The sequence below is a fragment of the Elaeis guineensis genome, chromosome 7, assembly GCF_000442705.2.
Source record: "Elaeis guineensis isolate ETL-2024a chromosome 7, EG11, whole genome shotgun sequence".
NCBI lineage: Eukaryota > Viridiplantae > Streptophyta > Magnoliopsida > Arecales > Arecaceae > Elaeis > Elaeis guineensis.
The window spans coordinates 101,107,845-101,343,806 of record NC_025999.2 but is presented as its reverse complement, the minus strand read 5'-3'; the positions used below and the strand labels follow the sequence as shown (position 1 = coordinate 101,343,806).

Here is a 235,962-nt window from a genome sequence, read left to right as displayed (position 1 = left end):
ATATAAATTTATAAAATATCATTTGAAATGATATTTTTTAATAAAAAATATCATTTGAAATGATATTTTTTAATAAAAAATATCATTTCAAATGATGTTTTATCGGATCTACATCATCTCCTCCGCATTCCTCGTGGATCCAAAAAAAAAAAAATCAAAATTATCATATAAAATGATGTTTTTGAAAGCATTATTTGAAATTGTATTTTCAAAATCATCATTTTAAATGATATTTTCAAAATAAAAAAAAATGATGTTTTCATTTTAAATGGCGTTTCAAAGAAAAAAATAATTTTAATTTTAAAGAATTTTTTTCATTTAAAAAAAAAATAAAAATTAATTTTAATTTTCAAAATAAAAATTAATTTTAATTTTAAATGTCGTTTTCAAAGACCTTCAATGGCTCAAAAAAAAATAGAAAACCAATTCGACGGCCACCCCAACAGCGAACGCCCCTTTCTCACCCCCCCTCCGACGGTGCCTCCCCCTCCACCAAGCGGATGGTGCCTGCATCATACCGTACCAATACCTTACCGACTTGTACCGACCCATACCGCACTGTACGTATCGGTTCATGCCCGTACTATACCGAGATATACCAGTGCGATCCAATTCATCTTATTTGCCAAAAAATTGATCTAAATCTTGCTGGTTCCCCACCGACTTGTCTGATTTAGCTTATTTTTTGGTATTTCAAAAGATGTAATTAAATTACTCGACATATAATTATTATTTACATTATAATTTCTATAGTCCTTTTAGCATAACTTTTTCTTTCCTAATCTTCTGAGACACATGAGACTGTGTATCCATGTCCACAAAGCATAACATCCGATCACTTGAAATTAAAATAATTTTTAATAAAAATAATAATTAATAATATAAAATAGAATAAAAATGTCAAGTGTATAAAAAATAGTACAATAAAAGTCTCAAAAATATAAAGTATAAATCTAAAAAGTATTAAGTCCCATAAAGACGTCGTGGTGCCCATAGTCGCTTGGACCTTCTTAGGAAGGTCCTCAACGGCTGCTCCTATATCTGTTGTGATGGCTCTTCCTCCATATCAGTGGAAGTCTACTAGTCATGCTGCTCAGGAATAACTGATGCTGTCGGAGCATCTGCAGACTGAGTGATCCTCTCAACCTCCTCATCTGGATATACGGATGGGCCTAAAAAGAAAGTGTCATACTCATGTGGTCAACTGGTACCTGATGATGTCATTTGGGGCATGTAGGAAGAAGAAGATCCTGTCATCTATGGATCAAAAGGTGGTGACATCTATGCAATGTGTAGTAATGATATTTGCGGAATATGCGGTTATGGCATATGTAGAATATATGGTGACGGTGTATATCTCATATCTAGCGCATCGACTGTTCCATACCAAGGCACACAGCTATCTGGATCAACGTCAATTGCCACCAATATTCTCAAACTTGTTCTCTTTATCTCATGCAGTATCTAGAACCGCTCGTCCTCATCAGTCGTAGATAAAGCACGACGAGCGTCCAATATAAGACCTGACATAGAATCAATCTACATAATAAAAATAAATTTAGCAATATACTGTAAAATATAAAATAAATATATAACAGAATTATATAAAATATTTTATAATCTTAATTATTAAAAGAAAAGACATTGATATAAAGTATAATTTTCATGATCTTACCAAAAAAATGCACAGCAGAACTCTCACCCTCGTATCCTAGAATTATGTACCGAAGCTGTTCAATGACTCACACTGTAATACTAAAAAATCAAGCCATGTAGTTCTCGGTATATGGACAACCTCTCAAAATGGGATCACCATGAACTATGCGATCTCGATGTGCATTCCAAATGACGATGTACTTTGCATGTCTGATACACCAGTCAAAATGAGCTCTCTCTCATCAATCAATACGATGAAATCTCTGGCCGGTATCAAACTGCTCTGGGATGCCCTGAATCTGGCCAAACTGCCTCATGACACGATCGAAAAGATGTCACTCCACCACATCAAAATAAATAAGTGGCACCTTAGTAGTCCATATGTCATGTCCAACTGTACACATCTGCGACAATATAACTAATATCTCATATGTATATGGCTCCCACAAAAACTGATAGAGTTAAAATAAAAAAAATTAGTAAGCTAAAATTTTAATAGATTATGAATACCATAAAATGATATTTGTAAATAAATCAAATTTATCCATTTATGTATATCAACTAATATATCCAGCTGGCACCTATAAACCCGTGCCACTCTCGTCGATACGTGGTGAACGTTGAATGCAACGTTCCATCTGCTTGACAATCTACTCATGTTAAATAAATTTTATCCGATTTAAAACAGTACTAAATTTCATGTAAATGAAGCAATATTTTTATACTTATATCCCAACGGTCCGTCTAGTCTACATGAAACATCAGGGTCATGTTGCTCTGGTGGCATCTCGAGTAACTGTCACCGTAATAGACTGATGGTTGGCATCCTCTCCCATACCCAAATCTGTAAATTTCAAAAAAAATATACATGATATACCCAATCAGAACTACAATAGAATATTAAAAATATAAATTTTTAATTCACATATCTGTAATAATACAAGATAACCACTAATCTCGCTTTGGTCAGCATAAGAATCCTTGCACATAGCCCTGTACAGGCAAGCTAGTACTGCACTGCCCAACTGAGCCTATGAGCGAACTCTAAATCCTCTAATAATGGTAAAAACATCAACTTCATCTTGTTCGATGAAGTATTAGGTAATAGAATACCACCTAGCAACCACAACACCTGATCTCTGACATACTACTGCACCATCTCCTCTAGTGCATCATTTTCAATATAAAAATATCGATAACAATCATCCAAACATTCTATCCTGAGTCGTGAATGATCGAAAAACTGAGCGTCAGACTCAAATCCTAGCAATCGTAAGCAGAAAGCCTGTCACTCCAGAATGGTAAGCATGGGATCAACTCCAATAATTAGATGATCATCAACTGGTAGTCTAGTAAGGATGCTGACATCCTGTAACGTGATGGTCGCCTTACCGAATGGAAGATGAAATGTGTGTGTCTCTAGACGCCATCTATCAAGCAAGACAATAATAAGACCAACATTCATCTATATGCGACCAATTCGATACACTCCATAGAATCTAAGATATCGTAAATAATCTAGCACTCTAGGTGGGATATGCTTTGTCCTCCAAAAGTCAGCATCAGATCGCCGTAGTCGGAGGTGTCTGGGCTCCTGCAATAAGATATAATAATTAAATAATGTATATGATTTTAAAAAAATTTTATAAAAAATATAAATAGTAAGAGTAAGATTGAAATGCTTACGCCTCCATCTAAGATAGTCTGTGGCCGATGGTGCTCCTGTAATATAAGAATACTCCTATCTCGAGGATCTGGATGTCGCAGATCGTAAGCCATAATATGCTAATGAATCTAAAATAATGATATTATCCCAAGTATATTAGAGCATGAGAAATATGATAGCCATTCATTTTATGAGAAATATATTTTAAACATAATATTGTCACATAATACGACTTAAACACACAATACAGTTCATCTCTGGATATAAAACAACATTGAAAATACAATCCTACAGAAATACATAAAACAATATTGAAAATACATCTTCGGAGCTTTTAATTTCTTCCAATGCTTGAAGTTGAAGTGTGTTGAAGTATCCTAAGACAGCGGTGGCGATCATGATCATGTTTCTATCATCAACTAATAGGCAAAGATAGATCCTATCCCATTCAGAAATTACACCAATTCTATAGGTTAATTACGGTAATCAAACGATACGCAATAGGGATCGATAAAAATTTTGGCAGTATTTTTTCTTAGTTCTTCCCACACGGCTGAAAATGTGTGAGGAGAACTAAAGAAAAATACTGTCTGAAATTTCTCTCGAACCCTCTGCATATCGTTTGATTAATGTAATTACCTATAGAATTAAATATAATTCCCAAACTGTCCAAACTGGATAATCAATTAATCAATGTATATATTTTATGGTACTCATATAAAAATATATAATTAAATATATATTTTATACGGATGCCGTAGAATATCCTACATTGGTCAACTGATGGGTCTATGGTTCTATAAAATGCAACATATTTAAAATTCTTAAATTAGCCAATGATCCATTTTTAAATCAAGTCTGAATCTATTTCTAAATAAAATATAGCAAATAACAATATTAATGATAAATAATAATAATGATAATAATGAGATAAAAAAAATAAAAAAATAAAAGAGTGGTGGTGGTAGGACAGGGGGTTGGCAGGAAGGCATCGACCGGGGGTGCCACGACGGAAGGACGTCGGGTGGGGAAGAGGGCCCGCTAGGGGGGTTAGGAGGACAGCCACTGCCGACAGAGGGCAAGGGGGGTTGTTGGGGGAAGGGTGGCCGCTGCCGGCCGAGGGCCTTGGGCCGAGGGGAGTGGGGTGGCGGCCGCTGGCAGAGGGCCAAAGGGGGGGGTTAGGGGAAGGGGGGCCGCCGCCACGCCGGGGGGTGGGGGGCATCGCCACTTGGGGGCCTTGGGTGGGGAGGGGGCCGCCACCGCCGACAGAGTGCCAAAGGGAGGGCACCGTCGGGCCAAAGGGGGCCACCGTCGGGGGGGGGGCCGCCGTCGGGCTGGTGGGAGGGGGGAAGGCCCTCGCCCGAGGGGGGGCGCCACCGGGCCAGAGAGAGGGGGGGTGGGTGGGGAGGGGGGTGCTCGCCATCGGGGGGGCCGCCATTGGGCCAAGGAAGGGGGGTGCGGGGCCGCCGCCGGGCCAAGGAGTGGGGGGCGGCTGCCGTTGGGCCAAGGAGGGGGCACGGGGCCGCGCCGGGCCAAGGAGGGGGGGCGGGGCCACCGCTGAGCCAAGGAGGGGGGGCTGGTGGGGAGGGGGGCCAAAGAGGGGGGGCGCGGGGCCGCGCCGGGCCAAGGAGGGGGGGTGAGGGGCCGTCGTCGAGCCAAGGAGGGGGGGCGGGTGGGGAGGGGGCGGCCGCCGCCGGGGAACCGCTGCTGAACCAAGGAGGGGGGCATGGAGCCATTGCCGGCGGGCCAAGGAGAGGGAGAGAAGAGGGGGAAGAGGGAGAGAAGAAGAGGAAGAGAGGAGGAAAGAGAGAAGAGGGAGGAAGAGAGCTTACCGCTGTCGGAGAGGGAGAGAGAGATTGCCGGGCCAAGGAGGTCGCCGTCAAAAAGGGAGAAGAAGCTTCAGGTATGTTTTTTTTTTTGTATGTAACAGCTAAATATGCCATTTGAAATGGCATTTTTGAAAACGTCATTTCAAATGGTGCTTTCAAAAATACCATTTCAAATGATGATTTTTTATTTTTATTTTTTTTTGGTGGTCCATATGGGATGGGAAGGTGGTGACATGGACACTATAGAATACCATCTGAAATGATGTTTTATATATTTGTATTAGTTTGATAAATAAATTAAAAAATATATTAATTTAATAAATAATTTTTTTTAATATTATTTAGATAATAAACTTCTTGATCTGAGAGGCACCGAGATACGGCAGGGCCCATATGGAAGGGGATGCATGCCTATTAAATATTTCATGTAAGATTTCCAAGAGATGTACCTCAATGGCAATTTTCTTCTTAATGGCATTTACAAAAGACTCCAGCCATATGGAGCAGTGAGTCAATGCCAGCACAGTGATTACGTTGACCGAGAATCCATGCCAAAAATCACTGGATTAGTTTAAAGATTGCTTTTTAGACTTAGCATTACTGCATTAGTTTTGATTGCAGCTCTTTAAGCCTAGGTTTTCATCATAGCTCTTTGAGTGCCCTATATTGTTATATAAGTACTGCATGTTTCCCCTTAAAATGGTCGCCAGATTCATGTAACAGGTTAGATCCACACCCAAATAAAAACTAGTACAATTTTTGCAGTCATGGTGATAGGATGCATACGAAGAAAAAACATCTCAATTTGGATTTGAACAAAAAGAGAAAAAAATTTTGCTACGATACTCTAAATTTTTTTTAATCATTTTACTGTTAACTTCTTTCTAACCGTATATTTTAAGATAAACAGTATTGATCTATTTATCAGTAACCAATTTTAACTGATCATATGTATAACTGGTATGATAAATAATTTAAATTTTAAGTGCAATTCCAAAATCAAAAAATTGATAGACCCCATCCTCCTCGATCTCCTCCAAATGGTAGAAGAGGAAAAAGAGGGGCGGCATATGGCTCCAAAAAGACAAACGACGGAAGAGGAGAAGGAGGAAGGGGACAGTAAACCCGAGCGGCAAAAAAGAGAAAGAGGGTGGAGAAGTAAGTGATGGAGAGGTAAGCGACGGCGGTGGGAAGGCGAGCGGCAGTGGAGAGACGAGCGGTGAATCTGATTGACGAAAAAATGGGCAAAAAATGAAGAGAAAGAAGAAAAGAGGTGGCTATAGTGGTGGGCCCAAGCAGCGGATGGATAGAGGAGGAGGACGATTGGGTGTGGGGGAGGGGGCATGCGGCAAAAAGCGAGCAGTGGTGAGGAGAGGTTAGGAAGAAGAATAAAAATAATAAAATAATAAAAATATAAAAAATAATGGCATCATAATATTTTAAATATTTTTTTTATAATAAAATATTATTAAAAAAATACTATAGCAAACGTCAAAGAGGAAAACTAGCTATTTAGCAAAATGATGAAAGTTCTTTTTCCCCCAAAGGTGCGAAATAATCAAAGTTCACGATGGGGACTAGTATGATGTGAGAATCGTAACCATCAAGTTCAATCTATCTTGGTTGTCTTCATGGATTCTCGTTGGCCAAGTATATATAGTCTCCCACATGGAAAATTGACGTGTGGAGGATGACATTATGAATAAAAATCAAGAAAAAAACGGTCCGAAAGCATCGACAGGCTTGAATTCCTTTGCAAGATATTTATTGCACAACACAACAAAGCCAAATACCACAAAATAATTAGCTTTGATAATACGCAGCCTTTAAATTGCCCAACCAGAGGCAATCGCAATCAAACAAGCCATGTCAATGATGTGCCATGCATTTGAGTAGCAGCCAAAAATTCCACTGGCACATCAGAAAGTGCCAGATGCAGTATTTATGCTTCTATAAGTCCATGACTGAAGGAAGACTTCTTATCCTCAACCACCTTGCAAGCCATTTCATCTCCATGTTCTCCTTCATGCATTCAAAGCTTGCAAAAACTTGCTGACATCCCACCATTAGGTATCATTCTATATGATGAAGAGCATGTTAGGATTTGATGCCTTGAGATTCAGCCCATATTGAGCCCACAGCGAGGTTCGCGACAAAAAATGAAATCCAACGAGACTAAGATCATCCAAAACGGAGCTCGGACGGAGAAGATACGGACTTTTGAAGATTGCATGTAAGTCGAGGTGGTGGAGGATGATCGGCGGCCGGTGGAGCGGCGGCGGTGCTGCCGCAGGCGGCGGAGCGCGGCTCAGGCGGAGCCAACGTGTGGGACGCGCGACCCAGGCGCGCAGCCCAGGCGGGCGCGCGGCCCAGCCCATGCGCGGGACCGCACGCGGGCGCGGCCCAGGCCCAGGCGCCTTGCCTGGGCCCTGTACCTCGGTCCACTGTGGATCAAGCGGTCCATGGCAGACCGCATGGGCCGCGTGGGCGTTTTCCACGTGTTTCTCACGGTCCACGATACTATTCAGTGGACCGATCGTATTCGGACGGCCCAGAGAGTTTTCGGTCTTGATCCGACGGTTCAGGGGCTTGATTTGGCTTGTTTAGGAGACCTAAACCTAATCTAATTAGGTTTAAACCTCGTTTAAGGCCTTTAAAAGACCTGTGCCTCAACAGAGAAAGAAGCGGTGGTTTGGTTTTTTTCTGTGAATGCCGTACGGAATCCGAGGAAGAGAAATAAGCGCACGTTGCTGAGAGAGAAGGAGCAGGAGGCTCCTGGACAGCGGACACCGATCGCTTCAGGGTTTCAGGGGGGTCTTCTAAGAGAGAGAGCTTTTGTGAGGGAAACTTCTAGTGAGAGAGAAATTGGGTGTATGAGGGTTGAGGGTGAGATCTCCTCTTATAAAATTTCTTTTTCATAGTGAAGTTTGTATGTCCCGTGGAGGCGAGTCCTTTTATGGCTGATCCACGTATTTTGATTATTTTTTGTTTTATTTCTTCTTTCTTCCTGCTGCATCGCATGGTACTGAAAAGATCCTGGGAGGTGGTGTCCTGACCAGACATCCACTCCAACAGAGCACAACTGTAAAAACCATAAATCTTGATGGAATAATCATAAATTTTGTTGGAGTTGACTCTCCAAAATTGAAATCCTCACAAATTCTATGCACCTTGCAAAACATACCAAGAGAATCCTCCTTACAAATGATGCCAATGCACATCAAAGAGAAGATCCTCTTGCTTCAAAGATTAATATTGATCTCTTTGATCCCCACATTATAATTATTAGAATCGCTACTACATTTAATAATGATCAAACACCAGATAGTAATATGTTCCATCGGAGAGAAATTAAAGAATGAAAAGTTGTATAAAGCTGCATGTTTTGACTTTAAGTCCATGTTAATCTAGGCAGAAGGCTTGTCAGAACTATAACACCCAAGGGGGAAACAAACTACATTGGGAATTAAAAGATACCCAGGTCACTGCTTCAAACTGATCATTTGAAAATCCATGCTGCATATATTCTTGAACACACGCTTGTTATGACTAGGGATAAAGCAAGTGATCTTGTTACATTAAATGTTCAGAGCCATTCATTAAAGTCTGACTTTCAAAGAATGAAGCTGAAAATCAAATTCCAAGAAGATTGCCCATTTGTCTATCTGGAACATCGGTTCATGAAGAACTTCTTTCGAGTGATGCATAAGATTGATCTTGGCATTTTAGGAGTACATGGGCTCTAGTCAGTAAAGCAGATAATACCTCGAGTAAGCCTAATCTCTTAACTTCCTATCCTTAAGAATGAATCGGCATGCTCTTCCTACTTCTTCGCTGATGATAAAGGCCATGATGCACAACAATCAAGATTTGAAGCAGGAAGTATAGAAGAAGTCTTTGTGCTTGGCAACTTGTAATGAATGGAAACAGTGTATTGGGCAACCAAAAAATGTGATTAATAAGACAATTTATTGTGCTTGCCCTGTACATTGGTTAAGTTACTTCATAGTCCTTGTCTGATCTTAGTTATTAAAAAGCAATTTAAGTTGAAGAAGAAAATTCAGTTCTAGAAGTCTTCAGCCATTTTTTGTTGATAAAATAACAATTTGCAGTGAAAGCCCATCATTTTATGAAGGAAATTCATCAAGACTTGCTAGGCTTGCGCAAACTTGTTTTCAATATCCATTTAACAAACAAACGACTAGAAATTAACATAAAAACAAATGTCCACAGGAAGATAAAAAATGCCAAACAGAAGATTAATGATACAACGCTATTTTTCATAACACAAATAAATAATGAGTAGGCATACAAATATGGTATCATAAAATCAACTCAGAATGTAGTCCATAAGCATTGGTTTTATTTTTTTTTTTCAAAAAAGAAATGTTTGACAACAGTTGCATGTCCGAGACGTCCACCCATGATCCATGATGATGAAAAGCCTTTTGACAATCTAGCAGCTGGAAACTGCAATTTGAAATTTATTATCTACCACATTCTTGGAAGATCATGCAGGCAAATTTTGCTTGTGAATCAGGGCATGAGAACATACAGGTTAGCAAGTACCACTCTGAGAGTGATTGGAAAAACTAGTGGATCTCTTCAGCTATGCCACTGGACTGCCATATAAACCTCTGAGTTCCAACCTCATGATACAAATGGAACGGACAGAACAAAGACATAGTCACTGTGAAGATACTTACAGGTTACAGCCACATAAAGGGTGCCCATACTAAGCCATTTGACATAATCAGCGACCTGAGAATGAAGAACCAAGAAATAGAATTTCTTACTTTTTCATCAATATAATTTTTTTTATAATCTCTCAATATAATTTCAGCTTTAAATAAAGCCATTTGTAATTTTCATAGCAAAGTTAGTGACATCTTTCTTACCTTTTCTCAAATAACTATGCAATCATCAGATCAGGGGAGCAACTAATGATTGAAGTTGCAGCTTGTCCCATGAAATCTATGCTCTTTTGATTGATTTGCTAAAAAAAAATCCTTCTGCAAAGAGTATTCTATCGAAGTGAGAACTATTGTCAAATCAATTTTGATAAACTTTATCTAAATTATATGATATAGATAAGAATTTTAAATTAACTTATCTAGGGCTTGGTTGGATTGGCCTATAGATTTTAAGAAGCATAAATAGAGAACAAATCCGAAAGTATGTGATCACTGTCCTAAAATAAATTTTCGATCTTCATGCTGATGTTTATCAGGAATTTTGTCCCAAGATATGATTGGGATACCTTCTCTTAGAGCATGATCATCATAAAGAGGGCTGACCGTCCTCTAATACTTAGCAATGAATGAAAAAAGAGAAAATGATGAAAAGAGTAAGAGAGAGTTTGCAGAATATTGGACTTGTTGGACTCTCAGAGAAAAAGGGAAAAGGGGAAGAGGTCACAGATTTTCAGATATCCACGAAGAAAGACATATGGTTAAAACAAAATACGACCATCTGCGATAAACGACTATTCGACCATTTGACAGAGAACAGAAGCAATCGGTCAACAAATAAATACGCTAAAAATAAAATATTAAGATAAAATCGATAAAGAACAATAAAATATTTTGCTATCATCACACATGCAAGTTAAATCGAGCTTGCATCCGTGTGTGAAATATAAAATCCACACCCCTCCAAAACCCCCCAAGCAAAGGTAGATAAAGAAAGATGATTTATGAGTGCATTGAAAATTTTATCCTTTCCAATGTGGGACAAACTTTTAGGGTCCTTTGGAGGGAAGAAAAATTTTGAGTTTTTCCTCCAAAACTCTAACATGATCCGGATACGAAAGTTCCTTCTCTTTCTCCATTTTGCATGAGTTTTTCCAATTCAAATTACATTGACTGTCCAGCCTATGCTTTCATGAAACTTGTTCCCTGAGTGCCATTGTCTTAGAGTAATTCATAATCTTCTCCTTTATCTAAATGACAAACTTTCATGCCCCCGATCCGAGATTGTGAGTTGAAGATCATGGCAATCGCCGCATACTCATAGGAAGCTTTTCTTATAAGCATACAAGACATCTCATCATGACATCATACACATAAAGTTCAATAAATTTCAATCTTAATGATCAAACCTTAGTTTAAATAACAAATCAAAACTCAATGTCAAAAAAAAGAAAATAATTGTCTGGCAAAGTCAACACTTAAAATGAAAATCTTGCATCAATTCTAAGAAAAATCCTAAATCAAATAAACCAACTCCATCTCTAATCGCTCTCCCAACCGAATTCTGTATCACGCTAATTTTTTGGATTTGTAAAGAAAATGTAAACTCATCATGAGCTAAATAGCTCAGTAAGCAGTGTATACCTTTAATTGAAAAAATCAGACAATAATACTGTACATATCTGTTTACTGATAATAACATAAACAATATGTAAATTCATGAATTCATAATTTAATTCATCACACTATCAATCATATATAAACTTCAATTCATCATAATTTTAAATTATGCTTATCATCTTGAATTCATCAAATTTCTTAAGTTTCTCTTATCAACCATAAACTATGACCATATTTTTCCTGTGGCAGGGTCATAATACCACGTATCTTCTTGCGGTGAGCTGCGAATCATCTGACAGCAAAGTTCTTCAAAACCGCTGGTCTCTCTAGCGGTTTATCGCTGGTCTCTCTGGCGATATGTCGTTGGTCTCGCTGGCGACATAAACCTTCAGGACAAATCAATTGCCAACATATATGCCCCTATTGGTGGGATCCTTTACATAGTCAGGTTATCAATTCATATCATTTTTTAATTCATATATTATTTCAAAAATAATATAAATAAGTGATATTCGAGTCAATCAATCATATCATTCTTTATAATCATATATCATCATAATAATTTTCAACAAATATCTTCAATCATAAATAATTTTCAATAATTATTTTCAATCACAATTAATTTCAACAAATATTTTCAATCACAAGCATGCCATGAATTTATATAATTCAAATTTATAATTTATCAGATAAATTTAATAAAAGTAAAATACTACTTACCTCAAAAAAAATTCAAATTAGGGATCCTAGAAATCTTGAAAATCTTTTTTCGAACCTGATACGTCAAATATCATATTTTTGATCAAAATTTTATCAAATAAAAATAATAAAATTTTTTAAAATCTAATATCCTCACACGAATCGATTAGATGATAGCGTCTAGGATTTATTATTATTATTTAATCCATAAATCCTAAAAATATCCAAGAGAGAGAGCAGAGAGAGAAAATAGGGAGAAAATCTAGAGAGAGAAAATAGAGAGAGAAGGTAGAGAGAGGAGAGAGAAAAAAAATTTTCTCTTTTTTTTTCTCTTTTTCTTTTTTTTCTTTTCTTTTTCTTTTTCTTTTCCTTTTTCTTTTTCTTTTTCTTTTTCTTTTCCTTCTTCTTCCCACGACCCTCTCTTGGGCCAAAACAGGGGAAGACCGACGAGGTCTCCCCCCCCAGTGACCTGGGCTCCGACGAGGTGGGTGGCATCCAATCGACGGTAATGGAGCAAGGGCGGCCGACAGTGAGGTTCGGTTGGTGAAGTTTTTATTTTTTTTTAATTTCTTGAAAAACAGAGGATCTGTCCCCTTTCTTCATGATTTTCGATCATTGACCGGTCGCTGGTAGCCAAGCACTCAAGGAAAGAGAGAGAGAGAGATGAGGGTCCAGTCTCGGAGATGAGACGTCGCAACCAGCGGCACCGGTGGCCAAAAGAAAAAAAAAGGTTCCGATCGAACAGGAGTTTCATGTTTCATAGAATTTTCGATGATCTCGACGGCCGACGAGGAGTCTAAAATCATGGAAAGAAAGAAAAGAGGGAGAAGAAGAAAGATTGAACCCTTATCTGAACTCCGATGGCCTCTTCGACCTTCGATTTCCGACGAATACAATAAGAGGGTGCCGCGGCTTTCAAGGGAAAAAGGAAAGAATTTGAGCTCAACGATCGCTGGTGGAGGCTCGAAAGGGAGAGGGGAGGTTTATTTATAGAGAGTCCTAGAGTTTCAAGAGTCCTATAACCCTTCTCCAAATCGAGATTCATCGGAGAAGAAGACTCCCGAAGGGAGTCTTCTTCCGTTCTCAGTTTTTTTTTTTAGGCTTGGGCTTGGGTCTTCTCAATCGGGCTTGGGCTTGGGTCATCACATTCTTCATCCCTAAAAAAAATTTCGTCCTCGAAATTTTTCATACCTGTGGTTTCGAAGAGCTGGAGATATTTTTGCTTCATTTCTTCCTCTAGTTCCCAAGTAGCTTCTCTTTCCGAATGTCGACTCCACTATACCTTGACATAAGGAATGTTGCGACATCTTAGCACTTGTTCTTTACGATCCACGATCCGTATCGGATATTCTTCATATGATAGATCTTTTCTAGCTTGCAAGGGTTCAAATTTCACGATGTGACTTAGGTTTGGTAAATATTTCTTTAACATAGAAACATGAAAAATATTATGTACTCCTACAAGTGAAGGTGGTAAGGTAAGTCTATACGCCACCTCACCAATTCTTTTCAAAATCTCAAATGGACCCACATATCTAAGATTCAATTAGCCACGAATGTCAAATCTTAAGATTTCTTTTGAAGGAGACATTTTGAAAAATACATGGTCACCAATTTGAAATTCTAATTTCCGTCTCCTATTATCTGCATAACTTTTCTGTCTGCTTTGTGCTGCCCGAAGTCGTTCTTTAATTAATTGAATCTTCTCGACTGCTTGTTGAATAAGTTCGGGGCTCAATATTCTCCACTCACCAACATCATCCCAATGAATCGGTGATCGACATCTTCTACCATATAATGCTTCATAAGGTGCCATACCAATGCTAGCCTGATAACTGTTATTATAAGCGAACTCAATCAAAGGTAGATGCTCGTCCTAAGAACTTTTCATATCTAAAATACAAATTCTCAACATATCTTCTAAGATCTGAATAGTTCTCTCTGATTGGCCATCAGTCTGTGGATGAAAGGCTGTACTAAAGTTTAATTTTGTTCCTAATGCCTTGTGTAAGCTCTTCCAAAATTGTGATACAAATCTGATGTCTCGATCTGATACAATGGTCACTGAAATTTCATGTAGCCTTATAATTTCTTTCATATATAATTTTGCTAGTCTTTCCAAAGTGAATCAAACTCTAATTGATAGAAAGTGTGCAGACTTTGTCAATCGATCCACAATCACCCAGGCTGCATTATTTTTACTTGGAGTCTTAGGTAGTCAGTTACAAAATCCATAGTGATATGTTCTCACTTCTATACTGGAATATCGAGAGGTTGAAGTAATCCTGTAGGTTTCTGATGTTCAGCTTTAACTTGTTGACACACCAAATATTGTGCCACAAATTGAGCGATCTCTCTTTTCATATTATTCCATCAATATATTTTCTTCAAGTCCCTATACATCTTAGTACCTCTCGGATGAACTGTATAATCGATCTGATGTGCTTTCTGAAGTATTTTCTATTTGAATACCGAATCATTGGGTATGCAAATTCTATTTTCGAATCTCAACGAACCATCATCATGTATCTTGAATTCAGATTGAACACCAGCTTTCACTGAATCTCTTCTTTTAATAATTATGGATCACTATTCTGGGCGACTATAATCCTTTTAATGAGTGTTGGCTGAACCCTTATATTGGCTAATCGTACTGTTGAGTCATATACTCGAATATCTAATTTTAGTTTTCTTATATCTTTTAATAATTGACTTTGATGTATAATTAAAATAGCCAAATTTTTCATGAATTTTCTACTAAGGGCATCAGTGGCAATATTAATTTTTCCAGAATGATAATGAATTATTAAATCATAATCTTTCGACAGTTCTAACCATCTTCTCTGTCTCATGTTTAATTCTTTCTGCGTAAAAATATACTTCAAACTTTTATGATCAGTAAACACTTCACACTCGCACCGTATAAATGATGTCTCCAAATTTTCAGGATAAAAATCACTGCAGCTAACTCCAAATTATGTGTCAGATAATTCTGTTCATATGGTTTCAATTATTTTGAGATATAGGCCACTACCTTACCCTGTTGCATCAATACACAGTCAAGTCCCTTTTTAGATGCATCACTATATATTGTGAATCTCTCATTTTTTGTTGGTATAGTAAGGATAGGGGCTGAAACTAATCATTATTTTAACTCTTGAAAACTCTATTCACAATCCTCGATCCACTTGAATTTAACCCCTTTCTGAGTAAGACGAGTCAAAGATGCAGCTATGCGGAAGAATCTTCCTATAAATCATCTGTAATAACCTGCCATTCCTAGAAAGCTTCGAATCTCAAAAATATTTATAGATCTATTCCACTGCATCACAGCTTCCATTTTTATTGGATCCATAGAAATTTCATCTTTAGATACGATGTGTCCTAAAAAGATTATCTTGTCCAACCAAAATTCACACTTTTTTAATTTGGTATAAAGCTTTTCTTTCCTCAATATTTATAGTACACACCGTAAATATTCTTCATGCTCCAATTTACTTCTTAAATATATCAAGATATCATCAATAAATACGACAATAAACTTATCAAGATAGGATTTGAATATTCTATTCATTAAATCTATGAAGGCCACTAGAGTATTGGTTAATCCAAATGACATCACTAGAAATTTATAATATCCATAACAAGTTCTAAATGCAGTCTTTGGTATGTCCTCTGCTTTGATTTTTAACTGATGATATCCTGAATGAAGATCAATTTTTGAAAAAACTGGTGCACCTTGCAGCTGATCAAACAAATCATCGATTCGAGGTAAGGGATACTTATTTCTGATAGTATTCTTATTCAACTCTCTATAGTCGATACAAAGCCTCATACTACCATCTTTCTTTTTCACAAATAAAACTAGAGCTCCCCAAGGAGATACACTAGGTCTTATAAAACCTTTATCCAACAAATCCTGTAATTGATATTTTAACTCCTTCAACTCCATGGGGGCCATTCGATAAGGAGCTTTAGAAATCGGACTGGTATTGGGTGCCAACTCAATGGTAAATTCGATTTCTCTGTTTGGTGGTAGTCTAGGTAAAACTTCAATGAATACATCCAAAAATTCATTTACAATAGAAATATCCTGTAACATTAATTCATCATGTTCTGTATTTTTTATTAATACTAGATAACCTCTACATCCCTTTCTTAGCATCTGTCTAGCTTGCACAAATGAAATAATACATGGAGAGGTGGTTCCTATACTTCCATCAAAACTGAATGTTAATTCTCCCGGTATTTGAAAGTTCACTTTCTTTCCATGATAATCCACAAAGACATGATAAGTAGCAAGTCAATCTATTCCTAGAATAACATCAAAATCATGCATATCTAGGACCACCAAATCTGTCGATAATTCTCTTTCTCCTATTCTGATACTACATGACTTGCACATACTTTCGGTACTCAAAATACCACCTACTGGTGTCTCTATATATAATTTAGTTTTCATAGATTCACATACTATATCATGTTGTCTAATAAAAGTAGTGGATATAAAGGAGTGTGTAGCACCAGAATCAAACAAAATCGAAGCATAAATACCAGATACAGGAATGATACCTGTCACCACAGCATTAGAGGCCTGAGCATCCTGTTGTGTGAGTACATAGATCCTTCCTTGAGTTTTCGATCTTTGACCTCCATCCTTTGTTTGTGTGGATCTACTCTCATTCCTCTGGGGGCAATCTGCAATTTTATGTCCCTTCTGTCCACAGCTAAAATATGAACCAGTATTCCATAGATAATTTGAAGACTCATGCTCTCTTCGGCCACATCTCGAACATCTAAACATCTCATTCTTACGATTCTTATCATTTGTTGGCTTCTTCGCTGGATCCTTATTATTCTGATTTTGTCCTTGAGTTTCACCAATTCTATTTCTCTTCTTCTGATTCCGTTCTCTTTCCGCATGTGCTTTATTAACTTCCCTCTCAATTATTAGAGCTTTATTCACAACTGAGGCATAAGTAGTTAACTCATAGGGTACAACTTATTTTTTAATTTCCATCTTCAGTCACATTTCAAATTTATGTACTCTGTCTTGCTCAATCTCAACTAATCTTGGAACAAACTTGACTAACTCCGTGAATTTAGCTTCATACTCTGCAACGGATCTGTTCCTTTATTTCAGATGAATGAACTCCTGCTCTTTCTGTATTCTGACACTTCGAGGAAAGTACTTGTCAAATAATTCACCTCGAAATCTCTCTCAAGTGAATGGTATCCTATCGTGTTCATATTTTTGTTCAAGTATACACCACCAGTTGTATGCCTCACCTTGTAACAGATATGCTGTATAGCGGATCTTCTCATCATCGTGGTATTCTTGCACGGCGAATGCCTTCTCCATCTCCATAATCCAGTTGTTAGCTTTCAGTGGCTCGATGGTCCCTTTGAAGGCTGGAGGAGCTAGCTTTTTAAACTCGACGATGTTGTTTCTCTGCATCAGATGTTCTCCATGGCCAGGTGTCGGTGGAGGATGCTGACGTGGCTGCGCATATTGTTGTTGAAGTAACTGTTGCTATGTTTGTATTACTCCGATCATAGTTTGCATTAATTGAGTCATATTCGGCTCTTCCTGCACTATCGAAGTATTTCCAGTAGGGTCAATAATTCCTTCCTGCTGAGATGTGCTACTATTCAATTGGGGAGTGTTATCACTAAGTAGATTTGATGTCCCTCCTACCGCTCCTTGAGTATTCTTCGTTCGTCGTGGAGGCATATTGACCTATGACAGATTTGAGATGATAACTTATTCTTAATAAAGTTATAAACTTACTTAAGACAGGTCAGATTATAATCATCATAACTAACCTTTCAAATTTTCTAATATCTATCCATCACTCGCTCATTCTATTCTATATGTCTTTATCTATCTACTTATGCTCTGATACCATATAAATTGTCACGTCTCTGATCCGAGATTGTGAGTCGAAGGTCATGGCAACCGCCGCATACTCATAGGAAGCTTTTCTTATAAGCATGCAAGGCATCTCATCATGACATCATACACATAAAGTTAAATAAATTTCAATCTTAATGATCAAACCTTAGTTCAAATAATAAATCAAAACTGAGTGTCAAAAAAAAAAAAAATTATCTGACAAAGTCAATACTTAAAATGAAAATCTTACATCAATTCTAAGAAAAATCCTAAATCAAATAAACCAACTCCACTCTAATCGCTCTCCCAACCGAATTCTGTATCATGTTAATTTTCTGGATCTGTAAAGAAAATATAAACTCATCATAAGCTAAATAGCTCAGTAAGCAGTGTATACCTTTAACTGAAAAAAATTAGACAATAATACTGTACATATCTGTTTACTGATAATAACATAAACAATATGTAAATTCATGAATTCATAATTTAATTCATCACACTATCAATCATATATAAACTTCAATTCATCATAATTTTAAATTATGCTTATCATCTTGAATTCATCAAATTTCTTAAGTTTCTCTTATCAACCATGAACTATGACCATATTTTTTCTGTGGCAGGGTCATAATACTGCGTATCTTCTTGCGGTGAGCTGCAAATCATCTGGCAGCAAAGTTCTTCGAAACTACTGGTCACTCTGACGGTTTGTCGCTGGTCTCTCCAGCGATATGTCGCTGGTCTCGCTGGCGACATAAACCCTCAAGATAAATCAATTGTCAACATATATGCCCCCATTGGCGGGGTCCTTTACATAGTCAGGTTGTCAATTCATATAATCTTCCAATTCATATATTATTTTGAAAATAATATCAATAAGTGATATTCGAGTCAATCAATCATATCATTCTTTATGATCATACATCATCATAATAATTTTTAACAAATATCTTCAATCATAAATAATTTTCAACAATCATTTTCAATCATAATTAATTTCAACAAATATTTTCAATCACAAGCATGCCATGAATTTATATAATTCAAATTTATAATTTATCAGATAAATTCAATAAAAGTAAAACACTACTTATCTCAAAAGAAAATCCAAATTAGGGATCCTAGAAATATTGAAAATCCTTTTACGGACCTGGTACGTCAAATATTATATTTTTGATCAAAATTTTATCAAATAAAAATAATAAAAATTTTTAAAATCCAATATCCTCACACAAATCGACTAGATGACAGCATTCATAATTTTATTATTATTATTATTATTATTATTTAAATCCATAGATTCTAAAAAGTTTAAGAGGGAGAGAAAGAAAGATTGAATCCTTATCTGAACTCCGGTGGCCTCTTCGACCTTCGATTTCCGACGAACACAAAAAGAGGATGCCGTGGCTTTCAAGAGAAAAAGAGAGGAATTTGAGCTCAACGATCGCCGGTGGAGGCTCGAGAGGGAGAGGGAAGGTTTATTTATAGAGGGTCCTAGAGTTTCAAGAGTCCTAGAACCTTTCTTCAAATCGGGATTCATCGGAGAAGAAGACTCCTTTTGGAAGTCTTCTTCTATTTTTTTTTTTTTTAACTTGGGTTTGAGTCTTCTCAATTAAACTTGGGCTTGGGTCATCACACAAACCTTATGGATGTTAGTTCCTGGTCATTTAATGGCAATACCAACTGCTTATTGAGTTTTCAACAGAAAATATATAGCAAAACAGGGAACAGGTTGACGCACAAATCATGCAAAGCATTGACACTATTATACGTCACACAGCTACAATAGTACAACTTTGGGAATACAAATCCTGGCGAAAGCAGAGTGTAATGTTTTTCTGAAAACCATAAGAATGTCAGATCGAATGCATACCATTGCACTGATCCAGTCCTGCCTCTTCAAACTGGCCGGGTACATTGCCAAACTGTAGTTAGTGTAGCAACATCCACATAGTACACAGAAATGCGAAGAACCAGTGAATTGGATTGAGTGCCAACACAATTTCATATAATGTTGCCTTCCTTTCGCTAATAGTAGGTCTCAAGAGGACAAGCAAGTCATAAATAAGAATACTGCAGATAATAGGGTAAACAGCAATGGTAGATCAGAGAACTGTAGTGGAACAGAGTTCAGATAGAGATGGGACAGCTTTAGCAGACCATATGCCTGGAAAGAAAGAAGCAATATAAGCAAGTGAAAGACAGTACCTGCACAGATGCAAAATGTTATAATAATATTCCAAAAAGACACCGAAGACCACTGGCTATAATTACCATCAGATATTTAGGAAACCAGCTGCACTGCCAATTTTAAAATACAGGGTATTGAACGGTGTAACCATTGATATGATGCTACCAACTGGAACGCGGCAACATGCATGGGAGCAACAGAAACTCCAACAGAATCTCACCCAAAAAAAAAAGGATCTGTGGATTCCAATATGCCCTTGCAAGTTGCTTTTGCCTTTTCGGCAACATGCATGGGAGCAACAGAAACTCCAACAGAATCTCAACCAAAAAAAAAAAAAAAAATCTGTGGATTCCAATATACCCTTGCAAGTTGCTTTTGCTTTTGGAAAAAGATTTATGGCAAATATTTTTAAGAGATACTTGATATGACATGATCTATCTAAGATCAAAAATGATATAGGTGGAGGTGATAAGATCACCATATTTAGTTACATCATCATGATCCTATATGACAGTGATTTTAAATCATCCTTACTTTCAAATCAGCTCCCAATCCAGTGATGAAATATATGTTCTTGATGTTAGAAATTCAAGATCACCCTCAAACTGTGATCTCAAGTTGGAATATAAGGACAAAAAGGCCACAGTCTATCAAAAAAAATTGATATATTAATATACCATTAATATATTATATCAATATTATATTTGATATTATATATATATTTATAATATGTATTACATTATAATATATTATTAATCACATTATTGTCATATTATAATTCAATGATAATTTTAAATTAAAGTATAAATAAAATTATTAATTCTATAGTAACAATTAATATATTTTTATGAAATTAATAATTTATAAGATCAATAATTTTATTTTTATAAAATCTATTAATTATTAATATATTATATATGATTAATAAATATATTTTTATGGAATATATTATGAATAATTTTGATATTATATAATCAGTGATCTTGTATTCCCACAAAATATCAAATAAATTACTCATCGATATCTAAGAATTTTTAATCATTGAATCATGACCTACCAAACACAGTAATTTTAGATAACTGATGATCAAATTATCACAAGATCATCAAACTAGAATATTAGAAACAAGTAGAAAAAAAGATTGAGAGAGAAAGAGAGATCGACGGTCTACCATGTAAGGTCTGGGAATAATTCTCTTGACCAAGATGGAGATGGGAATAACCCACAAACTCACCGCTGCTGCAACGGCCATCCGTCATGATGAACTTCAAGAGATGAATGATAACTCCATATTGTGCTGGTGACATGAGTGCGATAGCAGTTCACAAGCAAATGAATTGAGCAGCTTGTAGGCCAACTAGACTTGTGCACGTAGTGGGTGGAGAATCCAATTATGCAAGTCAAAAAGCAAGAAAGATCAATGGCAGCATTAGCATGCATTATATCCAGCACAAATCTTGCAATGAAAGACAAGTCCAAGTCCTTCACATGCTTTACTTTGAATGATATGAGGCATGCCACTCATTAGAGAAAAAAAACCAGATGAATGACTAAGATTTCCATGCGCTCAATGTTAGGTGTTAATAAAGATTTCACAAATCCATTGAATAATTAGTTTTTATCTGGATAGAGTAGTTAGTCAAACTGGTATGTGGCGTATGTAATGCGTATGACTTGGCAAAATGCAATGCCAATTCAAGAAAGAAAACAAGGGGGGGATGAAGACCACAACTCCCACAAGCCCCACAATGGACAGTTTGCGTTACGTGTAAAAAGATGAATATTTCTTGCTTATCGGGAAGTTGTTGGGTGATAAATAAGGGTGTTATTATATTACCAACCACTCTGAACTAACAACTATTACAAGTTGGTGAACCATGATCATCTCAAGCTTGGGTTGGGCCAAATCACCCTTGTTCAATTAATCTTGCTACCATTGATTATTGCATCACAACACAACGCCCTGCTACTTCATTAGCCGCATTTACATTCAATAATCTCGATACAATGCCATGTGGCAGACACGGCATTAGAACGCATGTTATATTATCTTAGCTTTTTTAACCAAATTATATTCTATGATATAATTGAGGTATTCTAAAACTGCCTGTATTAACGGCAACGGTCCACAAACAACAGGGTTAGTACAGTCCACATAGGATAATTAGCCGCAAATCATGGCAGAACAATATAAGGTCCTTTGATTGGGGCACGTTAGAGTACGGGATAATTTGATAATTTATGAGAATCATTTATCTAAAAAAATGATTGGAGAGAAAAATAACTCTGATTATGTTTGGTCGATGAAAAAATTATTCTAAAAAATAACACTAAAAAAAGATTACTATGTTTAGTTGGAAGTAAATGTATATAGAAATATGATCAAATTTATAAATATATTTTTCAACATAAAATATTTTTTTAATACTAGGATAGTATTATCATCTTCAATTAATTTTTATTTAATGATTATAATCACATAGTCCTTTCCATAATACCATCTTCATCTTAATTTTTTTGTAAAAATTCTTTATTGAATAAATTTGGAAAGACATCAAATAAATTTGAATTTTACTATGATATTTTTTTATAATATTTTATTATAAAAGATATTTTAGATATTTTTTTTCCTTCTCTCTTGTCTTTGACGGTCCCTCCGACCCCCCAACCGGCACTCATGCGTCTCTCCCCCTCGTGATTGTGCTCCCCCCCTTTTCTCCCTACTCGTGCCACCACCCCTCTCCCCATCGATCTCCTCCCCTCCCCCCCTCGGACACTTGTGCGCCCCCCCTCGTGCTCATGCCGCCCCCCTCCCATGACCACACCGCCTCCCTACTCATGTCCCCCCACCCTCTCTTCTTTTTTCTTCTCTACTACAGCACCCTCCCATCGGATCTTATGCCCCCCAAAGTGCTCGAGCCGCCCCCCACCACTTCCCTCTGGTGACCATGCCGCCTCCTGGCTCGTGCTGCCCCCTCTCTTCTTTCTTCTTCTCCATCGCAGTCCTCCCCCGCCATCCCCACCACCTGCAATCGTGTTGTCTCACTACTCATGCCCCTCTCCCACTATGCTGGTGCTGTGCCCCCCAACGCTCCCACTGGGCACTCATGTTCTTCTTCGCCACAGCAATCCCTCCCTTCTTTCTTCTTCTCCATCACCCACTCGTTGGTGCTCCCCCGCCTATGCGACTCCACCACTGCACCCCCCTCCCTCGTCTACGGTGCCCTCGTCACCCCCCGACAAGTCTTCTACCCACCAGTGCTCTGTCATTAGCCTATGGTGCCCCCAATGTGCCTTTGCTTGTCAGATTCTTCGTCTTTACCACCGCCCCTCCTATCTCCTCCACCTTTCGTGGTGGCAGTCAAAGATTTAAAAAAAAAAAATTATTTTTTTACAATATCAAAATAATTTTGATTTTTAAAATATTTATTACACCAATCATGTATATGGATCTTTCATCCGATTAAAATTTATATAATTTATATTTAATCAATAATCAAAAATAAATAAAAAATTAAAAATTAAAATATTTTTTAAAACACCATAGTAAATTCAAACTAATACAATGATTATATATATAATCTTATTAAAATATTTTTATCAAATATAAATTATCATTATTGAAAAATTTATCAAATATCAATATTTTATAATATTTATTTTATTTTTTTAAAAAATAAATATAAAATTTATTAATTTTTTTATTATTTATATTAAATATAATAATTTAATATGAAATTTATTTTTCCTGCCAGACTATGTCTGACCAAACAGATCCTACACATGCGAGTGACAAGAGAGGGAAAAAAAGAGGTCGAAGCGGCACCCACTCAGCCACACTGTAATCCACGTTCCCTCCCCTCATTCAAGCACCGCCCACGTCCACTGTGGAGCCCAGAAATAATAATAATAAAGAGATAACAGAGACTCCAGCCTCATCTTATTGCAACTCTCTCTCTCTCTCTCTCTCTAAACAAAGAGGAGTGGGAACCTACAGCGGGCGGTGAAGTAATAGAGGAACCCCATCTTGGGCTGTTCCCAGTGGAGAAAAAAAAAAAAAAAATGCAGTAGCCGAGTCCCCCACCTGCCTCCACTTCCCAATCCTCTCCCGTCTCTCTCCCCCCAATCTCCACAGAGAGAGATATAGAGAGAGAGAGAGAGAGGGAGAGAAAGATTTCACCGTTGGCTTCCATGGAGGATTTCAGATCGAGGTCGTGCGGGGACGGGAGGATGGAGATGGAGGTCTACGGAAGCCGGATGGCGGCCCCTCCTGGCTCCGGCCTCCACGACCTCCGGTGCTACAGCGCCTCCTATGCGTCCTCGCAGCAAAACAGCTACCAGATTCCCAAGGAGATCAAGCTCAAGAAGGGGAAGACCACGGCGGGGTCGTCTTCCTCCAAGAGTGGGTGGAGCCTCAGTGATCCGGAGCTGCAGAGGAAGAAGAGGGTGGTGGGCTACAAGGCCTACGCCGTGGAGGGGAAGATGAAGGGGTCGCTGAGGAAGAGCTTCAGGTGGATCAAGGAGAGATACACCCAGGTGGTCTACGGCTGGCGGTGATTCCTCTTCTCCTATATCGGTATATATCGTATCATCTCTCTTTCACTTTCTCCCTGGATTGGGGTTATCTTTTCAGAGTACTCTTTTTTTCTTTTTCTTTTTCCAGTCCATCAATACGATCTCATCCAAAAAAAAAATTGATTTTTTAAATCTTTTTCGGCTCGCTTGTTTCTGAACGTCGTCTTTTCAAGGTTCATGAATCTGATCTCATCAGAAAAGAAAAAAAAATGATTTTTTTTCTGCTGCTTTTTTATTAGATATGTTCGACATATTGATTTCGGGAACATGACTTATATTACCAAGTTGAAGCAAGCTGCTGGGTTTGGGGTTGGATTAGGGGGGATGGCGGAGTGGTCTTTATATCTTAATTGCATACATCACAAGCCTTGTGCTATATTCCTGTCAAGCGTTTTTTTTTTTTTTTAACCTAATTTTCTGTTTCCCTTAACAAGGAGTCTCAAAGGTTTTGGGTTAAAAGGATTATACTTAATGTAACAAAAAAAAAAAAAGGATTATACTTATGCGGTGTTTTCCTTGGTGGCATAAAGAGGAATATTTGGCAAATATGGATTGATGAAGCCAATCCAAGGGCTGAGGACAAGGCTTGGTGGTCATGGTTGTGTTTTCTGTGTCTAACAAGCTGAAGTTATTATCCAGCTTATAATTTAATATTTCACAGAGCATATATGTTGCTTGAAAAGAACATTTGATGGGTTATAATATGCTACTGATTACCAATCGAAAACAGAAAGTCTTTTTTGTTAATACCTTAGTGATGCTTGGCTCTGTCATATCAGAGTTCCAAGTCTCTGAACAATCACATAAAAAAGTCATATGACTTATGCTTTCTCAATCTTTCTTTGTTATAAGCAGCTAACACAGCTATTTGGAATACTTTGATGACCAAGTTGTATGGTTGTCTTCTTTTGATTCTTATTGGAAATCTTAAATAATTAGGGGTCCTGGTTAGGTTATGATACTAGAAAATCAGAGAGAAACGTTGTAAATATATAAGAGTGGGCTTGGCCATCAGGAAAGGCCAAAAAATAGCCCCAGAAGCAAATCAGATCTGGTATATTCTGGTCATATCGAGTCTATCCATCCTATAGATTGGTCTGGACATTTTTGCTGAAACTCACTACTTTCTTGCAGTTATCTAGGTTTGAACTGTGTAGCCTGTATGTGGCCAGTCTGTGAATTGCTTATATTCATATTGGCATTTTGCATTATTATGTTTCATATCTCGTCTTTTGATTTCCTGCTCTTTTAATGGTTATGTTGTTGATCAAGTGCTAGCTTGATTCGTTGAACTAGTGACAATGCTTACTGATCAGTTCATTTTAGAACACATCGTTACACTCCGATAATGTTGTTCTGCAGTAATAGCATCAATTTTCTCTAAATGCTTTCTTGTGTTTATAGGATGCTAATGATCATGCACAGAGAAATTTCCGACACCATTATAACATTAAATTTTGGGGGACAGATAGGGAAAGAAGAATGTGGACATTGTAAACTCTAATGGATTCAAAATTCTAGCTTTTGAATGTCTGGTTGGACCTTTCTCAACTTAACGCTAATATCAACAAAAAAATTCTAGCTAAATCAAACGTAACTACAACATTAGAAATGCTATGCTCAAGAAATCCATTTTCCACTTTCCATTGGCTTTTAGTAGGTCATTATGACTTTGAAGCGAAGAACAAGAGTTGGTAACTTTGAATTTTCAATTGATTTCATTCATAAGTGAATTTGGAATCTTGATTCAATTCTTATGATACTATGGTAGGTGAAGACATCTGCATGGCCTAGCTGCAGGTTAAATCTTATTGCCAGTGAGTCAAAGAGGTTCTGCATCACATTTCCTGCTCATAATTGATGGCAAGGGGGAAGGATGTCAAAAGGCCCTTCCCAGCCCTATATTATGTATCTGCCTTTTATTTAATTCAAGTCTATATGCATGCTTAGATGGGTGCTTTTATTATAAGATGTCTGCCAGATATCATTGTATCCACGAATCCTCCACACTAAGTTGAGCAAGAAAGTGAATATTTCCATCCAAATCTTCAGGAATGTGATGTGGTATTCGTAAGGTTGTTCTTCAACTAGCTTATCATTTCATCATTCTGTGGCAGGCTGCTGGGATCAAATATTACTTTCCTACTTCCATGTTTGTCGATGGGGATTGCGTGTTATGACTTTGTGTTGAAATGAGCTGTAGATCCCTCTAATCGGAAATGTAATCTTTCTAATTGGAGGGAAATATAGTTGTATATAGTTATAAAATTTTTAAATTGAGGTTCTGTAAATTAATAAAAGAGATTCTGTAGATCCTAGAGAAGATCAATTCCTCATTCTTTCGAAATCCTATCTTCCTCTCTTCCTTTATCTCTCTTCTTCCGTCTCTGTTTGTCAACATGGTATTAGAGCCTTAATCCATATATCCCTCTGCAACCTCCATCAATCCTTTGCAACCTCTTCTCCTTATCGAAACTTATGTAAAGCAATAGGAATATTCAAATCATCATTATCTAATATAAAATGAATGGGAGATACGGGTGAATTACTATTCATCTTGGAAGGAGACGTAGAAGATGAAGCCGTTGGGATAGAAGAGGAAGACCTAGAGATTGGAGAATGCGTAATAGGTTTTGAGAGAGAAGGTGAATAGGTGAATCTGGAGTAACAGGCTCTGAAAGGGAAGGTTGAACAGGTGAATTTGGAGTAACAGACTGTGACATAGACTCAGATGCTTTCCCTTGAGTGTCGGAGCCAGCAGAACTAGGCTCTCCAACAGAACTAGGCTCAGAATTAGGTTCTCCTTGGGTGTTAGAACTACCATCTGTAGTAGTATCCATAGTAATAAGATCCCCTTTAGTAGAGAACTCCCTCTCTCGACCAACATCAGAGGTGACGGAAGAGGATGCAGAAGATATATAGAATGGCTTAGACTCCTGAAATGTTACAGCCATACTGATAAGCAACTTCTGCTTTGTTGGACACCAATATTTGTACCTTTTTTGTGTGGAAGAATAGTCTACAAAAGTGCACTTGAGGGCACGAACGTCAAGCTTGCCAACTGAAGGTCGATGATCTCGAACACAACAAACACAACCAAATACTTTGGAGGGAACTATGAAAGAATTAGTTCTCTGCAGGCATTCAAGAGGTGTTTTATAGTCCAAAGTTCAAAGAGACATTCGGTTAATCAGATAAGTTGCAGTTAGTACTGCTTCTTCTTATAAAAACTTAAGAACATTTATAGAAAACATCAAACACCTTGTAACTTCAAGCAAGTATCTATTTTTTCTTTCAGCAACTCCATTTTGAGTCGGTGTGTCAACACAGGTCGTTTGATGTATAATACCATTCTTATATATGTATATTCTTCAAATTCTTTATTAAGATACTCTGTTCCATTATCAGAACGAAAAATCTTAAGAGTTGCTCCATATTGAGTACCAATCATTTTATAAAAATCTCTAAATGACTGAAATACTTCATTCTTATTTTTTAATAGATAAATTCAAGTGCAACGACTGAAACAATCAATAAAAGTAATGAACCACGGATGATTAGAAATAGTAGTGGTCCCACAAGGTCCCCACACATTAGAGTAAACTATCTCAAATATTATTTTACTATGCAGGCCAGAGCTTGGATAAGTATTTCTAGTGTGTTTAACTAGTTCACAGACATCACAAACTAGCTTCTCTTTATTATATGATTCAAAAGTAGTTGAAAATATATGAGCTAAGAGAGTAAATGGAAGATGACCAAGCCTATGGTGTTGGAGTAACAAGTCTCTCTCTTGTGAAGATGACACTGCCAAACTGGTCTCTGAGTAGCCTCCGAAAATTCCTTCCTCCAAATAGTAGAGCCCATTACGCATTATACCAATCCCAAGTTTTCTTCCTATCCTTGGCTCCTGAAAGACACAATGTGTTTTGAAAAAAAGTTATGGCACAATCAAGATCATTTATAATAGCACTAATGGATAGGAAATTGATAGAAAATCTAGGGACATGTAGAACAGATGATAAGGATAATTCGGAAGCATATTTGAAAGATCTTTTCTCAGAAATAGAAGCAAAGGAGCTATCAGCAAGACAAACTTTATCACGACCGGAACAGAGAATATAAGATAATTTCTAAAGGATCCAGTCATATAATTGGATGCTCCAGAGTCAACTATCCATGAAAAAGAGTTACTACAGTTGAGAGCATGAACTTGATCACTGATACCTATTTGGGCAAAATTATCCTGATAGAGAGAATTGGTTGGTTGATCCAGAGAATCCTTTGTGGAAGCAATGCTTCCACAAATATTTACACTAGATCTGAATTTCTCCAGAAGTTGCATTTTTTCGACTGATAATTCTCTCATAGAAGAAAAATGGGTCTGATTATGCTGGCCTCGGCCTCTGCCAGAATGACCACCTCCACGACCACGACTTCTAGTCGGACGACCATGCAGCTCATAGCAGAAAGCTTTGATATGGCTCGAGTTATGACGGTGGTCACAAATCTTGACCCCACGAGGTCGAGACCGAATCTCTTGGGCAGAATTGAGAGGAGAAGAGCTTTTGAGAGTAGTTGGCTGTACCACAAGCGCAGAGCATATAGCTATGTTCGTAGAAGAAATATAGTGGCTAATCGAGTTTCTTCACTGAGAACCAAGGAAATAGCTTCATCTAGAGTTGGCCACTCCTGTGTACTAAGAATAGAAAAACGTCAAAACTCAAACTCTGGGTTAAGTCCATCCAAAAAATTCATTAGGCGTTGACGCTCTATCTATTTGTCGAACACTTCAACATCACCAAGATGAGTAGGAGTAAAGGGATTATAAAAATCAAAATCATTCCATAACTTCTTTAACTCTCCAACATACTCTGTTACAGATCGGACACCCTGAGTAAGTCTCCGAAGCTCTCACTGGATCTTATGGGCATGCATATTATTGCCTTTATAGGAATAAGTTGTGGCCACGGCCTACCACAACTCATAAGCATTCGTCAGTGCTTCTACTGTGTGAGCAACATTTGGTACCATAAAGGGAAGGAGCCATGCTACCATCCGAAAATTATTAGAATTTCACTGTCTGACAGCTATCCCATCTCCTTTTGGCCTTTTTTTAGTACCACTTATGAATCCCTCAAGATTGTGAGAATCCAAAATTAGACGAACATGTCGCGTCCAACTTAAGATTTTGTATCCTATAAGTCTCTCTCCCCATCTTATCAGAGTTTCATAGCATCTCTGTCTTCTATCTCCATACCCGAGAGTTGGAAGGTTGCTAAAGAAGACCCAAAGTGGAAAGCCGTCATGCTTGAGGAGATGCGAGCATTAGAAAAAAATGATACATGGGAACTTGTATCTTTGCCGGTCAGAAAATAAACTATGGGATATAAATGGGTTTTCACAGTTAAGCAGACATCTGAGGATACTGTTGAACGTTACAAAGCTTGTTTGGTAGCAAAAGAGTATACACAGACTTATGGCATCGACTATAATGAAATTTTTGCATCCGTTGCAAAAATGAACTCTATAAGGACCCTTATATCATGTGCTGCTAACTTTAGATGGGATCTGTTCCAGCTCGATGTAAAGAATGCTTTTCTTCATGAAAAACTTCAAGAGGTGTATATGGATATTCCACCAGAGTTTGCTACTGCTCAGACAGCAGGCAAAGTATGCCGGTTATGGCGTTCTCTTTATGGTCTGAAGCAGTTACCTCGTGCTTGGTTCGATCACTTTCGACAGGCAATTATTCAGATGGGGTATAAACAGAGCAATGCTAATCACACACTCTTCTTTCGGCACAACAGAGATAAGATTGCTGTTTTGATTGTCTATGTTAACGATATTGTGGTCACAGAAGATGATTTTGAGGAGATAACTCATTTGAAGGATCAGCTGGCACAGGTATTTGAGGTGAAGGATTTTGGACATCTTCGATATTTTCTTGGGATAGAGGTTGTCCGTTCTTTAAAAAAAAATTTTTTCTTCCACAGAAAATATATTCTGGATCTTCTTTCAGAGATCGATATGTTGGGATGTCGATCTATTGCCACTCCTATTTGAGCAAAATCATCGACTAGTAGCTGATGCTGGTGTTCCTGTTGATCGAGAACATTACCAACAATTGATAGGGCGTTTGATTTATCTGTCTCATACACGGTCGGATATTGCATTCGCCGTTAGTATGGTAAGTCAGTTTATGCATGACCCACGTTCTGTTCATATGGATGCTATGATACGGATACTTCGATATCTCAAAAGCTGTCTTGACCGTGGTTTGCTTTATTCTTGTCATGGCAACCTACGGGTAGAGTGCTACACAGATGCTGACTGGGCTGGATCATTTGATGACCGTCGCTCTACTTCAGGTTACTGTACTTTTGTTGGAGGTAACCTAGTTATTTGACGAAGCAAGAAACAGAATGTGGTTGCTCGGTCTACTGCAGAGACAGAGTATCGAGCTATGGCAAACGACGTGTGTGAGATTCTGTGGTTGCGGATCTTGTTATTGGAATTAGATCTTTACTGGTTGTCGCCCTTTATGCTATATTGTGACAACAAGGCAGCAATCGATATTGCTAATAATCTAGTTCAGCATGATCGGACGAAACACATTGAGATCAATCGATATTTTATCAAGGAAAAGCTGGATGACAGAATCATTTGTATGTCCTATGTGCGATCTGTTAGCCAGCTGGCAGACATTTTGACTAAAAGTCTTAGTTCACAATCTTTTTCATTTATTTGTGACAAGATGGGTCTTTACGATATCTATAACCCATCTTGAGAGAGAGTGTTAAAATGAACTGTAGATCCCTCTAATTGGGAATGTAATCTTCCTAATTAGAGAGAAATATGGTTGTATATAGTTGTAAAATTTTTAAATTGAGGTTTTGAAAATTAATAAAAGGGATCCTGTAGATCCTAAAGGAGATCAATTCCTCATTCCTTCGAAATCCCATCTTCCTCTCTTCTTTTGTCTCTCTTCTTCCGTCTCTGTTTGTCAACACTTTGTGACATATTCTGTTGCCATATATCAATCGCATGTCGGATTTCAGTTCATCGGAAAGCCTAAGGAGATCTGCTGTGACAGAGCTTCAGTTGGTTGTCACTGCTATATTTTCAGCCATTTTGCAGGCATGCTACTATCAAGGCTCTCAGGAGAGGTATGATACTACCTCACCACTGTCAGCCATTAGATCAAGGGCCCATTTGGACCCCAGATAGATGATATTATAATCTGATTTCAGATCGCTGGGGGGTTTTGGTGGTCCCTCATCTCTCTTTACCTGGCCCTGCCTTCTTAACAGCTCCCACTCGCACGGTCGATGAAAGTGATTGGGGCTTCCAAACTGCCAGGAAATTCCAAACAATGATACCCGTAAAACATCATAGGGGAAGTGAAATTCTTTGTACACGAGGGGTGGTGTAATAAATCAGGCATGGAGCGCACTGTATGTTGCGATTGGGCCACATGGCATCTACGTGAAAGAGAGAACGGAGCCTCGTTCCATATCAAGAGAACGGAAACGTGCCTATCTCCGATCATGATGTTCATTCAATGTTTGTCACAGTCTATTTTTTCAAATTTTGGCAGATAAAAATATTCTTCTATAGGAGGATTTTTTTTTTGCTTATCATGCTCTCTCGTTTTGCCATTTCAAATGCTGTCTATCTTTTTCCACCCTCGGAGACGCTCTCCTTCCTTTATGAGCTTCGGAGCATCCCAGGTCGATCTTGCTCTGATTGTTTCATATCATAGAAGGTTTTGGGCAGCATCTTTTTTTTTCCTTAAATTGCTTAACGACAACATGTTGGGCCAATCAGGAAATAAAAATCCCATAGCCCTTTTTTTTTTTTCAAGTAGTTTATTTATCACTATGTTTCCGTAGGTAGTTAGACGAAGTTAATGCCTTGGTTAGGTTCCACGAGTTCTGCCTTTGGTTTTGACCTTCGATATCCGATCATGATTTTCTAGTGTCGAAATAGTTTCCGACAATGCCTTTTCAGACAAATATGACATCATGCCTTCCGATTATGAGTTCCCACAAATTGAGTATAACATCCTAAAGCTAAGGATGGTCGTACAGCCGATTATGGCATTTTGTGAGCCGATTATGACTTTCCATGGTCCTTTTATGACATCCTAGAGCCCATACACGACATCTGATGGTATCTTTTTTGGATAGGAGAATGATATCCTGTATTTTTTTCATGATATCTTAGGTGCGGATTATGACTTATTGTAGTCGTAGGAGTTTCGTCAATATTTCATGATTTTCGACATTATTTGATGACTTCCGATACGGTTTAATGACTTTTTGTATTGTTTTATGATTTCCACCGATGTTTCATGACATCTTATATTGTTTCATATTTGATTCATCATTTTATGAACTTCATCAATATTTTATGACTTCCGATGCTATTTCATAACTTTCAAAAATATTTCATGACATCCTGCACTGTTTGATGACTTTCTGCATTGTTTCATAGCTTTTTGCATTGTTTCATGACTTTCTGTTTTGTTTTATGACTTTCTTCACTGTTTTATGATATTCGATAATGTTTCATGACTCTCTGCATTGTTTTATAGCTTTCGACATTGTTTTATGATTTTCTATTCTATTTTATGACATCCTCTATTATTTCATGATATCCGGCATTGTTTCATGACTCTTTGCACTCTTTTATGACTTTCGCCACTGTTTCATGATATCCTACATCATTTTACAACTTTCGGCACTGTTTCATGACATCCTCAACTGTTTTATAATTTTGGATATTGTTTCATCACTTTCTGTACTATTTTACAATTTTCTGCACTGTTTTATAATTTTCGATAATGTTTCATTAGTTCCACCAATGTTTTATGACGTCCTGTTCTGTTTTATGATTTCCTCCACTATTTTATGACATCCAACATTGTTTTATGACTCTCTGCACAATTTTATGACATTTGCCACTATTTTATCAATTTCTCCATTGTTTTTTGACATCCGACACTATTTTATGACTTTCTCTGCTGTTTTATGACTTTCTCAACTATTTTATGATATTGTGCACTGTTTTATAACTTCCTGCACTATTTCATGACTTATAGCACTGTTTCATTACTTTCGCCAATGTTTTATGATTTTTGGCACTTTTTTCATGACATCTGGCACTGTTTCATATTTTTCGACACTGTTTCATTACTTCCAGCACTGTTTCATGACTTTCGACAATGTTTCATGATATCTTCCACTGTTTTATGACTTCCGACATTGTTTCATGATTTCATGTTCTGCTTTATGACTCTTTCAACTATTTTATGACTTCTTCCACTACTTTTTGACTTCCACCAATATTTTCTGACGTCCTGCATTGTTTTATGATATCTTTTTCTCCATTTATCACACCCTATACTCTAAATTATTCTCCCAAACTTTTTTTGGTTATTTATTACATCTACAGCCCCATTTGTAACATCCTATGGGCCTATATTGACATCCTGTAATCTAAATACTTTTTCTAAAGCATTTCTAATGAGATTTGTGAGATTTTTATGACTTCAAAATGACTTTCTGTGCATAATGAATGATATCTTTTGCATAATATTATATTATATTATCTGTTTATGCATTCCATTTGCATTGTCCGACTCCAATGATCCTCGTGTATATCTTCTACATGCAAATGATAAAGTCAATGATACTATCGAAAATGGTTGTCTTGAGAATCTATCTTCTTTTAATGTACCGCATACAAATTTGGATAATGTTGACCCCCATATTGGAATAGAGTTCGATTTGGTAGTCAAAGTGTACAATTTCTAAAATGGTTATGCAAGAAGACTCGATTTTGGGATCACAACCGTGTGTAGTAGGTTAAACGAGAAAAAAAAATTATGTTTCAAGCATCTAGCATGCTGGAGGGAAGGAAAATTCAGCAAAAATTCTAATTCTATAAATCCTAAGGATACTAATAAAATTGACTATAAGGCCTCAATAAAAGCCAGACTTAATTCCATGATTGGTAAGTGGAGATTGGATGCTGTTGTTCTAGAGCACAATCATGAGCTCTCCATATCTGCCGTTGCTTATCTACGGTCCCACAGAAAGATCAGCATACCTGAAAAGGCTGAGATTTCTAACATGCATGTCGTGAATATACCTACACTTAGATATACTCCACCATTGCAAGAAGAAAAGGTGGTAGAAAACAATTGGAATTCACAGAGAAGGATGCACATAATTTCATTTATCGAGAATGTCAAAATCAGCTGAAAGAGGGAGATGCACAGTCAATGATAGTATATTTCACAAAAATGCAAGTTAAAAATATAAATTTTTTCTACACGGTGGAGTTGAATGCCAATGGACAATTTAAGACCGTGTTCTGGATCCATCTAAGGTCAAGAATGGCCTGCAATTACTTCAAAGACGTACTGACATTTGACTCCACGTATCTCACAAACACATATCAAATGCCTTTCTGTTCATTTGTTAGAGTTAACCATCATAGATAATCCACCCTATTGGGATGTGCGTTGCTGTCAAACGAGACGATTGAGACTTTCAAATGCGTGTTTAAGTTATGGCTGGATGGAAATGGAGGTCAAGTACCCAATGCCATTATCATGGATCAAGATAAGGTGATTGAGGCTGTGGTTAAGGATATTTTCCCGAATGCACGTCATTAGTTTTATCTTTGGCATATTTTGAAAAAGATCTCTGAGAAAATAGGTCACATATGCATAGCTCATCCCAAATTTATAGTTGAATTCGATGAGGCCATATATGACACTGTGATGATATAAGCTTTCGAAGAAAAATAGGTATGACTCATGGATAAATATGAAGAATGTAAAGTTGTAGTCTGGTTGTATGATCTTTATGAATGCCGGGATAAGTGGGTTTCAGTATATTTTAAAGATACATTCTTTGCAAGTGTGTCATATTTCTAATTATAGATTTTTAATCACTTAAAAATTAATATCCTCCATTTTAGTCTCTACGATTGCACCTAACAGTTTTATACTCTGTTCGTTGTTTTTGATATCCTTTATAAGAATATCATCCTCTCAGAGGAGTGAGAGCATTAATTACTTCTTCGATGGACATGTAAACTCAAAAACTATTCTAAAAAAATTCATCGATAAGTATGAGGATATGTTAGAGAAAAGATACAGAGCAAAAAATGAGCAGGACAATAAGTCCCTACAAATTAATGCTTTCCTGAAGACATCCTCCCCCTTTGAGAGACAAGCAGCAGTCTTATACACTAGGTATATTTTTAAAAAGTTCCAGAACGAGGTCCTTGTGATGGCTACATCGAATGCTAAATTAATTGTAGGAGATGCCAACTGTGCTGTATACTCTATTATTTGAGAGAATTGAAGTTATTGAAAATGAGAAGTAGATTGTCAAAAACTATATTGTTTCATGCGACAGTGAGTTGGATCAAGTCAACTGCGAGTGTTGATCATTTCAGTTTAGGGGATACTTATGCAGGCATGTCTTATTAGTCCTACATCAAAGGAAAGTATTTCGCATTCCAGATAAGTACTTCATAAGGAGATGGTGCAAAAATATAAGATATCGATTTGATGATTTGGATAAGAGCACCAGAAAGTCTAGATAAGTCAGCTTATCTTTCAATTACGATGTACTGTCCATACCAAATTAATTGTATTCTTATAGATATGCTGTCATGAGTCATTGGTTGATGAAGCTTGCAGAGATTGCATTGATGTCCGAAGATACATTTAATTTGGTGATGGCTGATCCAACTTCATTATTCAGAAGTGCAATAGACGCTAATTGTTTGGCGTAGGGAACTTCAAATCATCATATTAGAGATCCTGACAATATCGCCATAAAAGGATAGTTAAGAGAGAAGAGACTAAAGAAAGAGTCGAGAAGAAGTCAAAGAAAACAAAAAAAGGTGTGAAGGAGAAATTTGCTAATCCATCTGCTGAAGGACAAGGTAAAAGGCTTGCTGAAGGACAAAGGACTACTCCCCCTGCAGTAATGGAGGTAGTCCAGTAATTTCGTGCTTCCCACCCACCATCTTCTGATCTATTGTGGATGAGTTCAATATGCTTATATGTGCAGCCAACTTACACAGGAGAACGGATAAAATTAAATTATTTTTGGAGGTAGATCTTCTTGTTCAACTTATGCTTCATGATTTTCAATATCATTTCATGACTCCTTCACTGTTTCATGACTTCCTAGACTGTTTTATGATAACCTCCACTATTTCATGACATTCTGTACTGTTTTATGACTTCCAGTGCTGTTTTATGACTTCCAACAATATTTAATGACTTTCTGCACTTATGACTTCCGGCATCGTGTTATGATGTCGTGCACTATTTTATGACTTCTGGTACTATTTCATGACTTTCTGTATTGTTTTATGATATCCTGCACTATTTCAGAGTAGTCTACGTGTTGCATGATGATTGTTTACCTACATGGCAATACGGCACAATCGTGCATTTTATATTATTAGTCATCACAGGTAAGTGAGTACATGATTCCATCATGCTATCTTTGGCCACCATTTTTTCATTCAGAATAAGTTGACTAGCTTGATCAATGTAAACCATTCAAACACCGTAATAACAACGATCTTCCCAAATGCTGAATAAAATAAAACAGTGAACCAAAAAAAGCAGAACCAACTAGTGAAGCATTTTAAATTCAGGATCATTTTAGATGACTACTGTGAAATAGTAAATTTTTTCTAAGGCCTCAATGTAATGCTTGATTCTAGGAATGATAGATTTTGCTTGAAGTTTCAGCACCAAGACCATCCCTCTTCGTTGGTCATACACAATGACTCATACACAATGACTTGAGAGAGCAAAAAGTATGGTGATGCCATGCTGCTGATTTCCATCTCACTGCCTCAAGTCCTCATTATGATTAACATGGCACTTACTGGAGTTTTTGGAGGAAATGATGAAGCTAGAGTTGTTGCTTCTCTTGCTCTTCTTTTTGTACTTTTTTTGCTTCTAGTTATTCTTTGATATTGGGGAAGATGTATCTTTGGAGCCATTTGATCCCAAAGTTAGCTAATCACCAAAGATCAGAGAAGGAGGTGGGGAGGAGATTTTTGGTTTGAGATTTGAGATTTAAGAGGAGATGGTGAGATCTATAGAGGATGGACCCCTTGAAACCCTCTGAAGGTGCCTTGATGAACCCTTAAAGGCATGAAGGCCGCCTTGAAGGAGTGCCCCATCATAACATTTATCTCCGCCCTCATAACAATTACTTTTTCTGCAAAACAAAATTTATCTCCACCCTCATAATATTTTATGATATATGAAAGGAGTGCCCCATCAACTATAAACGGCTCCGTATCGACGAAAGCTCCAAATGGGGTATGCCTGATAAGCTCACATGAGTAGTAGAAAATCCCATTTTGTGGATATTGTGTACATATACAGAGGACTTACATGAGTTTTTAAAGATTTGAGGGGCCTTAGTTCTTGAAACTGTGGGGACCCCTAGAAATTTCACTATAACAAAAATAATGGAAATAAGTAATTATCCTGCACACGGGGTCAAAATTTGACAATACGATATCATGTTATACATCAAGCAATCAGAATGGACAAAGAGGATATAATAAAAACTTTGCAAGGATCGCTATTTGGCTGTACGAAATCATAGACGGTTAATGGAAGGGGCAAAAGTGAGAAGATTCATTACCTTCCTGGCTCAGACTTAACCCTCCTCTTTCACCAAAAGAAGGGGCATCATCTTTCCCGTAAACAACTACTACGGTGCTTTCTTCCTCCATCTGCTGCTTGTCTAGGCCTTCTTGTCCTGGATGCCTCCTAAACATGTACTTTCTAGTTGACATCAAATAGCAAAGGAGAAATAATGGCACATGAGAGGGATTGCTGGGAAGGGAGCAAAGGGAGAGAAAGGAGAGCAAACGATGGAGCGAAGGGATTGCTGGGGAGATGAAATGGGGTTTTCACTTTCTTCCGCTTCTTTTCTTCATTGCCCCAGGGGCAAAATTGACATCTCAACCCCATGAAAAAAATGATTATTGACGGTTCCTGATCGATGTCCAAGGCAGTTGAGTTGATTAGTGGGAATCGTCTTGTTGCATAATGAAAAAATATCGGAAGTCAAAAAATTGACGGAAGACATAAAAACTTGCCGTAAGTCATAAAACAGTGTCGGAAGTCATAAAACATTGGCAGAAGTCATGAAATAGTGCCAGAAGTCATAAAAAATTGCAGAAAGTCATAAAACATATCCGAAAATCATAAAATGGTGTAGGATGTCATGAGACGTTTTCGAGAGACATGAAACAGCGTCAGAAGTCAAAAAAATATTGTTGGAAGTCATGAAAAAGTATTGAATGTGATAAAAAACTGATAGAAGTCATAAAACAGCACCGAAAGTCATAAAATAGTGTCAGAAGTCAATAGTGCCAAAAGTCATAAAATAGTGCAGAATATCATAAAAAAGTATTGAAAGCCATAAAATAGTGCTAGAATTCATATAATAATGTATGATGTCATAAAATATTTGTCGAAAGTCATGAAACAATATCGGAGGCATAAAACTATACAAAATATCATAAAACAGTGCAAGAAGTCATCAAACATTGTCAGAAATCAGTGCAAAAAGTCATCAAACATTGTCAGAAATCATCAAACAGTGACGGAAGTAATGGCCGAAGTCATGAAATAGTGTCGGAAGTCATAAAACATTGACGGAAGTCATAAAACAGCATTGAAAGTCATAAAATAGTGCAGGATGTCATGAAATATTTTTGAAAGATATGAAACAGTGCTAGAAGTCATGAAACATTGCCGGAAGTCATGAAATAGTGATGGAAATCATAAAATATAATAGAAAGTTATGAAATAATATTGGAAGTCATAAAATAATGTAGATAGCTGGATGTCATAAAATAGAATAGAAAATCATGAAACAGAACAGGAATCATGAAACAATGCTGAAAGTTATGAAATAATACGGGAAGTCACGAAACAGTATAGGATGTCATGAAATATTGACGGAAGTCATAGAACAGTGTAGAAAGTCGTCAAACAGTACAGAAAGTGATAAAATAGTGCAGGAAGTTATAAAATAGTGGAGAAAGTCATAAAATAGTAGGAGATATCATGAAACAGTGCTGGATGTCAAAAAATAATGGAGGAATTAATAAAACAATGGTAGAAGTTATAAAACAGCATCGAAAGTCATGAAATAATGTCGGAAGTCATAAAATAAACGTCCAGTTTTAAATGCTTGCATCGTTTGTTTTATGGATGTTCGAGGAAGATTACGGCATATTTTTGGTGCATTGAATGAAGTAAGATGACCTTTGGAACATTTATAATGAAGTTTGACCTTGTAGTCACCGTAGTCACCTTGCTCCTCCCATATATAAAACACTGACAGAAGTCATAAAACAGCACTGAAAGTCATAAAATAGTGTAGGAAGTAATGAAATAATATAGGATGTCATAAAACAGTATGAGATATCATAAATCAGTGAAGAAAATCATAAAATAGTGTAGGATGTCCTGAAGCAATATCGGATGTTATAAAATAGCATCGGAAGTTATGAAATTGTGCAGGAAACAATGTAGGATGTCATAAAATAATGTAGGAAGCTATGAAACAATATCGAAAGTCATAAAACAGTGCATGATGACATAACACATTGTCAAAAATTATAAAACAGTATTGGAAGTCATAAAACATTGTCATAAGTCATGAAACAACATCAGAAGTCAAAAAATAGTAAATGAAGTTATAAAACAATGCTGTATGCGATGAAACAGTAGAAACAATAGAGAAAGTTATCAAACAATGCAAGATATCATGCAACAGTAGAGGAAATTATAAAATAGTACAATCATAAAACAGTGAAGAAAGTTATAAAACAGCGTAGGATGTTCTGAAGTATTATCGGAAGTCATAAAACAGTATAGAATGTTATAAAACAGTTCAGAAAGTCATAAAAAAGTGAATGGAGTCATGATACAATACCGAAAGTCATAAAATAGTGTAGGAAGTCATGAAACAACGTCGGAAGTCATGAAACAGTATCGGACATCATGAAATATTGACGGAAGTCATAAAACAATATAGAATATCAAAAAATAGTAGAGAAAGTCATAAACTACTGTAAGAAGACATCAAACATTGTTGGAAGTCATAAAACATTGCAGAAAATCGTAAAACAGTACTAGAAGTGATAAAACATTACAGAAAGTCATAAATAATGAAGGAAGTCATAAAACAGTGCACGATATCATGAAACAGTATCGGATGCCAGAAAACAGTAGAAAAATTGAGAAAATAGTGATGGAAGTCATAAAATAGTACAAGAAGTCATGAGATAAAATCGAATGTTATGAAATAGTGAAGAGAGTCATAAAATAAAACAGAAAATCATGAAACAATGCTGGATGTTATGAAACAGTGAAAAAAATTATAAAATAAAATAAAAAATCATGAAACAATGTCGAAAGTCATAAAATAATGTAGAGAGTAATGAAACAGTGCTGGATGTCATAAAACAGAGCAGAAAGTGATGAAACAAAATAGAAAATCATGAAATAATATCGAAAGTCATAAAATATTGATAGAAGTCATAAAACAGTGTCGTCGGATGTCATAAAACAATATCGGGAGTCATAAAACAGTGCAGAGAGTCATGAAATAGTATCGAAAGTCATGAAATAGTGTCGAAAATCATGAAATATTGACGGAACTCCTATGATTACTATAAGTTATAATCCGCACCCAAGATGTCATGAAGGGAGTACAGGATGTCTTTCTTCTACCAAAAAAAGATGCCGTCGGATGTCATGCATGGGCTTTACGATGTCATAAAAGGGTCACGAAAAATTATAATCAGCTTACAGGATGCCACAATTGGCTGTACGACCATCCTTAGCTCTAAAATGTCATACTCGATTTGCGGAAACTCATAATCGGACACCGTCAAAAATTATTTCGATACTAAGAAGTCATGATTGGGCATTTAAAGTCAAAATCGAAAGCAGAACTCGACATGGAATCTAGCCAAGGCATTAACTTCGTCTAACTACCCACGTAGACGCTGTGATAAATAAACTACTTGAAAAAAAAAAAAGCCATGGAGTTTTTACTTTCTGACTGGTCTGACATATTGCCGTTAAGTAATTTAAAAGAAAAAGATACTGTCCAAAATCTTCTATGACATGAAATAATCAGAGCAGTATCAACTTGGGATGCTCCGAAGCTCAGAGAGGAAAGAAAGCATCTACGAGGGTAGAGAGAAAGGAAATGGCAAAACGAGAGAGCATGATAAGCCAAAAAAATCCTCTCATTAAGAGAAAAAGTATTTTCGTCTGCAAAAATTTAAAAAAATAGATTATGACGGATATTGAATGAACGTCACAATCAAAGACGACGCACCTCTCTTTTCTTGATGCAGAATGAAACCCAATCCTGTCTTTCATGTAAATGCCACGCAGCCCAATCACAACATACAATGTGCTCCGCGTCAGATTTATTAGACCACCCCAGGTGTAATGTTAGGGCCCATCTGGCATTTACTTCCTGTCTTTAATTTTTAGGCCTAAGAAGAAAGATGAACTTGGCTGAACTAGGAGGATTATGAAACCATTATTCCTTTTAATTTTTATAGAATTTTTGGTAGTATTTTTCTTTTGATTTCAAAAAAGAGTGAAAAAGGAAAACAAGAAATAAAAGTTTGCGAAAACGCTATTTTCAACATCAATCTGACAATCTCCATCTGATATTACATTAATTTGGATAGACAAAAAGGAGAAGAAAAAAAGTATGACGACGCCAAACAGGCCCTTAGTTTCGTTGCATTGTAAAAGCCATATAGAAGATCAAGCACGTTTGAACTACAGAATTCCTGACTTATGAGAACCGAATGACGTTATAACTCCATTAGGCTTGGAGATAAATATTACAGAAGATTATACACGAGCACCAAAAAAATAGGTATGCCTCCCCAAGGCCTGGAATTATTATGAAAATCTAAGTGGTTACAGCATTCCACCTGTTTGGGTTTCGGCTAAGATAAGCTGATTTTGGTTTTAAATACCATGTCGCCCTCGTCATGTTCCAAATGAGAGCCCAAGGGTGCTTCGCGGGGTTCAATGCCAAATGCGTCAGCAGGAGTTCCAAATAAGACATAGAATGGTGCAAAATATTACTGCGAGTGGTACAACGGAAGTGGCATCATATTGCTGTTTCCGTGATCAAATAACCCTCGTTCAGCTGTTACCGCGGCAATGGCATAATGGCTATGGTGGAGAACCACTTGAGTCTATTCGGTCCCCACTTTCCTGTTCATCACGTCATGGTAGTATAGGAGGACGCACATAGGCTGCCCAAGAATGCTGAAGAAGAGCCAAAAGATCATGTTCCCCACCTGGCCAAGCTCAAAAAAAGTAAAATTTCAATTAAAATCTTCCATATACAAAAAAATTAGTAACATGAATATATTCGCAAGGGAAGAGAAGATGGTAGACAGACGATAGCGCCCATAAGGTAAATTAGAAATACATTTACCCGATCAACAATTGCCCTGAAATGAGAACATACCATACTGTTTGTGAATTTATGCTGGAGGTACTTCGTCAGGATGACAAGGGGAATCTGGCACGGAATTTATATAAGCGCATGAGCGAACAACACAGTCATCTTTCTTCAAATAACTCGAGAACATAAATAATTTATAGATTGCCAGGAAGATTTCATAATATATTATTTTCCATTAATGAAAAAAAGCTGGTATTCCTGTGGTTTTTATTGCGATAAAAAAGGGCAGAACCTATCGAAGGAACTTACAGCTAAATGACTGGTACAGAAATTTGAGTAGCAACCAAGACAACCAAACTCCAGAATTTAATAGGGAGTAATTCTTTGTTCACTGCATGTGGTGCAGCAAAAATGCACTGCCCCATCTTATTAGATCATATAGCCGCATTTAATAGTTCTCCTTTTTCATTTGAAATTTTTAATGACGAAAATACCTCTTATCTTTTAAAAAAATTATCAAATTATGACTTCTTGCGCAACAGGAAGTCATAAAGAGAGAACATTATCATCACTGAAAATTTATAAAATTTTTAAATAATGAAAATACCTATGACTTGTTGTCATGCATAAAGTCATAATTTGACAGCAGGATGACAAAAGAATAGAGATATTTTCGTCATTCAAAATTTTAAACAAAAAAGCAAAACTGCAGACACTAAATGTGCGTTGGAAAGCGATAGCTACGTGGCCCAATAAGATGGGACGGTATATTTTTTGCTGCACCACATGCGGTGCACCAAAGACTTTCTCATTTAATAAGATCAGCCTAATCCTTTATTGACTATTGTACTAATAGTGGGCCCCCAATCACTAATTTCAGCAAGAAAAGGTGTAGATAATGATTGGACATATTAATTGATCCAAGCAGACAGACAAAATGCTGCTAGTAACACTGATATTTGTTAATTTCTGCGAACCATAAATAGGTTAAAAAGGGTGCAGAGATAATAATCAATGATACAGCTATATGCACATGCAGATTGTTCACACTTACACCGTCGAACCTGGCTAATTAAAAAGGAGCTCACACTTACACCGTCAAACCTTAACTAAAAAGGAACAATAGTTTCCTACGGGACACCTTTACAGACATGTATGACCTGCACATTGCAAATCATCAAGCAACTAATTATTCTTAATCCATTGACTTTCCATCTACCATCTGTACTGTTTCAAAAGCAAATGGATTTGCATATAGCAACTAGTGCCAATTTCAATGAAGCTGTCAGGGATTCTCTGAACTGAGCTAACTTAACGAAGCAACAACAAAAAATGTGGAACTTCAAAGTGGAAAACATGTAAAGAACACTAATTAGTGGCTGCTGATAAGGATTGTCTGATGGCAAAAACAATTTGACGACCAGATACAGGTACCATGGCAGACTTTTATTTGCTGTATGAAAATTCCAAAGCTACTGTATCCTGGTGGAACATGTGTCCCAACTTGTAAAAGACCTTACCAATGAACTACTAGATTTATCATAGGATTCCGCCTTATCATCTATGCTATGATTGTTAACTTCAGAACTAGAAAGAACTCTGACAAGGTCAGCATAGTTCATTGAACTAAAGTTAGAAGTTAAGCAAATAGAGAACTTGATTTACTAAAGCAGACAAAGTGTATCAGGTAAATAATAGAATTCCTTCAAACGAAAGTATAATGCTGGGATGTTCCAAATGCTTTCACGAAAGCAAGGTATTATAAATTTACAAATACCTGAAACATTATCCCTATGAATGCCCAAAACTTGAATATGTGGCAGGGAACAGCAATGCATATCTGTAGCAATCAAGTTTATGCCAATAAATAGACATTGTATGACATGTTGAGTAACTAAATTTTACAGAAGAAAAATAAGAGCATTACTCAAGAGTAACAAGGAACAAGCAATAAACAAAACAATAGCTTAAAAACATAACCTATGTCACAAATGGGTTAAATTTCAAGGTACAATAAAAATGCATATTGTGCACAGTGCAAAACAATGTATACAGAAAGCATAAGAGAAAATATAGCCCAGAAGGACACAGAAGAAGGGGGCTGGGGGAGGGGGGTGGAGTTAGATGAGAAGACATGAGGGAAGTTCGATGGTTATAGTCATATCCAAAATAAAACTAGAGACCAATGCCAGTACAAAAGGCGATCCTTTTCTTCAACTGGTACAACTTCTATGGTTCCCTCTAAACCTGTAGATAACATCCACCTTAAAATTTCTTGTTTCTACAATGCTAATTTTGCATTCCTAGAACTCTTCTATGGCCCAGTAATCTAGCCACCGTGCATCATCTAACTCTGCTCTCAACAACAAGAAGTTACCACACAACTTTGGCACCCTCTCCACTCACTCAATCTGCTCTAATCTTATGACTTATTGCTTCACTTAATCCCCCCCATTTTTCTTTGTAATATATATCTGATAGTAAAATTAAATTATCTCAATACAATTCCAATATATCCAAGCATACCGAAAAAGGAACATAAATCAACGATATAAGCTATAATTGTACAATTCACAAATCCAAAAGCTTCTTTACTACAACTATTGGGTTGTATAGAACCTAAAGAGGATGTGTTATATGATGATGAGTGACATCAAGGTAGCAGACAGTTAATAAGACAACATCCATGTTAAGAAGGATGTAAAAATTAAGAAAGTGCAATATACCTCATGGAATATAGCCGAAAGGAGAAAGGAAATCAAAATAGCAACAGCCTGCAATGAAAAAGTCCAAAAAATACATGAAAATATAATTTTTTAAAAAAAGGACCTAGTTAGTTCAAAACCTTAATAAACGGACCTACACACACACACACACAGAGAGAGAGAGAGAGAGAGAGAGAGAGAGAGCTCATTCCTCTATCGTAGAAACCATACCTTTTCTTTCTAATTAACAAAAACAATACTAGTCATCATCAAATTTATGGTTATTGTAGGTCATTTGTGAGCAATGTAGTCTGTAATTACTTGCTTCAAATTTTAGACATTACAAAAACAATAAGAATAACACTGACCTTGTACAGCATGCATGACAACAACAGAATTACTATTAAATATTAACCACAGATTCTATCACCATAAGTTTCTAAAATCCAAGCATATTGATTGACAAATTGACTCAAGGATTTTTCTTTTTTTGGGTGATGTATCTAAGTCACAAGTATCCCTCGACCAATAGAAATTGCACCACTAAAGAACGCCACAAACCCAAAGGGAACAATATATATATTTATTCTTCTTTATTTATAAATTAAAAAGTTGCAAAATTAGCTGGATGAAGATATGTACTGAAAAAGCAAAGAAAAAATCATTACCTTTGGTAAGCCATTACGTATACAGGGAAAATATATATGACGAATCATCCATCTATGGACAGGCTGCAAACAATCGGAGTTTCATTAATGGTCAGCAAATTGTGTTCCACAAATCCACATTTCAGAGCTACAATATTAATGAGGCAGATAGCAGCATAAAGAAATGAAAGTTCAAAGCTACAATGCATCCACAAATAAAAAAAATAATACACAAAACATGTGTGGACCAACAAAACACCTGAAAACTATAAATTGACAGATGTCGCATGTTTATGTATAATCAGTCAAATCCTAATTAAAACTACAGCACCTCAAAGTATTATCCAGTGGCAATGGATCATGAAATGATACTTGATCTGTTTGCAGATTTTAAATGCAAGCCTCTCATTTAAGGAAAAGGCAAGGAAAATAAGGCTAACACATAGATAAATAAGAAAAACAAACTGCAGAGCTTAACTACTGCATTGCTTTTCTATATAGGCACCAAAGGTTTTATCAGGGGAGGAAGTGATGTGCAGAAAATGAAATAATTAAAGAGAGAAGAATGCAGAGATCAAAATAGAAGATGTCATTTTACTGAAAATAAGGAAATCAAAACTACCTATAGATGGATATGATCAGAGCAAATTTTATGAAAGAAGTAATTAACCATCAGATAACAATAAGCCTCATCCCCTTAGTAAGAGTTTCATTGATTTTCTCCCTATCGCTGAAGACAGATGGTTACATCTTTTGTCAACAGAAGATATTCCATACCTTTTTCCTCAACTTCACCCAGCTTTTTTTGGAAGGTCCTTCCTTCTGATGGAGATCAAGAACAAGTTGTGATGCATTGAAGGACTGCAACATTGGATGTTTCTTAAATTTAATTATAATTATCAATTTTCTGTTTTTTCCTGTCTAGCTCCTGCTGTTTTTACTTTTTAGTTTTAATTGTTAGCTTGATAAGGCCTATTTACTGTTTATGATACTGTTCATGCTACAGTAATAGTAAGGGCCTGTTTGGATGTCTAGGATTTATAACCTTAGGATAAAATTCATGATGGGATGTAGGTTTTGATCCTATAGGATTATGCATCAAATCCTTCCCATCCTCTGTTGAGATGATAAATTAGGATTTCCTCTCCTTCCCTTCTTCCTCTTCCTCTTCCCCTCCTCTCTCTACCCCTTCTTTTACCAAAATAATAAACTTATCATTATCAAAATATCATATTAATCATTATAATTATAAAATAATTCATATAAAAAAAAGCTAACATATCTTTGTATATCTTTGAAATTTAAAATTAAAATCTGATCGGATTCGAGGTGGATTTGGAATTTGCCCATCGTGTACCCGCTACTTGAATTTTATTTATATATATATATATATATATAAAATACATTTTTATAAAAAAATATAATAAGAGAGAATAGGGATTTGAACTCCAAATCTTTAGATGGCCTAACCACTAGCTTAACTAATAAACCACAGTTCACATCTATTTTATAATTGATTGATAATATATTTATAATGTTTATAAACTGTTATGTATAAATACCCAACAAAAAACCCTAGCCATCGTCTAAGCTTCCCTTCTAAGGACGTAAAAAAAAGAGATAAAACTGGGGGAAATCATAGGAAAAATCAACGAAAACAAAGGAAAAACGGAAAAAAATTAAAAGGTGAGACCTTTTCTCACAAGGATTGATCATTTTTTTCTTTTTCACTTCTTTTCCTTTTCATCTCATTCTCTTTTTTGAAGATCCGGGGAGAAGGAGAGACCTTGAGGGAGATCAGAGCATTTATTAGATTCCAATTGCGGTTTTCTCCCAAGCATATGGGACTTTGTCCGAGTTGTGGCGGTGTGTGGCAGAGGACGGTGATGAAGAGATCGAAGGCAAGGGCGTCAAAGGAGCCCTCACAGTAACCGGCGAAGGCGGCGAGGAAGTGGAGGGCAGAGGGAGGCCATCGGCTGGGGAGAGGGAGAGGAGGCAAAGGATGGCAAGGAAGGAGAAGGGCAGTTGGAGAGGGGGAGGAGGTGGAAGAGGAGGGTGGGGGAGGGGGAGAAGATTGCATGGGCGAAGAGGAGTCAAACATGATGTGGGTGGGAAGCTAGAGCCTGCTAATCATAGGTAAAAAATAATGACCTCTGAAGGTCATTATTTTTTTTCTATAGGATTAGCCACTTCCTATTGGTTTTTTATCCCATAATTCAATCCCCCAAATAGTGGCTAGGAAAGAAAATGGGATTTTTATCCATGAGATTTCCAAATCTTATAGGATTTGGGCCAATCCTATTCTTTCCAAACAGACCCTAAACAGTAACCATCCCTTGTTAGGGGCAGTTTTGGAATTCTAAAATAGAGTCGAATTAGGATTTCTGTTTTGTTATAAAAAGGGAATCTTAGGGTTTGATATAATCAGACTTCATGTAGATTATGAATGAAGGAATGGAATATTTGGTTTACTCCTGCAGTGTGATACCACAATGGATTCAAGGCCTTCAAAGACTTAGGTGTGCTTCCTAGGTCCCAAAGTGAGTCTGTGTTATCCTTCCTCTCCTTGTACTACGTTCTACTGCCTTCCATTTTGCTTCTGTTCCTTATTTTCTATGGTCAGGTTGTTCCATTGTTGCTGCCATGAACTAATCTGCAGTATAACGATGCTTGACGCTCATAGCCCGCAGACCCAACAACACAAAAAGATATTCCCTTGCCACTGTGCACTGCTAGCCATCTGTGGAAGACGAACAACCACCAGCCAGGATCTATTTTTACATCAGATAAGGGATGTCATCACAGCAGACCTTGTTCTGGTATTGTAGTGAGCCTAGCAGCCTTCCATCACAACTTTTGGATGATCTCTGCAAACCCTAACTTTTCTGCCCCTAACTAGTTTCTCAGATCTGGAGTACTGCAGAATTAAATCAGTTGTTGCCATGTTTGTTATTTCTCCTTGAATCTATCCTCATAATCCACCAGCAGACTTCTTTCTAGCCAAAAGTATAGCTGGAATTTCCAGCTACCTATAGGTTTAACCCTTGCTTCTCTAGACCCTATGACCCCTACTGTCTAGACTATCCTACATCACCTTCTTTCCAGAAACATTATAAAGTATATCCTTGTTCTGTAACCATGGCCTCCTATCTTTATCGCAGAGACCCATATACTGAACCAATCTACTATGACTTCATTGGTAATGCAGCTTATAGGCTTCCTATACATAAACTAATTTCTGACTTCATTCCAGTTGATTTTCCATCAGTTGGCAGTAAGTTGGTAATGATTATGATTTTAAATTTGAACAATAATCTATCTCAGGCATATAAGGAGAATGAAGGCAATGAACCATTTAATCTTGGCTATTTATAATTAGAATAGTAACATCCACAATAAACCACAACCATGTTGAGGGAGAAATTTATGAATATGCATTTACCTTGATAGCATTTACAACAGCATGCACGTGGTTCACAAATCTATTTTTTGCTTGATAGCATGCACAACTGCATACATGCATGCGCATGCATGTACATGCACACACATGCATACCTACATAATGCATCATGGATGCATACATGCACATGTATTACAAAGACAATTCAATTTCCAAAAAGGATTGATATGCTGCACTGAATGTATTTTGATAATGACACCAAAATACCTAGATGAGAAGTTCAAAACTTTAATAGTCATAATAGTGCTCAGAATCAGTATATCTTCCAATATCCAGAATTAGTACTCTATCTTTCAATATCCCATGATCACGTCATCATCCAACATGGAAAACAAAAGGGAAAAATGATACAAGAAGGGACTTGGCTCAGATCCCTGTTGATTCCATCAGATCTGAAGTTAGTTCAGGTTTGAGAAAGGCGAAGAGTCAATTTAGATGACTTTATGCTCAAGCTTCACAAGCAGATCCGCAAAAATTAAAACCATAATCTCTTGCAACATGAAAAAGAATTCACAAGGCAGTGAAGATGATGTTCAATTTCTGGGAAAGATACCTTTATAAAAATGAGGATAAGGAACCCAAAGATAAACAGACAATGTTGAGCAATAATCAAATTCTCCTATAGCAAGACTCCTTATTCTCTTATATAATAAATTTCTACTCTTGTACAAGTATCAGGCACAAAATGGAGTGCAAGTAGGCAAGGTGGACCTGTAGTAACCAATGTCAGACATAAGCTGGACCTAAAACCTCGTCAATTGGTTGGGTTTCATTTCTTTCAAATCTAGGTCCTATTCTCCACAAGGTCCCATATGGTTTTACCAAAGTGGGATGATATTGAACTTGACCATACCAGTACAAAAAAAGTTCAAATGTCACTTCGCCTGCTAAAAGTTAGGCCTGGCCATAGTTTGCTGAACCCAACCTGAAATTGTGAATGGATCTGGTCAAGGTCCAATCCTACATTGCAAACAAATTCAGGCTGGGTTTGGTCATGCTGTAGAGGACAGGATGCCACGGTACCCCTAGTCACGAGAGTAATAATTCTATCCCAAGTTATACTGGCAAAAATAAAAATAAAATAGGCATTATTTGACAGCTGCTTTCTAATTTAAAGTTGGACTCGTTATCTTAAAGTGAAAATTTAACAAACAGAAATCTTTCAAACAAACTTTTACATAACTGTGAAACAATCATATCCATAATTTTCAAGGCTTGTCCAAATTATTGAACATCAACTCTACATCTCAACCTTTCGTATTAGGAGTTGCAATTACTGTAGAAGCAAGATTCTCTGAGCTCCTTTTCACGATGTCCATATATCACTATTAAGAAAGTAAAGTTACCAGATAGAAGAGATTATATCACTATCTTTAAATGAGAACACTAATTTTTAACACTGCAACATTATGAGCTGTACATCCTAGTTATATATACAAATAACATGTCATGCACAATCTTCTGTTGTTGGCTAGTTCCATATGGTGCAGTGGTTTTATAGGCTCTACTATCTTCTACCATAGAGTGTTATAGAACATGGACCAAAAAAACTCAAAATTATGGAAACATCAAATCTTATAAATGTAAACAGATTAAACCGGATACTGACAGAAATATACCAATGGAAACTATTAAAAATTGAAGTATTATTTGCAAAGCAAATCATATGCTAACCAGCATAAAGACAAGGAAAAGGATAAGAAGCTTCTAAATACTATATATCTTGATGACGAATAAAAATACCCAATTATTCACTAATGTTATACAACTCAAACGACAAACAATTCCGTGCTCAACTTATAACCAAAGGTTCCCTTACAAAAAATCAAATAGCAGCTACTGAAATACCTGCTTGGACTTTAAATCTAGAAGAAAAATAACTACATGATAGAATGCACTGAATTTGGCAACTAAGCTTTGTAGGATATGCATTATTGTTCCACTATTGTGGTTTGCATGCAATTGACAGATGAAAGATTAAAAAATTACAAATAAAACTGTTGGGGTAAAAAGAAATTCTGAAAATACAGAGGAAGTTAGGGTAGAAAGGAATTCTGAAAATACAATGGAGGTTTCATTTAAAGTCAAAAGAAATTTGAGTCGATCTAAATGTTTCTAGCCTACTGCTTTTCTGATATCAGGACACATATAATGAAGTCATTGGAGAGGATTATATGTATAAGCTTGCATGTATAGGCTTGAAGTGTCAGCCGAAACTGCTCCTGTAGCTGAAATCAGATCAGTTTCGATCTTAGCAGAGACCGAACTGAAACTGAGCACTAGTTTTGGGATTCGATCAGTTTTGGCCGAAACTGACCAGTTTTGCTGGTTTTGGCTAGTTTCGGACGAAACTGACTAACACCAAAAGTAGATGCTTTTTATATGTTTTTGCTTGGTGTTTATGTTATATTGGGATCATTCTGTTAATTAATTGAGCACATTGGCTATATGTTATTGATTTTCTTTTTTTTCTTAATAGACATGACTCTTGATAGTTTGAGGTCTTCAAAATACCCTTTATAGTACTACTCTACAAAAAACCAATATAAACAATTAAATACTACTTATTTCATAGAAAATATCCTTTTTAGCATATATAAATATAAAATTTCATAACTGCAACTATCTGAGTATATACCACTTAACCATGGAAATATGGAATCATGACTACAAGTACCTGACTTTAATATATGTGTGAGTTCTGAAAATTGAAAAAGAAATAAAAAAAAAAGAAAAGCTTTAGGAACCCAAATGCATCACAATTTCCATTTACCTATATAATGAATTTTCAACCAACTGAAGATCAGAAAGTAAATTATACGCACACAAAATATAAAATACTAATATACATAATTTCACTTTATGAAATATTAACTTCAGCCTTAAATTGTAAATGTATAAAGAATGAGAATGTATATAAGATAAAATATTCTAAAATGTCATGCAATAAATTTCCTGATTTATTCATTTTATGATATTTTCTTGATTTTTTGATTGAAACTCCAAAACAGAACATTGACAACGCCAAAACCGCTGAAAAAGAAACTTCAGTCCCCAAAACCGAGTTTCGAAGCCAGATGCATACGTATGAGACATACTTTTCTAATAACACTAATGGAATCCAATAAAAATTAATAATGGAAAACATTTGTAGTTTTATTCCTAAACGTGGAGCAAAGTTGATTTCTCAAGAATATTATAAGACGTGTAACCAACGTTCGCTGTGCAAGCATCGGAGTTTAGATCGGTTGGCCGGTGGCATAGTTCAATAATGCCCTATGCCATTCTGTGCTAAGCCCGAACCGACACAACAAAGAGGAAAGGAGAGAGGGAGAACACAAGAGAGGAAGAGAGAGAGGGGGGAGGGAGGGAGAGGAAATGAGAAAGGCTAGCGAACGCTGCCGAAGGGCTGCGAAAGCCTCTGCAGTGTTGGAGGCTCTCCGCCCTCCTCCCGATTGAAACAAGGACCGTCCGCCCCTATTTCTTTTTTTTTTATTTTGCCGACTTCAGTGAAGATGGCAATTCCATTTCGATTGGTAGGAAGGCAAAGGCCCTCCTGTGGTCCTTCGAAGGCTTCCGCGGCCCTTCGATAGCCTCCCTCGGCCCTCTCTCCCTCTCCCTCTCCTTCTCTCCCCCCTCTCTCTCTTCTCCTCTTTTTCCTTTTCCCTCTCCCCATTACCGGTTTTTTGTTTTGAATGCCAGAACTGCCCCAATTTGCCACTGATACGGTTCAGTGAGCCCCGAACTAGGCAGTTCAAGATGGTTGCACAATCCTTAGGTGTAACTTAGTAGATAAGAAGCATTACACACACACACACACACAGAGAGAGAGAGAGAGAATAAGATTTCACAACTCTCTAAGCAAAAGAAATGGCTGACTATTATCAAGAAAATAATAAGTGATTATAGAAGAAAATATTAATCTTAAATCAAAGCATATGTTTGTTTTTTTGTAACTAAAGTAAATTCTTAGGTTCACAAAACAAATCATAGGTGATTAAAAAATAAGGAGCTATGTGCCCAAAGAGGAAAGTAAGAGTGAGGAAGAGATGTACCATGTTCCACATTCTCCAATACTGGTGCAATCCCATGAAAGCAGTGCATGTAAAAAGACAGAACATATTAATAAAGTAATTTATTAAACTCCTACATTAGTTACCCATTTACATTTGAACCTACCTCTTCAATTGTTTTCGCATTCCACCAATCTTTGTAAAACTCACGATCACCAAAGCAAAGGAGTTCAGCAAGAATATTCAACCTACATGAACATAGATGATGTTTGAAGTCAAAACTGTCAAACTAAACGATCCAAAGTTGCTACTTGCTATTCTTCTATATTTGAAACTGCAAGCAGTGTTGAACAGTTTTAGAGTGTAAAAAGATTTGGTATAAATAAACTGATTATAAGTAATACTGAAGATCAAAAGACACTGACTACTTGGTTCTCACTCCTTTGAAAAAAAATGGGTGGAGATTTTATGCTTTAATTAGAAATTTAGTTTTTATATTAGAAGGTTTGCATCCGCATAATTCTAAAACTTCAAAATAACCTACACTTCTTTTGGAGAGTAATAAATGATTAGCATTTCTTTAAATGATAGGAAATCAACAGGTAACAAGATAAGCTTATGCAAATTAATATGCAAAGCCTTACCATAGATGGAAAAAGCAATAGAACATACAAAGCCACACATATAAAGTTGGTACTGATAGCTTCAAGACTCTCTCTATAGCATTCAAAAAGTTCCCTTTCAGTGGATGCTGAGAATTCTGGACGATCGGGTTTATGTACTGCAAATATTTTTCCAATAAATCTATCTTACAATTGGGTTTATGTAATTTCTTTTCCAATAAACCTATCCTACAACTATAACTGAGTTTATTATTTTTTTCTTAAAGAGAGGAAGCCAGAAATACTTACTTGCTCAATGATGAAGCCCATTAAACCTGTAAAAATCACCAACTTAACAAGCTGGCGAATCACCCAGCCTTTTCTAATGCATGTTGTACGAGGATAGTTTGGCTACATTTAACATGAAGAAGTATGAAAATCCATGTAAAAATGATATCATGCTTCATGATTAAACAAAACTAGCAAATGGAGGATCAAACCTACAAGAATCTAACCAAAAGTATAAAGTGAGATGAACAAATATAATAGGGCAATTTGGTAATATCCACGCAAAGAAGGAAGCAAATTTTATGGTTGGATATTCAACCCAAAAGATTTTGAATGGCATACGAAGAATCAAAACAACATATAACAAAGTTGATGAAATTTAAGTAGAAATTTCGTAGAATGAGAAATGGTCAAATGAATTTAAGAAGCTAAGAAATGTAGAAGAGAGAAATGCTATACAAAGTAGACCTTTAAATAGTAGCCTTATTTTACTAACAAGCAGAAAAGGTGCATGAATCTACTCAGGAGGGATGAAGCCTTAGACAACCATATGATGTAGGGCTGCTCTCACTAAGTCAATAAAGCATGATCTAAAGAATACAATAATAAAAAGCATACATGGAACCTATGTTATACAATGTTATGTATAGCTCTTCATCCTATTTTTCCTCACAGAGTTCATGAAGGAGAAATCCAAGTGTTCATGTGGTAGGTGATTGCATATTAGTAATATAACAAAAAAATATGAAGTACAGAGAACATAGGTATAAGAAAATCATGACAAATAAAGACATATATTTGGTGTAACTCCAATTGCCAACAAACATTGTAATGACCCCAAAAAATTGAACCACAAGATGACACTCTGCTTCTTGGTCTGCTATGAGATAAAGAAAATAACAGGCCATAGCCAGCTGTCAATCAGTGGCACTATCACAAATATGCTTCAAGCTGTTTTGCAGAAATCAAAGAGTAAGGCAGACAGGACAAGCTGTAGTGCCATAAAAATACATCTAACGTAAAATATCACACTGCTGCGGGTCATCGCAACAATTAACCAGATGAATTTAGTTAGGCAGAATGTACTGCAGAAAGATTCCGTCAGCCAAACTAGATAGTTCATGATATTATGTAGGTTCAATGTATAAGCTGGCCACTGCTTTAAGTGAAACTCATCTGAGAGCTACTCAGATATTTATGCAGTAATAGGTGGACAACATATGTTTGCTGCACTAGTAACTCCCCTCAAGGATAGGAGATGACAGAATAGGGAGATGGAGATTCTTCTGATGTTCAACATTTCATCCTCTAATTGTGGCTTAGCAAATGCTTTTGAGACAAATATCAGTATATTACCAATGGGAAAGAAGTGCTTTAGCATCTACATTTTAGCCAACACAAAATCAAAAACTACTACTACAAAAGTTAAAGCTGTTAGGTGCTCGAAGCAGACTTTTTGGTCCTAAAGGTGAGTAAAGAGCTGACAGGTAAATATATACACCTCAAAGGCAACACTGAGGACGTCTGAATATATGCCTACAAGCACAGTTAGATTTTAGGTTTCTCCTAAAATCATGGATCACATAGGACTCTTGTCATTGAACAAATTTTCACATATGAAAATCTTGAGACTAAAGGTTGGAAAATTCAGTCTTTAATATGGCTAGAGGCTCAGTTCGATTTTGCACTGACCACATTATTGGTTTTCACAGGCCTGCTGCTTTGAAAGGGTATCACATACTATAATCTGCAGAACAGAGATTACACATTTTAGTCCCCAGCAGTTCATATTAAAAACCTTGATTGTAACAGACTGGACCATGCAGGTTCTCCATAATAATTATGCCCCAGAACCAACAGGTTGTAAGTGAGTGGACATAACTAGTACTATATGCAGATCCATACTAGACAAGGAATGATTGGACCAGCTGGGCCAAATGTAGAGACAATTTATCAGGCCAGTCCATTAAGCAGCCTCTTATGGGTACATTCAAGATCAATCAAATCTTTTAAGCAAAGCATGGCTATAACAAAATAGTACCAATTGGCAAGCAAGAGAAAATTTTAGAGAGCTCTAAACATCAAGGGCATGGTTGACATATTTGTGGTGGCTTTCCACAGAGACAACAAACATTTCTGGGTCAGCATTTTAGGGTTACGGCATTGTGAGTACACTATACATGTTGATTAAAGCTTAAGTTATTATCTGGAGATAATGAGTTAGAAATACGTTGGTATTTTATACAAGATGTAACAGAGGGACAGAATTACTGAAAAGGCCTTTTTTCAAGTAGCATTTTTTTATCATTTTCAGCAGACTGACAGCATCTATTGTGATACACAAGGTCATTTCCAGCACGTGAACTTTCAATTTATGTCTGCTTTTTTTTTACAGACTCACATCCATTTAATTTTATCCATCTAATCCTTGTGGTTTAAAATACCGGTTGTCATTAGGAGTGTGATTTAGGTCTGCTGCACAATATAATCTGAGTGTTCACTCCAGAACTGCTTGCAATAAATGAAGAGGATTTTAAGATTTGCAAGGTCCTTTGCAATAACTTCTCAGTGCACTGCTGAGCAGACGACGGGAAGGATGAATCTTGAAGTCTGTTCCGTATAGCAGGCAGGCTCAAAGTGGAAAGTAAGTTTTCACTTCGCAGCAGACCTAAACCACATCCCTGGCATTATATCATCAGGCATCATTTCCATGTTTGGATGACATTATTAAAACCAGGTTCAGTCCATCTGAAAAAGTGAAGTCAGTCCTTCACATATTTATTTACATTAGTCTCATACAGAAAGTTGGAAACACCTTAGAGATATATTTGACCCTTTTACTCTCTTGAGAAAGCAAGGAGAAAGATGCCCTTCAATCCTCTTGAGAATGGGAGGTGCTCCATCATTTTCTTACCTGCACATGTATTCTTTTTAGACCTTTTAGAGGAAAGAGGATCCTTTCCAACCTTGATTTGCTAGTGGTATTTTCAACAGTTTGGTTTCCCTCTAATGCTTTGAGCTGCACTCATATAATTGATGGATGTGAACATGCGAGCCATGCAAGTGTACAGAACAGCATAAGGGAGGATAACCGGTGGTTAAATGAATAAAACTAGTGCAAAGAGATGCCAACAATTTCTCTAACATGCAGTAGAAGATACTGGCCTCAATGATAACATTAAAAGAGAAGGAACAAATTAAAGTCTCAAGTCAAAGAAAAAAAAAAAAAACCTGGTAACAAAGTGTGGGAGCCACCATGAAGTATACTAAACTTTTGAAGCTGACACCTTTCAGGTCACCAATCTCAGGACAATTTGAATACAGATCCTCCTGCCCACAAAAGAAAAGAACACCATAACTGCGCAAATGGTTGACTACTTGCTTCTTGATTTATGTACGCTAAACTTATAGACTTCCTGAGCTACTCAAAAGTCAAGACGACAATTATCCAACCAATTGCAGCCAGCAAAAGAAAGGAGAAAAGGTCGAACATAATCATTGCAGGAAAAGTTTAACACAAAAATATATTTTGAAGAATAACTTTCATCACATAGGCCATTCATATATCCTTTCATAAGTAAGAATGAATAAATCCATGACATTGACATTCTTGCCAAGAAGAAGCAAATGAAATCGACATCCTTGTCCTTAGCAGGGCTTGTAAATAACTTATAGAACATTAGCATAAAGATAGAAACAACGACTGAATAATGGGCTTGGAGAAGGAAGAAACAATTTCAAAGTCACGGAAAGAAAAGGAAGTGCGTTAAATTTCAGTTTTCTTTCATAGGAGACCAATATATCAGACAGTCTAAAATATAGTCATTCCTTGAAAAAAGGAATCAATATGGTTTGATCAGGACAAGGTATAGAACCTTCCAAAGCTGAACAGCAGCATCGGCCATTAATAACAAAACTTTTTTTTTTCTATTATCTGAAAAAGATCCTTAATACTCGTTGGACTATATAATAAGTTTCTTAGCAACCAAATATTTGCTTGGATCAAAAAATTGATATTGTGTCATCTTTAACAAAACCATTATTCAAAAGTTAGAATTTACTCTATCGAAAATTTTATTAGACATCATTTGTTATCTTTGATGATCTCTAGTATCTCACCAGTAGTGCAACCAAGTTTAACTGTCTACGGTAATACACATAAAAGGTGAACAATGGGGGACATCATACCAAACATATCTACATCTAAGATTAGATGGCATGACTACGTGGTTAGGGTCCAAATCTGAAACAAGATCTGATCCTAATGCACGAGAAGCATTTAATAGATTCAAGGAAGAAAAAGGAGTATTTAGCTACCCAAACCTTTTACAAGGTTTCTTACATGGCACAACATCAAAAGAAAAGAAGAAGAAGAATATATTGTCATCCAAGGTATATGGTATTGGTACCGGCACCCATTCCAGTTGGCTGGCGGCACGGTACAGTACCGTACCATGCTAGTCCATTCCATAGTGTACTGACAAAGGGAGAGCCAGCAAGGGAGGGAAGAGGGAGAGGGGGGGAGAGAGAGAAAGAGAGATGGGGGCAGAAAGAGGGCTTCTATCCTCAGCACTGTCTTCACTTAAAAACCACAAAAAAAAAAAAAAGCTCCCCCTCCACCCAACAAAAAAAAGCCCTCCCTCTCCCTCTTTTCCTCTATCTCCTTCTCCCTCGCCGATTTTTTGAACCGAGAGGCGGACTAGGGCTTCCCTCGGTATGGCTTAGTACACCCCAAACTGGGCAGCTCCGGACAGTAGAGTATTCCATGTTGTCATCATCTTGTGAAGCTAGTTGATTGAATTGCATGTTTTTTACATCTTTACATTTAGATATCAATATCAACTGTTTGCAGTTTTGCACAATTAATTATAGCATCCACTACAACTGTGTTCTAATTAAATCTACTACCAACATGGAGTATGTTTGCAATTAAAATCAGCTAGTAATTGCACTCTCAAAAATAAATATACTCATACACATTTAAATGTCAAAATTTAAAAAATTTTTGAAATACTTTTATGCTCTAAGTGAAGGTTTGCAATGCAAAGACTAGCTTTAGTAACCTAATTAAAGTTCTTTTTCGTTTCTTTAAAAAAATTCGATCTGAGGATAGAGAACGATATATTTGGGAAAGGAAGTTTAAGCTGCAAGAGAGAGATGAAGCAGGTTTATCTTCAATTTGAAGACAGAAATAGTATCCTCCTTGTGTTTAACCACTGGGGTTCCTAATGCAACAGTAAAGAATGCTACCTACTACTCCTATAGCAAGAATTCCTCACATCGGTCTCTCCCCTGTAGGTACTCCACACAATTTGTGTGTGTGTGTGTATGTATACATAGGTATATGTATATATGTGTATAAGTACATAAAAGCATATCAATATCTATGTATGTTTATTTATCCATGTGCATATCTCTATATATAAGTACACATGTATGTATATCTATATGCATGCATGCATGTATGTATATATGGGTGTGTATATGTGTGTATACATCATTGTGTTTTGCATTCATGCTTTATGCTTGCAAGTAGTCATTCTGTAGTTAGTGATTCAAAAAAAAAAAAAAAACTCGACTCATGAGCTTTATTAAATAATTCTCACTGCATCAAAAAGTTTAGAGGAAAAAAAAGAAAAAAAGGAAACTCATCCAGGTATAAGCATCCACCGAACTATTGTAGTTTCTTATCTGTTAACAAACAAGAAGGGCGTTTTACCTTATCAAGAGATTTAGACAGTGTCCTCATATCATAATTAGTATGTGCATATGACACAAGCTTTAACCAAACAACACTTGCAAAGAGCATCAATGTGATGCCAGATAAAACAGCAGAATCACACCTGCAATGTCATCAAAAACAAATAATAATAAGAAAAGATATACAAGAATTTTGACAGTACAAGAACATTGTTGCTGAACTAAATAAATGGACAACAAGAGAGCTGTCTTGACTCTTGAGCTATCCCGATTATCTATTTTGCGACACACTTATAAAATTTCCTTAGGATCATATTTAGATCTTGAAAGTGCTTGCATGAACCACCACTAAGTCTCCTATGTTGTAGGAAATATCAGAGATTAACCCAATATACCAATGTGTTACAGAAAAATTTATCCTCAGTAGAGCATATATACATATACATTCTTAATGGGTTATACTTTTCTTTTTCTTTTTTCCCCTTTCCACTCTTACAAGTGATATATCCACCACTGCAGTTCCTACATCACTATATATCATATAAATTTGGGCTTTCCTTCCCAACTTCCTGTTCAATGAACAGTTCTTTTGTCCATAAAACATGAAAAGAAGTATTCATGATCTCAAATATACTTGAAGAAGAAGGCATGCTCAAACCATTTGGAGGTTGACTTAACAAAAAAACTATGTCATTGTTCATTTTATATGAACTTCTACTTCTTTGTTGTCCCTTCACAATCCTTCAAATTGAACACATGATGTGCAACATAGTAGAATTATATCAGACCAATGCTGCACATCGATGAGTCATTTGAACTGATTATTTCTCTCAATCTTTTCCTTTGTCTGCATGAATCTCAAGGATTAACAATTTAACATCATCATTTTTGACACATTAAGTCAATTTTATATAGGATGTCTAGTTGTCTACTACTTGCATCAATTGACAATTATTGAAGCATTGACTGAGACGGTAGGAACACGTGTCAAAGAACAAATGAGGCCCTATCATGAAAAAGATGGATTTCTATCATCATGTAGGCCAAACACAGAATGTACGAAAGTCACGAAAAAGGATTATATTTTCATAGAAAAATGAGTTAACTCTTAGTAGAAAATACAGTACAAGTTTTGGTGTGTGTGACATGGCCTATGTTGTTTCATTAACTTACCGACATCATATAGCATACAACAAATTCATCCAATGATGAGTAATGCATTTATCCTAAATATGACTACACAAAATTTAATTGAACAACTACTCCTCCTTATAAGATATTCTCATATTGCGTAATTTGTATCCTTCTCAGTCTTTTTTTTCTTTCAGGTGGTAGGGGTTTGATTGGGGGCTTTGCTAACTTTCCATCTGATACTAAGTAATCCAAGATTCACTCCACTGTGCCCATGCTGAAAAAAAAGGGGTCTGCCTTCTTCAATAGTTGCTAGTGTTGCACAAAAACAAAATGAGAATCAGATTCAATCACGTATCCAAGTGCCTGACTCAGCAAGAGGGGAAAAGATAGATACAATGATATGTAAGATAACATATAAATTTAACTAAATTATCCATTTATCCCTTTAAAAATTATCTATTTAAGCACTAAAAAGAAAAAGTTAAAAAGATCTTTCAGTGTTCATGTTTCTTATTCAAAGTTCCTAATTAACTTGAGGATATTAGCAAAATAATATTTTGCAAAGTTGTTCCAATGCTCAAAAAATCTCGAAAAAGAATAACTACCGCTAATATCAAATTAGAGGATCAAACTCATTGTTGGAAGAATTCAACTCACTCATTATTGGAAGAGTTCAACTCTCTTCAAGTCTTTAAAAGTGCCTAAAACTTCATTAATATTGAAGTATCCAATACACATCCAAGTTGGTTAAATATCCGACAAGGAATTTTTGAGCTGGATGTGAGTATCCAGGTAACAATAGTACAGTTGATCCTTCAGTGATGTTTGCACATGTCTGTTTTATCATATGGTCACGAATCTACTTAGCTCCTCATTGCTTATATGCTCATGTTCATCCTTGTACGACAGAAAAAGCATATTTTTTTCTTCTAGGATAAAATTTATTTCATTTTTTTGACTTTCTGCCTCCTTGGCCATCTAGAATTCCAAAGGTGTCTAGGAGTGTATGAAATCATGGGGTGTGTGCTTGCTAGCAACACATGCACGTGCTATGTAAGCATATACACAGTGAGGATGCAGAGTGATTGTTTGCATTTTCACAGGCAAGCAATTTCTCTCAAGCATATGAATGATAAGAGGGACGACGCACTCAATGCTGCACATGCAAGTGATGGGCACCCCTTTCTAAGGCAGAGAAAGCCAAAAAGATGGAAGACTAGCTAGAGTTCTTAAGGGCACAAATTCTGCAAGGTTGTTGTACAAGGTTCTCACAAAAATTTAAATATCTTTAGCTGGATATCATGCATAAGGAAGTGTGTCAAAGATTCTATTGCTCCTAGCCAATGGATGTTCTATTAAATGCCACCATCTTATGCTTGAAAGAGTAGGTAGGTAGGCTCTTGTATAAGAGGTAGATACAGCATTTGCAGCCAAGCAAGAATTAACTAGCTGCAAAATAAAATTAAGGGCCTTCTAAGGAAGCTTTGCAATATGCGTGGCAGTGATTGTATGGCGTAAGTCTTATTCCTAAAGGTGAACCTTGCACCCGGAATTTCTTCAAGTCCTAGGGCAAGGATGTTGAGCAAGTTCCACCCAGGCATAAAGGAAATTAAGCAGGGGTCACAGACTCACATACATGTGGAGCTAGGAGAACTTTGAGTTCTTTACATCCAGCTATGAGCAAAAAATTATCATCATGATTCTGTATTAATTTTTATTAAGCTCCTCCTGTGATCTAGTTTTAGTTGCTCTAGCTGTGAAGGCATAGATATGCCATTCTATGCATAAAATTTGAACTAAATACTTCCATTTACAAGAGCAAACAAACAGCAAGTGTGCAAGTCATAGTGTGCCAAGGACAGTGGTATCTCCCTTAAAACACGGGTAGTCTTTCTGACAAAAACCACAGCCTATTTAAGTTGAGGCAGATAGATAATCTACTAACGTATGAGCTGTAATTTCTAATATAGATTCTGAATATGCATGATCGCTTACAGATTACTTAGTCGAATTACAAAATGCAAGAACGCAACCATGTTGATAAACTGAAAACAAGTCAACATCAAAATCTTAGGTTTTTCATGTTTTTACTCAGGTTAACTTCAGGAAATAGCCACAGAAACAGATAAATATTATTCACAAAAAAAATCATAGTAATCAAAATCAACTATATATCTTGAAATTAAAAAAAAAATGGGAAGAAAAAAAATCCATACCTAAGAATCACAATAACTGGATACAAGATTTCAGCTGTTGTAATTATTACATGAAGTGTGATAACAACCTGCAAACAATAGTAAAAAGCCACAAGGGAATTAGAACTGCAATACGTAAATGAAAATAAGATAAATAACAGTTACAAGATCTTGTGGCATCATCATTTTCGAAATAAGGACATATCATGCAGAGAATTAAGGTGATACAAGCTAAATATTGCACCAAGCTCATATAGGAACATATTAACCAAAACAAATTAACAATATGAGGCTACAAGATAACTGATTGCCTAATGGATATCAACATCATATCCTTGCATGCACAGGACAAATGACAAACCTATAACAAGTGAATTTAACAAAAAAAAAAAAAGGACTGCAGATGGTAAACAGGTGGCCACAAAGCCACCACAGCACCTACATAATAGGAAGGAACCTAGGCACGCACTAGGTAGGAGCCTCAGTGAGGCAGCCATCTTCTAAAGCACTGATGTCAAGCAGATATTTTGGGGAATTAATCAATATTACAACATGCACATTGTACAAATTCATCAAAAAAATGATTTAGTGACATTTGAAATAGCTTAATAAGAAAGGTTTGGAAACATTTGAAAACTACCCAAAGAAAAATGTCCAATTCTTGGAGATGGAATGATTCTCATAAAGTAGCTCAAGATATATCATGGGGTCAAACAAGCACACAAGAACCAATTCGCCAGAGAATCGCTCATTGGTGTCAAACTTTACATGCAGCTGTGGAAAAGCACGCTTGAACATCATGTCAGTCAGTGTTGTCTAACAAGAGCTGGTTGAGGGACCCAAATAGATTCATTACATCTCATGAATGTGTGATGACTATATTGTGTTAAGACCTGTGCTGGCATGCCTTTAATCCCATATTGGGTATATGTGGAGTAGATCTTGAGAACTTAGACAAGGCCAAGGATTTAAATAATGACTTTTGGCTAGCCCCTTTAAGCAAGGTCCTGGGTCATCAGAGCACACCTAGCCTATCCTATGGCCCTTGTGGACTAAGAGACACTACAACACTAGCCCTTTGGTGGTTAACCACAAGCCAGTCATGGTGCTTGTGATTGAGCTTCTTAAGGATACCATAGCTTCGAGAGGGAAGTGCAAGATAACCCATGCTAAGTCCCACATTGCGTATGTGCTATCTTGAGTAGTTACACAGGACCAAGGAACCCAAATAATAACTTCTAACTAGTCCTTTTGGTAAGGTCCTAGGTTGTTACATCTTAGGATTTTGATCAACATTATACAAAGCAGAAAATTAACATAGAACTTAGTTGGATTGCACATTGATAATAGTCATAAATAAATCTATACCTACAAAAAGGTAGGATTTGTTCCAAGTAGAAAATAAAACAACTGAGAAACAACTAAACTAGTAAGATGCAAGTGTAAGGAAGGGCAGAAATAGCCATTAATCAAAGAAGGGACTAATTATGCAAAAAGTAGTTGGAGAAATGGAGGATTTCCAATGATGAAGCAAGACATGATCCATACTGATGTCATAAAAACTTCTCATACTGATGTCATATTGGAAGTGTGGTGTCATAAAAAAAAAATCTCATACTGATGCAAGACATGATCCACGAAAACGTGTCAAAGCATCGGCTTCTTATGACATAGATAATTTTGTTAAATTTATGTTAATATCCTTTAATAAACGTTGTTTCAATCATTATTTGATTCATGCAAACTACCAAGATCAAGAAAATATAGTTGTTTCCCAAAATATGTTTTCCACATCAGCAATGCAAAGGCTTCAGTAAAACTTGAGGATGGATGTGTATAGGACCAACCACACACATTTTAGATGTCTCCTCTAGCAATGTGCATCTTATGTTTTGTCAAGGTTTTAAATACCAATGGAATGGCAGGGCATCCTACCATCTAAGTACTAGGACAGGGCACTATCATCAGTGTTGGCATATGATGAGTCCAGAAATGGACCGAAACATGACAAGCCAACCGCTGTCCAAGTATTGGTACATGGAGCATCTCATTCCATAAAAAAACTGGGAAAGCCCCATCCCACATTATTTAAAACCTTGTCTTTCATACCAAACAAGTATGATTGATCAAAAACACCAGCCCACATAAAAATAATCCAAGAAAGAATCTCTCATAAGCCCTATGTTGAAAGATGACTTGAGACATACTGCAATTAAGATAAGATGTACATCATGTAACTACTTACTGGCTCAGAAATGAATTTGTGCTGGGCCAGCTTTTCAACCATGAAAGCACCGAGAGGGAAAGCAGGCAGCGTGAGGCTGCAAATCAGAGAAAGTAAGAACAAAATGTAATAACATGTAATGAAATGCAAAAAGTAGTGGTAAAGGACAAAAGCATTACCAACACATCAGGAGTGGCCAATCTCTGACTGATTTTGAACTGAACCAATATCCAGCTCTAATTAATAGGCCATACTGAAAATAGCAAACAAGATCATCTCATGCAAACAGCAATTGCTAAAAAAAGGGATGAGCATGCATGGAGGGAGAAACACACAAAGAAGAGAGAGGGGGAAGCAAACACTGCTTTGTTAAAACTTAAAAGAAGAAATTGGAAAACCTTCATCAAGTTCTCAATAATAAGCCTGCTGTTCACCGCAATAAGCACTACTATACAGAGGTTCAAAAGACCTGCATGGCTCTGTCACAAAGCATATTTGATAATTAGCGCTACATAGTTCCAAGTTCCAACACAAACATATAGAGAAAGAATTAACACAAAAGCTCTTGCCAAAACAAGCAATTACTGTTGTTAATAGAATCCCCATGACTAGCCTCATCATGTGTGTCCAAGTTAACTGGGAAAAATTTCACAGAGCACAACAACTATGTTGTATGATTCACTATTCATATGGATGAATCCCTATGCTTCTCAAAAAAAAGAAAAAGACATAATAATATAGCTTGCTAATGCAAGTACAAAACATTTATGGTCTGTGTAACTTCAATATTGAATAGACATGGGAATATGGTTATACATGGGATTATAAATATATTTAGATGTTATATAAACATCCAGCAAAAACACTTGATAAACCCCTGGGCAATTTTGAAGGGCAAGATCAAACAAGAATTTCTAAAATTTGCTACTTAACCACACATCAGGATCAGATTTGATCAGCTGGACCAAGACTTGGCACATAGGAAATAAGATAAGTATTTTATGGTTTCTGAGTTTTATTTTAAAGAAATGGTCCTATAGTGGGTCACATTTTTGTGAGAGCATACTGGGAGACAGAGAATATCAAGAAGTCTAAAGTTCTACTGAAGAAACTTTGGATCATTAACAACAAATTCTTCATACATGCACTGCATTTTCTGAAGTAGTCTACATAACGCAATGTTATATAGATCAAACAAAGATTACCAATATATAAAAAAAAAAGAAAGCGAAAGAAATAAATTCAGGAAATATCAGGAAGACTCATAAAAGGAAAAAAGGACTCATTGAATGATCTTCAGACTTTGGTAGGTCCAACTGTACCTTGGTGCAAGTCTACAACGAGCCAATGCATATCAAGCTATATTAGACTACCCATGGAATACACTACCATACAAGTCCTCATGGTCTATATGAACCGAACAGTTTTCCTGTTGGTAATGTTGTGGTGCAGCCAAGATCACATACAGCCATGTACCACTAATAGACAGTAAAATCGTTGCATTGTGCACTAGGGGTAGGAGGGAAACATGAGCATGTGTTGATTATTTAAGTGATTTCTCCCTGCACACAACAGCATGCAAAGCAACACTTCTCCCTATGCACAACAGCATGCAGAAGCAAGCGCAAACATACCGCCATGTACCACCTATAGGTAGTTAAATCCTTGCATTGTGCAGATGGTGGGTAGGAAGGGAGTATGAGCATGTGTCAGATTATTGAAGTGGTTTCCCCTATTCTGAACAGCATGCAAAAGCAAACACATAAATACATGCATATCGATGTATGTACATACAGAGACACATAAATCCATGAAACATGTTCAGGCATAAGGATGTTCAACAAAAGGTTTGTTTTATTTTATTTGATAAGTCCTGTTTCCATAATAAGTTATTTGAGCCATATAAGCTATTTAGGAACCAGTCATACGCCATCAACTTTAGTAGATTGTAACATTTACTTCATTCTTTAAAAATTGTAAGCAAGAAGATTTATCCAGGACAAAACCTTACAAAGAGAACCTTCCAAATTGGGAAATTGAAGACTTCCAGGAAATTAAAACCAAGTAGCTTAAAAGGTTAGTCTGCAATCATATTCAAGGAGAAAAATAAGAATGATTCTAAAGCTCTTCTTACCAAGAGATAGAAAATGAAAGACTGTCTCATAGTGTATTTTATTACAGTGCTACAATAGCTAAAACAGCCACTGTGATACTCAGTGCAAAATTGTAATCCACATCCTCAGTTCTTCTAAGAAGATTATTGCAACACTTCTTTGTGGCCCACAAACCATCATCTGTGGGAAGCAGAGATCATATAAAAAGGCAGTAACACCATATATTTCAGACAAGTGAATGTACATGAAGGTGGTAAGTACCATGTTTTCTAGTTGGGAAACAACACAGGAGACCGGTTTTCAAGCTTCGTAAATCGATTGCACTGGCAAAGAAGAAAAGAGGACAATACAATCGGCTTACCCAACTGTCCAAGCTAATGAGAAAATAAAGCAACCCATCCATCTCCACCACCTCACCTACTCCCATGCATACATGATTATCATCAAACATCTTTATTAGGTCTTTCAGGTAATGATTTTATTTCACATAGAACAGCCAATTCCAAAATTTATCCTAAATCCAGAGTCACTTTGCTGTTATCCGGCTAAACACTGACTAAGAAGATTGTAAACCCAAATAAATGCACTTTTAACCAACTTTATAGTCTACAAGAAGGAAAGGTAGAGCTCGAGTTAAGTAGTGGAGAGAACATGATTTAATCTAGGTTCCCATGTTAACAGCATGAAAGGAAAATATAAATCATTAGTGATGCTTTTGGCAACACAATGCAAATAGATCTTCCAAATATTTATGTGAATAACAAGTCTTAATATCATGGAACTTCCAACACTATTTAAGTTTATGCAAATATCATCATAATCTGCACTTATCAGAAAATTGTCAAAGTCAAGTCAAGATAATGTTTCCTACAAACACTCTTTGCTGTAAATACTTTTGATTATGTACATCAGTATATAACAAGACAATAAGTTACCTTCCTTTCGACAAGCACGCTCAGAAAGCAATATCAGTTATTTAGCCCAGGTTTTAGGACATGAATAATTTCTTCTTTCAAAGATTATGAAGGACATCAGAGGCTTCTAGAACAGGGCCAGCTTAGAATAAGTGTCCCTGCAGCTAACAACAACGCTATATAATATAACTGAAAGGTTAATTCTAAGAACCTAATCCTTAGTATATTGACTCTTGATGTTTTCAATAAATTGTCAGGGATGTATAATTTAATCCACCATTAAATGTGCAATATTTCATTAAGAAAGCTTTAACATTGAAACACTGCAGGGACTTGTCTAAGCCTCACAATTTTTTTTGTGGATATAGTTTTCCCAAGTTTGTAAATTTCTATTATAGAAAATATAATGCCTATGGCTTATTAACATTTTAATTTACTATAAACATAGCAAGAAAAAGCCTGTTTGAATATGGACTGTGCTTTATAAATTGGTTGGCAGAAAGGGAACAGTCTCTCCAACAAATAAATGTTTGAGTTCATGTCTTAAGCATCCTAAGGATTGATTCTTGGTGATTTCTTGATAATCAATAGCTGAAATTATTGCCTAGATTTCATTATGGCTATCAAGCAACCATTTCATTCCTATGTTTATGGCACTCCAAGGATGTAACCAGAATCAATATCATATAACATCAACTATGAACCTCACAGGAAAAAATAGTCTCATATGAACATAGATATACTGAGCAATGCCCATATAGGCATAACGATACAGTGCTGGAACTGGGAGATCGAACGGATAGGCAACGTCTTCAGCAAATAGTAAAATAACATAGAAATTCTCGGTCACATTAAATGAGCATAACTGACTCTTAAAGCAAGACACGATTTGTCGAGACCATCGCTTATAAACTAAGAAAGAAGCTTATCAAAGAAATGGTACATAAATTCCTGCTTCCTGCACTCCAAATTTATTACTAATTTACTATATCCAAATGTTTTTGAATGGAGCTCATCTTTGATCATAGAAAAATTCGAAAAAAACAAGCAAGAACTATGATCACAGAAACAAGAATCATTGCTTCCATCTTAAGAATAAAGAGGCATGTTCTTATGGAAAAATTTAAGAAAGCAGATCAAGAAAAATCAAGAAGAAACAGAGATCATATTTCCATTCACAGCTAAATTCATAAAAACCAATCAGGTACTACCTCAAAAGGAAATGGAGCTCATGTTTTCAACTATATCAAAACTAGCAAAAACCAAAAAGAACTACCATCAGGAAGAAACAGAGATCATGTTGTCGACTCTAGAAAATTCCAAAAAACCTATCAAGGACTAGCTCAAAACGAAATCGAACTCATCTGTGGCAAAGTATACAAGAACATCTTGAGAGCGACGATCAGGAGGAAAGAAGGGGTCGTGTTTTCAATTATAGAAAAATTCAGACAGGCCTATCAAGAACTAGCTCAGCAAGAAACTGAACACGTGTTTTCAATCATATCAAGATTCACAAGAACCGATCAAGAACCACGGTCAGCACGAACCCCATATACCTGTTTGAAAATAGCATCAGAACTGAGCGGACTCTCCTTCACTTTCCGGTGAGCAGGAGCCGACGCTCGATACAAGAATTTCGCCGGAACCCCACCTCCCGTTCCTTGTCCCTCTCCCCTCCCACTACCATCCTTGTATTGCCTACTATTAAAGACCGAGACTGTCTTATTCTCCTCCTCCCGATCAACCCCGTCCACCACGCGATCCCTCGTGTCGGCATCGGAGCTCGTGTCCACGCCGGAGTCCTCCCCAGAATCGATGGTCAAGTTTTCAACGCTCGTGAAGATCGCCTTGGAGGAGGAATCCGTCACCACCACGGCCGCCGCGGTGGAGTGTAGCCTCCGCCGGAGAGACGATTGGAGGTCCAACGCCGGAGACGGCTCCGGCGCTCTCTCTAGGGTTTCTCGATCGCTCGGAATTGCCATCTGAGTTCTCTCGCGATGTTTCGCTTCCGTCTCCGTGGTATCAATAGAGACGGGAGACGCCGGGGCAGAGAGAGGGGAGGAGCGCATCTGGACGAGAGCTTCGCGAATTTTGACAGGCTGGGAGAGTATAAATAGATTTAGACAAGGTCGGTGGTTAACGTGCCGTCACCTCCCTACCTTCCCGGGTTCGATCGTTGGGTCGGGCCCCTGGGTTGGAGTTTGTTCATGGCGGAGGACGGTGAGCGGATCCATCTAGGGATTTCGTTGTTTAAGATCACTCAAATAATAGCGTAGATATGTAATGGAAAGGTAGACCTTCCTATTTTTTTTTTTTAAACAAAAAAAAAAAAGGGCAAAGATAGTTTTGAAGGTGGGAGGTCTTCAAAACGACCAGGTAGGGCCCGGGCGAAGCTTTGTAGCTTTCTCATTGAGACGGAACTGTTACGTAGAAATCAAGCCAAGAGAAATTATTTTATATTCCATGTCTTTTTTTCACCAAAACTTTTTTTTTTATAGGAAAAATGGATTTTGTGCCGGGGGCGGGGGGGTTGGGGTCGTGGGGGGTGGGGTTGGACCGGTGGGGGATTTTTTTTTTGATAGGAAAAATGGAGTTGGGGGGTGGGGGTGGGGACCGCATAGCTACCAACTCCATGCAAACCTCGGATGTGAGGATAAGAGGACAAAGATCCATTCCGATCACTTGCATGATCATCAAAATTATTTTGCTCACTATTTTTTCAACTGACATGATAAATAAATATGTATTTTTTATAAAATATAATCTTTTATGCTCGAGAAATCCTCTAAAGTCCTATTTAGGAAAGATGACAATGACTTGGCTATTGGCAAACAACTTGCGATCTATCCCATCAAGCAAAATTATTGCTGCAGTAATAATTAATAATTATTGGCGTGACAGGCCATGCATCTTGAATGTACGTCTCTTTGTCGGATCTTAAGCATGTGTTTGCAGAGGGTAAACGTGATACTTGTTGGAATTGAAAGACGGAGCAGTTAACAGGAAATTTGACGGATGGAATGCCAAGAGGCATTGTTTAGGTTTGTCCTGTTTCTTTGTTAGTGGAGACAATAATGACTGTGGTTCCATTTTCTCTTCTAAAACAAGATGTCACTTCAAGAGTTACATAATACATTCCCGAGGTTCACATATTTTCAGAACTAGGCCGGATATCGGAACAGAACGGAAAAAAAAAAAAAAAAAAAAATCAAGGATCAATTGGGTCAACTGATTGATCCGATCAATTGATCCGTACACCTGACATAATCATGATATAATAAATATTTTTTTTTTAAAATATAAAAATATTAAAAAAATAAAATATAAATTTGAACGGTAACGACAAACATTCTAGACAAGAAGCAATACAAATAAAGTTCTACACAAAAAATAGTACAAATAAAAGAACATTCAATGAAATTGTTTTACGATCAAACTTAACATAGTATTTCTAGTCATCTCTCAATTCATATCCAACCATATATCACCATTGTCTTCACCACGATCATCATTATCTCCCCCACCAGAGGATGCTACATCAACATCTTCATCCAACAATATCATATCATCATCATCTTCCTTGTCTATAACAACAACAAAAAAAAAGAACTTATCATAAAATGTTTCAAATAAAAGCTAAGAGATATACCCAAATAAGTTTTAAAAAAATAAATATTTTTACATGTACCTTTAGAAGTATTAGAACTTAATCTTCATTAGTTTTTGGTAGCTCTTTCTTCTAGAATATTTTCTAACTCATCATAATCAAGCTCTCCTCTGGGACCTTCTTCCACAATCCAAAATTCTATTTTGTCAATTGGTTCATAATCTACTGGATCATAAGGCCTTTTACCCATTTTAAGCCTACACGTTAAAATATCATAAACATTTAAAATAAAATCTCATTAGCAAGTCATGTAACCATATAGCCAAATCAAAATATTATATTTAAAATATAAAAAAAATAAAATTATTTTTAATATCTGCTTTGTAAACGCAAGTTATAATGAACATACATTAGGTCATTGAGTCTTTGGTGCTCCAATCTATTTCTTTTTTTAGTGTGAATACGTTCAAACACATTCTAATTACGTTCACATCCTGAAGAATAAGCAGTTTGATCAAAAAGTCTAATTGCAAGCTTTTACAAATTAGGAGCATCACCACCAAACATCCTCCACCATTCATTTACACAAATTTCACACATTGCATTAAAAATTATATTATAAAGTATAAACAAATATATAAGTCATAAATTTGTAAATTTGCATTTCTTATCGGACCAAGTGGTTTTGCAAGATATGATAGCGATCGATCGTCCAAAATTTTTTAGACGTTCTCTAAACAATCTTGTCTCATCCAACAATTTGATTTTACTCCTTGTTGCTTTGGTCCCAATAACATCAAATAGCCCTGACATAATTTTCGGCTTTTGACAAAAGTAATTTTGATCGTATTAAAAAATCAGGTTCAACCAATATGCACAAGCATAAATACTTTGACGCAACATCTTATCCCAACGATTGTTTATGATATCTGTGTATGGCTTAACCATATGATCTCTTCTTATCTTTAAACAATTTCTTAATGCCTTTACGTGCCCTATACATGCCTTCACACACATATCCCAATATAGGTTTCTCATCAGAATCACAAATACTCAATAAACATATCAATAGTACCACGATCCTCACAATGATTAAGCAATTATTCCAAAATCTCTCACCTAAAATGACTTTTCACTTCCTTTACTTTTGGCAATTTCAAAAATTTTTTATAATCAAAACCAATAACCAAAGCTTGCAACTAGACTTGTGGTCACATAAGCTCCTCAATGCAATAAAAATAGTGGCAAAACAAATTGCCCAGGGCAAACTATCTCTTTCTAATTTGTCTCTTTCTTAACCAATTCAATATATATTTATGATTATAGATAAAAGTAGTTATCCTTAATGTAAGGACAGCAATACTTTGCACATGAAATAATTCTCCAACATTTTTTATGATCAAATTAAGAAAATGTGCTGCACATGGTGACCAACTAATATTTGGATATCTCTTAGAAAGCTCTATTCCAGCTTTTTTTATAATTGGATGCATTGTCTCTCACTAAATGAACCATATTACTAGTACCAACCATTTCAACAATCTCAACAAACAAGTTGCATAATGTCTCATAATCTAATACAATATCTGATGTATCAACTGATTTAATGAATGAAATTCTCTTAGGAGAATATACTAAAAAATTTATCAAAGATCTCTGTCTAGTATCTGTCCATCCATCATCCATAATAGTACAATCACAATCAACCCATGTACTTCTATAAGAATCAACAATTAATTGTACATCTTTCTTGACATCTCTTAATAAATTGACACACAAAGCATGATAAGAAGGATCAGTGTATCCATGACCCATAGATGCTATTTTACCAACTGCAATTTGAAAGAAAAGAGAATTTACCGCATTATTATGATGCAAGCATGGTAGAATCAATAAACAATGGACAAATCGATGTCATGACATCTCTCTGGACTTTGCAAACAAGCTTTGATAGTTGGTTGGAAAGGATCATGAACACCTAATTTGAAATAATTTTGAATATCATAATTAGCCTTTCTTTTTTCTTTGGAGGATTGTCCATCACTGCCATTAGCATTTTCTTTAGTAGGCAAATAGGGACTTTCTTGCATTTCATCATCTTCAAAACTATGCATACTTTGACCATATGGATTTCCACCATTAAAGATACCTTGCTTCTCTTGTGCTTTATCAATATTCTTTTGCAAGGATCATGCTACTAAATTCTGGACATCTAAAAGAACTTTGAATATTTTTCAACTTGACCTTTTATCCCAGCAAGATGTTGCTTCATTCAATTAAGACACCCACCAACAAGTGGCTTGCGACAAAAATCACAAATGAGTATCTTCTTTCCTTGGTCATTTTGCACCTCAGTAATATATTTTCATGTTATATCTTTCTTTTGTCAAATTTCTTGTGTTGATTGTACTTGTACATCAGATGGAATTGAGCGTGAATCTATAGCTTCCATTTGCTGTAATAAAATAAAAAATTAATATTATACTATATGTAGCTTCTGTAATAAAATAAATAAAAATTAATGTTATATTATATGTTGTAAAATAAATAAGAGTGGTTGGGAATCGGGATGATTGAACTTTGAAGAAAGGTGGTCGGGAGTTAGGATGGACATAGAGAGAGCTGGTCGGATTCTGGGAAAGAGAATAGTTTGAGCGACTAAGCCTTGAGGTTGGGGAGGGCGGGGAGGAGGGTGCCGTTGAGGTGGTTGCCGTGAAGGTCAAGGCGGTGGAGCTGGTCTAGGTGCGAGAGCAGATCGAGGGGGCCCTGGAGGTCAGGAAAGGGAGGGCAAGCAACATCACGCAACCACCGGCATAGTCAACACCACGCCACCGCCCAAAGCGAGCATCGGGGATGCTTGAGTTAGCAGCCAGGTTGCCTGTTGCTGTGGGCATCAGCCCTCGACCGGAAGATGGTTAGAGCATCCATGTTGGGGCCTCAACCAAAAGATGGTCATGGTCAGGGCGTCGACCGTCGAGTCTCGATCAAAACCGAAACATGGCCAGGTTGCTTGGCATTGCAGTTGGGGTTCCACCGCCACTGCCACCATCACGAGCGGAGAAGGAACATTTTGGGACATTTATAAATAGAGAGAGAGGATGCACCTTTAGACTTTAGATCTCACTAGCCCAGAGAGGTAGAGACTCGACAGCGCTTGACGGTGCTTGTCCGACAGACGACGACGATGAGTTTGGGGCTTTGGGTGGCGATGATGAATAGAAGGCAAAAAGAAATGCAAAATCAAATATGGTTTCACAGATTAGGATTACGGACGGAATACCCTAGCGGTCACGCTAATTATTTCTTTATCCGACCCATGATCCGACTGGTTCATCACGAACCGACCAATTCATCGGATCTTCACGATTTTTTATGAGCTGAAACTCTATTGAATCGTGCTTAGGCTTCAGATCGAAATTAAAAATAGTCTCCGATATGACCGATCGACCCAGCAGATCCAATCCGATTCTAAAAACATTGCACCATAGGCACCATGAATATAATATCTAATATCCATTTTCATCTTGATGAGGTACTCCCCATGTCTTTTCCTTCAAAACTAAAATATCTCTCTTTTTCTCCTGATAAGATACTCCCCAATTATTTTCCTTGAAAACTAAAATATATCTTTTTTTTAAAAAAAAAGATATATAAAATTTATGGCTTACAGTGTTGATTATCGTCTCGTTATCTTATAAATTACTAAAAAGAACTGGCTGCATACTATTATGAGAGGATGACAACTTTAATCCCACATCAATCGTAAACCAAAAAGAACTCTAACTTATATCAAATCGAAGCTTTCTCTCCTCCCAACGAGGCATCTTTTAAAAAACAAAATCATGAAAGCCCATGCCATAAGCTGATCGAAGTGGACAAATACCTTGTATGGGTGAGATGCCTTTTAAAGAATAAAATCGTAAAGCTCTATACCATGAATCGATCGAAACGGATAATACCTCATATGGATGGTTAAAAAAAACTGATCCATTCTATTTATGCAAGTCATACCGCAACATACATCAAGTTACATGACTCTACAATCTCACTCTCCACTCATAATTTCTGAACTCATAAACATACATCCAATCTAAAGAGGGTGCTTATTAATACAAAGCATTATTAATAAGCAATTTAGCTTGTCTCCATCATGTGACTGCAAACAATGCTTCCCACCTAGTGCATTATGCTCATTGAAGCCTAACTATACAAGCATCAAACATGTCAACATGCGAATAAGGTTTTGAGCTCACTTGCAGCTGCATGACAAGCACATGCCCTATGTCCAACCAATCATGCACTGATTCATTAGCACGTTACTTTAAGGTCCTGTTCTTTGTAGATAAATATTATAAAAAAATTAAACAATATTTTCATTGACCAACTTACCTATATTTTCATATTTCTTTAAATAGATAAATTATTTTTAGATGAATAACATTTATTCATAAAATGAGGAGAAAATCTTACCCATCTAGAAAGTAGATAAGTAATTTTCTTATCAACCAAAAAAATAATCTTTTTATTTTATTCTTAATATACCCCTAACCCCATAATAATAATATATAATACTATCTTATATAACATATTATAATATATTATATAATATTATATTATACTATACTATAATATAATTTATTACAATATAATAATATATTATAATTATAATATATTATATTATATTATATTATATATCATATTTTTGTATATAATAATATCTATATAATAAAAGATAATATAAAAAATATGAATAGATCTTAGTAATTTATATAGAAAATTAGTAATGTAAAAAAATATAGATAACAGATTCTCAAGTCATTTTCTGATGCATAAAAGAACATGGATAAATTACTTTTCTATCTAAATATTGCCTGCAAAATACTTACCCAAGAAATATAGATTTTTGGATAATTTTTTATCCTCAAAGGAATGGACCTAAGTGCATACATCAACATTACAATGCTTTATAGAAAAATAGCACATCCTATCAATCTAATTAGGAGTATGAGAAACTTTTTGAAAAGATTTGCTTCACTTTAATTGGATAAATGTTCTCTGTCATTTCTTATGCTATTGAATTTTATTTGTCATTATCAATTTATCTACAAGAAACTATGTTTCAGGTTGGTTGTGGAATGAAATCAAAACTTCTATGAAAAGATAATGATTGATTTTGATGGCTACACTTCCTTTATGATGTCTCATCCAAGCATTCCTATGCTTGTGACTAACAGAATCATAATAGACTGGCAGCCCAGAAAGGTGGTTAATGTCTGCTTTGAGTTCTTGCAATTGGTATAAAAGTATGACATGATATGCAAACAATTGAGCCAACAATTTTTAAGCTCTGTTTGATGATTAAGAAAGTAAAAAATAAAATAAAATTGCTTGACAGGAATGTTCCTTTTCATTATTTGGTACTTAAAAAAAGAAAAAAAAAATGATGATAATAAGAGATCAATTTTCTGATATAAACCTGAATTTTTTTTCCTTCCAAAAATAGTAAGTTCGAGAAAAAATAACAAGCCAACAAGCGGTCAAAATAAGTTAACCATCGCCTGCGGAGCCGGCAGCATGATTTGTTGATGGTATCACAATAAGACTTGTACTTCTTTAAATGTTTCCTCTATTTTTCCTTACTGAATCAAGGAAGTTTGTCTAGGCATGAAGGAATAACATCCAAGATGAGCTCTAAAGGAGATCTCAAACTAATTTGCAATGATGATACAGGGGAGATGAATGTTTTCAGCATGTGAAATGGGACTCAATAAAATTCGATAGCGAGTGGATCATACAGAACACATGACTGATAAGAGGAATGTGGACAAGGGCATAAAAAGACTTGCATTCAGTCGAAGATTGGAAACGTCAAGAAATAACACATCTTGTTCTCTAAGCAAACTGTCCTCACAAAACATGCCATCATCAAGAATGGATGCTTTGTAGTGACGTCCTTCGCAATCTGCCTCTTAATAAGAAGAAAGAAGTGGAACCTACAAATACAGTTATCGTGTAAGAGCTCAACCTATTAAAACCTTGATAAATCATTTTGTTTATGTTAATAAATAGGATGCTTTGAATTTACAGACTTGAATTATATAATACAGGATCTTTAAGTGCAGTAAATTTTTACGATGAATCACTTATAAGCCTATGTTAATGCAAAGGATCATTGAGCATTGTACTTAAATGGCATTGCAAAATCCAACATAATTATGGCGATACATTTACAGAAAATATTAGAGATCTGTGGTATAAAAAAAAAACATTAGAAGCCATTACGATCTAAATTGTCTGGCACGGGAGCTGGCTTGGATTACCAATAGTTGGGTAAAACAAAATGGAAAGCTCATACCAACTTGAGCAAACACAATAATCATGGACCTTATAATGTACTTTGTAAGGTTATTGGAATAAACAAGTTACAGAGCAAAGTTAAGAATCAGTTTGCCAATGCTTGTGTGTGTGTGTGTGTGCATGACTATATGACATGAGTGGAAATCTTAACTGATTGCATTGTAGTACCATCCAACCACTTCAAGTTCATGCCATATTAAACAGCTCAATTGTTCCTGTCACAAAAGTTACAGCAGCTTAGCAACATACGAAGGAAACATATGGTCTAGAACTGGTTTCAGTATATATAGCATCCTAGCTGAATGTTGAAAACACATCAGTTTTGCACTTCTATAAATACGAGAATATTTTGATCAGGTTGCTATAGGATCTAAAACAGGCTTCAATTCCATACAAAATGTAAGCTAAATCTGTCAATGAACTATTGCCATTAAAACAAGTGAAAAAAATAAAAGTTCAATCATCACGACAATGAGCCATCCCCACATTTAAAAAAATATATAAAGCCAAGCACCAACAGGAAACTTACATCTACGCATCTGTTGTAATGTTATTGGAAATGAAGCAAACTGATGAGATCTGCAATGTTGCAGGCAGCTCTTCCATCAGCACATTGTAGAATCCTGGATATCATATAGCAATTTCAAGTCATCATGAATGAGTTTTCAGGCCAAGTTGGCAGATTGTAAACTGTGCCACTGAGACCTGTTGTACACTGACCCGACAAGCAAGGAGGTCAGTGGTGATGAGAACACCAGAGGACCCAGATTAGAATTCCTGCATTATACTGTAACTCATGTTTGGTCCATGTCTCCGCAGGTGGCTGAAACCATGTGATCCTTGCTCCTCATCTTTCTACGAGCCAGTCCATCTTACATCAGATGTTGATGAAAAACCCACTCTGTGTGATGGCCAAGGTCTCATAAAGATCAGAGCACCCAGCTTATAATCTTCCCTTTCAACGTCATCGCAAAACTCCTTGATACCCTCCAGGATATGTTCCTCTTGCTTCACAAGGATCCTCACAGGTTTGTTCATAAACTTGCATATAATCTCGAGAGCCTCAGAAAGCATTATAGCACAGAAGACTCCAGCCTGAATCTTCGAAGGAAGATGCTGGAAGTAGGGCTGGAATTGGGCCTAGACCGGCCCAAGGCCTATCAGGCTAAGCTGATTTTGGGTTGGCTTCAAGCTAAACTTGAAAGATTTAGACCGAGTTTGGACTCAAATATAGAGCCCATATTATTTTTTGGACTGGGCTCGGATATGTCATTGGCCCACTGCAAGCTTGGCCCAAGCCTGAGCATGGACAAGGCCCAAAATGGAGCCCAAACTCAGGCCCTAAATGGAGCCCAAACATAGTTACTCGTCAACGAACTGCTCAGAAAATAAGAATGCCATTTCCAATTGTGTTATCAATTTGTTTGCTTTTCTGATAAACATGTTTCTGATCATCATATGGTTGCTAACATGAAGCTATGGTATTTCATCAAAAAAAAAAAAAAACATTAAGCTGCAGTATGAAAGACTGAAAGATTCAGCTTTAATCAGGCTCAAACCAGCCTAATATTTAGCCCAAATGGATAATTTAGGTTGACCCAATCAGGTTGGACTTGTAGGGATTTTCCAGAAGTTTCAGGCATAAGCTTGAACTGAAGCTCGAAAAAAATTTAGGGCCGGACTTGGGTAGGGGAGCGGCCTGGCTCAGCCCAGTCTGTTTCCAGCCCCAGCTGCAAGGTGTCATGGATCTAAAATGAAAATAAATTGTGATATGATTAAAATTTATTGACAACATATATTGACAAATTAAAAACTATATGAAGAACAAGGAAAAATGAACAAGTATTATTAACAATTCATAATTCATAATTTCTTTTTTAAAAAAAGAAACGAACAAGGACGCGCTGATATTCAGAAACTGGGACTTGTTCCAAAAGTATAGGACATTGTTTGCTCATATAAACATGCGTATTAGCAGGCAGCCTATGGTGGGTGAAACTAGAAATGAAAAAAGGAAACAAAGAAAATGAATCCTATTATCAAGCTGAACAAAGGAACCATGAAAAGTCATCAATAATGTGCTAGTGAACTACAGTGCTAGAATATACAAAACTTTCAGCTCATCAGCTTTATTATTGGATAAATATGCTTGCTTAGTTTTTCTCCTTGTTTTTTTTTGGGGGGGGGGGGGGGATCCCCATTGGCCCAGACACTTTCAACCTTATATGGATTGAGTCCTGACGGAAGGTGCAACATATCTGGGGCCTTAGCAAGACCTTTTTGAAGAAGTATAAGAAGGCAGCAACTAGTTCTGCACAACCTTTACAACTGATGCTTTCATCACGTTAGAAGATAAACTGTGATTACCAACAGCAAAGCAGGATGACGTATAGAAAGGATATTCAAGTTGGATGCATAACCTAAAATATAATGGCAAGGCAATGAGATGATCCCTAGATGCATTCTACAATCTGATTCAGCCAGAGAACGTCTGGACTTCAAATGGAACTCTCCAACTCAGTGTCATTAAGCTTTTTGCCTACTTCAAAGAGAGATTCATCGACATCTATCTCGTCCTAACTACCTCCCTTTAGAGTCTTGTCCTAACTAGCACACTGTCAACAATATCCTATTAAATCTGTGCAAAAACAGTATGAATTATGCAATCTATCAACAACTTAGACAGCTTCTCTTGGCTTTTCGTTTTTCCAAATAAAGATGAGATCATTTTTGCAATCACAAATGAATGACCAAGGGACTGAAGAATATTACCAGTTGTTAAAACCATGAGAAAGCATTTCATCTGCCTCATCTAATAACATCTTGATGCAGTCAGGATGGAAGGAATGCCTCCAGAGCATCTCATGTACATGACCTGGTGTGCCAACAACCATATGAAAACAACTTTGAAGAATCCCCTGATCCTCATGAACTGTTGTACAGCAACACAAGTATGAACTCTGCCACCCAGGCAGTCTCCAAGAGCTCTCATGGCCTCTCAGTTTGCTGGGCTAGCTCTTGCGTTGGAGCTAGAACCATGGCCTGGCATACAATCAATCCACTACAGGACTCCAGTACAAAAAGTTGCAGTTTTTCCAGTTCCAGAATGAGCTTGCTAGAAAACATCAAAGGCTTCTGCAGAAGGGAACAATTCCCCTTTGCTGAATTGCAAAGGGTTTCACAAATCCTTATCATATATGAATCAGTCCTCTCATCGTATATGTAACATGTTGACACGATTAAGGAACAACAAAAGTAATAGCTTTGATTACCATAAGCATAGATGCCCCTAAGAAGGCCCACTTGAAGATCCATGGAGTCAACTTTTGTGAACTTCATTGCATGATGTAAAAAAACCTGTGCCTTCCTATACCTAAAAAAGCCGAAAAAGCCAGACATTGTGAATAATAACATTCATACAAAGGCATGCATCACAGGGAAGGTCGATCTAACAAAATAAAAGGGAGAAAAAGAAGATATTACAATTCAAAAAGAAGACATAAAATGTTCACATTGCTGGTGCTCATGCTTCTTTTGTCGAACACATCAGCTGTCATAAGGGCCACTTAGCAATTATAATGTTGGCCCGTCTAGTATTGATACACTGAAACAGAAATGTGACTCTTGTTTCATTTCCTTCTCCTCTCTCCCTTTCTCCTTCTCTTCTTCTACACCCTCCTTCATCACTTTTACAACACCTCTGCTGCATCCTCTTCAAACACTGGTGGACCCTAGAGGCTGACTTTAAGCAGGTTCTTCACAATTAGAGAGTAGTAGATGGTCCCATTCAAACTGCTGGAGCTTGGGTCTCTCCTTCCACATGTTAAGCTTCATGCTTATAAAATCAGCATCTCAAAGACCACATTTTCAGAAGTAATTTAAAGAGGAAACTTCTTGATGAACTTAATATCAAAAAGATTTTTTTTACATATACATCTTGGCAAATATGGTTTATTGCATGTTTACCCTTTGCAAATCACTATTTGCATATATTTTTCTCACATGAAATCTCTATTTTAGACTAATGATATTAATAAAAATATTTTAAATGTAGAATGACTTGATTACCATTTTGCATTAGTATTCCTATAAGACAAACAATATAACTCTTTACAAAATATATCAAATGTCAAATTTTTGTTAGGATTATTTAATCCAAAAGGGCAACTTATCAGCACCATCAGTAAAAATCTACAAGGTGAGGCATCCTTGCAAAAACAAGATAACTTGAGGGGTATATATGAAAATAGTCCTTTTTGAGGGTAAATATACAATAAGCCATATTTAAGGGGAAATATATTTATATGTATGCAAAAAAATCCTATCAAAAATTATCTCTTCAGAGCCTATTATAGATGCCATTTCCCATGCACAACCTTTAGACAAGTTAAATTATTCAACAAGACAATATAAGCCTGCTTTCAAGTATTCCTTGTTATTCAAATCTTATTAGTAAAACTTTTAAGTGATGCAGGAGAAGAAAACAACTGTCCTGCAATTATATGCGCTCAACTAAAAGCACTAACATAGTAAGTCATAATTGAAGCACGGTACAACAGCAGAATGCAATTTTTGGTATGTAAAAGTATCACTTGAAGTTTAGCTGTTTCATTGGAATAAAAATGTAAACGGGGATCAGTGTTACCATCAACTTAAGAGAATGGTCATCCTGGAAGCTGCAGCATCAAGTACAATAATAATATTAACAACAGTGCGCTAGAGTACCTATGACAGGATAAAACCTTTCATGACGGACTAAAAAAATATCATTTTATAACTAACAAAGCCCAAGCAGATAATCAGAGATGACGTTTCTTGCACCACAGACAAATATCAGCAAAACCAATAAGCAACAAAATTGAAAATCAAATTTTAAAATAAGAAATTTTAAGAATGATCATAGACTACATGTTAGGAGGTGTGAGTACAGAAACATCATTTTCCAACTCAAATGTTCAAAAATCGAAGCCTTTGCGATACCACAAATTCTGCAAACATGTGGTATGAATGGAAAAAAGGCCCGATATACAGGCCTCTTGATTTCCAAGACAACTGAAGATTCAAAGTTATCATAGATGCTTATAAAACAGCAACAACACAGCAAAGTGTAGCAAAGAGAGACGTGCAAAAATGTTTAACCTGTCCCTGACCTCAAAATCATAAAGCAAACAAGAAGCTACAAGAGCACAAGCCCGAGTTCAGAAGGTTTCAGCTGCTCCTTAATCCTATAATTATAAAGATAGTAGTGGAGCTGCCCATCACCAGGCCCAAACTTCAGCTCCTTCAGGAACTTCTCGTTCTCCATCAAATCCAATGCATTGAACACATCATAATCTTTCTGTTTCGCCACGATCAGCGCATCATTCATCAGCTGTACCCAGGGTGTCCTTGTGGCCAGATTATAGAACGAATAGGCAGCCTTCAAGACCGAGTGATGCTGGTTGGAAAGGATCGAGGATGCCAATGAATAGAAGCTGAAGAAATCGGTGACCTCATGCGTCTCAGGACTCTCCACCAGATAGCTCTCCACCACATCCTCCCTTGGGAGAAGCCAATGCTCCACGTCATTCTCATCGAAGTTGGGGGCCACGACGAACCGACTGAGATACTCCCTCAGCAGCCGGGTGACCGCGGCCACATCGCGAAGCTCCATCTTCCGGAGCCCTGGTGTAGCCGGGGACTCCGGGAGTTTGTAGAGCCGGATGGTCCGGCTCATGGTCATCCGGTCCCCGAGCCGGGAGAAGCCCACGTCTATGAGCTTCTTAGGGTTCAGCGAGCGGTGCCAGTACTGGCACGTGGCGACCGGTGTCGGGATGACCACACCAGCGGTATACGCCGCCTGCCAGGTGTTCTCCAGATGTACCCGCCGGGTTACCTCCTTGATCAGGACTGGGGCCAGCCGCTTCGAGCGGAGCTTCTTGTGGACGCAGAGGAAATTGACCTCAGCCATCCCGACGACGGCGTCGCGGACGCGAATCCTGGCGGGGACGGCGGTGATGAAGGCGACGAGCTTCTTCGAGTCCTTGACGCGGACGCCGATGTGCCAGGCTTTGAAGAAGCCGGGGGGACGGAGGGCCCAGCGGAGGAAGGGCTGGGAGTAGTTGAAGCGGAAGAGGTTGTCGTCGTCCTCGACGTAGTTGAGGGAGAGGAGGTTGTAGACCTCGGCGCTGGCGGCGGCGTCGTCGACGTCGACGGTGCACCACTCGTACGAGGCGGGGAGGTTGTAGGGGTCCGGGCGTACCGCGGAGAGAGGGGAGGGGGGCTCGATGGGTCCCTCCGGGAGGGAATCGTCGCCCAGGTCCTTGAACTGCCCCACGGGCTGGGTCTCCCAGAAGCGGTGCCGCTTCGGCAGGGCGAGAGATTCTTGTATTCTACGAGCGACGGCCTCCACGGAGGAGCCGTCGGCGTCGGGAGTCGGCTTAAGATTAGGGTTTTCGTTGCCATTGGAGGAGCTAGGCGCCATCGGACGCAGAGAGGCTTGGAAACCCTAGATCTCCTCCTTGCAATTAACGACGGAAGAAGATGGCGGCTCTTATTACAGACATCGGACCAGTGGATTGGAAGGCTTTTTTGTAACGTAAGCTCCAAGCGCGTCGGAGAATGCGAGCCTTTGATCATAGGCAACGCGCTGGGCTGACTCGATGCTATATTTATACTCAATTTTTCAATCATGGGCTAAACTCGATTAGAACAGGTTCGACCAATAATTACATAACCAAATTGATAATTCGCTGCCTTTTCTCAATTAGTGTCTCTCTTTATGGACAAATTCAACCTGAACTAGGGATGATTATATGGAGGTTGCACAAGTAAGGTCAAGCATGTCATGGTTTGGTGCAGTCCTTTATGCATCTCAAATGCTACCAGTGAGTAGCATTATAAATCATTATAATAGGTATGGACCAAAGATTGGTATTTCTCATGGAATCAATACTTCTTTTTACCCCTTGCATGTAATCTTATAGGTTAATGTCACCTTTAGATAGTTAGGTGATCAAACAGGATCCACGAAAGCAACATGTCTGATTGGATTTAATGCAGATTTTGCTACCAAAGAATGCTCGAACAGCTAACTAGTCAATAGGTGATACTAGTAAGTCCACCAAGGGTCGGATAAAATTCATTGTGGACATATGGCCTGCACTATGATGCATCTAGAAACTTCTGTTGCAGTGGTTGTGGAAGAATTTTCTCACTAATCTTTGTTTTTTTTTTTTTTGATGAAAAGAATTTTCTCACTAATCAAGAAGATCAAATTACCTCACAAGCAAGAAACCATATGTTAAAGTTTAGGTCCATATTCCTAACAAGAGCAAGAACTTTTATTCAGTTTCTAAATGGCATTTCCCAAAAGAAAGCATCAAAACCATGTTTATTACAGCGTACACAATTTTTCTCATGTATGCAGACACTGAATATTTTGTATATTATTCATAATAATAAAAATGATTTTCCTATGGATTCCCTCAATTAAAGGTCTCAAATTATTTATTAGAACTCAAACTTCTTGTTATATTTAAACAACATTTCATAAATACCAAGTTGCCATTGATGAATGAATAGCTTACATGCACTAAACAATGGAAGAATGAACTTTAACACATAAAAAGTATCAAACAAGACCAACTTTTTCTTCGAGCAACGGCGACTTAACAAGACCATGCACTAAACAACGGTGAATGAGTTGGCTCAGTGCAAGCTCTAGTTAGCTTCCCTTGAATCCGTGTACAAGGTTGACCATGCATTGTATATGTTGGGAAATGTCGATCGGTCTCTCTCACATCGACTCACCGTCGGACCCGTCTGACCGGTATCCGACTCTACCGACCGTACCGACCGACGACTGCCGATGCCGCCCGACCGAATATATATCGATCAGACAGACCCTCTCCGTTCCCGACTGGCCGAACTGTGGAGCCCGATATCCGACTCCCGCAACGCCCCCGACTATCCATCGGAGGGTCCTCGGGCTTTCACCCGACATTCCTCAATCAGATGCCGGCGTACAGTCGGTCGGTTCCCCCGAATGTCGTACGACTGCTATGGACCACCATCCTACCAAAGGCTTGCGGAGTAGCCGCCCTGGGATATTGTCCCATTTGAGGCATGGGTCCACCCTAGTGATTTGACAGTCTCAGGGCGACGTGACAGTCCCACGATGATTCTGACAGTCTCCGACGATTTGACAACTCTCTCATTGTCTGCGCCATAAATGACGGCATCATATCGCGCTCTACTATAAAACGGAGAAGGCAACAGTGCTGAAAGAGGTTCCTTTCGAAACTCCTGAATTCTTCTTCTCTAGCTCTCTCACTTTCTCTCGCTGAGCTCCTTGATTCTTTTCTACTATTGTCTAGTCTTCTCTCTGACTTGACCGTCGAAGGATTCCCGTCGGAGTCACCTCCGATCAGTGTGAACTTCTTTTGTAGGTACTTGCTCTCGATGATCAGACGATGAGAAAATTGACCGCAACAGTATATGTTCTTCAGCGATAGCAACTTATTGCATAAGCAAGTTATTCTTGTCAACTCTCGCATGAGCTGATATACAAAATGGAAAAGATACGTAACTTTAGCATGCTCATTCAATGCACCTTGTGGGTATTTAGCTGAGGTCACAGTATAAGTTCCATGCAACCGTAATCTTCAAAAAAAAAAATTTTTTTTTTAAAGTGAAACTTCTCGCATTACCCATTTTTACTTCCATCATATGGCCATCGGGCTTTTTTATCGATAAAGTTATTGCAGAACCACCAATCTGCACCATTCTATTTTCTAGGATCTTCAAGCAACATATTTCTCCATACATTAAATATCTTAAAAAATACATATTAACTTATTTGATTATAATAAAGTCTTGTCAGGATATTTTGAGAATTTAAAATCAGAAAAAAAAATCTCCGATAATAAACTGCTTAGCCGGGCAATTCTCTAAAAAAAAAAATTAAAATTTTATATTTTAAAATTTCAATTGATCACTATTACTTATTCACCACCACAATGATTATCTCCATCAATAGCATTGTCATAACTACTGCATCACCTCAAATCATCATTATCGTCGTTACCATGTCCACCATCAACGCCATAATCAACTGCCATCACCTTGCATCAATTATGTACAAATAGAAACTAAAAACACATATAATTATATACATATATAAAAAATATAAAAATGTTCATATATATATATATATATAATTATATAAAATCATAAATACATATACGTGTACCTATCATTTTTTAACCATAATATAAAAATCAAGTAGAGAAAATTAAAACTATAATATGACAACATATTATTCCACCAAAATCCAGGGCATTTATTATAATATTTTAGTAATATATTCACTCTGATTTAATATTTATAATAAATTTAATTATTGCAAGAATGTTTATTATCCTTGACAGGTATACTTTGGGTTTGGATGTAGATATCGCCAAACCCGACCCACCCACATCACTAATGACACTGCGCTCGTATTTTTACTAAAATACCCTTCACATTGTTTTGTGACAATATCTGCTTTCCCAAGTTCTAACCCTACCCTGTCGCCAGGACGGGAAGCCTTCCTCTTTTATTTCTCCGGGTCCATGGCAGTTGCCGCGTTTCCAAGCTGCGGCGCTCGCCGGCTGAACGCGAGGCCGTGGCTTCACGCGGTCCGATCCTCCGCGTCCTCTCCTTCTCCTCCTCGGTCTCCCACCGACGTCGATGGCCTGGGAACTGCACCAACTTATACGGCCGCCGCCTCTCGTTCCTTCTTTCCGAAGCGAGGCCAGACGCTGGAGCTGGTCTGCGAATCCCTAGCTTTCAAGGGCAAGGGCGTTTGCAAGGTCGTCGATACCGGCTTCGTCCTTATGTGCGACCGCGCCCTCCCCGGCGAGCGCTTTCTTGGCCGCGTTTCCCGCAAAAAGGGCAACTATGCCGAGGTCTGTCTCTCTTCCACCTCTCTTCCTCTCCTTCCTTTTCGTATTAGTATTTTAATCAGTTCTTGCCGCAAGATTGTAGGTAACAAAGCTGAAAACCATCACTCCGCATTGGGACTTGGTGGAAGCTCCATGCGAATACGCCTCGTCTTGCGGAGGGTGCAAGACCCAGAACCTTGCGTACGAGGCGCAGCTCAGAGCCAAGGAACAGCAGGTCCGGGACTTGATCGTTCGTGTGGGAAGGTTTTCTGACGGGGACCCGGAATGTGCTTCCGTGCTGAAGCCCATCGTGCCATGTGATCTTAAGTTTCACTATCGGAACAAGGTATACATGATTGTAAATTTATGTTTTAATTTAGTTCTGTTGTGGGGCAAAGGTGTCATCTTTCTTCGTGCTTTCAGATGGAATTCTCATTTGGTGCTCGGAGATGGATACAAATAGATTCCTTGACCGATGATCAGGATCAGATTCAGAGAGGTCATGCGTTGGGATTGCATGCACCCGGGTTCTTTGATAAGGTCCTCCATATTGAAAAATGCTTATTGCAAAGCGAAGCGGCTAACAAGGTGACGCTTCTAAGTGATTATAGTTCATTCATGATTACTCTTGTGGGCACTAAACGCATGAGAAGCAAGACGACATTACCACAAAGACTAAAATAGGAACTGAATGTTTTCTTTTTGCCCTTGCAAGATCTGTTCTTCGTGTCTGTTGCTATGGTTTGTCCTTATTACATTTTATATGCAGTAGGATGACTGGATGATCACTAGGGTTTCTCTATTTTTGCCCTAGTTAGATGTTTTTGGCTACCCATGTAATGGCATCAGCAATTTGCAATCTTTGTTGTTAACTATAAGAGATTGAATATGTATTTAGTAGATTATTTGCTAATTTTATAGGTTCTTGCAGTTGTTCAAGATAGTTGGAGGGATCCAGATCTTAACCTATCTCCATATGATGTCCACACCCATGCTGGATTTCTTAAACATCTAATGCTAAGAACTGGAAGGTACCCTTTTTCTTTGATTAGTCATCAGATTTAGTGGGGGATGCATCTAACCTCCATTGAGGTAACTATGTACATTAGCTGGAGGATCTTTTTATACTGTATTCCGTTCCATGATTTCTCATACTCATGCAAATTAACACGTATTTACATGCACTTAAGCCACAGATATGTCATTTTTTATATATAATTCTCTGATACGTTGTGGCATGCATGATCTGCTATATTTTCATTTTGGATGTATGGTCGGTGATATGTAGATGGATTTGGACCTTCTTTGTACTTTGCTGGAATTGATAATTCTTTTTGGCACATTTCTCATGGACCTGTGATGCTTGTGATTAATTATGGTTTTTATGTATTTTTATTGATTGCTACCCTGCAGAGGTCATCCTTGAATTGAACTATTGTTTATTGACTTAGTTACACTCATTCACTTGAGAGGTTTACCCTTTGGAAAATTTAAATCTCAAAGTTTGACTGATGGAGAAAGAAAGTGTGCATGTATGTAAGGATGAAAAGGAGGGAGTCTAGTCTAGAAGTGCAAGACTGAAGAAACTCCGATGTAATGAGCTTGACATGGCATGTGCTAACAGAGACAGAATTGATTGCTGAGGATAGTTCATGATGTGAACATTGTTATTGCTGCAGTCAAGCTTGTGCGATATGTTTATCGTGACTTTTTTTTCCTTCTTTTAGAATTTGTTGCTTTGTTTTTCCTTTTGGCATACTCAGCCCTTCGATGTAAATTTCCTATTTGATTAGATAATTCTGAACATTTTGTGCAAAACAAGGTTTTGCTTATAGAACCTGAAGTTTTGGAAGGGAAGGGAAAGTAAAAGGGATAGAGAAGTGAAAGGGGAAAAGCAGGGGATTAGGTAAAAGTAGTTCATGTGAAATACAAAATGCTATAGCCAAGACTAGTTTCATTTACCACAAGTAACAGTATGAAAAAAAAAGCTCAATCACTATCTCACGGCCATAAACTAAGTTGACTTTGTTCGTAGAGGGCATCCAAAAGAGCACCAGGATTTGAAGTAGTATGTGTTAGGGTAAAACAAGAGCAATGCCATTAAAATGGGAACAATATCTGAAACATTTCCTATTTTTTTGTTGTGCTTTAACAAACTGCCGCTTGACATTTTAGCATCAGTGGAATTGCCTAGGTAGTTTGTGTTAGCTGATAAATATGCTGAATTTTGAATGGAAATTATGGAATAACTGAAGTGCGTTCACTGCACGAATATCACTTCTTTCAACAGTAATACTTATTTTCATTCTTTATATTCTGTCTTTCTTTTGTGTTTTCTGGTAAAATTCGCAAATTTTCATTGTCGTATAGAAATGTCTTAATTTTGTCAAAAAAGTTTTCCCTCGCTGTGCCAACAAAGTTTTAGTCACTGCAATGAGCTTCATATTGTTTGTTTCAGAGACGTCAAGACTGGTCTTCCAGAAGTGATGGTTAACTTTGTCACGTCAAGCTACAGACCTAAGCTATTGGAGCCTCTTATTAACAAAATCTCAGCAATTCCTGAAGTGGTCTGTATGAAAGTTCATTTTATATATTATCTTCACAAAAGAGACTTTTATGAAAAGTTGTTATGTGTACACTTAACTACTTTATATGGGCACATAAAGTCATATGCATTCAGCTGTAATGATACTATGCAGCTTCTGTTACATTCATTCGCAGAGTAATATTTATCTTGCATTTTGCTAGCATAAGTTGCATCTTCATCAGTCTTATGTTTTTGGCAAAATTATTCTAAATTTAGAATGAAAACTTTAAAAATTATTACTCATGTAATGTTGACAGGTCATAGTTTATATCATCATAGTTTGTATCATCATTGATAACTATTGCCTAGCATGGATAAAACTGTGGTATTATAGACTTGTCATGCTACAATTTTTAGTTTGTGTATGCTCACACTTGAATGAGTATAGCTCTGTTGATAGCAATAGTATTTTGGTAAATTACAGATGACTGTCAATTCTGTTGATTTTCTCATACTGATTATTTACTTGTGAGCAGTTTGAGCTTTCATGATATGCATGCTATGGTACTAATAATTTTCTACCTGCATCACGTAATTTAATTAATCTTTTACCTGATCTACCTCTAATCTTTACAACAGTCGCTGCATTACTTTACTAGGTCACATGCAGCATAGAAAAATTTCCTGAAAGAATTGCATAAATTTGGTAAACATGTACTAGGAATAAAGTTGGTAAATAAGTAGTGAAAGAACACGTAATTGTAATGGAACACACAATGAGAGCTCTGGAAAACTTTTAGTGGAACCCTGTGGGAAACACAAAACAAGCCTTTGGATAACAAAACCTATGTAGTTTATCCATATGTTTAGTCTAGTTCTCTGGAGGGTGCCTTTTCCAAATCTTTTTGTATTATTTGCAAATGGAATTATTGAGTCCTAAGAAATTTCTGGAAACACACTGGGAGGCTTTTCTTGGTACTACAATTTCATCAACAATGATATATGGATATATGGCCATGTGTTCTATGCCATAAGCATGGCCATAAACTATCACTTGGATGATGTATCCCATATCAAATATATTTTGAAGTTTAAAAATTCCTGAATGTTACTTTTATGCCATTAAAGAATGCGTTTGCTTCCATTCTCCTTTCCATATCCATTTCCTCAAGGAGGCTTTAAATTATATGATTAATCCATATGCATATTTTTCCTCTGCTAACCACAATAGGTCAGTATCATGAATAATGTCAACTCATCTGTTGGTAACACATCTGTCGGGGAGGAAGAGTATAAGTTGCATGGAAAGTCAACTATCACAGAGATGCTAAGAGGACTTACATTTCAGATATCAGCCAACTCTTTCTTCCAGACTAATTCTCACCAGGTTTGCAACATGATTTGGAATTGGTTTCATCACCTGTGCATGCTTGCCATTGAACTCATTTTTCAGACCCAGTTACCTAATATATTTCAGCTTACTGTATAATCGGCCCTTGCCTGCACAGTATTCATGTCAAAAGTTTACTCAATTTTATTACTCTTTGCAACAATGTCACAAGTTTCAACCTTACATTTATGAATATGTCAGTTTGTTCAAATATATTGATTAACAGTTGTTACAGTTCAATTTCAGATCTCGAGTTTTATGCAGCTTTTTTGTCCTAATTCACCATCAACATTGATTAAAGCCTGACTGGGTGTAATTCGTACAGTGTTTGTTTAAGCACAACATGATATTCATAATCATGCATGGGCTGGGAGACATTACAGTTGGGAGGAGGTGGTGGATGTTCAGAAACACTTGGTTGGAGATTCAGAGAATAAAAACCTGTAATGACAGCTGTAAATGCATAATGCGGCATTCCAACACCTCCTTGGGGCTATGTGGATGCTTTAGCAGGCTCTACCAGCAAAACTCTATAGCAGAGCATCCTTTCACTGAAAAAATCTGTTGGCTTGTAGGGTTTTTTTTTTTTCCTTTCCCTGGAAGTTGGGGGATTGGCATGAGAGTGAGAGCAAGTTCTGCATTCCTATTCTTCAAAATCAGGGATAGCTTACCTTCATGAATAAATGCCAAAGTTCAAGTGTATAAACCATGTAACATCATTTGAGAAATCTAAGATATTCAACTGGAACAATGTAGAATCTAGTTATGATGCAGCAGCCTAAGCTATTTTCGGTTGGGTTGGTGTTCTTTTGAATGTTTGGGGCCCTCAGACAACTGAATTATACTACCATCATGTGGTTTGACTGACAAAGTCAGACCAACTTCCACCTCAGTCTCAAAGACTGAGCAAACCTTTGTATTCTATCCTGATTAAAATATCTGATATTATAAAGAACATGAAACCCCACAATTTTCACTATCTTTTTTTTTTTTTTTACGCTACCTATTTTTTGAATATTAGCCTTGTTCATATGTTATTTAAGACAGGACGCTATTAGAAGTCATTAGATGGGATTGACCATTTGGTGGTGTTGATTGCCCATTCTATATAAGTAAATGTCCATTTTTCATTTTTAGGGGTTACTAAGTCCTGCAGTTTATACAACTCTGTTTAATTTATTCAGGCAGAAGTTCTCTATAAGCTTATTGAGGATTGTGCTGGTCTCAGAGGAGATGGTTCAGAGATTGTTCTGGATTTATTTTGTGGAACTGGAACTATTGGTTTGACCATTGCAAAAAGGTAATCTTTTCCCTTCAAATATGCGAGAAGGGAATGTCTTCCTGTTTGGAATTCACATTGATCATCTTTTGTTTCTTTTAGTAAGGTATTTTGAAGCAGGAACTCTTTTAATTATTCCAGGGTTAGACATGTTTATGGTTATGAAGTAGTGGCTGAAGCTATATCAGATGCTCGAAGAAATGCTGAGCTTAATGACATCCGTAATGGTACATTTATTCAAGGCGATCTTAACAAAATCAATGACAAATTTGGAAGTGATTTGCCGAAAGCTGACATTGTCATTTTAGGTTCGTTTCTGCTGAAAACTTTTTCTCTTGGAATTGCCTTCAAGCTTTTCTCATTTTTCACCAAGAAGATATAATATATGAGCAGTTTTCTTGCCTACTTTTACAAGTTATCTCCAGTATCATGTACTGGTTGAATAGTGCACTTTTGTAACTGGTAAAGAAGTTCCTTTTGCATGTGGAAAATAGTTTTTTGAGCATGGTTTGCAATATTGTAACTTGACACTCAGGCCCGAGGAGTTGCCTTGTGGTGCACACTGTCTACTGGGGGTGCCAGATCCATTTTATTTTTAGTTGGAAAAAATTTTAAAGATATAAAATAAAGATAATTTGATGTGTATGCAGGCCTAGGGCTCCCTGATTTTTGCATGTGATATGTATGTTCTGTGCCATGATATTTTAAATATCTATAAAGAATTTTAAATTACATGCCTTTTGAAACAGAAAAGAAGATATATGCTTTTGCTTGTTGATGAAGCTAAAGATTTCCTTGACTTAATGAGCTGCACATTAGCCTATATATAGTAATTTAAGTGTATCAACTTCAGCTATTTCTTTTTTGTGCTCTTGTATTTTTCTTTTTTTCCTTTTGGATGACGATTTACCATCAAACATCTTTTTCCTTTCCCTCAGAGTTTTCTTTTGTTCAATCCATGACTTGCATTTCTTTTCTCTAGCATCAAGAATTAGAGAAGTCATTTGATTAACAAATGAAAGAAAATTAAAGCAATTCTATCTAAGTAAGAAAATGTATATAATTTCAGAAAGCATTAAGCAACGTTAAAAAAAGAAATTCTTTATGAAGTTCATACTCTTTTGACTTATGAAAATTGAGAATCGCCTTTTTGACGCAAGTGGAACTGTAATTTTCTTGCTGTTCTTGCAAAATTCTGCAGATCCCAATCGCCCAGGCTTGCATATGAAGCTAATCAAATATCTACTGAAACTTCAGGCGGCACGTGTTGTCTACGTCTCATGTAATCCAGCCACATGTGCCCGTGATCTTGATTACCTTTGTCATGGTGTGGTATGTATTTTCACTTATTAGTGTTCCCATGTATATGATGTTAGCTTGAGGTATAGAAATGATCTGTTTGTTAACTTTTATCTGCTTAAAATTGCATACAGGCTGACCAAGGTATAAGGGGATGCTACCAACTGAAAAGTATCCAGCCAGTAGACATGTTTCCTCACACTCCTCACATCGAGTGTGTCTGCTTGTTGGAGCTCCGCTAGGTGCTGGTTTTGACTTCCACTTAGTAATTATGAAGGTATGGATGCTTATCAGTTAGGCATTATCTTTAAACTCTAGTCTTGGAAATGGTTAATTGTGTTATTTTCTTTGGGGGCTTTTGCATGTCACCTCTGATAAGACTAAAAAAATTTACAAATAAAAACCCACATTTTCTGATGGTTACAATGCACACTATTTTGGACTGTTGTTTGGGGGTGCGGGAAGCCATTAACTTCCGTCAACATTTCTCAAGGGGGACCGACTATGATATTTGAGCTCAAGTGTAAATAACCATTTTAAACTATATTTTTTCTTTAAAGTGGGGGCAATATGTTGGTTAACAGGTGCTGTGTACTAAATTAGCCGCTTGGCAAATGGCAGCAAACAAATTGAATTGTTGAAAGTTGGAAAAGAAAGCATGAAATTTTTAAATACAAAAATGTCAGTAGCAGGTGGGTGTTGGAAAAGTATTCAAGGAAAATTTGATGATTCTCGGCCTAATAGTGACTGCAAGAATTTTCTGCAAATAGCTTGATTTATCTGGAATCCATATGTCATTACTGGATGTCGGAGGTGATGGTTTTGGTTGTGGGGATCATTTTCCAAATCCTGTTTCATATTTGAAATAATGTAACAAAACAGATCTTTTCCTTGCCTTAATTTTGGCTTGAAAGATTTCACTATTGTGGGATCATACATTTGTGAAGAACGATGCCAAAGAAATAACATTTGGAGTAGGCAGATTTTTGAAGGTTGTTCTGCCACTTAGTAGCAAAGCATTCTGCTTGTTCTCTTATCTACTAGGAGTGCTGCATGTGTAGAAGATGATTCACAGTTCTGTTCTGGTCTATTCAAGAAAACTTCAGCCATGTTCTTGGCTTTGGAATAACTTTTTGCATTCTTGTGCTTACGTTGGACGTTGCAGTTGAGAATTCCAATTTGATCATTGGCTTTGCTTTATTCTGAATTTTCTAGCTTTACCTTGACTAGGGTTGGAAGTAGGCCGGGCCAAATCGGGCCAGACCCCAGTCTAAGCTCAGTCCGAAATTTTTTATCGGGCTTCGGGTCGGATTTAGGTCCGAAAATCTTTAAAAGATTCAGATCCGAGTTCGACCCAAACAAATTGGGCCAGATCTCGTGCATTCAGCTTCCGTGCATTCAACAAATTGGGCTCGAGTCTTGCATGAGACGAAGACGTGGAAGAGGATGAGGTCCTCATCCGCTTGCGATCTCGTGCGTTCAATTCCATCGGTGGCTCTCGTCCGTACATGATGCGGTCGGAGGCAGCGGTGACGGCGGAGGGGATGGGCTTGAGATCGTACTCCGATTAGCATTGTGGGGTTGGCAAGTCGGCGGTGGTCATAGTAGAGCACTTCGCCAGATTGAGAATGGAGGTCGGAGCTATAGTGGCAGGGATCGACGGCAGATCGAGCAGGTTATTTTGGTGGTTTGGAATCGAGGCGGAGGGGAGGGAAGGAGGTGGGGTGTTGAGCTCGGAGAGCATGCTCTCGAGCCAGGTGGAGAGGTCGAAAGGGTTATAGTGGAGAGGTCGAAAGGGTTATAGTGGACGGTGTCGGAGGCGAGGTGGGAGAGGAAGGCGTTGTCGCGGTGCTGTTGTCCATGGCCATCTCGAATTGCTCGAGCTTCAGGATGACGTCCGTCATGTCCAAGGACTGGACCTTATATCCGAGCACGGCCAAGAGTTCATCCACTCCACCGTCTTGCTCCTCCATCACCGTCATCTTGCCCTTGACGCTCGACAGCATCTTCGTCGCTGGATACTCTCCAACTCCTTCGTCGCTCTCCTGATGCTCTCTCTTCATCATTCTCCTATTCTGGCTTTCAATCAAAATCTATGGTTTATGGATCTCGGGGGCAAAGGGGGTCTAGGATTAATGGAGGAGAGGGAGAGAGCGATGGTGGAGATCGACGGCCGACGGAAGAGCAAGGAGGATCGGGAGTGAGGACGGCAATGGTTGACGGATGGGATCGGGTTTATGATCGGGCTTATAATCGGGCTTATGATCGGGCTCAAGCCGGCATCGAGTCCGGGCCGGGCCAAAGGTAGGTCCGAGCTCGGCTTGAAAGTAAAATGGGTCCTATATTTTGGTCCAAATCCAGCTTGAATGATTTCAGATTGAGCCCGAAATCCGGTCCGAAACTGGCTGGCCCGAACCCATTTTCAGCCTTAACCTTGACAGCTGACAGATTCTTCTATCTCATACATTAAGCAATTTATTTCATAATCAGAAGTCGGAACTTTTAGAATTCAATGTTGGAATTGATAAGGAGGAGAGACTCGCATGTTGATGGAGTATTCTTTGGAAGTTAGCTTGTCGGTTCCTTGCTTCGTTGAAGTTAGTTGGCTACTGCAGCTGATGAGCTTATTCAGTTCCAAAATCATTTGTGGTTTTAAATTTCTCGTAGAACTACTATAGAGAAGTTGGTTTAAAGATGTAGATTAGAGAGATTAAGAGGAAGCTATTTGAATCTTGTATCGAGGAGCTCGAAGAAAAGGTATATTATTTGGTTATTAAATTCGAGTCATGTTATGAGATGGCCCTACTTTGCGCTCGTGCAGGTACAAACTTCTGAGACGGTAGAAAGCTTGCTCTCCCCAAGACATGAAGCATATTTGTGTGCTTCACTGCAAGAATTTGTGGTTCATGCATCAGAAATGGGACGTGAGCACGTAACGGGGTTTCTTTCAGCACTTGGTGTTCCCACGCGGCTTCTCGTGCTTAACGGGCCACCGGCAAAGAGATGGTACCGTATGTTGGGGTGAGCAAAAATTAAATTTAAATTAATTAAATTAGTAAAATCAAATTAAACTGTAGATTTGGTTTAAAATTTTATTCGATTTGGATTGATTAGTTTTTGATATATAAAAAATAAATTTAGATTGATTCAGATTTATCATTTAATAAAATCATTCTCAAATCGAATCGGATCGATTTTAATAAAATAACACCATTTTGATTAGAATATGTTGGAGTATTAATGTATAAAAAAATAATTTTAAATTTATGGTATTGTTTATCAATTTGATTTTATGTTGATTAGTTTTAAATCATAAATGACTTACTAAATTATTTATTTTTTTTATAATATCTTGAAGATCTTTATCTTAATCCTTAATGATGATGTTTGTTTAAGAATTTTATTTTGTTGAGTAGCAATATCTTATGTCAATTTAAATCATTTTATTTGATAAATTTTTTTGATAATGCTATTATGTGAAAAGAAAATAAATTTTCATGAATCATAAAAAAGTAATAATAATATAAATCAGTAAATCAAATCAAATCAAACTGTTTAAATTATGTTGGTTTGGTTTCAATCTTTAATTGATCTGATTTAATTTTTAAAAATATTAAATTATTTAGGGCTGATTTGATTTAGATTTAAGCATAAAATCAGTTCAAATCGGATCATGTTCATTCCTAACCATATGTGCGCATTTTTCGGTCAAATTGAGTTGTGCACCCTTGTTTGGTCTCATAAATTGTAGCTTACCATATTTTTATTGCTTAGCATGAAGGACGTACTTATTTAATCAGACTGCCTAATCATAAATTATGATTGGACTCTTCTAGAAGAAGATATAAATGTTACAATTCCTTGTGAATTTAGTAGGTAAATTTTTGGACTAACGTGGATACGAGATAACTCTTGACAACCAGGGGAAATTAAATAAGACAACCTTCAGCTTGATCGCTCTTCTGTGGATACGACAGGAGAAATTTTGGTGTGCAGCCTGACATGTGGCAGTCATGGAACATTTAGGACTCCTTTGGTTTGCGGAGAAAGGAGGGTGAAAGTGCTCAAAAAAAATAAAAATAAAAATAAAAATAAAAAGAAAAAAAAAAGAAACACATACTTGGTTAAAGTTTGTAAAGGGTAGGAATGACAAAATAATTTTTTTGTGAAGATAAGATTTTTTATATTTTATTTTATTAGAAAGAAAACTCACATGAGATATAGAAAAATCACTTTTTGAGATAGTTGGAAGGTTTTTTTTTTTTTTGTCAAAAATGCCGTGAAGCTTTTAGCTAAAATAGAATAAAATTTTTCTCAATATAAGAGATATAATATCTATTTTATATAAACTTTCGTGTTCAATCAAATATAAATTATTTTAAAATATATTATTTTTATGGTCAATCAAATATATAAAAATTATTTTTTCAGATATGAAATTTTTTATGCACTATGGGCGGTGTAGAAAAATCAATTGGGAGTATACCATCTCGTCCAATTATTCTACGTAGTCATCACTTTCCAATGCATATTTAATATTTGTAGGTCAAAATTTTTCGTTTAAAAATTTTGTATGACAAAAATATTTTATATTTTTTGAAAAAATTATGATATTTTATGTCTATATTATGACATCCTACATCCATAATATATACAGGATGTCATAATTTTTTTTAAAAATAAAAATATTTTCATCATTCAAAATTTTCAAACGAAAAAATCGATCTACAGATATTAAATATGCATTAAAAAATGGTTGGACAAAAATATTTTTCTCATATTATGATATCTTAGAACATAATATGATCTAATCCAATATGATTTTAACCAAAAGCTACTTCCCAGCTGATGCAGTGCCTGCAAACAAAAATTACTACCATGATAATTAGTTATTTAAGATCTATACAGCAGGCCTCAATAGATTAAGCGCATCATGGTCTGATTGGCACATACCGAGGTAATTTGGTGAATCAGAAGAGAATTTATTTTTACGTAGTGGAATTGAGAATATGTCAATTAGGAAATTTATTTCTGTGACGGTGGGGATTCCGTTCTCTCTCTCTCGTTGGAGTCTTATAGATGAAGGGCTAATTGTGGTAGAGCTGCTCGACGGTGGGCTTGCCGTCGATCTTCATGCAACCTCCACCACCATCGTTGGCAGCATCACCCTGGATATTTTAGCATGGCTGTTAGCGGCATCGTGAAAGAGATTTTTTTTTTTTTTTGGGGTAAAAGAGATTGATCAATATTATTACATAGAAAGAGCATTTACACAAAACATGAACAAAAAAGAAAAAGCCTCACTGCACTTCTCGCTGTAAGGCACAGAATTAGGATTTTTTTTCATAAAGTTTAAATTATGACATCATGTTGATATTAGCATTCTGCAAACTGATTGAACCGGCGGTTGAACCGGTACCCGGCCAGTACAACGGTTCAACGTCCGGTCCGGTTTTAAAACATGCCGTAAGCTTCGGCTCCTCACGCCCGGGCCCTGACCCGTTAGACGTCTATGAATAACCGGCCGTCCAGCAAGTTCCAGCCAGATCGAACGCTTAGCCCAGAAAGCAAGACGAATCCGAGAGGGAGAGAGAGAGTTGGGGGTTTTGATGGAGGGCGGGCAGTCGGCCGGGGTGTACTCGCTGCCGCCGAGCCGATTCTACGGCGAGGACATACTGTTCTGCGTGGACGTGGACGTGGAGTCGCGAACGGAGATGAAGCTGTCGGGACCCAAGGGCCGCCCCATCACCCGCCTCGACTCCATCAAGCAGGCCCTCCTCCTTTTCGTCAACGCCAAGCTCTCCATCAGCCCCGACCACCGCTTCGCCTTCGCCGTCCTCGGCCAGTCCGTCTCCTGGGTCCGCCCCCTCCTTTCCCCCTCGATTCTTGATTCTTGGCTCTCTTCGACGTTTCTTTTTTCTGATCTTTCTCATCCCGTTGAATCAATACATAGATCAGATAGATTGCTTCGAGGTATCGGACCTCCGAATTAAGAGAATTCTCAATCTAATTTCATTAATTCGTAGTAAGTATTCTCTAATTTCATTAATTCATAGTCTGTGTCCCAGGGCTCTTACAGTCTATAAGCATAACCGCTAACAAAATGAGGAAATAAATCCTAAGATGCTCCTTGATAGACTCAAACAAGACGCCTACCACAGTAAACTAAATTAGCCCTAATTAGACTTGGATAGACTTTCCAAACTAACTTAAATAGGACCGAATCAAACCAGATCATGCCATATTGTTATTGTTTTGAGGATAATCTTCAAGGTTTTGAATGATTTCGGGGAAGTCACTGATAGGTTCGGGATGATTCCCTTAAGTAGATGGTTTTGAATGATCCTTTTGGTTTCTTGATTTTTTTTGCCCCGCTGATATTTTTGATGGATGATAGTTGCTTCTTATGCAATGGATGATCGGTTTCTATGCGTTTAAGATTATTTCGTAGAATTGGATAGTAATATTTCGTCAATTGAATATTCTCAGCATTTTATTTTGTATTTCTTGACATTATGTCTGAGGATCTGTATTAAGCTATGCTTGCTTGGGGTTGTTTGTACTTTATATATGCTCGATTTTTTTGCAAATCTTTGGATGTACCTTGTGCTGGTTACTAAAATCTTCTGTTTGATTCTGATTTCTAGAGATGGATTGGTCTCAAGTCTCAACAATGACTTCTGTTTTTGTTTTTTCTTTCTGAAGCTCTGCATAATTTCATTTTTCATGATCATCATATCTTTAAGATTGGCATATATGATTTTTCTTTCATGATCATTATATATAAGATTGGTGTATGCTTATTGTCAACTCTTGTGAAAATTCAATGGCTCTATAACTCTAGCAATAATGTGACAGTTTTGTTAGATTTCTTATTACTATTTGAGATTATCACAAAGATAAGGAGAGACAAAACAGACATCAATAGCATCATAATCCACCCTGACCAGGCCACTTTAACGATTTAGCCACCAAAGTATTTTCACACATGTTGGCATACACTAACAGTTAGTTTCTGTAGTCATCATGAAAAATGGTATGAGAAAGAAAACTCTTTTTTTGCTAGTGAGAAAGTACGAATTACAGAACCAATAGAACACCATATGAAATCCGATTGGTAAACTTTGGAAGCCTAAATCGGTGATGATATAAGAGAACTGTTTTGGAAGTTACGAGGACCCACCAGATATGTTGATCTATTTTTTTCGCTCTATTAGACCAGCACATTGAATGCTATAGATTTACATTAAACAGTGCATAAATACCATGACTATCATAATCATCAAGCCTCATTCAAACAACTCCTGATCGACTAGAATTGATGATGGGCTGCGATGATATACAGCTTCTGCTATTCACTTTTTCCGGTTATCATATCAATATCCATTTATGCACTATATGAAATATGTCTAAATGGGTGTATATGTCACGTGTGTGATTGATGGTGAATTTTGTAAAGGATAAGTTATCAACTGATTTGCTTGAAAATCATGCTAAAAATTTTGAAAGGCAGACAATCTTCTTCACTTTAAAAAGCAATTTTGAATACATATTTTTCATGATTTTTGATCTGAAATATGGTGCGATGATTTATCTCTAACCCCAATCTCTCCCCTTCTTCAATTTCTTTTTAAATGTTTAATTGCTAATAGATATCTTTGTTACCATCAGCAGGGCAACGCTTAGAGAGTGGTAAGAGTGTGCATGGCTGAGGTTCTTTTGTGTATACCATCTAGATGAAATGACCTGAGAGACAAATCCAATCTATATCTCTTGTTCAATGTTTATTTTACATATGAGAAAGCATGAGCATCCAAACATTATTTGCTTATCTTCTAGGTAGAGGATAAATGGGAGACAACTGGTGATGTCTATGTAGTTTCATATGTTGTCCTGCCATGTTATAAATCACTTTCAATCATCATTAAATGTGTCCCCTTGGTGGCCCAATCGAAATTGCTGCCTCTTGATCTAGTTGAGGAAACCATGTTACCTCCATATCAAGGATGCAAATTTTATCAAAACATCAATATGTATCCAATAATTTAACATACTTTAGCTTATCAAGCCCATGACCGAGATTTTGTTCTAATGCCACTTGCTTTTTGCTTATGGTTTTGTGGAAAACATCCTTTTGGACTTTCTTCTCTTGATGATGCAATTAAAAATCGATCTTACTTTCATATATCATGGAACTTCCCTCCTCTAAGTTTCATGTCCTCAAAGACATCTCATTTTTAACTTCACTGTAGGCATACAACATTAGTTGTTTTGTTGTAATCTCAATCATTGTGCAAACTGCAAACATTTTGTCAAATGCAGAAGCCCCTTTTTGTTGCTTCATCAACAAAAAGTTCCATTATCCTTGTTGTTGCCAACTTGGGGCTTCCATGCGATTTCTTATGACTTTTCACATGATGTGTCATTATATGACAAAGTCAAGCAATACAGAGGAACATGATAAAAGACAAACCATACACAAATTATAGATCTTAGGTTGCTAATGTATGTGCATCCATGGTTTGAAGAAACAAAAGAGTTCAATCTTGTCATCTTAGAGCCACTCGTTCTAATTTCTCTTTATAGAAACAAACAATAAAAACTATGAATATATGAAACAAAAGATGTACCCACCAAGAGATGCCAAGAGATTTGTCCCTGATACAACAGATACCTTCCTTGCCCTGCAGTGCTCTCTTCTAACTTGCTTCCTTTTATCCTCAATTTTCTCCTTTCTACTGTTGTTTATTGATAGCTTGATCCTCCTCTTCTTTTGTTGATAGAGAACATTTGGAGATTGAAAAGATCCACCAGCATCTCATATTGTTTTTTTTATGCTTCCAGAAATGACTAGCCAAGAGAAGAATCTACCGGTGCTTTTTGATATATGTTTTGCATACAACAAGGTGTGAGTTCTATTGGGCATTTAGAGTAGGATGATGTAGATTAAGGAAGTATGTTGCAATTAGGAGTCTGATACTTTATAAATATTATTGTATTATGGGATGGTTGTTGTGCAATTCTATGATATGATATCTTATATGTTGTATAAGAACATCACATTGGGAGAAGTACCTTTAGAGATTTTCAGTGTACCAGTTCGCTTCCATGTTCGTGTCCTCTGGAAGTACCTCTCTTTTCTTTATCTTTTTTGTCCTAATCTTTCTCTGTTTTCTTTTGGTCTTAAGATCCATTGATCTTTCTTTGCTCTTGCCAAAGGAAAAATGCTAAAGAGATTAAAGATCCTTACGACTCATAATCCTTCTTTTTTGTCCTCTATGGGAAGTCGAATCAATTTGAAAGAGAATTCTCTCTTTCAGTTTTCCCCACTCTTTTCATATGGTTTTCCATAAAGAAGGTCTTAAGAATTCGATAGGCATATGCAAATATTGCTAGTTGGAAGTTGATATCACTGTGCTCCGCTGTGAACATTTCAGAATATTTCAACTTTCAATTTACCAAATTGAGTATAATGCTATTTGAGTTCGTGCTAAACTCTGAAATTAAAAGGTTGATTAAATTTTTGTTTGCCATTAATTTTTACAGAGTGTTGCATTAACGTCCGTGGCTTGACTTCGATAGATAATAATATACTACTATTTGAATATTCGGGAGAATCCTAACTTAAACTTAACTTTTCCACATTTGAAGCTTAGGAAGGAGTTCAGCAATGATGTTGATTCTGCAGTGGCAGCAGTTCGGGGACTTGTAGCAGCAAACTCATCATATGGCCTCGCAGATATTACCCAACTTTTCCGAATAGCAGCCCATGAAGCAAAGAAATCCCGCATGCAGGGTCGCCTCTTCAGAGTGGTACTTCTCATACTCCTTATATAAGGCCTGTTTTCTAATGGCATCTTCTGCTCCATCCATGTTCTGTTTTAATTCACATGTCATTCATGGTTCTTTGTTGAGGGCAGTTTTAATCCCTTCTTCTTGTCCTCGCTTATTCCAAATTTTAACTTGAAAAAGGTTGAACGTTGAAAATCGTGAAGAAGCATTTTAAATAGTTGCCTGCATATTGCATGAAGACTCAAAGCAGGAAGAGGCATTTTAAATAGTTGCCTGCATATTGCATGAAGACTTGAAGCAATCTTTTAGAAACAAAATTTGTTTTTGACTGTTGGTTGCCAAAATGTGGAAAAGGGATTCAGCGAAGTAAGCTTACACTTAAATCATAGGGAAATACGATCTCATATTTTATGCTTGTTGTATTTGTTTTAAGACTGTGTTCTAAAGCCTCCACTGAACACCAGTCCATTTCGGTGTCCAAGTCACATGTCAGCAATTCAACAACCACAGGTTAACCATAGTTCAACCCATTGATCCATAACATCTCAAATAAGTCAAATAAATAAATACTTAAAATAAAATTTTTTAAAATCTAAAAAATATGAAAAATTACAATAATAATTCCATTACATATGTAACATCTATAGCACAAAGATGATAGAATCCTACAGCTTATTTTTGCAAAGGAAAAAGTATGCATTAATATCACCTACCAAATATGTCCAAAAGGTAAATTAGTTTTTTTTTTTTTTAAATAATATTTCTTCCAGCAACTTTAAAGTTGAAGCCAGGTTGTCTCAGATAGGTCAAAACCAGGTCAATTTGAGCAGGTTGAACAGTTGAACCACCTAGGTCACTGGCTTTTGGGTTTTGCAGATTTGAGACTGGCCCAATCCATATAGGCTTCTTGAGAGATGGGTCGGGTGGTTCAACCTGGTCTACCCATTTAGGTCTTAAAACCTACATTTAGCTATGTTTTGCACTCTGAGAGAACATACTTAGTTGGATAGTTGGACAGGATTGTGGGGGCCACTAGGGTATAAAATGCTCTAGGTGGTGCGAGTAGTGCAGCTGTTCAGAGATCTAGTTGTGAAAGTTGATAGATCTGATTGGGATAAAAGTAGAATAAGTCAGACTGAACTATATCTAGGTCATTCAATTAATGAAATGCAATTGGCATGCTGTATATTGCTTTCATTCTTCCTGTGTACATTATTTTTCTTCATATTAAACATTTGTATTTGGATCTTATCTGGTTAGTCAAGTTATTTTAATTCGGAATATCAGAATTAATGAAATTATAGCAATGTAGCACCAATAAGAACAATATACCCCTTTCTACTTTTGGATCTCCAATCATTTATACTTTGTGATTGTACCCTGCGAATTTTGTCTCCACCATCAGCTTTTTGAGTCAGCTTTTATACTTTATTCTTTCAAGAATAAGTGGGAGGTCTGACATCTAATTAATTTTCGCTTCAGATACTCATTTACTGCAGATCATCAGTTCGGCCCCATCATCAGTGGCCTGTAAGTCAGAAGGTTTTCACCATGGATGTAATGTATCTTCATGACAAGCCTAGTTCTGAGAACTGCCCACAGAAGGTATATGATGCTCTTGTCGATGCACTTGAGCATGTCAGTGAATATGAAGGCTACATCTTTGAGAGTGGGCAGGGCCTTTCCCGGGTCCTCTTCCGGCACATGTGCATGCTCCTTTCCCACCCACAGCAACGTTGCGTTCAAGATGATCTTGACATCCCCAAGTCCCTCACAAGGAAGTCAGCACCTCCAATTGATGCTATTCCCAGTGATGATAGCATTTCTGTCTCCAGCCAGTAAATTACATGAGCATTTCTTGTTGTATTAGATGACCTTTTTGACCTTTTGTAATCTAAAATTTGAAGCTCTGGCTTCTCTTTGTTGGCAGGCTTCTAATCCTTGTTACTAGAGTCAACAGCAAATTAAAAGCTACCTTTTCTTAGCATGGCTTGCTGCCTTAAGCAACATTTTTAGATAATTTTTTAACTTTGAAACAATTGATTAATAACACGCTCATCAGATGGATGCCAGATGGTTGATTTGAGGGCTTACAGGACCTGAATTTATATTGTCTCGTTTTGGGTTTTTCGTTCATGCCTATTGGAAAAATTAGGATTTGATTGACCAGGACCTGCCACATTGAGGTTCCTACCATAAATTGTTTTTTTGTTCCGGTAAATGATGTTTTAATTACATCATTGATGGGCACCCATGTTTTTGGACAAATATACTTAAACATTCTTTGAAGGATGGGATGTAGTTTCATGGAGAAAAGCTCTGTTGAGATAAAATTCTTTGTTGATACTTGAGTTGTATTAGCCATGATAATTATGCTAGGTTTTACTAAAGCAATATAAAAATTCAATAGTTGCGACCGTCGTCTCCCAGTGTCAAGGGAACTTAGTCCCTTGATCTTTCCCATTTCTATTTTGCTGTATGTAATGTAGGGGTTGCAAGTGGGTGGAGCAACAAGTGACTACTTAAGTTCAACTTCGATCCAAATTTAACTCAACTCGATTATTATTTAAATCTAGGATGAATTCATATAACTCAAAATGGTTTTTCAATTTAATCTCGGATAGTAAATCTAAGGCTAGCTAGTCTAGTTCTCTCTCTCTCTTTCTTTTTCTCTCTCTCTCTATATATAATATTATATTTATAATATAAATAAATTATTAATTTAATATTTTATAATATAATATTATGTTATATTTTATTTTAATTATATTTTAAATTATAATCAAGATTTAAATTTAAGTTTAAATTTGTCATACTCCAAATCCGGGACATAACACGGCCATGCTACCGAGGGATGGACCCACGATAACACGAAGCCAAAATTCATCTTCTTTAACATAATAACAGGTATATCATAAATAAATGTAATAATAAAGTTCAATTCAAATATTTAATTAAACTAAAATTGGTTCAGAGCATCTAAATCCAAAGATTAAATAATCCAAGCCTTAAAATTCATAATGACTATAATCCATAAATATAAACTGAATTTCTAGTGCAAAATTTTCAAGCTTGTTTTGCTGATCTCCAAGCCTGGGTTCTCTTTCCATCAGTCCTAGCCTTATTTCTCTGTACATGAAAAAGAAAACAAAAAGAATATGAGCTACACTAGCTCAGTAAGTAGACTTTCGTTTCCTTACCGGATCAAGCATAAGTTTTCTATGATAATGCATCATTTAGCAAATAACAATTATTGTAAAAATAAATATTTCATAGAGCACGTAATAAAACAAGTTATAAGCTCATCATGCATGCATAAATTATGTATATTTCACAATCATGAATCGTAAATCATTTTCATCATGGATTCATGTCATATTTCAAAACATTGCTCACAGATATTCGTGCTAAGGTCACTATTATACCCGTGACAGGGCCATATTTTTTAATCGACAGAATTCTTAATTCATGTGCCAACTTTATACCCGCTGGCAGGACCATGTTTCATGTGGATGCTAGCTCCGGATGTCGACCTTTCCGAAGGGATTCATTCATAGCCATCTGAGAGCCTTTGAAATCATTATATCTTTTTCTTAAAACATACATATACATAGATGGAAAAACAATGAAATTCATGCTTCATAATCATGCTATTTTCATAAGACATATTCATGAAATCAATACTCATAATAAAACATGCTTTTTCATATCATATATGCCGATCCTTATTTTATGAAAAATTATGATTTTATCAATAGTAATTCTTTACATAAAAACATGATCATTTAAAAATAAATAAGGAGCATAAGATCTACTTACCTCGTTCATCTTAGATCTTCAGACTTCATTAAAAGAATCAGCTAATCCTATTTAAAATATCAAATCATCATCAATTTTTATTCCATAAATATAATAAAATTAAATCATAAGGAAAGAGGACTGTTGTCCGGATGTGTCGGACCATCCAGATACTAGGGCAATTCAGGGTCTCTATCTGAGGGTCAGATTTAAGTGACTTGATCAAGAAATCTGAAGCACAGATCGAATTAAGGTCAAGATCAATCAATATGGTTCTTTAATAATGAGTTTGAAAAATACTTGATATGGCCAAATGAGGTCGACATACAGTACGGATATCAAAGCAACTTTGGATCATCTTATTAAAGTCAATATGAGCCTCTAAAAGATGAAGACATGACCCGATACATGATTCATAGATCTTCTTAGAGAGAGAAAGTCGGTCATGAGAGAGAAAGTAGAGAGATAAAGTGGAGAGAGAATCTTCGTATCCGTCAAAAGTGGCAATCATGATCGAGATCATTGGAGGTTATATCAGGGTGATTTAATATGGATTAATTATGATTGATGTTATCAATTTTGAATAAAGATCGGATCGGGATCTAATCTACTGTACGAATTTCGAAGCAGTCTCAGATTATCATATTTTCATCTCAAGTTTATCCTAGAATCTGTGATGCAATCAGAGAGAGAGAATGATCCTAGAGAGACAAAATCCATAAAAAAGATAAAAGAATCTGAGAGAGAAAATAGGAAGAAAATCTAGAGAGAGAAAATGGAGAGAGAATGTAGAGAGAGAAAGTTCAATTTTAGAGAGAGAAAGATTAAGAGAGAGAGATGAGAGAAACTTTCTCTCACATATATTTTATTATTATTATTTTTTTTTTCTTTCTTTTTCCTTCTTCCCGCGGTCTTCTTGGGCCGAAACAGGGGAAGACCGTGAGGTCCCCCCCCTCGGTGGCTCGGACTCTGATGGGTTGCAGCTTGGTCGGAGGTCTGGCAATGACGGCCGACCATGCGAAGCCGGTCGGCGACGGGGTTCGACCGGCAAGCTTTCCTTCCTCTTTTTTTTTTCGAAAAAACAGAGGATCCGTCCCCTTCTTCATGATTTCCGACCATGGGTCGGTCGCCGGCAGCCAAACACTTAAGGAAAGAGAGGGAGATGGATAGAGGTCCGATCTCGGGGATGAGACATCGAAATCGACGACATCGGTGGCTGAAAAAGAGAGAAACGTGGTCGATCAAACAGGGCTTCCCTTTTCTGACGAAATCCAGCGACTCCTATCGCCGGCAGTCATGCCCACGGCACGAAAGAAGGGAAAGAAGGGAGGAAGAGGAGGAAGGACTTACCACAGCCTTCGATAACCCCCACCGGCGTGAAATCGCGGCGAGCATGAGTCGAGGGGCCGCAGCTTCAATCGAAAAAATTGGAGAAGAACTTCGATGATCGTTGGTGATTATTGTGTCCTCTCTTAGAGGAGAAGAGGGGGGTTCTTATAGGGCTCGTCCTAGGATCTTTTAATGGTCTTAGGACTCTGATTCCTGATCGGAACCGGAGAAGGGGAAGACTCCGATCGGGAGTCTTCTTCCCTATTTTTTTTTTTCTGGGTGGGCTTTGTGGCTTTAGGCCCAGTGGGCCGGATTATCACAAAATTTGAGTTCGAATATGGCTTAGTTGATATTCGAGTAAAGTCGATTTTAAATATATATGCTTTTTAATCGAGTCAAGTTTGAGTTTGGATATAACACCCGATCGATCTAGAGTCGAGATTCGAATCTGAGTATTTTGAATTAAATCAAACTCGAGTCTCTAGTTACTCGACTCAGCTCAACTTGCTTATACTGTTAAAATAATATTGACATTGATTTGGTCGATGGTGTTGGGGTGATCGATAATAAGTTGGTTAGGTAACTGGGCTATCAAAGTAGACCATATAAAAAAGTGTATTCAATTACACAGCCTATCATTACTCCACCCAATAAAAAAATAAAAAAAAGGAAAAATTTTTTATGCACCATCTGTAGTGTAGAAAATTTGACGTGGAGTGCACTGCTTCATCCTATTGGACTACGTAGCCACTGCTTTTCAACACGTATTTAATGTCTGCAGTTCTACTATTTCGTTTGAAATTTTGAACGACGAAAATACCTTCTTAAAAATTATGACATTCCTTCTTAAAAATTATAACATCCATTCACAAAAATTATGATACCTCTTCAGAAAATGCTAAACTGAACTTTTCTACAGGGCGTCATAATTTTTGTAAAGGAATGTCCTAATTTTTATGAAAAAATGTCATAATTATGTGAAGGGGTATTTATGACACTCCTTCACAAAAATTATGACATCCCTTCACAAAAATTATGATATCCCTGCAGAAAAGTTCAGTTTAGCAATTTCTGTAGGGGTGTCATAATTTTTATGAAGGAGTGTCATAATTTTTAAGAAAGATATTTTCGTCATTCAAAATTTTGAACGAAATAGTAGAAGTGCGAACATTAAATGTGCATTAGAAAGTGATGGCTATATGGTCCAATTGGGCGAAGCGGTGCGCTCCACGTCAAATTTTCTACACCACGGGCAGTGTACAAAGGATTTCTAAAAAAAATATCACGTAGCCTGTCTTCACATATTCTGTGAGTTCGATCAAAATAGGGGCACTTTGAGCAATGGAATGTTCGAAGTATCACAACAGAGCAAGCAAGGGAATGTTCAACATATCAAAATACAGTGAGCAAGTTGTTCTACAGACCTATCCCTAATAATAATGATGATGATCTACATATCTTTTACGATGGTTACCATGAAAGCCTCAGATCGACGGTTGCCATGAGTGCTCGGATCAGCACGATATCGAAGGCTACTTCAAATTATCAAGCCACTACCACAGCCACCAACCGTTATACAGAGCCAAGTTGTCCACCCCAAGTGGATCAACTCAGGCGTAACTGACTTCTCCAATCTCATGGGAGTGATTAGAGGTTGGATTATCTCATCCACAATGGTATATGTCCAACGGTCCTGTAATCTCGGGATCGCATGATCTCACAGCTGTGCAACCAGCTATTCGACAGTCTTCTATATAAACCACCGGAGCCCCAAGGATCAGGTAAGCCAATCAACCCCTCTCAAAGAGCTCGTTGATACTTCATTATTATCTGAATCTGATTTGAGCATCGGAGGATTCTTGCCGGAGCCACAACCGTCGGTTTGGACTTGTTTTGCAGGTCACTCCAGCACCAACATTCCTGCGCAAAACTTAATCACCATCTTTCCAACCTCGACCGATTTCAACAGCAACAATACCTATCTATGATTGCGCCTGTGGTAGATTTGGCATGATTAAGTCAATATCCATTGTAGTTACCTTTTAACTTAATAATGTTTTGAAGTCTTCTACATAAGTATGTCTAGCAGCAGCAATAGACGATGTACCTGGGATGCAAACTGGGATACAGCCCACGGGCATCGCCTCTCCAAGTGGGTGCTTGTAGTTTCAAGGTAATTTAGAAAGCAATTCGACTTTTGATGACGTAGTTGTCCAATTGTATCTTTTGTTTCTCCTTCTTCTCATCTCCCTGTAAGAAGGTAGTGGGGTTTTTGTGCCCCACCATTTATCATAGTCACACTATGCTACTCATGCCTAGACGTTAATTAACACATCTGGCAAACAGTTAACTAGCATGACTATATATCCTAGCAATTGCATTCTTCCATTTGGAGGATTTGAGATTCAAATCTTGAAGGTGTTTAATCAATTTAATTTCTGTGATCATTGGTGGCCCCATCATAGTCCCTTTTCTTTTTTTCTTTTTTTTTTCTTTTTTTTTTTTTAGAAAAAGTCAAGCCAAGAGCGAATTGGCTTGAGTTTAGCTCTACAAGCACTGGTTCTTTCTTGCAGCATGATGCAGACCTATAGCAATATGTCATGCCACATGCCCAGGACCTAATCCTGGTTTGATTACGTAAAATATATGTATTAAATTATTTTATCATTTGTCCCCCCAAGAAGACTTGGTCACGTCAACCAACGCCAGGGTTCTATCTTTGCACTGCATTGGGATGCTTGGTATGGTCATCAAAGGCTGCCATTAACGTGGACTAGGCCAAGAAGGCCAAATGTATTTCAGAAACAACACGACACTGCTTGATATATATATAATTGCTATCAACTTTTGACATTTGGGAGCAGATCCAAGCAGCTTATTATTATTGCATACCATGAGCTGTCGACGTCGCATCTTAATTGTGTGTAACCTTGTCCAACATTTTACTAGAGACGTAGGTCTTATCTTGCTAGCATTTCAATGCTTCACTACCCCACAACTAAGAAGGATCCATGTCCAATAATGGGAACCGGCCTCAGAAGAATATAATACATAATTAAAAAGGGCTTAAAAAAATGCTGAAGGATTAAAGGAAAAGGTTAAAACAATTATTTTTGGGGTCAGAATAGGTGAAAAGGATCACAGCAAGCCCGCAATATATTGCACAAGAAGCAAGAGGAGAGCAGAAAAGGGAACATGATCAAATAATAAGCATGCAGCTGGCGACCGTACACACGCGAGGCTCGATGCTGGTGAAGTTGATAGATTCTTTTCCGGAGGTACTGCTATTTGAAAAGAAAGGGGATTTATTTCCTTGTCGTAACAAAATCGTTCATATTACATGGCTGACTTTGCTCGAAAAAAAATATATATGCCGACAACTTTGCTCTTTGCTCGACGGTTTGACACGTGGGGATCTTATTTGATTTTTAAGATAATTTTATCTAAATAATATTAATTTAAAAAATTTATAAAAATAATATTTTTTAAAAATATTTATCAAAATATTATTCAAAATAAAATTATTTTATGACAGAATGATTTTATTATGTCTGATTCACCATCATTCACGTCATATGAAAAGTGGAGTGAGCAATTAGTTAGTTGCTCTAAAATAATACGACTCTATAAATCGTCCTATCGCAGAGCAATTTCGTTAACGCCAGCACCTATGAGAGGGAGAAAGAGAAGAAAGGATGAAAAAAGTATAAAATCGCTCTATCATAGAGTCACTCTATCATAAAGCAACTTATAAAGTTGCTCTATTTTAAAACAGCTTATTAGTTACTGATTCTATTTTCACATGATGTGAACTGTGATGAGTCAGCATACAAAGTCATTTTATGATAAGTCGATTTTATTTTGGATAGTATTTTATCAAATATTAAAAAATATATTATTTTTATAATTTTTTATTTAATATTATTTAGGTAAAACGAGTGAAGGGTCCGAAATTTGCTGGATAAGGGAAAAAAAGATGAGCTACTCCAGTACCCCCTCCAAAAAATAACCTTCCCACAAGAGAGAGAGAGAGAGAGAGAGAGGATGTTACAATTGAAAGAATGGGTGGAAAAGAAAAAAAATATTCACAGCAAAGCTTGCCCTTTTATCGTCTTCCTTTTCTCCTTGAATACTTGTATTCTTCTTAGTGCTATATCTAATGTCTGCTGGCTCATATTGGCAAAGCACACCCTAAACCAACCAGCTTCAGAACAGTGGCATGAAGATCCTGGGGATATGTTGAGCTTAACCTCATGCAGCATCAAATTCCAAAGGCTCAGTTCACCTTCTCTTGTGGGCTCTTCAAGCAATGGCCCAAGATTCATCCAGCAAAAGAGACCAGCATTCCCTCGCAAGCACTCAATACCAGCATTCTTTAGCCCTGCAACAATATACTCATACCTCTTCCTAAGCCTCTCCCTATTTGTCTTTATGTAATTCTCTGTGAACTCCCTATCAGATAGCATCGAGGCCAACATCTTTTGTGTCTGGGATGAGACAAGTGTAAAGCTGGACATTCTTCTAGCTGTCGTCACTACTCTATTGTTGTATGAGTATATGGTCCCCACTCTAAAGCCAGGCAGCCCAAGATCCTTAGAAAGGCTATAGACAATGTGAACCCTGTCAGAATTATCATAACCTCGGGCTTCAATAATCTCAGCCATGCTCACAAACTCGGCCGAGGAGAATACAGAACCCGAGTAGATCTCATCTGAGATCAAGTGGATGTCCTTTCGGGCAGCGAAGTCTAGGATCTCTTCAAGAACAGTCTTTGTGATTGCAGTTCCGAGTGGGTTCGATGGGTTGGTCAGTAGAAGTCCTCTGACTCTGATGTTCGCGGCTACAGCTCTTGCGTATGCTTCTTCCAAGGCTTTGACAGTGATTTGAAAGCCATTCGAGCTGTTGCAGTGGACTGGGATTATGTTGACTCCAGTTCGCCATCTTAGATCTCTATCGAATCTGCAGCAAAGTAATGGAATGCCAACAAGGCCGGTAATATTATTTAGTCAAGGGGATTCTAGTTCAGAACGAGTGATCTAATGAACACAAGCTGGCTTAAAGCTTTAGCCCTACCCTGGATAATAAGGAGTAGGAATTAGCAACGCATCTCCTGGGTCCGCTAAGATGAAGGTCAGCAACTCATTTGCTGCAGTGGCGCCTGCAGTGAGAACAATGCGGTCAGGGTCAAATTTCGCCCTTCCCCCTCTTATTTGCTCCATAAAACTTGCCATTGCCTTGAGAATATACAAGTATATATATGTCAGATTTCGAGCTAAAGCAAGAAAGTTTATAGTTAAAAAAAAAAGTACCACATCAGCTGGATAAGAGGACTAGTGGATAAGTTATGAATTGGTTTAAAGGCTAAAGGACAGTACCTTTCTGAATGTTTTGAGCCCATGGTAGTCTTGAAACAAGGCATTTTCTCTAAAGCTAGAGATTCCACTGCCCCAGTTGGATATTTCTGGGTGTTGCTTCAAATAGTTCTCCAGTAGATCAAATGAAACCTGTCCAAACCATGAAGATGCGATGGTTAGAGAAGTCATGCATTCAAAGCTTCAAACATATCGTCTCTTCCTACTGAAATATTGACTGCGTATCAAAAAGTAGTTAAATTCTTTATTTTTCTTGCAGTATGGAGAGCTTACTTGGTTTTCTGCCAATCCCATCTGAATGACTCCTGAAGGATTGCTGACAGCATCATAAGGATCTTCATCATAGGCTTTCCAGCCAGCAAAGTAAGGGGAGTCTTCACCATGGGTGTCAGAAGTTGCAATTTCTGACAATAGAACGCCAACCTCGACCCCCATGAATGGAATTAGTTTCACACAGGAGAAGAAACAAAGGCCTCCTCCCTAGAAGTCAGTTTTCTAGGAGAAAACCGTGCCAAGGAACTGATGCCAATGGGAAGACTCTCCAAAGGACCCATATTTATAATTTCCACAAGAAAAGCTCAAACTCTCAGCTCACACGAATTGCATGGAAATGATATTAAAATCCTAGACAGCTAATGATTGGCTATGTGTCTGAGCAATGTCACACTTTTCCCCGTTGGAGAAGGAGTTCCGTCTCTTGGGAAAGCTGGGATCCCCTTTTCCATTTCAATATGTGGAATTTCCTATTTATCTCCATTTCCTTGAAACCATTATCTGAGTATGGTGGTTGATGAGATACGATCAGGATGGAAAGCTCAAGAAGCAATAAACATATGACAAATCATACTCACAGAAACTTATTTTATCTCCGTATATGGAAATCGTTCTATAGTCAATTTTCTTATACCTACTGCATGATAAATTCTCTCTCCAATGAGAACCGTTGTGTGTAACTGCATGAAAACTAGTAGCTAGTGTTTCAAATGCATGCAGGCGTGTAGATGCTCATATATTAGATGTATTTACACAAGTCTTCACATGCTTGTCCTTGATCATGTAACATAAAGGAGAAAATGCTAATATTCTAGCTATATTAAGTGGGAGCCATATTCTAATATGTATCGCTTGTTTAAAACGCAAATGCTCAGATAAGTCTATCGATGAGGGAAAAGACGAGAACAAAAGAGGGAAAAGGTACTCATGTCCATATAATTGCATGGTTTGTCCAGCTAGAGGGTATGGTTGAAGTGCTAGCTTTCAAGGGAAAAAAAGTCTATTGATTATGAGGCATGAGATCATTTGAATAAGGTTCGCATGATCCTCAAGGTCAGTATTTTATGTGGCTGTTGGAAATATGCGAGTTGCTCTCTCATTCTTTTTATCTAGGTACAAAAATGCAACCATATTATATTAGGCTACTGTAGCCTTTGTACCTCTTCACCTAATCTCACCTCTTCTGTTACCTAAGAGGACTGATTGCTGATACCAAGTCATTGCAATTGGATTGCTGAGTTTTAGTAGCTAAAAGTTGTATGTATCGACATTGACTGATATATTCATTAATGAATGTTTCCACTAATCAAGCTGCAGAGATTGAAGTCTAGCTGCAACTTGTCAATCCTATACTTCTTGAAGAAGCCCTCTAAAATAATTCCAGGATTTGCTTCCTTGTCGAAATGCTTGCTCATGGATTCTGAGATTGGTTTGGGCTCGTAATTTATGAGAGTATTTCTCAGCCAAATCAGGAGACTATTAGTCAACAACATTTTGGTAAAATTTCACTTGGAAAAAAACAGATGTAAATAGGGTGGACATTGTGATAAGCTAGTTTATTGGCATGTTCAAGTTCATCAGAGATTGCCAGCTAAGGAGCAAAGGTGGTGCCAATTAAGTCCCCGCTTGGGAGTAGAAAAAAGAATGGGAAACTTGTGTGACCTTTCTTCCTTTTCGCCCCTTGTTTTTTAACCAAAGGAAAGAAAAAATAACGTCCAGAGTGAGGACCGCAAGCACAAGACCTTGACATCATCAAATGCCTTTCTGAACTGCAATTTTTTGGGCCAGATGGTGGCAGGCCAGCCACCTTTCGTTGCTTAAACGGAATAAAGATCTATGGTCCAAAAGGAGTTCTACATCGGCAAGCTACGGTTCAAAAGTTGGATTGCATTTTTTTTTTTTTAATAAAAAAAGGGAAAGGAAATAAGACAAAAATTCCGTACTCGCTTGGTCAAAATCCAAGCAAGGAGAGCTCTTCTTACTTCTTAGCTCCCTGTTCCTGGTTTACCGCATTTGTACGGTTATTCTCGCTGGACCCAGACTCAATCAATAACTTGGACCAATAACTTAACCCTTATAAGGCCCATAATGCTGAGCCCATGCGTTTATGAGCGTCGCATATCGAATTTAATCTACACAGAGACTTGACTATGTCGAGCATAAAGGTTGTCTAGCAAATAAAATTACAACCTGTGACCAAATTCCATATCTACATGTCGTCCAACAACTATGTGGAAAGTCAAAACAAAAAATATATATCTAATAAAGTTACAAGCTGTGACCAAATTCCAAGTCTAGAACACGTCTTCCGACAACGGGTGTGAAATGTCAAAATGAAAAATACACAATATATATTTTTTCCAAATGTCAACATGACCTTGTCAGAACTTCTCGAGATTTGTTGAGTAATTCTCATGCTTCCTCGAATGTCTGATTTTTGGAATATCTAATACGTTACTTCGACCATATTGATGATTATCGCAAAGTTATTCAAGTAATATGTAATTTATTAATAGCTTTTGGTCTAAATCATAAATTTCAGCCAGAATCTTATCGGATCTTCTTTGGTCAAAGAACGTCCTCGCTAAGCTTAATTAATTATTTTTGCGAGGAAATTTGCTGCTACCGGATTGTCATAACATTAGACATTCTTCAAATCATCCAAAAATACGCTCGATCTTGGTAAGATTTGGACGTTGCTAAGTGAGAATCAAATCGACCAAGAGATCCGTGTGGGGTATCGGCTACGTACATGGTGTTCCTCAGCTCCTATTGCACCAGACTTGCGTCGAAATTTAGCGAGGAACAAGAATATGGATAAAATTCTCTTTCCGGACTGTGATATCCTGTCTTTATTTTACGAGATATGATGATTCGTTTGGTGTACGTGTACACGTGTCCACACATATTCTCTAGGTTTGAGAAAGATGCCTTTGTTTTCGTGAAGGCAGCTCCATCAACAACCACCAACAAAACGTCGAGTATATATTTGGGTGGAACAGAATGCACAAGTTTTTATTGGATTTTTTTTTAAAAAAAGGGACAAGATAGTGGTTACAATAATAAGGGAAAAGATAGTGGTTCCAATAATAAGGAACAAGGTAGTGGTTCCAATAATAAGGAACAGAAGATAGTTTTGTCCTTCTACTCTGCAAACAGAATGGCAAACCTAGAATTGGAGTCCATTTGCTGCATGCTAATTTATCTGCACCCACCCACGTGTCACGTTGAACCAAAGAAACGAGCGGCGTGGGTTTGGTTTTATTATATTTTATTTTATTTGTCGAGGGACATGGTGTTGTAGATGGAGCTCCATGTCCTACCGGTTTCTTGAGCTATAATTATAAATGCCTCGCACGTATTCCAGCTCCAAGAAATGTATGATGAAGAGGGAACCCACGTTATTGCAGGACGTCCACATGTTTTGAAGGCTGCATCACGGTCACCTCATGCAACCAAAAAAAGAAATGCCCTCCGCATGCAGATTGCAAAATTTTTAAAACAAATTATTGTTGGTCTTCGGGTCCATCTTATATTCCTCTGGTAGCTCTCTTGCCAGCCTCGTGCCAGCCCAAAGAAGCATCAGTTTGACTGGTGGGGCTGTCCAATGCTACGTTGGGAGTATACAAATGCCAGGCCTCGTTACCTTGAAATACAGTAGATTTTATAGATTCGTTAGGAGAGCCGACTCCATGTTAGCCAATTGCCTCTCAAATATGTCACATCTCCGTCATGCCACTTAAAAAATTGTTTTCTTGGGTGGTAATAGGGCAGCCTCAGGCCAAATCCAATACCGTCATGCACCTAACACGCACCTTCCTCCTAGAACGTAATAAAACGTGTGGAGCTGCATCAGACAACATTGAAGCCTATGAAGGGAAAGAAATCCACCTTGTTGAACGTAATGAAACGTGTGGGGTAGCATCAGACGGAACATTGAAGCCGATTAAGGGAAAGAAATCCACCTCGTTAGCACTGAAGGGGCGTGCTGCATTTTAGGTTCTTGGTAGGATTGGATGTTTTTGACCTAGCCCTCTTCGAACACAGTATTGAATTCGAGTGTAAAACCGAAAAAAGAAAAAGGTTGTGGAATCTTGCATAAATTACACCACGTCTAATTTTATCGTCCCGTATGTATGAATGTATCGAGTAAGATATCTTAAAGCCGATGGATCACAAACGTAAGTTAAAAAATTATGTCAGAAGGATCTCTTAAAGCCGGTGGATCACAACACAAGTGAAAAAGTGCTGTCAGAGCAAGTGAAGACCTGTTGCATTTTATATCGATTCAAGAACAAACTAAAGTTTCGGGGAAGAAACCAACCCAATATATTATAAACAAAGAATCGATAGACTACAGATGTTCACTTCCTCAACTCAAGCAAGTTTAAGTTGTACTAGACTGAAATTTGAACCCACAGTACGCAAACCGCTGGGAGAACCGCATGACCAGGACAATAAAACATACTCCAAGTGGCCCTTCTACATATGCCTATGTATCATCATGCTTCTTATAGCTTCCATTGTAATGTAAAACAGGTCTTGTGATTATATTTTGAAGCAGCAACAAGTAGATGCAAGATCTGGACTTTTTAAGCTTTTCTAAAACGAGTAAAAATACAAAAAAAGAACTCCTGCAGGAAGATGAAGGCATCTGGCCCTTATTGTAGGTTTTAAGACGGGCCATTCTCTGTGCGACTCTTGATACTACTGCAACTTATTGGTCATGGTGCACCTGCCATTACAGCTTCAATTTCCCGTACTTCTCGAGGAACATTTGTAAGATTCTTGCAACCTTCAGCCGTAACATACTGTAAGATGAGAGCAAAACCAGAATGCATTAATCCATCAGTACAACGTACAGATAAGCTGAGAAAAATGCCATCCCACACGTAAATATGTCTATTAGGTTCTAACAAGGATACAAAGCAAGTTTACCTGAGACAATATTGCATAGAACCAGCAGTAAGAGAAAAGACTGGTGATATATTCAAACAAAAATCTAGTAAGGCCAGTTCTTTTTTCTTCCAAAAACCTCATGATCATATGCCTACAAAACTGGTTTGACAACATAATGGTATTGCCAGTGAATAGAACTCTGTCATCCTCATACAGGGCTTCCACTAAAGCTGTCAAGAAGCCAGCCTGCAAGCTGATCGATGCAATCATAACTTATTCAAAACAGGCTGTTTTAGTCACAATTAGAGCTTAAACTTGTGATGATTGAGCCAAAACAGTGAAACAGGGTAAAAGGAGTAAAAGAAGAAGGTAGTGGGGTTGCAAGGGTGCGGAATCCATTGAAGTGGAAGGCAGTTTGGGAATTCAGAAAGAAGGGCAGTTGCTCCAGTATACACTCATTTCCTCCAAGCATTCACATTATACAGTAGATGAAACTATGCCGGTGCTTTGTGCAACTAGAGAAGCCTGGTCATTTACTTTCCAAAGACCAATGTTGTTATAGCAATATAGGTGCTACTGGTGCTCTAGCAACTTATGCAGTTCAGAAAATCTACAATATTCATTCAATCAATGTCTTGTCCCAAAAACTGATAATGATTTCAAAATTTCTAAGAGCATTATTACTGTCAGAACCATCCTTTGATAGCAAAATCAGAATTAGAATTCTCATTTGAGAGTTTGACTCATAGATTATTCATGTTGGTACCTGAAACTAGCATTTGCATCTTGCATACTGGCAACCATCACCCGCCAGATCACCACTCAGTTCACTGGCCTGATGTGGTAGTCAGGAATTGGAGTGGTACACAGGTGGGCCAATGAAGTTACTTGGGCCACACCTACAACTCAGCCAATCACCAATTTCCACATTGACTGGTGATGTGAGCAGTGATCTGGTGTCCTTATATCTTAATGCTAAAAGCCACTAAAGTCAGAAATAAACACAAAACAAAACTTCCTGATATCAAATGTATCTGCATCCAAGGGAACAAAATGAGAAATATGTTGCCATAATTTCAAATGCATTTAAAACATCCAAGGGAACAAAAATGAGAAGGGTTTTTTTTCCATGAATACTTGTAATCATCCATAGACCATAAGGTGAAGAGCTAAGAGTTTTGTCTTCATTTACAATTTTGCTAGATACAGAATAACTAGGATTTTGGAAGTGGAATGCAACATAAAAGACAATCTATCGGGATAATTAACTACATTTCATTACAACTTATAAACATGCATTTTTATGAGACAAAATAATGCTTAATCATGTTGGCCTGTCTTATTTTGAACAGGAAAATTATATATAATTAAAATAAATAATGTGATATGTACAGTGTTAGCTGAAATCTATACACAGTTGTTTAAAGAAGCTGAATATTAATATGTTGTTTAAAGTAGCTGACACAGGTGTCTTGACTAACTTTTCCATTATCAAACACAGGCTTTCCAGTGGCATGCATTTTGCCTACTGATACTATGGAGCCAGAAGACTGAACTAGCAAAGTTTTCTCCAAACAAGTTTTCCGGTTGTAGCAAATTTGTTGGACTTGAACCCTCCACTGTCTCCCCTCTTATCATAGTTGGTCATGTTCAACACCATAGAATGAAAAGGAGGCTACTTCTGCTGAAGATAAATGTCTTGACTTTCCTTGATAAAGGCAAACTGCCTCCAAATCTCTTTAATAAAATTGCTCAAGCAAGAAGCAAATGGGATGAACTAGACTAGCACTCATGAAAAAAAATTGAATTCAAAAACAATCCTGTTTAAGTTCCTTCCAGCAATCAGTAATTAATGTAATTGTAGAAACCCGAGCATCGTTCTTGCAACAAAATATGAGTTTGACTGGACAGTTCAACTTAAAGAGAGGCAAAACAAGGTGCTGATGGGCAACCTAGCCATATCGAAATTTTTGAATAGGCTATGCCCGAGGCACTGGGAAAGAAGTGTCAAATTTAGGCCGGGCGAGACCTTATCCTGTTGAGGCAGTTCAGTTATTGTGAAGTGTCTCATCATTCTCTCTCATGAAAATGCCCAAAGGCAGACATATTGCACCACCTCTCTCTCATAAAAAGGCCAAAAGAAGAACTTATTCATTTCTACCATTCCTATTACTTATCTCACATTCAAAAACATTGCACAAAGCAGTTTCCATAAACTTTGGGCCACATTATGGCATTGATGGGTTGCTGAAATTGACTGGATCACAGCTCAACAACTAGTTAAAAATAAGTGCAAGTTCGAGAAGGAACATACCACATCACTTTCGATTCGAACTCCACCGAAATTCCTGTATCTGCCAAATTCTTTGCAGCTAAAGAATTTTGATGAAACTGGATCTTCCATGGCTGGAACCAGCAAAGCATCAATGAAGTAGCATCCTGGCTCCACAGTTATCACCTAAATGCAGATCACAAAACCACAAGATATGGTCAAGTAGTTCTATGCTCATTGCAGAGACAATGCATATGAGATGAACAACAAGAACTATGAATGACTACATCTCTACCATTTTAACACAAACTCCAGTCCATTTGTTGTTTAGGTCTGTCCATCAATTCTACAGATACCCCATCCTTAAATATATTCCTGTTGTTCAGTTACTATTTGCTTTAAGGGGTAATAAACAAGAGACATAGACCAATCAAAAATGAAGAAAACTCTTTAATCAGATGGAAGATCACAGCCATTCATTCTTTATCCTACATGTATTATATATGCCAAAAACCAGTACTTCTTGACTACAAATGCACCAAAACATGCAATTTGTAGACAAACTAATATCAAAAGACAAGCATCTACATGGAATGATTATAAAAGATAACCATTATTAACCATAAGCCTTGTTTTACAAGTTTCAAGGTAATAAAACTGCAGGACTCTCTTAAGACAGGATTATCTTATCATGAGAAAATATATTAACTAGCAACAAAATTCCTTTTCAAAAAGTAAACTTCCAAAGAAAACCATTGTAAGCTTGCTTCCTTTACTTCCTTTCGTAATCAGAGCACATAAAATATCTTAAATACTGAAATCAGCACAGATCTGGTTAGCATCTGATCCAAAGTTCGCGGACTCAGTACCAGTATCCGTGCTGGCGTTGGCGGTACGGCTCGTACGGGTCGTACGGACCGGACAGGCGTGACCGACAGGGCAGAGAAGGGAGAGAGAGAAGAAAGAGAGGAAGAGAGAGGGGGGAAGAAGGAGAGAAGAGAGGGAGAGGAAGAGAGGGGGGAGAGAGAGAAGAAGAGAGGGCCTCCGACGACCGTTAGAGGCCATCTGGGATCTTGCCGAGTGTCGGTACGCATAGAGGGAGGAAAGAAGAGAGTGGGAGACCTCATTGGCTCACCAGAGGCCTTGAGCCTCCGGACGGGCGGTGACATCGCCACAAGCTCTTCGACGGTCGGCGAGGCAGTGCAGAGAGAGTGGAGGGGGGCCGAGGGCGGTGAAGGATGGCAAATTCGATACAAGGGTTCGCCCCTGTTTCAATTTTTATTTTCAATTTTTAACAGGCGAAGTCGGCAACAGTGTTGCTGACTTCACTCTTTTTTTTAAAAAAAAAATTGGATACTGAAATTTAAAAAAAAAATTCACAAAGTTGGCAACTGGGTTGCCGACTTTACGCGTTGAAATCCTAAAAAAAATCCGAAAGGTGAACCCTTATTTCGAAAATGAAGAAGGGGGCGAAGGCCCTCCTCTGGCTCGGCCGCCCTTAGGCCCCTCGATATGGGCTCACCGGCCGCCAGAGATGTCGTGGCAGAGGCGTCGTCCGTCCAGAAGCCTCCGACGGCCTCTGGTGGTCCGATAAGGACCTCCCACTCTCTCTCCTTCCCTCCCTCTGCATGTACCGACCTCTCAAATGGCCTCTGATGGCCGCCAAAGGTCCTCTCTTCCTCTCCCTCTCCTTCTTCCCCCCCTCTTTCTCTCTTTCTTCTTCTCTCCCCCTCCAAGAATCGTTTTGGACATCGGAACTGTCCGACTCCCCGCTGGTCTGGCTCAGTACGGGGTGTACCGGATGGTTTGGATCAGTTTTCAAAACCATGATCTGATCTATTATGGATTACATGATGGCTTCATTGCTACAATCAATAGTCAATATCTTATTGTCTTATAAAACACATGCAACATTTGACTCATGTTTTAGCCTTAAGGCCACATGATGCCACACAAGCATACCATGCTGGACAACCAGATAACTTTTCGGTGGAAAATAGCTGGCAATGTGCAGCATGATTTACAAAATGAAATAGAGTATCAGTGAAAAGATAAGAAGAGGTTAGAGATACCGTAATATAAAACAAGTAGAAAATGACATTAAACAAAAAGGTTGTAATGTTGTTACATATATAGATGAGGCTTGCATTCACTTTCCAGTCAAATGAGTAAGAATACTAACTTCAACTATTACATTGCATGAAATTTGATGTCCCTACCTGATATCCTTGTATTGCATACTAGGGCACCCAAATATTCCACAAAACATCGAAAGCATGGACCCAAATTCATGGATAATAATGATTTTGAAAGTAAAATAATTACTAACCATGCCTTCTTGCAGGGTTCTTATTGTCCGTAAGGCTCTTAAACCTGGCTCTTTGGGTCTCTCCATACCCTACACAGGATAAAGTATTATCATCACAATAGAAAAGAAACTCAAAGAATCAATCAGAAGAACATGTCAAATGAGTGAAATAGCACCAACCTTGGCATAGCCTCCTGGATCATGGGTATCAATCCCAAGGAAGTGTCCAAGACCATGAGGCATAAAAACAGCACCGAGTCTTACCGCCATCATGTCTTCAATTTCACTGAAAAGAAAAAAGTAAAGCAAAATGGAGCTTGGTTTATTATATGCATTCTAATAGGACCTGAGCAAATTTTTACTACCATACCCAAGAATTATTCCCTCTCTTGCCAGTGACTCAAGGATGGTCTCCTCTGCTAGTCTGCAACAAATTATATCATCAACTGAAAGGATCAGAACTCAGAAGTTCATATATCTAGAACAAAACAATTATGTTGTCAAACATTAACTAAGCAATGATGATGCCCCAGCCAGATTAGTACATGATCCAAGGGACAATCACTCACCAGATGATGGAAACCACTTCTAGATACTGGTGATTTTTCATATCCGGCATTCTGAAACCTAAATAATCATTGTGGTGACCTATTTTCCAGTTATCAAAGTAATTAATTCTCTAAGCAGTTTGCTTTTAGCTAAGAATCACTATCAGTACTAATATGTTGGGCCAGATCTACTGATTTCATTAATGGCATCTTATATTTTAAAAGGTCACCAATCTTTACATTCACATCCTAAATTTACAGACTATATTCTACTTGAATGTTCTGACAACTACCAGATAACTCATGGATGCTAATCTGGATGATTGTATTTAGACTAGCATTAGAATGCATTTTGGGTGTAATAGGAATTTACACTTAGTAGCAAAACAATCAATACACATTCTGGTTTTACCCAGTGCTAGTTGCAAACATTTCTATTACACATTTATACCCTATAGACGGCACTTAGGAGATACATATGAAGAAAACATAGAGAAAATATCACATAGTCCATGTAATATCTTCTGACAAAGATGAACTGCTTATTCATCAGGTGAAATGAAAATAGTAACATACAGAGAACTCAAATTAAAAAGAGAATTGAGATGGCTATGTCGAATTCTTTAAATATTCCAAGTAACTGCCCTTACTTGTGCATGTCAATCCAATTCACTCCAGGTCGCATTGACATTATGACAGCATTATGAGCATTAAGGACAGCCTGTGGACAGAAGGAAAATATCTATTTAGAACAAAAGAATGAACCTTATGCTCATATGCTATAACTAGCATTGCAATTACTATGAAAAATACTAATCAGCACAATTTGGTCAAAACCGTGCATAGCACATAAAAAGCAACTAAGACAAAATTTACTTCAAATATAGTACCAACAGTAAATACTTACACTGTAGACAACAATCTGTTCCTTCGTGAATTTGCCATTGACCTGAACATAAATAAGTAGATTTCAAATAAATATAAATTTGTGTGCTAAACATCAACAATTTAAATTTTTTCTCGAATTGAGAATAACTTCATGGTACGGTTAATCTAAGCCTTAGAAATGCTATGACCATGCCGCCAGAGAATGACTATTTGTTAGGTTGAAAAGAATTTCTCAAAGTGAAGAAATTCATTGATTTTAATTATATTAGTCACGTAACATTTATTAAAAAGATGTTGGATGAATCATCTTGGAGAGTGAGGAGATTATTATTGTGCATCTAAAGGAGATAGTCATCAAACTTCCAAATAATTGAGTTGATTTCCAAATAATCAAATGATAAATATACATAAATGAATGCCAGTTGGCACCCACAACTTATGTTCAAGGCAGTAAATAATCTAAAGATTAATGGTTGGAAGTGAGAACAATCCCCTCCCCCAGTCACTAACCTTGACCACTAACCATGCAACAGATATTCCACCACAGTTTTCATTAATCAGGTGGAAGAATTAACTAATGAACTTAATGTCGATGTATTTCATTGGAGAGCTCCTAACATTCATAAATTGGTGGAGCTTGAACCATCCTGGGCTGAGGACAAATGATGTAAGTTAATTTCTAACCATTAAAAAAATGCCAAGATTGCCAAGTACATGTTTGTCAAACCAAGCTTTTGCTACTTTGATTTCTCCTGCCGGTGTTGATTAATTCTTCTTCTCAAGCCTATGAGGCCATTCTTTTTCAAAGCAATCTCTCAAGCATCCTGAACTGCGAAGGCCTGCACTTCATGGGACCCTGGCTCCTCGCATTTTCATGTTCCCTCCTCTATATTATTAGACTGACATGAATTCCTGACTTTGGTTCGTCTTATCATATGCCTTTTGATGGGTTCACTGCTAACATTTCAACTCTTTAGATCACAACAGGAAATGTACTAATATGGTACTAACTGATTTTCTATAAAAAGCTTTTTTAAAAAAATGTTTCCTACCAGGCCATGCTTTTTCTTTTTTCTCATTACCTAGCTCACTGATCACCGTTATGATATTGTTTGCTTATAAGATCTTATTAAGTGGAAGCTAATTGGGAGGACTAGCTAAAACGTTGAAGTGCTATATTGAAGTTTTTGTTTGACATGTTTCTTGATTTAGCGATCACCATCATCAAAGAACCTCAAGGGAGAGGTTGTCACTTTGTTCAACAGCAAAAGCTTGCTGGATTTATTTTAAAAAAATTATCCAGACAATATTTTATCAATCATTTAGTGGTTCCTTATATAGATCTCATAAAAAAATTAACAAATTTTTTTCCCATATATTTAATGTTTTTATATGATGTTTCACCTGATCTGATCCAAATAACTTTTATTTGATCCATGTCCTGGTTCCTCTGAATCTATTATTCTAGGAGAGCAAATCCCTGATGCCTAGAGTGGATAAAATTGATTATAGTTAATGATGGTTTAAAGTTAATTATTAAAACTTCCCCAAGGTGTTGAATAGAAAGCAAAACACTGAATTGATCCTGTCATAAAAACAAAATCCATCATACAAAGACATAATTTAAGTTGTGATAATATCTGTCAACATCCAATGATAAATTATTTGATAACTTAGCCCATTAATTGGGAACATAAAACAAGTTTATTAACAACAGCAGCAGTTTAAAATCATATTACTTACAGGGAATGAACATGTTATATCAGAGCCATAAAAATGATATTCAGCTCCCATGTCAAACAATGCCATGTCTCCATCCTTTAGGGTCTGAAAACAGATAGAATAATAAGCATGGTAAAGGGTTATAATCAAAGAAGCAGTCATTCACCAAATCTGAATTTTCAAAATTAACAGAATAAGAAAGAGTCCATCATTTCACTAGAAAATGCTCACACAAGAAGCATTCTTTATATGTTAAACAAACTTAAACAAAAAAAAAAAACTATGGGCCAAGATATTCCTTAAAATCTGATTATGTACCAAAAGGACAAAGTGTACTACTTCAGCCCACAAAATGTGTGTATGTACACACATATACATGCATGCAAGGCATGCAAACAGAATGTGTGTACAAACAAAATATTACGATTATGTAATGATAGCCACATGAGCTATTTGATCATCAAGCCTTTGCTGAAAGGGCCATATGATGGTGCAAGCCAAATGCTGGAACAATGGGAAAGACAAATCTTGGCGCATTATCACTATGGGTGACGCTCTGAACCCAAGATACATGTTTTGTGTGAAGATTTGTGACCTTAATATTCTCCTAAAGAACTCAATAAAGAAAAATATGAAGACAAATTCCCCTTACACAATTACCAAAGATATATGATAAAATTGAAGAGGAAATATCAACACGATGATGATCTATTCAAAGATCATACATAACCTGGCCAGAGAAAATAGCAATCCCTATAAAATTAATAAAATGTAGTGAATGCCAAGAACAACCTTAATTATCCCTGTTCTCCTCCTAGCAGGCTGTATTGAGCTGCTTGTATCACGAACAATTTATCAAGGCACCAGTTTGATAAGACAAATAGCAATTTGCAAAACCTGAAACTTTTCCTTTCATTTATAGGATTTACAATATTGTGAAGATAAAACAGGAAGAAAAACCCAATACAATATCTTCTTCCTAAGAGAACCAATTGGACTTCTAGAACAGGAGGAGTTCGATAGGGCACATTCCAATTTATACCAATCCAGTTAAAGTGTTGCCAAACTATCCAGACTAGGCCAAGTGTGTGAGCACATCACTTTCACCATCATGTATTAAGGAAAAATACCTACTTGGATTGGCCGAGCCCAATCTCTGAAAATATTGCAAGTCAATTATAAATAGTCTGGTGTGCAGTTGCACAAAGCAAGAGAAAGAACGCAATATATGTCTAGTGTGCAATTCATCTCCTGGAAAATGTGCCTGATAATGAGATCTGCATAGCAGTCAGTAAAGTTGATATGTCCTGAAGAAGGGGATGGGCAGCGTTGCCCCGCACACACCCTTGGATCTAAGTCATCATCGTGGCCAAGTCACCCTCAATGATCAGATGGTCAGTACGTAGGATCCAATGTGCATAAGTGATCCCGACCTATGCAGCTCGAAGTTCCGCAGCAAAAACGGAGGGCTTAGAGATGACTACCCCCAATTGCTACAAGTTTGGAAGCAGGATCACGGATCATGAAGCCAGCACCTCCACTACTATCCTGACACTGCCATCAAAGTTAATCTTGAGATACATCAGGAGGGGCCTCCCAAGCGAAGAATACCTGATGGATCGCTGCATAAACAAGGTGGGAGTCCCAGGTCTCTGAGGGTTTCAAATTCGCATCGATCATTTCTACTGCCAAGATCAGGACTCTCTCTAGAATGACTCTCGCCGAACACCTAGTCTCAAACATCAGGTTATTCTTAGATAGCCAGATCTAATAGACAATATAAGCTGCTCGAATGCCAACCGTCCTCATCATAGCAATCCTGAGACACCATCTTAGCAGATCTAGAAATGCTTGGATCGGAGTCCCCACCAAGGAGGTAAGGCGATGCATACTCACAAGGTGCTACAACAGCGTAGCTCACGAACATAGAAAAAGAACATGCTCGACGGTCTCATCCACCATGCTACAAGCCGAGCAGACAGACTGGAGATCCATGCCTCTTCCTCAGTATAGACCTGGTCGGAAGCACCCCCAAACGACTTTCTAAAGGAAGAGGCTCATCCTCATATGCATATCGATCCTCCAGATCCATCCAATATCCAAATGCCGAGTAGACTCCCTCCGATACAGATGGTAGAGATCAGCCATCACCGCCCTCACAGTGCAGGAGGATCTCTGGACTCTAACGTCCTATGTGCTATGAGTAAGGATTGCCAAAGACTACACACGCTCACCAAATGCCCCATAAATAATTGGGCCACTGTTCCCGAATCCTAGCCTCTACCATCCTGAATGAATAGATCGCAAATCCTCATCAAGTCTCCAATCTCCATGCTGATAAAAATCAGCCACCAACTCAGCGACAGATCAGCAATCTATGGATCTAGCAGGATGTTCACGGACCAACCATCCCCACAAGCCATCTTGTCTGGATAAAGACATCGAACCCCATGCACAAATCTCTTTCCATAGGAAAGAGAAGCTTCGACTCACATGGATCCTCCCCCCAGCAGCCCATGAACCATTCCTGACCCTTATCATCCTGTTCCCAAACTATCGGGGTCAAATAGAAATCGAGCTGCATGCCTGGCAATCAAGGCCTTCCGCCTAGCAACTAGGGATTGGATCCCCATACCCCCATCCATCAACGGCTAGCACATGACGTCACAAGCCAACAGGTGCACAGTGCTACCTCCAGGACTCGAGTCCCACAAAAATCTCCAAAAATACTGCTCGAGCTTCACCACTAAGGTCTTGAGCAAGATCGTATTCGATAAGAGAGAAAATGTATGAAACTGAGAACTGACCTCACCAAAGTGATCCTATCCATCATGGAAAGAGCTCTGTCTTGCCATCCCTCAAGCTGGTTCTGGATCGACTGCACCTCTATCCACTCGGTCCTCAACCTACAATCTGACATGGAGACCTCCAGGTAAAGCAGTGTCCCACTATGCTCTATAATCTAAGAATGTCATTAATCATGTGCCACAACTGAATTGGTGTCTTTGGACTAAAGTGCACCGCAAACTTGTGGAGATTCACTTTTTGGTCCGATGCTGAGTAGTACTCCAATACACTTCTAAAGTTAATAGTATTTCAGACAGAAGTTCGGCCCACCAACAAGCAATCATCTGCAAAAAAGCAAATGCAAGATCGACTAGACCCTTGAAGCCAGCAGATAAGGATCCAAATTCAACCCCTGGGATACAGCATGGGGCTTGCAAGAGGGCGTCAGTATAGAAAATGAAGAGATACAAGGATAAGAGAACCTTGCCGCAACCCAACCGTGGAGTAGAAGACTGAAGGCGTCCCATTGATTAGAATGACAAAAATGGGACTACAAATACATGTCATGATCCAACCGATCCATGGGGGTAGAATCCAAACTCCTTCAGAGCCCACTCTAGAAACCATCAACTCATACGATTATAAGCCCGCTCCACGAGACAATAGCAGACATAAGCACGATGAAGATCATGCATGCACTCCTGAGCAATGAGAACATTGTCAGAGATGCTACGGCCGCCAACGAATGCCCCTACTTAAGACAGATCGGCCGAGGAAGCATTAGCTTCATCATGCCCACCACCGGCTTAGCACAAATCTTATATAGGGTCATGCACAAGCTAATGGGTTTGAAATATTCCATCTCCGACACATCCTGCCTCTTCAGCAATAAGGCAATGAAGGTTTGCTTTCAAGCTGCTGGCATCTGACCAGCGGCGAAGAACTCTATTACAGCAGCCACCACCTCAAGCTGAATAATGGACCAATATCGTCTAAAGAGCGATGGAAAGCCATCTGGTCTAAGGGCCTTATCTTCCATCATGGATCAAACTAACATCCGCACCTTGTTCGCTGTCACTGCTCCAATAAGATCCATGTTCTCCTACTCCGTCACCACCTCTCTAGGGGCGACTGAAAAAACATCACTCCCAATGGCATCGTCCATCTCAATCTGAAGAAGCGCACCATCTCCTACAGCCTGATCGCCTCCTCCTCGACCAACCACTATCCATCAACACCCCTAATCGCTCGAACCGATTCCTATCTCCGATGATTGTGGCCTGATGGAAGAATCTCATATTCCGATCCTCTTTTCCGATCCACTAGACTCTGAATTTCTACCTCCATAGGATCTTTTGCTATCACAGAAAGGAATGATGCTCCGAAAGCTTGCCTGGAGGTCAGCAAGATTGTGATCAGTAAGTCCACCCTCCTGATCCTCACACTCTCCATAATAGTGGCCACAACAGTCTTGAGCCTCCTAAAGATATCACCCGCCTCAACCCTGTTCTACCGCAATAATTGCCGCCTCATCAGCTCAAGTCTCTGGGTCACCCGATACATGGCATCACCTCTCACCGATAGTCTCCAGACCTCCCTCACGATATCCTAAGATCGACGATAAGAAAGCCAGAACTTCTCAAATCGGAATGGGCTCTAGTAAGAGGGGGATACGAGGGATCTAGGTTATAGTATCTCGATCACACAGCTGACGAAGGAGATGAGCGAAAGAGATCGTCTACTGTACGCGGTTCAACTAGCAGAGACTCTTGGAACAACTAGAGTAAGAAGTCCCCAAGTTAGCGTATTATGAGGGATATTAAGCACATCCGACAAGGATCAAAGGAGATCTCATTGTTGCATAGCTCAGGTCACAGCAACGTGCCATCGGACATTCAACAAGCAATCTCACGATCGGGCATGAGTGTCCGAAAGTTTTCATGGTATATTCCCACAGGTCAGAAGACGACGGGGAAGGAGGGGGACACTAGGCGAGATCTTTCAGCAGCGAATTCCCCATACAAATAGAAGCGCCTATCAAAAAGATACTCTGAAGGCTTAGCAAACACACTCATTCAATCGCAAGTCAAAGGCCCCTTGGGCCTTGCACAAGGGGGAGGAAAGCTTGGTAATTTGGTGGGCGGGGACTTGCAGGACTCTTTCGCTGAAAGCTGCTCATTACCAGCAAATCAAGAAGGCCACAAGAGAAGAACAAGAATGAACCACAACCAGGCAGAATGCTGTGAGAGTGACAAGTAAGCCACAATCACTTTCTATCAATCATTCAGCTAATGCTTTTTCTTCCTTAAGCTATTTTCAGCAGTAGTTTTAGTTTGAGATCTAGATCGGATTCGTCATTAAAGTGGTTTTGAGGGAAGGAAGGTGTCAACCTGGAATCTGCCTAAGTTAGACGCGACATAAGCGAACAAAAGAGGGTAGTGGTCTAAGGCTATCCTCAGCAGGTGGCAAACCAGGTGACTGGAAATCTCTGAATCCAACTAGCTATCATCAGGAATTTGTCAATTCTCTCCCACACTCTGGCTCCTCCCTAGCAGTTATTACACAGGTGAAACTTGAGCCAACAAAGCCAAGGTCTACTAAGCTGATGGAGTAAATAAAGTCTATGAATTCTCTAGATTTTGCATCATCCACCAACAGCCTACCACCTTTTTTCTCATAGGGACCAATAATGCAATTGAAATCATCAACCATAACGAGAAAATGTCCTAATCAGTCAAGCACGACACCTACCAGACAATCCTCCTTTCTCTATAGTCAGTACTGACATACAAACTAGACAAAAGCCAAATAAGACCATTCATTTTAGAAATGGCAATGGCAACTTGCTGGAAGCATCGATGAAAATAATACTCCCAACCAGCCCCTGAGACTACATAGCATAGAATGCCCAACTCATCGGGAAGAGACAGTAGGCACGTGCCTAGCTCAAACTGAAGTCTTGTTTCAACAAGCACAAAAAATCGATTGTGAAGTTGCATAATCCTCCGATATGCAAAGTGGAAGAGGGCTTGCCAGCCCCCGAACATTCCAAAATAACACCATTGAAGAATCAGTGATTGGTTGGTGGTAGGTCCTGAGGGCCTTCGACCGATGCATCACTCATCTAAAATGGCCCTTCTCCAAATTGGGCTCCATTTGCTCCCCCATAACATAAAGGGTTGTCTTCAGACGACCCACCATAGCTCCATGACCCACAGCAGATCCATCCACTATTGACCCTTATTTCTCCCCAATCTCACCCCCAACTACCACTTCATGCTGTTCGAAGTGGACCCACCAAAGGTTGGAGACGACGTTGGCATCCGATGCTCCCTGTCAAGAATCGTCGAAGACCTCCTCCCGACCCTCTTTGGCAACCATTCCCTTAGAATATGGCATTGAAGACCAGTGAAGCCCTCCTTCAACCGCCAGCTATTGGCTCACCGAGAGATTGGGACAATCAAAGAAGGGGACAGGGCGATGAGACCCCTGACAAACCCAGGAGATTTCTCCTTCGACAAGGATGGTTGGATAAATGGCGATCTACCTCCTGTGGCTGAGATCCCGACCCCATCAGCCTAGAACTAGAGCCCACTTCAAGGGCCTAGGGCTCTACCTGCATAGCAGCAGCTTACCGCCCATAGAGTTGGACCAGATGAGGGGGTTGGGCTCGGAACTTGGGCAGAAGGTCGTTGGACCTCCAAGGCTTGGACCGGTCAAGCTAGACTCCTAGCCCATTTCTGTGAAGGCCCACCAACCTCAGCCATATGCAAGTCCTTTGGGCCTAGGTTATCTTCTGGGCCCACATCCATAGCCTCTTGGTTCAGGCCCACCTCACTGAGAACTTGGAACCCAGACCCCAGCTCGGTTGAGTTGACTCGACCTAGTTCAGGATCACCACCCTTCTTGTCCAATAAGCACCAACAGGTGAATTTCATGGACTTGTGCCACCCATCGGAATCCCCGATGGCAAGCCCAATGAACTCTCTCGCAACCTTGACGAACTCGAGGGAGGGGGATGAGTTTGGGCCCGAAGAGTCTGGATTGGACTCAGCCTCCTTCCCTGACTTGGCTGGAGCCCTAGCCGGCTAGGTTGCCAAATAGGTGAGGTCGCCACCTAAGGACCGAGCCGCAGCCGTACAGCGATTGCCGCCGACTCGCCTTCCACCAACTCCCTCAACAATTATCGGGGAAGCGAAGTTTTCCAACTGCAAGGACCGCCCCCACTCGTAGACCTTCTCGAGGGAACTAGCACTCGTCGTCGATGTGGCCCAATAGGCCGCACTAGTAGTAGATGGTTGGAATATTCTCATACACAAATGATTGCCAAAAAGTATCCTTATTTTCTTTGATCGAAATCGGAAGGGTTTGATGAGTCAAGCTCCACCCAAATCCTCACAAATCTCATTTTTCGGCATTGATCGGTGAACTTGTCCATGTCAACCGGTCTTCCACCTCCGAATCTATTTCCAATAGCATCCCCGACCACCAATACTCCATTGGTAGCCCTGGTAACCATACCCAAATCACCATGCACTCCTCCAACCAAAATCGGACAAGACGATGGTCCTCGACAAGGGCAAAATGTTTCGATCATACTAGAGTTTGCCCCTTCCTTGAATGCCTCTACAATCCAGTCCATCGGAATTTGCCGACCGAGACTCCGAACCAGCACTAAGATGTTTTCACACTATCTCCTTGATTCCTCTATGACCCCCCTCGAGAACTTGAGCACTTTCATGAAATACCGCTACAATTGTTCCACCTCCTCCGACAAGATCTTGTGCACCATCCATCAGGGCTGCCTCGATGGTCCATGAGCCACCGAGGCCCAAGACCTCTCTCCCACGCATGCCTCCAGTGACGACAAGCTGCTGTCGCTTGGACCTTTATCTTTCTCTGCCATCAAAAGCACACACAACCCGCCCTAGCACCCATTCGACGATGCCTGAGAGCACATGATTTTAGACACAGTGAATGATCGCAGTCAGGCGCACATCTACTCCTCTTAAGAACCACTTCTAACGCATTGAAACTCCAATGTCCCACCAAAGAGTTCATCTTCAAGCTGAAATATAGTCCCAAGACATCTGATGAACAAAAAACTATCATCTTGACCATTATTTAAAGAAAAAAAGACTTAATTTTAACCCAAAAGTTATAGCTAAGTACAAATAGTATCACTGACTGACTTATATGGTACAGTCTCCAGTTTTTTTTTTTTTTTGAAAAAAAAGAAGCAAAGAACATGCACATGCCTTGGGGAATGCAAATTATAATATAGAGTTCTAGAAAGTAAAAAAAATTTAAGAAAAAATAATGTTCAACATAAAATAAGAATACCCGATCATTTGGAGCAGCTGCGTGACCATAGTGAAGAACAGAGCTGCAAAAGAGACCCCATCATGAGAAGAGATTATGAGCTGGAAATCACATCAACAAAAACAAAACAATGGAACATATAATGCCTGATCTATTTACCTATAGTACAATTCTCAGAGAAAAAGGTGTTTTAAGTCAGTGAAGATATAAACATCGGCCATAACATTTTTTGAACATCAATTCATTAAAACACTAGGGCCATGTATTCAAATATAATGTACATGTATAACTATCAATCACATGCATTACATCTAAAGAGAATTATTTGCAATTTTCGAAGAGATTACAATCTTTCAAAATACTAAATTTCAACATGGAACTTCATTTAAAATCATTCTTCCATAACAAGAATCGTAGTGCTTGGAAAATAAACATAGAAGGACAGACACCAGTCATGCATGTCAAACACTGCAACCAACCATGTATGTCAACCAGATCACACTCTTTGTTCATGAGTAAGATTCATGCATCAAAGATTTATGTTAGTAATCATTTGGTAAATAGAAAGTATGTCTCAAATCATGCCAATTTTGTAATAGGGCATGTATAATATGGTATCTGAAGAGTAAACCCAAGCTGAATACTGTAGATAGGACCCTAAAACATGAAACTTAAAAAACTGTTGCTGCTTTTTTTTATTTAAAAAAAAAAAAAGAAAAAAGAGAAAACAAATACAAATAGTATTTACAGGAAAAAGGGAAAGAACTCTAACCCATGAAGACCCTGTAGTCTGTACTATTAGAGCTATCAATTAGGTGCTAACCATGTTGATCATTGCTGCTCATTCAGTGCTGGATCAGCACACAGCAGAATTGCTTGCTAGTGTCATGCTAGTGCCCAAACGCCACATTGCCCGAGCATGCCAAGCATTAACATCGGCTGATACAGCCACCCATGGTATTTAAAATCTTGCTTAGAGGAATAAATATAACTATAATTACAACTTCCACATGCAAGATATTCTACACTATTAAGCAGTCGAGAATTAAGGTACTGCCCATACCCTGCAGAAACCTCTTACAACTTTTCTGCTCATTCATTTGAAGGTTGGAAAGAAGGTGAAAGCAGTGCCAAGCCAAAAATGGAGGTAAAAAAAGAAAAAGCAACCCTAATAAACAACAAAGAAAAAGCACTTTGAAAGCAAAGCTTGCCATATGCCCACCAATACACCGTGTTAGTATGACACATCCCATGGTACATACTGTGACATCCAGCTATTGGTACTGCACCGTACCGCAAGTTTTAAAACCTTGATGGTGGCAGTGGTGATGTTGGTGGACAATTTCCTGTACAACTATCTTGTATCGCACACATGCATGTGTATGCATGTACCTGAAAAGTGCATCTCAAACAACAATTCAGGCATCCAACATTCAGCCAGCTAACAGTATTCATTTCTGAAAGCTAGTAATATGGCTAAAGCCATGATGCGTTCTCCAAAATCCCAGGTAATATCAACAAAATCATGTAGAAAGACTAGCATTCTTGTAAGTTCAGAAAAGGAATTGCTATCATCTGAATTTTTTTTTTTAGCCATGAAGCCACTCATCCAAGTACCAAATAAGATCATCACTGGCAGCTGTAATGGGTTACTACAGTTTGATGAAGAATGAAATAAGAAATATTCAGGTCATAATATTTACTAGCCTTTGATAAAATAAAATGCTCTACAGAGATAACCCTCACCTATTTTCACCGGTAGCACATATACATGTATATGAGCAATGCCTACAACCGCCATACATGTAAATGTGATGAAGAAAGATGCTTTCCAACTGATATTCTTTCATGCCTTCCCTTGCATTTCTCATAACCTAATATGGATCAGAATAATAACATGGAAAAGATCAGCAATTTTTGTGGGAGAGACTCAAACTCAACTAATATATGAAATAAGGAACACTGACTTAAGCTATATATGTGATATGCTACTGCTGTATGTACAGTCAGAGGGCAAAATCATCCATCACAATGCAACTGACTAAAAAAAGTGGCTCACCAAAGGGAAAAGATACCATAGCAATGCAGCACCAACTTGGTCAAAGAAACTGAAAATCAAATCCATAAATTAACACCTAGTCTCACCAACATAAAGCCCAGAAAATAAGATTCCAAAAATTCTCTCACCAACTTCACCAAATGGCTCTTTCATTTTCTTAGCATTACTTTCCTGCCAACCATAATAACATTTTGCATATGCTGAAACAGTGAAATCTTTAAATTCACAACCCCCTGGCCCTCCTAGCAAGCTTTTTGAGCTATCAACTCCTGCAACTTTGCCAGAAGTGATGGCATCCAATTCTTAAGACCACTAAAACACATTTGAGGATCACTACATGAGAAACAGAGAAAGGGCCAGTGTTCATTGGAAACCTGTCCCATGTTCATGAAGCACATAACTGGCTCCAAGTGTCAGACATGGCAGCCTTTAACAAGCTAGGCATGAGACATGACACGCATACACATAGTTTTCCATTGCCATCGAAGAAAGGAGAACTCAAAAGCTGGAGGGAGGGAGTGGGAGAGTGAACGAGAGAGAGAGAGAGAGAGAGAGAGCATCTAATAGACAAAGTATCAGCCATGAGTTTGCAAGTAGATTAGACCTAATCTGTTCGAACACACCATAAATTTATTAGTAGGCCTCACACAATTTATGTCAAATACTCCAATCCTCCCTTTAAATACACTAGAATCAAATTTTGGCTGAAAGGAATTAGACATTATCCAACCTTCTAAGGCTTCTATGTCCCCCGCACAGATCATGCAAGCTACAAAACTCCACCAGCCAGCCACTAGTAGAAAATATAAAGATTTAACCATAAATTGCACATATTTATCAATTCTAATAGATACTACCAACTCTCCCAATATGCCATTTGTGAGGCATGTCTACCGTCCACATTTCCCCTCTTGCACCTGTGTATTTGTGTTTGCCACCTCATGTCTCTGCAAGTCCACATTTTTCAGGAGACAGGTAACTCAATTTATTAGAGCATGTTTGTTAAACAAAAGGTCTAATATTCCAGCCCTTCCTCCAGCGTTTATTACATATTCGAATGGGTTTTGCTAAGGTTCGCCAAACCGATACCAAGATCCATACCGATTGGTGACTAGTATAGTACGGTCCGTACCATGCTGTTTAGAGACGAATCCCCTTTTTTTTTTGAATTTTTTGAACTGAAATCAACTAATGGTTTGCCGACTTCACTGTAGCAAGATGGAAAACAATTTGCTGACTTCCATAACAGGTCTCTCTCCCTCCCTCCCCACTTGATTTTCGAATCGAGGGGCAGAACTATGCCGCTTGCCCTTGAAACATTTTGGTATGCCCCCGAATCACGTAGTTTGGGGTAGTACAATGAACACTGGATCTTGCCCTTTGTTTGAAAAATAAACATGTCCATCACATGTTCCACTCTTTATGTATACATTAATGTTGCATCCTTCTGATTCAACTTTTCTAAATCCTAAAAAAGGCAGGGCCTTCAAGTCACAAGCATCCATTTATTTCTGTTTGTAGTCTTATTCTCTATTCTTTATGTGAAATTCTCATCATCCTGGTAACAGAAGGGGAGGGAGAGAAAGGGGAGGGAGGGGCAAAGCAAGGGTTCTATCCTTCGGAGGGGGTTGCCGACTTCACTTAATTTCTTCAAAATAAAGAAGGGACCCCTCCGGGACCCTATTTCAAATGAAATATCGAACTGGAGGGCATAGCCCTTCTCCCACCCCCTCTGCATCCCTCCACAGCCCTCTATCAACCTCCTCCAGCCAGCTGCCTCCCTCTCCCTCCCTCCCTTTCTCTCCCTCTCCCTCTTTTTCCTCTCTACCATAGTCCCTCTCCCCTGCCCTCCCTATTGTGTCGGTACAGGCCTGATATAGAATGGCATGGGGGTGTATCGAACTAAGCCGCCGAGCAATACAGGCTCCGATGCTAGCACAACAATCCTAGCAACCAACACTGACATATTTCTTTTGTTTCATTTTTTTTCATTTCATCTCCTTCAATAATACTTTGTGCACTTGGAGACTTAGGTCATCTTTTCATATAATTTTGTTCTCCATTTACGATGCATTTATAGCATCCATGATGAACTTCCTTGGCATTAAGGATAAGCAGGAGAACAGAAATTTATCTGTTTGAATTTGAATGACCTAAATATGGTGTATCTCATAAGCAAGGATGTGTGATATCACATAATGGTGCCCCCTCAAATGGCAAAGGAGGGGATGTAAAGGTTTGTGCACAAACATTGGCAAATTGAACATTGCAATCATCATTCCTTCAGTCTCTCACCCTAGTCTCGTGTTAGAAATTTTACAGTATTTCATCTGCAAAAGTTGTTTTAGACACCATTAGTGTTACACGTGCATTTGCCTATTCAGGATCCTCTCAACTAAACTGGGTGACTCAAGTGTTCAGGAGTTATTTCTTACCAGCCTCTAGACAAAAGCAATCAATGACTGAGCCTTTGGTTAACACCTGCCTTGGACTCCAGAGTGTTGAAAGGGAGACCATGAAATTTTAAAGTAATTCAGTTTTTGGTGTGGTTTTCTGGTGATTTAGAAGATATTCACAACTATATTCTCGATCATTTCCTATTAATTGTTGATGTAAGTGGAGAATACTTCATAATGAAATGCTAGCATTACTGCTCTATTACTGGAATTGTTGCTTCTTAGTTCTTGGAGCATGCCTTAATGACACTTGTTCTTAATCTTGTGCTTCCCTTGGAAAAGCAACCTAATCTTGTTCTGCTGAGAAGCAGCAGCACCAGAAACAGAAGACTTCTGCTAGTCTAACTAATTAATTCTGCTGCACCAGAGCCTGCACCTCCTGCCTCAAATGCCATTACAGAGAGCAATATTGACCTCACTTCTGGTCTTTCTTAGCCGCAGGTTCTTGACATAAGGCCACTACTATGACTACACTACTGCTGCATTGCCTAGCTCATTAGGTATGTTAACTCATCATGAATTCAACTGAAATGGGTTTCTGTTTCCATATATCTTGTCATGCATGTGCACAAAAGGGTGGTATATCAAGCTAAATAAAGAGGTCCATAAATCCTTAATAATTGCCACACAGCTGCCTGTAATTAAAACGTAAAAAATGAAAATTGAATACATACACAAAAGAATGCTAAAAAACATCAAATCATGTAACTTACTTTCTGAGATTATGAGAAGGGAGATATAATGAGGCAGTTATTTAATTTTTAAAGCAATCGAAATCAAATTCATAAGTCATAGAAAGCATCAATCGACAGAGAAGTGTATAGCTGATGTAAACCAAAGTTTTAATCGTTGATAGGGGAAAAAACAGAACACTGCACTGAATTTACATCAGGTACCAATAGGATCAGAAATTCAGAACCAACTGGATCAATGTAGAAATGATCAAGTAGAAGAATCTACATTACCTCAATATGTGCTTCTGAGCTTACATCATTAGCATACTGAATAAGGGCAAGCTCCATCTCAGACTTAAAAACACGGCACTCAGTTAAAATAGGATGAAGGGTGCTCACATCAGTCTCAAACTTCTCCATTTCCTACATCATAGCAAGAGCATAATTTCAAATGGAAAGAAATTGTCATGAGTACTAAAACTATAAACTATTCCCATCATTAGCATATTGTTTGTTCTTAAAAGCACTGTTAATGAGAACACAGGAAAATGTACATGGGAAGCAGCAGATGAAGCAAATAAACAGCCAAAATTTTCAGCTAATATCAGAGTTTCCACTTCAAGTCTTAAGCAGCCTTGAGATCTTAGGCATGACTAAAATGAGCATAGCTAATTATGGACCTCTGAAGGTTTAAAGTTCGAGAAAGAAGCTTTCGAAAAGGTTTACAACCGCATAAACATAAAACTAAGAAACAGAATACTAGCTCAGTGTACTTCGACAATGAACCTGCAAGTTTCAATAGCTTTGAAGACTCATCACATGAGATTGATTCATCAGTTACTGATTACGACCAATAAAATGGACAGACAGGGTGTATTTACTGATACCATTCCACTGTTAGAAAATCACCAAAATTTAACAAACAATTCATCATCAAACATTTTAAATGTTGATGAGCAACACATATGTGAGTGACTGTGTATAGATATATGCACCTACTCCCTCCCATTCCATTGGCCATGGGAAAGGCATTGATTCATGCCCTACATGTGACTTTTTATGTGATACGTATGCCTCACTTTATAATGCCATACTCCTGAGCCTCTCGATTTTTGGCAAAAAGCCACACCTAGAGACTTGAGTGGAGCCTCAAACCAATCATCTAAAACAATGGTCATTGTTTTGATCAGTTTCATGTCCAATAGTTCCAGGTCATGTTTTGGATTGACAAAATAAAGATTCATCCTTTTCAACCCCTCTACCTTAAGTAAATAATACCTAAATATCTAGGTTTCATCCACAATAAGCTACTTACAACCAAGATTCGCAATCTCGATACCAAACCTTGTACAGGTGCTATATTAGCATGGTGTTAGTATGCCCAATATGGAGATCGTTCGGCATACCAATACTTGGTACACCCCCTTACCACATACCATTATGGTATTGGCATGCCTAGTAAGCACCGGTATGGATTGGTATGGCATACCATATTTGCAACTTCTTGAAAACAGGAAATGTTCTCTTTTGACATACAAATTCCTTATTCCAAATCATTTTAGGTCCTTCTTTACCATTTTCTTGATAGAACAGTTATCTAGCCAACACCTCTCATGCCTGTTTGACCACAATGTAACTTCTCCACAGTCTGAGCTTCACCAAATGCTTCCATTATAAGATGGTTGGCCTCTTCATCACAACTACAGCTAGCTTCTCAAACATCTGACTTGTTTATTTTATCATTCCTCATTCCAATATTGCTTAGAGTATATACATATTGAAGTAGTTTGATGTACGCTATTGATCTATTTACTATAGAGTGACACTTTTGCCAGTATGCCATCTTCAAGGTGGCACCCCAAGAGATCTCTTTCTACCCTACTCTGCATGCCAAATCATTTCCTACAATGATACAAATAGCTGGTGAAGTCACAAATTGCTGTTTCATACAACCTACCGAGTCTTTGTTGGGAGCTCTCTTGACTCTTGCAAGGCTCATAACAAAATTAAGAGCCAACTCAGAAGAAAAATCAACCAACCATTTCTGGGCTCATTGACAACTTGTCCTGACCAAGTTCTAAAGTAAACATCCACATATGGCCATATGGTTTAAGTCTAGGTTACAAAGAAAGCACCATGACTTCTCAAACAATTCTAAGGCCACATTTACAACTCATTCCAGCCCTGTTATAAAGCAAACATCTACAAGTGATTGCATAGTTTAAGGAGGAAATCATGAAGCAAGCATCTTGACTTCTCAAGCAACTCGATATTATGACACAAGTCCAAACTCAACCTTTCTTCTTAATAGCCCTTGCTTACAAGTATCCAGTCCAAGAATTGCCCAATGGTATGATCTTGGCATTTGGCAATACATCAAGCCAACAATTCAATTATCTTTTTAGACAGTAACATTTTGAACAAAAGAATCAGATTTCAACAAATGGTTATAAAGATACAAAAATTTGCTTCTTGACCTCAATTTCAAAAACACCAATCTTCTATTTCTTTATTTTTAAAGTAAAAACAGTAGTGAGTGCTAATTTTACATTCACAAGCTTAATTCAGATAAATACATAATTTTTAAACCCATATATACCATATGATATGGCGCACATAATTTGACATGTAATAACATGATCAAGTCACATCTTATAAGTAAAAGGATTCTATGATGTATAATGCAGATCTAGATCTTATGGTCCTAACTAATCCAATCCAAGAATGAGATCTAGATTGTTTAGGGCCACATTCATTAAAATCGAAAGATCCAGATCATAGATACTACTAAGATTTAATGATGTGGAAAATAACCATTAACAACTAATAAAGATGTCATACCATACATCAGTGCAATCCAAAATTTAAACCTCAAAAGATGAACATGCATTTGAAAATTTGGTTCCTTAGTTCTTGTCAAGAAAGATGGTGAAAGGAACATAAAACTCAGGCACCTCAAATGCTGCAGGCTTCGAGTGTTTATTGCTGTCTGTGTTCAACCCATACAGGAGAAAAAGCAAAGGTTTCCCTGATTCTCCAGAGTGATCATGTAGCACTTGCACCATCTCATCAACGTAGAACACCAAGTCAACCAGATATCTTTCCTACAGGTGACAATTAAAAAAAAATGAAGAATAATTCAACAGTGTTAAAGCAAAGCATACAGTTAAAAATGTGAAACACTGGAATTTTCACAACAGAATCACCTTGAAGTAGGATAATGGTTTTATCTCACCCAACCAAACAGCATAATCAGCAGGTAACCTTGGGGCAAAAAGAAGTGCATTCCCAGAGGCAATATCCTTTCAAACAAAAACACTTATATCAACTCAGGCACCCAAGTTATAGAAAATGCAAATTGAGCCACCAAAAAAATTGGTCTAGAGAACTACTAGGCTTAAAATATCATAAACCACAGATGATAAGCATTTATGACCAGATTGCAAGAAAAAAATTAAAAATAGAAATGTGCCGGACCTTGCAAAACATTCCATTCGTATAGGCTTTGATGAGTAAGAGATAAAGCCTTGAATTTCAGGATTCAAACAAGTTTACGACTCACCATCATCCGCTTAGTTATCTAGTTCGTTAATAAGTAGATTTAACTGAGCTACTGTCTTACAAAAAACTCACAAAAATTGCAAGGAAAAAAAATCCATTTCACCCTTGCAAATGACAATTTCTTTCTCTTGCACAACATTCCTCAAGAATAAGGTTGGAAGTCCAAAACATCTTACAAGAAATTATGTCTAAAATAGTTTTAAAATGTCCATATATGATGTACTCCACTCTTCAAAGGTCAGTGCAGAACTACTTAACCAGCAGTAGTAATTCTAAACAGTCACATTACATTGCATGGAAAAATAGACATCTGGTTTTGACCCTAGCATTAGCAATGCATTTATGTAAAGAACTTTCAGAGTCCAGTTTAAGGCAGATACAATGATAAAAAAAAATGAAGGAAAGAAAATTCCATTTAAAGAATTTTTTGAGGCATAATATGCCTGCAAAATGAGAGAAATGATAACCCATAATAAAGCATAAGAAGGGAGAAGAAGCTTAATACATTAAACTTACAATAGCTCCATAGAAGCCTGGCTCTCTAACTCCAAATAAGTAAGCAAAGTAGCTCTCTTGCCTGTAAATTTATAAGCCAATGAGTAGAGAAGAGATTTTGCTTTTCACGGAAGGTACATGAAAAAATAAAATGAAGAATACACAAAATTGTGGACAGGAAGAACTGCTTTAAGAAAAGAAATGTGACCATATAACATATAAAATAGTATTGATCTATATGTGTTTTAATTGATAATAACTGCTGCTTATTTATGTTAATAGGGTAACAAACAAGTAAAAAATATTTTGATAATGAAAATATTGACAACGTAACACAAATATAAACTTGTTTCATAAAATTATACAAGCCAATCATTGAAGTCAAAAATGCACATCACCTCAAATGACACCTTTACTGAAAGTACAGCTAGCATAGAATTGTATGTATAACAGGACATGAGCGAAGAGGTAATTGAAACATAAAAAGGTAACAATCATTTTTGCAAAAAATTAGCATACTGCCAAACAATATAGATGCCAATTTTGCGAAAGCATTTAAAATAGCCTAATCATTCTTGATATATTGTAGAAACTAGAAACAAGAACTTCACCGTCAAATCACTTATTAATGCTTTTTTTTTTTGCTATGAGGTAGAAGGGTAATAAATTCCAAAGGTTCTTTTTATAGTAGTGTTCACTTCAACCATGCAGATGTTCTGAGCCAGTGGAATGTTTGTCAAAGTTTGATTATAGAGAACGAACCTCCCCTAAAGCACTGCTTTTGCATACTCAAATAAATGGTCTCACAACACTTCCTGAAATTCTAAAATGTGGAAAATTCATCTTGGCACTACCACTAGGAAAGTAGAGGGTCTTTAAATGCAACAGAAATCCTCAGAGAAATGCTCGCAGTTTGTACTAACTGACGCAAAGTTGCTCTACTTGGTCAACATAGTTCTCCTGACTGTACTATATTACAAGAAATCTGATATGGAAAAAAGATGCTTTAATTAATAAAGCATCTATTATCTATTGGATTAAGAAGACAAACATTTGCAAATGCAATGCACATGTTGCAAACCATACATAATATGTTCACAGTAAACAAGAAAAAAAGATATGTTCATAACAAAGAAGCAAGAAAAGTAAAATGCATTGTGTTGTCAACAACGTGTAGAATACCATGAAGATCATGACAGCAAACAGAAGAAAAATAAACAAAAAAAGGGCAAAAGAACACCAGTATCCAAACAGGTGGTGTCAAAAGTCTAGTTGGTATAGCAAAAACTCGTCTTCTGCTAAAAGATTCAAATTTCAAACTCCTCCGCTGTAAGTTGGGCTTATAAGGTGAGAAAATGCTCTCATTGACCTAGGTCTCTAGAAAGTCTCATTATCCTTATGAAATCTTGGGGAAAATAATAGGTCAAAAATAGTAATATCAATATTATCTGAAAAATCTTACTTCAAATTAAGATTATTTTTTTAAAAAAATGAAAGAATAAAAAACCAACACAGACAATAGCATCTAAAAACTAGTCTCAGACTCCATAACTATCCCGACAAAGTGGCAACCTAAAATAGTATTCGGTATTAGCTGCATTAAAGAAGACGTGAGTACCCACTCCAATCTTGCAGCCAAAAAAGAAACCTAAAACAGTTTGATCATAGAACACACCAGCAATAGACAATACGACAGTACATTGCAGCGATCCGTGCACAACGAATTCTTGTAAAAATCACGTGATGGTAACTAATATACAACAGTGACGAGACCTCTCAAAAAAGATATCTAAAAAAAGATCCAAGATACCATAAGGACGAAAAAGAATCAAGAAATTCACCAATCCATGAAAGCGAGAACTATTCAAAGTCTGCTCCTGGCCACAAGAGACATCAGCAATTAGAATTTAGAATCACCATCCTACCCTTGACATCTCTAACATGCCAAAACAATCGTTACACAAGGTATACGATACAGCAGAAACCGCAGGAGCTCAAATCCAAGAACTGTTTCGATCAATCAAGGATTTCTAAACCCAAACCCTAAAGAGAAACAAGATCTAATTCAAAGGCACGTAGGATGAAGAAAAGGAAGATAGAGCAAGAAAGAGTGGCAAAAACCTAAAGAGCTCCACATGATCCGTGCAATATCTCGTCTGCTCCTCACCCCCCTGGACGAAAAAAAAAAATTTAAAAAGGAAACAAAACTAAAAGCCAGATTTCGAATCTATACAAGAAGAGGGAAAGACCAGACTGGGAGGATGGTGATCACCTGCAGCAAGATGAAGCCGCGGATGGGACGAGAAGAGGCGGCGAGGTGATCGCGGAGGGCGCGGACGAGCTTCTCTCGGTTGCGGGCGTGGAGCTCCATGGGGACCTCCGGGGGAGAAAGAGAAGAAGGGGTGCAGGAAGCCATGGGAAGGGGCTTCGCTTCGCTTCGCTATCCCAAACGCTAGAACTAAGACGGCGACGCCATCGATCGTTGATGGATCCACCCAGACGAAGGCCGGGAACAGTGATAGACGAGAGAAATTATTGGTTTAGGATGGTTCTACCGCTCACTCATACCTTGCACCGTCCGATAATAAACAAGCGTATCATTCAAAAAAAATATAGTTTTTTATTTAAAATAATAAAAATTATTAATTAGTTAATTATATTTAATAAAAAATATTTAAAATTTTAAATCAAATTTAGATAATAATATATTTTTTTCTAATACTAGATGATATGTTAGTTTATTATTAGATGGCCCAAAATATATACGATAAATTATTTTAATTAATAATTCCTCGATATATCATTATACGCCATGTGGTCCATGGACATTGGCATCCGACCCAAAGTCCTGGTTAACAGCGTGGCGCACGCAGATGAAGGCATAGCGAATTAGCGGATCGTTAGGATTTGGTTGCGGAGGCGTCAAGGGCAATTCAGAAAGCAGCCGGAGCGGAGCCCGTAGGATCGGTCATATCATGAGATATTTATTGTCTGTGTTTGTGACACATACAAGGGCTATCAATTGATAAATGAAGAAGATGAAGTCCCTTAAGCTACCTTATGTTAAAATCAAGAGAAAGCTCAGTGAGGAAGGTTGGATGAAGATAGCGAAGGCACAGGGGTCGATGGGGCTAAAGTAGGTCTCACAAGGGCTAAATTAGCTCAGTGAGGAAGTTTGGACGTACCTGCAAAATAGGTACGTCCAAACTCACTTTCAAAGGCAATTCAAATCATAGAATGTGATCAACTAGAACGTGCATGCCAGTTGGCTCGCCGATAAAATTTCTCTTTCTGTTACAATGAAATGATGGAACAATAGATTTACCCCAAAAGAAAATAAAATAGAATCAAAGACTAACCCATTATCAGCTAGATTGAGTTCAAAGGCTTTATCCATACACACCTAGGATAAGATTTAATTATTATGGCCATAGAGTAATAATAGACAGTGAAGTTTCTTTTCCTTTTTTTTTTTTTTTTTTGCTTTAGCAGATAAATATTTATCATGAAATGCAACCAAGCTCAACAAACATGCCAAACTTGAGAAAATTCAGCAGGTTATGAAACAGATCTTGTGGGATGATGGGCATGTAGTATCTTTATTCAAATTGCACCCTTTCAAAACTTGGCTACTTAACCACGACTCGCATGCATAACAGATCTCTCGTTGGAGGCAGTTCAACAGTTAATTGTGACAGTTTAAATATGGGATTGTATGCGGTAAGTCATCTTCTTATCACAAGAAGAGAAATCATCTTCCTCTGACCACTGGTGCAATTGAATAGACCAGGTGCGCCGCACTGGTCCAGTAAAGGTATACCATTTCAAACATCCCCCACTTGATGCGACAGCCTTCTGAGCAAAAGTAAAAAAAAAAAAAAAAAACCATAGAAGCCATTCCAACAAACCACCAAGCAGACTTTTAATTTTCATGCAGGGAAAAGTGATAAGAGGGAAACTAAAAGCTTGCTGTACATCCAAGGTGCTAAAACTAGAAATCTTAATTCTTAACATTAGTCTGGAAGAGAAAATCAGGATTGCTGCATTCCATATTATTCTTGCCATGGAGAATATTAATAGAGTTCACTTCTGAGCGTCCATATAAGCGAAAATAATAAAAAATGAAAGATACTAAAATTAAGAGCAGAAGAAATAAACATTTTTGACAAGCTCTACAACCCCAGAGTTCTCTAGCAGAGGGTTGGATGTTTGAAGCACCATTGTTAGCCCCCACCATATGCTAACACACGGCCAAGCGCATAGAACCCTCATTCCGGTCAAAGAGAAATATGAGCGATCCAACAAGCTCGCCACCAAGACCCAAGGCCAGTTCAGTGACACCGTTCGAGACAATGTGGTTGCACCAGAGAGATATGAGTTGAGAGTACCACAGCTGACCACAATATGTTTCAATCAGAAGCTAAGGTGACGGAGCATTGATGCTTCGCTTTCACAACCATGAACCAAAAAATAGTAATAATATGTACCACATAAAACATGAACAATACAAGTGCACAATATCATGATGGTACAGAATCATAAATGGAATATTGAAAAAAGGAATCACATGCACCACACAAACAAAGGACAATACAAGTACCCAATAACATGGTGAAACAGAATCATAAACCAAATATTGAGCACGGCAACTGTTAAAACACCTGACAAAAAATACAAAAGCACATCGAGTGCAATGCCTGCCTACTTATTTTGACATTTCAATGAATTAAACACCCATGAGGATCAAATGTCAAAGTTATTGTAGCACAACCTGACTGCAAAGAGGTTATAATCTAAAGATTAAGAAGAGGCCTGTGTTTCAGTAAATAAGAAATATGGTTAGCACAGAACAAATGAAAAATAATAATGACAATTCACAAGCCTCGACATGCTGGCCAACAATACAAGCACCCACGCCCTTACATGGCAGGATTAGCCAAAGAACAGCCCCTCTGGAAACTCAGAAATAGCCCCTCAAACAACCTTCTGCATTAGTTGTAGGTGAGATACAATCACATCATGCAACTTAGAAAGCAATGGTGATTAAAGATGTTGACCTTCTTCCTAGAAGTATCTGAACAAAGCTTCCTCATAGATTCCGACAGCCTCTTCCGGCCCCAATTTTGAAACACGTGTAAGAATCATGGAAAAACCTTGCGCACCTTCTTGCCAGTTGCATGTGAAAGCTCAACTGCCTTCACAAGAAGGAAACCAAATTTTTTTTGAAAAAATTGCCAAGTAAGATCATCCCTTCCTGGGCCATCTTTATGCATAATACATATACAAACTGTTTGCAGCAGCACAGGCAATTGAGTTTTCAGTTGGGTGCCATGCTAGATGAAGCAATTTGGTTGTGAAATCATATGAGTTTCCATTAGCATCAACTCCTGTGGCTTCTCCTGTGGCAGATCAATGCAATAACAAATATAGCAGAATGATGAAATGTTTTCCAAGATTTAATAAAGTAATCAAGAAGGCTCGGAAATAGAAAATATCACTGATATAGTTGTGTCCAAACCCTAACCTCTCCTGACCACACGTGTCAAACTGCCCAGAGATCTTGCAGGCCTTGCAGGGTTTTGAACATGTCGCCTACATGGTTTTTGACACCACCCCATAAAGATAAGATCAGTCTATGATTATTGTAAACCCTCAAGACAACAATTTTCTTTTGATGCAAAATACTATCTTAAATGTGAATGTGATTTGTTTATTGCGCATAAAATGCAAAGAAGTTAGCAGTATATTAGTCATAATGTATGAGTTTCAAATATCACCAGAACATGGCATATTATTCATAACATAAAAGTTTCAAATACAACCAAAACACAGCATAGTTAGCAAGTGACTAATTAATTTATAAAAAAAGTAAATAATTATTCAAAATTCTACCAAAAGAAATGTAAACAATTTCCACTTCCAGCATCATTTCCCCAAACTTGTTTTTCATTTTGCTAACTACAATAAGATACCAGAATAGAACAGTCATTCGATGGCCAAAAAAACTTCACTAAAATGTTTGTAAATATCATATACGAAAGACATGCACACTGCATCAATAGCATCCCTTTAACACAACGCTCATACCAACACTCTATGAATCATATATCAAAAGGTCGAACACACCATAATAATGGAGCAGTGATGCCGTACCCAAATTGGTTGAGACTTGAGATTTAGGCAATAAAGTGGCAGTAAATAAATGGTTGAACGTAAATTGAGAGTGAGAGAAGTACTTTATTCAGACAGCATGAATTGAATAATGAGATTTTTGTCTTGGTTGACCATGCATGCCAATATATTATGCAAGAATTACAGAAAAGGACAGTTGACTAGAAGATTTGGAGCAGAATGTACGATTTAAAATTCACATTCTCATCCTTAATTTTTGGCATTGCTGTATTCTACAAGCCTCACTTAAATCAGGGAAAAGCTGTTTATCTAGAAATTTAAGTAAGACATCAGTCTCTCTTAATATGAGCTGTTCAGCAAGACAATTAAAAATTCAATACATTAGAACCTTCCTTGGCATTATATTTTTTACTTCATTGAGGTGATAACTGATAACTTAGTTGAAAATTATCATCACCAGCATTGCCATACCTCATTGGATTTTTACTGGCTTCCAAGGTTGTTGCCTCAGTGCTTTCAGGAACACAGCCAAATACACGAAATAGATTACTGCAGTTGCATAAACAGTTATAACATTGTCAGTACAGAGGTTAGAACATGCAAACTAAAGTTTTGTTGGGGTCCATAATAAGGTAAACAGTAGAAAAGCTGGAAAACATACTTATAAGAACCAGTTGCTACCCGCAGTCCATCTCCACTCAAACAGCACTCAAATTTGTCAAAAATCGAATCATTCTCATATAAGTCACACAGCTGCAACAACTTAGGACTATCATGGTCAGTCTTTGTCCAGAGCATATTATCAAACAACCAATGTGGCATTAAGACAGATCAAAATGTCTAAATAAGACACAATTCACCTTTGGTCTTAAATATTCATGGATCTGGAAAGTTGCGACAGGACCTGAATCCATGTTTATATCCCATAGCTGATGACCACAAGCAAAACACATGAGAAGCAGCAAGTGCAAGAAACAAGAAAAGTGGACTACAATATTCCCAAGTATACGAAGAAACAATGTCCATGCATCTAATCAAGAAATTCCGTCTCGGTACCGGAACTTGTATTGATGAAATTCACTGAAGTGTCGGTATGCGGTACGGTATAGTATACTTGCATCGGTACTGAGCATTTCGACGTACCGACACGCATCTGGTATGGTACAGTATAAGGTGTACCAGATGGTTCAGTCTGGTATGGAATTCCATGTATCTAATAGATTCCTACATTTCATGCTAGACATAATAGAGATACACTATATTCATATAGGGCTAGAAATGGGCTGAGCCAGCCCGAGGCCCATCAGTTGGACCGGCTTTAGGTCAAGCTTTAACCCTAGCACAAAAAAGTTCACGTCGCATTCGGTCACATTGTAGAACATGAAAAAAACTCATACCGGCCCAAGCCAGCCTAAAGCTCAACTAGGAGCCTGGCCTAGCCCAAACCCATTTAACCTAACCCAAATTACCCCCCACCACACCCCCCACCCTCTCTCTCTCTACTTCTCGTTTTTGTCCATGCACCTCCCACTTCTCTCCGTCTCTCTCTCCCACCTCTCTCTATCTCTCTCTCTTCCCATTCCTCTTCCCTCCACACTCCTTCTTCATCGCCCACATCAACCTCTACCACTCAAACCCTAACCCTACCCTCATCACCTGCACCGCTGACCTGCCCTCCCCCTTCCCTTCGCTTCCACCACTCCCATGGCTGTCTGCACCGGCAACATCAATGCTGTGACTTCCACTCCAGCTCCTCCTCCCCTCCCTCTGCTTCCGCTGCTCCCATGGATGTCCACGCAACTGGCACTGCATTGCCCTCCCCTCCCCTTCCTCTGCTTATTCTGAAAATGCTAAGGTGTTCTTGACTAGAGCAATGACACCTATTTTCTCCAGCTGACAACTCTAGAAAATTGGCAGTGACAACAAAAACACTCAACTCCCTGGAGTATAATAAAAGGAGTGTAGCTGAAACCAACTTTGTAGTCCAGTTTTTGTCAAAATTCAGGACTTCTGTAACTTAATAGATAAACCCAGAGCCCCAAATCAGTTAGCCCCCTTTCCTGCATCAGTTTGGGTAATAAGAGCAGTCCAATGTCCTTTTACTACAAAATTTGATATAGAGCTACAGAAATCCCCTTCCAGCACCCGTCAATCTCAAAAAAGGGAGAAAGAATTTTAATTTCCTCGTACTTCATACACTTCTATTGGATGCATCTCATGATATATTTCAAAATCTCAATCATTCACCATGAAGTATGGGCATGGAGAGCTAGGTTGGTGATGACATGTTAACTGATACTTCTGTTTTTGTAAATGTAATTCTCAGTGATACATTTTTGTCAAAGTCAGGTAGAGGAATACAAGAAAAGAAATAAATTGTTCTAGGATAAAAAATGATTAACCTTAAGAGTCATATAATCACGACTAAGGATGTGCCTTCCATCCTTTGCAAATTTGATATCTGAAATCGAGGCAATAATCTCAGTAAAAAAGGACTTTGGAACAGGTGCTTCATGTTCCTCAAACCTGTATGGAAGGATACGTCAATAGCTAATGCAACAAAAAAAAAAGCAAATTAAAAATTTAAATAAGATAATTCTATGGAAAGAAATTGATTATTATTCACATCATGTTCAAAGACATGAAGTATAAGATCATCTAGTTACCTGAAAAACATAATACATAAGTACAAAAGAAATTACTTACAACTTAAAATGGTTATCACATAATGCTGACTGTCGTAAATCAATAAGCCGGATTGAACCCTTTGAACTACTATATGCTAGCATGTTACAGTGTGTTGGATGGAACTCAGCAGATGTTATCACCTCTGGAAATGTAACAAATATTACAATTTCGACCATTTATAACCAGTTACAAGCAAAAGATAACATAGAGAATGTAAAAGCCAACCATCCACCAAAAAACATTGCCACTCAAACATCATATAAATAAGGACAAAAGCTTCATTACAAGAAAAGAATTCCCATATGACATAAAGACATTAGTAACAAGCAGAATAGCTGTTTCATAGCTATACAAAAAGAATATATTAAAGTGGTATGCTAAAAATGTGAAGAAATATGGATTGAAAAACCAGTAAACATATTAAACATAAATAACATCTGCCATCCAACATCCAACCATATTTGAGGACATCCACAAAAGTCTTACTTTCAAGCGACAATACTCAAAACCCTTCATATCACCATTTGTATTTATCTCAAACAATCAATTATTGCCTTCTGAATGAATTACACAAGGTGAAGAAGTGGGAGTTAACCAAGTTATCCTCATTTTTTTAGTAGACAACCATCTTCTGATTCAAGAGAAAAACTTGTCCAAACAGAAACCTCACATGATGAAGCAGAACAAAAGTTCATGCATCACATTAGCAAAATTATAATGTGGTTCACAATTTTTACTTGTATATAGCATATTTACATGGTTAGTCCTAAGTCTTCCTTCAGAATGAGAAACTTGATCTGGATGACAAGTACAAATACCCATGCTACATGAATGAGAATACTAAAACCCCATAAGCATATTGCATAGGAATTCCTTGGATATATGAAAGGGTATCCACTGTTTTATCCCACTCGCATAAAATATTTCTGCATGGATGGGAATTCCTTAAAAACAATAAACTTGTTTGGAACACTATCTTGTTGAAAGAGACAAGTGTCAAATATAGTTTGAAACCCTATATATAAAAAATTGAGTTTCAAGCCACGATTTCAAGCAATGAGTTATAATTATTTGGAAAGCAGAAATAGTAAGGCCATACAAATGATGTTCTTTTATGTCTACTTGATCAGGAATGCTCAATTTTTACCTCAGATGGGCAATAGGGCAAGGCAGGAAGACAAATCACATGTAAAGGCACATTCAACATATCAACATTTTAATTAAAAGTAAATAAGTGCTCTAAATATCTGGTTCCATGGAAAATCTGCAGGCAGGGGTTGAAGCTTGCACCCATGCAGAAATCAAGTGGCGCAACTAACTCTTGGGCATGAATTACACTCTCAATCACAGTGTTTCTCTTGAACTTTTAACTAGTATTTCATTACATATAGGTGTTCTATGGTAAGCTGGACTGAATCCCACAACCTGAGAACTTGTATGAACACAGGTTTGTTGAAGGACAGCTTACTTGGAAAAAGCACTTTCTGTTCGGAAGCTCTTAATTTGACCTACAAATTCAGCTATTTAAGGCCAAAATTTCAGGTTGATAAATACCAGCTCAAAAGATAGCCTCATATAGAAAGACTCAGCCAGTTTGTTGCAGTTCATTTCATAAATGTTTGACAAAGTCAACCAACTGCACATGGAACATCACACTAGTTTCCTGCTGTAACGATATGATTAACTCAATCAATAAAACCTTTGTGATCCAAAAACCAGATGGGCTATGAGAAAAACAAAAACTGGCCTTATACACTAAACTAAGATGACACATGTAAAAGCACCATATTGCTTAACTTTGTGCTTTAGTAAAACTTCTGTCTATACTTCAAAATTTTCAAATGCTGAAGTAAAATACACAGCTGCCTATGTTATATTCTTAGCATAGAAAGATGCTATACCAGTGAGGTCCTCCATATTTGCAGGCTTCACATCGACAATGTTAAAACTTTGGTTGCTAATTTCCAAATTCCAAAGATTTATTCGCAGATCATCTGCTGATATAAATGTCTCACCATCACTGGTAAATAAGGGAAAAAGAAAAAGAACATCAGTTGTTTGTTGCTTAACAGAAAGGCAAGAACACAACAACCAGACCAGAACAGATAATGTCTAAAGTCTAAACATAAGATGCAGAACAGACTTATGTTCCTGCCCTCCAAATACCTGAAAAAGATACTTAATGACACTGAGCATACTGAAAAATACACATTACAACCAAACACAGGCAATAAATAATACAAGCACTGCATTAAAGACCATAAAGAACATTATTCAATAATAAACCAGGTAAAATTTAATATAAATAAGGTTGAGGCATGCAATGCACATGACAAGCATTGTGAACAGCTGTGATCCTCCAATGCGATGGTGAAAAGTAGTATGGATGGCCATGATCCTCCAATATAATAAAAAGCTTTTTATTTTTATCTAATTTGATGAGGTTGGGGCTTGGCACAATGGTAAAGTTGCACCATTATAACCAGGATGTCACAGGTTTAACACAAGAAAATAGCCTCTCCGCATATTGGGGTAAGGCTGGGTACATCTGACCTCCCTAGACATTGCAGTGGCGCGAGCCTCATGCAGTAAGACAGCCATCTAATTTGATTATTGTACTCTTAATTTTAAGAGGTGCAGTTCCCTTGTTTCTCATCCTCAAAAGCACAACTGAACAAAGTGGGGTTTATTTATTTCATTCAGGAGACATTATAGCAGAAGAGATGATGAATCACCGGAGCCTCGCACATGAAATTCTGGAGTTTTGAGTTTAATATTAGAATAGATAAACATCAAGTTAAAACCCAACTGCTATAAAGTCAGGTAAGGAGGATCAAGAAACTACGGGCAAGAAAATTAATGTAAATCACTATATACACACTTATACGCAATGAAGTTAAATAAGAAATTCTATAATATCATACAAGTTGATTTATCTATATTCCACATGATCATCTTAAAACTATAATTATTTCGATCGAACAGGCTCATAACTAGAAAACTATCAACTTTTATCCATTCTATTTTTGCTAGAGGAGCATGAGGCAGCTTCCTGTAGCTAGATCAGGTGTAGAAGACTAGAAGTCGAATATAAAACACTCTTCAAGCTTGAAAATTCTTGTGGTCATAGAATTTTAGAAAGAAATTGGACTGAAGGATAAGAGGTGTTCATCAACCAAGGGGTAAAATTGTACAACCACAAGTATTGTCTAGAATCCATGTGTTCCTTGAGGGCATCTAACAGATGAGAGCAGTAAATCATTACAGGGTGAGAGTAAACAAACAGTTAGCTATTTTGTCAAATTAGACCATCAAGTGTGGTATGTCCTCATATTAGACCATCAAGAGGTCACCATCTTCAAAAGAGACCTTAAGCATACACAATGAATAATCTGTGGCAAGTAAAACATAACAGCATCAACTTGAGGGTGGATTTACTAATTTTGTTATAGCTTTCCTTATTGTGAATGCATCGCCACTCACATAGTACAGTTACTTGCATGTTTCTATATCCCCTGGCACCCTTTAGCTTTTTAGAGCAATCCCTGGTTTGCAATGCACTATTGGACTCTACAAGCATAGCATGTTGCCATGGTCTAAAACACCTAAATTTTTGTAATAGTTGAATCCAGATTAAGTGGCACAACGATGTAATAGCTGGTAACACCTAAGCAAAGTGAAAACCACCTAAGTCTGCAACCAAAACTCGTAAGTGTTAAAAAAGGATTACTGATCACACCAAATTCTGCACCAAATAGTTATCCAGGACATAGAAGGGGCCATCATAAGTGTAAGAAAAGGATTCAGCCAGTCTCAGCAATTAGAGAACAAAGTAGCAAAATACTGTAACCAGAAAAGCAAGCAAACATTAAACAAGTTAACCAATGTGAACTGTGAAGAACTGTGATAGACTAGCTGGATAAGAAATGAACACACCTGTTATTTGAAATAGAGTTAATGTGATAATCATGAGCATGAGCATATATCCTTCGACATCGAGCAACAAGGCTTGTCTCTTGGCACATCACCTTTATAGATAAATGCATGCACCAAATGTTAGTTATTTATATCAAAACTAATAGTAGTAATAGTTTAAATCAAATTATCAAAATAGGAATGAATCTAGGTGGATTGGATGATGGAAAACTGCCACGAACTGTATATGCTAGAGACATGCGGTGTCATACTCACCCACTCCTCTCTGAACATGTGTATTCTCATGTAACTTTTGTGGACTCAGGAGTGAGCCATGCATCATGTGTGTGGGTGAATGTGCATCAAGTAGATAGGGATGAGTACAACTACCACTGGCAAATGTAGCGATGGAAACCCTCCAGGAGGAAATAAGAAGTCACTGCTCAGATGGTTGTAGGGCCTTTCAGAACATCCACCATTTGGAAGATATGCTCTGGGACTATTTGCGCTTGAGCTAGCAATGCTACCATTTCCTATAGCTTGTGAATCATCCATATTCATCTTGGAGATTCTTTTCACCTTCTTTTCATGGACCTATAAAGATTTCAACATAAGCAGCAAAAATATCAGAGCACTTAGAAAAATGCCGGCATAAGAGGAGAAATGTCAAAAAGATGAGTGACAGAATAAAAAACTAACTACTCCAAAGAAAAACGAGCACTAAATAGCAATGATAGGATGGCAGGAAAAGCATTTCAAAGCAACTACTATAAATCAATTTACTACTTAGATCAAATCTATTTTGCCTTCACATGCCTATATCAGCACAGTAATTTGTATAATTTTAACTACCATAGTCAGAGGATGTCATATGACTGCCAGTGAAATAGATAATCCATTAAAACAGAGAGAGACTGAAAGGTATGATGAAGTGACTTCTTTCATTCACAATATGACCATGAACTATTATACAACTATGACATGCAGCATTTAATTTTCTTTCTGCGGTTAGTTTTGATGTTATTTTCACATTAATTATTTTTTCATTAAAATACTTGATTTCTTTGACAAAATAACCATAACACAAGATAAGTTTGGCTACATATAAGAAAATTCAGATATCCTAAATGCATAAAAGATAGCTGATTTCTAAATCAACCATTACCCTATTACCAAAATGTCGAACATTTAGAAACATTAAAAACCCAAGAAGTAATAGAAAATATCAGACCAGTAACAACCTGGACTTAAACCCTTGCTTACAAAAAAAGTTTGAGACGGTATTCTAAAAATTCATTTATAAATCCATGAACCATCACCAGACTTGTATCTAATGAAATTCAAGAAAATAGCTCGTCCTCCAAAGAAGATGCAATGAGTACATTATTACGGTCACTGTGTCCATAAGAAAGAAAGAAAAAAAAAGAAAGAAATACATGGAGCTACAGCCAAAGCCCCAGCCACGACATGTAATCAATGAGAAAGAGAAACCCATCATGATGTAAGGTAACCAACTGACAAAATCACATTCAAGGATTGGCATGGAAATGAGATGATGCAAATAAATAAAGTTTTCATTTTTCAATAAATTATATTGCTTTCACATAAACAAGAATGAAAGAAGTACATAAATAAATTTGGTAAGAGAGTAAAACCAAGATACAGCAGAAGGATTGACGTGGGAAAAAAAAAATTGTTGACAAATGATTTTTTTGTAAGGAGAAACCAGAGCATGTTTCCACTATATAAAACTGTTTTACAGGCCACAATTTCTCATTAGATAAGTTTAATGCCAAAAGCATTGACATGGTCCATGCTTGAAGAACAAACAACATGCCTACCTTCCACAATTTGATAGTCTTGTCATTAGTAGAAAGAAGAAAAAGAGCACCATTGGCTGTTTGGCACCATCTGATCTTGTTGATCTTTTCCTCTATTTCCAAGCTTTTAAGATAGTCAAACTGAAGCATTAAGATGAAGCTAGTCCACATGAGAGAATTGATCAACATAAACATGATCACGTTTTCATCAGTAATTATCCAGAAGAAACCACCTCAGGTTCATGGCTTTGAAATTCAGTTTTGTAGCGGAACTCAGGGTGCCTGCTAATTGAATAATCTTGCCTCTCTAGATCCCTTCGAGATCCACGCTACATATTACATAACACATAATGTGAAAATTTGAAAGAAAAGGCACGACAACACATATAAATAATAGTAAAAGAAAGGGTGTTTAACATACATCCCTAACATCTGCCCTTTCAAATAGAACCACACGTCCTCCTCGATCTCCAGTAGCAAGATGGTCTCCAGATTTATCAAATTCTATTGCTGAGATAATGTCAACTGCAAAAAAGGAACAGAGACCACCAAGAAAATGAACAAGGAAAGAAGCTTGCCGGAAGCCATAAACTACAACAAACTGTGAAATGAACAAAGAAACATTGTTACCTTGGATATCAAGTGGAATGGCAACACAATTGACAACTTCAAACAAATCAGAGACATATGATCATCCGAGTAATATTTTTTTTTTTAAAAAAAAGGTCAGCTTGCAATATATATGTCATAAGTTTAGTTCCAAACAAATTTAAATGCTACAAACCAAGTAGCCTGGTTCAAATTATGACTCTCCTTATCAAAAGAAAGTACAGTCCATTATGTGGGGAAGTTGCAGCACCACCTTTCATTCTGATATCTTAACTCTGAGGTTCTGCCAAAGTCCTGGCAGGGTACCCTTGGACAAAAGAGGTTCATATAATGAACCCTGATGGACGATTGATGAATAGAAAGACCTATGTTCTTGGTTTTTTTTTTTTTTTTTTTTTTTTTTTTAAGAAGAAGAAGAAGATCATGCCAATTGAAGCTCTCCAAGCTTCTGCTAGATTAGGCATAAGCCTAGATGAAAAGGGAAGAGTGAAAGGGATATAGAGAACTGCGTTCATTTTTAATCAAATATAATGCAACAGAAAATTCATCCAAACAAGCCCCACAAGAAAAAAGACCAGAGTCCCCACTCACAGGATGATATTGGCAACAAGCTGCAGATGTACGCCCTTCAAGCATTTAAACACATAACAAGTTGTCACAGCACTTTTACTTCAATGGGATGCTGGAAATAAAAGCCTAAGATGTGAAAATACTCGCTAGTAGAGAAGGAAGTAATTTTTCTGGTCTGTAGACTGAATAATATACTTTTCTGCTCCAGCTAACGATAAAACTACAGCAGTGAGTGTTCCTTACAACTGAGTAAAGAAAGGTGGAATAAGAAGTGTAAATGCAACTGCCCTGTTTCATGCTCACCAGAAATCAAGCAAAAGGCATAAATTGGTAGTTGCGCCTGTGAACAATACTCAAACAAGAGAACTGACAAGTACTACCAATCTAATATCCACAGACTGGGTCCAATCTGAGCCAAACTTGATGGTTTAACCACAAGAAGCAAACATAGTTAGCATAAAGCAGAATCCTGGGCCAGGGGGCTAAAAGGAATCAATAGTGGAGAAAGTTGATGATAGACATGGGTCAATCAAGAAATCTTTGTACAGCCAGCCCCGTGTGAGAATCAACAAAAGGTCTTCAGATGTCAACTAAAGGTTTATAATGTCTTCGATGTCAACTAAAGGTTTACTTACAAATGATTTCTAGATGATGACAGTGGAGACGCATCAGCCAATATCAACTCGAAAACATTAATGCACAGCACCATGTTTTCATGCTTCCGATTCTACAAGTTTCAATCTTTTTCGATAAAAGTGTACTAATGCATGAGTCCATATCAATTTAATCACACTTTCTCCAATAAACCCCAAAATGGAAGTCGTCGATATATATCAGAAGATCCAACATCAAAGTCCGAAAAAAGAAGAACTGAAGTTAGAAAGGAAAAAAAAAAAAACAATGACTGTTGTACTAGAACCAACAGATTCGCACCAAAGCACTCTAAAGATTTTCCAGAAAACCCTAATCCCCAGTCCCGACCATCAAGAACCACAAAGTCTCCTAAATCTAGTGGATCTTGAATTGATTGAGAGCATAGAAATCCTACCTTCTTGGACCTCCTCTCCAGCCGTCCGCTCACCGAAGACCTGCGAGAATTTCCACTCCAAGGGAGGCGGCGGCGGCAGTGACGCCGCCGGCAGCCCGGCATCCTCTGCTCCATTCCAGTTCATCTTCCGACAAGAATTCCAGCGAGATCGACACAGAAGCCCACCGGCATCAACGATCCGACGGAGATCACGAGGAGATCAACGGTTGGAGCTGCTCCACGATGGATTCCCAGAGACGCCGCTTCCGGATTCCGCCATGGGATGAGGGTTTCCACAAAATGAGGACGGTGACGACAGGAACTGATATGAATAATAAGCTTCCCTCTATGCTCCCTCCCTCCCTCCCTCTGTTCTCTATCTTCTCTTCTTTCGCCCTAGCGAAGGCGTCTCTTCGTTTTTTTCCCCTTCTTTTCTTTTTCTTTTAATTAATAATCATTGAGGCCTCCCTCTTCCGGTGAGAACGTATGGTGGATTCCCGGTGGACCAAATTACCCTCCATGTTCATAGAAAATGGGCACCCAAGTGCCAGTGGCAGGAAGATAGATATTCCTCCAACCAGCCCACTCTCTAGCATAGCTTCGTAATTTAGTTTTCTAATGTAAGTTACAAACAGAAGCATTCCGCTAAGTTCTTTTCGCAGATACCTGGTTCCACACCACCAGTCACCATATATTTCAAATACTTAGTCATCACGCATCTACTACATGGACCCACTCGATCAATAACAATTTTGCGATTTACAAAGCAGGCAACAAGGAGCCAGAGAACTCAAATTCAACCATAAAGTTGAGATAGGACTAAAAACAGATCCTATCATTAATATATTTATATTTATATTTATTTTATCTAATAAATATAGATTTAGATATGAATGTTAATTAGATATAAAAACTTATATCCATAATTGCAGTGGAGAGGATCACAGTAGACTGGAGGCATCAATTTTGTTTAGATTTCAAACATATTGTGAGAACTTGACAAACTAGACTGGAGACTTAATGTATTTATTGGCTCCATACATGCCTATACAAAATTGGAGTATGAGGCTCACCGCTATAATCTAGTTTCTCGTATCTCACTTCAATGGTGCTTTTTTTTTTCAATAAATTAGCAGATTAGACATGTACTACCTAAGTTAGTGTAGGTCTAAAAGTCCACCTCGATGTTTCCAAGGTTGGAGGAATATTTATGATAACATAGGCTCAAAGTAGGTAACAATTTCCAACGAGATCATGTTGGACGTGCAACCATCATGAATATTGACTTCAAGAGTTGAACATCTTGCTTTCAACAGCAACCATGGCCATGTGGTTGTCCTTGGTATTGTGCACGGAGAGAATTAGCAAAAGTTGTTCCACCGACGATATCGATGTCTACTGCTTCACCGTCTCCCCAGTTTGGAAAAGACCCTGGTTGGACATTTTCCCTGGCCCAATATTTTAAATAGTGAAATTCTTTGTGCACTGCCCTTTGACGTAGAAAACGCGCATCGCCGAATCAAATTGGACCACAGCGTAATTAGTAATACAGCAGACATTTGACGTTGCTTAATTTTTTTTTCAAAATTTTTTTGATAAAAATATTTTTTTATTTATATAATAAAAAAATAATATTTTTTTTTAATATCTTTTATAATTTTTGTAAATATATATAATATCATAAATAATATATATAACTTTCTATGCAATAATAGTCTATTAGTTATTATGATTTTCTGATATCTTCAATAATTATTTTGTGAATATATATAAAATTTTGAATAATATATGTGATTTTTTATGGATATATATGACATCCTAATATCTTGTATGACTTTCTATAAATGGAAGTATAAGTGGATCAGAATAAATTGGGCCATGATTGAACTCGATCCGATCCAGTTTCTTGATCGAGTTTGAATATTGGATACAAACTCAGTCCAATAGAAGATCGAATCGGATTAGATCGGTTCTATGATCATATTTTTTGACCCAACAAATCATTCGAGTTTAGTCAAGTCCATGTATAACTTGGTCCTAATCCATAAAATACTGGTTCGGTTCGAATCTAGATCCAGATTGGTACAGGCTGAGGTTATAAATAACAAAATCGATAAGTAGAAAATCTATAAGCAACTTTATTTACATTATTACCAGACTTAACCAACTTCTTTTGTTAATGAATCAGCTCTTCCCTTCATTTATAGAAAGCAAGTGGTTGAAAAACTTGATGTATTCAATTGCAAATGATGCCGATTTTAAGAAAAAGAATGTATGCACAAATTACTATCAAAAATCAGAAATTATGATGTAAGTAATGGCATGGAGTTTATTTATCCATCCAAATTTCTTTTCTGGAGGCTATATATCTTAAACTTTCAGATAGCACAATAAAGATTGTTTTCTTATATCTTATTACATATCATTCGAAAAATTTTAGCTTCAAAAAAATTCATCAGATCTATAATCAGAGAATTGACCACAATGTTTAAGTAACACCTACGGCTATGAGAGACCAAGTTCAATTTTGTTTATATATGTGAAAAAATTCAAGCATGTCAACAAAACTTGATAAATGTTGACAAAAATAGGTTTGACAAAAAAAATGAGTTATAATAAATAAAATAAAAAAAATTAGTTTAAAATCATAAGTCAAAAAAATCTGAATTAAGATCAAAGAAATCCAATAAACATACATATATATACATATATACATATATACTGTGTGTATGTATATGAGTATGTGTGTGTCCATATATATATATATATATATATATATATATGTTTGTGTGTGTTGTGTGTGGCAAACCAAGTGTTCCAGTACAAGAACAAGTGCAATATGTGGCAAACCAAGGAAGGCAACAGAACAATCCATACTCAAAACCTACATGCCTGCTGGAAGAACCATCCAAATTTTTTCTGGGGAAATCAACAGCAACAACAGAATTATCAGAATAGAGGACCACCTGATTTTTCACAGCAAGAAAAGAAGTTAGCCTGGAAGAATTGGTTGCAACTCTCACCAAGACCACTACTGATTTCATGGTAAAACTAAGGCAAACTTTCAAAACCAGCAAGCTGCCATTAAAAACTTGAAAATACAAATGGGACAGTTGGCCAACATGGTAGCTAACAGAACTAAAGGGTCATTGCCTAGCAATACTGAAACAAACCCGAAGGAGCATGTGAAGATAATTACCTTGAGGAGTGGAAAATAACTAGGGGAACAACAAGGGAAAGAGCCTGTTAAAGAACAAGTAAAGGAACAAACTCAAGAAGAGACTATGGTCAAAGAGAAGCTAAAAGAGAAAAAGAAAGAGTCAGTAAAGTCCTACAATCCACCATTTCTTTTCCTCAAAGGCTCAAGCAAAGTAAGGATGACAAGAACTTTCTGAAGTTTTTGGAGGTCTTCAAAAAACTACACATAAATATTCCATTTGCGGAGGTATTAGCTCAGATGCCTAGCTATGCCAAATTCTTGAAGGACATCCTTTCCAAAAAGAGAAGGCTAGAGGACCATGAGACAGTCATGCTTACCGAAGAGTGCAGTGCAATCATTCAGAATAAGTTGCCATCAAAATTAAAGGATCCAAGGAGTTTTACAATTCATGCAATATTGGCAATATCGAATTCACTAAAGATTGTGCGATTTAGATGCTAGTATTAACTTAATGCCTTTATCTATTTTCAGGAAGCTTGGACTAGGGGATGTGAAACCGACCAATGTCTCATTACAACTAGCTGATCGATCGTGACATATCCTAAAGGCATAGTGGAGGATGTATTAGTCAAGGTGGACAAATTTATCTTCCCAGTGGATTTCATTGTCTTGGATATGGAGGAAGATAGAGAGGTTCCTTTGATATTGGGACGTCCATTCCTTGCAACTGGCAAGGCACTTATAGATGTCCATGAGGGTAAGCTTACTTTAAGAGTGGGACAAGAAGAGGTAATTTTTAACGTGTTTAATTCTTCTAAATATCCTCTTGAGAATGATGAATGTTTTAGATTAGATGTGATTAATAAATTTGTTAGTGAAATAATTGATAATTCTGAATATGACTTGATTGATGGTATTAAAAATAAATTTGAACAGTTAATTGAGCATGTTGATGTATTAAATGATGTTGAGAAAATAAAGGATTCAGTAGAGGCTAAGCCAAACCGCAAGCTTGAGCTTAAGCAGCTCCCTTCTCACTTAAGATATGCATTCTTGGGAGGCTCATCTATTTTTTCTGTCATTATATCTGCTCATTTGTCTGCTGAACAAGAAAAAAATTATTGCATGTGTTGAAAAAGCATAAGAAAGTACTAGGCTGGTCTATTGATGATATTAAGAGAATTAATCTCAGTATATGCATGCATAAAATTTTAATGGAAGAAAACTATAAACCTTCAATTGAGCATCAACGTAGGTTAAATCCTAATATGAAGGAAGTAGTTAGAGTTGAAGTAATGAAATTACTTGATGCAGAATTATCTATCTTATTTCTGATAGTAGTTGGGTGAGTCCTGTTCAAGTAGTTCCTAAGAAAGGGAGGATGACTGTTATTACAAATAATAAAAATGAGCTGATACCCACTAAAACAGTCACTGGTTGGCGTGTGTGTATTGATTATAGGAAGTTAAACAAAGCCACACGAAAAGACCATTTTTCTTTGCCTTTTATTGACCAGATGCTTGAGAGATTGTCTGGATATCCCTTCTACTATTTTTTAGATGGTTATTAGGATATTTTCAAATTCTTATTGTACCTGAGGATTAAGAAAAAACTACATTTACTTGTCCATATGAAATATTTGCATATAGGAGAATGCCATTTGGGTTATGTAATGCACCTACAACTTTTCAAAGATGTATGATGTCTATATTCTCTGATATGGTTGAAAAATTCATTGAAATCTTTATGGATGATTTTTCAATTTTTGATCCTTCTTTTGATATGTATTTGACTAACCTCTCCCAAGTTCTACAGCGTTGTGAAGAAACTAATCTTATATTGAACTGGGAGAAATGTCATTTTATGGTGCAGAAAGGAGTAGTTTTAGGCCATAAGATTTCATCTAGAGGGATAAAGTAGACAAAGCAAAGTGGAGGTCATTAAAAAATTACCACCACCAACATCTGTTAAAGGAGTAGGAGTTTCTTAGGGCATGCTGGCTTCTATAGAAGATTTATAAAAGACTTCTCTAAAATTACCAAACCTCTTTATAATTTATTGATCAAGGATGCACATTTTAAATTTACTGATGAGTGTTTGATTGCTTTTAACAGGTTAAAGAGAGAATTAATCTCAGCTCCTATCATCACTGCACCTGACTGGAATCTACCATTTGAACTCATGTGTGATGCAAGCGACTATGCTATAGGAGCAGTCTTGGGACAAAGAAAGGAGAATAGACTTCATGTGATGTACTATGCGAGTCGAACACTGAATGATGCACAGTTGAACTATGCCACCACAGAGAAAGAGTTGCTCGCCATTATTTTTGCTTTTGATAAATTTAGGCCATATCTTATAGGAGCAAAAATAATAGTTTATACTGATCACTCAGCAATTAAATATTTATTGAAAAAAAGATGCGAAACCGAGACTAATTCGTTGGGTGCTCTTATTGCAGGAATTTGACTTGGAGATTAGGGACAAGAAAGGATCAGAAAATCTTATAGCAGATCACTTATCTCGGTTAGAGTTAAGTAAAGAAATTGAGAACACTGAGGTACCCATTAATGAGTTATTCCCTGATGAGCAATTATTTGCATTACTCACATCTAGTATACCCTGGTATGCTAATATTGTTAATTTTAAGGGATGTGATATTATTCCTCCTGAATTTAATTACCAGCAAAAAAAAAATTACATGATGCAAAATATTATTTTTGGGAGGATCCATATTTATATAAGTATTGTCCAGATCAGCTTATTAGGAAATGTGTGCCTGATGATGAAATTAAAAATATTTTAAAATATGCCATTCATTAAAGTGTGGAGGCCATTTTGGACCCAACAAAATAGTGCTAAAGTATTACAGTGTGATTTTTATTGGCCTAACCTGTTTAAAGATGCTATTGCTTTTGTTTCTTCTTGTGACCGATGTCAAAGAACTGAAAATATTTTTTTAACAGAAAATGCCACTAACCAATATCCTTGAAGTAGAACTGTTCGATGTGTGGGGATTAAATTTTATGGGGCCTTTTCCACCTTCTCATTCAAATCAATACATCCTGGTGGCGGTGGATTATGTATCCAAATGGATTGAGGCAGTAGCACTTCCCTCTAATGATGCCAAGAGTGTGCTCAAGTTCTTAAAGAAATACATATTCACACACTTTGGTATTCCAAGGGCTATCATCACGGATGGAGATAAGCATTTTTGTAATCGTTATTTGGATTCTCTATTGACAAAATACGGTGTTACTCATCGTGTAGGAACACCATCTCATCCCCAAACAAGTGGACAAGTAGAGATCTCCAACCATGAAATTAAAAGAATATTGGAGACTACTGTCAACTTATCAAGAAAGGACTGGTCTCTAAAATTAGATGATGCGTTATGGGCATATAGAACAGCATTCAAAACGACAATTGGGATGTCTCCGTATCGTCTAGTTTATGAAAAGCATGCCATTTACCTGTGGAGCTAGAGCATCGAGCTTACTGGGCAACTAGGTTGCTAAATTTCAATATGGAAGCTGCTGGGAAGAAAAGGTCATTACAGCTTAATGAACTTGATGAGTTCCGCCTCCATGCATATGAAAATACAAGAATTTATAAGGAGAGAACGAAAAGATGGCATGACAAGCATATTGTGAGGCATGAATTCCAAGCAGGATAAAAGTATTGCTGTATAACTCCGCCTAAAGCTATTTCCAGCAAGCTCCGGTCTAGGTGGTCAGGTCTATTTGAGATTATACAAGTTTTTCCACATGGAGCTGTTGAGCTGAAGAGTGGTGATAGGACCTTCAAGGTCAATGGGCAAAGGTTGAAGGAATACATAGATGGAGGATTTGAGCAACCCAAAACCTCCATATCACTAACATAATGCATTGGGATAGTCAAGCTAACGACTATAAACTAGCACTTCTTGGGAGGCAGCCCAAGCAAAAATTTTTTATTTTTTTTATTTTTTGAGTCAATTTTAATCCTCACTATATTTTTAAGGTTTGAATGGACGTTGTTCACTTTTTGTAGGCACATTGAAGAAGACAAAAGAGATGAAATGACTGAGGACAGTTGCAAACTCGCACAAGCGCATAGCACGCTACAAAGGGGAGTACCCCTAACTTTTAAGAATGTCTTGCTATAATATGTATTGTGATGATGATCTTATCATTGAGCATAATGTCCAATTCAAGTTTGGGGGTGCATTTACATGAGCATTTCGTGTTAATAATATAGGATTGCCATTATGTTTGCATCTTTATCTTTATTTTTTTAATAAAATTTATTAAAAAAAAATTGAAATGTTGATTCATTGATCACTTGTAAGGATATAGAGGGGGACAATTTTGCCTTTGTGTTATTGTTTGGCTATCTTAGTTTTAAATTTGGAAGTCAAATTCAGGGATTGACTATTTTAAACTTGTAAATACTTAAATAAAATCTCGTATAGGAGATAGTTACTTTGCTTCACCAATCCTATTTGTGAGCTTTGTTGCGTTTGTTGAAATAAAATGTAGACAATTTACTTGAGAGAAATGATATAGGCATTCCTTTGGCATACCCTTTTTGATCCCTTGTATTTTCTTTTCATCCTATCTCATATCTACTGTTCATATTTTTTGAGAATAAATTGATTATAATGGTTAGAGCATACTGAATTTTTAGTTTTCTTTCCACTCAAAAAAAAAAAAAGCACAATCTACTCCGCTGTTTCAAGTTGCCTAGTAACTAGGAGCATTCATGAGCCCCATGTTTGCTTTTACGTCAAACAGTGACTTGAATTATGAGTATGCAAAGCACTTTGAGTATATGACTTGCTGAGTAACCGGGTACCTTCATCACCAATGTCAGTATTCGCGTAAAAAGACAAATGATGACTTAAGAAAGAGTGCCAAAGTGTATAGGCTGTTCTAAAAGTATAAAATAAAATAAATAAAGGAAGGGATGTAAAGCATAAGTAATTGAGTATGCTCTGATTTATTGTGGTTAATTTATTTTCACTTATGTGACCATAACCATCATTCTTGTTGCTTGCTTTTCATTTTTTTTTTTACCCGAAAAAGTCTATTGATCTCTTGAGTACGTTGTTTGCACTAGTGGAGATGGGCTGATAGGATTTTGCATTCAGGATTGGATGTTTGAACCGAATTATTTTATTAAAACTTAAAGGAAGCAGGGTAGCTATTGATTGTGCGTAATTTTGTTTGAGTATGAATGAGTTTGGAATAGTTAGCTTGTGGGTTTGCCTTTCGGTTTTGGGTTGGGGTGGTTAAGCCATGGCATTTGGGTATTACTCTTTTGTGTCTAGATAGATTTTGATTATATTAATGTTAAATAAAATTTTTAGCATTAATTTTTATTTTAGATTCTCTATTTTTGATTTGGACTTTTCTTTTGCTTGGGGACAACCAAAAACTTAGGTTTGGGGTATTTGATGTATTGCATTTTTATAATAATTATTATTATTAGTTTTTAATAATTTTGATGAAATTGATATAATAATTAACTAAATAAATGTAAGAACCTGATATGTTTTATGTCAATTGCAGGTAATTGAGCCAGGTCACACCTAATTGGGCTTAACCATATTTTAAAGGTCAAATTAAGTGAAATTAGTTGAGTCCGATTCAGCAGGGTTTGTCATCCGGAGTCATCAGGTCTTGCATCAAAATCAGAGTCCATCTCAAAGCAGAATAACCAAATCAAGATATCAATGGATCCCATACCTTATTCTTTTTGGCATCATCAGTCAGAAAAGAAACTAGAGGTGCAGAAAATAAATCAAGCAGTTAATCTCTCCCATCTAGTCAACCAATCTAAATTCTGGATATTTTGGTATGAGGACCCCTAAAAGGCAAGTTACAGGACTCCAAATTGAGCAAGATTAGATCCTACAAAATTTTGAGAGAAGCAAGAAAGAACATAATTTACAGAATTAAATTTGGATTCCAGATGAGGTGGCTACAGTAGGTTGAAGTTGGTAACAATATTGGACACAACAAGAAACACCCGATACATCCAGATTCTTCTTAGTGTTTCTTAGCACAAAGATCTAATATGGCAACAAATTTTGGGTGGCAAAGAGCTATCTTGAAAAGAATTAAATGAAAGAAAATCAGAGTCCAAACTAATTCTGCATGAGGAGCAAACTTAGAAAGAATTAAAACCAATTCTTGAAAAACTTGATTTGGGCAGCCGAAACCTTACTTTGTTTTGCAGATTTTGTGGACCCAAGAAGGTTGAAGAAGGAAGAAATTCTTCTCCTCTAATTAACCATGCCTCCTTTTTCTTTTACTATAGAAATCGAATAAAATCAAAAAATTTGGGCAGCATAAGGAGTAGATGGCTGGTGGTTGCTTAAAGCCTATCAAAGGAGGAGAGATTCTATACTAAATAGAAAGAATGATATATAGAATAAAATTATGGGAAAAATATCACCTTAACCTAGCCCTAGCCCTATTTAAGGATCCTAAAACACCAGCAAGAGAGAGAGGAGAATCATCTTTGAAAGCTAGACATCAAGCAAGGAGAGTTTGGAGTATCTGGAAGATTTGAAGAGAGGATTCATTCGGCTCTGCAATTCTTTTAGAGTTTTTAATTCTTTCTCTAGTTTACTTTGAATTTATTTTCTAGAATCATTGTTAGGATGATTTTGGAGTTTTATTCAAGTAAATTTGAGTTTGATTTTGATATGATGAAAAGCTAAATTTCTAGCTAGGGTACCTGATGTAGCTTGGATTTAATTTCAATTCTAGAATCTTGTATTAATTTTTTTCGTTAATGTAATTTTTGTTATTTGCACTTAATGCTTTTAAGTATTATTATCTTTGATATTTGATTGATTTCGATTTATAATTGGTATGGAAAGGAAGATTATAAATTGGAGTTAATAACAAACATCATAGGAATAATAATTGGAGCGGAAGCAGAAGATTTGACCTCTGGGATCTTGAAAATAATCACTGTGCTTATTGAACTAATTGAAATCTATTTTACTATTGGAAGATAGATTATAGTTTTAATTAGTATATTTAATAAGACTCGGAGAGATTATTAAATAATTTAGGATTATTTATCCTTGCATTAATAATTAAATTTAGATTATTAATCAGAATAGCTAGATTTGATAATTGGTCCAAGTAAAATCAGATATATCCTAGTGCTTTATCAATCGAATTTTGATTCAGCTTTCATTGAGTTCTTTAGAGTTAATTTTATTTTTCACTGTCATTCAGTTTCGATCGTTTAGATATTAGTAAAATCAGTATTCATTTTTGATAATTAAACTCAATCTCATGGGAACGATCTCTTATTTATCATTATATTACTTGAGCGATTTGTGCACTTGCGAAATAGGCTAACATTAGCTATGGCCTTGCAAAGTCCGTCTGAACCATGCTAACTTGCACATGAAAAATAAGTTGCTCGTCTGACTTTATAACTATGCTTGTTAGGATTTGATATCTCGAGATTCGATCTATATTGAGCCCACAGCAAGGTCCGCGATGAAAAATAAGTCCAACGATATTAAGATCATCTCAAACGAAGTTCGGATGGGAAAGATATGCATGAGAGAAGTCAGAACGAAACTCGAAGCAGCAGAGGACCATCGACGTAGTGCGGCGCTTGCTGCAGCGCGCAGAGCCCAGCCCAGTGTGCAGGGCGCAGCCCACGCCAAGGCGTGCGGGTGCGGGAGCGACCCAGGCCCATGCACCCACGTTGGGTGCCCGTAGCCTGATCCACCGCAGATCGGGCGATGCACAGGGAGCTCTATGGATCGAGGGGGTGTTTCTTCTCGATTTCTCGCGGTCCATCGTGGACTGCATGCCATTTCTCGCACGTTTCTGACAGTCCATTGATTGTTCCATGGACCGACGTGCAATCGGAGGGCGTGAGTTGTTTCGGGTCGAGATCCAACGGTCTAAGGCCTTTATACGGGTGTTGTTAGGAGTCCTAATCAGGTTCTAATAGGGTTTTAAGCCTTTAAAAGGCCTTGATGCTGAACAAGAATCAGAATGTGGTAGTGTGTTGCGGTGTTGATCCAAGAAGAGCCTAGAAAACAGTGAACCCACACGAAGAGAGAGAGACATGCGGCGCTGAGAGGAAAACTGTTGAAAATAGTGTCCCAAAGCCAATCGTCAGCCTGTTGACGGTTGTGCTCATTTGTACATGAATTATGAATTAATAAAAATTATTTTAGCTTTTTTCATCACAAAATATTTCATCTTCTAATGAACTCCTATATTGTGGTGAAGTCCTTAGGACTATTTAGACTCGACAAAGGAGGATTTATCATTTAGTCCTTAAATCTGTTCGCGACCAAATGATACGTTGTTACCAAGGATGACAACGTTTATCAAGCATAGGTCGTTGTGTGCCATATAGGTTGGTTGTCCTCTTAACCAATGAGCGTGAAGACACTGGTATGGCATACAGGTGAGATGTAAGGGTACATCTGCACTGAACGTGACCAACTCCGGAGCTATTTTGCCGTCAAGATTTACTCCGATGGAATATGGATATAAATATCCCTCCGATCTGAGACCGCCACGGTGACTTGCAAGCAACTCACTGCACTTAGGCACTGGACTACCTGAATTTTTAATTATTGACGGAAGGCTGCTGGGTGTAGTCAAGTACTTGACTTGTCGATGCGTGTATCAAGATGGGATTGACCACTCCAGTTTAGGAGCTGTGTGCAGTCGTGTTTCAATTTAGCAAAACTTTAGCCAGGATAGTCCTTGTGAGGAGTCACAGGACTGTTTGAGTTGAGCACGATTCGGATGATCTGATCAGGGTTGACAATTTAACCCTGAGTCGTCCTAAACACAGGGGTCAAAAGGATGAATTATACAGTAACCATATTCATGTAGGTTCTGAGTGTTATGATTGTGACTATTCGACCTATCTGGACATCGGATACCATTGCTAGATGGTCACTTCGATTAGTACAGGAATTGGTTCCTATGCTACCGGCTTAGGTTCGAACCTGCGGGGTCACACACATTAGAGGTTCCTATCTGATCTGATGGCTGGTGTGGAATCCTACATGTTTGAGACTCAGTGATCGAGAATCAGGATTCTCTGATCACGAGTTTCACACATTATGGGTACCGGAGTCAAGAGTCCTACTGGTTGGGAATTTTTGATCAGGGTTATATATCGATGAATTCTGATGCCCGATTGCCCATCGAATTTGGACTCAGTATTTATGAGAGATTTAATTAATGATTTGATCACTAATTAACTCAATTTGATTGAGTAATTATTTTTGGATCAAATCCAATTGAATTGGATTCAGTTGGGTTTGACCTGATTAGGTTAAGAGTTGACATAATCGTCAAGATGGTTTGGTCCCTGATTTGATCAGGGATTGGACTTAGTCAATTCCTGATTTGATTAAGATTTTATTGAGCCTAATTAAGATTTTATTGAGCCTAATTAAGCATAATTAAATTGGGTTTAAATTAGTCTAATTGGACCTAACTTATTTGGTTCAATTAGGTTGGTTTAAATAATTAAACCACCTTGAATAAATCTCCATGCGCCACCTCACTTCCATTGCATCCATTTGAATTCATGAGAAGGAACTTCTCATAAATTTTTTCCTCACGCCAAGCCCTCTCCACGCCCCACTTTAATGTGCTAAATGAATGGATAAGGATGATTGGTTGGCCATTCAAATTTAAAATAAAGTTTGAATTTGAATGGGCAATCAATCTTTGCACCTTATCCCTTTTTTTACGCCCCATTTATTATATGAGAAAAAGTTTCTCATGAAATCACTCCATGCACAATTTAAGCCATGCCTCATGCCTTTAGTGGATAAGGGATGAGTTGGTATCTATTTGAATTCAAATTTGATTTGAATTCAAATGTGCAATTACTCATCTTTATTCTTTCTTTTGGATAAGACGTTTGACGTTGTTATAAAAGGAGGAGAAGAGTGGGGCGTGCAAGAAGAAGATTTTTGGAGAAAAATTTTGGGACGTGAGAAGTCTTGTGCATGAGAAGAAAGTCCATATCCTTCCAAGAGAAAAAGAAAGAAAAGAAAGAAAAGTGAGTGCAAGGTTTTCGGTGAGTTTCCTAGAGTTTTAGCCTGGGGTTCAGAAAGTGAGAAAGTGAGCTACGAATATCGTGAGCCCACAAAATCTCAGAGAGATCTTCAACATCCTCTCAACACGTCTGTTGATGCTTCGGAGCGTCTGAAGAATCGACAGACATCGATCGAAGGAGTTTGATCAACATGGCCGTCAAAAGGGCTCTACAACGAGCTAGCACTCGTGAGGAGTTGATCAGATCGAAAACTTCGTGTGGATGATCCGCAGAGGCCAGACATACTGTGTGGCTACATCACGATGATCAGACTCTTCCGACGGTGATCAGATTGTGACGATCTACTACCCGCACAAAGGTATTGTGTTCTGAACATATTATAGTAAAGTATTTACTATTCGAATTTGAATTTTAAATTTAAATGAATGCATGCTATATATCATATTTAGATCTTAGTGTAAGATAAATTTATATTAATTAATTAGATTAATTAATAATTTTTACTGTAAAATAGTAATTTTGAAAAAAATTAAAATTACCATTTTACCCCTGCACTGATTTTTCCCACAAATGGTATCAGAGTGGGTTCTTATTTATGATATATATATTTGCTTGCATAGATTAAGTTGTAATCTAAAAGTTTAAATTTAAAATTTAAAATTCAAAATTTAAAATTTAAATTTTGAAAATTGTTCAAAATTCAAAATTCAAAAATTTGAAATTGAAATTTGAAATTCGATTCAAATTTAAAATTAAAAATTTGAAATTAAAATTTAAAATTTAAATTTGAAATTCAAAATTTGAAATTCAAAAATTTAAAAATTAAAATTTAAAATTTGTTTGAAATTTAAAATTTAAAATTTAAATTTTGAAATTGGTATATTTAGATATACTTGATCCAAGTAGCAAGTAATCGAATTGGGTTGGTTGCCATGGTCGTCCGGTCATAAGAGAAAAGTAGGGTTTAAAGGCCCTCTCCTCCCATTCGATGGGGTCTCCTATGGCGGTAGGGGTACCGCTGTAATTATATCCCATGCAGATGAAGCAGTGAAAGAAATTAATTGTAAAAGTTCAATTGTGAAATTTATCATGAATGTGTTAGATTAGATCTAAAGGAATATTCATGATTTATTTTGATTGAGTTATTTTCTGTTATGTAATTAGCAATAGGATTGCTATTTATGAAATGTGCTGATCTATTTGTGAAATGAGTCAATATATTTGATGAACAGAAAATAAAACTTTTAAATTTGAAAATTATTTTCGAAAATCAAACCCTGACCCATCAGCCCAAATACTTAATTAAAAGAATTAAGTGTTGTCTAGTAGGTCTAGAATTGTGAATTAAGACCTAAGACAATTGCATAAACTTGTGGGTCAATGGATTAGATGGATTAGGTCCATAATTGGGTTAGACCTAAGGTTAGCTTAAAGAAATAGACTAAATTAGAGTAATTGGTCAAATCTAATCAAAAGTTGAATTAGATTAGGTCAAGGATACTCTAGACTCAACTCCAATAGTTGTAGTTGAATGGGTCCATGTCTTTAACTAGACCAAGATGGACTTAATTCATGGCTACGCGGTGGAACCCTATTTACTAAGTTGATCAAATTAAAACTAATGAACCGGTTGGTGTCTAAGGTAAGTTTGGCAGTTTGACCAGTGATTTTTAAGCGGGAGCTACTCGCAGTGATTTGATCTCTGACGAGTTAATGGCTTATCCCCACCACTGATCTCACTTACCTGGCCAACCTGGTGAATTAGGTTTTGATTAGATCACTTGGTGATTAGGGCTCACCCATGTCATTAGATAAATCAGTTTGACTGATTTAGGTGCTCCTAATTTCAGCTTTAATTAAATCTATTTTTTAATCTGACTTGGTGAAGTCAGTGGGAGGATTGAAATTGACTGGATATTTTTTCTCATCTATCCTTTAATAAAATACTCAAAAATTATTAGGTCCTAAAAATGATTAAGTTATATTGATAACTAAGTCATAGCCTTCCATTAAGTAAGTGATAATGAGTCCATTAGTTTAATAATCATTGGAGGCCCAAGGCCTGGTGCTTATTGACTAATGGAATTATCATTCATAATATGATAATTTGGTTTGAGTCTTTCTGATGGTGGTCAGGTTGGCCGACCAAAGTCGGACCTGATCATTTATTGGTCTGATTCACCAAATCAAATCATGTTAATGGTTGGACCTAACCAGATCTTTTCAGTGGAGGCCAAAGCCTACTGATTAGGTTCTGGGGCAAAATCAATTACTAGAAGTTGTTTAGAGAAAAACTGGTTATGAACCTACCCATAGATGCACATGGGTTGACCAACCAAAGTTGGGCTCGTGTGTAGTCTGTGTGGATTCTAGTACCCACTAAGGAATTAAAGTAATTTTCGAATTGGAGGTTGAGGCTACCAGTTCATAAAAATACTGGGAGAAACTTTAAACTAAAGTCCAAGTCTTTAGTATTTATAATTTATGTACTAATAGAGGTCTGATTTTCCTTTATGCAGCTATGGCCACTACCCTGTCCCTCCAGTCATTATTAGATAATGACAAGCTCATGGGACCTAATTTTGATAGCTGGTATCGAAAATTAAAAATCATCCTTGAGCATGAGTGGATCCTTTATGTAGTAACGGATCTGACACCTGAGGAGCCAGCCCCGAACGTTAGAGGACGGTCCGAGACACTTATCAGAAGTGGCTCAATGATCGCACCACCGTTCAGTGCATTATGCTGGCGGCAATGAATGATGAGTTCAGCGCAGGTTCGAGAATGCCCAGCCACGGGAGATGCTTCAAATGTTGAACGACTCCTTTGGCACGCCTGACGATGTTGAAAGGCACAAAACTAGTTGTGCCATTTTCAATGCTCGGATGAGGGATGGAGCCTCAGTCACTGATCATATACTGTACATGATCGAAATGATTGAGCGCCTAACTAAACTGGGATTTCCTTGCACGAGCAGCTCGGTCCTTAATTCATTGCCCAAGTTCTTCCTCCCCTTCCTTACTCATTTTCGGATGACAAAGCCTGCAGTGAACTACCACAGTTTGTTGGGGTTGCTGCAGAACTTTGAGAAGGATCACCAGCTCCATAAGGAGTCGGTGAATATTGTGGGAGGGTCTTCTTCTGGTCGTCGACCCTTTAAGAAAGGGAAGAAGAAGAACAAGAAGAAGAAGAATAAGATGCAGCTGCATGCTGGGACGTCTGCACAGGGTCAGACCAAGAAGCGTAAGCCCGACCAGATCCAGGCGGAGTACTTCTTTTGCAAGAAGCAGGGGCACTGGAAGAGAAACTGTCCTCTATACATTGCTTCCCTGGACCCGAACAGGCCGAAGAAGAAGCAAGGTACTTATATGATAACATCTTGCAACTTTTCATTTGTGATACTACTGCCTGGGTATTGGATATTGGAAGCCCTTATCATATTTGCAATTCGATGCAGGATCTGCAGGTCAGTAAGAGATTTGATGAAGATGAGAGATTCCTGAACGTTGGAGATGGAAGCAAAGTTTCAGTTCTAGCATTAGGAATCATGAACCTTATAATCAATTCTCGAAATATAATTCTGAGTGAATATCACTATTGTCCAAGCTTTTTATTAAATATTATTTCTATAGGCCTTTTGGCCATGAACGGTTATCAATTTTTAATAAAAAAAATGTTTGTAATATCATTTTGAATGGTGTTACAATGTTTGTTGGATAACTTAATAATGGAATTTACTTTCTATCACAACCTGTTAATGTGGTTCGAACCTCCGGTAAACACCCTAGAATAGATAATGTGTCAGAAGTCTACCTTTAGTACTGTAGGCTAGGTCATATCAATAAGAACAGGATAAACAGGTTGGCTCAAGAAGGAATTCTTGAAGTAGGTGATTGTGAATCACTTCCAACATGTGAGTCCTGTCTTCTTGGTAAAATGACCAAATCACTTTTACTGGAAAAGGTGAGCAAGCCAGTGAACTCTTGGGTTTGGTACATTCTGATGTATGTGGACCATGAGCTCAAGTGCAAGAGGTGGATATTTCTACTTCATAACCTTCACAGATGACCTATCAAAGTATGGGTATGTCTATTTAATGAAGAATAAATCGGAGTCGTTTGAAATGTTCAAACTATTTCGAAATGAGGTAGAAAAACAAACTGAAAAGTGTATTAAAACTCTTCGATCTGATCGAGGAGGTGAATACCTTTCCAATGATTTTCTAACATATCTTGGAGAGAATGGGATTCTCTCTCAGTGGACTCCTCCTGGAACACCACAACATAATGGTGTATCTGAAAGGAGAATCGGACCTTGTTGGACATGGTTCGATCCATGATGGGGTTTGCTGGTCTGCGATCTCTCTCTGGGGATATGCGCTCGAATCGGCTTGTTACCTTCTAAATAGAGTTCCGAGTAAGTCTGTAACCAAAATGCCATATGAGATATGGATAGGACGTAAGCCAGTACTCTCGCACCTTAGGGTTTGGGGGTGTCCGGCTTATGTTAAACGTTTAATTACAGACAAGCTTGGACCTAGGTCTGACAAGTGTAATTTTATAGGGTACCCAAAAGAGACCAAAGGGTATTACTTCTACCTAGCTGATGAGCAAAAAGTGTTTGTCAGCCTTAAGGCAATCTTTTTGGAAAAGGAGTTCTTTGGTGAAAGGACTGTTGCCTTTAAGGTCGAACTTGATGAAGTTCGACAGGTGGAAAAACCGACACAAGTTGCTGAACCTGAACCGAATTTGGTTAGATCAGATCCGGAGCCCATTGTTCAAGCACCCTTAAGGCGATCTGGTAGAGTACCACGTCAACCGGACAGATACTATGGTTTCTTAGTCCGGACAACAATCCTATCGAACTTGATGAAAATGATGAGGATCCGATCATCTACATGGATGCAATGCAGAGATCCGACTCTGAGAAATGGCTAGAGGCCATGAAATCAAAATGGAGTCCATGAAGGTCAACGATGTGTGAACATTGGTTGACCCACCCAAAGGAGTAAAACCCATAGGGTGTAAGTGGGTCTTCAAGAGGAAGAGAGGCGCAGACGGAAAGGTGAAAATCTATAAAACCCATCTGGTTGCCAAGGGATATCGTCAACATTATGGTATAGACTATGACGAGACGTTTTCTCCTGTGGCAATGCTCAAATTCATTCGGATTATGCTTGCGATAGCTGCCCATCTGGACTATGAAATCTGACAGATAGATGTGAAGACAGCTTTCCTAAACGGAGAGCTGGACGAAGAGGTGTATATGATACAACCTGAAGGATTCATATCCACAGATGAGTCTAAGGTGTGCAGACTTCAGAGGTCCATTTATGGACTTAAGCAGGCATCCCGGAGTTGGAATATACATTTTAATAGGACGATCAAGACGTATGGCTTCGTTAAGAACGGAGAAGAGCCCTGCATTTATAAGTGGGCTAATGGTCCAGTAGTAGTATTTCTTGTATTGTATGTGGATGACATTCTCTTAATCGGAATGATCTCCTGCATTACAGGGAATAAAGATTTGGCTGTCGTCACAGTTCTCCATGAAGGATCTGGGAGAAGCTTCCTACATCTTAGGGATGAGGATCTATAGGATAGATCTAAAAGGTTGCTTGGTTTATCTCAGTCACGTACATTGATACTATGCTGAAGAGGTTCAGCATGGAGAATTTCAAGAAAGACTATCTTCCGATAGGCCATGGAATTTCTCTCTCGAAGAGGGATTGTCCGACAACACCTCAAGAAAGAGAGCATATGGGTAGGATTCCATATGCTTCGACAGTGGAATCTATCATGTACGCCATGATATGTACACAACCAGATGTGGCATACTCACTAGGGGTAGTGAGTAGATACAAATCTGATCCAGGGAGAATCACTGGAAGGTTGTTAAAACCATCCTGAAGTATTTAAGAAATACTAAGGACCAGTGGCTTGTTTATGGTGAATCAGACTTGAGACTTATAGGGTTTACAGACTCTAGTTTTCAGTCTGATCACGATGACAGCAAAAGTATGTTGGGATTTATTTTACCCTTAATGGTGGGGCTATCTACTGGAAAAGTTCTAAGCAGCACACAGTGACTGATTCAGTTTACGAGGTGGAGTATGTCGCTGCATCAGATGCTGCCAAAGAAGCGGTGTGGTTGAGAAAATTTATCACCGAGTTCGGAGTAGCACCCTCTCTTGTTGGTCCAGTTCTGCTCTACTGTGACAGCTCTGGAGCCATTGCTCAGGCGAAGCAACCAAAGGCACACCAGCAACGAAGCATATTCTACGCCGCTACCATCTCATCCGAGAAATTATGGATCGAGGTAACGTCGATCTTCAGAAGATCAACGGAAAGGAGAACCTGGCTGACCCATTCACTAAAGTCATTGCGGTGAAGGAGTTCGACAACTACAAGTCAAGATGGGTATTAGATACTGCACCAATTGGCTTTAGGCCAAGTGAGAGATTGTTGGGAATAGTGTCTCAAAGCCAATCGTCAGCCTATTGACGGTTGTGCTCATTTGTACATGAATTATGAATTAATAAAAATATTTTAGCTTTTTTCGTCATAAAATGTTTCATCTTCTAATGAACTCCTATGTTGTGGTGAAGTCCTTAGGACTATTTAGACTCGACAAAGGAGGATTTATCATTTAGTCCTTAAATCTGTTCACGACCAAATGATACGTTGTTACCAAGGACGACAAATTTATCAAGCATAGGTCATTGTGAGTCATATAGATTGGTTGTCCTCTTAACCAATGAGTGTGGAGACACTGGTATGGCATACAGGTGAGATGTAAGGGTACATCTGCACTGAACATGACCGACTCCGGAGCTATTTCTGCTGTCAAGATTTGCTCCGATGGAATATGGGTATAAATATCCCTCCGACCTGAGACCGCCACGGTGACTTGCAAGCAACTCACTGCACTTAGGCACTGGACTACCTGAATTTTTAATTCAGTGACGGAAGGCTGCTGGGTGTAGTCAAGTACTTGACTTGTCGGTGCGTGTGTCAAGATGGGATTGACCACTCCAGTTTAGGAGCTGTGTACAGTCGTGTTTCAATTTAGCAAAACCTTGATCAGGGTAGTCCTTGTGAGGAGTCACAGGACTGTTTGAGTTGAGCACGATTCGGATGATCTGATCAGGGTTGACAGTTTAACCCTGAGTCGTCCTAAACACAGGGTCAAAAGGATGAATTATATAGTAACCATATTCATGTAGGTTTTGAGTATTGCGATTACGACTATTCGACCTATCCGGACTCAGGTATCATTGCTAGATGGTCACTTCGATTAGTACAGGAATTGGTTCCTGTGCTACCGGCTTAGGTTCAAACCTGCGGGGTCACACACATTAGAGGTTCCTATCTGATCTGATGGCTGGTGTAGAATCCTACATGTTTGGGACTCAGTGATCAAGAATCAGGATTCTCTGATCACGAGTTCCACACATTATGGGTACCGGGGTCAAGAGTCCCATTGGTTGGGACTTTTCGATCAGGGTTACATATCGATGAATTCTGATGCCCGATTGTCCATCGAATTTGGACTCAGTATTTATGAGAGGTTTAATTAGTGATTTGATCGCTAATTAACTCAATTTGATTGAGTAATTATTTTTGGATCAAGTCCAATTGAATTGGATTCAGTTGGGTTTGACCTGATTAGGTTAAGAGTTGACCTAATCATCAAGATGGTTTGGTCCCTGATTTGATCAGGAGTTGGGCTTAGTCAATTCTGATTTGATTAGAATTTTATTGAGCCTAATTAAGCCTAATTAAGTTGGGTTTAAATTAGTCTAATTGGATCTAACTTATTTGGTTCAATTAGATTGGTTTAAATAATTAAACCACCTTGACCCAATCTCCATGCACCACCTCACTTCCATTGCACCCATTTGAATTCATGAGAAGAAACTTCTCATGAATTTTTTTCTCACGCCAAGCCCTCTCCACGCCCCACTTTAATGTGCCAAATGAATGGATAAGGATGATTGGTTGGCCATTCAAATTCAAAATAAAGTTTGAATTTGAATGGGCAATCAATCTTTGCACCTTATCCCTTTTTTTACGCTCCATTTATTACATGAGAAAAGATTTCTCATGAAATCACTCCATGCACAATTTAAGCCACGCCTCACACCTTTAGTGGATAAGGGATGAGTTGGTGTCCATTTGAATTCAAATTTGATTTGAATTCAAATGTGTAATTACTCATCTTTATCCTTTCTTTTGGATAAGACGTTTGACGTTGTTATAAAAGGAGGAGAAGAGTGGGGCATGCAAGAAGAAGATTTTTGGAGAAAAATTCTGGGGCATGAGAAGTCTTGTGTGTGAGAAGGAAGTCCATATCCTTTCAAGAGAAAAAAAAGAAAAGAAAGAAAAGTGGGTGCAAGGTTTCCGGTGAGTTCCTAGAGTTTTAGCCTGGGGTTCGGAAAGTGAGAAAGTGAGCTACGAGTGTCGTGAGCTCACAAAATCTTAGAAAAATCTTCAACATCCTCTCAAGCACGTCTGTTGACGATCTGAGCATCCGAAGAATCGACAGACATCGATCGAAGGAGTTTGATTAGCATCGGCCATCAAAAGGGCTCTACAACGAGCTAGTACTCGTGAGGAGTTGATCAGACCGGGAGCTTCGTGTGAACGATCCACAGAGGTCAGACACGCTGTGTGGCTGCATCGCGACGATCAGACTCTCCCGATGGTGATCAGATTGCGCGATCTACTACCCGCACAAAGGTATTGTGTTCTGAACACATTACAGTAAAGTGTTTACTGTTCGAATTTGAATTTCAAATTTAAATGAATGCATGCTATATATCATATTTAGATCCTAGTGTAGGGTAAATTCATGTTAATTAATTAGATTAATTAATAATTTTTACTGTAAAATAGTGATTTTGAAAAAGTTTTAAAATTATTATTTTACCCTGCACTGAATTTTTCCACAGAAGCAACATAGAGGCTCCTGGACAGCAGACAGCGATCGCTTCAGGGGTTCAGAGGGGTCTTCCTAGAGATTGAGCTTTTTGAGGGAGAACTTCTTGTGAGGGATAAATTGGATGTACGAGGGTTGAAGGTGAGATCTCCTTTTATAATATTTTTTTTTCATAGTGAAGTTTACATACCTTGTGGAGACGAGTCCTTTTTTGGCTGATCCACATATTTGATTATTTTTTATTTTATTTCTTCTTTCTTCCTGCTGCATCGCACGGTATCGAAAAGATCTTGGGAGGTGGTGTCCTGGCCAGATATCCACCTAACAAGTGGTATCAGAGCGAGGCGATACAAAGACGTAGATTACAGCGGTGGTGAGCAAGACAAAAGATGGAGAAGACATGATCAATCAAGATGGAGATCAACAAGTTTGATAGAAAGACCAATTTTTCTTATGGTAGGCAAGGGTGAAGGACGTGCTCATCCAGCAAGGGTTGATCAATATCTCTTGTGTGAGGAGAAGCCGACCATCATGGAGGTGCAGGATTGGAGACGGCTATAGATGCAGACGGTGAGTACCATCCGCATGTATCTAGTAGATGAGGTGGTGATCCATATGCTTGGTGAGATTTTTTCGACGGTGCTGTGGTCGAAGCTCGAGAAGTTGTACATGACGAAATCTCTCAGCAATACTCTTTTTCTCTAGAAGCAGTTCTATCAGCTATGGATGATTGAAGGACAAAGCATGCAAGAGCATCTCAGCTACTTCTAGAAATCTTCACCGACCTCCTCAGCATTGGTGAGAATGTCAAGTAGAAGACTAGGGCGCTAGTTTTGCTAGCATCTTTTTTCTCTTCGTATGAGTTCTTGGTGACTGCTTTTCTAGTGGAAAAGAGCACCATCAATATGGACGAGGTCACCATGGCGATACTCCAAAATGAGGTTCTTAGGAGGGAGAATCTGGCTTCGAGCTCAGGTGGTGACAGCTCAGCTTTGGTGGTTTCTGAAAAAGCAGGAGGCGGTAGATGGAGCGACAGGAGATTACGACGAGGGCGGTCCAAGTTAGAAGGGACTTGAGCAAAATCAGATGTTACCGATGTGACGAATTGAGGCATCTAGCTAGAGATTGCTCTCAACTCAAAGATCAGACGATGGCTGCTGTAGCGACGGTCAGTAGCGACTTAGAGGGAGATGTCTGGAGATATCTGACGAGGTATCTACTTCTTTCCAGCAGTGGATTTTAGATTCTGCATGTATCTATCATGTATGTTGTAGAGAGGAGCAGTTTGACTCTTTGAAAAATAGTGAGGGCACTGTTTATCTGCCGGATGGATCATGCTGTGCAATCAAAGGCATCGGGACAGTCAGCTGGAGGACACATGATGGTGCAGTGAAGAGATTGAGGGAGATCCGATATATACTCGATTTCAGACGGAATCTTATCTCACTGAGCAGACTGAATTCGAGAGGCTACAGATGGTAGCTGGTGCAGAAATCCTGAAAGTGCTAGTGGAGAGGAGAGAAAGAAGGAGAGGAGAGGATATTATTATCTGGCGGAGAGCCCAGTACGAGGTGGAGCTTCAAAATTAGGAGAAGCTCAGAGCAAGGTGGAGCTCCAAATGAGGTGGATCGGGCACGGGACAGGAGACTCGGGAGGATGAAAGACGATATCGCAAGATGAGATTCCTATTATCACAGGATGATGCCTCGAGCAAGTCTCAAGATAGGAGGAGCACAGCAGACGACGGAGATGGGATCGAGCGACCTGACTCGACTCCTATATTTGCCCATCCATGATCAGTAGGCAATTGTCCCAGGATATGAGGGCGAGGAGATTCAGAAGCTCTCGGAGTCAGAAGGAGGTCGAATATCGAGTCGAAATAGAGATTGTTAGAATTTGATACCTCAAGATTCGGTCCATATTGAACCCACAACGAGGTCCGTGATGAACAACGAAGTCCAACAGATTAAGATCACCATAAATGGAGTTCGGATAGAGAAGATACGCGCGAGAGAAGTCGGCATGAAATCCGGAGTGGCGGAGGACTGCGGTGAGCCGGTGGAGCGACGGCGGCACGGCTGGTGCAGCGGTGCGCAGGTCAGCCGCGACAGCGTGCGGCCTGGGCTCGCAGAGCCCGGCCCACGTGCGGGGCGCGGCCTAGGCCTGGGTGCGGCCCAGGCCCACGTGGCCTGTGCTGGGAGCCCGTAGCCCAATCCACCATGGACCGGGCGATGCACAGGGAGCTCTGTGGACCGATGGGGCATTTTCCCTCAGTTTCTTACGATCCATCGTGGACCGCGTGCTGTTTCTCATACGTTTCTCGCGGTCCACGGATTGTTCCATGACCGACGTGCGATCGGAGGGCATGGGTTGTTTCGGATCGAGATTCAATGGTCCAAGGCTTTTATACAGGTATTGTTAGGATCCTAATCACGTTCTAATAGAGTTTTAAGCCTTTAAAAGGCCCTAATGCTGAACAGGAACAGAATGTGGTGATGTGTTGCGGCGTTGATCTGAGAAGAGCCTAGGAAATAGTGAACCCACGCGAAGAGAGAGAGACACGCGGCGCTGAGAGGAGAAGCAGTAGGGAGGCTCCTGGATAACGGATAAGGTCGTTTCAAGGATTCAGGGAGTTTTCCTAGAGAGAGAGCTTTTGTGAGGAAGAACTTCTTGTGAGAGAGAAATTGAATGTACGAGAGTTGAGGATGCGATCTTCTCTTTGTAATATTTATTTTTTTCCACCAGAAAACTGCCACAAACTGATATGAAAAGAATTCAAATTGTACCTTTCATGCAAAATAATAATTAATTTTTTTTTGCGAGATGAGCTGCAAGGATCTTTGTTGTCTTATATATAGTTCCATATTAGTTATTCACTAAGAAAATAGATACTAATACAGGATCAAGAAATCGAATAATATATTTATGTTAGTCTTTTTGGATGAAATTTGCATTGTTACAGATGGTATCAAAGTTGATCTATCCATCGCATATATAGGATTGAGGACATTGCAGCACGGGTTTATTAGGACTGATCATATTGGTCGTAGTGTTTGTGAATAGATTTGTATGGATTTAGACTCTTAGCCTATTGAAAATATCTGAATTTAAATAGTGGAAGTATACGAGGATCTATATTGGTGTGTATTCAGTCTCATATTAGTTATTTGCTGAAAAAATCTTGAATACTGATTGATTGATGAACTTAAAAATAAAATTTTGAGGTTCTATATTGTTACATGAATCATTGGATTGTGTTTTTTTGCATAGCTTTCGAAGCACGGTGCCTGCTTCTTGATCTATACAATGGATAAATGGAGGAGTTGGAGCATTTTGAAAACTGCAGAGCACCATCTTACAAAAGAAGATCAACCATTTGTTCCCATGCAAAAGACAACCCAAACCCACCATGCAAACGAGAAATGGCCATTTCCCAAGGGAAGGCCATAGAAAGGCTGGCATGATCCTTTTTTTCGGAAAAATGAAAAAGACTGGCATGACGGGCAACATTGTTAGCATCCATAAATTGGATTGGTTTCAAAAGATGAGTCCATGGGTCGACGGCAACGAGACCTAATTGCTATGGCTAGAGATATCTGGGAAGGCCAGAAAATAAACCCAAACTGCTCTACGTAGCCCTAGATGTCCATATCGTTAATTACTTCTTTTGTGCTACACACCTCAAAATGTTTGCAATATAAACATAATCGTACCATGGCAAAACCAATGCTTTTAAAAGAAAAACGAATGAGATCATGCCAAACAGATTTGGTCTTGCACTGGGTGAAGATGTGTGCGGAAAGGGTCTTACAGAGAGAGGGACCTCATTCTCCTGTGAGTGATCACTTTGAGCCAGTTTTGAGAGTACCTGGAATAGTATATGGCTAACAATGGCCTGGCATTGTTGCTTGCACCAGTACTCCAAAAGAATGCGCAATAATTTTTCCTTACGCTATCTTGGTGTACCCATCCAGGTCAGTAAAATTTCATTAGTAATTTTGTCATGATACTACTCTTTAAATTTCTTTCTTGTTTCTTGTCTTTCTAAAACATATGAATTTTTGCATTGCACTTGGAATGATAGGCGTAAATAACCTCCCCTTAGGTTCTACGTTGTCAGAAAGAATAATTACACGTACAAGTACCGAATAACATAAGGTAACACGTGGCACATGCTTACATCGTGTGGTAGGGGCATTTTTGCTGGGAGATTCGTAGTCTTTACAATTACACTTACCTTGGATTGTACATAACATAGTTTGGTTAATTAAGTTCAACTACATGTGCTTTGAACGACAAAGTACCAAAAACTATTTTGTTTGATCAATTGCAAGGACATCAAGTAAATTGCAATTTGTTGGTTAAAAGAAGATTATGATTTATGAAGCTCCAAAGAAAGATAAAAAAAGAAAAATACCTGAACCATTAACATAATTAGTCATCTAGTTCGCCGTCCTACTTATCCCGAAATATATAGGTGGCTCTTTACTGTTTGCAGTATTATTTTATCAATGAAGCCTTTTTTATCAAGAAAAAAAGAAAAAGAAAAAAAAAAAAACACAGGAAGCCTCGCTGGCTGCAAATTAAAATAATGCAGCTTAGAAACTTCTAACTAATTTTGCATAAGTTTTCTATCAAAAAAATAATAATTTTGTATATTTCAAGGTAACTGCTGGACTAGTTCAAATTAAGCAAGTCCCGGTAATCTGCTTGCCGAGACTAGTTCATAGGAAACTAAAGCCTAATTGAGGACCTGAAATTAAATGTCGACGGAGGAACGCAGAGTTAATCCTCTCTAAAACTTGTCGTTGGGTCCCTGAACCTTCACGCGCCCAGACCTGAGCGAGTTCGTCTGACATCGATCTCCGTTTCCAGCCATGGCCGCCTCCGTCGCCCTCCGCCCTCCTCTCCGTGATGGCTCCAGTGATTCCGGCGGCGGAACTGGTGGGGGTGGGAAGGCGGCGGTGGAGGAGGTGGCGGGATTCGCGGGAGCTATTGGAGAGAACAGCAGAGCAGAGGGGGAATTTGTGGAGAATGTCCGATGGTTGGGCATCGGGGGTTTCCCGTGTTTCGCGACCCACTGCGGTTGGCTGGTGGTTTTCTATTTCCTAAGTAGGGTAAAGCCATTTTCCCCTGTCTTACCTTCGAAGACTTTCCTCTCCCAACCTAAATAAGGCACCTACCCAACCAACCTTCCGTTTTGTTTTCCTGTTCCAGAGAAGAGAAAAAGGAAGAAAACTTGGGAAGCGAAATGGAACAAGAGATATTTTTTCTCGACTTTCCAACATACCACTGTTTAATTAGTTCTTGATCATCATTCTGTCGAGGTAAATTACATTGCCTACATGAATTTTATTTTTTTTCCCCTTAGGAAAGAAATCACATCCATTTTTTCCCGTTTCCTCTTCTTTGTTTTAGCTCTGTGTGCCATATGACTGAGTTTCCAGAAAAGTTTTATACTTTTATGTCTTGGATTGTGTACCAAATTTCTTCCCTCATAATGTTATTAGCTTTATCATGATACTTTTCAGCTAAGATTGAAATGTTAGGCTTTTACGTTTCGGGGTAAATCCTGATTCACCAAAATTTGTGGAAATGGAGATTCTTTTTATCCCAATTGTTTTATTGTTTGATATTGAAATTGGTCTGCCACAAGAGTGATGAATGTCTAACTCGGTTATGTTTACAGGAGAATTTTATTGAAAATTACAGAATCGACAAAGTAAAATTTCAGGCTGGCAAACCAAAATATTCTCAAAAAATCACCTGCTGTAATCGATGATACAATCATGCGTCTATGCATGTAAACTTTTTCAAGACATAGAAAAGAAATGGTAGAATACATCTGTAGTCTTAAAACAACACATCTCAAACCTCTAGTAGCCATATTTTTGTTATATGCACCATCTGTATGGAAGCCAAGGCAAACTAATTAATGATCTAAAAGCTGCCAGCTCATCTATCTAGTATGTTTCTGTCTGGCTAGATTCTTCATTTCCTGTATTATGGACTTAACTATTTAACCTTGATACCCTGCCACCCTGGTTGCTACAAAGTATTCCACACTAATCTTGAATAAGCTTGTTTAGAGTTCCATAAATCAATTTCGGATTCTGATGGTTGTCATTTAGGTGCTTTGTTGTTGCAGCAAGTGCTTGTCAAACTTAACTTTCTAGGTATCCACCACTGGTCTATCTTCCAATCTGTTGGGGTAATCCTCACTAGCCTGTCTGTTCCTATCATCAGATCGTCATCCACTTTACGATGTTGATGACCTTCAGGCAGATGCTATCTGTTATTACTCATGAAAATTTGTTTTAGGCGGAAGTTCTGTTATATCCATTCTTCTGCATGACATCTTTATTAGATATTCTTCTCTGTACCTTCGTATGCTTGTAGATGGAGATTCCTTTGGATGGTCCATGTATTGTAAACAGTAAGATTAGTTTGCCAATTAATTATGTCTTGAGTGCCCATAGTTTTGCAGACAAGGTCCCTAGGGACCAATCGGATCTTTGTTGAGGAATAATAGTCCCACATCAGATAGATTGAGGACTCTTGTGATGCTTATATACTCTTGGGTCCATCCATTGAAACACACGGGTTTTTGGATAGGATCTTAACATGCATACACTTTTTCTTCTCTCAAAATTAAGAGTTGTGACCAACATTGTACTAGCTAAAATGGGTTGTCAAATGAAAACGAAAGGCTGCTGTAGGTGAAAGAAGAAACAGCTTAAATATTTATGCAATGATTTTTTTTTTAAAAAAAGTACTGTAATAATCTCTTTGAGTCAATTTCAAGATTTATTTTCATTTATATAAATTATTGTTTATCAGATTTTCTGCTGTCTTAAGTAAAAATGTACAAATGAAGATCATATATGTAGATATCATGTTACAAGAAGCAATGCCGTTTCCTGGATGCAGTGCGGTGTTATTTATCTGAAAAGGCCTATGTGCTCCAAAATCTCTTGCCAGTAGACGGGAGCTGGATTTGGGTCATAGAAAACTCATACGGAAATTCGGTCATCACAAGCATTACCTGTTGCTGACTTTAAGCCTTGCAATTACAAGCCCTCCACTGGTTTTCTCTTTTCCTTCTTTATTAGTTTATAGAGTTTTCTTGCACTTATTGTGTATATTGCTAGCTACCCTCTTTGTTGATATCGTATCGTATTTATATAATGTAGGTTTTGCTCTCATGGAGTAACTTTGGATCCTCTCCAGGCAACATTATACTTTATATATCAAGAATTTATAATATTTTGTGTCTGACATTTTCCTTCTTCATTTGGTAGAGATCATCGGAGAATCTTATCTGAGACTTGTTCCAGACATCATTAAATGAATCCTGCGCATGGGAATGTGAGTATGGAATGGGAAAAGACACGTCTTGAGGCCGCAACTGTTAAAGATGATGAACATGGCCTGCCCAAGCCTGGAAATGAGCCCATAATTGAGGAAGATGCACTATGCTTATCATTCTCTTCCTCTGATACATCATCTGAAGAAGATTTCTTCCAACTAGATGCAGTTGAGCTAAGCACAGTGACAACAAGACATGACGAGATGCCAAGCAACAACATAGGACCTCCTCAACTTGGAGAGAATGCTCAGTTGGAAGCAGCAGTTACTGTCCCTGCTGGTAAACTCGAAGTCAAAAGTCTAAGTCAGGCTGAAAGTACACTTGCTGGATCAGTACAGGCAGGTCAGGTGTCAGTGGAAACTTCATTCTCTCCCTGTGGTAATCCTGGATCAGATAATGTTGGAGCAAAGCAGTCCCCTCCAGTCCAGGTGATGGGGAAATCAGATGGCTATGATCCCAACAGGATCCCCTCTTCCATTTTCACAAGCACCAAGTCTACAGCCGCCCCCATGGAATGGAGTGTCGCTTCTAATGAATCGTTGTTCAGTATCCAGATGGGAAAATCTGGAGAGCTGACCGGCGACTACAATGGCCAATGGGATGGTTATCCTCCCATTTCTCCTCTACCTGGCTCTAGTCCAGAAAAAAGTGTGGGTGCAGGACTGGGTTTAGAGGAACCAAGTGTGGCTGAGGCAGCTAATGCTGAGGCCATGAAGGATGTTTTAAGGGCAGCTGCAGAAGAAAAAGGCAAGCCTTTAGCTGAGGGTGTGCCTCATTCTGATAGTAAGCGTTCTGATAGCAGTGTTAACAGCCACCGCTCTTTTGCATTTCCAATGTATGTTCTCTTTCTCACATGCTCCACTTTATGCATGTGCATGCATACAAACTCTCTCTCTCTCACACACACAGACGTATGTGGGTGCTATGTATGGTATTATTTGTAATTTTAGTTACACTTTGATCTGTTGATGAAGTAGCACATAAAATGCTAAGAAGTGGATGATAGATAAATTACAAGTTTAGCTACATTTTTCTATGTTAAGTTGCATGAGTTACAATATGTGGTAACTTGAAGGAGTATTTTGGAGGTAAGAACTGATTGCTTGGTAACTTCAGATTGACAGATGGAAAAAATGAGTCCATAAAGGTGGGATCAGTGCATCAACATGCACCAAAAGAGCAACCTCAGCCAGAGTCTGGTCCTCCAAAAGCAGTTCCTGATGCTGCAGTAAAGAAATGGTTTCCATGCTTTTCCTGTTGCCCATTTTGTTGCTGAGAGTGAGTAATTTGGCAATCCTTTTCATTTCGTTTTTAATTGCAGTGGCTTTCTTATATATGCGAGATTCCATTTGTTTTTGTTTAGCTTTTATCAATATTTAATTTGATTGGTTGTTTTCTCCTACAATGATATAATTAAGGATGGGTTTATTCATATGGTTTTCCATGAAAGTTTTGGTTTTTTCAAGATGGATTTATGCAAAAATAACCTCGTTTCTTTGGTTGGATCTGATTAAAACATAAATTGTCGAGAAGGGATTTACACAACTATTTCTGGATGCCATTCAGGAATTGCCTTGACAACAGTGATATATTCCAACTTTACTCCGTGGGTTCACTAGTTCGTGATCAATAAGGAACTCAGAAAGTTTGATGATCCAATTAAAAAATTAGCAAGGATCTCAAGTGGATCGGTGATCTAAATAGAATTTTTAGAAGAACTCTTCTTTAATCACATATGTTGATAACATGATAAAATTATTTTATCTACTAGCACATTTCATGTTATCATCCTAAAGATTCATTTATCTTCCCTAACCTTTCCTATTGGTGGGAAACATTCTTTTATTTATTATATATCATCAGGGGCACGATTAGGATTATTTTCGTGGATGGGTAAAATGATTAGAAAAATATTATTGATAGGAAATTATTGAACTAAAGAAATTATTATTGATAAGAAACTTATAAAAAATATTGAGCTAAACTAATTTGAATTTCACACATTAGACCAAACTGGTGACTCAGAACTTTTAACGTTTATTATTTAATAATATCATTGGTACATAGGCCAATTTTGTCCCTAGGTTATGCATCAACCTTGTTTTATCAAAAAACTTTTAAAGTTGATAAACATGGGAAAGCAAGAGCCTCAGACAAAGCATCAAATTACAAAAAGAAGCTTGTTGGTGCAATGCGTGCCTAAACTGCTATAGTTGTGGCAGTGAGGCACTCGCATGCTATCACTACTCAAACTCTATTATAGAAAGGAAGCTACCCATCCCGTTCTTGGCTAATCATTGTTTCATTTCCTTTCAATATAGTGGCTGAGAGTAACCGCTAGTGGAGGGGTGAACCTGCTCTTTCTCAAAATGCCCCATTCCTTGCCCCCCCCACTTTGCTCACACCCCGCTCTGCCATCTCCTCCTGCCTAGACACCCATCCCACTTCACCCACCACCCCCAGCTGCTTCCATTTGATCCTCACTCCACATCACCAGTGACACCTGGTCTAGCTGCCCACCCTGGCCAAAGAGATCACCACCTCTACCTGAGTATGCTGCATAGGAATTTCTATGTGGCTTTGGATCCACCGTGAGGTCTGTTCTTCTGAAACCATACATATAAGTGCTTGCTTGGACAGGATGGCTTTTAAGAAAGGATGCTCACCACAGACCAGCGTGCATAGAAATTCCTACATGAGCCAGCCATGCAGAAGCAGCTAAAATAGCCACTAACATGTATTTCTACTATAGTATATGACTTCTCATGTAACAAGACAAGCCTGAGCACCCAAACTTGGCTTTTTTTTTAGTTCTAGTTTGTATGTATGCTGCTGCAATTTGCTTTCCTTCAACTTAATCATCAAGGTCCATCGTAACATCTCAATGGGCAATGTTGAGGATTGCATGGGTCAGAGAATTAACCTGCAATGGTGGTTTTAACAATCACCTGATTGTTGGCGGTAGGAAGTAACATTTGTTTGATGATCTCCTACAATCCTTGTCCTGTCTAGAAATTCAGTGGGATCGTCACCTTCTACATTGAAACTCAGGATCTCTTCCCAGCATAGGCAATGACGAGAGGTTTGCCAGCTAGAGGACCCAAGCCTCATTGGCATGATCTGCTATATATACTTGAAAATTTTGGCATCGTCTTATGAGGTCGTGGGTTTGTTTAAGCTTGTCATCTGTCATATCCTAGAACTGGTTTTAGTTTTATGTCATTTAACAATTAAGTTTTATAAAATGACTTTGATGTAATAATATTTGATTCATGCTGCAAATACTTTGAAATGTAACATGATTAGATTATTTCTGCTTAATCCAGGTTGGTGGTTTAGCAGTGAGAGGATGCAGGAAGGTCGCCACACACCTTAATATCCTCTAGGGTGCCAAAAAGTATGGAGGGAAACTCAGATCATCGTTGTGCGGATCAATGGAAAGAGTAGCTCCTTCGCCCTTGCTCCTCGGCGAGTTTTGCAGAACTCATATGCACCACGAGCACGAACAGATGGCTGACTACCTTGCTGATTGGAGCTGCCGGGGCAAGTTTTGGTTTCAGAATTTGCTGCTTGTCTGATCTGTATAATTATGGCTGATGAATCTTGTTGTTTGTTTCCTGAAATATAGTTGCTTTGGGTGTTTGTCCTCACATTTGCTGTCCCAAGGAATGATTAACAGATGGATGCTGCTGCTCCGCTACAAAATAGGTGCCCCGATCACAACCCACCAAATTCACCATGGGGCAGAGTCGAAATTGAATATAGTGTTATTTTAAAATCAAATGTTTATTCGAAAAAAATTTAGCATAATTTTCATTCAAAATTCATACAATTTTAGCACTATTTAGCATGACTTGTATACAATTTAGCATTGTCTAGCATTATTTTTTTGCAAGCAGAGCACATCCCTAGGAGTGTGTCCTTAGGTGCGTGCGTGCACGTTTTCTCTCTCTGCGCGCGCAAGTTTATATGTTATGGGACAATTAAGAAAGCCCGTTGACATAAAAAGTTTGTTCCAATGGAGACGGAAAGATTTCCCAGTTGCAAACAAGTAGGTTTTTTTTTTTTTTCGGTAACTAACCAAGTAGTTCAAATATGGATAAATCTAAATCATAGTGGTCGAGGTGCATTCTTTATGTATATAATATGTAGTATATATTCACAAGAAAACTGTTCCTGGAAAAAATGAAAAAGAATAAAAGGCTCTGTTATATGAGATTAACGAAGAAGTGAATTCAGAATTATGACTGAAGAGATCAAGTGCGGTTCAATCCCATAGTCCTCTTTCTTTTCTTTTCTTCTTTTGTGTGTGTAGAGTGGGTACATTGCAAAGAAGTGAATTCAGAACTATGATTGAAGAGATAAAGTGCGATTCAATCCCATAGTCCTCTTTCTTTTCGTTTCTTTCCCTTTTTGTGTGTGTGTGTGTGTGTGTGTGGAGTGGGTACATTTCAAGGATGTAAAAGCGTGTAAGTTTAAGCTGCCTTCTTTATATTGATTTCTACAAGGCCTAGCACTCTGGATGTATATGTATGCAGAGAATGTTAGTGTATTAGCTCTTAAAAAAAAAAAAAATCCCAAAAAGGATATAGACCTGACTTTTGGTGCAATATGCAAGGTTTAAAGTGTTGATCAGAGGTTCAGTGAAAAATGAAGGTTTATATCTTTTTTCAGAGAGGCAGATGGCATTTTCCAACACTGAAATGCCACGCATGTGGTCTCTCATGCCTATCTCTTTCTTTCTTCTTTCTTCTTTTTTTTTTTCCCTTGTAGAAGATGATGCACTAATGTATCAACTTCTTATGGTACATTGGAGATGCCAACTTGCCAAATTGGCAGTCTCTTGGTAGCTGATATACTGCATACCCATGTATACCCTGGTTTGAGGGATCAGTAGTATTTTGAGTGACCCACACTAGAGCCCATTACCATGACTCTCTTCCACCTAATGTGAGAAATACCTCAAGGACCAACTAAATTGAAATTGTGGCTGGAAAGCAAAGCAAACAAAAAAGAATGATTTTATGATGGTAGATTTAACATTTTAAAAAGGAAAAAAAAAAAAGATTGCGTGATGGTAGATGGGTTTTGGAATTTGTACTTTCAATGATATAGGATTGTGATTGGGTTAAAGCAAGGTAGAATTTGGTATCATTTGGTCAAATTGAAAGGTGATTAGGCTGATTAGTTTGACCTGTAGAAGCTATTTGTTTGGGCGGCCAAAGTGATAGCCTCTAGGGGCAAACACCATGTGTTGCCCGGTTCTTTAAGGGTGGTGAGGACACAGGCAGTGTGGTGGAGCTGGATTTATTATCTGTGATGCCATATTGTTCCTTGTGGTAGCTGGTGGAGTTCCTCATTTTGATGCAATTGTACTTTAAGCTGATTTGAAAGCTACATGGGAGGGCCTACTGTATGCCGTTTCTACATTATGAGCTAATAAAGTAATCTTGAAAGGTTACTTTAAGATGGTGGCGTCATGGTTGTCAATTAGGTTCATGCACGCTAATGTCTATCTTCCTTTGTTGATGGATATTCGGAGATTCATCTATTAGTATACTTACTATTTATTAAGCATATCTATATGGAAGCCAAAGTGTAGCCGATTGGATAGCATCTTATGTGGCAGAGCATATTAGTCGAATGCTGTAGGCATTCGTGTCAAAGCTTTCTCGCTACCTTTATGATTTGATAATGTCAGATGTTCATAGATGTTTTTATACTAGGGCTCTATAATGTAGCTGGTCTCAAAAAAAAAAAAAAAAGTTGGTTTGCTCGAGTTGCTTTTAATTTAGCATTTTTCTCCTTAAGCAATGTCCTATCTTACTCATAAGTGGGCCACAACATTTTAGCTTTGAAGTAGTGAAATGGGCTATCCAAATGGCTTCTGGGCTGGTCCAATGTCTTGCATGAACAACGGAAAGAGCACAGTATTTTCGTTCTTGTTACGGATGTTTGTCGGGATATCCCCAGCAATTCCTAACACCTGGTAACTGAGTGCAGTATCAAGCTTTGCAGGGACTGTTGCTAAATTTTGTTCATAATTTAAAGACGATGGTTGGTTAAGATATCCGTTTAGCGAGCATATGAGCTAATAAGAAATTGGAATTTCAAGTATGGAACCAAGACAACGTTTAGTTGTTGTTCTCTTGCTCCGATATATTTCTATAACTTTTTCTAATGGGTAGTTGGAAGTTGGCCAAGGTCACAAAATGAAGAAAACGCGTAGAAATAGAGTTCATAATTTATTATAATTTAATATGACGAAGTTGCCTTTGCTTCCGCTCACATCATCAGATCCATTTCCACATACTTTATTCGCCACCATTTCCTGCATGCAATGAATAACTAGTTAAGAAATTTAATACTAATTGTTGGTGGAGTTGTTCTGTTGTTAATACACGGCTGCTTAATTGGGTGTGTGATGCTTAACCATTTAAACGGCATGTAGCTAAAGCAGACGTTTAGTCTGTTTAACTATTTAAAAGCTTGCTTAAATGCTGAAACACGCCCATTCGGTCTACTTAACTACTTTAGTGCTTGTTACGATCATGGGTGGAAGAAATGGGTTTGATACATAGAGTTAGCGGAGCATTCTCCCAAGAGTAAAATGTCGTGAGGAAAGTACTCGTACTACTCTTGTTCCCAACTAACCTTTCTTACCAAGAGAGCAAGCATCCTGTGAAGCACATGGATGAACATTCCAAAATGATTTAATGATACTTGTGGAGGAAGACAAGACCTTTCTTTGCATTAAACTCTTCCCAACCTCCCTTTTATTTCTTCAGAAAGAAGCATGGCATCCACTTAGTTTTCTTGCAGGAAAGATGGACCCCCGACGCTTCTGGACTGGTTCTTTGTGTTGAACAATAGTGGGTATCGGTCGGATCGGGTCCACCGCTCAAGTCCGCCAATAGAGCAACATGCCATCATACACCCGCCGTCGTACGTGTTGATTCGTGATTAGATTTCGTCCATCAACTCGACGGTGGATTTGATCCAACTAAAAATTATACATTAAAGAATATGTTAGAAACATTTGGCCTAATTTTTTTTTTTTTTCTTTTTTTGCTTCGATTGCAGGATTCTTTGGATGTTTTCGCTAGATCTACTTGAGCTCCTCTCCACGTGCATAATTGAATGGAAAGCGATGTAGATGAACCCAGATTCCAAAGAAAATGACTCAAGAAATTGTTTGAGATGCTATCTCAACATCCTTGAGTCTATAGTCCAATAACCAAATTGATTGGTCAATTACTTTTGATAAATCATAAAGTTATGAGGCATTTATTTGGTCATGAATTATTTGGTGAGACTGATCATGAAATAGACAATCTCACTTCTTGCTATTTATGTTGCAAGCTTTAATTATGGTTTTTTTCTTTTATGAGTTTGTATTTTTTTTTTTAGTTCTTTAATTTGAACTTGAGGATTTTCTGGACTTCTGATGGATCATTCATTGTTATTCTCCAATTTAACTTGTTCAAGTATTTTTCAATGCCAAAGTTTAACTTAATATGATTTATAACTTACGTGCTTTAGTCATATCTGGAATGCTGCATTGTCTTTACCCAAACATAAGCAGTTCTATAGTAACTAAAAAGAAAACCATGAAATAACATGGCACTTTCATGTCTTTTATTTATTTATTTTTTATTTTTTTAATATTGATGTTACAAACCGCCAAAATAAAAGGAGCAACAGAAAAATTACATCAACGTCTTGTTGAATTTGATTTTAACTATCCTACCTTTTCTGATGCAGACAGGCTAACTTAACATGGTAATTTGACTGGCCAAAGCATGTATATGATACGTTCTTCTGCTTATAAGTGGCATAATTTAATGATAAACCTTATTTTAAATGGGTGGCTGATGGGATGCTACCGCTAATTAAGTAAGTAAAGTGTTACAATACATGGAGTAACTCTGATTAACAATGGAGGGTCCCAGCACGGCCCAAAGTTTCAGCTTACCTCACCAACCCTCGTAGCACTGCCTCTCTGCCCTTTTACTTTTATCCACTGATTTTGGACCACCACATGAGTGGTCCCTGACTTCTATTTGGATCCTAGCCGTAACTACGTAGCTATGGACTTAACAAGCCCCACAAACTTGCCTCGCTGAATTTGATTTGTCAAGAAGAACACCAATAGATCCATGGCAAACGATGGCCAAGTCCGTAAACTTTCATGCAAGTTTTTTTTTTTTGGTATGCAACTTTTATGCAAGTTTTGATGCGTTCCTAATACTGCCATTCCAATTCCATCTCATTCATTTTTGGTATGGGGTCACCATACCAAAGGATCGAAAGAAAATGATCCATATTTCTTTGCATGCATCCACCATGACATCACCCGCCATATATATCTCAAAGCATTCTGATCATTGACATTCATCAGCTTGTAGAGATCTCAAAGCGACTGGTGGATAGATGATCCAATGGTGGATTTGCATGAAGGAAGATGAATCATTCTTGGCAAAAGATACAACTTTATCTCCGTATCGAAAGGAATAAATTTGGTGGGCAAACCGATGGCAGGCAGAGAGCACAACCGATCATGGAAAAGTTTGAAATACGACACTTTCCATGGTTGGGAGAGTTCATTGGGGGACATTTAGGTCTAAATTTTGCTGAGCAAGAATGGTTTAGGGTGGGCTCATGCCGGACTTATTCAAACCAGCTTATGCTAGCTAATTTAGTTAAGGACAGTGCTATCTTTTGGATGGGATAAGGAATATTCCATGTGGGTCTAGATTTTTTTGTTGGAATTATTCCTCCTAACCCGTATGATACTAATACGACAAACATAATGTCACAAAAGATTAATAAAAGGAAAACTTTATTATCATTGTTCACCTATCAACAAGGTGTGCTTTAAGAGTTAAGGCTCAGGACAATTTCAATATTTATATAAGTTAGGTGTCTGTTTATTGATCTTGCATCCTTAATTCAGTGAACCCAAATTTTTTGATCGTTTGTGAACACACATAGGTTCAAATCAAGCTTGCGCTATTGACATTGTGCCAACAGATCTTTTTTTTTTTTTTTTTGTTTTAAAAGAATCTAGCTGAGAGTTAGATTAGGTGTATCTGTTCCTAGCACAATCAACTATATTTCTAATCTGATGCGTGAATAAGCTTTCAAAACATTTTGCAACATCCAAATACAAAAATCACTCTCTAAATTAATTACATTATTTGAAGTTTTCAAATTTAGAAATTCAATTAATTTTAGTTATATTTTTATCGTTCTATTTTAGGATAGTCATTTTATTAGGGTGGAGTTATGCCAACCCCAACAATTCATCAATCTCTAATCAGGGAAACGCTAAAATCATGGAGAACTAATGATGAAGATTGACTACTTTAGTAAAATATTCAACATCTTTAGAAGACCATGGTTGTTGATCTATTAATTATGATGAGGATGAAGGAAATTTTACATACATAGTCAATAAAAGATCTGCAAGGATCTAGTATTCTTGGATGGTAACAGTGACATCATCCATCAAAGGTGATCTAAAGAAAATGCAGTCAATGATCATGGGGATTATGCATTCAAGATATCTCAAGGATGCACCATCAAATTCCTTTACAACTCCTATTAATCGTTAAAAGCCGATCAAAAAGACAGCGTCACGAGTTTCTCTTCCTCCTCTCATCCTAAAAGATGCGCTCCTTTCTTTACTTAAAAAGGGTCGTCCTCATACTTGTCCTACTCTTCGTCCGGCCGGTGAGTTGGTGTTTACCCATCTCCCTGTCCATTTCGCTCGACCAAAAACGTGCGCCACCATGAGAGCGTCCCAGAACAGCCAAAAAAAAATATATCCCCAAATCTTACCAGCAATAAATTCTTCATGTAGATAGAGTTTACCGCAAATTACCGAACCCCATGACGTTGACGTAAAGACCTTTTGGATCCTTCCCACATAAATTCCACGCCACGTGACCCGTTAGCCAACTAAATTTCATGCACTCCCAACGGCACGGATGGCACGATGACGGATCCGCGGACCCACCCGGTCCGTCCATCAGGTGTACCCCTGTGATCTAACGTTAGTCTCTGACAAGACTTTGGACCCAGACACACCGAACATTGCCACGTGTCCCGGTCCTTTTTGAAGGAGACTAGCGGTGGGCCCGGCCCAGGAGCGGCGGGCGATTGTCGTCATGGGCGGGTGTCAAATCGGTCGGTCGGTTCCGGATGATCCGGCTGGCAGGTCAGAACGGCGCGCCCGCCGAACCGGCCCGGGTTGGGACGGCGAGCAATTGATGGGAGCGGCTACTGGGGTCGCCATCGGGGGATAAGGGGTCACTATCGTAAATTAGCTTGAAAACTGTCGGTATGGTAACCCGCGGTTAGAGTCACCGGGTTACCTTCAGTCAAGCTGTGTGGGAGAAACTGAGAAAGCAGCCGGGTGCCAGCTGTCGGGGAGAACTGTGCGTAGGACGACATATATGGAGAGAGAGAGAGCGTCGGTGGCGTTAACCGGGGTTAAATAAAGGGTTCGAGCGAGAGGGGACGCTTGGTATAAGAGAGCGAGGAAAGAGCTGTTCATCGGAGGACTGGGGAGAGAGAGAGAGGAAAGAGAGGTGAGAAGGCTGGAGGAGGATTAGGGGGGTTTTCTTGGCCCGATGGGAGAATCGAGCAGTTCGGTGTCCATTGATGTGGAGAGGATTTCGTTCGGCGGAAAGGTTAGGGTTTATTTATCGATTGTGGTTGCTGCTTTTTTTTTTTTCTTTTTTTTCTCTTTCTTTCTTTTTGAAATTTTGTTAAATCTTGGATCTGATGTTATCCTGCATTCGAATCGTCGCGTTTCTTTCTTTTTTTTTTTTTTTTGGAGTATTTGGAGGATTTATTTGAGAGAACGTGGGAGATTTAATTTTTGTTTTTAAAGTCTCGGCGTTGATTTCTTTGGAGATGGAATGGGAACTGTGTTGTTGATCGAGGTTTTGCTTACGTTGATTTTATTGTATTTTATTTTTTATTTTTATGTGACAATGGTGCGCTGTGCGATGGTGTTTCATTTTTCTCTGTATCTCTTCTGTGATTGTGATTACTACCAAATTGCGTTCTTGAGTTCTTTTCCTTTTCTTTTATCCTTTTATTTGTAACGAAGCTGGTAATGCAGTTCTTTCTTTGTTACAACCCAGAAGATATGTTATTCTATTGATCCTTTTTCGTTGGGTTTCTCTTGCAATTCTCTCTCTCTCAACCATCTCCCTCCCTTCATCTCTCTCACGCACGAGTGATATTATTTTCTCTTCCATGCATGTTGGGTTTCAAATGACCATCTTCGTTCTGTTTTATTTCTTAGTTTGAAGTCGGCAAAATTTATTTTAAGATAACCTAAAAAATTGTTTGCATCTAAGCGGATTTTACCAATTTTTTGGTTCAGTTTTCTATACATATGTTCGGAGAAATCCAATCAGTTTTAGATAATTTTTTTTCTTCATGACAAAATTTTTTAGTAGTTGATAGACGAAAAGGTTGATTTTTTTTTTAAAAAATAGTAGATCAGCTTTTCCTGTTTATGACTTGTGGAATGCGTTTTAGCCTTATTTTTTAAAATATTTTTTTTTTAGATAATTTGTTGTAGGAAGTTGTTTTTTCATGGTGAATATCTTGATTCCTGGAGTCACAACTATTGCTTCACAATTGAGTTATCCTTTGCTTCAAACAATATTGGGATATCACTTTCTGATTGGAAATGCAAAGTGTAACAAAGTAGATATTTAGTACATGATTCTCGTTGAGGTTCTTTCAATCTAAACATCTTTATTAGAATAAGAACCGAACAGAATCTTATGTTCATCGGTGTTGTATTTTGTAATACAGAAACTCAATTTTGGATCTGACTGATATTGACACCTTAAGGACTAGAGAACATGTTCATGCAATTTTAAGTCTTTAGACAAAAGTTGATAATTATAGAAAATATTGAATATTGAATGACTCAAGGGGCAGCAAATACACTCGAAAATTAGAAGGGCTTGATAGGTTTTTGGCTAAGTTGATTGGAGCGTTAATAAGCATTTCTCTGCCAATCGGTTGTAATTCGATTTCCTGGACCTTATGTGGAAACTAAGTTTGTCTAACCTCCTAATCTTATTATTGTTTATTTGCAATGATGCTTCGATATGAAGTTATCAGAAATTAATTATCTGAAAGGAATATCACTGCATCTCTTACTCTTTTGGTTTTGATGTGTTGATACTCACCTACTATTGGTTCTTTAACATACTGAGTTATTTCTGTTATTATTATTATTATTATTATTTTGAATTACAGATGACTACATTTTTCAAATTTGTCCTTTCCCTCATCCTCCATTTGGGAGTAGTGAACAACTTGATATTTCTTTTATTGCATTACTGTCTTTTCTCTATTACTTAATGAATCTTCTCTTTCTATTTTTTTCCTGTTTTGACTTCAGAAATGCTTAATGCTGTGTGTTTTGTATGTCCAGGATTATTATTAGTTTTCCTTATTTATATGTTATCTGTTTTGCTTTTTTTCTCCCATTCATAGGTCCACTACAAAGGAACTGCTTTACTTATTTATCACTTCTGTATCTGCTGTGTTAGTTTATCAGTTCCTAAAATGTTCTTATATTTTTTTATATAAAGCAGCATAATGATTATCCGCACAATTGTCTATCTGAAATGCCAAAGTGAAATTTAAATAAGGTGTAAAACCGTTAAAAAGCTCTGAATCACTATAATGGATTGGAAAAGAAGATTGAGCCCCTGATAGTCTTAGCAAGTTCTATCCCCTTTGCTAAATCTGAATGCTTACTTGGATGGAGTCTCAAATTCTAAGCATCATATCTGTACCACAGAGCGATGTTTCTCCACCTTTTGTTTTTTTTTCTACATACCAGTGTGATGGATCTATTTTTGTCTGTGATAGTGAGCAGATTTATTATGCGTATAATTTGGTTAAATAAAACCATATGCTACTGCATGCTTCACCTATTTGAACTAATAATTTTAGAATAATTTATTGATAGCATCACATTAAATTGTGTGAAATCATATTTGTATCAATGCATTTTATGCTTATTTGAACCCTGTTAGCTTCTTTTTGTTTTAAAACCTCTAACAACTATCAATCAATATATATTTTTTTGTTTTCCATGGTTGCTCAGTGTGTTTATCCTGGCTACCCTCAGGAACATCATATACAAACGAGTCATGGCCCAGTATCAGTTGCTGTATTTGGAGATCTTGAAAAGCCTGCACTAGTCACCTATCCAGATGTAGCTTTAAATCGTGAGTATGAGGACACCACAAATAATTTAGCATGCTTCTTCTTTTTTTCCATCTAGTCTAGTTATTTTCCATTTCAAGTGGAGTTTATTGGTTATTATTGTAATCTCAAACAAGATGTCGTTTAGCTGTCTGTTGTACTAAGTATTTTATCTTTTCCACTTTGCTCGCCTTGGATGATTGTAATCTTCCTTTCCTCACTTCATATTTTACCAATCACCAGTGTAAATGGCCTTTCTGTTGTGCTTGACCATCCATCGCTATGTTAGTTTATGTTATTGTCTTGGAAAATTATACGCCAACATGGTTTCCCTTACATGCTGACTGGGAAGTGCTGGATTGGCATCTTGCTGGGTGAAGGGCATGCCTACCCTTCACACTGCTAATCTCTGCTGCCATTGTTAGTGCTAAAGGATTGCACATGGTTGTAGTAGTGCCTTATTTACTTAGGATTTTTTCTTTTGTTTGTACCTGGCTCTTCTGTAGCTTAGTTCTTTTCCTGATAACAAAATAAATAGGGCATTGATAGACAGTACACGGCGGAAAATAATATTCATTGTTTCTCTGTTAAAATAATAATTTTTGTGCACTTAGTCTGCTTGTTGTTTTGATCAGATATGTCCTGTTTTCAAGGATTATTTTTTTGTCCGGAGGCTTCTTCATTGCTGCTTCACAATTTCTGCATATACCATATAAGCCCTCCAGGACATGAGGTCGGTAATTTGGTTCCAGTACCTATTTTGTTATATTTTTATGCAGAAAATGTGTAATATGTGTTATATTCCTTTTTACAATGATTTTCTTGGTCATCTCATTTGAATCTCGCAGTTGGGAGCTGCTCCAATTTCATCAGATGTTCCGGTGCTCTCTGTTGATCAGTTAGCGGATCAGGTGGCAGAAACTCTTGATTACTTTGGGTAGGCACGATTCTGTTTCTTTTTCTTTTTTCTTTCTTTTGTTTCATTGAAGTGCAGCTTGCAATTATAACTGTGGAACTATGAACGTAGAAAGCATCACCTCTGGATGCATTTTGTTTTTTTAACACATTTTATTTTAAATTTTGCTCTTTCCAGGTTAGGTTCAGTGATGTGTTTGGGGGTCACGGCTGGTGCTTACATTCTTACCCATTTTGCTGTAGGTGTTCTGCAAATATGACCTTTCAAATTGATGCTTATCTAAATGTTTACTGAGTTATGCTTCTACGAACCGGTTGCAGACAAAATACAGGGAGCGTGTGCTTGGTTTGATGCTTGTCTCACCTCTGTGTAAGGCTCCCTCATGGACTGAGTGGTTCTATAACAAGGTACTGTTTCATAGTCATTTGGTGCTCTCTCTCTGTCTCTCTCTCTCTCTCGGCCTTTTGAATCATTGTGATGTTACGCTGATGAATAAACTGAAATCAAAAGGTTATATCGAATTTGCTATACTTTTATGGGATGTGTGGTTTGATCAAGGAATGCTTGCTTCAACGATACTTCAGCAGGGTATGCTAGCGCTGCTTCGTTCTTCTGCTTATTTACCTTGATCGTGGGATTTATTCTATATCTCATTGCAATTCTTCATTGGCAGGAAGTTCGTGGAAGTTCACTCGTTCCTGAATCTGATATCGTACAAGCCTGTAGAAGTGTTAGTACTCTGTATACCATAACTCTGGGTGCTTTTTGGGAAGATTATAATTTTTCTTTTACAATCGTCTTTACTTATCCTCTGCAGTTGCTGGATGAGAGGCAGAGCACAAACGTGTGGAGATTTCTCCAGTCGATAAATGTGTATGGTCCCTTGTCTCTTTATCCTATGAATGTCAGCTAAAGATGTGCTCTTAACCCTTGTATGCTCCCTTGCCAATAAAAACAAACAAAACAGGAGACATGACTTGACGGAATCATTGAAGAAACTGCAGTGCAGGACACTAATTTTTGTGGGTGAGAATTCTCCCTTCCATTCCGAGGCCCTCCACATGGCCACAAATCTGGACAGAAGATACAGCGCATTGGTCGAGGTATTGTTCTTAGCTACAAATTTTTATATGCATTTAAGATTGTGGCATAATTTATTACAGTCATGAGGATCCATCGCTCAACAACTGGCCCTGTGGGGTCGGGGGTTTTCCTGGGAACGCAAATGCAGGTGCAGGCGTGTGGGTCGGTTGTGACAGAAGAGCAGCCCCATGCCATGCTGATACCCATGGAGTACTTCCTTATGGGGTACGGTCTGTACAGGCCATGCCAGATGAGCTGCAGCCCACGGAGCCCACTCAGTCCGTCATGCATCTCTCCTGAGCTGCTTTCACCTGAGAGCATGGGAGTAAAGCTGAAGCCCATCAAGACAAGGGTCTCGCTACAAGTTTGAGAGGATAGGATAGGGCGAAGGCAGTATGATATACTCACAACTAGGGGTAGGCCCAGGGATGGTGATGATGGATAACACGAACGCTGTAGCATTTGGGATGTACTAGCTCTATAGATATGTTTTCGTGGCAGTTTTTGATGCGGATAACGGATTTACTGGTCTGTAGACATGCAAAAGATAAAAGAAAGTTGAGGGGAGGGGGGATGGTGGTATATAGAAGGACAGGTGCAGAGGATTGCGTGAGATTCTTCTATTCCATTCATTCGTAGTTACAACCCTTGTAAATCTTTTCATTATTTATGATTGCAAATAACAATAAGGAAGGCGCGCTGTCCTCAATCATTATAGATGTGTGCTGTATTCTCTTCTTCCTTTCCCAAATTTAACTTGTCAATCCAGCCATGCTACGTGTCGTATTTTTTTTATTTGTCACGCATGTCGCCTTGCAGTATTGTTTCGAAAAGTCAATGTCTACTTTCAAGCAGCGGTCATAATTAATGATGTTTATATGCATACCAGCACATCCACTTCATCTATTATTGGCGCAGGTGTAAGAGTATTCCTATTTTTTTTCTATTGCCCTACCTCTTCGGTCAAGGTGGTGGGATGGCTGATAGAGATGGAACAAAGTATTACAAAAAGGTTGGTTAACTTGGAACATCTGAAAAGCATGGAACACCTGCCGCATCTATTTCTTGTTTCAATGTTTTGTTGGTCTTGACCTAGACTTTTGAAAATGACACAAGGTGGTTGGAGTGTCGAGAACGCCTGCTTATTATTTTCTGCTGCCTTTAGTGGGACATGGTTGAATTAGTCATTGACTAAACGATCATGCGAGGTTGCTCAAATGGATTTGTAGAGCATATACGGTAGCGCTAGATGGAGCGTTAATACTGGAGCAGATGGACTTGTAGCCAAATCGCCTACGGAGTTGCCAAACTCCGCAAATGGCGCTGAATCAACTCGTAATTCGGATGGTGCCACATTGCAGTGAGAAGCCGTGGTTTATAGTGTGTGGGGTTGCCGTTCTTCTCCTTTCGTGTATGCGCAAATGCTTCTTAGACTTTTAAGACGTACTTGACTTCTTATTGCTTACTAAGGCGTCATCCTTAGTGTTTATTGAATAATTTATTTTGAGTTAAAATAAATATCGCACATTATTTTCTGTTATAATATTATTATATAAGAATTTAAAAAATAATTTAAGATAAATAACGATTGTTATAATTATTATAACTGTCAATAATGATTTACAATGGCAGGCATGCTTGAGAATATTCCCATGGATGACGTATGCATGCTTGGAGACCACATCGCCACATCTTCTGCATCATGGTGAGGGCTGCACCATTTGCTTTAATTCAAGTGGATTCCTTAAGCCTTGCTGTGACAGCCACCAGTATTAGTCAGCAGATTGATGATAATACGATTACTACGTCGGACGGAAAATGGGAGAGCAGCCAATGACCGTGGAAGAGGTACAAGTACAATGAGGAATTGCTATGACCCTGTCTGCAATTAGCTGATATCAGACACCCTCTTTGAGATAGAATTACAGATTTTTGCATGTGAATGTCTGAGCATGAATGAGGTTTTGCATTGCACATAACAATTCAAGGCCGTGGTGCAATGAAATTTGCAATAATTTGATTAGAACACGGCTTGAGCGAGTGAAGGATATTGAAAACCGTCGAACTAACCTCTGGGGCTTGCCTAGGATTATTTGGAGCTGTTGGGATAATTCAACCGACCCCCCGATTCCAACTCTAGATAGGCTTCATAAACACAGCATGCCGACTGACAATCAGTTGACCGACCTACGGTCGGCTATTTTCAACCATCAACAGACAATCACGACAATTTAGTTAATTTTCGACCGATGATCATCGGCATATCAGAGTTACCGATCAATACTCATTCGAATCTTCACAACTACCGACATATAGTCGGCTTATTTTTCCACGATCACATGATGCCGGAATGTGCGAAACCTACATATCTAACCACTTTAAACGGTTATGAACTACATGTCACGATCATTAGTGGGCATAAATAGTCTATTAACTCCATGATAATGGTCCGATAATTTAGTGCCATAAAAAGTGGGATCACGTGCTCGACGATTACATCTGAATCATCTATAAAAGGGAGGTAAACGAATAGCATGGTAAGATAATTCTGGGTTGAGACTCTGCTATTCAAAATTTTTATCTGCTGTTCACCACTCTCCACTGACTTAAGCATCGGAGGGTCTCCGCCGGACATAACTCCGGTCAGTGAGGACTTCTTTTATAGGTGCTCTTCTCTGACGATGGGCATAATAGGGGATTGGCTGCAACAGATTGACGCACCAGGAAGGAGGGCAGATACAAGCAACCATGCCAAAACCAGAGCTCAACAATTAATAGGATCGGCGAGACAGTCTTTCTACCAGGAAGATGTTCTTTTTCTACCTCCATTGGCAGAGCCCAGTTCTTTACATCCTGTGATCACCATGGACGCGTAAATTGCTGCACTTATGCAGCAAATGAAGGTATTAATGAAGACGGTCCAAAATCTCCAGTAGCAACAAACACAACAGCAGCAGCAGCTGCCGGTGGAGGAGCCGGTGGCTCATTCAGTGCCATCTAGGATAGCCGCCATCCTCTACGGTGTTTACCTTCCTCATCTCCAGAGTGGCGACCGTTTCGACACTCTCCCGAGATGAGCAACCACACTCTCGGCACTCCCATTGTGCCGCCCATTTTCACGGCATTCTCCTTTTCCTTCCTGTGTACATAGTATCAGGAAAGAGAAAAGGCTGCGTACACCTTTTGCTTCTCCATCCTCAAATTCTTCCGGGAGTTTTATCCCCAGATTATCCCGACAACGACAGCTAGACGACTACGAACGAAAATTCAAAAAGATCGACCGCCAGCTTGTCCGACTTTAGGTGGAAGGTTGAAAATCTTCCAGTGACTATGATTTTTGCACTGCCCAACCTCTCTCAACACATCCTGGATGAACCGATTTCGTTTCGGTTCAAGATACCACAGATAGAGCCATACGATGGCTCCACCGACCCTATTGATCATTTGAGAGTTATAATGCTCTCATGATGATTCAAGGGGCAACCGACGTCCTCTTATGCATCGGCTTCCCGACAACTATTTGGAAAGCTGCTCGAGTTTGGTATTCCAGGCTTCAACCGGAGAGTATTAACTCCTTCAAGCAGCTCGAGCATTCTTTCGTGGTCTATTTCAGTACTAGCCGAAAGGTGCCACGATATCAGACAGTTTCTTCTCCATTAAGCAGGGGGGACAGAGATGTTGAAAAATTTTGTGGCTCATTTCAACGCAGCCACACTTGAGATCAGGGACTTTAATGAAGACATGACAATATCGGCCATGAAGAGAGATCTGAGGGAATCCAAATTTACTTATTCTCTAAACAAGACTCTTCTTGGACCTATGCTGAACTTTTAGAGCGTGCATACAAGTATATTCGCATGGATGAGGGCATTTCTGATCGGTGCCAAACAGATGAAAAAGGTCAAAAAAAGAAGCTGAAGAAAAGTGAAGCTCTGGCCGAATCAAGTAGGCCGACTATTAATAAGCGAGTTTTACCTCGACGACGGAGTCCAAAGCCAAACAGCTATGGCAGTATGACTCCTATACTCTTCTTTCTGCTCTCCATGCATAGATTTTGATGGAGATCGAAGGAGAAGAGTATCTTCGATACCCCACCAATGAAAGCGCAATTGAGGAGCCGTGATAGGAAGAGGTACTGTTGGTTCTATCATGATCATGGATACGATACCGAACAGTGCATCCAGCTCAGGGACGAGATAGAGGCCCTGATTCGATGAGGCTATCTCAAAAATTTTTGACGCGATCGTCTGATTCAACCTCCCACCGACCAACAGTCTTAGCCATAAGCTGAGGAAATAATTAACAATCGACCAATGACAGGAGTAATAAATATGATCTCCGAACGACCAAAGAACTGGGGGGCAACTTCGAAGAAAGTTGGCGAAGAAATGATGACTCAATAATATAATTATTTTTTTGAAAGATGATGTTCGGAGAATACAAATTTTCATGATGATACTGTCGTTGTCTCGACAATGATAGCAAATTATGATGTAAAAAAAATTTTAGTTGATAATGAAAGTTCAACAGATGTTCTTTTTACTCGACTTTCTCGCGAATGCGACTACTGATTGATCGACTTAGAAGAGTCTCGATGCCATTAGTCGGTTTCACTGGAGATGCAGTTACTGTGAAAAGAAAAATCACTCTTCCATTAACCGCAGGAACATATCTATAATAGAGTACTGTTCTATTGACATTTACAGTTGTCCGAGTTTCTCAGCTTATAATGTCATACTCAGACGATCTGGATTTAATGCTCTGAGAGCAGTAGTCTCAACATATCATCTATTGATTTGATTCTCAATAAGAAATTAGTTGGAGAGATGTATGGAGATTAATAACTCGTCCGACGTTGCTTTCTGATTTCCACACAAAATAAATAACCTGAAGACTCTTTGTCCGTCGATAAGTTGGACCAAAGAGAAAATAAAGAAAGGGATGAACCAGCCAAGCAACTGGTTTCCATCCCACTAAAAGAAAAAGATCTTGAGAAGATGGTTAAAATTGGATTGCAATTGTCTGATCTGGAGCGGTAACAACTAATAAATCTACTAAGAGCGAATGTCGATATTTTTACTTGATCGGCTACTGATATGCCAGGCATCTCTCTGGAGGTAATAACCCACCGATTAAATATTGATCCAAAAGTTAAGTCGGTGAGACAAAAGAAAAGATCTTTTGCTCCCAAAAGATAAAAGGTCATCGACGAAGAAGTTGACAAGTTCCTCACAGCTAATTTCATCAAAAAAGCTGATTATCCCGGTTGACTCGTCAATGTAATGATGGTGAGAAAAATCAATAAAAAATAAAAAATTTGCATCGATTATACAAATCTAAATGAAGCTTGTCGAAGGACAGTTTCTTCTTGTTGAAGATCGACCAACTAATTGATGCGACTTCGGAGCACCGACTCTTAAGCTTCATGGATGCTTTACGGGTTATAATCAGATTCAGATGATACCCAAAGATGAGGAGCCCATAGCCTTCATAACTGACAAAGACATCTACTATTACAAAGTAATGCCATTTGGTTTAAAAAATATCAGAGCTATTTATCAATGACTAGTCAACAAAATATTCAAGACATAAATCGGACGAAATATGAAAGTCTATGCGGATGATATGCTGGTGAAAAGCTCTCAAACTTCTGATCATATTCGAAATTTGAAAGAAATCTTCGGTACACTTCGACGATATCAGATAAAATTAAATCCAATCAAGTGTGCATTCGAAGTAATTTCTGATAAATTTTTTAAAATTTTTTATGTCACAATGAGGAGTCGAAGTCAATTTCGAAAAAATAAAAGCTATCATCAATATGAAGCATCCAAGCTCCAAGAAAGAGATACAACAGCTTAATGAAAGGATTGCCACACTCAACCGATTCATATCAAGATCGATAGAAAGATGTTTGCCCTTCTTCAAGATCTTAAGACAAGCAAATGATTTTTCATAGTCGGATGAGTGTCGATAGTCCTTCGAAGATCTAAAAAGATATTTGGCATCTCCACCATTGCTTACAAAATCAAAGATCGGAGAATCTTTGTATCTCTATTTGGTGACTTCGATGGAAGCAGTTAGTTCGGCACTCATCCAAGAGGATGTAAATTGAATTCAACAATCTATTTACTACACCAGCAAGGTGCTTCATAATACTGAAATAAGATATTCAAAGACGGAGAAGATGATTTATACCACGATCATATCAGTGCAGCGACTTTGCCCATACTTTCAAGCACATCTCATTGTTGTCTTGACAGATCAGCCATTGAAGATGATTTTATACCACCATGATACTTCAGGATGAATGACAAAGTGGGCAATAAAATTCAGCGAGTTTGATATACAATATCATCCATGTCCATCAATGAAGGCATAAGTTTTGACTGACTTCATCGCCAAATGTACTATACCTGACAGTAAAATTCTGAGGATGAATCTAATGACAAAATAAAGCTAGTTGAAACTCTCAAATCCGACTTGGCATTGGCGTAGGTGTTCATATTGACGGAGCATCCAACACACAGAACAGTGGAGCTGATCTCATCCTCACCAATTTCGAAGGGATTGTATCTAAATACGTCCTTCGATTCAATTTCAAAGCTTCAAATAATCAAATCGAGTATGAAGTTCTTCTAACCGGCTTGAAGATTGCCAAAGAGCTTGATATCGATAACTTGAAGATCTTTACCGACTCGCAATTGATTATCGGACAAGTCAAGAATGAATTTGAAGCCCGAAATCTCGCTATGATAAAGTATCTTTAGAAAGTAAAAGATTTTATATCAACTTTAAAATCTTTTGAGATGTCTCACATCTCAAGAACAGAAAATGCTCGAGTCGACACACTTTCTCAGCTTGCGATCACTTTATTCAACTTGCTGGCCGGACATTCGTCGAATGCCTTGAACAGTTGAGTATCGATAAAGTCGAAGAAGTGCTATAATTCAATTATGAACCAAGCTAGATGGATTCGATCATCCGGTACTTGACTAATGAAACTCTACCAATAGACCTTTTAGAAGCCAAATGACTTAAATGGATAGCTTCACAATATATTTTAATGAATGGCCAACTCTATAAAAAGTCGTTCTCTCTTCCATTACTAAAGTGTTTGAAACCAGCAGGTACCGACTATGCACTCCGAGAAGTTCATGAAAAAATTTGTAAAAATTACTTGGAGGGCAAATCTTTAGCTTATAAAGTCTTACGACAAAGATATTATTGACTTACCATGAAGAAAGATGTAGCTGAACTTATCCGAAAATATGAACTATGTAAGAAGTATGCAAATATACAACATCAACCGATCAGTCAGTTGACATCAATTGTTGCACCATGGTCTTCGCACAATGAAAAATTGACATACTAGGTTCTTTTTCTCCGGCATCTGATCAAAAAAATTCATAATGGTCACAATTGATTACTTCACCAAATGGGTGGAAGCTGAATCTCTGGCACAGATCACTGAAAGTAAGATGGAAGATTTCATTCAGAAATCGATCATATGCAGATTCGGTCTACCACGCACCATCATCACTGATAATGGTCGATAATTCGACAATTAAAACTCAAAAAATTTTATGCAAAATTTCACATTACGTACAAGCTCACATCAGTCGGCCATCTACAATCTAACGGTGAGGTGGAGGTAACTAACCGAACAATCCTGCATGGTCTCAAAACTAGGCTGAATGAAGTTAAAGGCCTCTGGGTGGAAGAACTATATCAGATTTTATGGGCATATCGAACAACTCTTCGCATACCAATGGGAGAATCGTCATTCAATCTAACTTATGAAATAGAAGCGATGATCCCACTTGAGATCAAATTACCATCAATAAGGATGGAACAATACAATGAGCAGAGCAATTCAGAATGTCGGAGAGCTGATCTAGACTTACTTCTGAAAGTCCGACAGCAAGCTCAAGTTCGGATGGCAGCATATCGATAAAAAGAAGTCCGATATTATAATGCAAAAGTTAAGCCGAAGATCTTTCGTTCAGAAAACTTGGTCCTAAGAAAAGCAGAAGTCTCAAAATCTCTGAATCAGAAAAAATTATCTTCAAATTGAAAAAGATCTTACAGAATAATTAAAACACTTCGATCAGATGTATATCGACTAGAAACTCTTGATGGAATAACTATACCTCAGATTTGGAATGCCGATAATTTGAAGATGTATTATCAATAAAGTTACTCATATGTACAATGTTCAGAATGAAACATTTAATTTCAGAATCATGAAAGCTTCAGCCAACTACAAAATGACAATAGACTGATAAATGAATGATCAATTCTTATCAACTGCATCTCAATTTTCTACTATAAAAATCGATTCACCGACTATATTTCAATTTTCACTATAAAAATCGACTCTAGCCGAACAACTATCTATGCTGACTTAGTTTTAACTAAGCAGAATATTATGCTTATTCGACCCTGGTTGAATCGAAAACACATCGACTTGACCACAATCAGTTGAAAGATATTCGGTTTACCACCGTTTATCAAATATTTAGACATACCAACTTGACTACGGTTAGTCGAAGGATATTCAGCTTATCACTATCTATCCAAATACCTAAAAGATAAAGTATGTCTATTGACATTCGACTAACGGATAAATTCTACAACAGTTATTACCAAACTTTCGATTCGTCGATTGATATTCGGTTGTCTGATTATGATTCTAGACATTGGAAGTACATAAAAAGAAGAACGAATTTGTACTATGAAATTTTTTTTTTCATTTATTAAAGAAAAAGTTACAAAAATTGGACCAAAATCTGATTACAAAATTTTATTACAAAAAGAAAGTAAAAATGCTACACCGATCACCAGTCATTTTCTTCATCTCCTTGCTCTGGTGCAGCTTCGATGGTTGGAGCAGATCCTGATGCGGTCGGTGCATCATCTTCAGTTGGTGTGGTGCTCTCTTCAGCAGTTTCTTCTTCTGAAACAAGAGGAACGATGCTGCTCAAGTTCAAGTCCGGATACAATTTACCGACCGCATCTTAACCATCCTCGTATCCGACGCAGTAGGAAGTAAATCCGTCTTCCAAAATTTCTTCCTTGAATTCTTGTAGTTTTCGATGGCCAGACTTAGGGCATCCCTCGGCGACTCAGCTTCGGCTCTTGCGGAGGCTCTTGTGGAGGCCAACTCAGCATCGGCCAGTGTCAGCCTTTTTAGGGTGGCCCGATGCCTTCTGCACTTTGCTTCCAACTCTTCAGTACATCCATCCCTCTTTCTCCAAAGTCGATGGATGGAGGGCTTTTTACTCCTGATTCGAGATTCGAGAGATGTGATGTTTTAATGAGCTGACTCAAGCTCGACTCTGGAGGATTGAAGGTCGACCATCATACGAGAGATCTTTTTCTGAAGCTTCTTCTTCTATTCAGTTACTGCCTGAAGTTCTTCGACGGCAGCATTCTTCTCAGCGGTGACGGTCGCCACCTTATCCATTCAAGATCGACGAAAGTCGGCAATCTTTCGATACTCACTCTCCAAAGCAGGCATATCGTGCGTCCACTGAAAACAGAAGGCAAGTCAAGTCAGATAAAAAAAAAGAAGAGGAATGTTGAAAAATTATCCCAAGTATCACCGGATAGAAGGAAGAGAACATTTCGGCTACCGTTGACTCTTCCTGTTCTCCCTATCTTTCGAGAGAAGGACAGTTTCGATGAGCTGCTTGGTCAATACCGGATTGGCCAAGGCCAACTCACCTTCAGAAATCCTGATGTCAAAGAGCATGGAGAGGCCCACAAACATCCATCATTGACTGAAGTTGCTGGTGCCTTCCCTCGATCTCCAATCGATGGTTGCACACTTGAGATAGCCAAAAAATCAGTACTTGATTATGCTCGAGTTCATTCCACTGGAAGAATAGCCGGCTAGCTGCAGACTGTTGAGGTTTGGTCGTGATCGATCCGACCTGAACCCCCATTGATGGAGCCACCGATGGTTCAGTCGTATCTCCTTCATCTCTCATCATCCCAGCTTCTGCAGACGGCACCTCAGTCGGAAGAAGCATTGTCGGGGCTGACAACGCTAGGACCGGCTCGAAAACTGTCTCAGACGGAATATCAGATTTCCTCATCGGTACCGACGAATAGCGACCCAACTCTTCTTCGATGGTCGAGAAGGTCCAGTTTCAGCTACTGCCTTCTTCTTGGCAGCATGCGTGCGGATGTCGGTAGCTGACACTCGTACTCTTGTCCGCATCGCTGCAATCAAAATAAAAAGATCAGTACAAAACTCAGAAACAAACAAAAAGAAAAAGTGAAATGATTGATTATGTTATACCTAAGGAAGTTACCGAACTAAGTCCGGTATCGTAGAGAGCTTGTTTGGTCATCAGCTCTCACTGCGGTGGAACTTCCATATCTTTTAATCGAAAGAAGTCTTCTCGATCAGCAGGCTCCACCCGACTATTCTCGTTGGGGCTAGTTCTTGGATCGCCCCAACATGAAGGAAAGCTCCAAAAAGTGGAAGAAGAATCAAAGAAAAATTGGTTCTTCCATCCGTGAATGGACGATAGAAGATCGAAAATAAAAGAAAGATCTTTTCTCGGGTTGAAAAACTACCAACCCTTGACCTTAGGGTGAGGCATAGAACAAAGAAAGTCTGAAATAAAGAGGGACGAGGATCAGTCGGGATAAGTCAACACAACAAAGTAAAACTAATGATCAATCGGATGGAGTTCGAAGCCAGCTGAGCAGGATAGAGACCATAGTAATCAAGAAAATTCCGGACGAACTTCGGAATCAGAAATCGAAGACCGACCCAAAAGTCCTCAACATAAAATGTAATTTGGCTGGAGGAGGGGAGTTCACTCGACCATCCGCATCAGGAGTGAAAAGCTGATACTGCTCTGAGATACGATATTGTTCTTGGACCGGTTCAACATTGGGTCCGGATAAGGAAGAAGCTTCCATTTTCAGACTCGAAAGGAGATTTGTCAGTCAGATTCTCCGACTGACTACCCGAGAAGATGAAGCTTTCTTATTTGTCATTGAAAATGGAGAACTAAAGAAGGAAAAAGGAAGCCCTAAAAGAAGGAAAACCTTAAAAGAGGGAAGAAGAACTCGACCTGGAGTCAAAGGTGATGCGAGGGATAGAACAAACCAGAAAGCTCCTAGTACTGCAAAAGTAAAGCCTGGATGAAAGCGACTTTATATATATAGGACCCATCAACGATTCGGATGAAATCAGTTAAATCAGGATCTCTTCAGATGTTGACATATGACGATATCGGGACCGACCATTGATCGGACGGTTCGATACACCTACTCCCAGATCATGCCACCTCACCATTATCCGCGTGAACAGCTTAGAGCCAATGATATTTAGACACGTGGCCAAGATCTAATCAAATCGTTCGGATTTCTGGATGCCGAATTATCTTTCCGAAATGATAGTCCAATGATGATCTCACAGTTATCGAAACAACAAAATAGCTAAAGATCTCTTGTATTTCAAAAAATTAGTAATGCCAGCAGCCGAATCGAGACTCGAAGTAGCATGTGATGTGACAACTTTCTTCATCCAACGTGACAGACCATGTGACAATATGCACGTCAGGCCACCTTAGATTTGAGAGTGAGGGGCAACTGTTGGGATAATTCAACCGACCTCCCGATTCCAACTCTAGATCGGCTTCATAAATACAGCATGCCGACTGACAATCAATTGACTAACTTACGGTCAACTATTTTCAACTATCAACGGATAACCACGATAATTCAGTTAATATCCGATCGATGACCATCGATATATCAAAATTATCGATCGATGCCCATTCGGATCTTCACAACTACCGACATATAGTCGGCTTATCTTTCCACGATCACATGATGCCAGAATGTGTGGAACTTATATATCTAACTGCTATAAACGGTTATCAACTACATGTCACGATCATTAGTGGGCATAAACAATCCATTAACTCTATGATTATGGTCCGATAATTTAGTGACATAAAAAGCGAAACCATGTGCTCGACAGTTACATCTGAATCATTTATAAAAGGAAGGTAAACGAATAGTATTGGTAAGACAATTCTGGGCTGAGACTCTGCTATTCAAAATTCTTATCTGCTGTTCACCACTTTCCGCTGACTTAAGCATCGGAAGGTCCCCACCGGACACAACTCCGGTCAGTGAGGACTTCTTTTGCAGGTGCTCTTCTCTGGCGACGGGCATAACAGGAGATTGGCCGCAACAGGAGCAAAAAAAAAAAGGAATGAAGCATGTTGTTAATGCAATGATGGTGATTAATCTAGTTAAACCTACGAGAGCCTGTGTTGGTATGTATTTAGGCTCGTATCGATTATGCGAAGATCATCCCTAAGTGAAGAGAAAGGTGTTTAAACTACGACATTTATAGTACTAATATGATAGTCCCAAATCGATGGGGTGAAAATTTAAGTAGGATTTATAATAACTTACACAGGCTACTACCAACAACTGAGCTTAGACATTTTTGGGTCGCGTGGTTTAAGGTCCAAACAAATTGTTGGGTTAGTGATCGATGTGGGGCGTGACAGAAATGGTATTAGCTAATTCCAGAGGTACTATCATATGGGCCATGCTGGAATAGATTGTGCATCCCGATGAGGTACCCTCGATCTGACGGGAGGAGGTTGGCCACTGAAGACGGTGACAGCAGCGTGGTGGGCTTGTCTCCGAAGTCTCACATGGATGTGTACTGGGAGAGGATACTGGGGCCAAGTGGGCCCTAATGAGGACGTCAAGGATTTAAATGGGGGAGATTGTGATAGTTCTACGTCGGTGGGATAGAAATTTAAGTGGGGTTTATAATAACTTACATAGGCTACTATCAACAATTTGGTCACTCAGGTTAAGGATATGTGTTGAACGGATCAATTTTTTGACAACTGAATGAATTAATTTGACTTGGTTAACATTTATCAGTAGCTAAATTATCAAACATTCAAGACGGTGTGGAAAGTTAACAGATGCTAGGATTGTTCATACCTCCGCAGACATTCATGATTCTTAAAGATAAGTGTTCTCTTCTTATTTAATTTATTATTGCTGTGTAGATATAGTTCAGAACATCCAGCAGAGTCTACTATTCGACATGTTTAAGAACAAAAATTTGACTGATGGTCATTTAAATTAGAAAGACCGATGGACCTGGTGTGAGTTGTTTGAACGACAGCAGAGAAGAGTTGGCAACTTCACTTACCATGCATCTCTTCTGATCAACAGATCATAGTTCTGAAGAGTAATAGCCAACCAAATATGTCATACTATCAGACTTTAAGAACAAATATTCAGTGATAGTTTAAAGAAGATTTGATAACATATAATTTTTTTTATTCAGTTGAAGCCCGTAAGAGAATCCTCAATTTCAGATGAGAAATAAAGGCTACATGATGATCTCATGCTACTATGAACTCCATTCCGAATATGAGTATTAATCAATATAGACACGTATGTTCTGAAAGAATGATAATTAGACTGAACATCCAAAACATTAACTTGATGCTTGATAATAAATGATTTAGTATTCGATTATAACTTTTTCCTTTGGCAAAATAGATCAAAATGGACATATAGAAGAAAAACATAGGGCACTTCTGCACTAATTAAAATTCAGCTTCCTTGCAAAAGTGAATTTTTGGTGGAATTGACTGCTTGTGAGATTTTATTTATTTATTTATTTTTTTTTTTGTGGGTTTAACAGACTGTCCATGAGAATTTAAAGCAGCAGCAGTTTCTCTCTATCTCTTTTTAATATTTTGTGGTAAATCACAGCTTCTCTCTTTTGAAAACAAGGAAAAAACACAACTAAGGAAGAAATCACCATCACGACACTGGTTGTGATCATGATAAGAGCTGAAGATATAGCCTATAAGATGCTAAAAATAATAGAGTTTTTCTTCCATAAGAGAATGGTGCTTCAAACGCGACGGCTGACGCAATGATATTATCAAAGGAAAAACACATTTCTCAGAATTTCTCTTATTTATTTTATATTGCTGGATGGTATTTGAGGAAAGGATCTCTCTCTCTCTCTCTCTCTCTCTTCTTTATTTTTTAAATAATTGGAGTATTGGAGAATACAGCAGCAAATATGAAATCTTTCTTTATATAAACGTTGCAAAATCAATAAAAACCCTAAAGCATTTGAGGTTTATTCTTTTATCTGCGTTATGATAATAATAATATTTTTTCTGTATTATCATGTTATAGTTGTGATGATCATAATCCTTTCAAACGAATATTCCATCACCTTTCTTCTCCTTCCTTGCATAATAGATACTATGCTCCCAAAAAGTTGCTTGAATAAAACCTAAGAAAAGCTATAATTTGTATAACCTATCAAACAAGATCTACCATACCGCCAATATCATCGTGGACCAACTGTTCTATACTGGTAATATAGAGATTAGGTGTCGAACTGTCCCACACTGTTTGGTATCAATCCATATCACCAGGTTTCATACGGTCCCATAACCAGAGTAAGAAAAAAATTGTCGAAATTCTGTTTCGATATGGAATGCATATCGGATCATACCAATCATGCAACCGTACCCACAACCAGTTTTGTGGATGCTGCTATTGAAGTTATCGGCAAAACATTGTTGCCATGGATAAACAACTGATAAGACTTAATAGCTGATATCTGTAGAATGATTACGGCATTTACTTTTTGTAAACGACAATGCCACAGTTAATGGTCAGTACTCCATATCGTACTATTGATCCACATTTTCTTTAATAGTTTTTATTATTTTTTTTTTTTTTTTTTTTTTTTTTTTTTTATTTTTGATTCCATTAAAAAAAAAAAAAAAAAAAAAAAACCATATCGTCTTTGATCCACATTCTAATAGTTTAGTATTTCTTTCTAATTCCAATGATCAAATCCAAGCATTGTTATTGAGGAACAAGAAGAGCCTTGGTTAAAGGCTGATGCGAGGATAGCGATATGGTCTGCAACTTGCAATCAGCTGAAAGCAATTGATCCACATTGTTGAGATCATTCGAGACCGACGCATCGACGAGTCGAAGGAGGACTGTCTCGAGTTCTTCTGCATCACTTCATTCATGGATCTCAGCTTTGAGAGCCTGAGGGTCATTGCAGATGAGCTCCCATAGAGGGTAGTTATTCCTTGGCATCACATAGTCCCCTTCATTTAAGTGAGGGACAGTAGTCTCCTTTTCCATCACCCAGGTAGATGAATCGCTTCTTTTCTTCTGCGAAGGCTGAGGTGCGGATTCTCTCAATGATCATACCCTATAGATTTCATAACCAACGTACAATAGATCAGAAAGGGCTGAAACACTAAAAAGATAACCAAACAACAAACTCAGTAGGGGACACCACCCTCTATACCCAAAATTGTGGCTCACAAAATCTTCTGAAGTTGGGCCACGAAGACAAACTAGACATAAAAATAGCCTTATTATTCTTATTATTGTCATCATTTTGGTGATAATAAACTAAGGGAGGAGCTACCTTGCACATGTTTGAAAGGCAGAGTCTGCAACCATGAGAAGAGGTGGTGAAGTCATGGTAAGGAAAGATCCTGAGCATCCCCTTCTCATCGACATAGCCTGGGTTTGTATTGATCTCTGAGAAATAACCATCAAGCCCGTGGTGCCTGAGGATGGTCTCAATGAAGAAGAGATTGGCATCACTAACTATCCTCAGCTCACACCTATAGATATTGAATTAATAAACCATCAGAACAACAAACATTGGAGGATCAAAAAGGAAAAAAGAAAAGAAAAGAAAAGACAAGACTTCTGGGTCATGGAATCAAGAAAGCAAGAAAACATACCCAAGAGCATAGGCCGACTTGATGGCTGCCATGGTGTGTGGAGACAATGGAACCCTTTTCAGGCTGTCTACGTTCTCTTTAATGGATTTCCCTTGGGAATGAAGTTCTCTCATCATCTTAACCTGTAAGCATGTTAGTGGGGAAAAAAGAAAGAAAGAAAGAAAATAAAGGGGACGAACCATTGAGTTTCCATGGTTAAAAAACCTTAACAATAGATTTATGCAACAGAGCGTATAGATTAAAGAGAAAGGAAAGACTCGGTTGTCGTTATGAAACGTAGATGAAAGAAAACAAAGAATCCTGAATTTAAAAAAAGAAAAGACCAAAGGGTCTATAACATGATACATACCATGGCAGAGTTCCATGGCAAAGCTTCGAGGAGCTCGTCGAAGCGCCATGTGGCTCCAAAGTTATCGACGACAATGTTATCGCTGTCGCAGTCGATGATCGTCTTGTCAAAGTCAAAGACGACGACGATTCCAGCCATCACATTGAGGTATGATCAGTACAAGAAGAACAAGAAAAAGAAGTCGACGAAGCCTTGCACTTGTTTCTCCGAAGCAATGCTATGCGGTGGATGGGAAGTCTTGAGGTTTTTAGAGGCAATCGTGAGAGGTATTTATAGGACGGGAGATGCCAAGGGAATATAACTGAGAGGGTTGGTGAGGATCACGTAACTCGTAAGGCTACCGCTCGTAATGGGGTGGTCTCCTACTCGATTCCGGCGTTCGAGTTTGGTCAGGCTACTGCTTGTAATGGGGTGTTCTCCTACTCGATTCCGGCGTTCGAGTTTGGACCAGATGACCACTGGAACAAATGCTCCGAATATTCTCTCGCCAGGGAGTGGAAACGAGTTGCTTTTATACTCGAGCCCGGATCCCCGCGGTGCCGACCCAAAAAAAAAAAAAAAAAAAAATAATTTGTCTAAAATGTTTTAATTTAATATAATTTTTTTATTATTTAATAATAATTTTCTGCATATGCACAGACAGTAAAGAAAAATAAGTTACATAGATATATTATGACACAGCAGGTCAAACTCTAAGATAAGGATTCAAATTTAAGATAAAAAATATTATCTATATAATAATAATAAAATAATATATAAATATTAGAGATAGCATTTGATATTAACACGTAAGATTATAAGATAATCTCTCGCAACATCAACTATTAAATTTTATTTTATTTTATTTTTTAAATAAAAAATATAAATAGTATGATAAAAAATAAAAAATATTTTAAATCATTATAACTCGATTTTATTCTAAAAAAAAAAAAAGCAAACAAAGCCGCGATCGTCAAAAGATGGAACCCTTTGCCCTCCTTCTATCCCACCTCCGAAGCTTGTGCTCTCTGTCTTCGGCGACCCGCCATCATCCCCCTTAGCCCTCGACAGTGAGGCAGAATTGGTGGCGGTGGTGAACTCTATGCCGAATGCTTTCAGCTATACAGTTCTGATTCAGAGTCTGTGCAAAGGGGGAAATTAAAAGATTCTATTGAATACTATATGGAGATATTGGATGCCAAGTATTTACCAAATGCAACAATTTTCACTAATTTGAAAGATCATCTTTAGAAAGAAGAACTCTTAGAGACTTTTTTGATCTTATCATAGGATTAATTGATGAGAATAATTTTTAATATAAAATATTATTATTATTATTAATTAAATCTCCCCAACGCAAAGATTGAATGCTAGTTTTAGTTAGTAAACTCATATAAGTAACTCAAGATTATACCTTTAAGTAATTTAATGTATTTATATCGCTCCTTTTGCATTGCTAAGGCAAAATTTTACCATTTAAAGAATCAAAATGATTGGTGTAAAATATTTGAGTGATTTTACTTACTCACCATAGCATTATTCTTTTATATAGCCTAATATGATATAAATTAAAATATTTTGAGATACCAATTGATATAATACTAATATAATACCTGACACATTCCAATCTATTTTTCACTAACTTAACATAAATTATTAAATATTTAATCAATATATAAAACAGTATACACTGTTTTATCTACATAACTCAATATCTTAGTTAAATTTGGCAGTGGTCATTGGCAACATTTAACAATTAACCCTATCCCTTTCTTATAAGAGAAGGAAGGAAATTTTTTTTTTTCTCGTCAGTATTGTCATTGTGGGGTTGAAGGGCTATGGAAAGATATGTGAATTGAACCACCGGGAGTATTTGGAAAAACTATCATGATACAAGTACATATGCGGCAATTTTCTTATCTTTATTGCTCGAAACTGGGTAATATGCTTCCACGCATTAGCATCTGGTACTATTTTTATTCTCTTTATAAAATATTTATTTCTTACTCTTTTCCTCAATAATTTTTAACTCCACCAAGCATAATCAAAACATCACATGATTTATCAAAAGTTCTTATGTAACTAATCCGTTCCTTAGCAGATTTGACAGATCATTCAAAATAAATAATTAAATATTTTTTTGATAATCAATTATTAACAACATATTTTTTGAGCTTTGCTTAAAGATCAGATTAACGAGATTATGTGGTTCGCTGGCGATAGTTTTCTTTCTTTCATCCTTGCGTCTTCTGTGTTTTGAATATTCTAACACACATCACATCTATGTACATATGTTAACTATCTTTAATCTTCCTCCTTCCTTCACAGTTCTTCATTTTAAGAGCTTTCTTAGTCACATAAATGATCCTCTTTTGTTTCCATTAATAAAAAGTCTAAGCGAATTTTAAGACTTGTTAAAGTTAACGATGAAAAAGGAAAGCAATTTTGAATGGCAAAGTTCTCGAGAATTTGTGATAATATTTTATATCCGATATATCAAAAGTAAAAGATATATTCTCTGCATCCATTTCCAAGAATTTATTCATTCCGCTGTGATAATGATTGTAGGCTTTAGCCCGTGTCCTTTCATCCGTGACAGGCCTTTGAAGTAACGCAGCATTGCCCAAAGGGAAGACCCACCACCCACCAAATAGTGGGGATTCCAGTTGGACGGCAACATCATATTCACTGGTATTGTGACGGTGAGCGGCTTTCTTCAAGCTCTTTCATAGGTCTTCAAGGCTTTTTAATTTCTTATTGTGGATCCATCTATGCCTATTTCCAAGAAAAAACACTTACAAATACTTTATAAATAAAGACTATTTCTTCAAAATAAGTTTGATGGACCAATCTCGTCAAAAAAAAAGAAATAAATAAAATAAAATAATCTCACTGAAAAAAATAAAATACTGTTGTACCAAAAAAAAAAAAAAAAACTGTAGAAATTTCTTGCCATGTCCTAATTTTATTATGATTTTTATTAGTTACCTTTTAATTTTAATCACCTGATTTAGATTTACTTAGATTGAGCCGTAGCCATAATATTCTTGAGTTTTGTTGCGGCTAATCTCCTGCTACGCTTGACTCCGACAAAGAGCAACTTGTAAAAGAAGTCTACAGATCAAAATTATGTCTGACGGAGACCCTCCGATGCTTAAGTCAATAGAGAGTGGTGAACAGCAGATAGAATATTCAAAGTGGCAGAATGTTAGCCCAAAAATACCTTACCAATGCTGTTCATTTACCTTCCTTTTATAAATGAGTTGTTGATACTCGTTTGTAACAGTTAGGCATGTGGATCTCGCTTATTCTGGTACTATGTGATCGTGGGATGGACAGTTAATGTCCACTGATGATCATGGTACATAGTCGTTATACGCTTTCTGCGCTAGCGATTTCTAATATACTGACTTTACGTCAGTAGTCAGAGTACGCTGATTGTATGTCGACAATTATAGAAATCCGAATGACCATCGGTTGGAGACTCTGGCATATCGACTGACCATCGATTTTAAAGTCGATCTAATCGCTACAGTTGAATTATATCCGTCAAGGAAGTTGGTTGAGAGTTGCTGACTGTTAGTCGGCTTACCGATTGATAGTCGGTAATCTGTGCCTATTAGATCGATTGAAAGTCAGGTGATGTGTTGTAATTGAGCTGGAACTCATCCAGTATCCTTTATTTGTTTGGAGTCATGAGAAGAAGGATGATGGGATTGGAATGATGGATAGTCTCCATCTATCATTTGGTTTAAAATTTTTAAAAAAGATGGATAAAAAAAATAGATTGTCTATCCATCCGGATCCATAAATCTATATCCTTTCAATTTGAGAGGATGTATGGAAGATGGATGAGATTATGAGAAATAAATTAACATAATGATAAAAGAATCCCTCATGAATATTTTAACTAAATCCTAATAACAATCCATGCCTCAGATATTTTCTTTCGTCTCTTCACTGTCGTTCTTTTTCTTCTCAACATCTTACCGCCTCAGCATCCTATCACCGCTCACGGGTAAGATTTTTGTTTTCCTATTTCAGTTTGACTATCAAATTAGAATAGATTTCATTCTTTTGTTTATCTAAAATTATTTTTTATCATTTATCTGTATGGTCATTGTCAATGATTTTTTTTTTTTCAATAGTTCTGATTTTTATGAGCAATAATAGAAAGACGTTTCGTTCCTGACTCAAAGCAAAAAAACTAGAAAAAAATAGGAGCAAGCACGTGGAATCGTAGGGGGTGGTGCGGAGAGGGTGGTTTTCTGATAGACTCAAAACACTCAAATAGAGGATGGTTTTCCTGGGTGAATGGAGGAAGTGGGTTGGGGGGTCTTTTCATTTTTTTATTTGATAATAACTATAAAAAAAAAGAGATAATACATTGAGTTCTTGGGAAATGGGTTGGGGGTTTTATTGGGTGCACTTTGTAACAGAGGGTGGTTCTCAGTATAAAGTAGATTTTTTTTTTCTTTTATTTGATAATACATTGGGTTCCCATGACTATAAATAAAAAAAAATAAACGAGAGGATTCCAAAATAAATGATAATATTCAAGTTTTAGTATCTTAAATATTATTATTTTATTTATTTATAAATTATTTATTTTATAAATAACTAATTATCTTTTGAAATATTTTTGTAGGATAATACATATGAAAGATAGTTGGAATGATGAGTGAAAGAAAGATTGGAAAGCTAAATGGGAAGAAGATTCTGAAAATGAATAAGTTGATTGGGTGGACTATTCTTTTCAAGTTATGAGTATATTGAAACAAAAATGATGTATGGATATAGTTCAACTTTTATGTCTTGTTGTCTATTCCACACATTTGATGGAAGGATTTATTAATTCAAACTATAGATAAAGCAATCAACAACAATAATAGAGAGAGAAAGTGAATGTCAAAAATTAATAGAATGGATTTCTAATAGTGAATATTACCGTGACTTACTTCGTATGGGGCCTTATGCATTTGCCAAATTGTGTGAAATACTTAGAGGTACCGGTAAGCTTAAGGATAATAGAAATAGCAGTGTTGAGAAAAAAATGGCCAAATTTTTTTATACATTGGGACATAATGAGAAAAATCGTACAATCTCATTCTTTTGATACCGTTCTTTGAAAACTACAAGCCGTCAATTCTATGAAGTGCTAAAAACTATTATTACTTTAGAAGATCTATTTCTCAAGCAACCAACTGGATCAGAAGTTCCTTCATATATATAGAATAGTAGTCGATACTATTCATATTTTAAGATAAATATAATCTTACAACTCATTTTAAATAATTAATTACTTTAATATATGTAGATATTTATAATAAAAAAATTTATGTGTTATATCTATATTTCAGGATTATATACGTGCAATCAATAGAATACATATTCGTGTAAAAGTGCTTAGAATAGATGCACCAAGATATCGAGGTAGAAAAGAGTATCCAATGCAAAATATATTGGCTGAATGTGATTTTGATATAAAATTTATATATGTACTATCTAGATGAGAAGGAACTGCATTTGATTCAAAAATTATTAAAAATGCTCTTGTTAGAGATGATAAACTTATAATATATAGAGGTAATATTCAGAAGTTTTCTCAAATTATAGATTATACATATTATTATTTTTTTCTAGCAAGTAAAGCTTGACGATTTTTTTCTCTTTAATAAGTAAATATTATCTAGTAGATGCGGATTTTATATTGAGGAGTGGACTCATTATACTATATAGAGGAGTGCATTATCACTTGAAAAAGTACTCAAAACATTTCCCAGAGAATCTTGAAAAATTATTTAACCTGTGGCATTTTTCATTACATAATGTCATTGAAAAAGCATTTGGTGTGTTGAAGAAAAAATTTACTATAGTTTCAAACATGACAGAATCTCAATTTTCACTTGACATAGTTACTGAAATGGTACTAGCATGCTATATTTTACATAATTATTTGATGGGTATAGATCCTGATGAAATATTAATTACTGAAGTGGATCAAGCACTTGCATGCCTACTGAAGCAAATGCTACAAGGAGAGAAAATGATCAAGATGCTAAGCAAGGGGCAGTAATAAGGAATAATATAGCAGCACACATGTGGAATGATTATATTACATACAAACCTACTTAATCTCCAAAGATAAGAGCTATACATGGACTTTGATGTACCTTTTGCTTTAAAGTTTATTTGTATTACCTTATCTCAAAACAATTATGTTTGTAATTAATGATGTTATGTGTTTTTGTCATCGAACCATCAATTTTGTGATTTAATTTTATGATCTAATTTGTTAGATTTATGTGTATTATTATGATATGTAGTTTTTGAAAATATTGAAGAAATCTACCAAAGGAGCAACTAATGAGGGGGTTTCATTGAACCTTCATAAAATTCTTTGAAATGGAATAATAATGAAATGGATACTATTTTGCTTGATGCTTTGTTAGAAGAATGAAACATTGAAAATAGATCTGTTGATACAGAATTCTACGGATGCTGGAGAAGCTGGAGTCGAGGGGATCACGGCCGCCACCTGAACCTGCAAGGAAAGTCTAAACCGGAGTTGGGGGTGCTCCGGCAAGACCCTCCGACGCTCAAGTCAGTACTCTGCTTCAACAAAAATAGAGCACTCGAATGAGATTTTAGCAGAGTTTAGAGATAGTGCTTAGAACTTAAGAGCTTTTAGAGAGCTTGAGAAAGCTTGAGAAAAATATGAGAAACTGTTGCCTTACCCCGTTTTATAGTAGAATGCGGTATGGTCCCACCATTAATGGTGCAGACAACTGGAGAGTTGTCAAATCATCGAAGACTATCAAATCGGCGTGGGTTGTCAGGTCATCAAATTAATCCATGTCCTTGGCAGAACAATGCCCCAGAGCGATCGCACAGCATGTCCTTGATAGGACAACAGCCCATAGCGGTTGTATGGCGTTTGGACGGGCTGGCCGACTATATGTCGGTATTCGACTGCCGGAGTGTCGGCTGATGACTCGAAAACACCGTCGGGTGATCTGGTACCTTGTGGAAGTCAGACGTCGGCTGCTATCCCCGACAGTGAGTCGGTGATATGGGTTCGGCTGTTCGGCCGGTTGGAAACAGTATTGGTCTGTTTGGCAAGACATACCTTCGGTCGGATATTGTCAGCAGTCATTGTCGGAGTCGTCTGTCTATCCAGTGGGTAGAATCGGACGTCGGTCGGACCGGTCCGAGGATAAATCGACGTACGGGGGTTAGTCAGTGTATCCCAATAAGGACCATGCAATAGCTTCTTTCCTGTCTTGTGGTCCATGACCACTACCACATGGGCCGATCACTGGGAGGTCATAATAGTAGAGACCATAGAGGATTCAAACTCCTTCCTTGGTATCCAGCACTACTCAGTTGTAACTGAGATGGAGTCCGTCCGTTGTAGAAGTTCGTCTGGAATCTAATTCTATTATAGAAGTTCGGACGGAGTCCGATTCTTGTAGGAGTCCGGAAGGAGGCCGCTTACTGTAGAAGCTCGGATGGAGATCGGTTGCCGTGGAAGTCTGGATGGAGACCGCTTGCAATAGAAGTTCGGACGGAATTCACTTACTGTAGAAGCCCGGGTGAAATTTGAAAGGTGGTCGACCACTGTAAAAACTTGGATGGAGTCTGGTTACTGTAGAAGTTCTGCTGCTAGAAAAGCTCGGATATTGATGAAGTCCGAAAGAAGCTCGAAGTAAAGTCGATCGTGACAGGAGGAAGTCTGGAAGAGATTCAGAGAGTAGTCGATCACTGTAGAAAATTGGCTGATAGTGAAGCCCAGAAAGTATTTAGAACAGTCCGATAGACGACTGAAGGAGCTCATTATTGGAGAAATTCAGAAGGTACGATAGAAGTTCGTCCGTTGAAGAATCTGGAGGACACTGTAGAAGGTCGGCTGTTGGAGGAGTCCAGATGGTACTGTGGAAGCTCGGATGGCCGGGAGAGTTCAAAAGACACCGCACAAGATCAAAAGCCGGAAGAGTCCTGAGAGGGTTGGCCTCTTACGAACTTTGGCTGGGGTTATTTTATACCCAACACTAGTTTCTCTACTTTCGAGTTCGGGTTTCGAATGAACGAAGTACAGAGAAATTTTCACAGTCGAAGTTCATTTTTTCTTATCTCTGGCGTAGCTCGTCACTTTCTCTTTTTTCTCCTCTTTTTTTTTTATGTTTGGGCAAAGGTTTTTCCTCTGCTCTTAACGGGGTTGTAGGGGTGTAGAGGAGCCGTTGAGGAGGCTTTTTTCTCATCTGGTCCTAGACGATCAGGTCTTCATTCGTGTCAGGATGAGATTCTCCTCCTATTCCCGACACAGTCAATTTCAGCTCATGTTAGGATGAGGTTTTCCTCCTGTTCCTAACATGGCTATAAGGGCTGTTGTGAGGGCCTCTCCCCTTATCCGGTCTCCTAATAACCAGATCTTCGACTTTGCTCATGTTAGGACGAGGTTCTCCTCTTGTTTCTAACATGGCTGTGGGGGCGTATAAGGGCCGTTGTGAGGGTCTCTCCCCCCATCCGGTCTCTTAATAATCGAGTCTTCGACTTCGCTCATGTTAGGATGAGATTCTCCTCCTGTTCCTAACATGACTGTGGGGGTGCATAAAGGTCGTTGCGAGGACCTCTCCCCCCATCCGGTCTCTTAATAATCGGACCTTCGACTTTGCTCATGTTAGGACGAGGTTCTCCTCCTGTTCCTAACATGGCTGTGGGGGCGCATAAGGGCCATTGCGAGGGCCTCTCTCCCCATCCGGTCTCTTAATAATCGGGCCTTTAACTTTGCTCATGTTAGGACGAGGTTCTCCTCTTGTTCTTAACATGGCTATGGGGGCGCATAAGGCCGTTGCGAGGGTCTCTCCCCCCATCCGGTCTCTTAATAATCAGATCTTCGACTTTGCTCATGTTAGGATGAGGTTCTCCTCCTGTTCCTAACATGGCTATGAGGGGCATAAGGACCATTGCGAGGGCCTCTCCCCCCATTCGATCTTTTAATAATCAGGCTTTCGACTTTGCTCATGTTAGGATGAGGTTCTCCTCCTGTTCCTAACATGACTGTGGGGGTGCATAAGGACCGTTGTGAGGGCCTCTCCCCCAATCTGGTTTCTTAATAATCGGGTCTTCGATTTTGCTCATGTTAGGACGAGGTTCTCCTCCTGTTCCTAACATGGCTGTGGGGGCGCATAAGGGCCGTTACGAGGGCCTCTCCCCCCATCCGTCTCTTAATAACTGGGTCTTCGACTTTGCTCATGTTAGGATGAGGTTCTCCTCCTTCATGCTGTGGGAGTGCATAAGGACCGTTGCGAGGGCCTCTTCCCCATCCGGTCTCTTAATAATCGGATCTTCGACTTTGCTCATGTTAGGACGAGGTTCTCCTCCTGTTCCTAACATGGCTGTAGGGGTGCATAAGGGCCATTGCGAGGGCCTTTCCCTCCATCCGGTCTCTTAATAATCGGGCCTTCATTTTTATCATCGGTCGAGGTCGATAGTTGATGTTGAATTTCATGAGCTTGACCGTCCATTTCGCTATCTTTCCGAAAGCATCTGCTCGATGCAGAACCGTCTTAATCGGCTGGTCGGTGAGTAGTGTTATGGTGTGCCCTTGAAAGTAAAGTCGGAGCCTTCGGGCTGCAATCAACAGGGCGTAAGTTAGTTTCTCTAACTTAGTGTACCTGGTTTCGGCATCTCTCAATACTCGACTTATGTAGTAGATTGGCCGTTGAGTTTTTGCTTCTTCCTTAACCAGAACTACTATGAGAGCCATAGGGGAGACCGCCAGGTACAGGAACAACTCCTTTCGAGGTTCGAGCTTTGCCAATAGCGGAGGTGAGCCGAGGTAGTTCTTCAATTCTTTGAACGCCTGCTAACATTCAATGGTCTAACAGAAGTTCTTCGACTGCTTGAGAGACTGAAAAAAAGATAGGCACCGCTCGACCGACCTTGAGACGAAGCGATTCAGAGCTGCTACTCTCCCAGCAAGATGCTGAACTTCCTTTATTGACTTCGGGGCGGTCATTTCCTGGATGGCATGAATCTTTTTCAGATTTGCTTTGATCCCGCACCCCGACACCATAAAGCCCAAAAATTTTTCTGAGGTTACTCCAAAAGCGCACTTGGTTGGATTCAGTTTCATCTTGTATTTTTGGAGGGCGATGAAGGTCTCCTCAAGGTCGGCGATGTGGTTCATTGAGGATTTGCTTTTTAAAAGCATGTCATCCACGTAGACCTCCATGTTGCGGTCGATCTGCTCTTTGAAGATCTTGTTCACCAGTCGTTGATAGGTCGCCCCTGCATTTTTGAGGCCAAAAGGCATGACCCTGTAACGGTAAATACCATGGTCAGTGATAAAAGCAGTCTTTTCTTCATCCTCTGGTGCCATCCTGATTTGATTGTAGCCGGAGAATACATCGTAAAATAAAATATCGGTCGAACTTTCATTATTAACAAGGATGCGGCGTACATCATAGTCAGCAATATTTAAAGAAACTACAACCGCATCATTATGGGGGAATTGAATCTTCTGGGCATCTTCTTCAGTAAAGATTATAAAATTCTTCAGTTCTCTGCCGCTTGGGCGGTCCGACCGATCCACTGGCTGCTTTCCGTCGGGGTCTTCCAGAGATGGTGTTGATGATCCCGACTGGAGGTCGATCTTCAGGCTGCTTTTCCCTCCTCGGCAGCTCTGGTTATGGTAGGGCCCTCGATCGATCTTCCCTACCTTCAGGCTGGCATCGGATGAATCTGTTGAGCCGACCTCATCTGATGAGCTCTTCGATCTCGTCTCAGAGCTGAATACACTCCTCCGTGTCATGATCGTGGTCACGATAATAGAGGCAGAACTTGTTAGGGTTGCGCTTCCTGGGGTGTGTGCGCATCCTTTCCGACCTTGGCAGCTGCTCTCTGATCTCCATCAGCACTTGAGTTTTTGGAGCATTGAGAGGGGCATAGCTATGGAATCTTCCTGGGTGAGAGCTCTGTTGAACTCTGTGGTCCGGGCTTCTCAGCCTACGAGCTTAGGGGGGAGTTCGGACACGCTTGTGTGGGGGGAGTTTGAGAACGCGGTCGAACTTCACTCGGCCTTTTTTCAGCTGCGGGCTTGTCGGAGTCACCCGTCTGTCGCTCCTTCGTGACCTCCTCATCCTTCAGCTTGAAGGCTTCCTCTGCTCGGGCATATCCTTTGGCCCGAGCTAGTAAATCAGCGAAGTCCCTGGGATACTTCTTTTTCAGAGAAAACAGAAGGTCATTCTTTTGAAGGCCGCTCTTCAGGACGGTCATTGCAACTGATAGGTCCAACTTCTGGACCTCCAATGCGGCGGCATTAAAATGGTTAACATAAGTTCGGATGGATTCTTTCTCTTTTTGCTTGATGTTGATGAGGGATTTCGAACCTCTCCGGAGATGTCTGCTGCTGACGAAATGAGCCGCAAACTGGTGGCTCATTTGATCAAAGGAGAAGATAGTACCCGACTTCAGTGTTGAGTACCAATTTTTTATTGCTCCCTTCAAGGTAGATAGGAAAGCTCAGTACAGGATGGCGTCTGACATGCCATGGAGCAGCATCATTGTCTGGAAGGCCTCCAGGTGGTCAACCGGATCTGAGGTCCCGTCGTAGCTCTCAAATTGGAGGAGCTTGAAGTTCGACGGGATCGGTTCCTGCATAATCCTTTGAAAAAAAAGAGGGTCAATACAGATATCCTCATCATAAGCAGGGAGAGCATGATGGAGCTCTTCGATCCGTCGGTTCATCTCTTGGAACCTTTGATTCAGGAGATCCTCTCGATCGCGAATCTCGAGGGTCTTCTGGCAGAATGGAGGTAGGGATCCTCCGGGGGCGGAATCATGATCAAACAGAGGGCTCTCCGCCCTCTGCTTCTCTTTTTCGAGGGTACAGGACGACTGGCCCAAGTGGGCCACCTGATCGTCGGGTTCTGAAACTCCGACGATGCTCTTTCTAGCCACACAGATGCTTGCGGCTGCCGCTGCTGCTGCTGTATG

General features: G+C 38.0%; 12 protein-coding genes, 1 long non-coding RNA gene and 2 pseudogenes across 28 annotated transcripts; 5 read left to right on the top strand and 10 right to left on the bottom strand.

Moving 5' to 3' along the window:
* Positions 1-9,801: 9,801 nt before the first annotated feature.
* On the bottom strand, positions 9,802-23,265 carry LOC140859386 (uncharacterized). The gene is given in 7 exon segments (XM_073261034.1): positions 9,802-9,912; positions 16,723-17,287; positions 19,700-19,740; positions 19,931-19,982; positions 20,032-20,130; positions 20,218-20,265; positions 23,126-23,265. Coding segments are annotated over 7 exon segments (1,056 nt in total).
* Positions 23,266-24,209: 944 nt separating this feature from the next.
* Positions 24,210-26,868, top strand: LOC140859095 (uncharacterized). 2 transcript variants are annotated; one of them, XM_073260526.1, is made up of 2 exons: positions 24,210-24,824; positions 26,601-26,868. In XM_073260526.1, exon 1 carries the CDS (start codon positions 24,440-24,442, stop codon positions 24,803-24,805), a length of 366 nt encoding a protein of 121 aa, XP_073116627.1. In that variant the 5' UTR covers positions 24,210-24,439; the 3' UTR covers positions 24,806-24,824; positions 26,601-26,868. The 2 variants fall into 2 exon arrangements, with proteins under 2 accessions (XP_073116627.1, XP_073116626.1); XM_073260525.1 differs by having other exon boundaries at positions 24,215-24,824; positions 26,595-26,868.
* A 9,520-nt stretch (positions 26,869-36,388) lies between these two features.
* LOC140859094 (uncharacterized) lies at positions 36,389-39,066 on the bottom strand. The gene is made up of 2 exons (XR_012142535.1): positions 38,533-39,066; positions 36,389-36,671 (listed from the first exon to the last, which is right to left on the bottom strand). It is a non-coding gene; the product is annotated as an uncharacterized lncRNA (long non-coding RNA).
* A 3,580-nt stretch (positions 39,067-42,646) lies between these two features.
* LOC105047997 (diacylglycerol O-acyltransferase 1-2) lies at positions 42,647-71,623 on the bottom strand. 2 transcript variants are annotated; one of them, XM_010927169.4, is made up of 16 exons: positions 70,912-71,623; positions 66,726-66,806; positions 66,507-66,580; positions 66,349-66,424; positions 64,125-64,192; positions 60,794-60,917; positions 58,306-58,404; positions 55,096-55,197; positions 54,829-54,965; positions 54,351-54,432; positions 54,227-54,247; positions 46,733-46,795; positions 46,086-46,133; positions 45,137-45,199; positions 43,390-43,476; positions 42,647-43,249 (listed from the first exon to the last, which is right to left on the bottom strand). In XM_010927169.4, exons 1-16 carry the CDS (start codon positions 71,422-71,424, stop codon positions 43,145-43,147), a joined length of 1,743 nt encoding a protein of 580 aa, XP_010925471.1. In that variant the 5' UTR covers positions 71,425-71,623; the 3' UTR covers positions 42,647-43,144. The 2 variants fall into 2 exon arrangements, with proteins under 2 accessions (XP_010925471.1, XP_010925472.1); XM_010927170.4 differs by having other exon boundaries at positions 43,423-43,476; positions 70,912-71,620.
* An 8,246-nt stretch (positions 71,624-79,869) lies between these two features.
* Positions 79,870-82,213, bottom strand: LOC109506066 (eukaryotic initiation factor 4A-6-like; annotated as a pseudogene).
* LOC109506107 (eukaryotic initiation factor 4A-like) lies at positions 80,458-84,104 on the bottom strand. The gene is made up of 3 exons (XM_019851795.3): positions 82,803-84,104; positions 82,592-82,692; positions 80,458-82,480 (listed from the first exon to the last, which is right to left on the bottom strand). Exons 1-3 carry the CDS (start codon positions 82,874-82,876, stop codon positions 82,308-82,310), a joined length of 348 nt encoding a protein of 115 aa, XP_019707354.1. The 5' UTR covers positions 82,877-84,104; the 3' UTR covers positions 80,458-82,307.
* A 219-nt stretch (positions 84,105-84,323) lies between these two features.
* On the bottom strand, positions 84,324-85,941 carry LOC105048000 (glycylpeptide N-tetradecanoyltransferase 1). Its single transcript, XM_010927176.4, has one exon. The coding sequence runs from the start codon at positions 85,780-85,782 to the stop codon at positions 84,496-84,498; it is 1,287 nt and encodes a 428-aa protein (XP_010925478.1). The 5' UTR covers positions 85,783-85,941; the 3' UTR covers positions 84,324-84,495.
* A 2,912-nt stretch (positions 85,942-88,853) lies between these two features.
* Positions 88,854-105,510, top strand: LOC105047999 (uncharacterized). 3 transcript variants are annotated; one of them, XR_002165106.2, is made up of 12 exons: positions 88,854-89,248; positions 89,328-89,570; positions 89,648-89,812; positions 90,146-90,255; positions 91,683-91,791; positions 92,983-93,138; positions 94,326-94,441; positions 94,562-94,728; positions 95,622-95,752; positions 95,854-95,996; positions 98,541-98,740; positions 105,371-105,510. XR_002165106.2 is itself a non-coding variant. In XM_010927175.4 (11 exons), the coding sequence occupies exons 1-10, from the start codon at positions 88,913-88,915 to the stop codon at positions 95,959-95,961; spliced, it is 1,641 nt and encodes a 546-aa protein (XP_010925477.1). In that variant the 5' UTR covers positions 88,854-88,912; the 3' UTR covers positions 95,962-95,996; positions 96,304-96,848. The 3 variants fall into 3 exon arrangements, 2 of the variants coding, with proteins under 2 accessions (XP_010925477.1, XP_010925476.1); XM_010927175.4 differs by lacking the exons at positions 98,541-98,740; positions 105,371-105,510 and adding an exon at positions 96,304-96,848; XM_010927174.3 differs by lacking the exons at positions 98,541-98,740; positions 105,371-105,510 and having other exon boundaries at positions 95,854-96,136.
* LOC105047998 (uncharacterized) lies at positions 101,192-107,498 on the top strand. Its single transcript, XM_010927173.3, has 3 exons — positions 101,192-101,577; positions 105,371-105,532; positions 106,994-107,498. Exons 1-3 carry the CDS (start codon positions 101,329-101,331, stop codon positions 107,351-107,353), a joined length of 771 nt encoding a protein of 256 aa, XP_010925475.1. The 5' UTR covers positions 101,192-101,328; the 3' UTR covers positions 107,354-107,498.
* Positions 107,499-114,185: 6,687 nt separating this feature from the next.
* LOC105048002 (1-aminocyclopropane-1-carboxylate synthase 7) lies at positions 114,186-116,482 on the bottom strand. The gene is made up of 4 exons (XM_010927177.4): positions 116,284-116,482; positions 116,014-116,142; positions 115,712-115,872; positions 114,186-115,597 (listed from the first exon to the last, which is right to left on the bottom strand). The coding sequence occupies exons 1-4, from the start codon at positions 116,443-116,445 to the stop codon at positions 114,724-114,726; spliced, it is 1,326 nt and encodes a 441-aa protein (XP_010925479.1). The 5' UTR covers positions 116,446-116,482; the 3' UTR covers positions 114,186-114,723.
* A 4,106-nt stretch (positions 116,483-120,588) lies between these two features.
* LOC105048003 (uncharacterized) lies at positions 120,589-148,828 on the bottom strand. Its single transcript, XM_073260522.1, has 16 exons — positions 148,547-148,828; positions 148,396-148,445; positions 146,296-146,356; positions 145,425-145,520; positions 145,173-145,322; positions 142,510-142,641; positions 138,776-138,903; positions 137,051-137,093; positions 128,942-129,025; positions 127,218-127,259; positions 126,961-127,031; positions 126,133-126,186; positions 125,943-126,048; positions 125,784-125,852; positions 123,497-123,640; positions 120,589-121,094 (listed from the first exon to the last, which is right to left on the bottom strand). Exons 1-16 carry the CDS (start codon positions 148,688-148,690, stop codon positions 121,008-121,010), a joined length of 1,461 nt encoding a protein of 486 aa, XP_073116623.1. The 5' UTR covers positions 148,691-148,828; the 3' UTR covers positions 120,589-121,007.
* A 2,130-nt stretch (positions 148,829-150,958) lies between these two features.
* LOC105048004 (serine/threonine protein phosphatase 2A 55 kDa regulatory subunit B beta isoform) lies at positions 150,959-163,393 on the bottom strand. 4 transcript variants are annotated; one of them, XM_010927179.4, is made up of 14 exons: positions 163,057-163,393; positions 161,251-161,354; positions 161,063-161,158; positions 160,851-160,970; positions 159,397-159,603; positions 159,031-159,122; positions 156,996-157,114; positions 155,113-155,236; positions 154,809-154,932; positions 153,267-153,335; positions 153,068-153,159; positions 152,878-152,955; positions 151,799-151,866; positions 150,959-151,673 (listed from the first exon to the last, which is right to left on the bottom strand). In XM_010927179.4, the coding sequence occupies exons 1-14, from the start codon at positions 163,178-163,180 to the stop codon at positions 151,540-151,542; spliced, it is 1,551 nt and encodes a 516-aa protein (XP_010925481.1). In that variant the 5' UTR covers positions 163,181-163,393; the 3' UTR covers positions 150,959-151,539. The 4 variants fall into 4 exon arrangements, with proteins under 4 accessions (XP_010925481.1, XP_073116621.1, XP_073116622.1 ...); XM_073260520.1 differs by having other exon boundaries at positions 151,315-151,673; positions 153,068-153,168; XM_073260521.1 differs by having other exon boundaries at positions 151,315-151,673; positions 153,068-153,168; positions 159,400-159,603.
* A 26,592-nt stretch (positions 163,394-189,985) lies between these two features.
* Positions 189,986-196,213, top strand: LOC105048005 (uncharacterized). Of its 5 annotated transcripts, XM_010927184.4 has the most exons (7): positions 189,986-190,311; positions 190,412-190,521; positions 192,125-192,281; positions 192,388-192,403; positions 192,496-193,398; positions 193,680-193,841; positions 195,890-196,213. In XM_010927184.4, the coding sequence occupies exons 5-6, from the start codon at positions 192,542-192,544 to the stop codon at positions 193,837-193,839; spliced, it is 1,017 nt and encodes a 338-aa protein (XP_010925486.1). In that variant the 5' UTR covers positions 189,986-190,311; positions 190,412-190,521; positions 192,125-192,281; positions 192,388-192,403; positions 192,496-192,541; the 3' UTR covers positions 193,840-193,841; positions 195,890-196,213. The 5 variants fall into 5 exon arrangements, with proteins under 5 accessions (XP_010925486.1, XP_073116620.1, XP_073116618.1 ...); XM_073260519.1 differs by having other exon boundaries at positions 189,986-190,306; positions 192,388-193,398; XM_073260517.1 differs by lacking the exon at positions 192,388-192,403.
* Positions 196,214-203,065: 6,852 nt separating this feature from the next.
* On the top strand, positions 203,066-208,533 carry LOC105048006 (protein NDL2). Of its 5 annotated transcripts, none has more exons than XM_073260515.1 (11): positions 203,066-203,260; positions 205,717-205,840; positions 206,471-206,550; positions 206,666-206,754; positions 206,911-206,971; positions 207,054-207,140; positions 207,244-207,321; positions 207,407-207,463; positions 207,551-207,606; positions 207,701-207,836; positions 207,965-208,533. In XM_073260515.1, the coding sequence occupies exons 1-11, from the start codon at positions 203,201-203,203 to the stop codon at positions 208,184-208,186; spliced, it is 1,050 nt and encodes a 349-aa protein (XP_073116616.1). In that variant the 5' UTR covers positions 203,066-203,200; the 3' UTR covers positions 208,187-208,533. The 5 variants fall into 5 exon arrangements, with proteins under 5 accessions (XP_073116616.1, XP_010925488.1, XP_073116617.1 ...); XM_073260516.1 differs by having other exon boundaries at positions 203,068-203,260; positions 205,741-205,840; XM_073260514.1 differs by having other exon boundaries at positions 203,068-203,260; positions 206,453-206,550.
* Positions 208,534-222,726: 14,193 nt separating this feature from the next.
* LOC105036645 (inorganic pyrophosphatase 2-like) lies at positions 222,727-224,188 on the bottom strand (annotated as a pseudogene).
* Positions 224,189-235,962: the final 11,774 nt, after the last annotated feature.

What these genes read in the sequence shown, in the direction of transcription:
- LOC140859095 (XM_073260526.1), top strand. Translation starts at nt 24,440, where the DNA reads ATGGAGGATTTCAGATCGAGGTCGTGCGGGGACGGGAGGATGGAGATG.
- LOC105047997 (XM_010927169.4), bottom strand. Translation starts at nt 71,424, where the DNA reads ATGCGCTCCTCCCCTCTCTCTGCCCCGGCGTCTCCCGTCTCTATTGAT. An exon ending in CCAGTTATTGTGATTCTTAG is followed by an intron (nt 60,918 to 64,124) that starts GTATGGATTTTT and finishes ATGACATTGCAG; the next exon opens with GTGTGATTCTGCTGTTTTAT. An exon ending in CTCCCACACTTTGTTACCAG is followed by an intron (nt 55,198 to 58,305) that starts GTTTTTTTTTTT and finishes TGTTAAATGTAG; the next exon opens with CCAAACTATCCTCGTACAAC.
- LOC109506107 (XM_019851795.3), bottom strand. Translation starts at nt 82,876, where the DNA reads ATGACAGCTGATGTGTTCGACAAAAGAAGCATGAGCACCAGCAATGTG. An exon ending in TTATGTCTTCTTTTTGAATT is followed by an intron (nt 82,693 to 82,802) that starts GTAATATCTTCT and finishes CGGCTTTTTTAG; the next exon opens with GTATAGGAAGGCACAGGTTT. An exon ending in TAGGGGCATCTATGCTTATG is followed by an intron (nt 82,481 to 82,591) that starts GTAATCAAAGCT and finishes TTTGCAATTCAG; the next exon opens with CAAAGGGGAATTGTTCCCTT.
- LOC105048000 (XM_010927176.4), bottom strand. Translation starts at nt 85,782, where the DNA reads ATGGCGCCTAGCTCCTCCAATGGCAACGAAAACCCTAATCTTAAGCCG.
- LOC105047999 (XM_010927175.4), top strand. Translation starts at nt 88,913, where the DNA reads ATGGCAGTTGCCGCGTTTCCAAGCTGCGGCGCTCGCCGGCTGAACGCG. An exon ending in AGTTTCACTATCGGAACAAG is followed by an intron (nt 89,571 to 89,647) that starts GTATACATGATT and finishes TCGTGCTTTCAG; the next exon opens with ATGGAATTCTCATTTGGTGC. An exon ending in AGCTGACATTGTCATTTTAG is followed by an intron (nt 94,729 to 95,621) that starts GTTCGTTTCTGC and finishes AAAATTCTGCAG; the next exon opens with ATCCCAATCGCCCAGGCTTG.
- LOC105047998 (XM_010927173.3), top strand. Translation starts at nt 101,329, where the DNA reads ATGGAGGGCGGGCAGTCGGCCGGGGTGTACTCGCTGCCGCCGAGCCGA. An exon ending in TCGGCCAGTCCGTCTCCTGG is followed by an intron (nt 101,578 to 105,370) that starts GTCCGCCCCCTC and finishes CCACATTTGAAG; the next exon opens with CTTAGGAAGGAGTTCAGCAA. An exon ending in AGGGTCGCCTCTTCAGAGTG is followed by an intron (nt 105,533 to 106,993) that starts GTACTTCTCATA and finishes TTTTCGCTTCAG; the next exon opens with ATACTCATTTACTGCAGATC.
- LOC105048002 (XM_010927177.4), bottom strand. Translation starts at nt 116,445, where the DNA reads ATGGGGGTCGAGGTTGGCGTTCTATTGTCAGAAATTGCAACTTCTGAC. An exon ending in TGGGATTGGCAGAAAACCAA is followed by an intron (nt 116,143 to 116,283) that starts GTAAGCTCTCCA and finishes TGGTTTGGACAG; the next exon opens with GTTTCATTTGATCTACTGGA. An exon ending in GGCTCAAAACATTCAGAAAG is followed by an intron (nt 115,873 to 116,013) that starts GTACTGTCCTTT and finishes TATATTCTCAAG; the next exon opens with GCAATGGCAAGTTTTATGGA.
- LOC105048003 (XM_073260522.1), bottom strand. Translation starts at nt 148,690, where the DNA reads ATGGCTTCCTGCACCCCTTCTTCTCTTTCTCCCCCGGAGGTCCCCATG. An exon ending in GATCATGTGGAGCTCTTTAG is followed by an intron (nt 146,357 to 148,395) that starts GTTTTTGCCACT and finishes ATAAATTTACAG; the next exon opens with GCAAGAGAGCTACTTTGCTT. An exon ending in AATTGGATTGACATGCACAA is followed by an intron (nt 126,187 to 126,960) that starts GTAAGGGCAGTT and finishes AATTTGTTGCAG; the next exon opens with ACTAGCAGAGGAGACCATCC.
- LOC105048004 (XM_073260520.1), bottom strand. Translation starts at nt 163,180, where the DNA reads ATGAACTGGAATGGAGCAGAGGATGCCGGGCTGCCGGCGGCGTCACTG. An exon ending in TTCAAAGCCATGAACCTGAG is followed by an intron (nt 160,971 to 161,062) that starts GTGGTTTCTTCT and finishes TTAATGCTTCAG; the next exon opens with TTTGACTATCTTAAAAGCTT. An exon ending in TGTGATAACCATTTTAAGTT is followed by an intron (nt 154,933 to 155,112) that starts GTAAGTAATTTC and finishes CCTTCCATACAG; the next exon opens with GTTTGAGGAACATGAAGCAC.
- LOC105048005 (XM_073260519.1), top strand. Translation starts at nt 192,542, where the DNA reads ATGAATCCTGCGCATGGGAATGTGAGTATGGAATGGGAAAAGACACGT. An exon ending in CGCTCTTTTGCATTTCCAAT is followed by an intron (nt 193,399 to 193,679) that starts GTATGTTCTCTT and finishes TGGTAACTTCAG; the next exon opens with ATTGACAGATGGAAAAAATG.
- LOC105048006 (XM_010927186.4), top strand. Translation starts at nt 203,201, where the DNA reads ATGGGAGAATCGAGCAGTTCGGTGTCCATTGATGTGGAGAGGATTTCG. An exon ending in GGATTTCGTTCGGCGGAAAG is followed by an intron (nt 203,261 to 205,740) that starts GTTAGGGTTTAT and finishes GGCTACCCTCAG; the next exon opens with GAACATCATATACAAACGAG. An exon ending in TAAGCCCTCCAGGACATGAG is followed by an intron (nt 206,551 to 206,665) that starts GTCGGTAATTTG and finishes TGAATCTCGCAG; the next exon opens with TTGGGAGCTGCTCCAATTTC.